The 288,358-nt window shown below is 41.3% G+C and overlaps 8 protein-coding genes across 14 annotated transcripts in view; 4 read left to right on the top strand and 4 right to left on the bottom strand.

Moving 5' to 3' along the window:
* ddx46 (DEAD (Asp-Glu-Ala-Asp) box polypeptide 46) overlaps positions 1-9,331 on the bottom strand; it is a 16,598-nt gene extending 7,267 nt beyond the window's left edge. The window contains exons 1-16 of one of the 2 annotated variants that reach the window (XM_079566316.1): positions 9,208-9,331; positions 6,964-7,128; positions 6,756-6,851; positions 6,575-6,662; positions 6,306-6,474; positions 5,994-6,226; positions 4,827-4,937; positions 4,572-4,737; positions 4,364-4,484; positions 3,827-4,002; positions 3,222-3,343; positions 2,736-2,814; positions 1,185-1,267; positions 608-772; positions 276-438; positions 7-200 (exon numbers count right to left, since the gene is read on the bottom strand). In XM_079566316.1, the coding sequence (XP_079422442.1) occupies positions 7-200; positions 276-438; positions 608-772; positions 1,185-1,267; positions 2,736-2,814; positions 3,222-3,343; positions 3,827-4,002; positions 4,364-4,484; positions 4,572-4,737; positions 4,827-4,937; positions 5,994-6,226; positions 6,306-6,474; positions 6,575-6,662; positions 6,756-6,851; positions 6,964-7,128; positions 9,208-9,224 (2,148 nt within the window). In that variant the 5' untranslated portion in view covers positions 9,225-9,331. Of the gene's footprint in view, positions 1-6; positions 201-275; positions 439-607; positions 773-1,184; positions 1,268-2,735; positions 2,815-3,221; positions 3,344-3,826; positions 4,003-4,363; positions 4,485-4,571; positions 4,738-4,826; positions 4,941-5,993; positions 6,227-6,305; positions 6,475-6,574; positions 6,663-6,755; positions 6,852-6,963; positions 7,129-9,207 lie in introns of both variants that reach the window. The other variant, XM_079566315.1, reaches the window with a different exon arrangement.
* Positions 9,332-20,933: 11,602 nt separating this feature from the next.
* camlg (calcium modulating ligand) lies at positions 20,934-25,800 on the bottom strand. Its single transcript, XM_079566370.1, has 4 exons — positions 25,539-25,800; positions 23,196-23,602; positions 21,698-21,763; positions 20,934-21,550 (listed from the first exon to the last, which is right to left on the bottom strand). Exons 1-4 carry the CDS (start codon positions 25,729-25,731, stop codon positions 21,359-21,361), a joined length of 858 nt encoding a protein of 285 aa, XP_079422496.1. The 5' UTR covers positions 25,732-25,800; the 3' UTR covers positions 20,934-21,358.
* A 10,775-nt stretch (positions 25,801-36,575) lies between these two features.
* On the top strand, positions 36,576-46,891 carry ncf1 (neutrophil cytosolic factor 1). Its single transcript, XM_079566359.1, has 11 exons — positions 36,576-36,732; positions 37,639-37,719; positions 38,840-38,915; positions 41,488-41,653; positions 41,783-41,847; positions 41,930-42,052; positions 42,144-42,251; positions 43,755-43,872; positions 43,959-44,066; positions 45,672-45,838; positions 46,642-46,891. Exons 1-11 carry the CDS (start codon positions 36,661-36,663, stop codon positions 46,794-46,796), a joined length of 1,239 nt encoding a protein of 412 aa, XP_079422485.1. The 5' UTR covers positions 36,576-36,660; the 3' UTR covers positions 46,797-46,891.
* Positions 46,892-65,588: 18,697 nt separating this feature from the next.
* On the top strand, positions 65,589-270,561 carry st6gal1 (ST6 beta-galactosamide alpha-2,6-sialyltranferase 1). The gene is made up of 10 exons (XM_079566342.1): positions 65,589-65,675; positions 87,215-87,421; positions 87,570-87,935; positions 91,723-91,803; positions 92,033-92,210; positions 93,739-93,836; positions 95,985-96,086; positions 96,228-96,402; positions 99,097-99,433; positions 270,552-270,561. Exons 1-9 carry the CDS (start codon positions 65,664-65,666, stop codon positions 99,363-99,365), a joined length of 1,488 nt encoding a protein of 495 aa, XP_079422468.1. The 5' UTR covers positions 65,589-65,663; the 3' UTR covers positions 99,366-99,433; positions 270,552-270,561.
* On the bottom strand, positions 111,888-121,422 carry LOC306970400 (15-hydroxyprostaglandin dehydrogenase [NAD(+)]). The gene is made up of 7 exons (XM_079566374.1): positions 121,216-121,422; positions 118,359-118,482; positions 117,273-117,379; positions 115,268-115,364; positions 113,968-114,044; positions 112,297-112,454; positions 111,888-112,049 (listed from the first exon to the last, which is right to left on the bottom strand). Exons 1-7 carry the CDS (start codon positions 121,306-121,308, stop codon positions 111,932-111,934), a joined length of 774 nt encoding a protein of 257 aa, XP_079422500.1. The 5' UTR covers positions 121,309-121,422; the 3' UTR covers positions 111,888-111,931.
* On the top strand, positions 149,244-197,370 carry larp1 (La ribonucleoprotein 1, translational regulator). 4 transcript variants are annotated; one of them, XM_079566310.1, is made up of 20 exons: positions 149,244-149,746; positions 167,347-167,411; positions 167,523-167,588; positions 173,032-173,091; positions 175,740-175,890; positions 177,466-177,600; positions 179,792-179,944; positions 180,179-180,341; positions 181,853-181,997; positions 184,586-184,760; positions 185,236-185,396; positions 185,583-185,687; positions 187,073-187,399; positions 190,227-190,350; positions 192,567-192,772; positions 193,554-193,821; positions 193,899-194,043; positions 194,703-194,812; positions 194,905-195,032; positions 196,628-197,370. In XM_079566310.1, exons 1-20 carry the CDS (start codon positions 149,380-149,382, stop codon positions 196,880-196,882), a joined length of 3,309 nt encoding a protein of 1,102 aa, XP_079422436.1. In that variant the 5' UTR covers positions 149,244-149,379; the 3' UTR covers positions 196,883-197,370. The 4 variants fall into 4 exon arrangements, with proteins under 4 accessions (XP_079422436.1, XP_079422438.1, XP_079422437.1 ...); XM_079566312.1 differs by having other exon boundaries at positions 185,236-185,414; positions 185,613-185,687; XM_079566311.1 differs by having other exon boundaries at positions 185,236-185,414; positions 185,610-185,687.
* Positions 205,054-223,263, bottom strand: faxdc2 (fatty acid hydroxylase domain containing 2). Of its 2 annotated transcripts, none has more exons than XM_079566367.1 (9): positions 222,984-223,263; positions 219,818-219,846; positions 217,299-217,399; positions 215,896-215,999; positions 214,656-214,777; positions 208,062-208,267; positions 207,701-207,806; positions 207,405-207,571; positions 205,054-205,515 (listed from the first exon to the last, which is right to left on the bottom strand). In XM_079566367.1, the coding sequence occupies exons 1-9, from the start codon at positions 223,006-223,008 to the stop codon at positions 205,359-205,361; spliced, it is 1,017 nt and encodes a 338-aa protein (XP_079422493.1). In that variant the 5' UTR covers positions 223,009-223,263; the 3' UTR covers positions 205,054-205,358. The 2 variants fall into 2 exon arrangements, with proteins under 2 accessions (XP_079422493.1, XP_079422494.1); XM_079566368.1 differs by having other exon boundaries at positions 217,299-217,396; positions 222,984-222,993.
* Positions 231,998-262,400, top strand: macroh2a1 (macroH2A.1 histone). 2 transcript variants are annotated; one of them, XM_079566365.1, is made up of 9 exons: positions 231,998-232,266; positions 235,142-235,343; positions 236,434-236,540; positions 237,274-237,456; positions 237,524-237,634; positions 248,329-248,419; positions 253,351-253,440; positions 259,210-259,384; positions 261,579-262,400. In XM_079566365.1, the coding sequence occupies exons 2-9, from the start codon at positions 235,172-235,174 to the stop codon at positions 261,742-261,744; spliced, it is 1,095 nt and encodes a 364-aa protein (XP_079422491.1). In that variant the 5' UTR covers positions 231,998-232,266; positions 235,142-235,171; the 3' UTR covers positions 261,745-262,400. The 2 variants fall into 2 exon arrangements, with proteins under 2 accessions (XP_079422491.1, XP_079422490.1); XM_079566364.1 differs by lacking the exon at positions 248,329-248,419 and adding an exon at positions 245,629-245,728 and having other exon boundaries at positions 261,579-262,169.
* Positions 270,562-288,358: the final 17,797 nt, after the last annotated feature.

Below are 288,358 nucleotides of genomic sequence, written 5' to 3'. Positions count from 1 at the left end.
CCTGACCTTGTTCCCTGCTCGTCCCGTGCGTCCCGCACGGTGAACGTAGTCCTCGTAGTGGTTGGGGCAGTTGTAGTTGACGACCAGAATGAGCTGCTTGACGTCGAGGCCCCGCGCCGCGACTGACGTGGCGACCATCAGGCGACACACGCCTGTCTTAAAGTCATTAATGATGCTGTCTCTGTCGTACTGGTCAATGCCTGGAACACAAGACATTCATGTAACAAACTGGATCCAATTCATGTTCAATATGTTGAATGCTGAGTGTAAAGCACCTCCGTGTAGAGACAGACAGGGGTACGAGGCCTTCATCAGATCTTTGAGCAGTGCATCAGCATGTTCCTGTTTGTCCACGAAGATGATGACCGAGCCCTTCTCCTGATAATGACCCAAAATCTCCAACAACTTCAGGAACTTCTTATCCTCCTCGATCACCAACTGTTACAAAAATAAGCTTATTGTCAATAGTTCTTATGCTTTAGGACCTGGTAACCCATTAAAGATAAAGATGAGCAGTTTTCAATATTGTTTTAGACCCAAAAAATATTATAAAATACCCCAATAAAAATGCTCCCTGATAATGTATCACAAATGTGTATAAAATTACCACGTGCTGCTCGACGTCGGAGCAAACCACGCTCCTGCCTCCCACTTGCACCTCGATAGGTTTGGCCAGGATCCGTCGGGCCAAAGCCTCCATGGCTCTTGGAAACGTGGCCGAGAACATGACGGTCTGCCGGTCCGGACGCACGTTATCCACGATGCGCATCACCTGTACGTGCAGACACAAAAGCAAAATCTGAAGTTCCTTATATTGAGCCAGGGAAATGTTGCAATACAGGTGTTTACTGAAGATCTTTTAATGCCACAGAAACTAACTCTAAACCTTCAAAATGAGCTTTGATCGAAAAGTACGTCATCTTAAAATGTCTGACAACAAACAATGAAACATGTTTGGTTTATCTGTCATTTATTGAACAAGTTGACATTAGATTTATCTTGACAACCTTAGAGATGGTCTCCTATGAATTCAGCGCACTTTAATTTTCGTGGTATTGGAATTGGTACAATGAATATGTTTCTTATGATCAAAATTGAGGTTGATATTTTAGTGTCGTTCCATTTAAAAAAACAATATTAGTTTTTTGAAACAAAACTACTTCCTGCATGTAAGTTGAGCTCACCTGAGGTTCAAACCCCATGTCGAACATCCTGTCAGCTTCATCCAACACAACATAGGTGACTCTGCGGAGGTTCGTGACGCGACCTACCACCCAACAACAGCAGCACAGGACAGACATTAGCTCTCAAAACATTAATCTTAAATCACATCCTGCCTTGTTCAAAACACTTTTACCAAACTACCATTAACACATGGAGTCATTATATCATTACTACTGCATTGAAAGCTCTATGTAAGTGGCCACAGCTTGTTCTAGTTCCATGTTACGTTTTCGATGCGGGTCTTAAGTCGTGCGTACCATCTCAGGGGAAAGAGGGGCCCTGAAAAATACAGCCTCAAACAAAACAAAGATGGAGCCACATCAAGCACTAAGCCTCCAAAACCTACAAGGGAAACATATTACAGATTACCTCGCATGTGTGGAAGGAACAACACCCTGCCCTGACTAACAGTGCCCTTTAACTAACCAGCTAACGATGGAATAAACGATAGGGCTGCAACAACTTATCAGATTCTCTCATTAGATTTGACCACTGATATTAAAGACAAGCTGGAATCGGCCTAAAAGCATCATTGAATGTTCAAAATATTTTTTGTTCTCAAAAGCCGTAATTTAAAGCTTCAGCAGTTTAAAATGTCCCAATTACCAACAAATCATATTTCTCTATGGTGGTGGTCATGGTAAGATCTCTCCAAAAAGATGCTTTTCAGTCACCATTTAAATAATGACATTATTTAAATGAATGGATTAATAAATGTCAGTTGCAGCCCTATCACAGAGTTGGACTTAGTGAATTGCTCAACAGCAGGTCTATCCTTCGAGAGACAGGGCTCCAGAGTCAGAGCAGTTTGGGTGCACATGCACTAAACATTTGCATTGGTTGCACCGGTGGAACCACTGATTCCTTTCCTCGTCATAAAAGACTGCCCATAAAAGAGTAGTTGATATAATATTGTTTTGAATGTTGTAGGTGTACGCTGTAAACTGTAAAATAGACCACGATATAAAATAGCAAACAGCCTTCATGGTAATGTACTGTTGAAGTGTGGCATTGAGCCCTGTTTGAATGATATTTAGGGCATTTTTAAAGTGGTGCACTCACATTATGCTTTGATGCACCTAAATGAAAGACTTCAGCATTCACCGGTGCAACCATCCCAAAATGTTAGTCTGGAGCCCTGATAGGGCTTTACTTTACAAACCAGAGCTCAAAGTTTAAATTTTACTTCTTCAACAAACTTGCAATAGATATTTGAATAATTAAACCTTAATTACTACAACAAACAAAAGAGCGTTTGTATATACTGTATATATGTACATATATATCTTTGGCAGTAGTTGTGGTCTGCAGACGAGGGCAGCTCTGTCGGACCTACCTGTCTCCACCTCCGTCTTCAAACACTTCTGTCGCTTTGTCAAATAATGCCACAGTTTAGTAAGAGGTACTCACTCAATGAAGGTGCTCTATTCAAAATAACATGCATGCAGTTTGTTTGAAATTAAATACATCCATGTGCACATGAGGGCAGGGGAGGCGGGGAAGGGACTCACCGCTGTTAGCCCCGAGCATGTCGATCATTCGACCTGGAGTGCACACAATGATCTCTGCTCCTCTCTTCAGCTCGGCAATCTGTCAGACAAACACCCATTATACTGGGCGTCCCTCTCAACAGGTTTAAAATAATATGAGGAGTGATTTATACCAGGACTCAAGAATAATCACAACTGAATGAACATTGCAATTTGAATGGGTGCAATGGACTTACTACCATTTAGGGGAGTCCCCCAAGGGTGTGTGCTGAACCCCCTTCTGTTCACTGTCTGCACCCATGACGGCACGTACACACACCTCAAACCTCTTCAAGTTTGAGGTGTGTCCCCTCAACCTCATGGTGCACACATAATCACATTCTAAATATGAGTTATTATCCCAAAATCTTACACTCATGGGGAGAACTTTCTGTGCAGTTCGAGAATCAAATTCAGGATCTTCAATTGAGCCACGCGTTTTGTCCTCTGCATTTCAAAGTTTAGTACCTGTTCACTGATGCCGGTGCCTCCGTACACACACACCACTCGGAGCCCCAGAGATTTGGAGAACTTCTTGCACTCTTTAGTGATCTGCAGTGCCAGCTCTCGAGTCGGGGTCATGATCACAGCTACAAAGAGGGACAAATCTGTTAGACTTGGCAGTGTAGGTCAAAAACAACAACTGTTATGTACAGGAACCCGAAAAAATGTAATCGTTAAAATGTGCTTTCATTTGTCTTTAACTGTGGAACTAACATATGATAGACTCAATACATGCAAAGTGAGATGTATAGTCTTTATTTGTTATGATTTTGATTATTATAGCTCAGCTTGTAAAAACTCCAAATTAAAAATCTCATAAAATTTGAATATTTTGAAAATGAATATTTTGAAAATGGACAGTGAGCTAAGATAAGATAAGATAGATAAAGAACCATCTTATCTATCTTATCTTATCTCTTAAGCAAAATGATATTTATTGCATTTATATACATTTATTAGTTTCACATTTTAAGTTCAATTAAAGAATTAAACGAACTTTTGCCCGATATTCAAATTTTCCGAGTTTCACCCGTATGTGTTTTGTGTAGTAGAACCAAAGAGGTGCTTACAGATGGGCCCCTCAGACTCCTCCAGGGGGCGCTGGTCCATGATGTGCCTGAACATGGGCAGGAGGAAGGCGATGGTTTTGCCGCTGCCGGTTTTGGCGATGCCGATGAGGTCGCGACCCGTCATTATGGCCGGAATCGCCTGGGCCTGGATTGGAGTGGGCTTCTCATAACTTTGCCTGGAGACAAAAGAGAAAACTTGAATTTAAAACTTCAAACACAATTAGGTTTCACAATAGTATTTCTCATGTGTTTCAACTTTTATGTAGTTCTGCAACCAATGTTTTATTAGGCTAAATGCTGAACTTCAGTCTTGGTTTATGATTAAAATCGGGAACAAAAACTGTCACAAATGAACCAAGGTCAAATGACACATGAAAGTGTCCAAAAGCAGTGACCCTAATCAAAATGATGTGTTTGATGTTGGTCAGATGAAAGGGCTTTGACCCATAAGATGAATGTGGCAGATTTGTGAATCCGATCACTTCCAAATAATGATCAGGGAAAACATTTGGACATTTTCTGTTTTCAGTGACTCACTTCTTGAGCGAGCTGAGGATCTTCATGGAGACCCCGCACTGGACCCAGGTCCTGATGGGTTTGGGGCAGCCTTTTCCCTTCACTATGATTCCTTCCAGCTCAGCTCGATAAGCAGTCACGTCTGTATGGAACAGGATACAAATATTCTTTAGCTATTTACTGTACGGTTAGATCTCTGCAGCCTTATCGATCAATCTACTGTACAAACCTTCCACACTCATCTTGGCGAGTTCAGGCACCTCCACGTAGAAGTTCTTCCGATACGATTCATACTCGATTTTTCCGTGGTCCACTGGCTCCAGAACCTTCCTCTGTTTGGTCTGAAATCCAGTGAGCGCTGTCGCCAAGTCAACTTCCTCCTCTTCTGATGAATACTGGCAAATATTAACATTAATAGGTTTCAAATGATGTCAAAACATTATGTTTCAATAATTGTTTTTCTGACGTTACAGGGACTGCTCACCTCCATGGCATCCTGGTCGTTCTCCATCAGTTCTCCCTTTTTCTTGTGAACAGTTGGGCCTTTCTTTGTTTTTACCACAGTCACCACCTTGGTCACCATCATTGCTCCCTTCTGCTGAAAATAGAAATTCTATAAATAAAAATAATTCAGGAGTTTTAGGACGTTTTCACACTGGCTTTCGTTCGGTCGACCTAAAGGGCCGAACGACCCGAGCGTGGTGGTTTTGAGCCAGCGTGAATCAAACCGCAGCACTTCAGGCCGCCCTGTAAGTGGCTGAAACAGGTGGTCTCAGAGCGGCTCCTGTCGCACTTTGGAGCAGCCAACCTCAGGCTGAACTAATTCCGGTTTGTGCAACGAAATTACTCCTTTAGATAAATTCAAGACTAATTTACTCAACTTTGCATTTATAATATTTATTATAACAATATTTAATCAAGGTCCTCGCCTTTATGGAGCTCCTCCCACATGAACAAAGAGTCAGAGCTGTTCCTTTGGCCGTAAATTTAAATTATATGAGGCTCTGTCAAACTGTCATTGGAAGAAGAGGATAAACGTGTACATATATAAGCCTCACTCTGTTCCAAGCACAGCTGAACGTGCCATCAGTCACTGGAAATACTGGAAATAATTCTCTTTATGCAGCGTCAAATATTTCAAGAGAACGACGGCCAACAGGTACATTTACGTTTAAAAGAAGTGTGTTAAGAACTTATACGTTTAGAATTAGAATGTATTTTAAACCCGCGTGTTTCAGCAGTGAGATGATGTAACGTATTTATTTTGCACCTAAAGCCACGTTACAGCGTGGCCCCGCCCCGTGTGCAGTCAACATGAACAGAAGACAGTGATATGGTTTTCACCTGTCCCAGGTGAGTGGGGTACATCAGAAATGAACAGGAAGAGTCTCCAGCGGTTCCACAACTTAATGTTTGATCAGAGCTGTTATTGCGTCTTTCTCATGTTGGGATTCTTTAATCAGAAATAACCGAGTGCTTTTGGACCCAGGGGCATTGTTATTGATAACACGAGTCACAACACAATATTCAGCATGACCATAAAAATCTATTAATTAGCCACACAGTTGTATAAGCCTCAAAGTATAAAGCATGGGGAAAAAGTAGTCCGAAAATGACGGCCCTCAGTGTGCCTGCCTGTAGCTTTAGTTACCTTGTCATTGACTCCTCCCATGTTGAACTTCTTGACCTCTTGCTTGACCTCCTCCATGTAAGCGTCGAGGGGGTCGATGTCGTCGTCCTGCGTCTCTTCCTCCATCACCGCCTCCGTGTCCTTGTCGCCTCCGTCCTTAGACTCCTCTGTCGGGTCCTTGTCCTTATCGTCCTTTGCTTCACTCTCCGCATCCTCGTCTTCCTCCATCGGGGCCGAATTGTCGTCATCGTCATCTGGAGCACAGCGTATATAAAAAAATGTACAAAAACGCGGAATAGTCTGGAACGCTAGAAAAAGTTGTCCTTCACTCACCGTCGTCGTCCTCCAGACTCCACTTCTTGCCCTGTTTCATCTCCTCCAGCTCCTTCTTGATTTCCCCGATGTTTTCGATGGCCTTCTTCCTCTGCTCCTCCCTCCACTTCTCCACGCGCTCTTTCCTCTTCCTCATCTCCTCCTCCAGCTTGTTCTGGTCAAAGTCCTGCTGCAGGGACACAAAAGCGGAAGGAGGAGTCAGACAAACATGTTAACTATTTACCTTCTTTGACTGAAACAAACCCCGTTCGCGAAATCGTTAAACTTACATCCACAACTTTTTCATCTTCTTTCTCTTCTTTGATCTTTTTCTTTTCGGGCGCAGAATCAAGGTTTTCTTTCTCCTTACTCCTCGATCTGATGAATTAGACAATCGAAGTATCCGTGTAAAGAGTGTGTATTCACTTATATACGAGCTAAACAAATGGCCGTTGTTTATTGAGGTCTCACTTCTCGTCGGCTTTTCTGCTCTTGCTGCCGGACCTGGACCTCCTGCTCCTTCGCTCTCGACTCCTGGACCTGCGCCGCTCTCTGCTCCTGGAGCGTCTGGGCAGAAACAACACATTTGTCATTGATGGATTCATAAAAGAACATGCAGGTTACATTATTCAGAAACATACAAGGGTTTAAGGAAGCCAATAAAAGGACGTCCGTGTACCTGACTCGTTTCCTGTCTCTGGAGCGGGACCTCCGGCGCTCTCTGCTGCGGGAGCGCTCTCTCCGGCCTCGGTCTCGCTCCTCCTTTTTGGTCCTCTTGTCCGGAGAGCGGCTCTTTGAGCGGCTGCCCGAGCGACCGCGCGACGAGGACCGCTTTCTGTAATGTCTGTGTAAAAGATATACACATGAGTCTTGGCGAAACGACTCATGCAAAGTCGCATACGGATTCATTTTCTCTGCGAGCACCAAAACACAAAACGTAACCTAAGATTTTGTTGCCGCATTTTTGTTGTGTTTTCGTAGTTTGTGTTTTTCATAGTCCATGTTTTCATAGTTTTTTTTCAGTTGCTTTTGCCAAATTTTTGTCACTTTTTTGTTGAGTTTTTGTCCCATGCTTGTCACCTTTTTCACACTCTTTAGTCGCTTTTTTGTTGCATTATTTGCGGCTTTCCTGGCACGTTTTGTCGCTCTTGTGTCACTTTTTTGTGGCTTTACTGTTGCGTTTCTTGTCACGTTTTCGTTTGTGTTCTTGTCGCTACCTTGACTCTTGTTTTCAAGAAGCGTTTACATTTGGGTCAAGCCAAACTGGAGAAAATGTGCTCAGTTCAGGTGGGGGTTAAGAGGTTAAATAGCCCGGGCCCTGTCCGAGAACCTCTGCCAAGCCTTCCTACATTTCTACAAACGCCCGATAGGTCACATTTGAAGGTGGAATTTCTTTTTGTACGTGTACATGTAAAACACAAAGTCTTTGAATATTTAACTAAATATAGTGAAGTAAAAAGAACTTGCATAGCTACACGTGTTCATAGAATAAATAGCTTGTTGCTTTTTTTGATACATTAAAATAGCTTGTCAAGGTTTCCTTGAAGCAGGCAGCTCTCAGAAATGTATTTATTTCCTATGTTGCAGATGGATTTAACACAGGGCTTGAAATAACACAAACCGACAAATCACACATCGACAGATTTGTATTTAGGACAGCAACTCTTTTACTCTTAAAAACTACACAACAACATGGTACTATTTAGGGCTGAAACGACTAATCGATTAATCGACGACCAATCGATTATTGAAATAGTCGACAACTATTTTAGTAATCGATTCATCGTTTTCTGGTTCACACAGACTAAAATGGTGCAAAAATGACATAAAAATGTAGTATTTTTGATGAAATCCTACTTCGTTTATATAGTTAGGGTCTGTGTACATTTTGTTCATTGTAAATTTCATGAATAAAGCCTCCAACAAACATTTCCCTTTAGTTTACTCCATCAACACATCTTCAAGCAGCGCCACTTAAGCTATATGTGATTTTAAAAAAATAGAAAAAATACAATTTTCCTACATTCACAGCCAAGCGATTCTTCGATTAATCGTAAAAATAATCGATAGACTAATCGATTACAAAATAATCGTTAGTTGCAGCCCTAGTACTATTCTAGGACTAGTTTTGACAGGTTTTTGTTGTGGCCTATTACATCATTAAATAGATCAGTGGAGCTGAAACTGAGGTACATTTACCACTGGTGGCAAATGGGTTCAGGGTCATCGGAAAGTTAATAAATTTAACTAGAGATAATCTTATTTATGCTTTAGTGATGCATTAAAGATGGGTGCTTCTTCTGGTTTAAGCATAACTTACACCCAGTTCTGCCATAATTTCACAATTTTGACCTATTTCTAATCTATAGGCATTAGTTAGGCACAAAAAGAAAAGAAAAATGAGCCAGATTTCATTACATAGCTATAAATATTTGGAAAGGACTAGTTGAAGTGGTCAGGGGGCAAACCAAAAAAAAATGAAGATCCATTTCATCTGCGCAGTACACTACTCCACACATTGATATTGTGAGAAAATGCACTGTTTACAATCAGGTTACAAATCAGACAACTTCTTAAAAAACATAACAACAACCGTAAAAGTGTCCAGATACGCTCACGTGATAATATGAATATCAAATCCTATCGCATTTACAACATGTTTCAAACTGTCCCACTTATATTAAACAGGCTTTGTGCCTCACTTATGTTCCATTAGAAACTGGTCATGCTGAGCTATAGAATATAACAAGATTAAAACACTGGCGACACGTGTGAAAGATCAAGACACTTTTGAGCACAAATGACTCTAATGTTTGGTTAGGTAACGTGCTAATGCTAACAACACTGATTAAAACAACAGACAAAATAAAGACTAAACGTGCAAATAAGTCAAGCACCAAATTAAGTCATAAAAACAACATACCTGGATTCACGTCCCATGTTTTAGAAGAGAGAAATGTGTTCTTTTATGGACAAAAACTGGCCAAAACTAAAACGACACAGCGCCGCGTTGGTTTATCTTTCAATCGTGACGTCACAAACCCGCGACGCTTGTTTTCGTTGCGCTTTCAGCGGAGAGCGCGCCCAGCGGCCGGAGGGCAATACTTCACGGTTAGTGCTAGATCGTAGGAGGGGCGGTCTGCAGTGAAAACGTGAGATATCATGACACAAATTAAGGTTAGGGCCAGGGAAAAGGTTAACCTCTTAACTTCCCGCCTGAACCGAGAGGATCTTTTTCCTCAGGTCATCAGATTTTTTTGCCAACATTTTTTTTGTTGGGTGTTCAACTCATTTTTGTAACTTTTTTGTCATTTTTTATCACATTTTTGTCATTTTTTGGTCAATTTTTTCGTCCATTTTTAATCCATTTTTTGTCACATTTTTGTCATTTTTTGGTCAATTTTTTCGTCCATTTTTAATCCATTTTTTATCACATTTTTGTCATTTTTTGGTCAATTTTTTCGTCCATTTTTAATCCATTTTTTATCACATTTTTGTCATTTTTTGGTCAATTTTTTCGTCCATTTTTAATCCATTTTTTTATCACATTTTTGTCATTTTTTGGTCAATTTTTTCGTCCATTTTTAATCCATTTTTTATCACATTTTTGTCATTTTTTGGTCAATTTTTTCGTCCATTTTTAATCAATTTTTTGTCACATTTTTGTCACTTTTTTGTATTTTTTTGTCAATTTTTTATCAATTTTTTGTAATTTTTTTGTCACATTTTTTCGTCATTTATGGGTCAATTTCTTGTGACATTTTTGTGACATTTTTGCCACTTTTTCATAAATTTTTCGTCACTTTTTTTGTCACATTTCCATCATTGTTTGGTTGCTACTTTCACAGATTTTTTCCAGAAGCTTTTGGATTGGGGTAAAGCCAAACTGGAGAAAATGTGCTCAGTTCAGGTGGGAGTTAAGGGGTTAACCTTAAGGATTAGGGTTAGGATTTTTTGTATTTTTAGAAAAACCAACTCATAGATCTATACAAACTCACAGCAGTCCGTCCCTCCGGAGCATATGGTCTAGCACTAACCATACTTCACTACACTAGCTTTTTTTTTTTATCCGTCACTGCTTCTGACAACATAGCACATATCTCCCTAAACACCCCGCGTTATTTTTCTTATTAGAACCTAATTCCCTTGGGCAAATGCGGGTTTTGTTATCAACATGATGTGAACTTTGTGTCAAAACAAGGCGAGCACACGCAGAGGGAGACAGTACAACTGCACAGCTAAACACAAAACACTGTGCAAACATAAATGAAGAAAAGACTTTCCCCCCTCTGCCTGGAATAACATGAAAACGTAAAACAGATTCTCACAATACTCTACAGCAGTGTTTCCCAATCAGGGGTACAGGGACCCCTGGGGGTACCCGAGGACCTAGCAGGGGGTACTAGGAACTATTTTACCTTAACATTGTCCCTTTTCTTACAAATACCACTTTTAAGTAATTACTTTCTAAATAAACTGCAACACCCTTGAGGTAGGGGGTACACGGACGACCACTGAAAAGCCCAAGAGTGCGTACGCAAGACAATAAAGGGGGTGCGGGGACCCCTGGGGGTGCTCCAGGAACTAGCAGGGGGTACTTGGAACTATTTCAGATTTCAAAAGGTGGGAAATTGAACATAATTTTCATAGGGAAAGCTATAATTTGCAGTAAAATGTGTTGCTTTGGGAGAATTTTAGGTTTATTTTGACCGCAACATTGTCCTTTTTCTTACAAATACCACTTTTAAGTATTTACTTTCTAAATAAACTGCAACACCCTTGAGGTAGGGGGTACACGGACGACCACTGAAAAGCCCAAGGGGTACGCAGGGTTGGGAACCACTGCTGTACAGTACTGTAGCTAGCGTACAGTAGTGGATTTAACTATTCTGATCTGGGGCTGCTGCAGTTGGTCAGGTTTAGGTTCAGCAATACTTTGTGCCCAAAGAATGAGATCAGACAAACTACCTGAACATCTTGTGACCAGGTTATTCCATCAATGGATTCAACGGGCATATTCTGAGATGACAATGCCAGGGTTCATTGTGCTCACATTGTGAATGAGTGGTTCCGGGAGTATGAGCAGGATCAGCTGCCACAGAGTCCAGATCTGATCCCTATTGAGAATCTTTGGGATGTGCTGGACAAGGCTTTGTTTTGCGCAGAGGTCACATTCTCGCATCATCAATAAAAGATCTTGGTGCTGTAATCATTGCTAAAGGGGGTCCATTCAAATATTAGTACGTGTGACCTTTTTTTTCAGTCAGGAAGTGTACATTTATGCATTAACAGTAAAGACAATAAACTAAGGCTTCTGCAAACTGTCCATGTTATAAAATGCTTCCAAAGATCAAATTGATTGAGATTTAGAGGGTGTAATATATACTGTACATTGCTCGCTGAGGTCTGAGAACCAGCTCCAGCTCATTGGCCTTAAAACCAGGCTTAAAAGTCGAGGTGACAGGGCTTTTTCAGTTGTTGGCCCCAAACATTAGAACAGCGCCCTCTGTTGATGCTTTTAAGTCTGGTTTAAAATCACACTTTTGTTCATTGCCGTTTGACCCGGGATAGAGATTGTGTGGTCCCCCCTGACTGACCCCGGAAAAATTCCTGAATTTTTATGTTTATTGTATTATATTTGTTAATTAACTTTTTATTTTATTTTTTAAATATTTACATTTGCTTGTAACATTATTTTTTGTAATTAGTGCTAATTCGTACTCTGTGCAGCACTTTGGAGACTTTGTCGGTAAAATGTGCTGTACAAATAAAGGTGGATTGGATTGTATGTAAAATATTAAGTCACAATATAATTCACATAATAAGAATCCAAGTTTGAGAGAGAAAAAGGAAAACTCCTTGAGCTGATATTTTTGACGATGCAGTCAGGTTTGTTTTTATTGTTTTTTGATGCTCAATTGTTTGGGTAATAGCTGTTCGTTTGGCCGGTCCTACAGAAGATCCTGCGCCACCATGGTCTAGATCTACAGGAGACTCGAGTTGGGAACGGTTTGGACTTGGACTTCTGCAAGAGGATGCAATAGGACATACAGTAAATACAACACATTCAAGAATATGCAAAATGTGACTCTTTTTTTTCTGCAATAAATGGTCATAAACAAAAGCATCCAGAGACACACTGGACAGAGCTAGTTCAAATTGCCCGTTTATATGTTACCAATGTTTTCTCTCTTTTTTTTAAAATATCTACTCAACCTTACTCACCTTTGAAAAGATGTTTGAGAAGAATCGGCAGAAGCGATGCTGACGTTTCTCTTCTCTGGCAGGAATGTGATCGTACAGGCTTTGGTAGGACACCTCCATAAACCCTCGTCCCGCGGCGCATGGCCCGTTTGGGGATGACTGCTCTAAAGGTTCGTGGCGGACCTCCAAACTCCTTTCGCTCCATTCAGATTCATCAGATGCCTCCTCAACTGAAAAACACAGAGAAACGACGATATGTTTTATGTAATTAACACATTTTGTCGTTCAAAGACAGACCTGGAGGAGTAGTAGTAGTAGTAGTAGTAGTAGTAGTAGTAGTAGTAGTAGTAGTAGTAGTAGTCATGGTCGTAGTAGTAGTAGTAGTAGTAGTAGTAGTAGTAGGCAAAGCTGTTGAATCTACCGGTTACAATTGTTCAAACCCAAAACTGTCTAAAACTAAATCTGTAAACCACGCCGTGAATCGAAACTGAAAGTCAGATTTGAATAACCTGTTCCTACACTTGCCAGCATTGTCACCGTTTAATTCTTACAGAGCAAAATCTAAATCTAAAACGTAAAACATCAGTCTATTTTAAGCCTCATATACAGGGCGTGTCCACTTAAATGTAAAATGTAAGGTAAATGTGAGTCGTTTGTACCCACCGTCTGGCTCTACCAACGCCTGCTCTGCCCCCGCTCGGTGTTCCTCCTCCGGGTCGAAGTCATAGGAGAGGGTGGGGGACGGGGAGGGCGGCGCTGCCGTGCGCAGGGGCCTTTGGCGAGGCCCGTCTCCGCAGCCCATCTCCTGGTCCGTGTGAAGATACCCCAACATGGAGAGGAGGCTGTCCAACAGAGGGTCTAGATTCAAGCTGTCGCCATTGTCTTGAAACACTGGGAATCTTGGGCGATAGGCCTGGGGAGATCAGATGAAAAACATAGATTCAGCAAATGTTGTTTGACGTGTTTTGTTTGTTGACATTTTTCAACAACTTTATTTAATTACTCGTCAATTGATGAAACATTTGCATTTTTGTTTTAGGCTGTGTCAGCAAAAAAAAGTGTTGGTAGACCTGATTTTGCGATATTGATACTGTGTCACATAGCTTATATTGCGATAATAATAAAAGTGGGATATGTTGTGTACTCGAACCTGATCACCAAATGTATGTTTTTGTACATACAGCATGTGTATATAATGCTGTGTGGAGTGCAAGCTGGTAGAAGTGTGTAAAATTTGAGCAAATTAAGTCGAAAAATCACAATAGAAAGCCAAAGAAAACTCACTTCAAATTCCCTATTGAGCTGATCCAGCCTGATGATTCCGCCGTTCATGTCCATGGCTGAAGCTGGGTGTTCTCGTACACGCAGTAAAAGGAGTGATGGGAGCGCAGAGACAGAGGGGTGTGCAGCTGGAGCAGAGCAGGTTAGAACCAGACAGTGTGGAAAGGAACCTCCGGTCTCTACAGCAACACAGTCAGAGGAGGTTCTGGAACAGAGTAGAATTATCACGTCGTGTTTACATCATATAGAAGGTACGCTCCTTAATGGAATCGATTTTTGCTATGTTATGACATCACATGAATAACCTCTACAGTGCTTCCCATCATCAGACTATGATTAGCGTGTTGAGCATGCAAACTCCAACCAGAAAGGCCCGCACGGTCTGGGGATTGAACCCATGACCCATGACCTTCTTACTGTGAGACTAGAGGGCTGACCACCGTTTCGTCAACATGGTCGCAAGCACCCCACAATGATTATCTATAAAAAAGAACAATTATCGATTTGTATTGCCGTAATATCAATCTTACTGAAAATAAAGTAGACAATGTAAATACATACTGTATTTTACATTTTGCTTGACATTATAGATATTTCTAATAAGCTTTTAAAGTGGGGGTGCCAGATAGTTAGGCAAGGTAATAGTGGGGGTCACAGCCTGAAATGTTTAGGAAGCCCTGGTCTAAATAAGTCCAAACAAACTGGTATGACAAACACTTATTTTGCTTTGTAAATAATGATCATTAACCTCTCAAACTTTATACTCCAAAAGTGTAAGATCTCGACCGCCCCATAGTCTCATATGATTAATTACAACAATTACATATTCTGAAAATTATGATTAAATATACATTAAATATAAATATAGTTGTGCTCAAAAGTTTACATACATTTTTGACATAATTGATAATATGAAAGTAATACAAAATGTTTTTGTTTCCACTCATAGTTAGTGGTTGTGTAAAGCCATTTATGGTGAAACAACTGAGTTTACCCTTGTTAAATCATAAAAATAAACCACCAAAAATGACCCAGATCAAAAGTTTACACACCCTGGTGATCTTGGCCTGAAATCATGCACACAAGTTGACACGAATGGGTTTGAATGGCTACTACAGGTAAGCCTCCTCACCTGTGACCTGTGTTTGTAATGATTGTGTGTGTGTGTGTAATAAGTCAGTGAGTTTTTGGGCTCCTGACAGACCCTTGCATCTGTCATCTAGTGCTGCCCTGGGTTTCTGCTTTCTGAGTCATATGGAAGGCAAAAGAATTGTCAGAGAATCTGCAAGAAGAGGTAGTTGAACTGTATAAAATGGGAAAAGATTATATAAAAAAAAATATCCAAGGTACTGAGAGTAACAATCCGCAGTGTTCAAACTCTCAGTGGAAAATGCAGAATTCTGTTGAAACCAAACCCAGGTCAGGTCGACAACTAGAGATGCACCGATTCAGCTTTTTTGCTTCCAATACCTATAGAGTTCGGGAATGTGACGTCATATCGCTAAGCATTATGGGACTAGCAGCAATTGTAAACTAATGGAGATTTTAGGAGTTAAAATACTGGAGTCATTGATCACATTAAAATACTTGGACAACGCAGTGAGTTAGATGTGTTTACCAGCAAGTAACTCGGCAGCTAACAGAGCTGTTCCACGGCTATTTTCTCCACTTTATGAACTGTTTTTAGCTAATGTTAGTCAATGGAAATGTATGCTAACAGCTGCAAAGATGGCCGATCTCCATGGTAACTGTAGACTTTCCCGAACTCTATACTGAGGGCTTGAGAATCTGCCGATATCCGATATGAACTCCCTAACCCCCGCCTCATCCAAGTGCATTTCCTCCGGTTCAGCTTTACCCAAATCTAAAAGGCACAGCCTACAGACAGTGTAATGCCTCATTTGAAAGCTAAGCTAACTGATCTTTTTCCTGTGTTGTCGCATTGTGGTCACTTTTTTGACATTTCTTTTCATTGCTTGTTTGTCACATTTTCATAACTTTTCATCACTTTTTTATGACTTTTTTTGTAGCTTTTTTATAATGACTTCTTGTCGCTTTTTTGTCACTTTGCTGTTATTCAGGTTACATTTTTCTTGCGTTTTCATCCTCGCTTTTATCTAATTTTTGTCTATATTATTACACTTTTTTCAAGAAGCTTTTAGATGTGGATAAAGTCAAACTGGAGAAACTGTGCTCCGTTCAGGTGGGGGTTAAGAGGTTTAACCGATACCAACCGACTCACTCGCAATCTGGTCATTACAGCTTTTGCATTACAAATGTTAGATCAGTAATTCTTCTTTCAGAGCATTTCATAAACTAAAATACAAACACGTGGCCATTCCAGCAGTGACTTATATTAGGCTACTTTAGGTATTTTCTTTTTGGTTTCTTACCCAGCCTTGTTTACCGGTGGTTCTCGTTAGCGTTAGCTGCCGTTAGCTGCCGCTAGCTTTAGCATGCTGTTGCTAGGCGAGGGAATATTCTGTCCAAGATTTATTTTTAGACATTTTGGACATAAGTAAATTAATAATTTATTTATCGTTTTATTATTGATGTACATGTATATATATATATTTTTTTTTTACTTTTAATGTTTGAATTGGCATGTATGATATTTTTAGCTTTGGAGTTTGGAGCATGGCCTTGCTTGTTAGAATAAGAAAGGGGTTAGAGTTAGAAAAGGAGGAAAAAAAGGACAAAAGAACTTTTATACACATGTTTTTGACTAAAAGAAGTTCAATTGGTTTAAACAAAAGAGCTCAGACTTTTAAAATGCTTCTTTTCGTAATTAATATCAGACCAATTTATATTTAATTTATATATTTTGGAAACTCAACTTGCACTTTCTTATTAAATTAATTCGGGGTAAATATGTCACGAGTTTGTCATAATAAAAAATTAAATGCTTTGCGCAACGGAATTGTATCGCAACATGTAACGTATCGGGTCATCCCAGCCCCATCTTCCATATCGTTAGCCACATAGCATAATTGCCTAACTCATTTTTCCTGTTTTTGGAAAAGACAGATTTGAGGAAACTTTCTCTTATTGTCATTGTAGCAATACAAAATGACTTGGGCAATTATACTATGTGGCTAATGATATAAGTTTACAAAAGGATTGCCAACACTGTGCGTCGCCATGTTGTTTGTGGAGCTTGTGAGGATTGATGATTGAGGAGTGATGTCATACCGCTAAGCATCATGGGATTAGCACCAATAATAAACTAATGGAGATTTAAAAAAGTTAAAATACTGGAGTTATTGTTCACATTAAAACACTTGGACACCACAGTGTGTTAGATGTTTTTACCAGTGGTGACTCAGCAGGTAACGGAGCTGTTCCACGGCTTTTTTCTCCAATTTTTACTGTTTTTAGCTAATGTTAGTCAATGGAAATGTATGCTAACAGCTGCAAAGATGGCGGATCTCCATGGTAACTGTGGAATTTCCCGAACTCTATAAGTTTACAGAAGAAACAGTGCCACATCTGCTTTTTTCATGAGTAAATACTCTCAGATCACAGTTAAAATTATTTATTATTATTTTCAATTGACTTACTGAAGCAATTTACTTTTCATAGCATCCAATTTAATAGCAGCCACAAATTCAGTTACTATAGGCATTTACTTTCACAGTGCTCCATCACAAGTCAAAATGCAAGAGCCATTACAAATAGTTCAAACAAAAACATTATCGAAAGAAAACAATCAGGGAGGTACACCACATCGACCATATGTTCTTTTTACAAATATATTCACAGTAATAAATTAATACCGGGCTCTGCGGCACAAAGGAAAGAGCCAAATGACGGAGCTACATTGCGTTGACGATGATATTCATTTGTACAGATGTGAAAATACAGGCGACATTCAAAGGCTAAATGTTTAACCAGGCTTGAAAAACTTGTTCCGTCAAAATAAATGAGAAAATAAGTGATTATAAATGTAAAGATTTTCCTTTAGTCCCTTTGCAGTGTATTGATAACAAATAGGGCTCAAAATAAAAGCCCCACGGATAAAGATTACATTACATTATACTGCAGAAAACCCCGGGGGAAATAATAGTTAATAATAATATATAAAGCTCTTTATCATCTCTGGAAAACAATTGTCACTGAATTATTATGAGAAGAATAACATGTCAGTTAAAGGAATAGGCCACCGTTTTTACATACTGAGATATGTTCTTACCTTAGCTTTGACGAGTTCATTTGTACCTGTCTGGTCTTCACCCGTGCCTTCAGTCACGTAAACACAGCGCAGACGGCGTTAGCATTTAGCCTCTCCCTCTCTCCTCTATAGCTCCAAAACTGGTCAAGATAGAAGCTACCAAGCTCTTCCACGTTTTCCCTATTTAAATATGGTTACGTGAAGTGTTCCACTACAAAGTATAATACACAAAATTAAACAATGTGGATTTTCTAAGCGGATAAAAGGGGGAACTATATTGTAAGGCGTAATAATACCAGGAGTAGTTCGAAATCCGCGCAATAATCTTCACTTTACTGTGCGGATTTCGAACTACTCCTGGTATTATTACGCCTTTCAATATAGTCCCCCCCTTTTATCCGCTTAGAAAATCCACATTGTTTAATTGTGTGTAATTATACTTTGTAGTGGAACACTTCACGTAACCATATTTAAATAGGGAAAACGTGGAAGAGCTTGGTAGCTTCTATCTTGACCTGTTTTGGAGCTATAGAGGAGAGAGGGAGAGGCTAAATGCTAACGCCGTCTGCGCTGTGTTTACATGACTGAAGGCACGGGGGAAGATCAGACAGGTCCTAAAGAACTCGTCAAAGCTAAGGTAAGAACATATCTCAGTATGTAAAAACGGTGGCCTATTCCTTTAAAAGAGATTCCTGCGCACGGCTGAACTTAACTTAGGACATTCTTGGCAAGAATAATCAAAATAACGTTTTTTTGCAAGGTTGTCAGCTCGCGGGAATCTCTTGATGAAAGTAACTTTACCAATGACAAAAAGCTTATGAATGGCGCCTTAAATGCTGAAGATTATTCCAGTTAAAGTTCCTGCCACCAAACATAACGACACAAAAAGCAGCTACAAGTCACTAAAGGTGATGCAGTTGAAGTCGTACGGCAGTTTTTCAGACATTGGCCCACAGGTAAACTGACTTCCAGTAAAGACCTGAAGAGAAGCTGTAGATTTCTGGTTCCACCTGCTTTTGAGCAGCAGAGTGATTTTTTTTGCTTAGACGGTAACTTTCCAAAAACAATGCAATAGATATTACAGAAAAGCATTTTTTCAGATATATGTTTGAATAGCAAACGGCGTTATATATATTTTAAAAGCTCAAAAAGAAAATTCACCATAATGTGGAAATGTCGATAGTGTTTTGCTCCTTTGTTCTTTTTGTTTATGTTTGTTAGTGCTGTAATGCAGGCCTTTTAGTTCACATCAGAGCTGAAAACATTTCATTCAGTATCAACCATTTAGGACCAATGGCTTTTTTACGTTCCATAACTTGAACACCACTTATTTTAGCCCAGACTATATAAAGTACCAGTAGCGTTTAGTTCACTTTATCAAAGCAGTGCCGAGCAGGACTAAGTCTTTAAAACGCGTGTTCCATTTCGCAAACCACTAGGCCAGCTCAGAGGAAGTGGTTGGAGGGCGACCATAACTGATGTCAGGGGTATGTCAGATCTGGCTAACTGCAGGACTTAACGGGAGAATAGTGTTTGTTTAGAAAGGCTCCTTGACGTAGGACGCGGCGGTTTGTAAACGTTTGCAGGCTCGTGCCATCTCCAAACAGCGAAACCCCTCGTACTTAGGTACAACCCTCTCAACCATGTCAAACAGACCAGTGGTTCTCAACTTGTCTGGCTTCGGGACCATCCTTTTACTGACAATAGAAGTTAGCAATCCACCAAGAAATCACAAGCGAGTCCATGGAATTCTGTTATGAGAGGATAAATAAAAGTAGTACATAGATACAGATGGCAGCGGGATATGCCAAGGGGCGTGGCAGAAGGAACAAAGGGAATCACAACTCTTCATTCCTTCTAGACGCTTTCTGGCATACTGTATTTAGCACGCACAAGTTAAATAGTGTCAAAATCGTGCCCTTGTGGACGTTTTGTCTAGTTCTTCCATTAGAAAATGAAGTGGATTGTCTAATAGAAGTGGAAAAACAGGCACTTAAAGCGTCAGCATGAAGCTTAAGTTGCCATCATGAGTAGCATTCTTTGTAGGTCCAAGAGCGCTTTCCCCTTCGTTTTCTGTCTGGCATCTTCCGAGGTGACTAAATAGCAGAATGCCTATACATTACTGACACGATGCTACCAATGCAGCTTGACTGAGCCCTGCTTAGACCTGGTGTAGTCGTCCTGGTTTAGTCCAGGTTCAGACCTGCTTGCGGCTCTTGTACATTTTTTTGGGGCGACTGGGGGTGGTTATCAACAACCATTGGATAATTAGGGCGTCCTCGGTTTTAAAACTTTAGTCATTCTTTAGATGTTTATAAATAAAGTGTCATGGGGCTCTTTCTGTTCAACTGGGCAGTAGTTGGGGCTCTGCTGCACATAGAGAGAGCGAGGGAGGGAGAGATAGATAGTAGATAGAGAGAGAGCGAGAGAGAGAGAGAGACAGAGAGACAGAGAGACAGAGAGACAGAGAGACAGAGAGACAGAGAGACAGAGAGACAGAGAGATAGAGAGATAGAGAGATAGAGAGATAGAGAGATAGAGAGATAGAGAGATAGAGAGATAGAGAGATAGAGAGATGGAGAGATGGAGAGATGGAGAGATGGAGAGATAGATAGATAGTAGAGAGAGATAGATAGATAGTAGAGAGAGAGAGATAGATAGTAGAGAGAGATAGATAGTAGAGAGAGATAGATAGTAGAGAGAGATAGATAGATAGTAGAGATAGATAGATAGATAGATAGATAGATAGATAGATAGATAGATAGATAGATAGATAGATAGATAGATAGATAGATAGATAGATAGATAGATAGATAGATAGATAGATAGATAGATAGATAGATAGATAGATAGATAGATAGATAGATAGATAGAGATAGATAGTAGACAGAGAGATAGATAGATACATAGAGATAGAGAGAGCCACACGAGCGCTCGTCTGAGGGGTTTTATGGTCGGGTCCAAAGTTCGGATAGAAGATTTGGGTCCGAACAGGTCGGCGTGCGTGACTCCGGATCGGACAACATGTGTTTGTTCCAAGCCATCAGCTGAGAACCACTGGTGTAGACCTCTGCAAGTATAATGATAAAGAAGAAGAATTTCATGAGATCTCACAACATAGGCATCAGCAGCTAAAGGCAAACTGCACTTCCTGGTTCATTTGGTTGCCGTGACCAGGTGCCTACCGCGTTCTGGATGGTTTCAATTCAAATAGTTCTTTCAGTAATGGGCGCCACTTTGAGGACTTTTCACCATTGATGCAAGATTTTGTGTTGAATTCTCCATCGCCATACCGACAGTCCTCGCTTGAGCCCACGTACACACCGCCGGGCGATGCTTCCCTCCCGTTGACAGACCGGTAATGTTACGCCTCTTTGTGTGATCAGAGAAAATGGTGGAAGGGTTTGTCGCGCTGACGTCAGGGCGTTTCAGATCCCGTTAAGAGCAGGATCTCGTGCGAGAGGATGAAGGTGAAGAAGTAAACGCACAAATCGGCAAAGACGTCCCCCATTCGCCGGTACGTGTCCATGGAGCGGTTTATGACCTCGGCCGGGATCCCGGACAGGAGCAGCGCCGCGGTCAGCACAGTGGTCTGGGCTTTCTTCTCCACCTGAAAACAATAATGGATAATACTCTCTGTCGACATTCTTTACTATTGTCAAAGGCAGCTCAGCCATGTAGAGCTTTAAAAGACATTTACTTATTACAGTAACATTAAATTATATTAAAATGATGTCCTTGTCACTCGAGGACTCACCTTTGGAAAGTACTTGTACAGCCCCATGTAGGCCAGCTCCAGAGTCAGAAATGGTGCAAATATTGACTGGGGGGAAAAATAAGGACAAAAATATGTCATTAGAGTTCTTATTTTTTAGTATATAACGTACTAGCCTCGGTTTGTGATCGTGTGGCACTCATTTCACTAATGTTTTTTCACACATTCTATCACATTTGCATCCACTTACAGATGCAAAATAAGAGATGCAAAGTATTTCATTACTTTAGGTGTCATGTTGCACAATGGCACAAGGATTTTTTTTTGCTTGTGATGTAGCTTGTATCTTCACTGACAATGAAACATTTTCTGATGTGGACAAGGGAGGAGGGATCCTGGCATTTGAGAAACACCCAGTATCAAGCTAGCGCAGGGGTGGTGAACATGCGGCTCTTGGCCAATCAGAGTGCGGCTCTTTGCATGATTGGATATGTTTAATACAATGCAGCTCTTAGCTAAATAATTGGTAAATATTTCCCATAAACTGTAACAGTCTTTGACCAGAAATCCAACCATCGTCCTACAGACCCTGTTTCCCATCTCTACACATGAATGAGAGTCCGTATCTCCCTCCTTTTCGAGGCGGCGTGTAAAAGGAGCCCGTGCAGCCTCACTCAAAGCGGGATGTAGGTTAAACAACAGGCAGGCAGATTGTGGCTCTGGGATCAGCTTCTGTGCTTTTCAGGTTTCTGATCAGCTACTCTTTATTTGATGTGATTTGGCCTCATATTCACAGAAAAAGATCTAAATTAGGAAATTGAAAAAAGCGGAGCTCTTATGAAGCATATGATGCGAAGCGCGACATCGTATCGCGGAAATACACAAAGTCATTGACTTTTCTTTCACATGTGACAGGAACTGTAACAAATACAACTCAAAACAGAACCTCAGATGTCCTCCAGAGGCTCCTGGTTATGAACTTTGTGCAGCCTAGAGTGCGCTCTCTGCACAGTCAGGACGAAGCTGCACTGAGCCACAGGCCAGGGGCGAATCAGAGAAGGGGGCTCAGTGGGCGGGGCCCCACATGCAAACACACTCCAGCATTAAAAAAAAACTAATAAATGTAATTCTGTCTCAGTCAGAGCAGAACAGCACAAAATATGAGTAAATATACATGTATTTCAATCTTGGTGAGGAGTAAAACCATTAAATCTAACACAATTATTGAACAAAAAAAAAGAAAAAGGCCAGGCATAAAGTCTCAGTTTACTGTGATTAAATATAACGGTCACATTATATTTAATCACAATAAACTACCTCCCCTGGATCTCACTAATGGTCGGTGCCTTTGTGGCTCTTCACAGGATCAAGGTTGAAAATTTCGGCTCTTGGTCTCTGACTAGTTGGCCACCCCTGAGCTAGCGCGTCCTCATTAGCACTTATGGCTCCATGGAGAAGCTAACGCTACAATCGCAACATTAAACTTCCTTGCAGGCGTACAGTGAACAAGTTAATTCCTAGCTGTTCCTGAGACACTCACCAGATATTTGCAAACAAACACTCGCACAAACAGCGCGAGGAGGACGCTGCCGATCAGCCTGAACACCCTGAAGGCGTCAAACTCCTCCGGCTCCGCCTCCGAGTCCTGCGCCGGCTTCTCGTTGGCCAGTTGTCCGCGCAGCTTCATGGCGTCGTCAAAGCGCGTCAGGTATTTGTGCAGCGGCCCTTTCCGTGGCGACCCGCCGCGCTCCTCTCCCCGGGGCATCTGCCTCACCTCCCTGGGGTCCTCCTCCACGGCGCCCTCCAGGGGCTTACTGCAGTCGGACGTCCCGCTGTGGGAGGGGCTGGACTCGAAGGGGGAGGGTCTCTGATGGACCGCAGGAGTCCACGAATGGGACGGGTCCAGGTCGAGGTGGAACCGCGGCTCTACGGATCGCATGGGCGGTCCTGGAAAACGCGACACAGGGAAGAGATTATTAGGAGGAGAGAAAAAACGTATTTATTATTTTGTTTATGGTCCACAATCTGAGAAGGATGAAATTCAACAGTACCTCAAAACTAAAATGTTGGTAGAAGGTAAACAGAAGTGTGACAAGGGACTGGATGCAAGTTGGTCATTTTTATACTCACTACTGCCACCTCGGGTCTTACGCGTAACTGCAGCTTCTATAATAAACCTGTGCATGACGGCACTTCAGACCCGAATTAACACCATTTTGAGCGACAGTGCAGGATTTTAGTGAACAGGTCTGGGCTCAGTCTACACATTCAGACATTGCTGGAACATGTAGGGGGAGGAAAATACTTAGTTTTAACATTTTTAAACTCTGTAAGGTCCCTTTAACCTCTTAAATTCCCACCTGAACCGAGAAGATCTTTTTCTTCACGTCATCAGATTTTTTTCCCATCATTTTTTTGTTGGGTATTCAGTCATTTTTTGTCACATTTTTGTCATTTTTTTTGTCAATTTTTTGTCACATTAATCATTTAATGTCATTTTTTTGTCATTTTTTTGTCAAATTTCTATCACATTTTTGTAATTTTTTTGCTACATTTTGTTAGCCTGGCTAACACCAGACTAAAATCACAAGTGATATTTAGTCTGGGGACACCAATTCATTTTCTCGTAGGAGAGGTGTGGTTTACGATCGTCCATAGTCGTTTATTGGGCGATACGGAAAAAGAAAAAAGTCTATCATGCGTCTGCACGAAGCCATGGCCAATCGTATCATCGTATGAGATGACGTATGACGTACCCGCTGTAAACTTTTGAGCTAAATTATTTAGAACACGGTCTAAAGCTTGATCGAAAAATACCATTGTGTCTGCTGCTGTCATGTTGGATCCGTAAATAAACTTTTTTTTTTTATCCGTAAATAAACTACAAGCTTCCGTATATCGAATAGCGCGTCATCGTCTTGCCGTCCCTCCTCGCTCTGTGATTGGTTCCCAAATCCACCGGAAAATTTTGGCCATGGTCCCCAGGCTGTTGTGCAGTTCGAAATAATTCGAGCGCACACAGCAGCCTGGCATTAGCCATGTTAACTTTTTGTCACATTTTGGTCATTTTTTCGTCAATTCTTGTGACATTTTTGCCACTTTTTCATCACTTTTTTATCAATGTTTTCTCACTTTTTTGTCACATTTCCATCATTGTTTTTGTCTCAGTTTTGTTGCTTTTTCACAGCTTTTTTCCAGAAGCTTCCGGACTGGGGTAAAGCCAAACTGGAGAAAATGTGCTTGGTTCAGGCGGGAGTTAAGGTATGGCAGTAACCCCTTAACTGCCATAAGCTATTCTCGATTTTTTTGTCAGTAGGTGTGTGAACTGGAACGTGACATGGCTCCCTGTAGATAACAGATTATTAAACAAACGACATGGACATTTCAGCACGTCTACGGGGCAAATTCAACACACCGTTTCGAAGGTGGCACATCTAGTTCTGCAATGTAGAAACAACAATTCTGGGCTGAGGGCGTATTTAGCTACAACCTCAGAGATCTTCACTTCACACATTAGGTCTACTTTCTCCCACTCACTCGTCCAATCAGCCTCCATCATGCTCACAATGAGTGACAGATGGATTTAACCAATCACCGTCAAGTGTGAACTCTCCCTCTTGATGTGGATGTGGCGGCCAAAACTTAAATTATTGGGACAGTTAGTCTCTCAACATAACCCCTACAGTAGTGTTAATACAGACTATTTCATAGATTCAGTCGGTGTTTTGGTCCATGTTGTGTGTCATATGTATCACAATCATCCGAGTGGTAGCTTCCAGGGGTAAAAGTGTTTGCAGCTGATAATGATAATCTCCTGCCCACATCAGCCATAGCCACATTTAGCTCGATTCCACATGTTTCCAGAGGACTTCACGATTCATACCGCTGTCGGGCTCGCTCTTCACTTTGCCCACGATCCTGTGCATCCTCTCCTCGGAGTTCTGGAGCAGTTTCCTCCGGCGGATCTCTGCCCTGCGCTGCGCCGCCGACAGCGCGCTCCCCCCGGGCGGCTTCGTCGTGTCAGACTCCGCGGCACCGGGCTTCGGTCTCTCCTCCGAGGCCTCCCTGGGCTCCATGGCGGCGAGGGCGGCGACGAGAGGGGGCTTCGACACCGGCGGGGACACACGGAACAGCCGGGGTTTGGTATTGACAGAGGGCTCGGAGAAGAGGAAAACAAAAGGCTTTAAAAGCAGCGATATGAATGAGCCACGAATAGCAGAGACCCGGCGCGCAGTGATGACGTAGGCTTAGATGTGTGACGCTACGTGTGACGCAGAATGAATAAACAAAAAACATTTCCTTCAACATTTAAACATGATAATAATCCTTTCAACGTTTCAGATCGAAGAGCAAAAACATTGGAGAGAAATGTGGGCGTTTTTAAAATGGCCAAAGGAAGTTTATTTTTGACAAGGAGTTAAAAAATAATGCATTGGAGTCGGGTTTAAATTCGTGGTTTTATTTTGTTGACATTTTAGATACGTTTTTCCAGGATTTGTCCCACCAAGCTCATTTTCTTTTTTTTTTTTCGAAGAAAACGTCCAAATTGCGACGAAATTACGTAATGCGGATGTAAACGCAGAAAAAAAAAGCATCAAAAGAACAACGACACGGGTGACAAGAGTGACAAAAAAACAATAAAAACACAACAAACACACAGCAAACCAGGAGACAAAAACACGACAAAACAATTGACAAAAAAGTGATGAAAAAGAAATAAAAACCTTAGATCAGTTTAGTAGGTCTTAGCTTTCAAATGAGGCATTACACTGGCCTATACATATACATTTTTTTATGTAATTGTATCGAATGATTTGTTTTATTGATTTTGATTGTGTTTTCAATGCGTTCTATTGTGTCTGGTGTTGCTGTGAGGCAGGTTGAGTTTTCATGTACATGAAATGTGCCAAACCAATAAACTTGCCTTGCCTTGCTTTGCCAATAGGCTAAGCTCCGGGCAAGAAGCTTTTAGATTTGGGTAAGACTGAACTGGAGAAAATGTGCTTGGTTAAGTTGGGGGATAAAAGGTTAAACTAGTTGTTAGTGATCTTCTTGTTTTGGGGATTCAAAACTCAATAAATCAGGCTACAAATAAAAATTTGATATTGAAAAATATTGACCAAAAAAAACGTAGGCCTACGTTAGGGCTGTGCAATTAATCGAAATTCGATTACGACTTCGATTACAACAGTAAACGATTACAAAATTAGCATAATCGGAAAAAAACGATTATTATTTATTTATTTATTTTTCAATTATTATTTTTTGCAAAGCAGACTTGCGTTATTTCGTGGCGCTGGGATTATTTTCCCTTCGCTTTTCACGTGCCATGGCTCATGCTTTTGTCTGACAGAGAAAACAAACTGCGCTGTGTGATGATGTCATCAGGCCGCACTGCTTAGTTTGCTTGCGCAGGTGTGAGGGCTGGCCAGCAGGGGGCAGGTGTGACACAGAGACCTCTCCTTAATCGAGGCAAACTTGAAATCATTTGTACTTTTGATTAATAAATAAATAAAATAAAGATAGACTTTTTCTTAAAGGCAACAAATAATCGCTTGAATAATCGTGATTTCAATTATGACAAAAATAATCGTGATTATTATTTTTTCCATAATCGAGCAGCCCTAACGTGGATAATGTGGTGTTTGTAGGTGCGACCAAAGTGTTGCCACAAAATGGTCCTTGAAGTAACAATTTAACACGTGTTTTCAGCCAAAACTGCAACTGGAAGGTTTTAGACTATATTAAACTTGCTATTGTTCTTCAAGAATGAATGATTTTTTGAGTGAATGTCCTTTTTGGTGACCGCTATTGTGGCATAGACGTGCCAGGATGTTGTCACACGTAGTTGCTCAAGCCGCCCAGCACTAGGTCATTTCACCAAACACCAAAGGTTTATTTGTAGAGCACATACACAAGTGACTCTCTTCAGTTGACCACAGTTTGCAAAGAAAGAAACAAACTTGCAGAATAATTGGACTCCCCTCCTCACGCGCCTCTGTGAAAACTCCACATGTGACTCTGTGGACGATGTCTGCCTGACCTCATGCGATGGTGGTATAGTGGTGAGCATAGCTGCCTTCCAAGCAGTTGACCCGGGTTCGATTCCCGGCCATCGCAGAGCACTGGTGTTTTTTTCATTTGATTTTTGATGCAGTATATTCAATTAGAGGTCATCACGGACTCAGACCTGAACTTAAACAGCCACATCAAAGCAATAACATCAGCAGCTTTTTACCATCTGAAAAACATGGCCAAGATCAGAGATAAACCAGACTTAGAGAGACTTATCCATGCGTTTGTCTCCAGCAGGTTAGATACTGCTCACTGTTAGACAGCTGCAGTACATCCAGAACCAGGAAGTATGCACAGATGCACATACAAAGATGCAGAAACACTTACCATTCTCATTGATGTTGTATGCCTTTAGAAAAACAAAACAAAAGAATCAGAGAACACATGCATCAAAACAAGCCAGAACGTAGCCACGCGAACACACACAGGCTGGATTCAGAACGTCCTCCATTTGAGACCGACGTGGTGAACCTGTGTGTGAAGACACAGGCTCCTGGCTGCTGACGGAGTCTGATGGTCCTGGAAACAGAGAGACTTTAATAACAACACAGATAACTGAAGAGTTAAACGGATCTTTCTCAACTTACCTGCATATTTGGATGTAGAGAACTTCAACATCTCGAGCTCTTCATCCTCCTCCATCACTACACATTGATAGCCAGATAAGACCATTGGTATAACAAAGCTAAACGGTGAATGAAATACAGTGTACATACTCAGAGACTTGAGGTCTCCGGAGGTTGTGACTGCTGCTGCTTTAGGAGGTACTGCTGGAGGAGGTACACCTTGCTGTTTTTTACACATCTGGCACTCAAGATGAAAGCAGTGTATCCATCTGCCCTGGTGTCCCAGATCCTCTGCCAAGTGTCCTTGGTTCTGACCCCAAAGCCCACAACATGTCCCCTTCAGAGCACACTGGTTCAGCCGGCATTCTGGATAATCCAGGAAAGATAGCCCTCCTTGCTGTGACCCTCAGGAGTAAAAGTTCCTTCACTCTCCTCTTGCTCCACTTTATTCAACAGGTAGATGGTGTACCCGATATCATTTTCAAGGAGCCAGCGGTATATATGCCAAACTGAAGGAAATACTCCCCCATGGCCTCCAGCCTGTGCGATGCAAGAGCATTGGCCTTTACAACCTCTGGGCTCTGTGCAGGGAAGGTGAGGGATGGAGCTGAAGAGGCAGCCATGGAGCTGAAGAGGAGACTCTTCAGCTCCATGGCTGCCTGTTCAGCAGGGCCCTTCTGGACAGGCGCGTCTTCATTTTTGTCTAGATAAAATAACAAAACATTTTGTTATTGAAATAATGTTGTTGCTTACCAGACAAAAGGTGTTACTACCTTTATAATGTAAAAAAAAGTATAACATTTAATATACTGTTTAAAGGAACAGGCCATCGTTTTTCCACACTGAGATATGTTCTTACCTGAGCTTAGACGAGTTGATACGTACCTGTCTGGTCTTTGTGCCTGTAGAAGAGCGTGGTAGCTTCCAACTTCACCCCGTATGGAGCTATAGGAATACATTGGGAGAGGCCATGTGCTAACAACATCTACACATACAAAGAACAGACAGGTACTAAAGAACTCCTCTAAGCTCAGGTAAGAACATATCACAGTATGTAAAACGGTGGCCTGTTCCTTTACGCTATCAATAAAGTCATACATCATCATTAAATCTGAAATCTACAAATTCAAACATCCTAAAACCAGGTGCCAAGTATTATTGTTTTTACTATAGTAAAAATACAGATATAAAAAAAGCATCAGATGGAAATTCTGCTTAAGTAACATTTCCATGAGTAAAAGTGCCTCAACTTAGTACTTTTACTTGTAGCCTAGGCTACTGTTGTTTGTTTACTTCGTTACTTAAAACGAGTGCTTATCGGTGTCATAGTGTCTACAGCACTCATGTCACACTCACGTGATGATCTTTATTGGCCCGCGACATGATTTGTAACTTAACGCCGTTAGAACTACATTTCCCATGAGCCAAAGCGCAGATAACGCGGACCTTTCCCGGCGCTGCAGTGATGCTGCGGACAGAGAGAAGACAAGGCTTTACGCACGTTAAACTTTTTTCAACAAAGAAATGAACATAGAGAACGAGGACTTCTGCAGCAGGAGCGAGAGACTGAGCACGAGGAGGAAAACCGTGTTTGTTTCAGCTGAGCACGTGCCGGTAAAGTTTACAGACGCATGGCATTACAAAGCGAACATCGCGTCTTGCAAGTTCAAACGCTGTCTCCAAACACGTGCGTAAAAGCGTCAGGTCGTCACTGTGATGCATCTGACACACGCCCCCCTTTTCCCGTTCTCCCTCCATCTCTCCCAGAGCGTCATAAAGTGCTCACCTGCTCACGCACAAAGTTAAAGCAGCACTAAGTAACGTGTTTACCTTAATAAATCCTCTCCGTAGTCCCTGTGGGGGTAATACAAGTGTTTATGGGATGATTGGAGGGTCTTTCATCTCCCCCTGGTGTCTCTGGCCAGAAAACCATGTTTGCAACTTGACTGCCATCGGACCGGAGTCACCAATACACACTAATGAAATCACGAAGAAGAAGCTAACATGCTAACGGGCAAAGCTAACTGCGGGCTAACGTCACTTTAAACAGTATTTACAGCCAAGTTTGAGTGAAAAAAAATATTTCCATTGTATAATTGGATGCACAGTAACCCTCTCTCCTTTCGCCTTTCCTGTCAGCGTAGTATTTACTCTCCAAGACAATTAATAAGTAAAAAAATCGTAACTTGCTACGACACCTGCAGTTGCGCTTATGGCCTCTAGGGGCAAGAGTTACTTAGTACTGCTTTAAGTTAGGAACAGACAGTAGGTCTAGGTGTACGTTGCACCGATGAGTCTGCGGTGGAAGAAATATTCTAATGCAAATGAAAAGTCCAGTCTGGCCACTGTGTCATTAATTAGTATCACTGAACCTTTAGCCAACATGAGCTTATTACAAAACACAAATTGAGTTTCTGGCCTTTGAGTTGTTTCTAACTTTAAAATATGCAACAAGTAGAATCCAATGAAAACAAAGGCACAAAGGCATATCAAATAATTAAAAAAAAAGTAAAATCAATATTTAGTCTATCTCGACATTTTATGTGTTTCGGCCCTGGCGTGGACCAATAACATGTTTACAATTTTGGCCCCCGCTCCAAATGTGTTCGACACCCCTGACCTGCAGTGACTTTACCTCAACTCAAAGAAAATGCGATATTACATTAAATTCTTTTATGAGTCATTTTTTCACGCGTACCTTTGTTGACGTCAACAACCTTTAGAATAAAAGTCGGAAAACTGGGAAAGTCGATGTGATTGATAGACACAGTGCAACAGCGAAACAGCGCCCCCCGTTTGACGCTGGTGGCCAAAAAATGTACTGCATCCATACTGTACGGAATTACCATTGAGAATGAATGGGGAAAGTTAAGGGTTGCCTGGCCTGCCAAACTGAAATGCTTTTTCATAGATATTTCAAAGACAGAAAGGAGGAGTGTCTGACAGGCCAGGCAAAGAGTATTAACCAAACGCAGCGCTGGCTCTCTGGTTCGAAACCGGGCGTAAACAACTCTTTTTTTCTTCTGTTTATGGACTGTTTGATGAGTTTATTATTCACGGGCCGTTTGTGAGGAATTTGTCTGAAGTTATAGATTGTGAATTATGCGTAAGTTGAAAAGCCGTTATTGAGCAAAGTTTGGTAAAGAGAAATAGTGTAAGCTACGGGCCATCAACAGTTCTTACTGTTTTTTGTTCAGATCTCATTCATTTTGATCTATTTTGTTTAAATGTTAACGGCCTTGGTTTGTTTTTACTGTACTGTTCTGCACTGACAGGTCTACGTAGACAGTCAGTGTTACTTGATGAGAGAGGTTTGCTTTAGTCACCAGAAAACCGAGTTACATTTCTACTCATGTTTGAACGTCTTTGTGCATCAAAATACTCAAATGAGCTATTAGGAGAGAGAAAAACAAACAAATGGTGACAATAAACTGACAAATTTGTGCTTTACAGATTTTTGTTGACGGGGGAGTCCTTGGGCCTCACATCTTCCAAATAAAAGAAGGTAATGCAGGGGGTGTTGCATCTGCACTGCTACAATGGGAGATGAATGGAAGGAGATAAGAGGTGTTTTTGACCTTTCTGAACACCTCTGCCAGAACGTCCTCACCCCAAAACCATGGTCGTCCTTCTTAGACCAGAGCACACGCTTCTTCATGCTTCTGTTTCATCAAAAGCATGATATATAGCATAGATATAATATAATAAAGATGAGCAGGTTTCACTCAGCCCCATTCATTGTAAAGGTTCCCGAGGCCTCTGTGAACCTTATGGCCGCTCTATCCTACACAAACTGTTCCTTAAAATGTCAAAAAGGCGGGAAGCCCTGCACTCGAGGAGCGGGCGGTGCCTCCACAGAGCTCCAGAGCTTGATTGACAGGCTCTGGAGACAGTCAGTGTACTGAAAATGCTTTCAAATGTCAGGCTAATTAACAAAAACTAGCATGGTTAAAAATATTTCACCCACCCCGGCGTGGTCATATGGGTCATAGCAATTTTTATAAAAAGAAAAAGTATTTGGAGCCAGGCCTTTAAGCCGTTTTTGGGACGTTTGAAGTCTCAAAAATGAGAATCAATGTCTCCAAGTGTCTGTTGGAGCCTCTGGCCACAAGGGGGTGGTATTACAACAATGTCAGCTCCCCGCCATAAGAACCATAGAGAAGAGCGTTCCTCGCCCATTGATCAGGACAGAACCATTTTAACTTGTGCCGTTAGCCTATTCATTTAGAAATGTTTTTTAACAATTAGAAAGACTGTGTTATGTTTGAAGACTTTGATCAGAAGTGATTTCCCATAAGCCATCAGTTTCCGTAGTGTAGTGGTTATCACGTTCGCCTAACACGCGAAAGGTCCCCGGTTCGAAACCGGGCGGAAACACATTTTACATTTTTCTCAATGGGAGAGTAAAACATTTAACTTTATAAGACTGTGTGCTGATTTAGCTGTTCAAATGTATGTATAATAGCTTATATAATATAGAAGTTTAAAAAAGGCTGAAAACATATCTATTTTTTTTTTTAAATATGCATTTTACAGAGGGCAGATTGAGCACAGAAATAACCTGGTGAAAGTTTTTGGATTGTATAATGGTGACCTCATCACCTCATCCACCTCTAAACCCACCACTGATTTATTTATTTGTTTTACATTTTGCATAGTTTTGATTTCATATTCTAATGGCCTGTATGGACAGTGACCCCACGTGATTTCCGCCTGGACAATTGGATCCGCGCTGTCCTTCCTCTCCCCTATATTTTACATTTACTATTAGCAGGGTTCCACACACATGAAGTGATAGCTCAAGATTTCGTTAAGGACAGCGAGTAAAGGTTAGGATGTGACTGGAGCAGGTTGAAAACATAACGTGAGATTAAACGACTTCACTAGAGGAAACCTTCGGCTTCATAACAGTGGGTGTTTTTGTCTTGAGGCTAACAGCTAACACAAAATTAAAATGAAAAGCTAGTTGAGCTAGTTTGAGCTAGTTTGGATCTTTTGGTCCTCATGGCTGGGGACTGACATTGCTGTAATACCACCCCCTGGTGGCCAGGGGCGACTTCAGAAGACACTTGGTAAACAAGGTTCTAATATTGACTTCACACTTCCCTGGCACTGCTTACCAGCCTGGCTCCAAAGAGTTTTATTTTTTTTTCTGAAAATTGCTATGACCCATGTGGAAACACTGGGGTAGGGGTCATAATGTTGTGGAAGCCTAAATCATGACTGACAGGCTCTGTCCCACTGAGGAGGCTTGTAGCTGGTACGCCCGCCCTGTGAGTGCGGGACATTCCGCCCTTTTAAGATGATACTTTATTGATCTCACAGATGGAGAAATTGCATTTGATGAGAGAGCATCCGGCAGCAGCACCCATTCAGTGCACACCACTCTTTTTCCACTCTTTTTTGCTCTTTTAAGGAACAGGCTTTGTAGGAGGAGATTGAGCAGCCATGTTGACAGACCGCTCAGGATCTTTCATATGAACGGGGCTGAATAGATTGTATATTATGTATATGATAATCTATGATTATATCTTCATCTCTTGCACATAGACCTCTGATCATCTTGTCACAATGTTTCACATCAACCTCCCCAATCCCCATAAGCAGTCACACACCACACCCAAATCTAACATCCCTCTGTGTCACCACCTTCTCTTCCCACAATGTAAACACTGTCTCTCCAGCCTTACTAGTCTTGCACCAGTTGAAACTGCAACTGTGAATTCTCTTCCTCTCCGCGCCCCTTGGAAAGGACACAGCTTGTTATCAGCTGGTAGAACAAAACACATTGCCAGGCTTTTTGTAAGCAGGGAACATAATAACATGGTTAAAAGTTTGTCCTAAAAAATGTTGATGAAAGAAAGGTTCAGCAATATTTCAGTCACTCATTACCAGTGGCACATAACTATAAATGTCATTTCCAAACTGGGATCTAGGGCAAGGGTGTCTCATCAAGCATATAGAAAATATATGTTTTAAATATGCTGCTTTGAATCAGCATTCCCGTTACCCACTGTAACTGTTCTTTGTTATGATTGAAAGTGAATTTATGAGAAGAACAAAGGTGTTTTGTTTGGGGGCAGCGGGGGATTTCAAATCTATAGGGGGGTCACAATGTCTTGAACTTTGGGAATGGCTGCGCCACTTTATGTAATCATCAACCATTCGATCTTAAAATAACCCGTGATTCATTGTTTTGGCGGAAACTGCATCTGTTTTTGTCATGAGTGAGATTTTACTGCATTTCACGCGTGTGTTTTTGCGTAACTGGGGAAGAACCGAGCAGTAAGATGATGAAAGCTCATGGTGTTTGAGAAACGATCCTTAAGGGATTTTCCTGAACTCGGAAAAATGCTGTTGACCTTTTTATTGTTAACATAAGTCCACAACCTTAAAAGGTCAGAAAGTTGTTTGGAGAAGAGTGTGCGGTTACATTTGGTTACTATATTTGTACATGTCAACTATGCAGAAAACATCTGAAATTAGTAGCTTTGACACCCCCAGTACAGAAGATGATCTTGGTGTCCTTGTACACTGCGTTCCGAATTATTATGCAAATTGTATTTTTGTGTCAAAAAGGTTAAAAAAAATGAATAAATAATGAAACTCATGGATGTTATCGTGTCTCGGGGCTCTATGAATCACTGACATTAATGTCAGAGCTGGATGAGTAGTTTTCGGGTTAAGCCCAGTTAAGGGAAAAACTACTGAAAAAGGGTGTTCCACTTTATTAAGCAGATCATCATTTTCAAGCAATATGGTAAAGAAAAAGGATGCTAATGCTAATGAAAAGCGTGAAATAGTTGAATGCCTTGGTCTAGGTATGAAAACCTTTGATATTTCATGAAAGATGAAGTGTAATCATCGTACTGATAAGAGATTTGTGGATGATACAGAGCACACTCTGGTTTGTGCAGATAAAGGCACAATATGGACGGTTTCTGCGAGACAAACACATCAGATTAAGAGAACAGATGCTACAAAGCAGCATACAGGTATTTGAAGCTGCTGGTGCCTCCAGAGGCTGCAGTTGTGCATAAACCTTCTATCCGGGTCTCCCTTAAACTGTTAATTGAAGCTGACGAGCAGAAACGGCTGCAGTGGCTCAGAAATACATGAGGACTCATTTTCAAACAGTCTTGTTCACTGATGAGGCCGTGTGACCCTGGATGGTCAGATCAATGGAGTAGTGGATAGTAAGTGAATGGCCACAGTGTCCCAACAAGGCTGTGACGTCAACAAGGAGGGGGTGGAGTCATGTTTTGGGCCAGAATCATGAGGAGAGAGCTGGTCGGCCCCTTTAGGCCCTATATGTGGAGTTTCTGCCTGAACACTGTCTTCTATGCTACAGAAAGAAGAGCCGTGCTTTCCCGAACAAAATCCTCTTCATCATGACAACGCACCATGTCCTGCTGTAAAGAAAACCTCTGCGTCACTGCTTTGGGCATAATTGAGAACCTTTGGAGCCTCAACAAAAAACACTTCTATGAGGGTGGGAGGCAGTTTTCATCCAAACAGCAGCTCTGGGAGGCTATTCTGACACTCAGCAAACAAATCCAAGCAGAAACTGTCCAAAAACTCACAAGATTTATGGATTTTAGAATTTTGAAGCTGCTATCACACAAGGGCTCCTATGGTAAAATATAACTTGACCTGTAAAGGTTGAAATAGCTTTTGATTTCAGTAAATATGACATCCTAATGCTACAAATACAACAAATGACCATTTTCAGTTAAATACAAGCTTTAAAATGTATTGAAACGATGAGTTGCATAATAATTTGGAACAGTGGATTTTGAAGTTTTTACTATATTTATTTTTGAAAAAAATATTGTTATCACTAGGAGATGTTTTCAACCACATTAAAATGATCCTCTACCAGTTAGAGACTTGAAAAATATGCTGACTCTCATTTGAGTTGACAATTTAGAAAAAAAAATGTCATTTGCATAATAATTTGGAATGCAGTGTAGAATGTTTGTTATTGAGGAGGGTCAGTGGTTGATGGTCGTTGGAGGGATATTTAATTGTGCCCATAGGAGAAGACTTTGGGGGAAAAGACTTTAATATGGGGGACGACCACACACTTCCTCATTAATAGAAAACACTGGAGTAACATCATTGACAAACAACCTGAAATAGTTCAAGTAAAAGTCCACTTGGTGCCTGTATCTTTCTGTTTCTCTCTATTGCTGAAGTGGAAACCGCAGAAGAGGAACCAGCCCGATATGACGACACTCTGTACTATCTCTACGCCGATGAATATAAGGCTCTCACTTCTCCCGAGCTTCACTTAAACGACTGGTGGAGTAGTTCGAGTGACATTCCGGACAACGTTTCGATTATTTTCTCGTGCAAGAAGTCATGGAGGAGGTGTTTGTGAGGGGTGTGGAGCTGCTGGGATTTGAGAGACGGGTTACTCCCATTCGACACTATGTAAGACCCATTCAATACAAACTTGTTTCTGTCTCGCTAAAAATAGAAGTATTAGTAGTATTTGTGGAACACTGCAATACAATAACTTCTTGATGCCATAAAAAAGTTGTAGTAGCAGTAATGGCTGTAGTTGTATGACTGGGCGTTAACTTCCATTTTGTATGTTTTGTATTTAAGTACATTGACTGATAATATAGCTTCATGACAGAGGTGGTGGTAAATATCTGACTTACGACTTGGAAAAACGCCTTGAACGCCACACAAACTGGTCACTACAACATGGAAACCCAAGGGATTGTCTGAGTTTAGATAAAGACAGTAATGGCGCCCCCTAGTGTAGAAGAAGTGTATTAGCGAATTAGTGTAGCTAGTTATAAAACTAAGTATAAAACCACTGCAAAAGTTAAATAAACATTACTTTTGGCCATAGCCTTTGATATAATGTTTTTTTTCATGTTATGAATTAAAGCTGATGTGTAGAAATATGAATAAAGCATCAGCATTAGCATATAAAGCGTTAGCATCTTATTAGCTAGCCGTTGTAGCATTAGCTGTTTTGTCTACAGATAAGTTTATTCAGCTCTGAGGCCGTAAATCGTAATTTTCAAGTGGGGAAATTCCCACTTGCCTGTAACGCAACGTTAGCCACAATTCAATATAATGTGATAAATTGCACTTGTAGTTGAACAATCACTGCAGAAATATAAATATTCCAAATCTACAGGGTTTTTTTTCTGTCCCTGGGTGAAGTTTTGGCATAAATTTGGAAATGCATGCAGATTGAAAACCGGATACAATTACAACATTTGTTAATCATAAGTAGATGCTCGAATTTCTACCTTCTGTCAGTGGTTTTAATTTCTATAATTGTCTAAATAAATGTCCTTTTTCTTGTACATCCTGCAGGTGTACAGGCTGATGGTGAAGTGGAGCGACCTCTCAGAGAAGCTCATTTATCGAACTTACCCGGAGATCCACACTTTCCACGTGAGTCCTTTATGTGAACGTGTTATTGAAACTTTTTACTGAGGCAAAGACGGTTTCAATCGACATAATGCAAAAATATGACCTGTCTGTGTCTCTGGGCAAATATCCAATCAGAAAGCAGAATGAGCTCCACTCTTATTGTTGCCAGATCCTACAGTTTATCCTCTTAACCCCCACCTGAACCGAGCACAATATGAGGCAGGAATAACAAGGATGAAAACGCAACAAAAAACATTTAAAAAAGGTGACAAAAACGTGATACAAAGGCGACGGAAAACATGACAATAAAGCGTTTCACTGGCCAATAGGCTTTAACCTTTTAGATTTGGGTAAAGACAACCTGGAGAAAATGTGCTTGGTTAAGGCGGGGGGGGTAAGAGTTTAAACCAGTTTGGAAATAAACCTTAACCCTGTGCCCGATGAAGTCCGACTCAGTGCCAGTGCAGCCTCCAGTCGTTACAGGTACAATAAATATGTGCAAGGCCGGATTTATGAAGGGGTTTACAGGGGCTAAGCCCGGGGGCCCAGCAGGTGGAGGGGCCCATGGGCATATGGAGAAAAATGCGTGCTCAGTGTGGGCTGTAAACTAGTTCCCTTTCTCTTTGCAGACTCCCTCACATTTATCAGATGATTTTTTTACCCAAGAATTAACCAGGTCTTAACCAGGACTAAGCCAGATCTAAACCAGGACTAAACCAAGACTTAACCAGGACTATGTACCATTAAACTAAAAACCCCCAGACCCCCTTTTAAATGTGTCCCCCCACCAGTCTGGCAGTAGCAAAGGTTCTTCCGCGAGGGCCACGGAACTCAAATTGGGGTCATGTTAAACTGTTTCTTCACAAATTTGTCATTTTTTTAATCTAGTGCTATGTTTAAGGAGTTGCTTCTGCATGTTCGAATTTAAAAAATTAAAATCATTCATTTATCCTTCATTGCAGAGAGAGAGAAATCCGACAGACAGACATACGGTATATGTACAGATGTTGTTAAGGCGCTATATAAAGAAATATTGATTGTGGGGGTCCCTGAATAACCTTTAGCCCCGGGGCCCATTATACTTAAATCCGGCCCTGAATATGTGCATTCAAAGGATATTTTTTTTGTATTTTCATGATAGAAATCCCTGAAGGAGATGTTTCCGATTGAGGCCGGTCAGATTGAGAGGAGAGACCGGATCATCCCTTCTTTACCAGGTACAGACTGGTTCTATGGAAATGCTTACGCTCCCATTGCACAAAGAAATTCAAATGTTGCTGTTTCTATTGCTCTTTGCGTTGCTTTTAAAGACAATCGAACTTTTCTACCCCGCAGTGCCGCTGTGGCAGGATGCATCTGTTTATTTGCAATGCTTCACTTCTCTTTTTCTAAAATTTGAAATCTCCCTCAGACAGGTGTCACTGAGGTGGACATTTCCCCAAAACAAAGAAAAGGTTTTACGTAAGCGCGTCATTGAGTTAGATCCCATTTGAGCTGGAGTTTATCACTTCCCATATTCACACATAGCAAGTGCATCAGTGACCCAAAACATTTTAACCCTGTAAAGCCCAAACCATGAAATCATTACTAAAAATATGTATGTTTATTGAACCTTCTGACAAATTGGGAGAAAAAAGTAATGAAATACCAATTTGCTTATATGAGTTTTAGTTTGTATCATTTGTGCTGCATCGAGCATAATTTTAAGGTGCATGATGCAACTTTTTATGTGGGGAAAACAAAGGTAATATTTATGCATATTTGACCGTGTAGTATCAGCGTCTTTACTCTCCATCACAGTGGTCTCTAGCTCCAGGATCAATTGTTTGGAATGATTTCACTGCTGACAGAAAGCCTACCAAACATTTGGTCCTGGAGCGTTTGTAGAGGCCTCCGTAATGGAAAGTAAAGACGGCATGCTAACCACAGCCGAAGGGCCACGACAAGGTCAAACACGCACTAATTTGAACATTTTTTTCAAATAAAAAGTTGCATAATGCACCTTTAACCCCTTACCTCCCACCTGAACCGAGCACATTTTCTCCAGTTTGGCTTTATCCCAGTCCAAAAGCGTCTGGAAAAAAGCTGTGAAAATTGCAACAAAACTGAGACGAAAACAATGATGGAAATGTGACTAAAAAGTGACAAAAATTGATGAAAAAATGACAAAAATGTGATAAAAAATTGCCCAAAAAAATTACAAAAATGTGACAAAAAAATGACAAAAATTTGATGGAAAAAATGAAAAAAATGTGACAAAAAAATGACAAAAAAAATGGCAAAATGTGACAAAAAAATGACCAAAAAAATGACAAAAAATGTGACAAAATATGACAAAAAAAATGACCAAAAAGTTACAAAAGTGAGTTGAATATCCAACAAAAAAATGATGGAAAAAAAATCTGATGATCTGAGGAAAAAGATCCTCTCGGTTCAGGCGGGAGTTAAGAGGTTAAACACGGTTTTACGCTAAATGAAGTGGTGAAATATTTATTATTATTATTTATAGTTTTACATTTACATATTGATTGTACTGTTAGGAAGAGAATTAGCAGTTATCAGAAGATGTGTGAATTATTTAAAACTAAATCCAACTTACAACAGGGCCCAATGGTGTGGAAGAAGCAGAAAAAGGCGGCTAAAGTGCTCAAAATATACAAATATTTAAAGGTTAGACATTGGTGAAGAATAGACAGACAGATTCTTGTGTTGAAGCGGCCTAAGGTTTTTTGTATGTTGTTCCACAGTAAGTTGGTTATTTTCCTCTTCTATCTTGTAACACTCAGACTGGACAGACTAAAGACATTTCTAACATTGAAGCAGCAAATGAAATCATGTTGTAATTGTATATTTAAGTGTTGATGCTTGTTTCATAGATTTATATAACGTGAATACTGCACAAATATTTTAGAATGTGATTTGATGGTATTGTAGGAAAATGTGATTTTATAATCTGGAGCCAGGAAGACTTAGCCATTGTCAAGGCACGTTCTTATGTGGATCTCAATAAACATCGTCACGCCTTATTTGAAAGCCAAGACCAACAAAACTGATCTAAACGGATCTCTTGTCGTCACTTCAAATTATTTTTCATCTAATGTTTGCCACTTTTTTGTTGTTTTGTTCACTTTTTGTGGCTAAAATAGTGCTCAAGACAGAGCGAGTCCAAACAAGACTTAAAAATAGTGCTCAAGACAGAGCGAATCTAAACAAGACTTAAAAATGCATATAAGTCAGTATTGAAAGTAGTGAAAGTATTTTATCTACGCTCTTGCCTCTTACTGTAATTGATTAATTCTACGTTGATGTTTTTATTGATTGTATTTGTTTTCTTATATTTATGCGACTGTGAAGCACTTTGAATTGCCTTGTGTATGAATTGTGCTCTACAAATAAACTTGCCTCGCCTGCCTTGCCTTTATCATATCCTAAACATCTCTGAAAGCGCAGCTGTCTCTGCACCATCATTTGAGCTGAGTTTCTGCTTCCTCTTTTTGATATAGATGGCCGCTTCATAAAAAATAAAAAAACAGGAACAGATTTCATAATATTGCCTAAGTTAAGCACAGCTCTTTTGAACTTGAAATACTCAGCAGGAAAAGGCAGTAGACAATGCAACACTCTTGAAACTGACCAACAGTTTGAGGGCTTTTGCCAAGTGGGCAACACAATTTTTGCCTTTGCTTTTACATGACCATTGCCATTATGGTGCGGTGAAGTGCTACAGGACATTGTAAAAAACGCCCTCTCTGATCTCAAACTCATCCGTTCTCGCGCTGTGCCTCTCAGCTCCTCGTTGGGTGGAGAACGATAAGTCCAGGGAGTCTAAGAAGTCCACCGTGTCCGAGTACTGCCAGGCTCTGATCCAGCTGCCGCCTCACATCTCCCGCTGCTCGCTCCTCTGCAGCTTCTTCAGGGTCCGGCCCGAAGACGAGAACCCGACGGCGCCAAGCACGTAGGTTTTGAAAAAAGAGGACCTGAAGGTCGCCGGTGTGAGAGTCTAAACGATGGAGAGGAGATGGTCGGAAGAGGCCGCACCAAAGATGTATGAAGTTATTTTTTTTTATCACCATTTCGACTTTAGGCTGAAGAAAACGGAGACGCTTCAGACCGAGTCCAAACAAGAGCAATCCAGAGCCAAGGCGTCTGGTAAGAGAGTTTGAAATCCCGTTCTTCAGACCATGATCGTCCGATTCATACGGTAAAAGTTGACTTTGGCGTGTCCGCGCAGAGATCTCCGGTCCCATCGTGCTGGACACATATCGAGTGATCGCCGACTTCACCAAAACGTCCAAACACGAGATCAACCTTCACACCGGCGACCTGGTGGAGATCGTGGAGAAAAGCCCCAACGGTCGGTCAAGGGTTCAGTCACGTTTTAGTCATTGGGTTTGACTCCTGGATCATTGTGTGTGTGTGTGTTTTTTTTTTATTGTCTGGTTCAGGCTGGTGGTTCTGCCAGTTCGAATCCAAACACGGCTGGGTCCCGGCCTCATACATGGAGCCTTTGGACACACCTGAGGAGGAGGAGGAGGCAGACCCTGACTACGAAGGTAAACTTTACACAGATTACATAAAACAAGCCAGAGGGTTATGAGCAGTGGCTTAAAGTTATCCACTACAACAGAGGTAGGCAAGTTTATGTCATGGACGGCCGATTTTCTTCATTTCCAAAACGCCAAGGGCCGAAACTCACAATTGTAGCCCAAAGTAAAGCACCTTTTTTCTACAAATATACGTTTTGCACATAATATATGACCTACTGTGGAGTTTTGCTGGGAAATGTGAAAATATGGACAGTATTTATCACATTTTAGAGTCATTTTCACGTATTTAGTCTCTGATTTATGAATAAATGTGTCTTCAAAATTCTCTTGGGGGCCAATGGTTTTATGCTGGAGGGCCGAATTTGGCCCCCGGACCTGACGTTGCCTACCCCTGCCCTACAAGATCTACTGCCCTTTCACCAGTCGTTCATTCGTGAGAGAAACACAACGAAGGCCCGTTTGTTTAGAGCCTGTGCCTAAAACACTTTGCAGCTCATATGTGGCCTAGGTAGCTGCCCCTGTGGATGAGTTGCAGAAGCATTAGCCTACCATATTTTCTGGACTATAAGTCGCTCCGGAGTATAAGTCGCACCAGTCCTGGCAACTACCTGGGCATGGATGCGTAACTGCACCGTTGACAAGCCTCTCCCGGCATCAAGTTGTTCAACTTATTCATCTAGCTGTGGCCATCTAGCTTTTAGCCCGTGATTAGCTTTTGTTGTTCTCTTCATTGTAGTAAGAATAACTGCACCTGAGTATAAGTCGCACACCCAGCCAAACTATGAAACAAAGTGCGACTTATATTCTGGAAAATACCGTAGTTTTAGTCGTACACTGTTCCCCATGTCCGCCATGTCCAAAGTCCAGATGAGTTTATTCATAAGGTTACTCAAAGCAGTACTAAGTAACTTGTTTACCTTAATAAATCCTTTCCGTAGTCCCTCTTAATAGTAGTCCCTGTTAATGGGATGATTGGGGGGGTCTTTCATCTCCCCCTGGTGTCTCTGGCCAGAAAACCACAATTGCAACTTCGCTGCCAACGGGTCGGAGTCACCAATACACACTAATGGAATCACGAAGAGGAGGCTAAGAGGCTAACGGGCAAAGCTAACTGCGGGCTAGCGCCACTTAAACAGTATTTACAGCCACGTTTGAGTGAAAAAAAGTATCTCCATTGTGTAATTGGATGTACAATATCCCTCTGTCCCTTTGTCTTTTCTGTCAGCGTAGTATTTACTCTCACGGACAATTAATGAGTAAAAAGCCGCAAACATCAACATTGAATGACATAAAATATGAAAACATTGGCAAGCATTGGGAGCGTGTCCATGAAGAGCTTTAGAAACTAACATTTTAAATTAAATAGAAAAAACGTACTCTTCTTAGGAGCCTTTACTCTCAACAAAATCAGTCATAGTAATAATAACCAGAACACAGCAAAGGAGAGAAGAGCTGAAAAGGGACTGGTGAGCGTAGAAGCTAATGTGTCGAGCTGATGTTCTTCTGCAGGAGAGCTGCACGTGGCCACCCGCTCTTACAAAGCTGAGCAGGACGATGAGATTTCCCTGGAGACTGGAGAAACCATCGAGGTCATTCATAAACTACTGGACGGATGGTGGGTGGTGAGGTAAGGCTCTCCTCCACATGATAACAGTCTGTGGCGTGTCGATGTTTCAATGTTAATCAAATGTGCGTTTTTTTTAATGTGCACAGAAAAGGAGAAGAGACTGGGCATTTCCCCTCCATGTTTCTGCAGAGAGCCGGCAAAAAGGCTGCGTTTGAACGGCCCAACCCCTACGGGACTAAGCTGCCCCCCCGAAGGTGCGTTCACCCACGGGTTTATTTCACCACTTCTGTTATCAGCCTCTGACAGGACATGAGGAAACTTAGCTCTGTATTAACCCAGATGTTTTCAACACACATCTGAAACCACAGCTTCTGCTTCTACTTTGATGGAGGGTGTGTCTGTCTGCACGTAGGCTGCATTTAATACGTGTAAATAAATAATCTTAGGAATCTCTTTCTCCTGATCATTGACCAGGACATGTGTCATGGTCAGTGCAGTCAGGAGGGAGTCAAAGGAGCTGTATGTTTCCTATAATAGCCTCGGGATGTTCCTCATCAGCCCATAAGGAGCTAAGAACAATCCCCCCAAGCCACTGCGCTGCCTCCTGAAGGTTTCTGAACTCTTCCATCTCCGCACGAGGGTTAAATGATGGACAGTTTTGCTGCGTGACGTTTCATTCAATAAAAATATGAACTCTGTCCTAAATACTGTATATGAAAGTTTAAAGCAGGTTGTGCTGCGTTAGAGCCACAGCAGCATCTGAAAGTTTTATTACAGGTCATATATGAACTTATGGCAACATTACTTTTTTTTTTTTTTTTTTACAATAACGAAACTTCAACCACATGGATCATTTGCATAAGATCCGTTATGAAAGAGCCGACTAATGCAGCTGTCTGCAGTGAACTAAAGGGCAGGATTGGCTGAATATCAGTAATAATTGAACAATGATGATTATAAAGAGTTATTTATATGACCTCTTACCCCCGCCCTCACCGAGCACATGTTCTCCAGTTCAGCTTTACCCAAATCTAAAAGCTTCTCACACCTAACACCTCATTTAATAAGGATAATGCCTTACACTTGTATTGTGCTTTACAAGCCTGTGTTACCAAGTTATTACAAAGTGCTACACTGATGTCATCACTCCATACTCGGTGGTGGTAAGCTACTGTTGTAGTCACAGCTGCCCTGGGGTAGACTGATGGAAGGGAGGCAACCGGTCTGCGCCATCGGCCCCTCCGACCACCACCACTCACTCACTCACTACTCGCCAGGCTTCCTGGTGTTCCCAAACGGTCTCCCATCCAAGTACTGACCAGGCCCTTCCTGCTGAGCTTCGAGATCTGACAGGATGGGGCAGAGCAAAGACGGTTTGGCCTTTGAAAGCTTAGACCTACAAAATGGATGTAAGATGTTTTTTGTTGCTTTTTCATCACTTTTGCTGCTTTTTTTATGCTTTTCTGTGGTGCGTTTTTCATCTTCATTCACGTCTCGTCTTTGTGACTATTTTGTTACTTTTCGATTTGGGTAAAGTCGAACTGGAGAAAATGTGCTGATTAATGCGGGTTAGTATATTTAATTAATAGTCATTTCATTCCTCATTATTGTATTTATTTAGCTTTTCCGCGGCTCTGATGTGAAAACATTTCTGAGCTTTTAGATGTCATGAAGAAGAACTTTGCCATTTTTTTCCCCCCATACAAACAAAAGATCTGTTATTACACAAAGTAAAAACACCACAGTTACAATGTTCACAGATATTTAGTAGTTTTAGTAGTTTTCATCCACTTGACGAAAAGTTTTTTGTTCGTTTTTTTACTTGGAATTACCCAGTATTTGTTTGACTGTGTTTTCAGGTCGACCATAAGAAACGCGAAGAGCATCCACGGCCAGTCCAAGCAGAGGCTGACCCAGGACGCCTACAGGAGGAACAGCCGGAGGTACCTCCAGCAGAAGGGCAGCAAACAGCAGGAGCCGAGGAGAAGAAACACCAAGTCCCCGCTTCGAGAGAGGACCAACATCGGTACGCACCAGAAATATAATCCCATTTAACACAATAATGCAGTAGGAAAACCGAATAAGACAGAAAGAAAGAAAGAAAGAAAAGAAGGAAGGAAGAAAGAAGAAAGGAAGGAAGGAAGAATGGAAGAAAGAAAGGAAGGAAGGAAGTAAAGAAGGAAGAAAAGAAGGAAGAAAGAAAGGAAGGAATAAATGAAGAAAGGAAGGAAGGAAGTAAAAAAGGAAGGAAGGAAGTATAGAAGGAAGGAAGAAAAGAAGGAAGGAAGTAAAGAAGGAAGAAAGGAAGGAAGGAAGTAAAGAAGGAAGGAAGGAAGAAAGGAAGAAAGAAAGGAAGGAAGGAAGTAAAGAAGGAAGGAAGGAAGAAAGAAAGAAAGGAAGGAAGAAATGAAGAAAGGAAGGAAGGAAGTAAAAAAGGAAGGAAGGAAGTATAGAAGGAAGGAAGAAAGGAAGGAAGAAAGAAATGAAGAAAGGAAGGAAGGAAGGAAAAAAGGAAGGAAGGAAGTACAGAAGGAAGGAAGAAAAGAAGGAAGGAAGTAAAGAAGGAAGGAAGAAAGGAAGGAAGGAAGAAAGGAAGGAAGAAAGGAAGGAAGGAAGGAAGGAAGGAAGGAACAGACGAGAGAGAGAAGACGCTATAGACTAGTGACAGTGTTTTGTTCCATATGGATTGGTCCAGCCGTTACAGGGAAATGAACCATAGACCACGTTTTGACTGTTACCATAGTTACCACAAAAGAAGGCTGTTTAAAATGATGTGACGCCGTGTGAATGTACAATTGATAATATAAATCCCTTCTGTCTCTTCTCCAGAGACCGTCCCAGAGTCGGGTTCGGAGGCTGAGCAGAAGAAGGCGGCCCCTGTGGTTCCTCCCAGGCCGAGCCGCGAGCTCATCCTGGAGAGGTGCACCGACAAGACGCGCAAACGGGTCAGCCTCCACATCGCCCCCACTGCTTCTGTCAGCTAAAACTGCTACTTTATTACATTACTGTCCAATGAATGTGTTGTGCTTTTGCAATTAGAAACTATACTTGAAAATAAATTGTTAAAAATGAAACTTCACCAGCAGAAAAACCTTTCATGGCACTGGCGATTGAAAGATTTATGTTAGTGGTGAGCAATAGACTGTAAATATTATCTTGAAGCTTGCACATACATAATACATACATACATATTACATACAGTACAGTACATACATACATACATACATACATACATACATACATACATACATACACACATACATACACACATACATACACACATACATACACATATACATATTACAACACTTTAGTGTTTTCACCGGTTTAACAAAAATGTTTATGCTACGGACCATAGAATTTGCCTTGAAACCATTACATGTAAATTCTACCTAGAAATGAAACATGTCAACTTTGTATTTGTTTTTAAATAAAGTTTTCACAGCTGTAAGGGAAGTCATATTCACATGTAATTACTTTATGTATAGTGTTGGGGAGTAACTAAATACATCTATTTAGAATACGCATTTAGAATACTCATTTTGAGTAACTGTATTCTGGTAAAGTTACACTTTAATTTGAGAGTATTTAGAATACAGTTACTTTCCAAATAATAAGGGAATACATCCCAGAACTCAATCATTACTTTTTAGCTCCATATTGCACAACATTGTTAAGAAAGAACTTTTAATGTTGACCTGCTGACCTCGTCCTGAAATAAAAATAATGGTAAGTGAGTTCATAACAGGTGTTCCAACAATCGTAGTCTTCATTTTTGTAAGTGTACGCCATGTTTAAACATAAATATAATGACAATCAATGTGAAAATATTCTACAAGTATTCAGAGTATTTAGAATACAGTACTCTGATTAGACAAAGTAACGGAATACGTTACAAAATACATTTTAAGTATTCAGTATTCAGTAACTACATGCAATTTCAAAGTATTCTCCCCAACACTGTGTATATGTATTTTGATCAAATAAAAAACATGAGTGATTGTAGTACGAGTGTAACCTGGCTAACACCATGCTGCTGTGTGCGCTCGAATTATTTCGAACTGCACAACATCACTTGTGATTTTAGTCTGGTGTTAGCCAGGCTAGTACGAGTGAATATTTGGTGCCATCTAGTGGAGACAGTCATTTACGTCAGCGCTTGAACATGTTCGTCTCCACTAGTGTCGCTTAGCCTATATAACACCCCTGACGTGAGATTACGTTGTTATAGATCACACTTGCTGTTCTAAAATGACATTAAATAATGGTCATGAAAGAGAAAAAAAGATCATGCCATGACCCCGACGTGATTTGAACACGCAACCTTCTGATCTGGAGTCAGACGCGCTACCGTTGCGCCACGAGGTCCACAGTGGTAAATGTAGGTACATGAGTATATAAACCACATACATCTGTGTGTTTTAATGTGTGGTGAACACGCGGCTCTATAACAGCCATAAAGAATATTGACTAAAAATCCAACCGTAGTCCTACAGACCCTGTTTCTCATCTCTAAACATTAAGAGAGTCCGTATTTCTGTCCATGTCGAGGCGGCGGCAGCGCCTCTCACAGTCAGGCAGGTCGTGGCTCTGGGGACGGCTTCTGTGCTTGTCAAGTTTCTGATCACTCTTTATGGGATGAAATTTGGCCTGACATTCACAGATAAAGATTAAAATTAGGAGGAAAAAAAACAAGACGAGCTCTAACAGCATATGAGTGTAAAGTTAGTGACTTTTCTAAGCAGGGGCGGACTGGGACTGAAAAACAGCCCTGGACTCTGACCAGCCTGGCCCAAATTAGCGTAATTGTGACACTTCCACAAATACATATTTTAACCTCTTACCACCCGCCTTGACATTAATGAGTGCATTTTCCCCAGTTCGGCTTTTTTATCATTATTTTTTTGATTGGTGTCATCAGCAAAAAGAGCAGGAAAGGTGGTCGTAGAAACAGAAGCAAAATCGTTAATATAAATAATAATGGTCCCAAAACTGAACCTTGTGGTACACCATACTCCACGGAATTCCTTTTAGATTCATGTTTTTTTTATACTGGGCTTTACCCAAATCTAAAAGCTTCTCGGCTGGAGATCAACAATGTAACGCCTCATTTGAAAGCTAAGACCAACAAAAGTGATGGAAACTTTTCGTCACTCACATCACCACATTTTTGTCATATTTTTGTTGTTTTTTGAGCTACTTTTTCTATCATTTATTGTTGTGTTTTTCTCATGTTTTTGTTGACTTTTCATCCCCTTTTTCTCGCTATTTTGATGCTTTTCTTTTTAGCTTTTAGATTTGGGTAAAGCTCGGTTGAAGCGGGACTGGTGGCCCTAGAGCCGGTGGCCCTTCTGTGCTCCTCCAGAATGGACATATGGCCAGTCCGCCCCTGTTTCTAAGTGGATAAAAAGGGATAGCTTTAGCACGACGCCGGTAATCAGCTACGTGCTAACTACCGACACTTGCGCGGGTATTTTACAAGAAAGAAACAAACAATACTTAAAAATACGACAAAATTACTTTTATAATTTTGCAGTTTTTTTATGTTTTAGACAAATCTTCTATCTTACCTTGTATGTTTCATGTCCGCGAGTTAGCACATAGCTGATTAGCCGGCGCCGTGATGTTAAACTCTTAAAATAGTTGACTTTTTCGAAGAGTCAATGTTAATAATACATGGGATTTTTTATGTTGGACCCCGACACGTGACCAGGAGTGGGTGGAACTGTTGAGCTCTATTGTAAGGCATAATAATACCTTACAAACACTTCGACGTCCGCGCAGTACAGTCAATGTGCTCCTGAGGTGTTATTACGCCTTGCAATAGAGCTCTTTTTATCCGTTTAGCAAATCGACACGTGTAATTTTGTGTGACTATACTTGGATTGTGTAACTACTCACGTAACCGTATTTAAATAGAGAACATATAGATGGCCTGTTCCTTTAATAAATCAAATGTAGTCCCAATCAGAGCCGAACAGCAGAAAATGTCAGATGTCACTCATCAATATTTAAATCTTGATGAGTAAAACCATATTAAATCTATATAATGATTGAAAAGAAAAGGAAAGTGTACGAAATATACTGATCACATTATATTTAATCACAATAAACTACCGCCCCTGAATCTCGCCAATGGTCGGTGCCTTTGTGGCCCTTCACAGGATCAAGGTTGAAAAGTTCGGCTCTTGGTCTCTGACTTGTTTTTAAGTAAATCAAACAAACCACCATAGCCTATTTTACGCAATAAAAGGCCATATCATGATCACAAAATGAATAGGTTCAGGAATACATACATTAGGATTAATTCATTCCTGGTCAATCCGTGTAGTTTTGCTTCATCATATTTTCGATTTTCATGTGAGTTTCTCCTGGAGCGCGTTACGCACAGCTCAATGTGGCCGCTCCAATTCACCTTCAATGAAATCGATGTCAAAACGCATCAAAAAGCGCAGTTAGGCTTAAATGAACAACAGGTAACATACACGAAACGAACACTCCACTGTTGGCTTTGGATAGCAATAGGTCGGCGCGGGCACATTTTTGCGCATCTGTTTATGCCGTCTGGTGCTGTCCGGGCGCACCGAGTCTGAGTGCGCTCAGTACACGAACCGCGCTATCTCCACAGAACGCACTGAGCACAGTTGGCAGGAGCGCAAACATACAGATGCGCTCCTGGAATAGCCGTGCGTAAACGGCACGTCACATGGCCTGAGCGCACGAAGGAGCAGCGCTAAAGTTCAGATCTTCCAAAGTGTTATTAGCGCTTTTCTCCTAATCAAGACAGCTTCACGAAGCAACAAAGGTTCATTGTTGTATTTTCTTTGTCGGTAGTGTCTATTATCAAGTTAATGTCTAAAAAACACAATAGTCAGTATTTTTATATTGCAACAGTAGCTAGCCTACACAATATGCAAACTCGTAATTTTTGATTTTGCATATTCCTTTTAAAATCGAAAATACAATGAACGCAAAACGGACCCTCTTGGATAAAAGATCAATTCCAAACATCTGGCTTTCGCTCTGCTGCTCCAAACATGTAAACACGCGCGACTCATGTAGGCTATCGTGCGCACTCAGACCCGATGCGTAAAGATGCCCAAGGTATAAGTGCCAGCGCCGACCTATTGCTATCCAAAGCCAGCAGTGGCTGGGTGGAGTTCTGCTTATTTAAATGTAGGTATGTTGGACTCATCCTTGGCACTTTCTATCAAATATGAAGCATTCTGCCAAGTAGATCTCTGTGATGAGAAAATTAGGCTCCGTAACATCGGCGTTGCAACAGCAAAAACTTGAATGCGAGCACGCGGTAGGCTATCTGTGTGTGTGTTATCACTACTCTACTACTAGTACAACACACGCCAAATAAACACTGCTACAAACAATACCTTCATGAAGCTTCGTGTCGTCTTCACCCTCGGCTGTCCCTGGTGGTCTAGTGGTTAGGATTCGGCGCTCTCACCGCCGCGGCCCGGGTTCGATTCCCGGTCAGGGAACGTTACTTTTTTTTATTCGGGACGTAACATAATTCTAAAATAAATGTGCTACTTAGTAAAAATAAAAAGTTTGTTTTGTTTGTCAAATAGAAGAGAAAGAGTGTGTGCATGCATTCCTTTTATTCTAAACAGAACCCTCAATATTCCACATAAGCGGCAAACTCAAACAAATGAATGAATGAATGAATGAATGAATGAATGAATGAATGAATCAATCAATCAATCAATCAATCAATCAATCAATCAATCAATCAATCAATCAATCAATCAATCAATCAATCAATCAATCAATCAATCAATCAATCAATCAATCAATCACAGTTTATTTATGTACGTCACAGAAAACACAAAATCATAACATCCGTGAGAACCCAGCTGTCACATAATTAGGCCCATGTGGGATCATTTGTTTTTCAATAGACACGCAAAAAGTGTAAAATGCGTCGGGATGATCCCCTAAAAGTGCAATAAAGGAGGCGTGTCATTTCACACACAATCGCCCCACGGTTTGTACCAGGACCTGGGCACGTCGAGAGCCATTTGATCAGAGCCCGGAGAGCTCTGCTGGGGCGATGTAGAGTCAAGAGCTCAGTTAAACATAACGGAGCGATGTGTGTGAGTGATGTGGCTGTGTGTGAACCGGCTCTGCACTAACTGTTATCGGCAGTGATGACTGAGAGCGTTGCAATAGTCCAAACAAACAACAACACATTTCCTAACTTAAAGGTGCACTATGCAACTTTAAATGTGGCTGTATGGGTGGTTAGCTTAGCGTCTTTACTTTCCGTCACAGTGGCTCCTATGATGATTGATTCAGGAGCATTTTTATTTCAGGTTTTTTAAGGGTTTCCCGGTAGATTTTCAGAATGGAACGTACACGTAACCATGGATACGGTTCAATCAGCAGGCCACTGGGATGGTAAGTAAAGGCGCTAAGCTAACCAGCCAAGTATCCGCTCAGTCACTGAGAGGTCAAATACATTAATATCAACTTTAAAAAAAAAACATTAACATAAAAAGTTGCATAACGCACCTTTAAACTGCCATGTTATGACATGTAGAAAATGCCAAGTGGCTGGTGGAGACACAGACTTGTGAGCAGTTGTTATATCAAAAATGTAGGCCTACACTTTGCTTATTTTATGGTTGTAACACCACCACTTCCACCACTCAGGGATAAGTCAAATAAACGTATCAGTGTTTACTTCCTCCCTGATCCCACGTGGTGGTTGTCAAGGTTGTAAACAAGTTCATGCAGATTCTATAGAGGAAAAAAATATTTTGAAGTAAGAAAGGAAATATTTTAAGCAAGACTATATTTTGTTTAGTGCTTATACTATTGCACATAAAACCATAATGACTTACATGAGATTAATCTGTAGTTTCTCAGGCAAAATGTGATGTACATTTCCCCTGCTAATCTCAAACCGCTATGCTAATACAGCTAGCGAAACAATGGCTATACAGTCAATAACACTTACTTGACTTGAATACTTTCACAGAATGCCTAGACAGTGGAAAAGAGAGACTGACAGATTTATTCCAGCTAAAAAGAATACCTGATGAGGTCAGAAATAAGGGCAAGTCAGATCAGTTGCAAAGGCTCATGGGATCTGCCATGTAAAACTGAGCAGACGCTGCAAAACACTGCAGATGAGAGACCGGGGTCCAGTGATTGTCCCAGTGTAGGTCACTCAAGCATCAGCAGAGTTTTCTCTGAGGTGCAGGAGGAAGTGTTGGCGGACTATTTGACCCAGACAGCAGCAGGGCCGGTGCTGGCCCTTCTGGGGCCCGAAGCAAAAATCCACACGGGGGCCCTACAGTAGCATCCCATGGTTATTCGACGAAGAGCGAACCAATTTACAGTCAAAAACACTTCACTGTGCTGTAGTGCAGGGCAGAAGTGGAAAATAATGACCTCAATTCAGGCCCCGTCCCTCTGTGTGAGAACCACTAACCAAACCAAGCCACTGTGAGACTGGGATTTAGGACGGCTATAGTCTATTACCCCCACTTTTTAAAATCAGAAATGGTCACATTCTCTCCACTCTGGTCCCTGATCCACAGTTTGGGAACCGCTGATTTAAAACTAACTGAAGCCTGCACTGGACGGTTATTTCTGTCTGACCACTGAAAACTGACCACTGTGAGTCGCCCAATCCGTTATAGACTGTGTGCATTCAGAGAACCAGAGTTACTGTGAGTAACTGCGCATGAGAAAAAAATTATGAAATTGTTGACAATAATTTTAAAGGCAAAAGTGCAACATTTTGGACACTGGTACCATCAGTACAAAACGTGCTTCCAAAGACCAGCTCAACACTGAAAATGCCATCACTGCAGTGGGTGAGCAAAGAATGGATTTGGATGAGAACTTTACCGGCTTAAATCTCAAATTGTCACATCTCCACAGGGACGAGCAGGAGACGCACCCACTCCCGGTAAAGCTACAGGCACGTGTGAGGAGAGCTGATCCGCTCACAGCACAGGCTCATGTTTGTTTGTACATTTATGAGGCATTTTTCAATTCCGCAAATATCTGTCATAAAATAAATGCCTGTATTTCAAATAAAACGTCGATAGATTGTCACTCGTGTGTTTTAGTCGTTTTGTTCTGCATGTTGTCTGTTGTTCTCAAGACATGTGATGGCATTTTGGTGATAGGCTACTGAGGAATATAAGTTAGGGCTGTGCAATTAATCGAAATTCGATTACGATTTCGATTACAACAGTAAACGATTACAAAATTAGCATAATCGCAAAAAATCGATAATAATTAATTTTTTTTGCAAATGTTTTTTTTTGCACATTTTTTTGTTGTTGCAATTTTTATTATTTTTTTGCAATTTTTTTTTTTTGCAAAGCAGACTTGCGTTATTTTGTGGCGCTGGGATTATTTTCCCTTCGCTTTTCACGTGCCTTGGCTCATGCTTTTGTCTGACATAGAAAACAAACGGCGCTGTGTGATGATGTCATCAGGCCGCACTGCTCAGTTTACTTGTGCAGGTGTGAGGGCTGGCCAGCAGGGGGCAGGTGTGAAACAGAGACCTCTCTTTAATCAAGGCGTACTTGAAATCATTTGTACTTTTGATCAATAAATAAATAAAATAAAGATAGACTTTTTCTTAAAGACAACAAATAATCGTTTGAAAAAAAGTGATTTCAATTATGACAAAAATAATCGTGATAATTATTTTTTCCATAATCGAGCAGCCCTAATATAAGTTTCCTTGCCGTGCACACGCCTGGATGTATCTAAATGAGACATGCCAACTGCCCCGCGCCTGATTACGAGAGTATGAGATCCGTTCACCGCAGATACGGCGCGCGTTTCCACTTCTCTGCAGAGGTTACGCGCTGCGTGTGGGCAAGACGCTGCTGCAGACGAGCGGCGCGTCAAGCTCCCAGCAGCCACGCCGTTGCAGCCCGGAGGTCATGTGCAGCGCGGGCTCATCTCTGCGTAACCTCACTGTCGCAGGATCGCGCGCAAGAGAGCGGAGAGTCACCACAGCGCCACCACGACCGCGCATGGATTCGGATACGTCCCGCTATTACGCGCAATGTAAACTCGCGGTCTCGCACGCACCTCTAGTTTTGTTTTTTCCTCCCCCCCCCCCCCCCCCCTCCTTGGCGGAAGCGCGTCGTCCACTCGCTCCGACTTGACGCGTTTCCCGCAGCAGCCGCTCGTGCAGAAAGGAGAGGGAGAGCGTGCCGTTTCTGTTCTTCTTCGGCGCATGTCGTGCCTCTCCAAATGCCAGCGGACCTCCACCGTCCCTGCGTCATCGCCGGCCTCCTCTCCGGCCAGAACAGCACCCGACCTTGGGCCGCTTCTCCTCGGGCAAACCAGCGCCGCCGCGGGCATGGCGATCGGGAGCCGCTCCGCACCCGCCGCCCGAGCGTGAAGCATCCCCGGATCGGCGGTAAGGGCTCGGGAGCATCACTGTGGTGGGGTGGGGGGTTCGCGGGAGGGAGAGCGGCCATCCGCACGCCTCGTCGCCACAAGATTCCTGGTCCTGTTATTTTGGCTTTGGGGGCTAAGACCTGATGTGCAACTGTTTTGTGTCAGCGCTTGGATCTGGCTTGGTCCTGGTCCCGCTTTAGATCATTCTCGGGCCTAATTTAATTCTGCTTTTTGTTTAAAGCCGTTTTAGTCCCGGTTTAGCCCTGGTTGTAATTTAATCCTATGGTTTGACATATAGGTCCTGTTTTTTTTTGTTTTTTAGACCTGATTTATTCCGGATTCAGTCCTGGTTCTGACCTCCTGGTTTGATTTAGTCATGGCCTTAATAATTTAGACCAGTTTTAGTCCCTATTTGGTCCTGGGTGAACAATTTGACAGAAGCGTGTCTATCTATCTATCTATCTCTATCTATCTATCTATCTATCTATCTATCTATCTATCTCTATCTATCTATCTATCTATCTATCTATCTATCTATCTATCTATCTATCTATCTATCTATCTATCTATCTATCTCTATCTATCTATATCTATCTATCTATCTATCTATCTATCTCTATATCTATCTCTATATCTATCTATCTATCTATCTATCTATCTATCTATCTATCTCTATATCTATCTATCTATCTATCTATCTATCTCTATATCTATCTATCTATCTATCTATCTATCTATCTATCTATCTCTATATCTATCTATCTATCTATCTATCTATCTATCTATCTATCTATCTATCTATCTATCTATCTATCTATCTATCTATCTATCCTTATATAGACCTATGGTTCAGGGCCAGTTTAGTCCTGGTTTAGTTTGTACTTCTTCTTTCCATTGTTACTGGCGTCATGAGGTCATCAGCGATGTGAGATATGTCGGATGAATGACATTTAGCCCGTAAGCCCGAGCTGTGAGACACTCTCTATGAAAATGTGAGTTTTTTAATCCGTGATCTTTATAATCTCTGGGTCAAAGGCCGCGTTTACACGGTCTGAAAAATCCGATATCTGGAGAAATCAGATCACCCGATGATCAGATCTGATGCGTTTACATTCTCTTCAGAAATGGGAGATTCCAAAACTCTGGGTTCTGCGTGAGCCAGTCGGGCGGCCAACTTTGGTCGACTTATCGGTCGCTGTTGTCGTGGGCGACCAAGATTTTCATTGGTCGACAGTTGAGATGCTCTTTGTTTACATAACACCAGAGGCTTGTGGCAGGTCTATCTTTCACCTTGGGCTTAAATTATAAAAACAGATATATCAATGTTGTACAGACAAAGTGACGTTTGAATTGTTTTTGTGAAATGCTTTTGCAAAAAAATAAAGAGAGAAATGAAGATGGGAGAGGCCTCTCCTGCGTGAGCATAAGCAGCTGAGATCAGGGGCTCTGTGTCTTGGCGAGATGTTGCCTTCAATAGGCCAGACTTCTACAGTGGTTGAAACCTCAAATACCCTGGTTCTAATGAAATAGCCGATATGCGAGTCCCTGTCGTCTGTCAGCGGCTCTAAAGCACATGGGAGAACGAAACCAAAGTGAAACTGTACCGTCAGGCGCAGCTCATGGACCCGCGGTGTCTTTCTTCGCTTCATCAGGCTTTTTTGTTGTTGTTGAGATAAATAACACGAGGAGCTCCGCGCAGATTCATCACTACACCGTGTAGTGCAAAAGTCAAAAAAATGAAGCGATTGGATTGGATTGGATGGATGTATGGACAGCACACGTACAGCAGCAGATGCAGGTGAGGCAGGGAGCTGGAGTCTGAGACTAAAGGCAAAGGCGAGATTAATGTGGCTTTTTACACCTAAATGCACCGTTTACGTTGCTTCTATGTGTGGTATAGTAGCTACAGCATGAGCCCCCAAAGGTTTTTGTCTTATGAGTGCAGTTTGGGGTAGAATTCTCGGAGTTTGGGTCAGAAAAGTTGTAGTTTTGTCAGCGCCACGCCCCCTTCTTGGTCATTGACAGCCCTACGAGCCATTGCATCCATTTGGATTTGTAGAACAAGGGAATTGTCTCCATCCCTGTAAGAAGACGTACAAACTAAACCAGGACTTAACTGGCCCTGAACTGTAGGTCTATACACCTGCAGAACCAGGTGGAGAATGACTGACCTCCATGTTTGGACTTGGAGTCAAAGTGCTGTTCACGTGGCACAGTGGCAGCTGCTTCTCGCGCTTTAGTGGATACAGCACTGGTTTAGTAGCTCAAGGGCTCAAATCCGGTTCACTGATTATTGTTTTCTGTATAACTAATTAAAGAAATGAAAACACAAATAACACAAACTGCTTTCTTCCTGACTTCTGTTAAAACTGTAAGGGCGAGGAAAATGGAGACAATTCGGTACATAATCAGAATCAGGACCTGAACCCTATAAGGACATAGTAATGTTCTGCACATTTGCAGCGCCTTAAAGGCCCTATACCTGATTTTTTGATTGCAAACAATAAAGGTGGAAGCCAGTAAAGTATAATGTTGGTTGTGGTTCAAACTCATTCATAACTTTCCTAATATCTGTTGTAGCATCTGAATTCTTTACAGGGACAAGTTCATTGGCACATTTCACAACTTTCAGGGTCACTTTCACAAAAATTCTAGAAAAATAGCCGGAAAGTTCATAAAATTGATGCCGATGTTTTATCATATGATCACACTGTTTTCACCTCAAAGATCTGAGTTCACAATTTCCAAAAGGAGCAAAATAAATTTCATTCAATTTCTAGAAGTAAAATCAGGTATAGCACACTGACTCTACTAACTAATTTAAGATTCATTTCATGGATAACTTTTGTGATTATTTCTTTTCATGTTCTTTCATTCTTTCTTTCTTTTTTAACATGATTCTGGCCTTTTTGCTGTATACTCTTGGTTAGTTTATACACATGTGAAAGATCAGGAAGAAATCAGATTGTACGAATATCAGAGAATGTTTATCAAAATATGCTGTTTACATGTCTCTTCAATAATCTGAGAACTCCAGAAATCAGATTTAGATTTTTGGTCTCCATGTGTTCCTCAAAAGTCCTGGTTCAAACCTGGCCGAGTCCTACCTTGATCTGACTTCGCCCTGATATACATTAGGGACGTGAAAATCAATTTGAAAGAATCAATATTTTAAAACCAGTGAGTACATTGTTATTGCCATTGGGCGGTAATCAAGAGCGAAAGTCGAAGCAGATGCAAATGTGGATGTAACCATGTCGTGCACACGGACCTTACTTCCTTCCTACTGTTTATCTCCTGTCAAGTCTTCCGCCCGGATGTGCACACGCTTTTGACTCTTTGACAACTCTTACTTAACGTGGCTCCCAACATTTGTTTTGTCTCCCTCAAGTGCCCAAACCCAGGCCAACAGGAAGTTAGCCGAAGAACATTCCTTGACCAGAGCCATTAGCGGCCGGGTCTCTAACAGAGGCCGGGTTCGCGGCTGGCGGAGGCAAATTAAAGCCGGTCTCTAAAACAGGCCGGGGCTTTTATTAGAAACTATAGCTGTAGAAATATTCCCCATGTTAGGAATTTGTCTCATGCTCGTGTAAATGAAAACTCACGTGCAGGAAGTAAACAAACGGGAACCCGGGCCGATGGGGACGCTGCGGAGGAGCTGATCCAAGCGTAACTTTGACACAGATTTAGCCACTTTTCAAACCTCCTGTGACTATTTGTGGAAACAGGGGGAGAGTTTTGTGACCCTCCAGGGTTTTAATAAAGTCTCCATCGCGTCTTCAAAGCACGTCCAGCTGCTCCGTGTGCAGGTCAGTCCCACGCCTCAAAATAACTCCTCCCATCAGCGCGAGCGTCTCGTCTTCTCTCGGGTCAGTCTCATGATCGATCACAAACACAAACGCTCCGTCTAAACTCACCTTTTACACGAGATAACAACAAATAATCCGATCTGCGGGAAAAACGAAACAGAAACCTGCAGTGACACTGATGTCAAAGCTCCGCTAGCAGCAACGAAACACTTCCTGTTGTCCCGACAAAATAAAAGGCATCAATGTTCCAGCCGCTGGGAGAGGGTTTGAAATGTTAATTAATAAATTAACCTAATATTTTAGGTGCAAATGGACACAAATCTCGTTTTCCTGGTCGTCCGTTTTGCTCAAATAAAGGCCTGTCTCTAATTGTGGCCTGGTTCCAATAAAGCTTTGGTCCTAGATGCCTTTGAGTAAATAAAGGCCCGGGCCTATATTAGAGCATTTACGGTATTCACCTTATTCCGCCCCGCCCACTTTTGCCACTTTTTGCCACTTTTTGCGTTGTCTCGGCACCTCGTTGTCCTGACACTTCCGGTCGAGCGCGAAGCCCGTTCATGTAAATGGAGAACGAGGGAAAATATTCTCCGCTCAAATCTGATGTTTAGTCGATTGATTTGTGTAAAATGTCCATTGTTCATTTGCACCAACATGTCGACACTGCAGCGTTTCTCTGCGCGGCCTGAAAACGGCTTTGTTTTCGTGCAGTGACTGATTTTATGTGGACTTCTCTCTGTGTTAACTCATAGGAGAAAAGGGGCGGGCACAATTCATGGCGGCGCCCACGCGAACCTCCGGAATAAGGTGAATACGAGCGATCGCTGTTATTGTTTACTTCCTCAATTTTCGCCGGATGTTTTGGCGAATGGTCGGCAACAGCTGATGCAGACAGGCCTCTCACTCGGTTTTATAAAATGACAGATCTGTTACAGCGCGAGAGAAGCAATGCCCTGTTTATGAACATTGTTTTTGCCGATCATAGGATTTTAATAAAATGTTTATCAAATATGAAAATGTAAAATGCCGACCACGGTCAACGGATGTGACGACATCGCGATCGCTCGTTTACAGACGGCATCTCGTCGTAGAAGGGGGCGTGGCTTCGCTGAGAGAAATATAATCTTCTGGGAAACACAGTCTTTCACAGTTTCTGGCTGTTTTCTGCCGAAATATACATTTATTTATCACATACAAATAAAGTCAAGTCTAAATCGGGTCCATATGGATGTTTATTCACAGAAGATTGTTCAGTAGAAGCGAAAAAACGTATCGTAGCTAGTGCTAGCTAGCGTTTGCATTAGTACGAACATGTAGCATCAAGTTAGCATTCTCCATTATTTATGTTTTTATGAGCTGTTGAACCACGTTGCTCCTCTCCATGTCTTTGTATCTTTATTTAGTAGAAAACCATATTCATAATTCAGTTTTTGAATAATTAGAGAAAGTTTGGATTTTTCTCGAAACTGTTTTCCCCCTTAACTGCTTTAAAACATGACCATATATGGGATTATGGCTCCCCTCGGCGTCCCAGATGCATGATTTATTTGTGTCTTATTTTGCTCTCCCTTTCTTTCACTATTTGCATATTTTTTGGGATTTGGGCCAAACTGTGCTACAGCGTGGGAAATGTAAATCAAGCAAAAAAAATATGAAGAGGTTGCGCAATACAAGATAATAATCTATGAAGCACTAAGAGGACAGGTAGAGGAAAAGTATGCATCGTGGGTTTCGTTTGTTTTAATCATAGTTTTAATCAGTTTTAATTATGCCACCTCAGACATAGTCACTCCAATGCCCCGTGGCGTTCGATGTCGATGCCCATAAATAGAACTTCCACACGGGTCGGGCATCCGGGACAACGAGGGTCGCCACAGGAGTCAGCCCAAACCCACCTGGTTAGTGTCAAGTTTATTTGACAACGCTGATGCCTGACTCAGCTCGAACAAAACTGCAAGAACTCGGAGGCTCAAAATAGCAATCGGCTGCATATGTGACACTTCCACAAATACATATTTTAACCTCTTACGACCCGCCTTAACCGAGAGCATTTTCTCCAGTAAAAGACTTCTTGACTGGAGAGCAACACTGTAACGCCTCATTTGAAAGCTAAAATCTAGAAAAGTGATGGTAACTTTTTGTCACGTTGTCGCTGCATGTTTTTGTTGATTTTTCATTACTTTTTGGCCTGTTTTCGTCACTTTTTCGTTGTGTTTTCGTCTCTTGTTTTTCGTTCTTTTTTCCATGTTATTGTTTTTTCATCGCTTTTTTCATCGCTTTGTCGTCACGTTTTCGTCACATTTTGTCGTGTTTTTGTCACTTTTTTGTTGCTTTTCCAGCGCATTTTTGTTTTTGGATGCTTTTCTTTTAACCCCTTAACTCCCACCTGAACCGAGCACCTTTTTCTCCAGTTTGGCTTTAACCCCAGTCCAAAAGCTTCTGGAAAAAAGGTGTGAAAATAGCGACAGAACTGAGACGAAAACAATTATGAAAATGTGACAAAAAAGTGAGCAAAGTTTGACAAAAAAGGGACGAAAAATTGATGAAAAAGTGGCAAAAATGTCACAAAAATGACAAAAGAAATGACAAAAAAAATGACAAAAAAGTGACAAAAAAATAACAAAAATTACAAAAATGTGACAAAAATTTGATAAAAATTTGATCAAAAAATGACAACAATTAGACGACAAAATGACAAAAAAATGACAAAAATGTGACAAAAAATGACCAAAAAAATGAGTTACAAAAATGAGTTGAATACCCAACAAAAAAATGATGGAAAAAAAATCTGATGACGTGAGGAAAAAGATCCTCTCGGTTCAGGCGGGAGTTAAGAGGTTAAGCTTTTAGATTTGGGTAAAGCTCGGTTACGCCCGGGGGTAGTTAAAGATTCACACACGTTTCAGAGCATGTTTCAGCCAGTTTTAAATGTGATTAAACCTTAAAGACAAGAGGCAGGTTTTTACTTGAAGAGATGCAGTCGTAGCAATAGGTTGGAAAATATCCAAATGTTTCCCCTGATCACTATTTGAAAGTGACTGGATTCACAAACCTGTCGCATCATTCGTACGTCTGAAAATCCGCTCTACAGGCCGACATAACGGACATGTTTTTGAACATTGTCTCCACTTCATGAGGAAATAATTAGACCTTAGTTCATGTGTGCTGACAGAGAGGATGGACTCAATCTGTGCATGAAAACATCCCCCTGACTTTGGTGAAGTTTATCTCCACTTTCACAGCGTCGCTCGCCGTTTCCTGTTAAGTTTAAGTTTGTGACGACTCGTTTCCTCTCAGAGTGTGATAAGATAAGATAAGATAAAACCTTTATACGGAGGCCTTTCATACTCTGCCAAACAGAGTATGAAAGGCCTCCGTCTGTGCATCTAAACTCCACACGAAATTGACGTGCGGGAAGTATAATATATATATGTATATGTATTAAATTTATTGTTTGTTTTTTTGTTGGATTGTTGCTCTATTTTATGTTGCATTACCATGAAAAAAGAATAAATAAAAATGAAATGAAAAATATATATATATATTTATATATTTCGACATATTAAATGTGTGCTCAGGGTTAGCTCACATTAGCGTTAGCAATAGCAGTAGCTTGGACGACAGTGGCGCAGATGGTAGAGCGGGTCGTCTCATGGTTGGAAGGTTGGGGGTTGGAATCCTGCCTCCTGAAGGTGCACACTGTCGCTGTGTCCTTGGGCAAGACACCTCACTGCCTCCAGTGTCTGTGTACATTGGAGTGTGAATGGGTGAGTGGATCCTTGCTGTAAAGTAGGTGGAAAAGCACTGTATAAGTTGAGACCATTTACCATTAGCCACCATTGCTAAGCGTTATCTGAAGCAACCAGTGTTGGGGAGTGACCACATGTATTTATAATACTCATTTTGAGTAGCTGTATTCTGGTTAACTCACACTGTCATTTGAGAGTATTTAGAATACAGTTACTTTCCAAATATCAAGGGAATACAACCCAGTATCAATCATGTTTAAGTTGAATGGTTTTGTATAGCCCAATATCACAACAGAAGTCGCCTCCACCAAAAAACAAGGCAATAAAACAGAGCAATAAATATGACAATTAAAAGTTCAGGTGAATATAATGGCAAATATAATGTCCAATAGGAGGTAGCGACGAGCGGCGTGGGCGTCCCCCCGTCCTTAGAATCTCCAGCACGGCAAGGAAAAACTCAAAAACCCGGCAGGAGAAAAGAGAAACCTTGGGGAGAACCACAGAAGGAGAGATCCACTCCCATGGACGGACAAATCATTAGAATTTAGCTCCATATTTTATTTTATTGTTTTATTGACCTTTATTTAACCAGGATAGTCCCACTGAGATTAAGAATCTCTTTTTCAGGGGAGTCCTGGCCCCAGAGGGGAATCTATTGTACATGTTTTTAGTGGTAGGGGAAACCGGAGTACCCGGAGGAACACGGGGAGAACATGCAAACTCCACACAGAAAGGCCCCGTCCAGGTGGGAATCAAACCCGGGACCTTCTAGCTGTGAGGCGTGAGCGATAACCGCTGTGCCACCGCGCCGCCCGCACAACATCACTGAGAAAGAACTTTTAACTTTGCCCAGTTTTTCTAAAATAAAATAAAGCTTTAAAGCCACAGTTCACGCAAACACTGCGCACGTGTCACATGATGCTGTATCTGCTGCTCCATTGGCCAAGAGAGTAAACCTCCCAACCCCCGAATCTAAAAGCTTCTCGACTGGAGCTCGCAGTCTACATGTGCGACGCCTCATTTGAAAGCTAAGACCTGCAAATCTGATCAAATGAATCTTTTTCCTTGTGTTGTTACCGTGTTGTCAACCCTTTTTTTAACGCTATTTTTCATCTCGTTTTTACCCGTTTCTTGTTCTTGTTTTTTTCTTCCTTTTTTTATTGAGTTTTTGCTCCTCTTTTGCTGCACTTTCATGCCCTTTTTTCCCCCGCCATCCGTCTGGTCCTGGTGATTTGTTGCGAGGCATTTTATTTAGAGCTTTGTTCGTTTCATTTGCTGTCAGTGGTGCGTCTCACATGCGCGCTCCAGGGCTGGAAGTTGGAAGAACATTTATGCAGAAGAAGAACCTTATTCTTCCACAGACATAGCCACAAACCCAACCCGGACCTTCTCGCTATGAAGCTCGAGCGCTAACCACTGCGCTACACCGTGCCGCCCCCACAGCCACATCAAAGGGAGCACACTTTCCCCGCACTAGTGGTCTTATGTAGAAAACAAACATGTTCAGAAAAGCCGATGATTCTTGGAAGAGTTTATCGGTTCAAAATGAGGATGAAAGTGCAACAAAGAGTGACAAAAAAGAGACAAAAAACTTCAAAAATGTGACAAAAAGGAGCTTTCAAATGTCACTGTTGCTCTCCAGTTGAGAAGCTTTTAGATTTGGGTAAAGCCGAACTGGAGAAAATGCGCCCGGTTCAGTTAAGAGGTTCTTCCTGAACAGTCTGCTGAAGCAGCTCCCTGACATTTTTGTTGGGTAGAAGTAGCATATAGTTATGTAGGGCCAAATCTAAAAGCTTCCTGGGGAAAAAAAAGTGTCAAAATAGAGAAGAAACCATGGACAAAAAGAGCAATGAAAGTGCAGCAAAAACTCACAAAAACAACACAGCAACAATACAAGGAAAAAGATCACTTTTCTATCGTTCTCTTTAAACGGCAGCTCTGACCTCCATGTGTTTCTCACGGTGCCACGGTGTTGGTGCTCTAAGTCGAAGCACAAAACACGCGATGGTGGTTTGACCACAAATGCAGCGCTTAACAAAACATCCTTTCGATGTTTCTCTGTAGGTGCAAGATGCTTTCGCTACAAACACTTGTAATGTTGGCAGCAGAGGCTTAAAGGGATATTTCTGGACTTTTGACATAGGGCCTCATTTCCTAGTTATGCAGAGTGTTTTAACCATTTTGCATTTAAAATAATGTATATTTGAGCAGCATCAGCTTCGTGGTTGTATAAGCTACGCTGCGGCGGAGTGATCTGCTAGAAAACAGTCCCTCAAAATGCAATCATTCATGTGATGCAAGATCAGTTACATTCCAAAAATGATTCTGTCGACACAGACATTTATATGGTTAGTCTGGTGTTATAAGTGATTTGCCTCAGGTGCTCTGTGGAGCGGGTCACACTGTTTTTAATGCAGGCTAGCTGACATCATAGAAATGCGCTAGCCTTGCATTCGCCTAGCGCCACGAAACTCTTCAAACATAAGAACTGCATGAATTACAAAAAAAATGTTTTCCAGGTACCAGCAACACTCTGGATAACTAGGAAATGAGGCCCTATGTCAAAAATCCTGAAATATCCCTTTAACTGAGTTGTCGTCTCAACAGACAATCTTGGAACTATTGTTGTATCATTGCGCTGACACATCCACTCTTTGTTTACACGATGATTGATATGAAAGCACTGTAAAGAGGAACAATCGTCGTAGAATTGCATTTCCATTTGATCATGAAGTACTAATGGTAATATTCCAATGTGTGAGGTCATTTTCTTTTCTTAGACACATCCCTCATGTGGCTTTATTTTGATCTCTCTCTCAGAGGAGGAGATGAGGGGCGTCCTGAAGCCGGCCCGTCACTAAGCAACGACCACAGCATCAACACCCAGCGCCGCATCGCCATGGGCTACAAGGTAACACCGCCGTCTCCAGCACAGAGCGGCCACATGTACAGTGTTCATGAGGTGGCCGTGTAAAGACAGCGTTATGAAAGTGTTATGACTGAATGATTTGCTGGAGGAACTTTGCCTAAGGGCGTTTTCACACATGTTGAAGCGCCTTATGGGTCGACTCGAGACCGCCCGAGTTTCAGACGCATTTGCTTCACAGTTAGTTCAGTCTGTGTTCACACGCGCCCGCACTAAACATCACACCATCAGCCACAGAACAACAGTCAGCTTTCCACTGACCTTATTCCCATTCAGCACAATGAGGCATAGAAGTGGCACAAGGCGCATAGAAGTGACCTAAATTGGCTCATGGAGAGGAAAGCTTTACAGCGCAGCAGGGAGGGAACAGAGACACACCTGGAGGATGTGGAGTTTATGGTAACGCTTTAGAATACAGCCCGCGTCCCAGGTGTAAGTACGGGGTAACAAGAAAGTAATTACACATGTAAGTACAGGTGCTCTTACGTGTGTAACAAGGGAGAACAATGTGTAACAAGGCAGTACAACATGTAACAAGGGGGAACAATGTGTAACAAAGCAGTACAAAGTGTAACAAGGGGGAACAATGTGTAACAAAGCAGTACAAAGTGTAACAAGGGTAAACAATGTGTAACAAGGGTAAACAATGTGTAACAAGGCAGTACAATGTGTAACAAGGGTAAACAATGTGTAACAAGGGTAAACAATGTGTAACAAGGCAGTACAACATGTAACAAGGGTAAACAATGTGTAACAAGGCAGTACAATGTGTAACAAGGGTAAACAATGTGTAACAAGGGGGAACAATGTGTAACAAGGCAGTACAATGTGTAACAAGGGGGAACAATGTGTAACAAGGCAGTACAAAGTGCAACAAGGGGGAACAATGTGTAACAAGGCAGTACAAAGTGTAACAAGGGGGAACAATGTGTAACAAGGCAGTACAAAGTGCAACAAGGGGGAACAATGTGTAACAAGGCAGTACAAAGTGTAACAAGGGGGAACAATGTGTAATTAAAGCCGCAAGCGGCATCGAACGGCCCTCGCGGGCCGTGCCTCCTTTAGCGCCTCTGTTGCCACAACCCTACCAAGGGCGCCAACGTTGCCACACTGCATTTTATTGCCCTGATGTGCCATTAATCGTTGTCAGTAAACATCAAAACAACATTTTTAGCCTCTCCATGTCAATAATGGCTCCAGCCTTCAGAGGCCGCTAGCGCTCCCGTAATCTTTTTAATTTCACAATTAGCGTCAGACGGCCCTAACGGGCCGTACTTCCATGACCACTGTCCACAAGCTCCTGACAGAGGGCGCTAACGCGCTGTAATGTTGTATAATGTGAGATTTATGTGTCAGCCCCATTGGATAACATGGGGGGCCCCGGGCGTCCCCATGGCAACACCGCACAAAATACGATATGGGTCTCATTGGCTTTTTGAATCGGGACACCATCAACTATTTTTGTACCGAATTTTATCCATTTCCGAGAAACTAATTTTTTTCCCATAATGCATTTTTTCTTCTGCACCTGGAGGGGGCGCTGTCGCGCCCAATGTCACTTTTTCACATTTGTTGTGTCCAGGGGTGAAAGGTCAATAAAATGTATATTTCCGATTTTTAATCGGAGTTTGTTTGTGCGAATGGGAGCAATTTTTAGTTTTTGATGAATAGCAAAATTCTTCGTAAAGATTGCGGCTTCGCCGCAAACAAACCGTAAAACTTAGCCAAAAAATTTGAATAACTTTTGATGCCCCACATCTCGACATGAGCTGGAGCGATTTTGAGCTCATTTGGTGAAACGCCCTAGGAGGAGTTCGTTAAAATGCGACGTCAGCGAAAACGCTGACTCAGCATTCTCCGGACTTCCTGTCAAAATGGCGGACTTCCGGTTTGTCAGGGGGCGTGGCCACAATAATATTTTTTGTTTGTCGTCACATGACGAATGTCTGTACCGAATCTCGTCGCTCTATGACAAAGTTGACGCTGGCCCCTCCCCCATTGGCGTAATGTATTTTGATTTTTGTAGGTGGCGCTGTCGCGCCATTTTTTATTTCCCCAATATAAAACACACATTTAAATTAATTTTTCACCAAACCTGAATTTTGGGCAAAGTTTGGTGAGTTTTCGACAATGTTCAGGGGGTCAAATTCCTGCTCAAAGAGCAGAAGAAGAAGAAAGAAAGAATAATAATAATATTTTTTACAAAAACAATATCGTCGCTTTCGCGACGATATCATAATATACATTTTTGGAAAGCTTTCAACGATCCGCACGCAGCCGTGGGGCTCCTGGGTGGATGACGAGCGCTTCGCGCTCGTCACCCACTATATACCCCCATTCACACTATATACCCCCATTCATTTTAATGCAATAATAAGTATAAAGGGCCCACACCTTTGGTGTGGGCTGTCACTGTTTTACACGGTGAGTTTACGGTTGACATGGGGACAGCGCTTCGCGCTGTTTTTGTGCGCTCCGCGCACTTAGGTTCAGTGCGCTGCGCGCACTGCGCTGTGATTGCGATTACAATAGGCCCTTGCGACGGCAGGCCGCTCGGGCCTAACAAGGCAGTACAAAGTGTAACAAGGGGGAACAATGTGTAACAAGGCAGTACAAAGTGTAACAAGGGGGAACAATGTGTAACAAGGCAGTACAAAGTGTAACAAGGGGGAACAATGTGTAACAAGGCAGTACAAAGTGTAACAAGGGGAACAATGTGTAACAAAGCAGCACAAAGTGTAACAAGGGGGAACAATGTGTAACAAAGCAGCACAAAGTGTAACAAGGGGGAACAATGTGTAACAAAGCAGTACAAAGTGTAACAAGGGGGAACAATGTGTAACAAAGCAGCACAAAGTGTAACAAGGGGAACAATGTGTAACAAGGCAGTACAAAGTGCAACAAGGGGAACAATGTGTAACAAGCCAGTACAACATGTAACAACGTGTAACTATGTGTCAAGGTATTCATTTTCATATTTTTTTATTTATTTCATTCAAAAGTGACATCATACAATCATAACAAAACCGCCAAGTCAATGCCGTATGAATGAAATGGAACAATTAGTGGTGCTGAGCGCTCAGAGAGTTGTGGCAAAAGGGAATGTGGTATTATGTGCAAACATTTTAATGTTGCAGTAGGGTATTGCTGTGGTGACAGTGTGTAATTACTTTCAATATAAAATAAATAAATAAAGAACAATCAATAAAAATGCCTGGAGTCATGTCTTCACTTTCACAACAGTAATACTGTTGTCCTGCAACATTAAAATGAATGCATAATTTATGATCCCACATTCCCTTTGGCCACAACTATATGTTAGCTCCATTAATTGCTCTATGAATATCTTTACTACACCTCGACACGTAGTTACACTTTGTACTGCCTTGTTGCACATTGTTCCCCTTTGTTACACATTGTACTGCCTTGTTGCACATTGTTCCCCTTTGTTACACATTGTACTGCCTTGTTACACACTGTTCCCCCTTGTTGCACATTGTTCCCCTTGTTACACTTTGTACTGCCTTGTTACACTTTGTAATGCCTTGTTGCACATTGTTCCCCTTGTTACACTTTGTAATGCCTTGTTGCACATTGTTCCCCTTGTTACACTTTGTACTGCCTTGTTGCACATTGTTCCCCTTGTTACACTTTGTACTGCCTTGTTACACTTTGTAATGCCTTGTTGCACATTGTTCCCCTTGTTACGCTTTGTAATGCCTTGTTGCACATTGTTCCCCTTGTTACACTTTGTACTGCCTTGTTGCACATTGTTCCCCTTGTTACACTTTGTACTGCCTTGTTACACTTTGTAATGCCTTGTTGCACATTGTTCCCCTTGTTACACTTTGTACTGCCTTGTTGCACACTGTTCCCCCTTGTTGCACATTGTTCCCCTTGTTACACTTTGTACTGCCTTGTTACACTTTGTAATGCCTTGTTGCACATTGTTCCCCTTGTTGCACTTTGTACTGCTATGTTACACATTGTTCCCCCTTGTTGCACTTTGTACTGCCATGTTACACATTGTTCCCCCTTGTTGCACTTTGTACTGCCATGTTACACATTGTTCCCCCTTGTTACACTTTGTACTGCCATGTTACACATTGTTCCCCCATGTTACACATTGTTCCCCCATGTTGCACATTGTTCCCCTTGTTACACTTTGTACTGCCTTGTTACACATTGTTCCCCCTTGTTACACTTTGTACTGCCATGTTACACATTGTTCCCCCTTGTTGCACTTTGTACTGCCATGTTACACATTGTTCCCCCTTGTTACACTTTGTACTGCCATGTTACACATTGTTCCCCCATGTTACACATTGTTCCCCCATGTTGCACATTGTTCCCCTTGTTACACTTTGTACTGCCTTGTTACACATTGTTCCCCTTGTTACACTTTGTACTGCCTTGTTACACATTGTTCCCCTTGTTACACTTTGTACTGCCTTGTTACACATTGTCCCCCCTTGTTACACATGTAAGAGTACCTGTACTTACATGTATAATTACTTTCTTGTTACCCCGTACTTACACCTGGAACGCGGGCTGTATTCTAAAGCGTTACCGAGTTGATCCATTTGGCCTCTTCAGAGGAGTAATCCAATCGTCCTCACACATTCTTTCTACGGCCGCCTTCACACCGGAGTGAGAGCGGCACAGGTGGAGCCTTGTCAAACCATTTTTGTTTCGATTGTCTTTGTCTGAATCGTTTTGCTAAGTCGTCAGCTTCAGTTTGGAAGTCCGAACTACAAACGCGGCGGATGCGGCTGAGCTGGGAAACAGGCAAACGCCGAATGGAATGAGGCACCGTGGAGGACGGACTCCCTATCTGTGCTTCTGCAATACAAGCTCGCGCCAAGTCTATTTGAGTCTTTTTACACGAGATCATAACAACAATCATAACAACAACAATCATAACAACGCCACTCAAATTGGTGATGTACTGGACGTGCCGCGTTTGCCGTGGCCTCATACTCAAGGAGTCCACAGGGCAAGCAGGCGAAACTTGGTGCCATCTTGTACCTGACACCTGCAGGTATAGGAATCAGACCCAAACATGAAACGCAGTCTGATTTAAACTCCCCTCACTTTTGCATGAGCGATGAGGATCATAGAATGAGATTGCAGCAGGATAAAAGGATCTCCTATGCAGAGGGAGCCTGGTGTTGCCGAGGATGGCTTGTACCGCTCTTCCCCACGCACCTCGAGGCATGCAAATAAAAACAACTAAAACGACGAGGCTGCCTGGAGCCACTACACACCTGCTTTGTTCACCCCCTTAAACATCTTCTTCTCTACTGGCCGACGCTGAAGTGTTGCATAAGTGAAAGTGAGTAGGTGCTTGTATTTTTAAATGAGTGCGATCTGAAGGCTAGAGAATCATTTGATGTTCTTCTTTAGTTTCCATCTTGGTGTAGGTCTTGTTCCATTTCTTTTAATCTCATCCCCGGTTTTGGCTGGAGGTGTTGTTGAAAAATAATTGCGATTTTGTTTGAAGCTCTAATTTTCAAATGATGGCGTACCGTGTTAGCTTCGTCCTGCCTTCTCCCCGCTCTCCGCTGACCTGCCGCTGTTGTGTTGGATAAATAAATGATTAGGCAGAGCGGTGTTCGCAGCCTGTCTGCTTGAATGAGTGTTTTGTGTGAAAGCCCAGAGCCAGATGACTCAGTCTGGAGTATCCCTCCGCAAACACATCAACACATGTTTTATTTCACTCCGATGATCTGCAATCACAGCCTTCAGCTCTCACTCAGCTCCTTTTCACGCCTTTACAAACAAACAAACCTCATCAGTGGGAGTTTTTTTTTCCTCTGCAGACATCTTACGAGGTGATGTGTGTGTGTGCAGGTGAATCCAAATGTAACGTAATGGTATTCGTGGAACATGAACGTGAAATTGGAGTTCATCCTACACAGCTAAGCCATTTTGGAGAATTTGTAAAAGCCGTTTTTCAGGCATTTTTCTTTTCGCAAACATAGATTCAGTTCGCAATGCACATATTTAACACAAGGCCTAAAGCGCTAACATGTGAGAAGACTGGAATATGAACTGTTGGCCTTTCAGTGGCCCAGCGGATGCTTGGGTGGTTAGCAAATTTACACAACATTAGCTTTTAATACGATGCAACCATATCTGCTTGCCAAGCGGCTTATGGATGATTTCAATCTTAATTTGAAAATTGTAGGCTGGGTTCTCTCTCTCTGACCAGCGCACTGTCTCGACGGGCTCACCCCAAGGTTCTGTTCTCTCACCCCTGTTGTTCATATTGTACACTAGCATGTGTCAGAGTGAGCATGAAAACAGAATCATCTTAAAATACGCTGATGACGCAGTTATTGTAAGTCTACTTCACAAAAATGAAAGTCACCATGGCTCAGTTGTTCAAGACTTTGTCAATCTGTGTGATGAGTCATATGGAGCACTTACAAGCTTCATATTTAAACATGTATGTATGTGATGTTTATCTTTGTATAATGTGTTCTAATGTTTGACTAGTTTTCTCAGAATTGCAAGACAAATTTACCTCTGGGTACAAATAAAGTAAGCTAACCTACCCTAACCTAGAGCACAGTAAAAAATCTCTAAAACGATTCTGAAAAACATTCAACAGTTTTCTCTGCTGACTGTGCTGTATCCATGGTTACATATACATACCATTCTGAAAATCTGCCAGAAACCCTAAAAAAACCTGAAATAAAATTGATCCGAAGCATCAGCTAACCACCCACACAGCTGCTGGGTCACTGAAATGTCCAATATAGAAAATGTGTGTATAGAAAGTTGCATAGTGCACCTTTGAACACAAGAGATGATCTAAAATTATAGTTTACCTCAACATAATAGAAACTCATCTTCCCCCTGATCAGGGAGTTAGGGTTATGATTAGGGATTAGAAACCGCAAATGTCATGTAAGTTGTGTTTCACTCACATATACTTACACATAGTTTTGGAAACTAGAAGGTCTTGGCTTTCAAACGAGGCATCGCTGGCATATGGGCTGTAAACTCTGCTGTCAATACGCTTTGAGATTTGGATATGCATAGTTGCTAACACTAAACTGCAATAAACGTAACGTAAAGATACAGACGGCATCTCTGGAATCGCCCATATATGGTCATGTTTGAAAACAATTAAGGGGGAAAACAATTTGGAGAAAAATCTAAACTTTCTTTAATTATTCAAAAACTACTTTAACAAATTCTGGATTATGAATATAGTTTTCTACTAAATAATGATACAAAGACATGGGGAGGAGCAAAGTGGTTCAACAGCCCATAAATACATAAAAAAGAGAATGCTAACCTGATGCTACATGTTAGCAACGGGCTAATGCTAACGGTTAGCTAGCGCTAGCTACAACTGCCGTTTTTTCACTTCTACTGAACAATCTGCTGTGAGAAAATATCCAAATGGGCCTGATTTACACTTGACTTTACTTATGTGTGATAAATAAGTTGATATTCCACCAGAAATGGCTAAAAAGGGTGGAAAACACTGCTTCTCTAAAGATTCTATTTCCCCCTCGGCGAAGCCACGCCCCCTTCTATGACGAGATGCCGTCTGTATCTACGCTAACGTATGTGAACAGTTAGCATGCTGGCTAGTCTGGGAAACTTTTCAGCATTTGTTTACCAGCTCAATGTATTTTTCATATAGCCGTTAGCATTAGCCATTAATCATTGCTAATTATGATCGATCCAGAAGTTTTCAGCGGTTCTTAACCATCGACCACTCTTAAGCGAGGTCAAAGCCACGCTAGAAATCCTCCATGAATGTACAGACCCTTGGAGATTTTATTTTAAAGCCTGATCGCTAGTTCCCAAAGTTGCTTCACTGCAAATTGTGTGACTGACAATCAGAAAATAACAGCAACACGTTTTGGAAGCCGAGACCTGACACAGACATGACACAATCGCAGCTTCTTGGGCCCTGCCTCCCTGAACTGGAAGAGAGGTAAATCTAACGTGTCCCTGGCATCCAACAGATAAAAAAAACAACAACAAATAGTTCAATGCGTTTAACCCCTCAACTCCCACCTGAACCGAGCATTTTCTCCAGCTTGGCTTTACCCCAATCCAACAGCTTCTGGAAAAAAGTTGTGAAAATAGCGACAGAACTGAGACGAAAACAATGATGGAGATGTGACAAAAAAGTGAGAAAACTTTGACGAAAAAGTGCCGAAAGAATTACAAAAGTGTGACAAAAAATGACAAAAAAATGACCAAATATGTGACAAAAAATGACAAAAAATGTGACAAAAAATGACAAAAAATGACAAAAAATGACAAAAAATGTGACAAAAAAATGACAAAAAATGACAAAAAATGTGACAAAAAATGTGACAAAAAAGGACAAAAAAATGACTAAAAATGTGACAAAAAAGGACAAAAAAATGACAAAAAATGTGACAAAAATGTGACAAAAATGTGACAAAAAATGACAAAAAAAATGACAAAAAAAATGACAAAAAATGTGACAAAAAAATGTGACAAAAAATGACAAAAAATGTGACAAAAAAATGGCAAAACATGACAAAAAATGTGACAAAAAATGACAAAAAATGTGACAAAAAATGTGACAAAAAAGGACAAAAAAATGACAAAAAATGTGACCAAAAATGTGACAAAAAATGTGATAAAAAATGACAAAAAATGACAAAAAATGACAAAAAATGACAAAAAATGTGACAAAAAATTACAAAAAAAATTACAAAAAATGTGACAAAAATGTGACAAAAAATGTGATAAAAAATGACAAAAAATGACAAAAAAAAATGACAACAAATGTGACCAAAAATGTGACAAAAAATGTGATAAAAAATGACCAAAAATGACAAAAAAATGACAAAAAATGACAAAAAAAATGACAAAAAAAATTGATTAAAAAAGTTCCAAAATGAGTTGAATACCCCTCCAAAAAAAAGATGGAAAAAAATTTGATGACGTGATGAAAAAGATCCATTGAAATGAGTTTTGTAGGTCTTAGCTTTCAAATGAGGTGTTACACTGGCCTACAGGATTTGGGTAAAGCCGAACTGGAGAAAATACTCTTGTAACAGGCGGGCGTTAAGAGGTTAAAATATGCAGAGAAGTTGAATTGTGTTATTTTTTCTCCTAATTGCTGTCATGTATAAGGCTCCCCCTGTGACCGTCTCCGTGGACTAAGCCAGACCCCGTTTTAGATCTGGGGCAGTTTCGCGACTTTATAAATAAAACATTCTGCTGCCGTGGAAACGCAGATTAAAAATGACAGGTCCTTGACAACTAGACCTGGCTCCTCCGCTGCAGAGATAAGTGTCCCATTTTAAAGTGTGGCGTTCTAACTATGGGCATCAAACGGAAACCCACTAAATGATACTGCACAGTAGAGCAATATCATTTTGTGTTCGGAATTGGCTTTTAACCCCCTGTTGGCCCGCTGTACCTCACCTCTGCCTCTCTCTGTGAAAGTGGAAAGAGATGGAATTAACATTTATATTCACTATAATCACCACTGCCTACGCCCCAGGACATCAGCAGTGATTGAAGCTCTTCTGTGGCTTTTGTTCGGTGAAGCAAATCAATCATATGGATGTCCGGTGAGGGCTGTGGACACTATAGAGGCACATATTGGAACGCATCGATTTGAACTTTGCTGGAACGCCTAAAGACCAGGGACCGATTGCTTGTTTAACATTGTGATTAAATTACTTCTACAGCGGGAGGAAAATGTACGTGAACGCTTTGGAATTTCTCACATTTCTGCCTAAATGGGTCATAAAATGTGGTCTGATCTTCAACAAAATGACAAAGAATGATTAAACAGTGTCTGCTTGAGCTAATACCACCCAAACATTTACATTCGATCACATTTTTATTGGCCATAGCATGTAAATATTCACAGGACAGGGAGGAATAAGTAAGTACACCGGCTGAATCTCACTGAACTGCAGCAGTTTTCTAAAGAGGAATGGTCCGAGATTCATCCTGATCGTTGTGAGCGTCTAATCTGCAACTACAGAAAAGCAGTTATCGCTGCAAAAGAGTCAGTCAGATATTTAATACAGGGGTTCACTTACTTATTCCATGCATGTTGTGAATGTCTCAGCTTTTTCTGCAAAATATCTTGATAAACCTGTAAATTAATTTTTCTATTGATTATATCAGGTCGTCCAGGGCCTGAGGCAACCTGATATAATTTTCATTCATTTCATTTCATTTTATTGATTCTTTTTTCAAGGTAATGCAACCTAGGATAAAGACAAACAAAAAACAAACAAACAATACATTCCATGAAAAGAAGAACAGGAGTTGGATGAAGAAAAAAAATCTTATAAATTCCTACCCCATTCTTGAAAAAAAAGTACAAACTAGACGGCCTAACCAATGTAAAAAACAACAACAAAAACAACAACAACAAATACATATACACATACACACATATACATATACACACATACGCACACATGTACACATTTAAACTCATATACATATACATACACATACACACACACACCAGATGTAATCAACTTTCGATTTTAACTTTTTATTTATTTATTTATGCATTTATTTTTATTATTATTATTACTATTATTATTAATGATTGTTTGCTAAAACAACAGTGATGCAATGGTGACAACAGTGGCAATGGAAACAACGACGAGGCCACCAGACCACACAACGCACACAGGCAGGCATGCACGGGCACACACAGGCACACACACAGCACACACACAAAAGGAAGAAGAGGATGTATGGATGTATATGTGATGAGCCCTATGCTGTGTATTGCATTAAAAAACACAAGGTTTGAGTGGGCATCTGTCGAACGATGTTTACCCTCTCACAGCTGCCCAGCACCTGCTTGTCCTACATTTGTGATTGACTGTGGTATGCCCTAAAATAGGTGGTGTGTTTAAAAAGAGACCGGAGTTAGCGGAAGTCCAGAGGTGCCTGCTAACCCTATACTGAAGAGGATGTGTATATTCGTGATGAGCCCTATGCTGTATGGTGTGTTAAAAAAAGCGAGGTTTGTGTGGGCAGCTGTTGAGAGATGTATGACCTCCCACATCTGCCCAGCACCTGCTTACCCTACACTAAAGAAACTTAAATGATTTTATTATTATTATTATTTTTTTCTTCTTTGTTTTTTTTTTTTTTTTTAAATCAATACAAAAAATCTCCTGCTCCATACTTCACAAAAATGCACAAAACAATCTGATGGAATAAGTGACAAAAATGGGTCAAAAACGCAATAAAAAGAACCCCCAAAAAGAAACAAAAGAGTGACAAAAAAAGCCATGACAAAACAGCAACAACACAAGAAAAAAATCCATTTAGATCAGTTTTGTAGGTCTTAGATTTGGGTAAGGCCGGACTGGACTGTGATCTGTTAATTGTGAATATTCAAATTGAACGATTCTTGAACGATACACATTGACTCTTAGTCTGAAATAATAAACGAGTGGAAAATTGTTTCCCAGTAGATTCTATTTTCCCCCTTGGCGAGGCCACGCCCCCTTCTATGACGAGATGCCGTCTGTATCTATTCACCTTATTCCGCCCCGCCCACTTTTGCCACTTTTTGCGTCGTCTCGGCACCTCGTTGTCCTGACACTTCCGGTCGAGCGCGAAGCCCGTTCATTTTAACGGAGAACGAGGGAAAATATTCTCCGCTCAAATCTGATGTTTACTCGATTGATTTGTGTAAAATGGCCGATGTTCATTTGCACCAACATGTCGACACTGCAGCGTTTCTCTGTGCGGCCTGAAAACGGCTTTGTTTTCGTGTAGTGGCTGATTTTATGTGGACTTCTCCAGCCCCATGTTAACACATAGGAGAAAAGGGGCGGGCACAATTTATGGCGGCGCCCACGCGAGCCTCCGGAATAAGGTGAATACCATGGTCTGGGTGAATACTCGATTCTGATTGGCTGGTGGGTGCTAACAAGCGTGCATTATTTTGGTATAACCGCACACGTAGTCCGGTAGTTAAATCACTGGGATATCACTCCGCTGTGGTGGGCATCGCCATAGCAACGCATGACACAGCTGAATCAGATAAAGGCGTAATTAGTGACTGACAGGAACGTATGAGATTGATTTTGTTTAATTTCAACGTTTTTGGCCAAAACAAAACGTTTGATAAATGTTTGTAGAGGAGAGTGAGCAGCTAGGTTAGCTACTGTTAATAACATATGAGCTTTACATTTCTATTGAAAACGGTTAAGGCTATTCATCATTTTCAGGCGTACATAAAATGATCCTGCGTTTAAACATATTTGTCTGGATTAGTAAAGTCAAACATAAAAGTTTCAGTTCGTGGGGCCCAGGTGTGAGCAACTCCACCGCAGCTGTTTCCATAAACAGTTGAGCTGGTTGAGCTAGCTAGCTTTAGCTTCAGGTTAAACAGCGTAAAAGTGAAATAACTCCTGCCCACGAGTGCCGCATATCGGTGTTTACTTCCAGGGAAAAGTGTTTCCGGGTTAGTCCTGTTGTGTTGTGATTCTGTGCTGATGTTGTGTCGTTGAGCCTGACTGAGATCCTCGTAATAGCTGCGGAGAATGACTCGCTCTGAGACCAGCCTTCAGTGACCGGCTAATAACCCACACAAAATAGTCCCGTAGTCTGGCATATTTAGTGACTTTAGTAAATGAAAAAAAACATTTATTATAAATGTTGCGTTTGTGGGACCCTGGTATAAGCGGATTAAACAACGAGGAGCCGCATTAGACGTTATAATGCACGACGCGGAGTCAAGAACACCACGACGCGCAGCAGAGTGGTGTTACTCCGCTCTAATGCACGGCTCCGAGTTGTTTAATCCTTACTTAACAGATGGCATTAAATATTAAAGTGCAAACAGGATAACCTAGAAGGCTAACAGAATGAATAATCAGATAAAATGTTCTAAAATTGCATCTGAAAGTCAGTAAGGTGGTTTGCGTAGAAGTTATGTGAGTCTTATTGAGCCAGGTCTGTGAGATGCGCTTACGACCGTGAGAGAAAGGTTTTCCACGCCAACTGTGGTCCGGCGTTCCAAAGTCCTGGTGTCCGACGGCCTGTGGTCATGGTCTCTCGGGTGGCGATCTCAAGCTGATGCAGGCGAGGCGGGGGGACGGGGGCCTGTCTCCAGCTCCTCTGGGCCTTGGGCGTTTAGCTTGACAAGCTAGACTCAAAATGGTTGCGCTGGAAGCTCAGCGATCTAAAATGTTGTTGTCTTGTAGGAAAAATGCAACTGTTCTTAAAAGAAGTAACTGATAGTTACAAATCACGTCAAATGGCGGGCTCAAACTTCTCCGTCTGTTTGAACTCCAAGAGAAAACTTCAACGGCTTCAACTCGAACTCAGGGAACTACTCCATGCACCCTTCCTTTATACCGGGGGCGGCCCCTTTGTCTCCGCGGGACTCGACCAATCGATTCAGTCCGTAACTCTCGATATGATTGGTGCCCAAGTGGGATGGGAGGAAGGCTTATCTTGGCAGAGAATTCAGGAAATACATTTCTATTGCGATAAACACATTAACAACTTCACTAACTTTCCAAATGCATTACCGACATTTCGACAGTATGTACAGTATGTACATTGCACCTTTGTTGACCTTGGGAAAAATTCATCATTAGAACAGATTGGTTGAGTTCATTCTCACTGTCCATGAATTAAAGAACAGGCTTATTACTCAAGTCGGATGTTTGAGATTCAGTCTTTAGTCCAATTCGAAGGTCAGTAAAGAGTTCTCATCTCTGGTTGTGAGAGCTTAAGGAAAAGATCATCACAGTCTTCATCTGATCAGTCATTCACAAGACAGGAAGTGAAGAGATTCCAATGTCATGAAGTGGTCTGGGGATTTGGGATTTGGAGTGGGGTTTTTGCTCATCTCTTGGTATGTGGTAACCATGGCGATAGGGCATAGGTCACACGCTACACTGTCAATGCCACTGACTCACAGCAAGGAAGAAGGTTTATCCCCGCTGTGTTGTCGTTTTACCCTTTAACTTTTTGACATTTTGCCACGGGTCTACATATATATATATATATATATAGATATAGATATAGAACAAAAAAGTGACAAAAATTCAACAAAAACTCAACAAAAAAATGACAAAAATTCAACAAAAACTCAACAAAAAAGTGACAAAAATTCAACAAAAACTCAACAAAAAAATGACAAAAAATCAACAAAAATGAAAAAAAAAAAAGAAAGAAAAAAAAACATTAAAAAAGGTGACACAACACAGCAACAACGCAAGGAAGAAGGTCATTTTTGTGGGTCTTAGCTTTCAAATGAGGTGTCACACAGGCCTATATAATGGCCAAAGAGGACAGAATGCACACTCAATAAACAATAAGTTTGACCCCTCCTACTTGAACGGTATTCAGCCTGCTGTCAAACAAAAACACGAGTTGCTGACGAAGCCTTACAGATGAGAAGCGACACGTCCGCCACAGTTAAGAAGAAGAAGAAGATCTTTATTTACATTTTGCCTTTCACAGACACAGTCACAAAGCGCTCCATACTCGGTGGTAGCTTCAGTTTCCCCTGGGGGAGACTGACAGAAGCGTCCAACTCCTCACTCGGGCCGATGGGAAATCTAATCCTGGGTCTTTGGTTTGGACCCCGGACTTTCTTTCTCCCGGTCCCAGTGGTAAGGACCCTAACGTGGCGCCGTTCACGTCTCATTGTGGAGAGGGCGGGCGGGAGCAGCTCCTCGGAGGCTCCCGGAGTGGAGCAGCGATTCACTGGTCGAAAAAAAAAAACAATACCAAGAGGATACCAGGGAGTCGACTTTGCTAAAGGCGATGTTATAACATGAATAATAGAGTAAGGTAAATAATACATAGCCTGGATTAGTATTCAGCCGGTTCATTTCCCAGGAACACGCTTTGTCTTTGTGTGTGGACTTTGGCTGACTGGTTTCCCTCACCTAAAACATGAACAATAGGCATAAGCGTGTTTCCACCTAAGACGTGTTCCTTTGTAGCATAATTCACACACACGAAACTCCAAGTAATTTATGGAATAGGGAGGTATTTAAAGGAGCATTATGGAACTTGTGATATTAGTGTGTATTTGTTAGCACAGCGCTTTTACTTTCCATCATGGAGACCTCGGTGACGGTTGTTTTTAGGGTTTCTGGGAGGTTTTCTGGGTGGATTGTGTGCGCAACCATGGAGGAGGCAACGGCACAGTGCTAACCACCCTCACAGTCACGGAAAGGACAAATACATGGCAATTACAATATGTATATATATATTTTTCACTTCAAAAGTTCCATCATGCTCCTTTAAAGTAGGCTACATACATCACACAGCAAGTACAAACAATAAAATATCAAAGAGTGCACTGCTAAATCGTTTTCAGCCTGGATTGGAACATTGTCAGAGTCTCGCATCTTCTGGAAGACAGTTCCAGATTTCAGCTGCAAAAGATAAACTGTAGCTTCACCATGTTTAGTCCTGTCTCTGGGCAACAAGAGCCATATTGATAGTACAGTGCAAACATTATCACTAATATCAACTCGTTTAGGGGAGGGCGCACTTTTGGAGCAGCATTTACTGATGAGCACACAGCAATCTATGAAATATTTAGTTTTGAAAAATGTGTGTAGCAGCGTCGCTGAGTTCGATAAAAACACGGTTAGACAAATAGATAGATTGTCGATGACGTCACATTTCCCCCACAGTTCCATGTGGTGCCACCTTGTGTGTCTAGTTGTTTGTGCTACGGATCATTGATAATATCCTGAAGTAATGTTTCACACCTGTGTTGTAGGGCTGCACGATATTGAAGTGACTTGCGATATGCGATACGGCTGTGCAATATCGCGGTAACGATATTATTGCGATATTTTACCAAACACAATATGTTCCTTTTTTTTAAAGAAAATTTTGTCTGAAGTTGTTGAACGACTTTAAAAACACCCCATCAGGACCAAAACAAGGGTAGAATTTAACAAAACTAGTAAATGTTAAACGAAAAATGGGTCGATCTCAGTCAGATGAAGGCTATGGTAATGTTGCGATATATTGTGGCTTCTCGCGATACAGATATTGCATCAGCTAATATCGCGATACGATATTTTTCGCGATATATTGTGCAGCCCTACTGTGTTGTGTGGGGCTGATCCCGACACCACGAAGAGACAATATTTCCATTCTCCAGAAGTGATGTATCAGCAGGAACAGAGACAGAAACGTAATCTACGGCTGAGAGGATAAACAGAGAGGGCTTCGATCCTGACCCAAGACTTTAAAGTCCGCTCCCTACATTTTATCACAGGGGAATTGATGAACAGCTTATTTCCTTTAATTCTAAGGCCGTTTTTCGCGCATGTTGGAGCACATTATGGATCGACCCGAGGCTGCCCTGGTTTCAACTGCATTTACTTCAAAGTCCGCGTTCACCTGCACTCGCTCCAGACGTCACACCATCATCCCCCTAACAACCATCAGCTGTTTGCTGGACGTATTTCCAGGACACCGGCCACCAACCTGTGGAGGGACAAGTCCAGCAATACATTTGTAAATCAAAAGATACCAATGCTTAAATGTGTAAGGACAAAGATGAGGAGCCCACCCGGGCGTACGAGACGCAGTGATGAGTCAGTGACCTCATGTTTGTAAAAAATAAAAAAACCCAAACAGGCAAAACAGCAGCAGTCACAAGTGTCTTGGACTTCAAATGATGAGCACGACTTAATCTGTGAATCCGTTTTTGTAATATGGTTAAAATGCTTTAAAGGAATAGGCCACTGTTTTTACATACTGAGATATGTTCTTACCTTAGCTTAGACGAGTTCTTTAGGACCTGTCTGATCTTCACCCGTGCCTTCAGTCACGTAAACACAGCGCAGACGGCGTTAGCATTTAGCCTCTCCCTCTCTCCACTATAGCTCCAAAACAGGTCAAGATAGAAGCTACCAAGCTCTTCCACGTTTTCCCTATTTAAATATGGTTACGTGAAGTGTTCCACTACAAAGTATAATTACACAAAATTAAACAATGTGGATTTTCTAAGCGGATAAAAGGGGGGACTATATTGTAAGGCGTAATAATACCAGGAGTAGTTCGAAATCCGCGCAGTAATCTTCACTTTACTGTGTGGATGCCAAATCTCAGTGTGTAAAAACTGTGGCCTATTCCTTTAAAGATTATTATGTGCATGTGAGCCATACGTAAACATTGTCGATTGACACACAATATGGCGGCTCGCCCTGGGGGATTCGAGAAATGCAAAACCCATCTGTACTTCAATTCAACTGCAGGCAGCAGTTAGCACTAGCAGGAGACCACTCCCCATGAATACTCCGATAAGTAAACCATGTTCTAACCAACAAACTGTAAGATAGAGATGAAGATGTGCATGAAACGATCACCAAAGAGCTGGAAAAAACCACACTGCATTTGATCCTACTCCACAGTCTGCACCCCATGTGCTGAAACTGCACTGGAGGGAAATCTAATCTCTATGGAGCAGTACCAGACTGATGCTCAGTGGAGAACAGTGTCAGGGCTGAGGTTCCTGTGCCCATGCTCCTATTTGCTCTGACGTTATACCGCGGAGAGTACCACAAAAACACCCGTTCGGAGACACGGGGAGAACATGCAAACTCCACACGGGAAAAGGCCCCTCTGGAAATCAGCTCAGCGAAGGAGGGGGGGGGGGGTTTTCAATAGCCCACATTCTTGGTTTCAGTTCTGTGTTTGAATCTGTAATCAGCCTCATTCTCCTGTCCCCTCTCCTCCGCACGGCTCTCTTCCGGGGCCATTGTTCTTGGTTAAGCAGCCATTCACCCTCTTGTATTCTGTGACTAATGTTGGCAGTGAAAAGCATTCTGGGAAACCTGGGCTGTCCCCTCTGCGTTTCTCAAAGGCCACCCAGCTCTCTCTCTCTCTCACTCGGTCCTTCTCTTTACAGTGAGGCCTAACCCGATAGACTGAAGATAACCTACATTTACATCCACTTCCACTGCCCTCACTCCAGCTCTTCTTTTTCCCCGAGAGCTCCGGTCCGCTCCCGATCGTTTCCTCCTCATTGCCCTCATCGCTCCAGGCTCCTGGCAATGTCGCGCCATATTTCACTTCTTCTTTGTCCACTGACCTAAAGAAAGAAAGAAAGAAGGAAAAAAGAAAGAAAGAGAGGGGAGAGCAGTGCCATTCAGTCGCTGCAGAAAGCACTTGAAGCCAGAATATTGATGTTTTGACTCAATTTATGTAATACATTTCTTTTTCAGTATCGCAAAATACTTTTCAGTGGTCGCTCAAATGTTTGTGCTCCTGGACGTTTGTGTTAGACGTTCTGTTATCTACATGGGTTTCATCAAAGCAATACCATCAGCAGCTTTGTACAATCTGAGAAACATCTGAGGAGCAGTGTCGAAACCAGACTTCGAGAGACTTATCCATGCGTTTGTCTCCAGCGGGTTAGAGACGACTGTAACGGCCTGCTCACTGTTACAGCTGCAGGAAATGGTTTCTGTGTGTCCGTTTGCGGTCCTAAAATATGGAATAAATTACACGTAGACCTCAAACGGTGTCCAAATATCAGTATAAATACCAATACATAGACTGGATATTCTCTAGGTATGTATTGGAAGAAAATCTCTGACTTTTCATGTTCAGCTGTTGTCAGGGCTGGACTGGCAGAAAAAATCGGCCCGGGATTTTTGGGTCAAGACTGGCCCTCTAAAAAAAAAAAAACGGTCATATTCAATGCAATAGTCGAGGTGATGAGCAAAACAATAAGCCCTTGGCTTGAACTAAAACAGCATAAGCTACGAATCGAGGACAATAGTTGCATTTTGTTTCAGCCGAATTCAAGCTACCACCTCATAGCACTCACAAACTTTAATCTTGTCATTTATAACTTGAAGGAACGTTTGTAAAATTATTTAACAATCTTAAAATGTGCGTTCCGTTAATGAAGTTCCACTCGAGACTGCAACACAAATAAACTTCTCAAAACCAACCAGATGATCCCACTGTAGGTTTAAGATGAAACGGTAAAACTCACCACAGAGTTCAGGAGGTGAGGAGTGAGAATAGAAGTCCCAAAAAGGCCAAACATTGTAAATCCTTTCAATGGAAACTAGAAGATTTCCAAACTGCACAGACGACGAGGGGCAAGACAGAGTCACCTGACAACTCCCAGCATGCACTTCTTTGCAAACATTTGTCTAAAATGTACAAAAAATAGCGCTCTAAGGTTCTGTGGGTCCTGGAGGGAGTTACAATAAACTATTTCCTCTTATATTCACAATGTGAGGGGCATGAGTGTTTTGTCCCAGAGGCCCATTGCTCATTATACCAGATTATCTGTGAACCATGACTCAAGAAAGCGCCACTAGACGGGTATAAAAGGCGTCACATCCCTCTAGTGGAGGAGTTGTGTAATTGCATAAATGTAATAATAGAGAGTCTGATGGCTTTTCCCGTTAATTGTGGGTCGGTGTCAGGTATTACGGGCCTTATTTCGGTGTGATTGGCCCATCCGGCCCAAAAGTACGTCGGCCCATCGGGAAAACTCCCGAATCTCCCGATGGCCAGTCCAGCCCTGGCTGTTGTGTTGTAAACCTGGCGTTGATTGGTCGTACTCACACTGTATATGACAACTTGATTTAGATCACAGAGCTCAAATGACTGTTTTAAGGAAGCCTAAAAAGTAAACAGAACTAGAGACTGACAGTACTTAAAAGGGGTGGGACTTAATAAGTGTTTACTTCCCCCCACTCCTTTTCGGACAGCCTCATTTAAAATGTGCAAAAGGTAAGACACAATTGTTTGTACTAAGACGTAAATGTATTGAGCTGCACATCTGAAATTGAGCTCACGACTGCCACGATCACGGCAGGCTGTATTTTGAGTTGGTATGAGTTTGTGTTTTTATGTTTTGTTTATGGTCCGAATAAATCTTACAATACAATACATGGTTTAGCACCAAAGTATGAACCATCTCAGGCCCTGAGAACGTCAGGAGGGGTCTCCTGGTGGTTCCCAGAGTCAGGACTAAACACGGTGAGGCTGAGTTTCAGTTTCATGCATAAAATCTGGAACAGTCTTCATGAGGATGTGAGACAGGCCTCAACTCGGACAATTTCAGATCCAGGAAACAGTTCTTTTTATCCGCGCATATGACACTGAAAGTATTGTATCTGCACTCTTGCTCTTTTACTGTAATTAATATTTTTTTATTGATTTGATCAGCTTTCTTGTAATTTTATGCAACTGTTCATCTGTTTAAAGGGACTAGATGCAAGTTGGTCCTTTTTATGCTCACTACTGCCACCTCAGGTCTTACGTGTAACTGTAGTTTCTATATTAAGCTCCTGCATGACGGCACTTCAGACCTGAAGTCACCCCTTTCTGAGTGACAGAGCAGGATTTTAGAGGCAGTTGTGGTGAACAGGTCTGAGCTCATTCTACACATTAGGAATGTTTTAAGCGTATACAGTGGTCCCTCGCTATAACGCGGTTCACCTACAGTCTTGCTCTTTCGCGGATTTATTTTTAGCACAAATTTGCATGTTTTTTAAAGTGTATGAACGTCATATGCACATTGTGTTCTGCATCCTGATTGGCTAGTCGCAGAGTTTTTTCGCGGATTTCATTCTTTGCAGGATATTTTTAGAACATAACCCCGCAATAAAGGAGGGACCACTGTAGTCCCTTTAAACAGCTTCCACTGGTAATGCAATCTGACCGATGCGGAGCCTGTGGTTGTGCACATCCTCATCACAACCAAGTCTAAAATATTATAAATATTATATAAATATATATTATAAATATTGCTAAACAACAAAATTATAACAGTAAAGCAATTCAACATTTAGTGTTTTTAAGAGTTTAGCAGCGTCATGGCCGCTCACGGCCACCTGTGGCAGCGCCACCCACAACAACTACGGTCCATTTCTAATGGAAATAAGTAATCAATCAAATTGTATTGGTATAGCAGCCAAATGGTGCACAGGGCGTTCACAGAGTAAAAACAAGGGTCAAAACACAGATAAAACATCAATGAAAACATTACATTACTATTTTCAAAGCTGTCATCAGTAAAGTAACTAAGTTTACTTAAGTTTAGATTACTTTTTCAAAGTAACTGTGGCAACACTGGCTGTACAACGAGGTAATGTGGAAACTGTCCTTGCTGACTCTCAGATCACTGACTAATGTCCACTAATGCTGTGATTATCCATTCAACTTAAAGGAACAGGCCACAGTTCTTCCATCCTGAGATATGTTCTTACCTGAGCTTAGACGAGTTGATGCGTACCTGTCGCTTCCAACTTCACCCCTTCGTTTGAAGCTATAGGAATATACTGGGAAAAGCCAAATGCTAACAACATCTTTGGTCATTTTGCGTGACTGAGCGCACACACAAAGACCAGACAGGTACGCATCAACTCGTCTAAGCTCAGGTAAGAACATATCTCAGTATGGAAAAACGGTGGCCTGTTCCTTTAAGAACACACATACCTTTTTCTTTGTTTTTAATTGGACTTTTATATGGTTCTCACGGCTCTGTCTCCTCTGGTCAGATTTCGGGGGCGGCGATGGACCGCATGAGCCCGTTGTGGAGGATGAGGAGGAGGGCGCGGCGCGGAGCTTTCTGCATGGGCTTCTTCTGCGTCTCCATGGCGCTGCTCTATGCCCTCTGCGCCGAAAACAGTGTCCCAGTCACGGACGCCATCTTTGGAGTCAAGGCCCGCACCAGAGCACAGCCCCGGACCCACTCTGTCGCCAAGGTGAGACATGACAAGAGGTTCCACATCCCATACACCCGTAGAGACACCTTAGCCTCGGTATATGTGCTGTATGACTTTGTTTATCATTGTGAAGAATGTAAAAAAAATGTTTCACTGAACACCTGCTATTGTTATTTCTTGTTTAAAGGTACTTCGTGGAGGATCCAAGCCGATGTACGTCGACCCTCAGAAGCTTCCTGGAGTCGTACCAGGTGACCCAAAGCGACCAATCCCGGTGCTGTCCATGCTAAACCACACCCACGAGGAAGAGGCCGTGACCAAACATCGAGCCAAGGACCACGCCACCACCGGCTTCTTCGCACGTCTGTTCCCGCGACCTCTGACCCGAGCGCTGGAGACCCTGTTCGGGGGCAGACGCAGGGGCGAGCTCGCCGGGAAATCGGGCGACGCAGAGTTTTTCGGACCCAACGGACTTTTGGGACAAGTTTGGGACGACGACATGTCCAGTAGCAAACTCTCCAGTCGGCTCAAGAAAGTTGTGCAGAACTATCAGGTGAGAACCATGAATGTTTAGGTGAGGCCCTTTGTAAACAAGACCGTGCTCTGCCAACTGTGGATTAGAGCAAAGTGGGGGTTGTCGCTAGCCTGGCTATCGGAAGACTAAATGTCACAAGTGATATTTAGTCTGGGGACCACAAATTCATTTTCTCGTAGGAGAGGTGTGGTTTACGATCGTCCATAGCCGTTTATTGGGCTGATCATCTATTTCAGGGGTTGGCAAGTTTTTCCTTGCGGAGGGCCGATTTTCTTTATTGTAAATCGACCGAGGGCCGAAGGCGCTAATTATTATGGTTAATAGCCCAAAGTGAAGCACAACACTGGAAAATCTTAAATGAGATAAATGACTTAGAAATTGATGAATTCAAGCCATTAGTCAGTTTGAACTAATCCAAGATACAAATGCCAATGGAACACGAATAAAACCCACTTGAAATCAGACAAATAATTGTTTTTCCCTTGAAATGACACAAAGTTATCTGAATTAAGAGAATAACGACTACTAGAGGTTTTATCTCATCTAAGACCAGACCAAATCTACTCAAACCTTAGATTTAATCTCTTAATTCAAGTAGATTTATGTCATTTCTTCCTTAAAACGATTATTCTTTTTCCAGTGCACTTCTTTCAAACGCCAGTGTTGTACATAATATATGACCTCATTGGGTGCATTGACAGTATTTCTGCCTTTTTTTCTCCCATTTAACTCTAATAATGTTGAAAGTGCTCTCTGATTTGTGTAATAATGTTTCTCAAAATCATCTTGAGGGCCAGAGGTTCTTTGCTGAAGGGCCGGATTTGGCCCTCGGGCCTGACGTTGCCTACCCCTGATCTATCATATGTGTCTGTACGTAGCCATATCAATCATATCATCGTATCAGATGACGTATGACGTACCCGCTGTAAACTTTCGAGCTAGACTATTTACAACACGGTCTAAACTTGATTGAAAGATGGAGTCGCTGCTGTCATGTTGGATCTGTAAATCCGTAAACAAACTACAAGCTTCTGTACGTCAAATTGCTCGTCATCGTCTCGCCGTCCCTCCTCAGTCTGTGATTGGTCCCCAATCCATGTGAAGATTTTGGCCATGGTCCCCAGGCTGCTGTGCAGGTTGAAATGATTCAATGATTCAAGCGCACACAGCAGCATGGGTGTTCCCAGGCTAGTTTGTCGCCACAATGGAAAGAAAATGGCCTTTGAAGTTACAGTTCCAAACAAATCTATTGTGAAACTTTCAATCGGTGCAATAATGAATCGCCTTATTGTGAAGAATAGAATTTCTCGGTCAAGGTTCATGTGACACGAGAGCAAACCGGCTCAAAATCCAGTGTGATTTTTTTGCCATCACTACAGTTTTGACACTACCATTTACGTTTGCTTCACCTTCAAAAGAAAAACATTGTTTAACTCTCCGCACGTGCACTATGGTCATACCACAACTCAACAAAGCAATGACCGAGTTATTTCTAAAAACTAAAAACAACAAAACAAACAAAAAACTTAACAGAAATGTCCTGTACCTAATAAAAGGGAAGGACTTTATTTATATAGCACCTTTCAAAGACATGGTCACAAAGCACTTTACTTCAGACAATTTCCTTTCTTTTTAAGTATTTCAGACAGTTTTACAGAAGAAATAAACAAAAAAGACCATTGTGCTCAAAAGGAGCAGGAAGAAGTTCAAAGAACTTATAAAAAACATATCTCTCATTCAAGTAACATCACATAAACTTTCAGCACAGACTCACGCAAGAAACCGATGCCTGAGTCTGTGCTTGTGCATTAGTAATACTAATGCACAAGCAGAGACTCAGGCATCAGATGTATACTAATCTAGTATACATCGTTTTTGATCGTGCAAAATACATTCACGCTATACTTGGTGGTGGTAAGCTACGTCTGTAACTTCAGTTTCGCCTGAGGGAGACCACCACCAAACAGTCACACCCACACCATTCATCCTGGCCTATTGTACATGTTTTTAATTGTAGGGGAAACAGAGAGAAAGATATGAACATCAAAATAGGATTATTCTGATATACTGCAATCAAACTCCTGGCCACATTAAACTACTGTCCAAGGTGTTTCCATTCAGGTTGGCACATTGAAGTGTGTGTAGCACGGAGGGCCACAGGTCGGTGTCCAGTGCCGTCAAATTGGAAGCATTAAAGAGCAATTCAAACCATTCCCTACGCCTTTATTAAAGCTGGGAACCAACATGCCAACTCTGTCTCACAAACATTCTGAAATGTTACTGTAAATAAATAATATTGAAATGCTGTTCAGTTTCACCTTCCTTTTAGATTTGAAATATACCCCCTGCTAAGTGTTCGCGTATACCCTGGGGTCCCCATACCCCTAGTTGGGAAACACTGTCAACCTTGAGATGTAGAAATACTTACTGTTTTAGGGGCATGTTATTAATTATTAATAGTCATTCCTCACTCCTCCCTGTTTACCACAATGACCACGTTCGAGGGGGAAATCATGGCGGATTTACAGACTCCTCCTCCCCAGCTCTGATGAAACATATTCCTAGAACCCAGCGTTATCACAGGAGCAATGTCTAGCTGCATAAAGTTTAGGAAAATTAGAAACCAGGCTTTAAAGTTGTTTTTAACATGTCTAAAGTTCAATGCATTCCAATGGGGGACTAGCGGCGATATGGAGGTACTACAGCAATGGCGGACCCCTAGTGTCGTCGTCACAAAGCAGAGCAGCCAGTGGCCATTGCCAGGGGCGGATCTACTCGTGCCACCACATAGATGTCAGCCAGGCCAGTTGAAAATAGTCCTGTTTGATTATTTAGTCCCAGATTAGCCCATGCATTCCAAGTCCTGGTTTGGAAAAGTCTTCCAGGTTTTGTCCTTGTCTGGAACTGTCTAAAACCTGGCACTTTATAAATGCATTGTTTCAAGGACTAGCTCCAATCCAGATCTTCAAAGCCTGATTCATTAATAGTTTTTGTTGATCTGTATGACCAATGTAAAGTCTCACATCTGCTCTAGAAGCTACAAAGGCTCACTTTCAGTTAATGCTTTTATGACAGGACAAAAAATTATAACAACTTCAAAGTTTATTAAGGAGCCAGGTGCCAACTCCTGTGGTTCCCAAGATCCATCCATCCATCCATTCATAAATCCATCCATAAATCAATCAATCCATCATCCATCCATTTTCTTCCACTTGGAGTTGCCCAAATCACATTGCACCAGCCCCTTATGTCTCCTCCTGCAGGTGGTGGGTCCACAGAAGGACGGCCTCACGATTCTAACCGGGCCTGTTGGTCTCTCATAAGGGGCTTCTGACCCGCTCTATGTCTGACCCGTCACCTAGGGAGACCCTGGGAGAACCTACCAGGGGCACGAAGCCCCTGACAACATAGGCCTCAGGATCATTTGGGTGCTCAAACTCCTCCACCACGTTAAGGTGACGGCTCCAGGAGGGGGTTCCCAAGATGAGGGTTTCTTTTTCTTACAATATCTCTCACCCAAATGAACAAATTCCTGTGGACATCGAGTTACTGTTACTGCAATCGACTGGAAGCACATTCAAAACATTGCGTTGACCACAATAACCTCACAGGAAACATCTGTGCTCATAAACTGCAGGTGCAGGAGAACTGAAACTCAGACATTGCTTGAGCAATGTCTTTGAAGTCATGATCTGATGACTTTATGCTGTAAAGAACTTAATAGCCGGTCATATCCCTCATATAGGTACAATTAGAAAAGTTGCTACTTTGATGAAACCATGATGTTCCTCTCCTCTCTCCTCAGGCCATGAACAGGTATGGAGTGGATGTCCCGGGCCGTGGGGGCGCGCCACTGAAGCTGACTGGACCTCAGCTGCTCTGCCAGGTACAGGGGGCAAGATTTAGCACTCAATCTATAATCACGACTATGTGTGTCAAGATATAAACCACAATTTTACATTGCAAAGCTTGTAATAATCAAGAATATCAGATTATTTCGCCCTGATCTGATGAGAATGTGGCGTGAATGGAGGATTTTGAATGTTTTTTCTTTCATTCCTTAGCTCAAACTTTACGAAACAAAGTAAAAATGGTGATGTTTTTTCTTGTCTAAGCTGAAGGAGCAGGTGGAGGTGTCGACCCTGACGCAGGACCTCCAGCCCTTCGCCTCTCTGCCCTGGTCGTCTCAGCTCCCGGTCCGAAACATCACCTCCGAAATCGGGCCGTACAAGACCTGCGCCGTGGTGTCCTCCGCCGGCTCCATGAAGAACTCCAGACTGGGCAAGGAGATCGGTGAGGGCGGCCTCCTAATGCAGTGCACCGCTGGGTGTTTTAAAGTGGACACATCATGCTAATTTAACCATGCTATAATGATCCGAGCCTGGCCTTAGCCATCCGTAAACTCTGGTCAATTATAATTTCCCTACATGTACGTCTGGCTCTGATCTCAGTGGCCGCGTTCCAGACCCTTGTACGAAATGAATACAAAGGTTTGGTATGGACCAGGCTATAACCATCCCGTCAAACACATTCCTGGAGTAGTATTCAAATTGCCGGACGGGGGCCTTCCTCAGTGGGGTTTACATGTTCTCGTGTCTGTGTAGGTTTCCTTCCGGTACTCCGCTTTCCCTTATCATTAAAAACATGTACGACAGACCAGGATGAATGATGTCTGTGCACGTTGGCAGCAGATGTGTGCGGGGCTCTCCACACCGCAGAAACATGATCAAAACAGCAGCAGGCTCTCAACACCCCCCACACCCACACGCATCTCCAACCCACGGAACTTATTCAAGTCTGGCTCCGTCGCCATGGGTGTCTGTCCTGCCCATGTTCAGCCCACTGACTGCATCAGGTTCGAAGCGGAAGATTTGAGTCTAGTCTTCAGCCTGGGTTTAGAAACACGAGAACAGGCCCTATGTTTTAAGACCCAAGTATTGGATAATATGTAGTGGTGGGCGGGTGGAGCCCTGTGAAGCACTGAGGCTTTCTTTGCCAGATTGTTTCAGATGAATCGTAAAACTAGCTCAGTCTAGCTCGTAACACTGACATCTAGTGGACACGTTTCATCATTGCAGCTTCTGAACAGCAAGTAATAATATAAAGCTGCGGACCTGGAGGCAGAATAGTTCTGAAGCACAAGCTGCAGCAAAACACAGGCCTACTTCTATTTTAAAGTCATTATTTGACTGAATATGTGTGTTTTATCAGACTAGTAACTGTTTACAGCAGGGATGTCCAAACTTTTTTCATGGGGGGTGGCATATTGAAGTGTATACGGGGTGAGGGGCCACAGATGGATGCTCAGTGATGTGAAACCTTCGATTAGGTGTACTTAGTAGAGGTTTAAGTTGTGCTCCACACCTTTGAGGGCCGCATTCGCCCCCCGGGCCGCACTTTGGACACGCATGATTTGAACCAATGCAAAGCCGGGAATCTCACTGAGCCAAAGAAACGCTTCAAAACACTGAACCAACTGACACGTGATACAAGCTCCGGTGTTGTATTCCCACCGCTTCGTTGTAATTACATTATTATTTTATTCATTTTCATAAAAACTTTCATGCAGCCTTTGCTTCAGTACTGGTTTAGACATTGTTTACACCCACTTTAACTACATGCTCTTGGTCTGGAGGTGCTCGGACACAATGGAAATCCTCCGCACAATGGGCAGACGCAGAGCCGCCAGGATCATCAGAGACTTTTTCTTGCGTTTGACGTTTTCCCATTTACAAGACTTCCTGTTTGTCCCTTTATCAGCGGACCAAGTTGTTCTACTTTCACTTCTTTATTCTTGCTCTGCTTTCTCGTTCTCGCGCAGACTCCCATGATGCCGTGCTGCGGTTCAACGCTGCTCCGACCGTCGGGTTCGAGAACGACGTCGGCTCCAAAACCACTCTGCGCCTCATCAACTCCCAGGTTCATCATATCCACAAAACAAAGCCACATTTCACATTTGCATGATATATAACCATTCACCCAAATATCTACAATGGTGAAGGAAAACATATCAGTGCCAGTGTTATGATTGTGATAACATTTGCAATACGTTTCAGTTTTAAGCATTTTAGGGAGCGCTGAATTTAAGGGAAGACCGACTTATGAGCTGCTTCATGTTTGTAGAGATGGAAAACAACAGAGGTGGCATTTTAATCCATCCAAAGACCCCATGGATATTATGTTGATTGCTGATTAAATGATACGACCATTGCCTAAATAATTGGAGGCTTGTGTTTAATAATCATTACCATCACTGCAGAGCTGCCCTAAACATTGCCTATAATTTGCCAACAATTTGGAACCTTTGGAGAGAATTATTTTTGTAGAAGAATTATTATGTGTTCCATGGTGTGGATTAAAATGGTTACAAAACCTGTGCATGTAAATATAGGAAATAAGTTGATGAAGGTGTTTCCTGGGTTTGGTCATACAGCACAGCTGGAGCTGGAGGTGGTTTGAATGTCCCTTTGAGGTTTGATTTCATTTCTGCAAAATGTGATTACAATGAAACCAACTGTGTGCAATGGGCTACGTGCATGAGACTTTCGAGTGGATCGTCAGGAGGCACAGCTCTTCTTCTCTTGTTTGCCTAAGTTAGTAGTGGTGTCGTGTCCAAACAAGAACAAATGCTCAATATTACTTGCAGGCAGTCACAACATTCACAGCATTATGTTAAAAACATTGTGGTTGGGGTAATCACCGACCGTTGGTGGGTGATTAAATATAATGTGATCATTACAAGATCGTGAATACAGGCAGCCGAAATGAGCTTCCTTGGGCGCACCCTTCGAGATCGGATCGCTGATCAGGAGCTCAGTTACCCGGGAGGAGCTCGTCGCTGCTCCTTCACGTCGAAAGGAGCAGCTGAGGTGGCTCGGGCATCTGTTCCGGTGCCTCCTGGTCGCCTCCCGCGGGAGGTGTTCCAGGCATGTCCTAGTGGGACAAGCCCTCGTGGAAGACCCAGGACACGGTGGTGGGACTATGTCTCCGAGCTGGCCTGGTGTCGCCTCGGGGTCAGAACAGCTGGAGGAGGTGTGTGTGGATCGGGAAGTCTGGGCATCTCTGCTGAGACGCTGCCCCCGCGACCCGGCCCCGGATAAAGCGGAAGAAAATGGATGGATGGATGGATGGATGGATGGGGTGATCATTATATCTAATCACCATAAACTACAACTTTGTGCCTGGCCTTTTTCCTTTTCTTTTCAATAATGATATATATTTTATATTATATATGATATGATATTTGATTTTGTTTTTACTCCTCACCAAGATTTAAATCAGCTAAAATTAAATAAACTAAGTTTTTTTTTGTATATTTGTGTGTGGGGCCCTGCCCACTGAGCCCCCTCCTCTGATTCGCCCCTGGCCTGTGCGCTCAGAGTCTGCAGTGTGGTCCTGACTGGACTGTGCAGAGTTCTCTAGGCTGCTCAAAGCCTCTGCAGGACATCTGAAATTGTGTTTTATGTCGCATTTGTTACAGTTACAACACCTGTGAAATAAAAGTCACTGACTTTGCATATTTTCGGGTAATGACGACATTGCACGTCGCATCATATACTTGTCTGTTTTCATTTCCTAATTTTCATCTTCTTCTGTGAATATGAGGCCTATAGTTTCATCAAATAAAGAGTGAACAGAAAGTGTTCCCAGATCCGCGATCTGCCTGACTGTTGTGTGTCTCGCTTTGACTGAGGCGCTGCCGCCGCTGCCCCAATAAGCAGCGAGATACGGCCCCTCATTCATGTGTGTAGAGATGGGTCTGTAGGACTAGGTTGGATTTTTGGTCAAGATTCTTAAAGACTGTTACAGTTTATGGGAAATGTGCCTCATTATATTAAACTTACCTAATCAAGAGCTGCGTGTTCGTCACCCCTGCACGTATGTCTCAATCCTCAAACGGAATCCATCCAAGACTGAGAGTCATAAATACATGTGTGATTGATGTTTGCACACTTTAAACACACAAACATGAATCGTCACTCTTCATTCCACTGGCCACTGAGACAGTCCCACATTTGTATGCCTGTGCATATATTATAAAGGCTTACATGTTCTTCCTGTTTGCAGGTGATGGCGTCCGAGGACCACCGCTTCCTCTCCAGTTCTCTGTACAGCTCTGGGATCCTTGTGGCCTGGGACCCTGCTCCTTTCTCTGCAGATCTACACCAGGTACTGCTTCTGCATCAGGGGGGCACTGCTCTGTTTCACCACATACAGGGGAGTGACAGAACAGACCGTACGGGGGCAGTGAGGGGAGAGAGTTCATTTCTGCTTCTAAGCCTTCAAAAATGTGCTATCCGTGTCCCGCAGTGGTTCAACAGGACGGACTACCCCATCTTCGCTCAGTTCCAGAGGTACCGGAGGCTCCACCCGCTCCAGCCCTTCTACATCGTTCACCCGCGCTTCGAGTGGCAGCTGTGGCAGAGGATCCAGGCCAACATGGCGGAGCAGATCCAGAGGAACCCGCCCTCCTCCGGACTGCTGGGTGAGGCCAGAGGCATCCAGAGCCACACACACCCTTCTGAAGCTTACTATAAAAGATACAAGTGACATAATACTCATTGATGATGTAAAATGATTTAGTTTTTAGTGTTTGTAGAGATCTGAACTACAGGTTTTAAACATAAGACCCCACAGCACAGGAGATATTCTTGTATGCAAAGTATATGTTCTTGGAAATGTTATCAGCCATTTTGTACGGACATTCATCACTGGCTCTTTGTAGCGAGGGTTAAAAGAGCCTAAGAGCCATGAATTATGGGTGTGATTTAACCCACTTTTTACGAGCGTTAGAGACGTGAAGTATGTGGGGCTATAGGAGCTGTCCTAGATGAAACCAGAGAACGATCTGCGACTAGCTGCTCAAGATGAACAGGGGCAATGGTGGCGCGGTTGGTAGAGTGGGTCGTGTCGTGATCGGAAGGTCGTGGGTTTGGCTCTTGCAAACGCACACTGTCGTCGTGTCCTTGGGCAAGACACGTCACCCTACTTGCCTCCAGTGTCTGCGTGCATTGGCGTATGAATGAGAGAGTGAATGGGTGACTGGTTCCTTACTGTAAAGGTGCGTTCACACCAAACGCGGCAAAGCGTCAGGTTTACATTGAAAATACATGGAGGACGCGCCTCAGGGAGCGTCAAAATATCCCGCAGCGAGTCACGCGCCTCCTGTGCGGCGCGTTTTGAAGCTTTCCGAGCGTGGTGAGCTTTTGACGCGCCTCCAGGACGTCCAGCGCAGCCCACGCTAGAGTTGGGAAATGTAGAACTTTTTGGAGAAATTTGCGAGCGTCGACCAATCAGGAGCTTTCTCCAACAGTGACGTACGTTGTAGCTGAGCCACCGGGCAGATTCTATGCCGGCCAAGAAAAAATAAATAAATAAATGAAAACAAGTCACCGAGCTTCATTGTGAACCGGAGCTACAGCAGCTCTGGGACTTTTACAACGACACACTTCAGTGTTTCTTTACCTAAACACCCAGGATTAAAAGCGGCGACAACACAAACTTATTTCAGTGGCTGAATCTGCGCTGGGAATGTGTTTGGGCCTCGAGGCTAACGATGACTGTTGTAGCTACGAACACGCGCTGACGTACGGCCAGACAAGCGTCTGACTTCAGGTAAGCACAAGCGTCTAACTACGGGCTTTAGCCGCGTTTTTGACACCCGAAAAGCGTTTGGTGTGTATGCACCTTAAAGCTTTTTGGGCCTGATAAAGATAGAAGAGGTATATATAAGTTGAGTCCATTTACCATTTAACTTCCATCCATCCTTCAATTTTCTTCCACTTTTCCGGGTCGTGGGGGCAGCTGTTGGAGCTGCCCAAATCACATTGCACCAGCCCCTTATGGCTCCTCCTGCAGATGGTAGGTCCATGGAAGGACGGCCTCACAATTCTCAGGCCTGTTGGTCTCTCATAAGGGGCTTCTGAACCGCTCTGTGTCTGACCCGTCACCGAGGACCTGTTTGCCATGGGAGACCCTACCAGGGGCACGAAGCCCCCGACAACAGAGCTCCCAGGATCTTTTTGGATGCTCAAACCCCTCCACCACGTTAAGGTGGCGCTTCCAGGAGGGGACCACATTTAACTTATGACTGAAAATCATACCGTCACAGGGTTTTCTGCAATGTTTGATATTTGTCGTGAGTCGCGGGGTCCTTGTGCTGCTGAAGCCGAGCGTATACTTGGTCAAATAAAGCTGCAGGAACAGGTCAGAGGGAAGCACAGGGGCAGAGCACATTGGTGTGTGAGGGCAAAACACCACTGATAATGTCTGAAAACATCACTGCAGACTAGGGCTGGGAAATGTTAAATGACACCAATATAGAATTGGGGGGGGAAGGTTTCGGTACTTCTGGCACAGAAAATATGAAAGTATCACAAGCTGCTACCCAATTTCTTTTTTTTTTTTAATATCTTTATAGATCAGCATTATAAGAAGGTTGTTTCAGATCAAATCTATGATACAAATGGAAAACAAATTGTCTTTTAGTAAAGGTAGCGGAAAAAAATCGAACAATACCCAGCCCTGCTGCAGACACGAAAGTCTGAATAAGTCCAGTGGCTGTAATTTAAAGGAATAGGCCATTGTTTTTACATACTGAGATATGTTCTTACCTTAGCTTTGACGAGTTCTTTAGGACCTGTCTGATCTTCACCCGTGCCTTCAGTCACGTAAACACAGCGCAGACGGCGTTAGCATTTAGCTTCTCCCCCTCTCCTCTATAGCTCCAAAACTGGTCAAGATAGAAGCTACCAAGCTCTTCCAAGTTTTCCCTATTTAAATATGGTTACGTGAAATGTTCCACTACAAAGTATAAGTACACAAAATTCAACAATGTGGATTTTCTAAGCGGATAAAAGGGGGAACTATATTGTAAGGCGTAATAATACCAGGAGGAGTTTGGCATCCGCGCAGTAAAGTGAAGATTACTGGAATTCGAACTACTATTCCTTTAAGCTAGGCTACTTTTTCATTAGTTGCTGAAGTTAGCTTTTCCAGCTGTTCTGTTGTAAATATTAGGGTCTCAAAATGGGGATGGTCGGAGGCGTCGCGCTGCTCAGGTCATGTCCCTTGTACAGTGTGAGCAGGTCAGTCGTGTGTGTCACTGTATGTGTTTTTGCTGACCCTATGTAAAGCAGCCCAGTCCACTGACGTTGTTGCCTTTGGTCTCCCCCATTAGGCACGGTGCTGATGATGTCGTTGTGCGAGGTGGTGCACGTTTACGAGTTCCTGCCGTCCAAGCGGAAAACCGAGCTGTGCCATTACTACCAGAAGTTCCACGATGCGGCCTGCACGCTGGGCGCCTACCACCCGCTGCTGTACGAGAAGAACCTGGTCAAACGCATGAACCAGGGCGGCGACAAAGACATTTACATGTCCGGGCGGGTCACGCTGCCGGGCTTCAGCACATTGAATTGCACCCAGGGGCCACAGGGGGCGCACCACTGACTCGGAAAGACCCTTTTCACGGATCATTTTTATTGGAGAACAATGGAACAGGAAGTGGTCACCCTTGAGTAAAACATGCTCATATTTCGTGAGACGGGCCTGATAATGTAGCTACATGTGCAATCCAATCAGTTAGGAATGTTGTGTATAAGTAGTTTAAATACACAGAGTCAGACAGTCCAGGCATTGATTTCTCATTATTTTGATGATTACAATTTGTTTTTCTCCCCCTAATATTCCGAAAACAATGCTTAGACTTTTTTACACGACATTCTAAATGATTCGATTGCACCTGTATGTTCTTTGAAACTGACTGGCCATCCTTCATATGCACAATAAGCAACTGACTTTCTACTGTGTAAAATAGGAAAAGGAAAGGTGACCCAGAATATCGGACGTTTGGTGACGGTAGTGAAGAAAACTGGATGGTACTTGGCCCCATAATGACGAATGTGAAAAATGCATGAAATCCTATAGACTGTTTATAGCATGATCATTTAACATAGTCACTGCCGAACTGTGCCAATCACGATCAACGTATGAAACGATGCCACTAAACAGAACAGCACTGCAGAAAAGGAAAATCGACTCAAGTTCAAATTTCACTCGGAACATTCAATTCGATTTGACTCATTCTGAGGAGGTATACTTTATAAGATTTTATTCTTTTTGGCCAATCGACTCAAATCAAGGCGAATATTCTGATTGGGTTATTTGAACTTATGTCTATATGGCTTTTTTTGCCGTGCACTCAAACCTTATGTAACGGATATACGTGCCTGCTGTGTACAGACTTTCCTTTCACATTCCTTAGACAGTTTTATAGACCTACTTCCATTGAGGTGAAACGAAATGGTTTGGGTCTGTACATGTGTGAAGATGAGGCATGTTTTAGTGGTATAATAGTAGTAAAGATTTTCAAATATAGTCGACTGGAATGGGGTGATTGAGGACTGGGAAGACACGCCTATTTATAGTCCGGCTACTTCTGAGAGAAGGGCTTAGGAGAGCCATAAACCACATATTTGTTGTTCACACAACAGCAGTTTGACTGATTAAGATGGTCTTTCTCCTGGGTCGGGGGCTTAATGTGGTTAGGTACGATCATGCATTTTGGAGTCCAGGGGAACAAACTACGCTATTTTGCAAAAAGTATTGGGACACCCATCCAAACAGTTGAAATTAGGTGTTCCAACCACTTTTATGGCCATAAAACCAAGCACAGAGGCTGCAGACTGTTTCGACCAACATCTGTGAAAGAATGGCTCGCTCTCAGGAGCTCAGTCAATCCCAGCGATGTACTGGGATCAGACCAGTCATGAAGTTTCCTCACTCCTAAATATTCCAAAGTCTGTGTCTGTGATATTCTAACAAAGTGGAAGTGATTGGGAACCAGTTACCAAGTGGCAGACCAAGTAAAATAACGAAGTGGGGTCAGAGGTGTAGCACACAGAGGCCAACAAACTTTTTGCAGTCAATTGACCTCCACACTTCATGTGGCCTTCAGATTAGCTCAAGAACAGAGCAGTTCCTGTTTCAACATTTACACGTTTGGGATGAATCAGAGCGGAGACTGGGTGCCAGGCACTCTCAGTGTGTGACAGAAGGGTCAAAAATCCCATTAACACAGATCTAAACCTTGTGGACAGCCTTCCCAGAAGAGCTGAACTTGTTATCGCTAAAAAGGGTGGACCAACGTCATATTAAACCTTTTTGATTGAGATGTCACTTACCGGTAAGTTGTGAGTCAAGGCAGGTGTCTGAATACTTTTGGCAATAGAGTATGTCTCTGAGACGTCCTCAACATCACTCCAGTCACCGATATTTGAACATCTTTACAACAACAAAAATGCAAATTCTTGTAAGACTGAGCCTAAACAAACACATTGTGGAACAGCGTTAAGCTAATTATTGACTCAACTCAATGGAACCTATTTTTCTCTAACCTGTAAATATTACTGGATTTTGTTGTTTGTTGGCAAAGCTATATTCATGGAAAAGTCATAGCCAAATACAGTATTTAGCCTAAAAACATAAGCTACATCCACTGGAGTTCTCAAGCACTCTGGGTTCAATACATAAATGCTAGATTGACTGCTAACCCTGTAGGCTAACGACAAAATGCAGTTTCTAACCAAAGGCTTCGATAAATTTGTTGTGTCCATTATGTAGCTTGTAATTACCGGGATGTTTGTATATAATGTGTTGTAAAGCCACTGATCCCTGCACTGTTTGACCTATTTCTTTCCTCCTTTGGCTTTTATGAAGAGACTTTTTTATTTACATTTGCCTTTCTTTGTTTTATGAGTCACAAAACCTGTTTACAGTTTTGACATTAAGGGTTGATGGGGGAAACGTGTGTAGCCGTAAGAAATCCTACTCAGAAACGCAGGAAGAACATCACAGTCCACACAAGCAGGTACCGACGGCATCTATGGGAGCGAAACGGTCACGGTCGAAACTGCCCGAGGGTAAACGAAGGGACGGAAACGCTGAATTATGGATGTGTTTTCTACCAAAGAAAGATAGAGACATGGGAGGGGTGCGAAGTGGTTCAACGGTCTAATAATGCATACATAACGGACCACAACCGTAATGCTAAAGGTAGCGTAATGCTCCATGCTAACCGCTAGCTTCGGTTGCCAATTTGTCACCTCTACAGGGGAATTTGAGTGATTGTCTTGTGCAAAACAATAAGACGAAACATTCATATGGACCCGATCTTTTGAATATGCTTAGTCTGCCAGAAAACATCGATAAAATAAAAAATTGCGATTCCCACAACAAGCTCCATTACTCCTCGGCTAGGCCCCCTAGTAAGACACTCAGATACAGATGGCAACGCATCATACTAGGGAGCGTGACTTAACAAAGGAAGTATGTTATGGAAATCATTATTTTAAAGAGGGGGTATTCTGCTTTTTTCAGCCACATAGCACCAGTCTATATCACACTACAATGATGACCAAACCTTCTGTTGGTCTGTAAATGCAGTAAATTAGAATAACTGCCTTGTATAAAACTGCTCTCTCAAAATGGCTGTAGTGAATGTCTCGAAAAAGGCCTCTTAACTCCCGCCTGAACCGAGAGGATCTTTTTCCTCACGTCAGATTTTTTATAAAAAAATTTTTTTTGGGTATTCAACTCATTTTTGTAACATTTTTGTCATTTTTTTGTCAAATGTTTATCAAATTTTTGTCATATTTAGTATTTATTTTGTCACATTTTTGCAATTTTTTTGTCACATTTGTGTCATTTTTCGTCAATTTTGTGTCAATTTCTTGTCAATTTCTTGTGACATTTTTGCCACTTTTTCATCCATTTTTCGTCACTTTTTTGTCACATTTCCATCATTGTTTTCGTCAGTTTTGTTGCTATTTTCACATCTTTTTTCCAGATGCTTTTGGACTGGGGTAAAGCCAAACTGGAGAAAATGTGCTCGGTTCAGGCGGGAGTTAAGGGGTTAAGAACCTCTGGCCCTTTCCCGACACGCCCCCTCCACACGCTGTCTGTGGCATCAGTGGGGAGGGGGTTCTGCTGAGGAGCAGTGGTTGGTTACTCGGCTGGTGACGAAAGCTCGGAGGCGTCTCCAGGAGGTGGGGGCGTTCCTAGGAGGACTCAGGCAAACCTATCCCTAAAATGGCCGCCATCAGAGTTTTTACAGATTACTCAAAAATATGTGAATGTGCCAAGGCAACACTTCAGGCATGTGTTTAATGAGGGAATGACAGAATAACATGATGTAAAGCTTGAAAAAGTCCATTTTGCATAATACCCCCCCTTTAATAGACTTTTTTTAGTTCTTAGCAGCACGTTTTGTCTGCAGGACCTATCGCGCAGATCTGAGCTCCCAAAGATGCCGTCTTATCCATAGGTTCACAGCACGCAAATGACACAAGACTTCCGAGTGCGACCTCTGGAGGCCGCGGTCCTTCCGCTCTCGCTATTTTCCCAATAAGGATTAGCGACGTCTTGCACAAGTCAACAAGTTCAAGAAAACATCACGGACAGTGAGATACTGACTGGCCCTATGTCCATTCTGGAAGAGCACAGAAGGGCCACTGGCTCTAGGGCCACCGGACTCTCAATTTTCTCCTTAACCTCTTGCCCCCCGCCTTCACAAAGCTTTACCCATATCTAAAAGCTTAAAAGAAAAGCATCAAAATAGCGAACAAAAACGAGGATGACAACACAACAAAATAGTCACCCAAAAAATGACAGACATAAAACCGACAAAACATGACAAAAGATGACATCAAGAAGAGATGAAAACACACCAACAAAGCAATTTTCAAAAACCAACAAAAAAGCCAAAGTCACAAAAATGCAACGAGAAAGTGACAAAAACACGATGACATGGCAATGAAAACGCCAGAGAAAGTGACAAAAAATGTGAGGAAAACACGCAAAAAAAACACCAAAAAAAGGAATGAACAACAACAAAGATAGCAACAAAAACATGACGAAAATGTGACAAAAATGCAGCGACAACGTGACAAAAAGTGACTTCAAATGAGGCTTTTAGATTTGGCTAAAGCCGAACTGGAGAAAATGCACTCAGTGAAGGCGGCTGGTAAGAGGTTAAAATATGTCTTTGTGAAAGTGTTGCGTTTACACTCATTTGGGCCAGGCTGGTCAGAGTCCGGGGCCAGTTTTCAGTCCCAGTCCGCCCCTGGATACTGATGGAAGTCACTGGCTACGTGTGAAAAACAGCGCGTTGTATGTATATTCTTGACCACAAGAAACGTCTGTGCTTATTAAAGTAGGACTTTTTATCTCAAAGCTAGTGGCTAGTATCTAAAAAAAAACATCACAAAAATACCTACTAAAAAGTGTTTACACTAAAGGCTAACTATTTTTTGAGCGACTATTTTAATGTAGTGTTAGCCGTTAGCTTCTAAACAAAAACACTTACCGTGATGAGAAGGTTTTCTCCAGTGAATTCGCTACATCAGGGGTAGGCAACACCAGGCCCGGGGGCCAAATCCGGCCCTCCGGCACAGAACCTCTGGCCCTCAAGATGATTTTGAAAAACACTATTACACAAATCACAGAGTACTTTTAACATTATTAGAGTTAAATGGGAGAAAATGAGGTAGAAATACTGTCAATGCACCCAATGAGGTCATAACACTGGCATCTGAAAGAACTGGATAAAGAATAATCGTTTTAAGGAAGAAATGATATAAATCTACTTGAATTAAGAGATTAAATCTAAGGTTTGAGTAGATTTGGTCTGGTCTCGGACGAGATAAAACCTCAAGCAGTTTTTATTCTCTTAATTCAGATCATTTTGTGTCATTTCAAGAGAAAAACAATTATTTGTCTGATTCCAAGTGGGTTTTATTCTTTTTCCGTTGGCGCTAGCTAGGGCTGAAACAACGAATCGATTAATCGACAACTAATCGATTACTAAAATAGTTGTCAACTATTTCAGTAATCGATTAATCGTTTTCTAGTGAACACAGACTAAAATAGAGCAAAAATGACATGACAATTATGTATTTTGGATGAAAACCTACTTTATTGTTAAAGCGAGGGTCTGCAGTGTTTTGTACATTGTAAATTTCATAAATATCTGTCTTTGCCTCGTCCAATCAGAAAAGCAGAATTAGCACAAAGAGCCTCCTACAAACGTTTACTTTAAGTTTACTCCATCAACATGTCCTCAAGCGGCGCCACTTCAGCTTTATGTGGTCAAAAAATTGAAAAAATACAATTTCCATGCACCTTTCACAGCCAAGCGATGAATCGATTAATCGTGAAAATAATCGGTAGATAAGTCGATTATCAAAATAATCGTTAGCTGCAGCCCTAGCATTTGTATCTTGTATTAATTCAACATAGAAGAACTTTAATGCAAGCAATTTTAAGTCATTTATCTCATGATAGTGATTTTTCCAGTTGTCGTGCTTTACTTTGAGCTAATAATCAGCGGCTTCGGCCCTCGGTCTGTTTACAGTACAGAAAATCGTCCCTCCGCCAAGAAAGCTTGCCTACCCCTGCGCTACATGATGTTGTGACTGTCCACCGTCTGCCATGCAATTTTCACCTATTCATTTTTTTAGACAAGACGCTGCTACTAATGTTAGGGACATAAAGGAGACAGGAAGAGCAGCGCCTCCTGAGCATTCACTCGAAGTCACGTGTCGCTCTCGTGCAAGTAGCCTAGTGCTGTTTGTATCTGCAAAAGCCCCATACAGTTTGGGAATCAGAACCGGAAGCCTCTTGCTGCCACGACGGTTGGGGTTCGGTTGTGGAGGTGGCAGACTTCCATCTCCCCAGACAAAACACCCCAGAACTACAAAAGCACTACAATGGGTTCACTAACTTGCCCGGAATCTTATCCGTTAAAAACTGATATAATTTTTGTCAAAAGACAGAGAGCGCTTGACAATTTGAACGCTGGCTCCTTATGTTTTGTCGAGCAAAAGACAGAGCCATTTTATGTCTTCACCGGACGATTACGGTAGTTGGATTTGAAAGAAACGACATTTTAAACCAACACTTTATGTCATTTCTGTAACTGCCAGCCACATTTTTGAGATGTTTGTTCAGTATTCGAGCTTAACCAACAGTGTAGACGACGCCATATGCAACAATAAGTCGCAATATACTTCAATGAACCTTGTAATGTACCGACTTGGTAGTATGCAACTTGTAGAGTAAAAATCAATCGAGTATCAAGTATGTAAAATGCAAATAGCAGTGAGTTATCCTTTATATTATTGGGGGGAAAATATATTATCTTTATCGCTGGTTTATTCTTGCAAAGTGCATGGTTGTAGCGACGCGGCACAGCAAAGTTCCGTGCCAAAATTTGAGAAAAAAAACCCTCTTTATGTCGATCTTGCTGAATGCAGTCTGCCGTGTCAGTAGCATTCAAACGTGTCTAAGACTATACCATTACGTCCAATGATATGCACTCAGTTTGTATGAAATTTTCCTTTCTTTTTCTCTGGAGGCTGTGAATCGTAAGGCCTGGTAACTCCGCAAGAGAGACATAAACGTTTTGCAAACTTTCCATGGATACATTTGTCCTAGCAGCTCACTTTTAAACCTTCTTTATGTAGCACGCTTCCCCGTTACCGACGTGTACAGTGTGACGGTTCTGTAAATATACGATCCTTTCTGCCCTTCCGGCGCCCACTTTTCACCCCACTTTCGGGAAATGTTTCTACGAGTGGGCTTCAGTCACAGGACGTTGGAGGACCTTTACATAAAGCAACATAGCGCGTAACAAAATCAGCATTTGCTTTTCAGTGGGTCATCGCTATGGGACAGTCCTCAAGATGGCGACCAGTGACGTTTATTCGGGATAAGGGGGACTCTTTAAACTGATTGTGAATATTTTTGTAATGTGTTTTGCCAGTGGATCGTGCTTATCGTAAATCACAAATTTGATGTCTTTTTTTGTTGTTGTTTTTTTGCCGAAAATCCCTGGCTCTTTTGATTCTCAGCACCTCATGGACCGTGTTTTTCCTCCTGACTCAGCAGCAGGAGCCTGAATTATTGATGTCACTTTGAGAGGAAAAGTCTATGCACTCCGACTCCTGCTTCTGTTGTGTCTTGGGTATTTATTTACGCACTGTCCTTATTTATCTGAGAAAACATGGATAATTGGTTTGTGTGCCCAAAGAAAGAGGTCAGCAGCAGCACAGCGGGTTCGTATTTAATGGAGTTTTGTTGAGAACTTACGACTTTTACTCCACTACATTTTAAAGAATATAATACTTTCTACTATAATCTGAAAAAAAAAAGTACATTTGTCCATTTGTTATGATTTTTTTTTTATAAAAGGCTAATAATGTACACTCCAGAACAGTAGGTGGTGCTGTGCTGATGTACTGTCAATTGCCACGGACTCGCAACAAGGAAGAATGTTTGTCCCCGTTGTGTTTCCGCACGAGCAGTGAATTTGGGTTTTTTGGAGCCGCAATGTTATTTTTCCTAACACTTATTTAAACTTTGAATACTTAAGTATATGTGACAGCAAGTACTTTCACCTCAAGTTGACTGAGCAACTTTTCCTTTTATTAGAATAACATTTGATGATAATAACAACTGATAATGACATATTTGAAACCGTCTTGTGTATTGCAATAACAAAAAAATAATATTACCGCAATATTTTACAGACCATTTCAACAACACTACACTTACACTTTCACTACATCCCAATCAATGTCGACAAAAATCATTAACATCTATTTTTAATCAAAATTTGTCAGAACAAGACTGAAAAATGATCAAATTTAGGATTATTTAGGATAATTTTAGTGAGTTTGGAAAGTCTCAGATGAAAAAAGGGTTCTTGCTGTGTACACTTTGTACTTTTTGCGGTGTCATGTTGCCATAACAACACATTTGTGTATATTGGGTCCACAAGGGGAGATGAAATCAGCTGCTCGTTCAGTATCTTGAGGTGGCCAGCTGACCTCTTTCCTTGAACACACGGTCAGTCATTTTAAAGGGAAGGGGGTTAGCCTGTTAACATGTGGTCATTTCTTTCTCCTGCAGAAACTTTGCCTTCATGTTCTTTTCTACTGAGGGGGATTTTCTAGAAGCTTGTTAACAGTGTGTTCATATAGCTGCCAAAACGTCCCCTTTTTAGTTTCTATCTGAAAAGGGACAAACAAGTTTTAACCATGTCAGTTCATTGACTGCATACGATGTCTTATGATTTTTACCCTGAATGTGCCCGAGAATAAAAATCAAATGTTGTCAAATGTGGCTGCAAGAATCGAGTCAGAATCTCAATGTGGATGGTTCACCGGGGATTTTGCAAACAATATATCTAGTATAAAAACCTGTTAACTCTGTAGTTTAGAGCTCTACAAGCATGTTCAGCAATGTCCAGTGTTTATTCTTCGAACCCTCTCTTCTGCAATTCGATATTTCGATCTAAATCATTCAGCCACAGTACACAGCAGAATTTGTCAAAACTATTAGACCTGTTTCATACATGCAAACAAACACCAATGCTTTATAATTTTATAGTAACTCATTCTGTACAAGGCGATATTTTTAGCGATTGTTATGACTGACGACAGGTGTTTCAGTTTACATGAGCAAGAATGTGTGTCTCCTTCACTATACACACAGTAACACAAGAGGTACTCGCTTGTGCAACAGTAATTATACGTATTGTATGTAGTCACATGCCTCTGTCTCTGTGTTCTAAGGTTATGTATCATTTTGAGGAGGTGAAAATGTCGCCTTTTTCCCATTGCTTCATATGTGTAAAGTCTGAATTAAAATCTACTAATTTAGGAATTGGTGTGAGCTGTTCTACAAATGTTTTGCTTTTGAGGAATGTGTCAAAGTGCTTGAGAAAAGCGTAAGCAGCTAAACTAAACTCTTTATACGACTCTCCTGTGGTCATGATAAATGGCTAGGCCTATACACTTTCAAGTTATCAGTGAGTACTTCTAGAAAAAAAATAATGGTAGCTATGAAATAATGTTTCCAGTGAAAATGTGAATCTGCCGGTGCCAGCATTGAGCTGGCGTGAACTGGGTGGCGCTTTAGTGCCCTCTAGTGACCATCTGGAGCAGGGGTCACCAACCTTATTTCAGCTGAGGGCTACATTAAGAGCATTAAGTTGTTCGAGGGCTACCAGTTAAAAACAAATCCTAAAGACTTAAACGTACACTGTTCACTTATAGGATATTGACCCCACATTATATTAAAATAGCTTTATTTTAAACTCATACTGAGTCACAAGAACCGAAATAACTGTAATTTTAAGAATTAGATTCAAGAAAATGAAGTGTTTTACACTTTAGAAAAAGTCCCAAGGGCTACTGGACATGTCCCAAAGGGCCCCTGGCTGCCCGCGGGCACCACGTTGGTGACCCCTGATCTAGAGCAATGCTTTCCAAAGGTTTGTCAAGTCTCATTGGTTTTCCATCTAATCCTGTTTTCACATACATGTATTATATCAAGGCCTAAGTGAGATTGTATGTGCTACTCCTGCCATGTCCTAAACTCCTGGAGTAGATATATGGTACAACTCGGCCTAAAATTCAGGTTCTAGTGTAGATGGATCCTCTGCTGAGGGGAAAGAGGCAAACAGTCGAGAGGGGTCAGCTGTGATCTGACCTGCACAGCCGAGGGTTCAATCACAATGCACTGCAGTCTGTTCCAGCTGGCTTAAAGAATACACTAAATAAACATAGGCTATAACTGTCTGTGTGGGAGATTACTAAGTGGCCACTGGGGCCTGCAGTCTGCATCACCATAACTGTATTAGTTCAGCTCTAATACCACAGTAAATTAAGTAGGCCTGAGTAAGTAAGTGCTTGTCATTGTACAATAGCACCACACAATGATGTAGGTCACATGTTGGGTTCGCTCTCAGCCGCTGTGACTGAGCCATAGAACTATATGAGCGCCGCCATTTCAGTCTCGGCCAAAGTTTGAACACAGAATCTCTGGCTGTATTTTCAGAACTAGTCTGAAGAGAGAGAGAAAATAAAGATGTTTCCGCCCGGTTTCGAACCGGGGACCTTTCGCGTGTGAGGCGAACGTGATAACCACTACACTACGGAAACTGCGTGGAAGAGCCACAACAATGATGTAGTGTAAACATTAGCACACCTAGCATACGGCAGTATTTTGTTTATAACCGTTTAGTAAATGGAACAGAACACTACGACATCTAAGGTCACCTTTAAACACAGCTCTACTGTAGTAATAGTAGGCCAAGACCATAGGCCAAGACAGATATATAACGTCTGACGTCACAACGCATGCGTACGCAGTTTCCGTAGTGTAGTGGTTATCACGTTCGCCTAACACGCGAAAGGTCCCCGGTTCGAAACCGGGCGGAAACATCTTTATTTTGCCATTTTGAGGACTGTAACATTATATAAATGTTTGCCTTCACCACAGGCGGGTGAACGGACAGTCAGGCGAATGTCCACAGGCAGGAGATCGCACTGTTCCTGAGTGGAAATCTAAAAGAGAACAAAACAGACACTTATTATGAACCACAAGGATGTTCACAGTGTAATGACGTAAAGACACGGGCCCTCATGACCGATGGACGGGGCTACTTTTGCAGAGCACTATTTTTGACATAGTTCAAATGCATCAAATACGAAATACAAAAAACAATACATAATATTCAAGTACAATGACGTGCACAGTACTAGTCCAGCATTAAGGACGCGTTCTGAGCTGAGCGGAATATATTGGTAAGCAGCCTTCATAATGAGGCTCTCGTCAGCTAATCACACTGAACATGAAAGTTAAACAGAACTAAACTAAACTCGCTCAAACTTTGATGAAAACACAACTGGAGGCGTTAAACACAATTACGATCAAAATCACGCAAACTTACTCACTTTCTGCGGACGGACACCGACATTACCCGCGACACTGCGGCTGCACGCGCTGCACCGTGACCGTGCCGCCACTTCTTCGATGGGAGTGTCACGGTGTGTTTGAGAGCGCGCCTCTAGTGGTGTCACTCAAGAATGCAGGCCAATAACCAATAAACCAGGGGTGGGCCAGTTTGCGTCGTGGAGGGCCGATTTTCATCATTGCCAAAACACCAAGGGCCGAACCTCAACATTATAGCTTGAAGTTTTTCTGCCAATGCCAAGTGGTTCTCAAGTGGTTTTGGCTTCGGGACCCACCATTACCCTCGGACGACAAGCCACGACCCAAATACAACTGTAATTTGTCATATATCGTATAAAAAAAAATGTATTTTAAACCATTTTTTTATTGAACAAGCAGTAGATATGCTTTTAAGAGATCAAAACAATCCAATAATATTCATTTTAACAGACTCTGGTGTGTTTCCATGCAGTTTCAGATGGAAAATATAGAAGAAGAAAAAAAGGTTCCCTTGACCCACTGAAAATGGTTACGCGACCCACTTTTGAGTCACTGTTTTACGTGACATATGTCCAAGTGGGATGTTCTGCCAGGCTTTTTAAAAATACTGCATTTTTAGAGTACTGCATCATGTATTTGATCTCTTATTTGCATAATAATATTTCTCAAAATCATCTTAGGGGCCAGAGGTTCTGTCCTGGAGGGCCGGATTTGGCCCCCGGGCCTAACATTGCCTACCCCTGCAACACACTAAACAGTAACAAACAGTAAGACACTCTGAGACAATCTTTTTCTCATAAACAAATACAAACTAAGAGAAACTAAATACAACTACAGCACTTGGCCACAGCTAACCATGATAGCCCAGACATATATGTTTCATAATATTTCCTGACCTTTGGATTAGTCAAATTAATTAAATAATCACTTACATATGTGTCACCTTTATTTATGTCGCTGAACGACTTTAGAAGTTGGCCTAAAGAAGCTTTAACAGCTAAGGAGAGGTTTATTATTTATACATTACTGCTAAAACTATTGCTGGCTGGTATGCAGTATTATTTCCCCAATAGTTTCAGCTCCAAGGCCTCTTGCATTGAACCAGGCTCAACATCAACCTTTCTTAACTTAACATTCTCCCAAACAAACCCCCAAAAAACATCCAAAAAAATGTCAGTATAAAAATATTTTATTACATGTATGCTTTTATCTTTTTTTCAGGCCTGTGATGGAAATTCAGCATATTTTCTTCCAATGGGCAGAATGGTGAGGGCCTGTCCGGTCTTGGTCTCATCCAACAACAACTCCATCAGACCTTCTGCCACTTGGGACACGCTAAAAGAAGATAAACAAAGTGGCAATTATAAAACCTATATCTAGTCGGTTGCATTTCACTCAAATAAAAAAAACGTAAACTGTATAAAAGGTCAGTCATTATTCCAACTAAGGAATAATTCGGAGGAACGTGAAACCCTGTCACGTTATGCTAAGAACAGTGATTTCTTTTTACACCTTTTGGGCCCAAACTATTTAAATTATTCATCAAATCATTGTAGATAAATCATTGCAGTGTTGCTCGTACTTCATGATCCCGAAGTTGTCCACGATGCTTTGGGTCAGATCTTTCAGGTGTGAAAAATTGCCCAGCCTTTCAGGAATATTCGTGAAGAGAGCTGTTTCCACAAAGCCGGGGCAAAGAGCGTTGAACCGAACACCATAATCAGACCCAAGAGAAGCCAACTGCAAACACAGCAAAAGACACACATCATATCAAACTACAGCCATAAAAATGTTAGCACTGATAACAACATTCAAAAACAACAACTACAGTGCAAAAATCTAGTGCTTTTGTCCCTGTTAAGCTAAACTAATAAACTAAACTATGTTTGAGCAGGAAAAAAAACACTTTAATCTCATTTAAGCGGTTTAAAGCAGCACTTAGTAACTTGTTTACCTTAATAAACCCTTTCTAGTCCCTCGGGGGGTAACACAAGTGTTAATGGGATGATTGGGGGGTCTTTCATCTCCCCCTGGTGTCTCTGGCGAGAAAACCATGTTTGCAACTTCGCTGCCTTCGGGTCAGAAGCGCAATACACACTAATAGAATCATGAAGAAGCAGCTAACAGGCTAACGGGCAAAGCTAACTGTGGGCTAGCGCCACTTAAACAGTATTTACAGCCAAGTTTGAGTGAATAAAATGATCTCCATTGTGTAACTGGATGTACAATATCCCTCTGTCCCTTTGTCTTTTCTGTCAGCGTAGTATTTACTCTCATGGACAATAAATGAGTAAAAAAAAGTAACAGGCTTGTGTTGCCTTTAAAAGACACAAAAATCTTATTGTGCAATTTCCCTGATATCCTTCGACCTCAAACAAAGTCTGAACATGTAAGCTAAAATGTAGATCAATAAAACAGTCTTCAAAGGGAAAACAAAGCTGTTTCCGCCCGGTTTCAAACCGGGGACCTTTCGCGTGTGAGGCGAACGTGATAACCACTACACTACGGAAACTGGGAGACCTTGTAGATTTGCATATTTACAACAAGTCTGTTCCCAACTTCCTGCTTCATGGGTGATGTGTGAATCTGCGCTTTAAACTATCGAGTATTTGTTTTGTTTTGTTGAAATCCATATAAATGAAGAGGCCACGTTTTTGCCATGTAAACTGGTCCATATGGTCAGTTTGCAACAGGAGGTTCGGGACCCGAAGGTGGGTCCCGGCATTTGCTAAGAGGATGTTGATGGGTTTTGTTTGGGTTTTGTTTGGGATTTTTAGGCTTTTAACAGTTTTTACGATCGACATGAATCAACACAACTTTTTTTTAGGAAATATAGTATTTTGACATAAAGTTGAAATTATCCTTTTTATTTCGGTCGGAGCTTGTTTGAAGGTGAACCCAAACCAGTTCACAACCACGGCTCTTATGTTTGTCAACATCATGTTTGGCAAAGACTCATGACACTACAACTTTACAGAGAAAATGAATCGGAACACGCTTTTTGTGATCTTAACCCCCTCAGTGGTGGTGCTCCATGTACACCCTTCTTCACGGGTGTTGAAGATTATTTGGAAGGGGTCACGCACTACTCTCTTCTAGTCAAATAACAATGTGTGTACAAAATCCAGTGTAAATAAAACACCCTTTCTTTTCAAAAACATTGTTCAAATAGCACTCAGTTTCTACCTTTTACTTTACCCCTGGGTGGGAAACACTGGTCAATACATTCATTTACTGTATATCGTAGACTTACAGCCATTGCTCTGGTGAAGCCGATGACTCCGTGCTTTGTGGCGGTGTACACTGGGCAGCTGGGCAGAGGACCAAGACCTGTGTGACAATGATGATGCGGTTATTTAAAACTACAGTAATAACACATTACTCTAGCAGTCTGCTGAGGGATCCTTCGGCCCTGGGTCTCTACAGCCTGTCCGTCCATGGGAGTGGATCTCTCCTTCTGTGGTTCTCCCCAAGGTTTCTCTTTTCTCCTGCCGGGTTTTTGAGTTTTTTCCTTGCCGTGCTGGAGAGTCTAAGGACGGGGGACGCCTGCGCCGCTCGTCGCTACCTCCTATTGGACATTATATTTGCCTGGATTCACCTGAACTTTTAATTATCAAATATATTGCCCTGTTTTATTGCCTTAATGTTCGGTGCAGCCTGTGAGGCGACTTCTGTTGTGATATTGGGCTATACAAAAACCATTAAACTTAAACTTAAAGCAGTACTAAGTAACTCTTCCCCCTAGAGGCCATAAGCGCAACTGCAGGTGTCGTTGCAAGTTACGATTTTTTAACTTATTAATTGTCTTGGAGACTAAATACGACGCTAACAGGAAAGGCGAAGGGAGAGAGGGATATTTTACATCCAATTATACAATGGAAATATTTTTTTTCACTCAAAACTTGGCTGTAAATACTGTTTAAAGTGACGTTAGCCCGCAGTTAGCTTTGCCCGCTAGCCTGTTAGCTTCTTCTTCGTGATTACATTAGTGTGTATTGCTTTCTCCGGATCGGTGGCAGTCAAGTTGCAAACATGGTTTTCTGTCCAGAGACACCAGGGGGAGATGAAAGACCCTCCAATCATCCCATAAACACTTGTATTACCCCCACAGGGACTACGGAAAGGATTTATTAAAGGTAAACACGTTACTTAGTAATGCTTTAAACTTAAACTTAAACTTAAACTTAAACTGTGGTGCTTCTTTCTGCTAAGATCATACTTAATTGAATGGCCAACGACCGGCTCTCCTGCTCCAAGGTCTGACCACAGCTGCATAGGCCCAGTATGTCCCAATCTCAATCCTGTTATTACTGTTTGTTTGCCCTCTCTGCCTCATTTGTAATCGTTGTCCCCACCTTTTGCACCTGATAATAATGTATATTCACAGTTCATACAGCAGACTGGGTGAATCATAAAGTAGGCTGAATATTAACCGATTACAGAAGTTACAAAGGGCGTGATCCACAACCACCAGGAGGAGCTGTTTCCCCAGTGATGAGCATTGACAGGGAGCCTCCATAAAAAACATCTTCAGTGTATTTGTGGGATATGACCTGCAAGAGACGCCGTGTTGACGATGACCCCTCCGCGACCTCCGGACAGCTTATTCATGTGGTCAAGAGCCACATAGGACACTCGGATCATCCCCAGCTGAAACAAAGAGGCGGGTGATCGTCAGGTACATGTTTGCTCACAGGGCAGGTGAGCAGAGACCAGGACCAGAGGAGACCAGGGAGCAACCCATGTTAAAGGTCCGAACAATAAAATTCAAAGTCTGGGCCCTGGGTACAAACTATGTTGGAGGAACGTCCCTCATATTTTATGTTCTTTAGCCACATGACAGTGGTTTAGTGGTTTGACAGTGCAGTTCATAGGTCGATGAAAACACATGTCCAATCCAGATTTGACCTGGATACTTAGTTCATGGTTTGTTTGTTTGTTTGTTTGTTTGTTTGTGTGTTTGTTTGTTTGAAATTTGCATCTGATTTGGCTTCTGAACTTTACAGAAATTGAATAACCTTTAATCCTGTAATGATATAGATATTTCATTTGGAATATTCTACTTTCATTGGGCCAATTGACATTGCTAGCTTTAGATAGAGCATAATAATTATTAGCACACCTCATAAAACAGGAGGGCTGCACCAGGGACATGGGATATTTGTGCTGGGAATAACACATTTGCAACTTTAAAATAGGCATTAAAATGCTATTTTATAAAAAATATATACTATGATGTCTCTGTGGCCACAGGCCTGAACAAAAAACTCGAGGGCTTCAGCCTCATTTAGTCTCACCATATTTGAAGCCTATACCTTTCAGTGTATAGCCAGTAAATTCTTGTTTTATAAAGTTACGCTGGAATAGACTAAATGGCACGAGCTCCACCTTTCACTAGAACCAGGCTGACTCATCTCCAAAGCTGCACATTTATAATGAAGGTCTCCAAATGCGCGCGGCTAATTGGGGAAAATAGCGTGTGCGACCTGTGGCTTTTGTCCCTGTATTGGCCTGATGACAGTCAATTACAATAAATATAAGGAAAGAGAAACTTTAGAGGTTAAAACGAGGAGAGAAGGAGCTCTGTCTCGGACTCTGACTCTGACTCAGAGCAGGCAGAGGCAGGACTCGCCTCACCTCATGTTTAACTGTCATTTATGGCAAGAAAGTTTCCTCTAAGACTGTTAGCATTGGAGCAATGGTTGTGTTCAATTCTTATAGTGTAAATTATGAGGAAATTTAGAAAGTACAATAAAAACCTTTGTCCTGAGCACCGGTGCGAGTGAAACTATTTGTATCCTACAGTGATGTGTTTATTGTACTGCCAGACTTGAGCATTGATATTGTGCACTGTTCTTACCTCCAAAAACATGCTGATCAGGTTGGCCCACAATGGCAGCACGCACAGTCACAGCGGCTCAGGACTAACCCTAACATCTGATCTACCCAGCTCTGTTGTACTATTGTACAATGAAAAATAAAGCTCTTTCTTACTTACTTAACAACAAGCTCAGCACAGTGAAGGTCATTTTTGCAGCGGGTGGTGAAAGAATGTATTTGGACTGAACTTATCTAAATGTCTTATCTTATTATCAGGCAACTCCCAGTAAAGCTACAGTCAGGTCTGAGGCCGGGCTGGGCCATCGAATTAATTCAATTAATTCATGCTTTTGAAAACAGACGATGTGGAAAATTGCTAAATTGTGAAATCGAGTCACTCCATGTCCCCCCAACGTGTGGCCAATGTAGCAGCGTTTTAGACGCTCTGCAGCAAAATGACACCAGCGGAGAAGCAGAGACTTTCTGACGATCTGCTGCTTCACAAAGCGTACGCAGTGGACGTTACTTCTGGTGCAGTTTTCTTCATATGAAAGATCAAAAAGACATGTTATTTTATGGCCATATGGCCCCGCCCTGGTCTGAGGGAGCTGAGCCGCTCACACACGGGTTTGTTTGGGCAGTTTTTTTTTTTAACCCTAAATCTAACCCACAATAAAAATAAAGTACTTGCTTGTAGTTCTAGTATTTTTAGGTGAAGTGCTGCGTGTAGCTCCTCACCAGGTTGATGGACACCGTTTTCTCCCACTCCGTCTCATTTAAGATGCCGGCGTTGTTGCAGACAATGTCGATTCCTCCAAAGGTTTCCACTGTTTTCTGAAAAGCAGCTTGAGAGCAACATTTCATCAGGACATTTCGGTCACTGAGCTTTGACTATTGGACTCGCACTGGTAAGAAGCTAATTGCAAAATTGGCGTTTTAAAGCATTAATGTTGTTCTCTCATGAAAAACAGACCTGGAGCTGTGTTTCAACCCACTCGTGCCTCTTTGACTAATCTTTGAATCTTCCCCAGAGGCTGTTCTTAGAGAGCAGCGACAGCTCCCAAAACAGCTCCTTCTGAGGTCCACTCAGACCTCCCGTGAAGTGTTTTGTTAAGCTTAGCCAGAGATGGAGAGGTGAGGAGACCATTTCCAGGACCTCAGGTGCCAAGAATTTCCACTGGAGAAGATTTGTCAAAGATGTAGCAACGGCTTGAAACACACTGTTTGTGATGAGAAAACATAACAACATGATAAAAAGCTATAAAAAGTCAATATGGCATAACACAACCACTTCAAAACAGCTGCCCAGCAAAAGGGAGGTAGAAATAGTAGTAATATTTTAGCTGTTTAAGATCAATATTGCATTTTTGCATCAAAGATCCCAGACTTCATTGTCCCACATTAATCTATACTCGGAGTATCCCCTAATTTGAGAATCCTGACCATTTTTTTTTTTTAAGTGAGGAAAACATAGATGATTTGGTATTCAGTAGAGTGTTATGTTCAGAAAAAAAAAAACCTTTCTTTGAAAGTATTTACATTCTACTCAGTTTCACCATTTTACTCATCTGAGGTCATTCCAAGTGTCATGTGCTCAACATCATGTAAAATGTTTTTGTAATTGTGATGAAAAATCATTGAATGAATTGATATTTGACAGATCAATGCTGTCCTAATATCTGTGGATAGACATGGGACAATAATCAGAACGAATCTCATTTCAGAGCTGTTTTAGACCTGATTTCATCTTGATTGTGAAAAGTGTGTGACCTGCTGCTCTCGCCTCTTTCTGCTTCTCCAGTTAAGCATCCAAATCTCTTTCACCTTTCAGCTGTTCTTCGCGCTCAACGTTGCACTCCACAAACAACGCCTTCTCTTTCCCAAACTTCTTCTCCAGAGCCTCGACCAAAGTCTTCCCAGCTGCCATGTTGATGTCTAACAGCGCCGCCTGCAGACAGACCAAAGCATTACTGTCCTTTACAAATGCTTAGTACAAAAATGGAGCAACATAGATGTTAGGCAAGAGAGCCAAGACAGAAATGATTTACAGTGGAATCGTTTCATGGTCAGAAGGTCGGGGGATGAAGACGCACACTGTCGTAGTGTCCTTGGGCAAGACATTTCACCCACCTTGGCTCCAGTGCCTGCGTACACTCGCTTTGAGTGCCTAACGTAGGTGGAAAAGCACTTTAGAAGTTGAGATCATTTTAAAATGTCTTTCTCTACCCCAAAGTAACAGAGGGAATAAATTCATATAATGGGGGTCCTGAATTGCTTACAGGTCTTTTTTTTTTTTTTGTGAGTCCCTGGTTTAGACAATAGACAGTCCTGTTCCTGTTCGGTCTGGAATTTGCATGTCTATCGTGGTATCGTGCTACACTGCCCCATTTTGATGTTTTTACCGCATGATGCGTATCTGGCATTTTCGGCCTGTTTCCTCCTGAAAAGCTCAAAGCACTCCAGCAGCTGATGTCATGGAAGTGACACTGATGATTAATCATGATGATCAGCACGTGCCACAGAATTATTTACACAATCCACAATCCCCAGTGGTCTATATATACACACAATATTTTCTTTTTTTTTTTAAAGAGGGGGTATTATGCTTTTTTCAATCACATAGCACCAGTCTATATCACACTACAATGATGACCAAACCTTCTGTTGGTCTGTAAATGCAGTAAATTAGAATAACTGCCTTGTATGAAATGTCTCTCTCAAAATGGCTGTAGTGAATGTCTTGAAATAGGCCTCTGTCTCTTTAAGAACCTCTGAGCCTTTCCGACACGCCCCCTCCACACGCTGTCTGTGGCATCAGTGGGGAGGGGGTTCTGCTGAGGAGCAGTGGTTGGTTACTCGGCTGGTGACGAAAGCTCGGAGGCGTCTCCAGGAGGTGGGGGCGTTCCTAGGAGGACTCAGGCAAACCTATCCCTAAAATGGCCGCCATCAGAGTTTTTACAGATTACTCAAAAATACGTGAATGTGCCAAGGCAACACTTCAGGCATGTTTTTAATGAGGGAATGACATAATAACATGATGTAAAGCTTGAAAACGTCGATTTGCATAATACTCCCCCTTTAAAGGACCTCCCAGCCCTGGGGTGAAGCTCTGAGGGTTGTCCTGTGCACAGTGTCCACACTGATAATTTGTGTGTAACAGAAAAGTGAGGCTGTGCTGTGTTGAGACAGGTACCTGTGCTCGTACATGTATGCAGTGTAGTGTTGCTCATCTATTACAAAAGTAGCAAGTTACAAAAATATATCATTTTCTTCAGTAACTAAGGAATATAACACATTACTTATACGGGAATGTATTAGTCATTACAATTTAAGTAACAAGAATCAAGTTGCAAGTGTGTTTTAATGGCTTGTATTGTACGAACAAAAAAAACAGCAGTAGCATTTTCTCCAGACTTTTTACTTATTTTAAGAATGATTTTCGGCCACTACTTTTCACTTCTTCTTGAGTGAAGTGAAAACGCTCTGCCCCTTCACGTCCGTACGGCCCCCACCCTGGAGTGTTTTAAATCTCGTCTTAAAACCCACTTTTATTCTCGGGCTTTTAACACCGCGTGAGTTGTGTGGTCCTCTGTGTCTTTTATTTTCTTTTATTGTTTTAATTTTCTTTTATTGTTTTAACAAATTGTATTAAATTTCTTTTATTCTTGCATCTTATTTATGTTTTAAACTATTTTATCGTTTTAGCTAAATGTATAGTTTGGTTTCACTTGATTTTATTATATTTATTTATTTTTTTATTCCTATATTGCCGATTTTATGTGCAGCACTTTGGAAACACTTGTTTATAAAATGTGCTATATAAATAAAGTGGATTGGATTGGATTGGAGGATAAAATGATATCAGTAAGTAAATTTACTCTATCTCAGCTCCTCTACCAACCTCTGTTTAACCTCTTAACTCCCGCCTGAACCGAGAGATCTTTTCCCTCACGTCATCAGATTTTTTTTCCATCATTTTTTTGTTGGGTATTCAACTCATTTTTGTAACTTTTTTGTCATTTTTTTTGTCATTTTTTGGTCCATTTTTGTCAATTTTTTATCACATTTTTGTCACATTTTTGTCATTTTTTTGGTCATTTTTTCGTCAAATCTTTGTAGTTTTTTCGTCAGATTTTTGTCATTTTTTGGTCCATTTTTGTCAATTTTTTATCACATTTTTGTCATTTTTTTGTCATTTTATTGTCATTTTTTCGTCAATTTTTTGTAGTTTTCTTGTCCATTTTTTGTCGAATTTTTGTCAGATTTTTGTCAATTTTTTGTCATTTTTTTGTCATTTTTTCGTCAAATCTATGTAGTTTTCTTGTCGAATTTTTGTCGAATTTTTCGTCATTTTTTCGTCATTTTTTGTCACATTTTTGTCAAATTTTTGTCATTTTTTCGTCACATTTTTGCCAATTTCTTGTCACATTTTTGTCACATTTCCATCATTGTTTTCGTCTCAGTTTTGTCGCTATTTTCACACCTTTTTCCCCAGAAGCTTTTGGACTGGGGGTAAAAGCCAAACTGTAGAAAATGTGCTCGGTTCAGGCGGGAGTTAAGGGGTTAATGCAACATCTCAAAGAAAGCGTTTCCATCTTCAGGCCGAGTTTATAGGCTCTGGAGTTGTGTTGCTGAGCTGTCGACTTAGTGAAACCAAAGTGCATAAGTTGTGTTTATTTACCTTGGCTCCGTTCTTGAGCAGCTCTTCGGTCAAGGCGCGCCCGATCCCCATCGCCGCTCCGGTCACCAGCGCCACTTTGCCGCTCAACGCCATCGTTCAACTCGAGGATTTCCAAATAATAACTCGACTGAGAGGATTGTATTTCTTTCTTCAAAGCGTGTAAGTACCAGTCGCGATGTTTACGAGCGAACTGACATGGAGGGAAGAGACGACACGTTCATATACTGTGCGTGTGCGTTGGGGATTTGGGCACTCCCACTTTTAAAGCCTCCTCGTTTGGACTTGCCAAGACAAATGAACTCTCTTGACTTGATATGAGGAAACCAGGACTAAAGGTATGAACGCGAGGGCTAAACGGGGACAAAGCCAGGACTTCAACCTCTACGGGCCTACGCTAAAACCAAGCGCATATACCAAAAAGCACGTTCAACCCCTTAACTCCCACCTGAACCGAGCACATTTTCTCCAGTTTTACCCCCAATGCAAAAGCTTCTGGGAAAAGTGTGAAAATAGCGACAAAACTGAGAGGAAAGCAAGGATGAAACTGTGAAAAAAGTGAGAAAAAATTACAAAAAATGTACAAAAAACCGACCAAAATGGGCAAAAAAGTGAGAAAAATTTGACGAAAAATGGAGGTAAAATGGACGAAAAAGTGACAAAAAATGTACAAAAAAACGACAAAAATGGACAAAAAATGGACAAAAAAGTGTGAAAAATTTGGTGAAAAATTGAGGAAAAATGGACGAAAAAGTGACAAAAAATGGACCAAAAGGTGAGAAAAATTTAACAAAAAATGGAGGAAAAATGGACCAAAAAGTGACAAAAAATGGACAAAAAATGACAAAAATGAAAAAAAAAAATTACAAAAAAGTGAGAAAAATTTAACGAAAAATTGAGGAAAAATGGACGAAAAAGTGCCAAAAAATGTACAAAAAATTGACAAAAAAGTGAGAAAAATTTTGACGAAAAATGGAGGTAAAATGGACGAAAAAGGGACAAAAAATGGACAAAAAAGTGATAAGAATTTGACCAAAAAAATGAAAAATTGACGAAAAAGTGACAAAAAATGTACAAAAAATGACAAAAATGAAAAAAAAAATGACAAAAAAGTGAGAAAAATTTAACGAAAAATGGAGGAAAAATGGACGAAAAAGTGAAAAAAAAAATGGACAAAAAAAGTGAGGAGGAATTTGATTAAAAAAAATGAAAAATGGATGAAAAAGTGACAAAAAATGTTTAAAAAATTTTACAAAAATGGAAAAAAAATTGACAAAAAACAGAGAAAAATTTGACGAAAATTTGAGGAAAAATGGACGAAAAAGTGACAAAAAAGTGGCAAAAAAGTGATAAGAATTTAACACAAAAAAAAAAACGAAAAATTTGACGAAAAAAATGACAAAAAAGTCCCGGACAAAAAAAGCGATGAAAAAAAAATCTGATGAGGAAAAAGATCAATTCAGTTTTGTAGATCTTAGCTTTCAAGTGAGGCGTTACACTGGCCTACAGGATTTGGGTAAAGCTGAACTGGAGGAAATGCTCTCGGTTCAGGCGGGAGCTAAGAGGTTAAACTAAACTTGGACATCACGGAATCAAACATACAAGCAACTGAACCGGGCACATTGTGTCCTGGCTTGGCTTTATCCAAATCTAAAAGCTTCAGCAACAACAACAAAATAGCATCAAAATAGTGACGAAAACGTGCAAAAAAAATAAAATAAAATCGACAACATTTAAAAAAAAAAAAAAAAGTGACGCAAACGTGGCAAAAATGCAAAGAAAAGCAACAAAAAAGAAAAGTGACGGAAACGTGATGAAAACATGACAAAAAGCAACCCCCCCAAAAAAGCAAAGAATATGCAATAAAAATAAATGTAACAAAAACGCTTCAAAAATGTGACTAAAACGCGGCGACAGCGCGACGATCACAGCTACGATCACTTTTGGTTTTAGTTTTCAAATTGCTCTCCAGCCGAGAAGCTTTTAGATTTGGATAAAGCCGAACTGGAGAAGATGCGCTCGGTTCAAGGAGGTCAAATGTCAAGCGTTAATACTACAGACTTTCATGTACTAGCATTTTTTTTCATGTCTTACAGCAGTGGTTCCCGACGGTTATTGTCTTTCGTACCCCTTGGGCCTTTCAGTGGTCAACCGTGTACCCCCTACCTCAAGGGTGTTGCAGTATTTAGAAAGTAGTTACTTAAAAGTGGTATTTGTAAGAAAAAGGACAATATTGCGGTCAAAATAAACCTAAAATTCTCCCAAAGCAACACATTTTACTGAAAAATATAGACTTTCCTATAAAAATGATGTTACATTTTCCATTTTTGTTCAATCTGATAGAGTTCCAAGTCCCCCTGGTTGGTAAACACTGCTGTACAGGACCTATAATCTACTGGGAAGTTAATAAGTAACCAAACTATTATCTTTCTGTCCCAGACACCGGGATCACGAGATGCACAAAATATTGAGTTATTTTTTCTTTTGTCGTGCCTAAATTTATGCACATGCTTAATTTGGTTGAAATAATTCTTGCACACTTTCCATAAATGAAAAAATTTGTAAAAGTTGTAAACCTGAGATCCTCTTTTTGGGAAGACCAGAAAGCAGGGCATTACAGTAGTGGATACGACTGGTGATAAAAGCATGCATGAGCGTCTCCGTGTTGGCCCGTGAGAGAATGGGGCGACTCTGGCTCTGTTCTTTAGATGGTAAAAAACGATCTTTGTGATATTCTTAATGTGTGGAATAAACGCCAGCTCAGAGTTAAAGATCACACCCAGGTTCTTCACCTGTGAGGAAGGATTAATGTGATTTATTAATTGTGTAATTAATTGTGGTTTTATTCTTGTTTTCTGTAAAGCGTCTTTGAGTGTCTTGAAAAGCGCTATACAAATAAAATGTATGTATTATTAATAGACAGTGACTGTAGTTTGGGTAAAAGTCTCTCTCTCTCTGGGCCTCAGGGCCGATGATTAACATTTCAGTTTTGTCCTGGTTAACTTGTCAAACCCTAGAGGCCCCTGATCAGGGGGCAGTTTTGGTCCAGCCAGTTGGACACACTTGGACACAAGGGGGCGCCCTTCCAACCTTCTCAGTGTAAATGTGAGTTGACTTTCTTCAGAGTTAGACTTTAGGTCAGACACCATGAATGACAGTAACATGACGCTAAATACAGTGAGCTCTTTGTTTGCAGTAAAAAGGCCGAGGCCTCATTGCTCTTCAGTCACAGACTGAGAAGTGAAGAAGAAAGTCATGGAGCTTCTGCTTTAGACAGAACTTCAGACTTCTGCTGGAGTTATATCATATTCTGAAACGCAAATATGTAGTAAAAACATAGAATATATGGAAAGTAATTTTACTTTTTGTAATTGCAATTTTATGTGAAAATCCTGTATACTTAAAATGTTAGTTAATTATTATTTACTCTCATTCTAAAAAAAACATGTAATTTGTATCTGCTGTAGAGTCACGTTTGTCCCAATTCCTCAGAGTCATGGTGGACCGTGACAGATGTGGACAGGACTGTGGTAGATCTACTTTTACTTTGGATAAAATAGTTTCTATAGTAACTGTTGAAGAAATGAACCTCATGAGTTTCTTCTGTAACATCTGTCCACATCAGTCCTGCTGCACCACGACTCAGAGGAACTGGGACAAACATGACTTTACAGCAGATACAAATGACAAGGGTTTGTTTCTGTAAAATGAGAGTCATTAATAATAAACTGACATTTTAATCACATAAATTCAGGATTTTCACACTTATTACTAAAGGAATACTTGAATTTAAATCTTTTATTGTTACAACCAGTAGAAGCGTAGTGTTCTAAAGGAGCATCTCCATGACTTCCTTCTTCACTTCTCAGTCTGTGACTGAAGAGCAATGAGGCCTCAGACTTTATACTGACAATAAAGAGCTCACTGTTTAGCGTCATGTTACTGTGACTCACAGTGTCTGACCTACAGTGTAACTCTGAAGCCAATCAGATCACAGTGACTCAGAGTGGGCGGGGCTCAAATGTGACCAAACGCCAAAATGCAGTTAAAAAGTGCATCCATTGGCCTGGTGTCATCAGGAGACATGGAGATGTATAACTGTGTATCATCAGCATAACTGTGAAAGTTGACTACGTGTCTCCTGATGACATCACCAAGAGGGAGCAAATACAGATTAAAAAGCACTGGGCCTAAAATTGAACCCAGGGGCACACCACATGTAATTCCATGCACCTTAGAGGAGCAGGTATCCACAGTGTGAGGTAGGAAGTAAACCATTTGTGTACAGCACCAGAGAGGCCCATGTGTTTTAAACGAGTTAAAAGAATAGTGTGGTCGACTGTATCAAAGGCAGCGCTCAGATCCAGAAGAACCAACACTGTGACCTTCTGTGAGTCATAATTTTATCTAAAGTCATTTAACATCTTTAAGAGGGCGGTCTCTGTGCTGTGGTTTACCCTAAAGCCGGACTGGAATTTCTCCATAATAATAAGTAATAAAATGATTAAGTTGGATAAAGACAAGTTTTTCTAAGATTTTGCTTAAAAATGGTTCTTAGTTGGATACTGGTCTGAAATTGTTTAAATCTTTACAGTCCAAATTGCTCTTCTTCAAGAGCAATTTGTGCGTGCGTAATAAAATGCGTGCGTGCTGTTAGGAAATGATATCTGCCATAGCACTAACTGGAATGCAAGTAAAACAATAACAAGTAAATATGATGCCAGAGAAAGTGCAGGGAGCACGAAAATGGTAAATAAGAAGTTACAGAAAGCGATAAGAAAGGAGAAAGTTAGCGCTCGCACGCCTAAACACGCTCACTGCAGATACATTGTCACAATGTGGAGAACAGCTCGAACCGACCTTGGGCGATTCGAGATGAACTCTGCAGACACACACACAGATGCCCCCCCTGCCTCCCTGTCAGGGAGTTTATAAAAAGTGTAAGAGACAAAGCAGTGGCAGAGATCTCTCAGCGCTGGGTTGTCTCAACGTGGAACGACCGACTGCTCGTGAAGCGGAACTATTGCTCGTATTGACGTGTGATGCCAATTCTCAATAATCAAAAAAGAACCGGATCAATTGTTGGAGACGGGTAATACACGACTAGAAGGCTAAGAGATAATGTAACTAAAAGTGTGTCATAAAATGCGTGAGTGTGTGATAAAATGTGTGAGTGTGTAATAAAATGTGTGAGTGTGTAATAAAATGTGTGCGTGTGTAATAAAATGTGTGCGTGTGTAATAAAATGTGTGCGTGTGTAATAAAATGTGTGAGTGTGTAATAAAATGTGTGAGTGCGTCAAAAAATGTGTGAGTGTGTCAAAAAATGTGTGCGTGTGTAATAAAATGTGTGCGTGTGTAATAAAATGTGTGAGTGTGTAATAAAATGTGTGAGTGTGTAATAAAATGTGTGAGTGTGTAATAAAATGTGTGCGTGTGTAATAAAATGTGTGCGTGTGTAATAAAATGTGTGAGTGTGTAATAAAATGTGTGAGTGTGTAATAAAATGCGTGAGTGTGTCAAAAAATGCGTGAGTGTGTCAAAAAATGCGTGAATGTGTAATAAAATGTGTGCGTGTGTAATAAAATGTGTGAGTGTGTCATAAAATGTGTGTGTGTAATAAAATGTGTGCATGTGTAATAAAATGTGTGTGTGTGTAATAAAATGTGTGCATGTGTAATAAAATGTGTGAGTGTGTAATAAAATGCGTGAGTGTGTAATAAAATGTGTGAGTGTGTAATAAAATGTGTGAGTGTGTAATAAAATGTGTGCATGTGTAATAAAATGTGTGAGTGTGTAATAAAATGTGTGAGTGTGTAATAAAATGTGTGCGTGTGTAATAAAATGTGTGAGTGTGTAATAAAATGCGTGAGTGTGTCAAAAAATGCGCGAGTGTGTCAAAAAATGTGTGAGTGTGTAATAAAATGTGTGAGTGTGTAATAAAATGCGTGAGTGGGTCATAAAATGTGTGAGTGTGTAATAAAATGTGTGAGTGTGTAATAAAATGTGTGAGTGTGTAATAAAATGCGTGAGTGTGTCATAAAATGTGTGAGTGTGTAATAAAATGCGTGAGTGTGTCATAAAATGTGTGAGTGTGTAATAAAATGTGTGTGTGTGTAATAAAATGTATGTGTGTGTAATAAAATGCGTGTGTGTGTAATAAAATGTGTGTATGTGTAATAAAATGTGTGTGTGTGTAATAAAATGTGTGTGTGTGTAATAAAATGTATGTGTGTGTAATAAAATGTGTGTATGTGTAATAAAATGTATGTGTGTGTAATAAAATGCGTGAGTGTGTCATAAAATGTGTGTGTGTGTAATAAAATGTGTGTGTGTGTAATAAAATGTGTGTGTGTGTAATAAAATGTGTGTGTGTGTAATAAAATGTGTGTGTGTGTAATAAAATGCGTGTGTGTGTAATAAAATGTGTGTATGTGTAATAAAATGTATGTGTGTGTAATAAAATGCGTGAGTGTGTCATAAAATGTGTGTGTGTGTAATAAAATGTGTGAGTGTGTAATAAAATGTGTGAGTGTGTAATAAAATGTGTGAGTGTGTAATAAAATGCGTGAGTGTGTCATAAAATGTGTGTGTGTGTAATAAAATGTGTGCATGTGTAATAAAATGTGTGTGTGTGTAATAAAATGTGTGAGTGTGTAATAAAATGCGTGAGTGTGTAATAAAATGTGTGTATGTGTAATAAAATGTGTGTGTGTGTAATAAAATGTGTGTGTGTGTAATAAAATGTATGTGTGTGTAATAAAATGCGTGTGTGTGTAATAAAATGTGTGTATGTGTAATAAAATGTATGTGTGTGTAATAAAATGCGTGAGTGTGTCATAAAATGTGTGTGTGTGTAATAAAATGTGTGAGTGTGTAATAAAATGTGTGAGTGTGTAATAAAATGTGTGAGTGTGTAATAAAATGCGTGAGTGTGTCATAAAATGTGTGTGTGTGTAATAAAATGTGTGCATGTGTAATAAAATGTGTGTGTGTGTAATAAAATGTGTGAGTGTGTAATAAAATGCGTGAGTGTGTAATAAAATGTGTGAGTGTGTAATAAAATGCGTGAGTGTGTAATAAAATGCGTGAGTGTGTCATAAAATGTGTGTGTGTGTAATAAAATGTGTGTGTGTGTAATAAAATGCGTGAGTGTGTAATAAAATGTGTGAGTGTGTAATAAAATGTGTGAGTGTGTAATAAAATGCGTGCGTGTGTCAAAAAATGCGTGAATGTGTAATAAAATGTGTGAGTGTGTAATAAAATGTGTGAGTGTGTAATAAAATGTGTGCGTGTGTAATAAAATGTGTGAGTGTGTAATAAAATGCGTGAGTGTGTAATAAAATGCGTGAATGTGTAATAAAATGCATGAGTGTGTAATAAAATGTGTGCGTGTGTAATAAAATGTGTGAGAGTGTAATAAAATGGGTGAGTGTGTCAAAAAATGCGTGAGTGTCAAAAAATGCGTGAATGTGTAATAAAATGTGTGAGTGTGTAATAAAATGCGTGAGTGTGTAATAAAATGTGTGTGTGTGTAATAAAATGTGTGAGTGTGTAATAAAATGCGTGAGTGTGTAATAAAATGTGTGCGTGTGTAATAAAATGCCTGAGTGCGTAATAAAATGCGCGAGTGTGTCAAAAAATGTGTGAGTGTGTAATAAAATGTGTGAGTGTGTCAAAAAATGTGTGAGTGTGTAATAAAATGCGTGAATGTGTAATAAAATGCGTGAGTGTGTCAAAAAATGTGTGAGTGTGTAATAAAATGTGTGAGTGTGTCAAAAAATGTGTGAGTGTGTAATAAAATGCGTGAATGTGTAATAAAATGCGTGAGTGTGTAATAAAATGTGTGAATGTGTAATAAAATGTGTGAGTGTGTCAAAAAATGCGTGAATGTGTAATAACATGTGTGAGTGTGTAATAAAATACGAAAAGGATTTATTAAGGTAAACACGTTACTTAGCACTGCTTTACGGAAAGCGTTTCTCTTCTTTGAAAATGTTGCTTGGAAACCATCAAACCTGACTGAACTGGAGATGCTTTGTAAAGAAGAATGGTCCAGAATACCTTCCACCAGAATCCAGACTCTAATTGGAAGCTAAAGAGAGCGTTTAGGGGCTGCAAAAGGAAGATGCACAAAATAATGAGTTATTTGTGGGGCCTAAATGTATGCACATGCCTAATTTCGTTTAAGTAATTTTTTTACACTTTACATATAAACTTTCTTTCCCTTCTCAAATATCACTGTGTTAGGGCTGATTTTGTTCATCGTCAAAAGACCGAGGGCCGAACCCGGAGTAAAGCATCACTTTCGGCAGTTGTACGTCACATGACTTAAGTGGCTGTTCTGCAAAGAAATGTAAAGGAACTGACTGCATGTTTCACATTGTTGAACCCCCGCCTTAACCAAGCCCATTTTCTCCAGTTCGGCTTTACCTAAATCAGAACGCTTCTGGAACTTATAGCCTAAGCTTGCTGCTGCTTTTTTCACGTTTTTGTTGTGTTTTTGTTGCCTTTTCATTGTTTGCTTTTTTCGTTGTTGCTTTTTTTGGCATGTTTTTGTCGTCCATTTGTTGCTTCTTTGTTTGCTTTCTTTGTCACTTTTTTCATTGCTTTCTTTTTTTATTCGTTACGTTTTCATCCTCGTTTCGTTGCGATATCGACACTTTTTTTCAAGAAGCTTTTAGATTTGGGCAAAGCCAAACCGGAGAAAATGTGCTCAGTTCAGGTGGGGGTTAAGCGACCATCAGGCCTTTGATCTCTGATTTGTGTTTAAGTTATTAAGTGTAATTTTAAGTTAAAGTTAATGTTAAGGCCTGACATTGCCCACTCAAAAACCCAGGGGTAGAAAAAAGAAACCTCGGGGAGAACCACAGAAGGACAGATCCACTGGATATCTTTTTGAAGATTATTTACTGTCCAGTAGATGGAGCTGCTGCTATAGTATTAGTCACTGTGAACATAGTTTTGTCTGTGTGTTTTTTTAAGACCAAACTGTGTGGCGCTGGACTTGCCTCCTGTTTGCATTTTTGCTCGACATTATGAAGAACTATATACAGTCTTTGAATAAATTCCCCCAAACATCCAAATGCTGGTGCCTTATCGGGCGTGAACAGGAGGTGCCCGCCAGAAGAGGGCGCTCTCAGCCAGCAGATACACTGGCTGACTCATGGTGTTATAACAATGTAAAGACCACATGTAGTAAAGAACCTGCACCTGATTTCTGCAAAGACAGAGGTTGTGGGGTGAAGTTTAAAGTGTGAGGAGGAGGAGGAGAAGGAGAAGGAGAAGGAGAAGGAGAAGGAGAAGAAGAAGAAGAAGAAGAAGAAGAAGAAGAAGAAGAAGAAGAAAAAGAAGAAGAAGAAGAAGGAGAAGGAGAAGAAAAAGAAGAAGAAGGAGAAGGAGAAGAAGAAGAAGAAAAAGAAAAAGAAAAAGAAAAAGAAAAAGAAGAAGAAGGAGAAGGAGAAGGAGAAGAAAAAGAAGAAGAAGAAGAAGGAGAAGGAGAAGAAAAAGAAGAAGAAGAAGAAGAAGAAGAAGGAGAAGGAGAAGAAAAAGAAGAAGAAGAAGGAGAAGGAGAAGAAAAAGAAGAAGAAGAAGAAGGAGAAGGAGAAGAAAAAGAAGAAGAAGAAGAAGAAGAAGGAGAAGGAGAAGAAAAAGAAGAAGAAGAAGGAGAAGGAGAAGAAGAAGAAGAAAAAGAAGAAGGAGAAGGAGAAGAAGAAGAAGAATAATTTATTTTTATAGCGCCTTTCACAGATGAGACAATTGTACCTTCACTCCATACTCGGCGGTGTTCAGTTTCCCCTGACAGAAACGCTGTCGACTGCACACGTCTGCACACATCTGCACACATCTGCACACGTCTGCACACGTCTGCGCCAACGGTCCCTCTGACCACCACCGTGCATTCAACACACACACATCAGTCACCCTGGCCTATTGAACATGTTTTTAGTGGTAGGGGAAACCGGAGTACCCAGAGGAAACCTACGCAGACACGGGGAGAACATGCAAATGGGGGGAATCGAACCCAGGACCAAATTGCTACCGTGCTGCCATAAGATTAGGATGATGAGCATTTCAGGACATGTTTGAAGGCAGCATGCTTTATGAGACCGTCTGAGGACACGGAGGAGATTCTATGCTGTTTGAAGAGAACATTTTGTAACATTCATTTGTCGACTCAATTGTTTCGAGTCAGATTAGATCCTGATTCATTTTGTTCGATTAACCTCTTAACTCCCGCCTGAACCGAGAAGATCTTTTTCCTCACGTCGTCAGATTTTTTTTCCATTATTTTTTTGTTGGGTATTTAACTCATTTTTGTAACTTTTTTTGTAATTTTTTGGTAATTTTTTGTCTAATTTTTGTCTTTTTTTTTTCAAATTTTCATCACATTTTTGTCACATTTTTAAAAAAAATGTTGTCACATTTTTTGCATTTTTTTTGTCATTTTTTTGTCAATTTTTTAAGCAAATTTTTCTCATTTTTTGTCACATTTTGTCACATTTTTCTCATTTTTTTGGGTCAAATTTTCATCACATCTTCGTCACATTTTTGTCACATTTTTGTCACATTTTTTTGTCACATTTTTGTGATTTTTTTAGTCATTTTTGTATCAATTTTTTGTCATTTTTTGGTCACATTTTGTCACATTTTTGTCATTTTTTTGTCTAATTTTCCTCCATTTTTGTTCATTTTTTTTTTTTTTGTCACATTTTTGTCATTTTTCCATCCATTTTTTGTCAATTTCTTGATACATATTTGCCACTTTTTCATCAATTTTTCGTCACTTTTTTGTCAATGTTTTCTCACTTTTTTGTCACATTTCCATCATTGTTTTCGTCTCAGTTTTGTTGCTATTTTCACAGCTTTTTTACGGAAGCTTTTGGACTGGGGTTGGGCTGGTTGTCATGTGGGTTGGTTGTCACATTGCTCATTACAGCCACACTAGGGGGCGCTGTGACTTGATATTGTTGACCGAATATCAAGTTAGCCATCCTCATTCTCCTGCTGTAAAATGTTTTTGTTGACTCTAAAAAAACATTGATTTGAGGAGAGGATTAGTCGTTTTTGAGCATTTGGCCAATTTTTCAAGTGTCTGATGTTTTTTTTTTTGGTTTTGTTTTAAAGCCTGAAGGTGATTAGTTTTAAGCGCCTTTTCTTCACCATCAGTTTTTTTGGTAAGTTTTTACTGTTCACCGGAAAAACCTAAAAAAATGATTGCCTCTTGAGCGTGATGGAAAGTAAAGGTGCCATGCTAACCACCCTTAGCCATCGGGTCACTAAAAGGTCATTACGTTCAATATCAAGTATAAAAGGTTCCATAATGCACCTTTAAGAACATTTTTATATCTAGCAAAAACTATGGATGAAAGTTTTTGACGTGGGCGAGCATTGGCTTTTCCGTCTAAAGCCGTGTGAGAGCTGCTGGGGCTGGTTGTCGTGTGGTCAGCTGGGGCTGGTTGACGTGTGGTCAGCTGGGGCTGGTTGTCTCTTGTAGTAGAGAAACCTTAACTTGGCACCAGATTGTAAACGCGACATTTGTGACGGAAAAACAGACCATGTGCTCTGTCATGTCACGTGTCTGCACATTTTCTCTAGCGCGAGCCAAGTAGTCAGAGGCTAGTGTTAGCACAGCGTTAGCCTTGTCCACGTCTCAACTTGGGCTGAGATGTGCTTCTAGTGAACTCAAGTGAACAGTCGAGATGTGGAGGAGAGCTACAAACGAGTTCAGCCAACAGCTCAACTACCTAGTTTCATGGTTTGATTCAGGTGGTGCAGCTTTAAAGCAGAACTAAGTAACTCATGCCCCTACAGGCCATAAGCGTCACTGCATGTTGCTGTTTTTTTATTTTATTCATTAACCCCTTAACTCCCACCTGAGCCGAGCACTTTTTCTCCAGCTTTACCCCAATCCAAAAGCTTCTGGAAAAAAGGTGTTAAAATAGCAACAAAACTGAGACGAAAACAATGATGAAAATGTGGAAAAAAGTGAGAAAAATTTAGAAAAAATTGACAAAAAAGTGATAAGAATTTGACGAAAAAGTGACCAAAAAACGGACCCAAAAAAATTGAAAAAGTGACAAAAAAGTCACGAAAATTTGACAAAAATGAGACGACTGCCCAACAAAAAAAGTGATGAAAAAAAATCTGATAATGTGAGGAAAAAGATCAATTTAGTTTTGCAGGTCTTAGCTTTCAAATGAGGTGTTACACTGGCCTGCAGGATTTGGGTAAAGCTGAACTGGAGAAAATGCTCTCGGTTCAGGCGGGAGTTAAGAGGTTGATTGTCTGTGAGAGTAAAATCCTAAGCCGACAAAAAAGACAAAGGCAGAGAGGGATAAGTACATTGTGCCACAATTCAATTACACAATAGATATTTTTTCCGTTCAAATTTGGCTGTAATTACTGCTAAAGTGATGCTAACTCACAGTTAGCTTCACCCCTGTTTGCCTGTTAGCTTCTTCTTCGTGATTCCATTAGTGTGTATTGGTGGCTCTGACCCGAAGGCACCCAATCATCCCATTAAAGGAATAGGCCATTGTTTTTTACATACTGAGACATTACCTGAGCTTAGACGAGTTGATGCGTAGCTGTCTGGTCTTTGTGCGTGTGCTCACGCTAATGTTGTTAGCATTTAGCATCTCCCAGCCTAGCTATAGCCCCATACTGGGATGAAGTTAGAAGCTACTTCTAAAGGGGTACTACATTGTAAGTATATGTATATGTAGTAACTTAGGAGCGCTTCGACGTCCGCGCTGTAATATCTCACTTTACTGCGCAGATGTCGAAGTGCTCCTAAGTTATTACGCCCTAAAATATAGCACCCCTTTTTATCCGCTAAGAAAATCAACTTTTAATTTTGTATAACTAGACTTAGCTTGTGTAAAGGCTCACGTAACTGTATTTAAATAGGGAAAATGTGGAACAGCTTCTGACTTCACCTCCGTTTGGATCCATGGATGAGAAGAGGAGTCTACATTCTCTGTTTGGGTGACTGAGGGCACGCGTAAAGACCAGAAAGCTACACATCAACTCCTCTAAGCAAAGGTAAGAACATATCTCAGGATGTAAAAAAAGGTGGCCTATTCCTTTAACACTTGTATTACCCCCAGAGGGACTACGAAAATGATTTATTAAGGTAAACACGTTACTTATTGCTGCTTTAACAATAATAGGGGGGAAAACAACACTGTGACGACTTGCTCTGGGCATGGGGCACATTGTCACAGGCGATTTTCTCATTTATTATGTTTTATTTACTATTTCTTGCAATAGAATGTAAAAAGGTTCAAGCTTTTCAGTCTGATTCTTGAGGGACTTTCTGTTGAAGAGGCTAGAGAAAAAAAGGTGTGACAACCAGCCCTGGATGTCACAAACGGATGCCATATCTGTGTATGAAAACGATATGTACGTTGAACCGGTGACAGTCCGCTCCACAATGGTCCCTGCTCTTTGCTTACGGTGCACTTCCCCCCCCGGACTCTGTGCTGGATTTGCTGACCTGCTGCTGACTGTGTTTTTCTGAGCCCGGGACCCTGTCTGTTTGCTCTGATCACTCTGGAGCTAAAGGCAGCACAATGGCCCAAGCTTTACACGCCACTAAAGAGGAGAGAATGGACCCGCGCCAATGATCCAGATACAGGAGAGCGGAGGGGGGGGCCTCACGGGGCCACAGAGACAGACAGAGTGAGTTACAGTTAGGGGTCTCCAACCGTTTACCGGGTTACATTCATGCAATTGAAAAGACCGACAATTTCTTCTTCATGGACCCTTATGTAACTATGCCGACACTATTATTGGTGTAATATGATTCTGTTTTCCCACTGAAATAACAAACACAACACTTTACAACAGCACTTTCTGAACGTAAGTGCTTCCCATAAGTACAGTATACAATTTCAATATAAAACAGAAAAAATAATACCATTATAAAAGACATAGATGTGTGCAATTAGGGGACAAAAGCAGTTCTAAACAGGCAATTGATCTTTTTCCTCACATCATCATCAGATTTTTGTTTTGTTTTGTTGGGCAGTTGTCTCATTTTTTGTGAAATTTTCGTGACTTTTTGTCACTTTTTTGTCACTTTTTCATCCATTTTTCCTCAATTTTTCGTCAAATTTTTCTCACTTTTTTGTCTTTTTTTTTTCCATTTTTGTCACTTTTTCTGGAAATTATTCGCATTTTTTTGTCAAATTCTCATCACCTTTTTGTCCATTTTTTCTCCATATTTCGTCAAATTTTTCTCACTTTTTTGTCAAATTTTTGTTTTGTTTTTTGTTAATTTTTTGTCAAATTATTGTCATTTTTTGTAGCATTTTTTTCACATTTTTGTCATTTTTTTGGTCATTTTTTGTCAAATTTTTGTCATTTTTTCGTCATTTTTTTGGCCTTTTCTGTCATTTTTTTAATCAATTTTTTGTCATTTTTGTCATATTTTTGTCATTTTTTGGTCATTTTTTTATCTTATTTTTTTGTCATTTTTTTGTCAATTTTTTGTCAATTTCTTGTGACATTTTTTGGACATTTTTGCCACTTTTTCATACATTTTCGTCACTTTTTGGTCAATGTTTTCTCACTTTTTTCCACATTTTCATCCTTGTTTTCGTCTCAGTTTTGCTGCTATTTTCACACCTTTTTTCCCAGAAGCTTTTTGGATTGGGGTAAAGCTGGAGAAAATGTGCTCGGTTCAGGTGGGAGTCAAGAGGTTAAACAGGGGACTTGTCAAATGGCTCATCGTGTTCCAGAGCCTAGGACGTGCCAGGGGGAAAAAAGAAGGATCACCCGCTGCTAGCTCCTGGTCCTGGTCCTAAATAGGAAGATCCAAGTCCCTCAATAGACTTCAAAACAAACATTAAAAGTTTCATGTCCACCTATAGCAGGCACTGGGAGCCGGTGCAGGGGGTTCAGCACTGGAGCGATGTGACTGTGCCAGCGAGCCACGGCGGTTTGCACCTGTTGCAGCCGATTAAAAGTGCACACGCCCACTTCAAGTGCTTTTTTCAGCAGTACATGCAGGAACGAATGGAAAGCATGCTTGGCCTTTTCTAGGTTATTCTCAAACCTGTCAAGTTCTGGATTTGAAAATAAGGGAAATGGTGAGCCGCACCACCACCCCCCAAACCGAGCTCCAAGGGTGTCTCAGCCAAAACAGGGGAGTTGACAGGTGTGCTAGCTGTTACCCAGGCTGCTACAGGTGGCAGGTCTTGGAAGCTTAGTGACAGAGTTCAGTTTGGAGAGGCAGAGGAATGTTGTTTGTTTTGTTCTGTCATAATACGGGAGATTTATGTGTGGAAATACTAATACGGGAGGATGGCAGGAAAGACAAGTAAAATACAGTAGTTCCCAGGCCAAAACGGGAGACATCAATCAATCAATCTATCAAAGTTTATTTATATAGCACCTTACAACAACACAAGACCAAAGTGCTTCACAGAAAGATAAAACAACATTAAAAAATCAATCAATCAATCAATCAATCAAATAAGTGCGATCTAAGTCTTAAAAGCTAGTTTGAAAAGACATGTCTTCAATCTAGACTTAAAGAGGGACAGCTCTGTGAGAACACGCAGACTGAGGGGCAGCTGTTCCACAGTTTAGGCGCTACAACCCTGAAAGAACGATGGCCCCACTGTTTGTACCGGGACCTGGGCACGTCCAGAACCATTTGATCGGCAGACCGGAGAGCTCTGCTGGGGCGATGTACGGTCACCAACTCAGTCAGATATAACGGAGCGAGACCATGGAGGGCTTTAAAAACAAGCATCAACATTTTGAAATCAATCCGAAAACGGAGCGGGAGCCAGTGCAGGGAGGAGAGGACGGGAGTGATGAGGCTGAGTCTGGATGAACCGGTGAGAAGCTTCTGCACTAACTGTAGCCGGTGGAGTGACGAGTGTGGGAGGCCAGAGTAGAGAGCGTTGCAATAGTCCAACCGAGAACTGATGAACGCGTGGGTCGCCTTGTCCAGGTCTTGGCGCGAGAGAAAGGGTTTAACCTCGGTCAAAAGGCGCAGCTGGAAAAAAAAATGGCTTTGACAACAGCATTTATTTGTTGTTTAAAGTTCCCAGGTTCCGAACTGCATCGCGAACTGGACCCATGACCCTGGACTGAAACTGAAGGACATCCCCGACATGACATCTATGGTCATTCTGGCAAAGAAAAGGTTTCACTTTGGCCAGGAGACCAAGCTGGAAGCAACACTGTCCACATGTTTGTCAAATTTCAAATTGTCATCGAACTTGACCCTTACTTTTCACTGTTTGAGAGAAAGGGGCACGAGTTCCCAAATCCAACACAGAGTCCTTAAATATGTGCCCAAACAGAATGCCCTCACTTTTACTCTCATTGAGGTATAAAAAACCTGTGTGAGCCATCCCTCGGTGTCAGTGAGAGCATTGTGAAAGGACTGGAGAGCCTCTGAGCGGTTTGGCAGGATGGGTGAGTAGGCCTGTGGCTCGTCTGCATTAAGGTGAAAAGACATGTTATATTTGGAACGGACAGTTCTACATGGCAGTACGTTGGAGAACAACAGCGGATCGAGGATGGAGCCTTGAGGCACTCCGGTGGGATCAGGTGAAACGGACACAAGGCTGATGTTATTTTGAGTGAATTATACTCTTACTTCCTCCATTTATTATTTATTATTTTATTGACCTCAGCAAGGCCTTTGACACAATAGGCCATTCATTGCTCTTAAATAAACTTGAAAGGTATGGTGTCAGGGGCCTAGCTCACACTTGGCCAAAAAGTTATCGAAGTGATCGAAATCAGTACGTACATATTAATAACATCAACTCAAAGGAGGAAAAAATGACCCACGGTGTTCCTCAGGGCTCCGTTTTGGGACCTAAACTATTTATCATGTACATTAATGAAATCACTGAAGTCCTCAACAAATTACAATGTTTCCTATTTGCTGATGATGCCAGTCTGTGCTGTTCTGGAAAAAATCTCGAGCTGCTTTTAAATACAGTAGGAACTGAGCTTAAGATACTAAAAAAATGGTTTGATACAAATAAACTTTCCATAAATCTGCATAAAAGTAAATATATTGTATTTGGAAACAAGGAAGTAAACAAACCGTGTCAACTCAAAATTGGGGAGGTAGAAATTGAAAGGGTGTATGTAGCAAAGTTTTTGGGAATTAATATTGATGATAAGCTGATGAACTATGAACTGGCTAAAGATCTGGATACCGACTGCTCCGGGCAAATGCGAATAAATACCTGGATCAAAAATGACACTTCAAAGCCGTTCATTCAGCTGTAGCGAGTAGGAATGGGAGAAATAGTTTGCATATTTCAACTGAAGAGATAAGACGACGGTGAGGTGGGCAAGTTTAAACCAGAACGTTTCTCCAGAGTAATGTCATGTGACCAATATTAGTCATATTAGTTTCACTGTAATGTCCCCTTAAGGAAATATCTTCTGTATTTACAATAAATCATATATAACAGGGCTACTTATTGTAGGTGTTATCCATGTGCTAATTATAGAAATGTCAATCGATGATTCAATACTTTAGAGGCGGCTTGTATTTTCTTTGGCGCAGTCTCAAAACCAGTTTGAAGGTTCTCCCCAAGAATGACTCACAGAAGACACGCCCTCGATTATACTTTGAGAATTTGAGAAGCAATAGTACACAGTTAATACAATGTACAGATAGGTATGTTACTGTCAAAGGTGGTCGAAGTACAGTACTTGATTTCATGACTTGAGTAAAAGTACAGATACTACAGGTCAAATATTACTCATTACTAATAAAAGTTGCGTGGTCAAATTTTTACTGAAGGGAAAGTACTGAAGTGTTTGCCATAGAAAAATACTGAGGGATTCAAAGTGGAAAAGTAAAAAAAAAAAATACTTTAACCTCTTAACTCCCACCTGAACGGATCACATTTTCTCCAGTTTGGCTTTACCCTAATCAAAAAGCTTCCTGGGGAAAAAAGCCACAAAAAGGTAGAAGAAAACAAGGATGTAAACGCAACAAAAAAGTGACAAAAATTCAACAAAAATGTGACAAAAACTCAACAAAAAAATTACAAAAAATCAACAAAAATGTGACAAAAACTCAACAATTTTTTTTTTTACAAAAACTCAACAAAAATGGGACCAAAAAGAAAACAAAAAAACATAAAAAAGGTGACACAACACAGCAACGACGCGAGGAAAAAGATCAGTTTTGTGGGTCTTAGCTTTCAAATGAGGTGTTACAGAGACCTATATAATGGCCAAAGAGGACAGAATGCATTTGGTTCAGGCGGGTGGTAAGAGGTTAAGCAAGTGGTATTAACTGCACAGCGCCACCTACTGTTCTGGAGTGAGTGAAGCTTAAAGATAGGGCCAAATTGCCATTTTACTTTGGAGCCTTTATGGAAATGTAGTGGAGTAAAAGTTGTATTATATTTATCTTTCAAATAAGTAGTGAAGTAATAAGTTATCCACCAAAAAACGACTCAAGTAATCCTCGAACTCTCTACTGAAGTAAATTTACTTTGCTGCAACTTAACCCCTTAACTCCCACCTGAACAGAGCACATTTTCTCCAGTTTGGCTTTACCCCAGTCCAAAAGCTTCTGGAAAAAAGCTGTGAAAATAGCAACAAAACTGAGACGAAAACAATGATGGAAATGTGAGAAAACATTGACTAAAAAAGTGACGAACAATTGATGAAAAAGTGGCAAAAATGTCAAAAAAATGTCACCAAAAAATGACAAAAAAATTACTAAAATATGACAAAAAAATGATTAAAAAATGACAAAAATTGACTAAAAATTGACAAAAAAGGCCACAAAAAAATACGAAAAAATGACAAAAATGTGACCAAAAATGACCAAAAAAATGACAAAAATGTGACAAAAATTACCAAAAAAATGACAAAAAATGTGACAAAAAATTACAAAGATGTGACAAAATGCTACAAAAAAAGACACAAAATGGACCAAAAAATGACCAAAAAAAGATAAAAAATTGACTAAAAAATTACTAAAATATGACAAAAAATGACAAAAAACTACAAAAATTGACAAAAAATTGACCAAAAAGGCCCAAAAAAAGGACCAAAAAAAGGACAAAATGCTACAAAAAATTGACAAAAAATTGACAAAAATGTGATAAAAAAAAGTTACAAAAATGAGTTGAATACCCAACAAAAAAATGATGGAAAAAAATCTGATGACGTGAGGAAAAAGATCCTCTCGGTTCAGGCGGGAGTTAAGAGGTTAAACATCAGCTGTACTCTATTGACATGGGCTAACAACATTTTTTTTTAAATTCAGTTCATTACTATATCTTTCATTTATTTAGATGCTGTATAAACATCTCTTCCTCTCAGTCAGTCAAGGAATTCCCCAGCTCTACGCCCATGACGGAGTGTTTACAGTAGTCCGGTTTGAAGCATTTCTCAGCCCTTGTTCAGAGAGCGTGAGCAGTGGGACTTCTGCAGCTGAGGGCGATAAACCTGGTCACAGCTCTCAGCACTTTTAACTCCACATCTGCTTTGGTTCCCATTGATGAATAAACAGTGCAGCAACAGTACAAATGGACCATACATAGGTGCCATACAGGTTCGAAGGGATTGGGGCTGAAATCATTTTACAAAGCAACAGCAGATACTAGGGATTCAGGAGAAAAGACTGTTAAACGTTTAGAAAGCCAGATCTTTTATCAAAGTTGGAGCATTATTGCACCTGTATGTATCCCATAAAATGTTGCTGCAAACATCTGTGTTGATTCCCCAACCATTAAAAACAAAGCCCTTCAGTTATAGTTTTCTTCTGTGCAGCACGCAGTTTGAGCACTATTAAGTAAAATGTATATTGGCGTGTGTGAGGGACTCTTTAACAAGCCCGGGAGCTGCTGTGTTGCGCAACAGTGAAAGCATATACTGTACACATTATGCTTTTCCCTGGTGCAGCGCGTTGGCCCTTGTCCTAACATGCAGGCTATAGGCCCAACAGAGAAGGGAGCAGGGATGGGTGGGTTCAGAAAGTACAAAATGTATATATGAACAAAATCACCCTGGTCCCTCATATTGTCTGGGAGAAAAATGAAAAGATTTATGGGAATAGCTGTACATTCCATAGAAACGCACCAATGGCCATTTTAAAATGTAAAAAATACTTGAATTATTGACTCGTTGTTCATATGAAAGCTAATGTCGTCTACAGCCGGGGTAGGCAGGTTTGTGTCATGGAGGGCCGATTTTCATCCTCGCCAAATCACTAAGGGCCAAACCTCACCACTGATGCCCAAAGTACAGAACCATTTGCCGCAAATGCCAACGTAACGGGATGTTCTGCCAGGACATTTCTTTTGAAAGATATTCCACATTTTTACAGTAGGTTGGTAAGTGCAGTCAGTTGGTAATTTGAGCCACCCATTGTATTTAGAATTATTATTTTTATTTTTCATTTTTTTTGTGAGTTTATAGATTTGATCTTCACATGATTTAAACTTGCCAAATATATATTCAGATTGTTTGCATCAAATTGCTTACAGGAAACACTAAAATGTAAATTATGAGATTTTATGATATTAAGATGTTCCCACATTTCTGGAGTAAAATGACACTTTTTGGGGGGAAAACCAACATCTTTAAAACCACATACATTCCAGGCAAATTTTTTTTTTTAAATCTCATAGTAAAATTTTGTATTTACATTATACTGTTTTTACACAATAACCACTTAAGCAAAAAGTGGCTCATCTTCCCCCACTCTCTCTCTGACTTTAACAGGTATTCAAGTGCTCTTACTTGCGTTATAATATTTACCAAATTCATCTTGGGGGCCAGAGGTTCTATCCTGCAGGGCCGGATTTGGCCCCCGGGCCTGACGTTGCCTACCCCTGATCTACAGGCAGCATTTGCTATAGCTCCCGTTAAAATGGCTGTTTTTTCTCCCCATCTTCTTTTCGAGAAGCAACCTAGACATGAGTCTGGCACATCGCTGCCTCCAACTGTGTTTTGCTGCCCTTTAAAGGGACTAGATGCAAGTTGATCATTCTATGCTCACTACTGCCACCTCAGGTCTTACGCGTAACTGCACCTTCTATATTAAGCTCGTGCATGACGCCTTTTTGAGTGACAGTGCAGGATTTAGAGGCAGTTGTGGTGAATAGGTTTGAGCTCGTTCTACACATTAGGACATGGCTGGAACATGTAGGGGGAGGAAAATACTTAGTTTTAACATTTTTAAACTCTGTCCCTTTAAACAGGCTTTCTGTAGCTATTATTTTATAATGTTGTTCCGTCGTTATCTGCTGTTCATCACTTTTATCAATTGTGAACTAACAGTTGTTGCGGCTGTAGTTGTTTAACCTTGGCTTTACCAAAAATCTCAAAGCTTCTTGACTGGAGAGCAACAGTGAAATGCCTCATTTGAAAGCTAAGACCTACAAAAGTGAAACTTCTTTGTCATGTCGCTGCCTTTTTTTTCACCTTTTTTTTAAACGTTTTTGCCACATTTTTGTTGCATTTTTTGTTTCTTTTCCAGCACATTTTTGTCGCTTCTTTGTCACATTTTTGTTGCGTTTCCGTCGCTGTTTTGATTTCTTCTTTTCTCAGCTTTTAGATTTGGGTAAAGCCAAACTGGAGAAAATGAGCTCGGTTCATTTTAATCAATGGTTGGTGATCGAAGAAATGTACAGGCTACTACTAATTTAGGTTTCTACTGATCAAATAATACTCCAGTAGAGGTTTCTGTCGTATTCGTACTGAAGTGAAAGTACTTGAAAGTATTTGCTGTAGAAATATTCAAACTATAAAGTACAAATCATAACCGTGCAGCTTCAAAAACAGGAAAATGTCACTCGAATTCCTCTCTGTACGGCAACACGACGGGGACAAACCTTCTTCTTTGTTGTGAGCCGGTGTCATTTGACTGCACATCTGCACAGCGCCACCTGCTGTTCCGGAGTGAGCTTTATTAGGCTTTTTAAAAATGAACAAAACACACAAAAACTTTGGAAATGTATTGGAGTAGAAAGTGTTGTGTTTATCATTCAAATGTAGTGGAGTAAAAGTAACAAGCTGACCCAAGCACATTTCCTCCAGTTCGGCTTTACCCCAATCTAAAAGCAAGGAAGTGGCAAAAGAGCGACAAAACCACCACAAAGAAAGACGAAAAAGCAACAATGTGACATAAATGAGATGGAAAAGTGAAGAAAACACAATGAAAGAAAGCGCCAAAGAAACGATTAAAAAAGAGGAAAACACGTGCCGGAAAAGCAACAAGAAAGTATGGAGGCACCGATACCACTTTTTCTAAAACCGATACGAGTACGAGTACTTTGATTTAAGTACTCGTCGATACCGAATACCGATACGAGTACAAGGCATTTTCTTCAACATTCTTACTTTTTTCACAGCAGATTGGTTTGTAAAATAGTTAATTTACTCATTTACATTTCCTTAAGTAAAGTCGGCGACACATTTAAGAACAGTTATATTAGAATTGTGCTGATGCCATTTATTTATTTATTTCATTTTATTATATTATTTCAATATAATTTTTATTTTTCATTGCCCTGTCCATCATAGACAGAAAAGTTCATGTCCAAAAGCTCCCAATGCCTGTGCTTTATTCATTTATGTATTTTTATTTAACAATAGTATTGAGATGTTACTTAAATGGTCTCTTTTCATCTTTACTTCAGCTCCTGTAGATTTTCTCGTGTGTTTGTAGTAACTTAGCGAGAAGCTACAGCGTTTTCATTGTTCTGCAGCAGCTCATTTTGGCTCAATATAAACATGCGGTATCTCTTTAAGTTGGATTTTCTGAGAACTTTTTAGTCGCTGGGTTAGTTTTTCAGATGAATAAACCCCTGGGCATAAAACGGCGTCAGAATGGCCAAAACTGTTAGCCGCGAGTTAGCAACGTTAGCAACGTTAGCCTGTATGTTGTAAACGCTGCAGCCCGAACAACATTTAGCTCTGGTTAAATCCAGCTCAGACTCAGATTTAGAGAGCGCAGTCTGTAATAAAGTCAGCTCTATGTGGATTATTGTATTTGCACTAAAGAATTCTCCAGTTTGTTGCTTCTTCTCTCCTCAGCTGAGAGCTGCGCCTCGTAGCTGCGCCTCGTAGCTGCGCTGGACGCACGTCAAATGGTATCGGTTCCTGGTATCGGGACCTCATGAATGAGTACGAGTATGAGTACAAGCATGTGGTATCGGCCCGATACCCGATACTGGTATCGGTGCATCCCTACAACAAAGCGACAAAAACACGACTAAAGGGTGATGAAAAAGCAACAACAAATCCACAAGAAAGCCATGAAAGAGCGACAAAAAATGGATGGAAAAAGTGACCAAAACACAACAAAAAAAACTACGAAAACATGACAAATCGCTCTAAAAAAAATGTGTCCATAAAGTGGCGACAATGCCACAAAAAAGATATGATGAGTTTTGTAGGTCTTAGCTTTCAAATGAGGCATTACTCTGGCCTACAGGCTGCAAGCTACAGCAGAGAAGCTTTTAGATTTGGGTAAAACTCCACGCAGTGTCTTGTCTACTACGAGTAGGGTTAGTTTCGACCGACTTGAACTTTCGAGTTTATTACATAATAATACTACCTCACACACGGGCTGAAAAAAAAAAAAAAGACAGTGAAAGCTAATCCATGGGCCCATGTGTTGCCAGCGCCTCTCTCGGCTGAAAACGCGCACATGTGAACCCGATGCCCCCGTAAGTGAGGGTGCACTAGTTGAGGGGGGGGGAGTAGGCCATTTCATAACATCGTAAAAATGAAGGGAAACGGGCAAACGGAGCGTGAGGGTCCACGTGCAGGTCCGGTGATGACACGTGTGTGCGTAAAGAGGCCGGCGATGGGGGGGAAGAGGGGAACTGGGAGGCTCTTTTCTGAACCTAACCTTAATATCGCGACGAAGTGGAATAATAAACACACACACACGCACGCAGGCACGCACACACCCGTTCCTGTGGGTCAGAACAGAAGACGTGTAGTTTTCGAAGTAGCGATAAACGGGAGCGCTCTGATTTGTGGATGTGAAAGGAGAGACTGAGACGTCAGTAAAGCAGAGCCGTGGTGCGTTCGGGGTTGAACGGAAAATACAGCTCTACACGAGAAAAAAAAAAAAAAAAAAAAACAAGGGAAGAAAAAATGTGGCTTCCTCTGGTACTCTGGGTCATGTGACAATTTAGACTGTTCATTTTAACCTATATAACTTTATAATGTCATGTACGTTTAAATGAAGGTACCAAACATCGTATGTTTTTGCATATATTTTAATCTTCTTGTAAAGTTTAACCTCTTAACCCCCGCCTTAACCGAGTGCATTTTCTCCAGCAGCATTACAGTGTGCTGCCTCATTTGAAAGCCAAGACCTACAACACTAATCTAGGCACGGCAGGTTTATTTTTAGAGCTCAATTCATACACAAGGCAATTCAAAGTGCTTCACAGATGCATAAAATTATAAGAAAACAGATCAAATCAATAACACGTCAGCATAAATTAAATCAATTACAGTAAAAGGCAAGAGTGCAGATAAAATACTTTCAGTGTCATTTGCACGGGTAAATAGAACTGTTTTCGAACATTGTCAGAGTTGAGGCCTGTCTCACATCCTCATGAAGACTATTCCAGATTTTATGCATGAAACTGAAATGCAGCCTCACAGTGTTTAGTCCTGACTCTGGGAACCACCAGGAGGCCCCTCCCTGAAGCTCTCAGGGCCCGAGATGGTTCATACGGCTCTAACATGTCAGAGATGGACTTCGGTGCTAAACCATGAAGACTTGTAACAAGCAGAGCTGTTTTAAATTCTATTCTCTGAGTGACAGGAAGCCAGTGCAGAGACCGGAGCACTGGACTAATATGGTCGTATTTCCTGGTTCTTGTCAGGATTTCAGCAGCAGAGTTCTGGATGTACAGCAGTTGTCCAGCAGGCCGTTACAGTCGTCTAACCTGGACACAAATGCATGGATAAGTCTCTCAAAGTCTGGTTTTGACACTATTCCTCTGATCTTAGCCATGTTTTTCAGATGGTAAAAGCTGCTGATGTTATTGCTTTGATGTGTCTGAGTCCATGATTACTCCTAGATTTCTAACCTGATTTTGTTGGTTTTAGAGAGTGAGAATAACACTTTCTCTTTGTGTCTGTGGGCCAAAAACAGTTTTGTCTGCATTTAGCTGTAGAAAGTTGTTTTGCATCCACAAACTGATCTGTTGGATGCAGTGACAGAGAGTATTTACAGGCCCATGTTCACCAGCCGTCAGTGACACGTAGATTTGAGGGTCATCTGCATAGTTGTGGTACGACACATTGTTGCTGTTTATTAGCTGACCCAATGGAAGCATGTACAGGTTGAATAAGAGGGGTCCCAAGACTGACCCCAGGGGGACTCCACAGGTCATGGCAATTTTGTCTGAGACACACTTGCCAATTTCGACAAAGTACATCCTGTCCTCGAGATAGGACTTAAACCAGTTTAGAGCAGTACCAGAGATTCCCACCCAGTTTTCTAACCTGTGAAAGGCAGCGCTCAGGTCCAGCAGAACTAAAACTGACCTTACCTACGTTGGTGTTCATGCGGATATCATTTGTCACCTTGATCAGAGCTGTCTCTGTGCTGTGATGGGGCCTAGAGCCTGACTGGAAAGTATCAAGCACATTGTTAGACACGAGAAAGTAAGTGAGCTGCTGATATACTTTCTATAGGACTTTTCCTAAGAATGGCAGGTTTGATATGGGCTGGTAGTTGTTCAGTACCTTGGCATCAAGGCTGCTATTCTTTAGAAGAGGCTTAATGACTGCAGTTTTCAAGGCCTTTGGAAATGCTTCAGTCCCAAGTGAGATGCTAACTAACTGAGCAAGTTCTAAACTCCAGAGAAGCTTTTAGGTTTGGGTAAAACTGTAGAAAATGTGCTTGGTTAAAACCCCTTAACGCCTGAATGTATTTCCAATTATATAAAAAAAAATATTATCAGTGTTTTTGCTTTCAAGCTGATGCTAAATTAAGTGGAGATTGTTAATTTTTATGTCGCACATAGAACAGATATAGTTTTTGGTATGTTGTAAATTGACAACAACAGGCAAAAGTTGTAAATGTATTAAAGTGACAAAATGTGTTTGTTCTGAATGATTACAAATGTAAATGCACTGTAAGATACACTGAACACTTATGTATTCAGGCTAGGATATTAGAACAGTAAACAGAGCTAATGCTTTTCACTAAATTCTTGTAAAGTGTTGATTTTGAGCTGATGTCGTCTTACAGCAGGAGCTCTGGTAACAGGAAGGGCATCATGATTTTCAGTAACATCTTCATCACTGCTGTTCCTGTCATCAGTGCCTTCACTGCTGCTGCTGCTGCTTTCATCGCCTGATGCAGGAAGGAGGAAAAAAAGCACTTTATAAAAGGTGCAGACAATTTATTTTAGTAGTATTATCTAAATACTACTAAAATGCGGTCACTGTGGCCACCAGATGGAGCTACTGCAGTTTTCCTTTATGGCCTGATGTTGCCAATTTACAACGTACTGAAATCTTCAAATAACAAAAAAAAAAAAAATCCATCACGCGAAGTTCATTCCAATCAATAATCTAAAGATGGAAACGATGAGCTGCTACATAACTTTATTTTAGCACAACTCCATTTACATTTGAATATTTCATCAAAGTTGCTGCCTCGATTTGCAGAAATGCTATTTCCGCTAAATAGCTACCGTGACCCGGTTGTGGTTCCTTCTCTGACCGGTCCTACGAGAAACTAGTGCTTGCAAAACGTTCCTAGGTACGGCATGGATGTGCAAACAGGTATCAAGGGAAAACACGCCTTATTTTAGCCACAGTCTGGCAAGAAGAGGTATGTCGTCAAAATGTACCAATAGGCGTTGAGGGGTTAAAGTGGGGTTAAGGGGTTTAATGTTTAACAAATGTAAAACATTGCGTATTGTGACTGCCTGGGCCTGGAAATGTATGTAGCTTACTCAAATAATTCTATTTTTTAAGTAATCAGAATCCCCGGTGCCATCATTTGACCTTTGCAACGAGCTTTCCTCTGAACTGGCCTGTAGGTCCAATCAGGAAGGGGAAGGACTTTTGAAATCTCTCTCTCTCTCTCTCTCTCTCTCTCCTCATTTTGCAATCCTACAGACTATCCCTTTAATCCCAAGCAGCAACCCTACCTGATTACATATAGCCGACTGGCTATCTGTATATACATGTCAGCCATATATATATGGCTGACAGTGGGACGCTGTGTCAATCGTGTGCCTTGTTATCAAAATGGCAATCAATAATTACATGTCTGCACGTTTGTACTGAATGTTTCTAGACTGGATCTTACAGCCTATAGGCCAGTGCACCGCCTCATTTGAAAGCTAAGACCTACAAAACTGATCTAAACTGATTTTCCTCGTGTTGTTGCTGTGTTGTCGTCACTTTTTTATCACATTTTTGCCACCATTTTTTTTGCTTGGCATTTTCATTGCTTTTTGTTGCTCTTGTTGCTGTTTTTGGTTCATTTTTGTGTATCTTTTTTATTGTGTTTTTCGCCATTTTCCTTGTTGAGTTTTTTTACATTCTTGTCGCTTTTTTGTGGCTTTTTTGGTAAGTTTTTGATACTTTTTTGTTGCGTTTTCATCCTTGTTTTTTTCTCTGAAATCTGAAAATATCTGAAAATATGCTCAGTTAATGTCAGGTTAATCCCAAACTAAATTTCTCTCCAAGCAATTTCTTTAAATGTATTTAATGCAGTTTTGCTATGTACTATTTATTTATTTATGAATTATGAATGTATTTTTTTTTTTTTTTAAGCGTGTCAAACCTCCTGCGGCCGTGAACGCAACTGACACGGCCTGACCCCCCCCGAGGCGCGCTCCCGTCCATACGTGGCTACTCCCCCTTTCGTTTACGTGCGCGCCCCCGCGTATCGCGTGGTGAGGATCATCCATATTGCTGCTAGTGCTGGTGATAAGGTTGTAATTCGGAGGCCTTTGGACACGTTTCTCCACGTTTCGGTGCGCGTGGCTGTGGCCGGCCTCTGTGCGCTGTGGACTGAAGCCCTTTGGTCTCAACAGCGGCGGGGCAAGCGCGGAAAACCTCCACATTTCACCCCTGAAAGTGAACCCTGCCGAGTCGGGCCAGGACTGGTAATCCTACCGGAGGAGACAGAGACGGACGGCGGCGGCGGTGGGAAATGGCCACTCAGGTGGAGACTCTCCTGCCCGGCAATCCGCTCTCGAAACCCGAGGACCACGGCGCGATGATCCGCGGCGAGCTGGAGCAGGGGGAGCGGGGCGTGCGAGGGGACGAGGCCGAGCGAGGCAGCAGCAGCCCTGGAGTCGGCGGCCAGGGAGGCACCCAGCAACAGCAGCAACAACACCCGGCCTCCCCCCCCGGCGACACGGAGCCCAGGGGCGACTCCGACAACGACCACAAGCCGAACGAGGACGGCGGAAAGGGCAAAAAGGAGTTTACCGAAGCCCCCCCGCCCAAGGTGAACCCGTGGACTAAGAAAATGAACGCAGTCACGGTGGTCAGCGTGAACGGACAGTCCCACCACGGTCAGTACCGTTAACACCGTAACTCATTTCTAAAACATGTAGTTAACGTTTCTGCACGTCGGCCTCCCGGTTGGTGTCGATTTGGGCGTGTGCACTCGTGAGAAGACGTCCAAAGCAGCTGTCAAGTAGCGAAAGCTTCAACTTCGTGCTCAAATCCGTAAAGTGGCGGTGGTTCGGGTTATATTTGGCGAACTGACCCCTCCTGCCTCCGCCGACGGCTATTCCTGGACGCCCTAGTCGAAATGTGGATAGGATTTTTTAGTGCCGTTGCCCCTTTTAACTTTTAAATGCCACAAAGTACATCGAAAATATTTGTTAACCAGGTCTACCCCTAATCACTGCAGTTTGCGCCTTAAACCCCGTCTCTAAATGATTTATATTGTTGTTTTTGTTGTTACTATGCTGGGGTGTTGACATAGTGCAAGCCACCACTGCAGATAAATTCATCCTGGCACCTTGGCACATGCTTCGGCTCCCATAGTGTTAAAATAGTGCACTCAAAATAATAGTTCCGTTATAGTTATGACTCTGGTTTAAGGTTTTAGTCGCTTTGTGCGCGTCTCTGAGCCTTAAACCAGCGCATAAGCACCTTTTGTCCACTTTAAATCCCGTGTTCACGTTTTGTTGTTGTGCAAGTGTAAAGTCTTCAGGAGGGGAGTTGAGACACCACGTACAGGAGCCTCGTTGAGTGGATTTAGAAGAAGTCGTTTCAAGTGGTTAAGTCTCCAAAGCCACTGACTATAATTTGTTTATTTTTATTCCAAGTATTCCACGAGACTCCACCTTTTTTGGATTAGGAAAATAGTGTCAGTCATCAAGGTTATCCGTTTTTTTTTTGTTTTTTTTTAAATCTCGCTGTCAACGTGTTTTAGGAGCCAGACCTGAGCCTACAGAGTCGTGAAATATGACGAATGTTTCAGCTCTGTTCACACTCTGGCTTTTCGGCACTTTCGACACGGAGCCGCCGCAGACTTTAGCAGGATAGCCGCCCCGATGACTTGGCAGCAATTAAACGCTACCACGAGTCGGTCTCTCGGCTGTGTGTGTGTGTACGGCTAACAATAGCACTCCGTGGCCTAGCATAACCAGGGCCCTTTAGCTTAGCTTCTGTAGCATTCCCCCCCCACCACCACCACTTCACGACTTTTTGGACAACATGCAACATTTCCACCGCCTTGGCCCCCCTCCCATTCCTGACAAAGTTGATATGAAGTGCATAATTTGAGCAGTAAATGTGTAAAAATGTTTGTTTTGGGACGTCACGTGTTCACTCCACGTGTGCTCCGGACAGAGAAAAGCAGCATGGGCGAGCGCGGCTAGCTTACACGCTAACATGCTACAGGAGCATATTTTGGGGGAAACTTTGGCTGATTTTTGGACGTCGCTCGCGGTGTTTTTTTAACCTCTTACCACCCGCCTGAACCAAATGCATTCTGTCCTCTTTGGCCATTATATAGGTCTGTGTAACACCTCATTTGAAAGCTAAGACCCACAAAACTGATCTTTTTCCTCGCGTTGTTGCTGTGTTGTCACTTTTTTATGTTCTTTTTGGTCACATTTTTGTTGAGTTTTTGTAAAAATTTTTGTTGAATTTTTGTTTATTTTTTTTTCACTTTTTGGTTGAATTTTTGTCACATTTTTTAAATTTTTTTTTCCACTTTTTGGTTGAATTTTGGTCACATTTTTGTTGAGTTTTTGTCTCTTTTTTTGTTGCATTTACATCCTTGTTTTCTTCTCATTTTTTCTGGCTGTTTTGGTGCTTTTTTCCCCAAGAAGCTTTTTGATTACATACAAACTGGAGACTGGGTTAAGCTTTTTTTTCCTGGAGACAGAAGCTTGACATTTCTGAGCATATCGTTAACCGATGGAAGTGTTTGTTTAGTGTCAGCGAGACTATTAATCATAGGGACACCTCCTGCTTATGTTAAGTAGAGGTTTTTAAAATAGGTGTTGTCTATTTTTCTTTTGAAATGATTTCAAATATGCACACTCCACCTGTTTGGATAGGCATCGCAACTACAGAAACAGGTAATGTCAGGATAGGTATGACACAATTTTGATCAAAGTTGACATCTTTTCCACTATAAAATGAGTATTTTCAAGGTTCAAAAAGTAGTTCTTGAACTATGTTGCTTGGTACTTGTGGTCACCTACAATTCAGACTTTTATTTTAATTACAGATCAGTTCATTTATGCTTTAGTACGCATTTCTGACAGGTGTTTCTATCATTAAAATCCAATTACAATGTTTTAGAACCTTTTGAGACCTGGTTCAGTACTGAATACATTCTACAAAATCAAACATGTTAAAAGACTGTACTTGGTGTGAAAAGTTTGAGAAGTAGTGGCCTATGTGTCCCATGTGCCGCCTGTTTAAAAACTTTGATCTGAAGACATTGAATTTTAGACAATTATTGAAAGACTATTTTGATAATTGTCATAGATCGTCATGTCAAACTCCGCTTCTGTCTGTCTCTCTAAGTTGGGAGTGTTCTGAAGCTTATCTACAGTCAGGAAAGGTCGCCTACCCTTCAGTATCTTGCCCACCCCGGTTGTGTTTTTGTCAGCTGAAGAGCGAGTGTACAGTACGACTTCTTGCTCCCTCATTTACACAGTCAGACGTATCCCTTCTCTGTGCTTCACTACCGAGCCTTTTAAACGGGTCAGGAAGTGCTTATGATCAAGCACTTTTGAACCTTTTCTTAATAACTTGTGATGTCAGATTCCTGTCAGAACCTTCAGTGCTCACCACCTGAAATATTCAACTATTTGCTTTCTGTAGAGAAGAGGTGTCAGAAACGGAGATCAAATGCAAGGCTGTGTCGAGGTAACACAACAAACCCCCTTTGTCGTTTGAAGCGACACTTGCATGATGATGACTTGCTCCCCTTCGCTGCGCAGCTGTTTCAATAAAGAGGGGAGGGGAGGGGGGGGAGGCAGGGGCGGACTGGCCACATGTCCATTCTGGAAGAGCACAGAAGGACCACTGGCTCTAGGGCCACCAGTCCTGCCTCAACCAAGCTTTACCCAAATCTAAAAGCTAAAAAGAAAAGCATCAAAATAGCAAGAAAAAGCGGATGAAAAGTTGACAAAAACATGAGAAAAACACGGACAAAAAATAACAAAAATATGACAAAAATGTGGCGACGTGACGAAAAGTTTCCATCACTTTTGTTGGTCTTAGCTTTCAAATGAGGCGTTACATTGTTGCTCTCCAGTCGAAAAGCTTTTAGATTTGGGTAAAGCCCAGAAGAAAAAAAACATGAATCTAAAAGGAATTCCGTGGAGTATGGTGCACCACAAGGTTCAATTTTGGGACCATTATTATTTATTATTCATATTAATGACTTTGCTTCTGTTTCTACGACCACCTTTCCCGTTCTTTTTGCTAATGATACCAATCAAAATAATAATAATAAAAAGCCGAACTGGGGAAAATGGCGGGGGGTAAAAAGTTCAAATATGTATTTGTGGAAGTGCACAATTAGGCTACGCTAATTTGAGCCAGGCTAGTCAGAGTCCAAGGCTGTTTTTCAGTCCCAGTCCGCCCCTGGTGGGGACTGGGACTCAGGAGGAGCTTTTTGGGAAACACTGGAGAAGATGCAAAGATTAGTCAGTGATGTGTGAGTGACTTGAAATGCAATATTGTTACTTATAACATTACTTTCCAAGGTTCAGTAGCAAAAGAGGAATCATAAAGACTACCCTGTGCAACTGTGTAAACTCGATGGGGCCTTCTTGGATTTGGCAGTTCCAGACTTTCAGTCCCAAACCCATTCGCGCTCAGCCTGTAGACCCCAGTACATAAAGTACGAGTGAATTTCCCGTGGACTGAAATGCTGCAATCCTCAAACACAGCGTTGTTTAAATTTGGAAAGTTTGGCCGCCGCTTGTTCTGTCGCTGGAGGAGAGGTCAGTGAGAGCAGAGCCAGACTTTAGACTTGTTGGCGCTGCGTTGTGCTTTTGTGCCCATTTAGTTTGAACCGCCAAAGTCTGGCCTTGAACCAGGACGGGACTGGACTCCGTTTGGGTTTCAACAGCACCAGGTCATCCCAGGATATTTAAACACATTGGGGGAAATCAGAGAAAATGTTATTGGTAGAAGCGATATGGTGGTGACCTGATTGAATGCCACAACGCTCCCATCTGTCGAGGACCTCTCCTGTACGTCTCCAGGACTCGGAGATGCAGGTCGTGCAGGTCGGATCACAGCTGACCTCTCCTCACACTGGTCTAGACATGGACTGTTTGACCCTCTCTCCTCAGGCAGAACCCCCGCAACACGAGAACAGCTTTTCCCCCACTGCTGTTGGTTGCTTTTCATTTCATTTCATTCACATTTACACCTGCTGCTTTATTGTTCATTTATAAATCCATCCACCCTGAATCAGCCTTATATCTCTCGACACAAGGCTGATTCAGCATTTATTTGCCTGCTCTTGAGCTGCAGGATCCACTGCCCCAACAGGAGCAGAGCCTCTATTCACACTGGGACATTTGGATTTTTTTTTTTAAAATACAGCTTGTGTCAAGGCTGTAGTTTAACTTTTAAATGTTTTCTGGGATAAGATGAAACTTTGTTCAACCAAGGATGTTTGTCTGTGGGCCCTATCATTATGCTTATCTTATCTTATGCTGCTTCTTGGCTTTTCAATAACAAAAAAACAGTTGGTTACCCAAATGGCCTATAGGCTTAACTTTGATTGGAAATGGGTGCAAGTCAAGCCCCATCATAAAAGCCTCTGCTTTGCATAAGTGCCTGAAAACCACTGTATGTACTTTAGTGTTCAGCTCAGTCACAGTAATGGCCGATGACCTCACAGGCTTAACCACGTTTCGTGTTAAAATTAATGACATCTCCATGAATCACCTTTGTGTTTGTGTTTATCCTGGTAATGTAATAGTTGGAGCACTCCCAGTCTGGAGATGCAGACAGCAGCACACACGTGTCATACAAAAAGGTTATGTTTTTAGGATAATCGAAATTGGTAGCAGATATTCACTCATCAGACTTGCTAAAGGATGCTTTTAGCTGATTTTTGAGGCTGATGTTGCCATTTTGCTGCAGTTGTCTGTCTATCATTTGGTTTGGAGCCGGCCAGGGAGAATTCAGCAGGACTGACCGCTGATACTGAGGTGCCGTTTAGATTTGCATTCGTCTGTAACATGTGGCTAGCTTCATTAGCATCTGAATAATGTGGCACCTCCTGTTTTTAAAGCTGCGGCCGAGATGGGACACTTGAATGTGATTGTCTTTGTTTGAACGTGCCGAAGCTCTCACTCCCGTTGTGAAGGAATTAGGTTAAAATGGAAAAACTTTGGAGACGTTTAGCTTTCGATACAGGTGGTCAGGTTAGTTTGCGTCTGGTCTCCATGGCAAAACAAGGAGTGTTCAAAACCTGATTGGATTTCACATTGATTTCAGGGAAAGCTGTTTGCAAAAGACTTTCATGGTCAGTCATGTTCTTCTTCTTCTGCAGGGTGTTTGTTATACAATATGAGCACTTATTCAGAGTCTTTCAGAGCTCAAAATGCTTGAATACAACTTGTCAGTCATCATTACAATCCATGCCCCTCTATCAGTGGCATAACAATTACAACCAGTGACACACAGACATCAACTCCTCTCCCCAGTTTTTGTGTATTTGTTTTCTACTTTCTCTCTTACCCACGTCTGCTCACAGCGTGTGGCAGTTTGCTACGGCCACGTTACTGAAGTTTCAGAGGTGTCCTTGAGGTAATGACGCACACTTGCAATGTTTACATGTACTATTCCGCGATGTTAACACGTAATTGATCTAACGGCTTAATAGTGCGATGATCTAACAATAAATCAAGTAGACTGGGAGAAAGAACAGCGTCGATGTGAAACATGTCTTGAAATTGATGCTGATGCCATTTTTCAAAGACTAAGGGTTTTTAACAGTGGATAAACTTGATAAATGGTCTCAGTTTAGTCCCAGGTTCAGACTCTTGTTTAGAACCTGCTTTCGGTCGTGTTTTTGGAGGCGGCTTCTTCCCAGTTTAGCACTGGTTTAGGCTGCGTTTATCTCAGGTCTGGACCCGGTGATAGTGAAGCCCTCAGTGGTGTCAAAGCTCTGGGCGTGGACTGTCTGGGACACACGCCTACAGATCGTAAACATGCGCAGGGTTAAAGAGCTGCAGTTCCTGTGTTTTAGTGTGTTTAATGTGACATCAGTTCAAAATTCATGGCAGCACGGTGAACATACTTTTTGCTCCTTTCACATGTTGCGTGCTTTAACCTGACATGGCTCAGGGTGCAATGCCTGTATTTACTTTAGTCTGCTATTTCCATAACAAGTTTGTCAGGAGTTCATGAAATTATTCTAAAGAGCCAAAAACTAGAGACAATAAACCTCTAAAGACGATCTATGAAAGTGAGCTACTTGCTAAAGACGTACAATATGCGATCAGGGCCTGCCATATTGTGGCAGTGTCAAAATTGGAATGTTTTACTAAACTGTTTCCACACAGTCCATACCATACAGTTTAAACACAAATCAAAGTAATCAAACAATAAATCCGGACCAAAACAAGGCTAAAACAGAACTAAATTGTGAACATTTTTAAGTTTCTCAACTATAGAGGATTTTCCTATTTGTTTTCATTACATCTTCTGTCTGCAAAAATGGGGGAATTATTTTCTCAAGATTTGTATCAATACAAGATTTTTTTGTTGCTGCCGCTGATCACAATCAAATATATAATGTAATGTAAATATATTTGCCAGTGACCGGGTTTACCACGAGAAGCGTTTTTGGACCAAACCTTTTAGTCACGGCACAAATGTTTTGCGGCTGTTTTTGGACATAAAAGCTGAGTGTTTAAGTAAATGATGGACAAACACAGTTGGCTAATGCTAGCTTGTGAGTATCATCTATAAAGCGTGTGAAACAGTGTGCTGAGTCCTGGAAAAAGGGCTTTTTTTTGGGCTCATATCAATAATGAATGGCTTTCGTTTCCAAATGGGTCAAACTATGACACCAGTACTTCTCCCTCTGATGTCACATGCATTCCATGAATTGCAGTGAAGTAACTGCTTTTGTAACAAGAAATAATTGGCTCGTTTGTACTTCTTAACAAATTTGCCCAAATGATTTGTGCCGTGTTCAAGGAACAAGCCTCATGTGGGTCAGACCGTAGTCACTTAACATAATCGCAGATGTCCATCTTTGAGCGCACCCTTAGGCTCCCTGTCTGTGGTGATGTCATCAAAGGGGACATGTGACATCACCACTCGGCAGACGTGTCATGTGACACGGGGGGATAATGGGAAGAACCTATGTTTTAGGGCTAAACTACAGGGTTTTATACATGACACCCCCATGGAGACATGATATTCTGTTCTGCCAAGAATATTGTCCTGGCCAAAGAATCACAGCCTTTGCATTTCTGTTATTGCCAACAGTGAAATGGCACATTGCAGCTGATGTTTCTGAATTTCTCTTGTGTTTTATTGTGTGTGGTGGGTCACTGAAGGGAGGAGTGCTGCTGCTGTAGATTGTTCCATATTTGGTCGCCTCAGGCTTCCCCCGTCAGCACGCTCGTCCTCAGCGCGTGGTCTGCATAGTTTAGACAGTTTAGACGGGAACACGGGACTTTCCTTTTGAGATGATACAATCCAAATTTAGATCCATTTTTGATTTACAAAATGTCTCCGATCATGTATATTCACTATGTCTCGTCATCAGACATCAGTTATCAATGCTAACAGTAATCTAAGGGGAATTTTTACAAAAACAACAACAATGCTATTTGAAGGTATTCCCACTCCCAGTGAAGCATATCCCATTGAGCCACAGTCTCAGATGGAGGCTGCATATTCTCTGAAGTCTTATGCCCTTGGATAAACCGGGCGAGATGTCACAAGCAGATGCTGTTTATTCTCTTAGAAGACGTTTGAGTTTGTGTAGTCTGGAAGTTCTCTTTGTATCTAGGTGACCAAAATAACTTTAACTTTTAATAACTTGTTATCCAGAACATTTTTTGACCAGGATTATATCTTAAGGATGGGAGAGTCAGAGCTCTGTGTGAAGCCTTTTCCAGCTCATGACTCTGTCGTGAGCTCTAGGGCGGCACAGTTTTGACAAGATAAGCTAACTGGGACTTTTCTGACAGATGTTGCAATTTGATTTGCAATTTCAATGTTTTACATGCAGCCTATGTTTGATTTTTAATGTAGTTGATCATTAAGCTACAGTACTTCTAAAACCGCTGTTAAAGTTCACGTTATAGCCTTCCTTTGAATCTGCAGGAGGCAGCAAAAGGCATGTTAAGGAGTTGTCCGAAAAACATCCTTAGCTTTAATCATTCTCACATAAATGGCTTGGTAGTACTCTCTCTTTCTCCTTCCTGTCTTTGACTCATGGTGCTTTGCTCAGGGAGCAAACGTCCGGTAAAACAAACTCGTGCTCAGAGAGATAGATTGTGGACACGGGGATTATTCAGCTGCATAAAAGCATTCTCTGAATCACTGCAAAGCACTGCTTGTTTTATGAAAGTCCGCCTCATAGTGATGTCTGAAACCTGCTGTAAAGATGTGACGATTAGAAGAGGCTTAATACAATGACCCGCGCATAAAGCGACTACACATTCTGTTTATTCTGCATTAAAGTCAATGTGAGCAGATTGGAAAGTGCACTAGTTATGAGTGAACTTGCCGTGAGTGAAGCCGCTCCCCTCACTGTCCACGGCTGGACTCAACAGCGGCACGTTTCTCTGCATTTGCACCTCAAAAGTCCAAAAAACGGTCTCTTCTTAAAATGATGTTTTTAATGTATCAGCTCCATTAGCTTCCCACAACGTTTCCATCCAGCCGTGTGCTGTGCCCTCGACTGCTACACATTCAAGACGGGTCCTCTTGAAGCCGAGGTCACAACCGGTCGTACGATAATTTTTTAGTCATGCAATTTCTGCCGTTTCCCAAATCACTGCGTTTATTTTTTGTTGGTGGAGAATGTAGTTGTAGTGTTCAGATCAGCGCGCACCAAACATGCGTCACACGCAGGCTGCTCGGCCGTGCTGTCGAACAGCAAGCGCACGACCAACCTGCATTAAACATACTGACCGTGGGTGCCATGCGGGCTTCGTATGAAGTTTACAAGAACTGCGTACGATGTGTACGCTGTGCATTTGTCTCAGAGATGACTCGGTTATTGGATACAGACTCACAACTCGCAAACGACGTACACGACATGTACAGAGGACGTCGGAGATATCTGAACGTGCGTTGGCCGCACTAATGGCGACACACGAAGGCCTCAAGTGCGACGTACGGAAAAGTTTCATACAAAACGTCTGAAAGACGTACGCTGGCCGTACAGACGACTCACAAACACGTACAGTGTTCTTGCAACCTGAAAAACACGTAAGCCCTCGTAGACTTTGTTTGACATGTCAAAGAACCTCTGCGGCGAGTCTCCGTGCGCTCTCCGTGCGCTCTCCGTGCGCTCTCCGTGCACTCTCCGTGCGCGCTTATTGCGCGTAGCCCATAGCTGTGAGCACAGCTCGCTGTTATTTGTTATATGAATGACCTTGTTAAAAATCCATGTTTTTGTTTTTTAATGTGGATTGAGCATTACGACCTGCAGTCTGAACGCAGCCTTAGTGGTTAATGTTAGTGTTTAGTTCAGGGAGTCTGCACGGGCTGAAGGAAGTCGTCCGTAATGTGGTGATTAAAGCCACTGTCATTTAGGCAGGATTTGTCTGGCAGGTCAAAGCAGAGGTGAAAGAAAAACCGTCAATCTTTGGCGTAAAACATTTTGATATTATTTTATCACTTAAAATGTTTGTATTGACTATGACTGATTTGACTGAATGTGACACAAGGCTAGTCTTTTGCAGACTCTTGTTCTCCGAGGAGGATACACCTTTGTGAACAATTGTTTTTTGCAATTTGACTGTTCTGATACCAATTCCGCTATGATTGCTAGTACTAAATTATATAGCTTTTTAGAATTCTCCTTTGATTGTTCTCACAGGTGTTTGACATAGACGCCATCGTCCTTGACTTTCAGCAAAAATAAGTCCTTATCAGTATTTTGTACACAGCGTAACGATAACCCACTATGACTAGTTAACCTGTCCAACTTTGCCAATTCCACGAGGGCTGTGAGTGACTTCCTTTGTTTTTCTCAGGTACCAGTAACATACTTGGTTTAATGCACAGCTACCTTTTCTGCGTCTATGCTTCATTATTCTAGAACAATGATACTCAAGTTAGTGTTCACAACTGATTTCCCTGAATGCTTACAAATGTTGTACAGCAATACTTCAGCGCTTGATGTTTCCCAGGATAATGAAACATTAAATTCAAGTGTCCCTTTTGCCCACGGTCCGTAATCCAACAGTTGCTGCAGGAGCTGTCGATGTCGTTTGTACTTGTCTTTGGTCCACTGAGTCACAAACGACGGCAGTATTGATACAAACCACTCACCTCCAAAGTCTGGCCGTGGGCAGAAGACTTGGCCCAGAAAACACAGACGCGTCAAACAAGATTGTAAATTGGACATCTCTAATCAAAGTTGGGATAATATTTGGATGAACGATCTTATTTTCATATTGATTCATTATTAGTTCTTACTTCTGCAGTAAGGTCTGGAGCGTTTTGGCTAGGACTGGTTCGCTAAAGGAGGAGCGACACGACTATGCACTTATTTGAATGAAGGAGAAATTCAGTCGGGCAAACGCAACAAGCCAAATGTTTAGCACTACAAAGTTAGCTTAATAACAACCATTTCTGGGCGGGGACTGCTTCGACAATAAAACGATGCATTTCATGTTTGGAAACCGTTTACAAAGACTCTAACCCACTAGTTAAGTCATTACATTGCACTGATGAGTTGTTAAAATATTGTACAGTGGGGCAGAGGGGTCATATAGACATTTAAATGTTAGACAAATCAACATGGAGACTCTCAGGGAAAGTTTGGATGCATGCGTTATTGCGTTATTGCGTTTAGCCGGAGAAGGTTGTTTCAGAGCGAGCGGTTCAAAGGAAAAGGAGAAATCCTACGAACCTGACACTGATGTCATTCGCCGTAGCGTGCGCCATCCGGTAAGAAAGCAGAGCTCACATAAACAAATCTGATAAGTTGGCGCTTGCATCACGAATGAATAAAAGGCTTGTCACCATTCAGTGTTAATCAGCTATCCATCATTTCCGGAAAGAAATCAGTAAAAACTTGTGAATTACTGACATTGCTGATCCTGTGGGAATGCACATAAACACTACCTGACGTCCTGGCCGGGGGTCATTTCAGTTTTAATGATGTCTCCAGGTAGTCCTGTGTGAATATGGCTGTAATAAAGACGGAAAAAACAAAATTTTATTCAGAAAATGTGGCCCTAAAAATGCAGGAAATTGTGTTTAAAGGGGCTAGATGCAAGTTAGCCATTATATAGATACAGACAGCATCTCTGGAATCGCCCATATATGGTCATGTTTGAAAACAGTTGAGGGGGAAAACAATTTTGAAAAAATGTAAATTTTCTCTAATTATTCAAAAACTACTGTAACAAATGCTGAATGCTGAATATAGTTTTCTACTAAATAAAGGGGAGGAGCAAAGTGGTTCAACAGCCCATAGATACATGAATAACGGAGAATGCTAACTTGATGCTACATGTTAGCATCGGGCTAATGCTAACGGTTAGCTAGCGCTAGCTACAACTGCCGTTTTTTCCCGTCTACTGAACAATCTGCTGTGAGAAAATATCCATATGGGCCCGATTTACTCTTGACTTTATCTATGTGTGATAAATAAGTTCATATTCCACCAGAAAATGGCTAAAAAGAGTGAAAAATTGTGTTTCTCTAAAGATTCTATTTTCCCCCTCGGCGAAGCCACGCCCCCTTTTATGACGAGATGCCGTCTGTATCTATACTGCCACCTCAGGTCATGCGTGTAACTGCAGCTTCTATATTAAGCTCGTCCATGACGGCACTTAGGACCCAAAGTAACACCTTTCTGAGTGACAGTGCAGGATTTTAGAGGCAGTTGTGGTGAACAGGTCTGGGCTCATTCTACACCTTAGGACATTGTTGGAACATGAAGGGGGAGGAAAATACTTAGTTTTAACATTTTTAAACTCCCTATAGTCACTTTAAGAGGGGTCTAAATCGGATGTCGGGCAAACACTGGGAAAAATATTATATAGGGTATGGATTCCAATTTCCTAATATCCGATACGGGACTGTTTGGCTCACTGTTTTAAAAACACAACTTTCACCAACTAAATCTACAATATGGGTCATGCTGTGTCTCATTTTGAAGCTCAGAACCTGGAGAATGTATTTTTGAGTGGTATTTGTTTGAGAGATATAATGGATCTGTAACCACTCCGTTTGCAAGATAAGATATTGATCTCACACTGGAGAAAAGAGGCCATTCACCTTTTCACTCAGTTACTTTTAAGGAAGTCTCTTAGTATCGGTTAATACCTGATATTGGCAGATACTCAAATCCCCGGTATCGGTATCGGAAGCAAAACGCTGGACTGGTGCATCTCTAGCAGTGCCTGAATCTGGGGTCGATGCAGTTGGTCAGGTCAATGTTCAGCCTCATCATGTGGCCAAAGAAAGGGGTCAGTTACAACCTGAATACTGAATGACCCGGTTATTTCATCAATGGATTTCTCCCTGATGACACGGGCATAATCCAAGATGACAACGCAATTTTTTTCAGTGGCCACTTTGTTGTAGCTGATGTTACCTTACTCTTTTAATCTCCATTGCCAGTTATATTGACATGTTTTTGGACAGTGTTAAGTAGGTTGCCATAATTTTACACATTTGGCTCGCGTAACCCGTCCCACTTCTCTTAATATAAACCCATCGACTTCAAACCTGCCTCGTCATGCTCCCTCAGCAGCAGCACAGCCCCGGAGGGAAGAGCGGCGGTAGATTTCAGAAACAGTTCCCTCATTCAAAACCTTTTAAATCATGATCAATTGCTTTTCTTTTTTTTTTGGAAGAAAAGTGTTGCGACAGGGTAAATGTCAGGCTCCCAAGAGAGAACGCTGTGAGAAGGCGCATGAGTTTGTAGGTTAAACAACAGTGACGTCGCAGTAGGAATGAAAAGGGAGCTTTTGTAAACCGAGATTAGGGAGAATGCCTGAAGCAAGATTGTTGCAACTGAGCTACTCCTTTTGTTGGCAAAGGTCAGTGCTGCAAAATCCATAAATGTTTGACGATGCAGCGGCTGAAAATAGCTGCAATACTGTATCGGATTCTGATATTTTACAAGAAAGAACACTAATAGATAAATTGTGTGTTTTTTTGAACAATCTAATTGTAAAATAATAAAGCTGCGGTTCCACATAACACGCTTGTATCTCGCACGCCTCAGTCTAAGTACTCGGGTTTCCACCACAAAAGGTATGGTAGTTGTCGTGGGTGGTGCTCCCACAGGTGCACACGCTGGAATACACATTACTGAAGAGACAACAGAACGGCTTTTGTGAGCCACAATGAGAACAATGTGGACAAATGCTGTCTTCTGGTGGGGTTTAATTATTCAGAGGTGCCAAGGCAAATACTAGAGGAAAGACGCAGCTAAAAGAAAAACTATAAAGGTAAGCAACATGCTAATGTTGTGCTAACACCAGCTAAAGTTCCGCTAACAGCGGCTAAATGCTGCTATCAGCAAAATCCCCTTTTAGAACAGCAGTTTGATGTTGTGAAATATTAAATCCGTATGACCTGTATGTTAATAGTGAGGGCTGTCCTCTCTCTCGTCTATCAGACTCCAGTGTCTGTTCATGACACGTTAGTCTTGGTTCAGCGTGTTTTGGCCACGGCCAGAGGTCGGTCCTTAGAACTTGTGCCTGATCAGACAGGTTTGGCCCTGGCCTGCCAGTGGAAACACCACATTAAGGTTTGGGACTGACCTTGGGCCTTGGCCGAAGCTCGCTGACCTTATCCTAATGTGACGTGAATAATAATACATTTTATTTGTAATGTACTTTACATTTGACACCAAATCTCAAAGTGCTACATTGGACAACAGAATGTGAACAGTCTGCTGGTCTCTGATTGGCCGGAAGAGAGAGGACCCGCCCTCACTAAAACATGCAGGTCATATGGATTTAATATTTCACAACATCATACCGCTGTTGGAAAAGATATTAGCATTTAACTGGCATTAGCATGTAGTGTCCTTTCATAGTTCTCTTTTAGCTGCTTCTTTCCTCTAGCATTTACCTTGGCACAACTAAAACATTCCATAAACTCCACCAAAAGGCATTATTTGTCCACATTGTTCTCATCGTAGCTCACAAAAGCTTTAATCGCCGTTCTGTTTTTCCTTCACTAATGTGTATTCTAAGCGTGCACATCCAGGTAGCACCGCAAACAACTTCTGCGGCCCTTCATAGTGGAAACCCTCACGTACTGAGTAGATACGTGACAAGCAGAGTACTTTGACTATGCCGTACTGAATAGAAGCGTGCTATGTGGAACCGCAGCTTAAGGGATGTTTGTTTACGAAAGGCTCCATGTAAATGCAGCTTTCTTGTTGTTCTTGTAGTGCTGATTGTGTGAGTAAGTATGAAAAAAAAAAACCTAACACTAAATCGGGCGACGGCACCTAATCGGATTGATCATATTCATAAAGAATTTAAATAGCTGACGGCAATTGATTTAATATTGAATTTGGTAGAAGAAGAGTATGCCTGTCACTATCCATTTATCAATCTGTCAACGCTGCGGTGCATACCCCTTTCTCAAGTAGATTAGAGTCAAATAATTGTGCCCCCGAAGGGCTGTCCGCCTTCTGCTCGGATTTGTTGGTGTTGCTGCGACTCCGCTTCGCAGTTTTAAAGTTGTAAAATGTGCAACATGTAAGTTCCTACCGTGGGAAGTCTGCCTCTTGTGTGACCAAACGATGAGGCTGGTTGGACCTACGGTAGTGTTTGGTGGCAGCTGTTTAAATTTAGCTTTGAAATAGCAGACAGTGTTAAAAGAGGTCAGTGTTTGGATTAACCTCATCTGAGAAGTACGTGCACTGTCTGCCGTACTTATGTTGAATTGGCTTGCTCGTAGAATAGTATGCCACATGAACCCATTTGCTGATATTGGGGATAGTGTGTAATCGAGGACCTTAAGCCACATATCGTAGACGAAGTGCGGGCAGTAAACATTTTGGGAGCTTATCCTGGAAGTAATTTTAAGAAGAAACTGATTGCAAATGTCAGAATGTGCTTTTGTTCCCACTGGGATTAACCGATATTACTAATACTTGGCAGAAAGGAGACATTTTCGGGAATTTTAGAATTGTGAAAAGTGAAAGGCAAACATGGCTCGCATTTTGCTGGTTTCACTGCTGTTTTTTATTGGGCCACTGCAGGCTAGGGACACCCACCCAGCCCCGACTGGTGTAAACTAATTTGAACCATTCTGACTTCAAGACAATGGCCATGAAATCAGAAACTAAGTCTTTTCTGGCTCCTGACCAACGTGGCATTAGAGCATTGTGTAGTTTATGCCCCAAAGTGTTTAAACTGAAACACTGTGTACTTTTACTCTCATGGCCTGCCCCAGGCTTCACTTGACTAACCAGATCCAAGGAAGTCAGTAAATTGTACTGTGAAGTACTGTGAAAGGATAATATACATTTTTAATGTTGTTCTAAACAGAGGATCTAAACAGGGTCAGCCTGTGTAAGGAGATATTACGCTAACCTGAAATGAATACTCCAATTTAACAGGTAGGGCTGCAAATTACAATGAAATCAACATCACAGTTTGAATGGAAATGCTTGGCAACAGTGACGTGGCAAAGCGGACACTATTTAGATGCACAACCACAAATAGAATTTCAAATTTAATGGCCCTGGACCAGATTTTTTTTATGACAAAGAATCGATGAAAAAGAAAACCTCTAAGTTAAAATGTCTGTTGTGGTCCAAACTCATGCCTAACTTTAACATCCCAGTTCTTCACAGGGATGAGTTTGTAGCCACATTTTACAACTTGCAAAGCCACTTTCACAGAAATGCTTAAAAACTCGCCTGAGAATTCATGAAAGTGATACAAATGCTTTGTAATTGGATGTATCTGTTTTTTAAACTTTGGATTCTACTGTTGCTACCGATTGGCTAGACACATAAATGCTATTTTTGCAGTGGATAATGGTGGTGTGGCCTTTACAGAATAATTGAATATTGTCAAGAAAAGGGAAGTGGAAATGTCCAAAATAAATCAGAATTGAAACAATATTCAACAACAGCAAATTAAATGTCATAATATAAAAAACAAAGTCAGTTTTTATTTACCAAGAAATAGTTTGAAAAAGTGAGAGCTGAAATGAGCTCTGTGTGAACTGAATCTCCATTTTTGAGCACGAGTTGCAAATCAAATTGTAATCAGGATACTTGGCCGAACAGTCGCAAAAAGATCTTTTTCTATTTCAAACGCTGTTTCCTTGATTTGTTCCTGTTCACTTGTTGACGTCCAGTGATGATGCCTGGCCTCGCGCTCACCGGCTCCCGGCCTGTAAGAAGATTAGAGAGGTGTCGGTTTGGGGTCAAAGTCTCAAAGCCCTTTTTGAATGAGCTGCTTTCACTTCCATAAACTACCGAGATGACCATTAGACACACAATGCAGGAAGCGAAGACGGTTTTAGTAAGACACATTTGAAAATTGGAAGAAAAATTGTTGTATGGTCGAAAAAGTCACTGTATAGGGCTAGGTACTGTTACTTTTTTTATTTTTTATTTTTTTTTATACCGGTACTTTAATGATACCGATACCTGAACGATACTTTTTCCGATACCTAAATATTTGTCTTCTAGAACCAGAAAACAGAACAATAGTGTTTTGAAGATCTGCAAATTCACAACATCGGGTTCATCTCCAATGTGAAGAAATGTGTGCAAAATAAGGGAAACATTGGGAGGAAATTGGGAGAAATTGTGACAAAAATAAGGAATGATTGTGTTAAAGTCTGGGAGTCTGGAAAACAAGAGACTATTGGGGCAAAAAATAAGAAAATAATGTGTTAAAAAAAAAAAAAGGGGGAAAAAATAACAAAACATTTTCTTCGAGCTGTAACAACCAAGTCACTTCCTTTAATGCTGTCCTTGGATCTAAATATTTTTTTTCCCGATACCAGTAGTAGCAAAATGCTGATTTATGAATATAGTTTTCTACTAAATAAAGATACAAAGACATGGATAGGAGCAAAAGCCTTGTGGGCTTTTGCTCCTATCCATGTCTTTGTATCTTACATACATAAATAATGGAGAATGCTAGAGTGCTAATGCTAACGCTAGCTAGTGCTAGCTACGACTGCTGTTTTTTTGCTTCTACTGAACAATCTTCTGTGAATAAACATCCATACGGACCCGATTTAGACTTGACTTTATTTGTATGTGATAAATAAGTTAATATTTCACCTGAAAATTGCTAAAAACGGTTTCCCAGAAGCTTCTATTTTCCCCCTCTTTGAGTCCACGCCCCCTTCTCTGACGCGATGCCGTCTGTATCTATCGTTTAACCGTGCCTGGCCCCTAACTGTGCAATGTTGCTCTGTGTTTCCCACGTTCATACCTCAACGTCTGCATCTTTTGTCTCGACAGAACCGACCGGCCCGGCCAAAGTGGTGAAAGCTGGGAACCCGCCCAAGTCCCGACGAGGAGGAAAGGTAAAGCGCCTCTAATCTGTGACTGACGGACGCTTCCAACCAATCACGGTCCACGGTCCAGCGTAAACTCCTCTAAAGGCCTTGTCCATTCAGTTTTTCTGTTTTCCCCAGGTTGGAGACTTTGGTGACACTAACAGTTGGCCAACACCGGGAGAAATGGCGACGAAAGACACTCAGGTAACAGTTTAGTCCTATGGGTATTATACCTAGTTTACAGATTTCCTTCCCCCCCTGATTCCTATGCTCTCACCAAACCATAACCAGGCAGAGCTCTCCTTCAGAACCTATGTGGGAGTTCGAGCGCACAAGGTATCAATTAAACAAAACGTTGTCATTAGAAGAAGACCTTACTTCCTGAATTAAGCTGAAATCGACCAATCGGTAAGCGCCTGACATTATCCCAGCGCCTCGATTGGTTGTTCAGTTTGATTGATGACCGTGTAGCTGTCGAGAATGCGAGCTAGTCGTCTGTAATAGATGTTTTAGAGGTTGTGATTACCCAGGAGCTAAACGGCACATCCACCACCACCAGAGCCGTCTGCCAGAGAGACATTAGATTCAACGGCTTCATAGTGCGCAGTTTACTGTTCAAAGAGGAGGAGGAGGAGAGAGAATAGAAAGTGCCACATTTACCCTATAAATAACAACCTTTTATTTACTTTTATTCCACTAAGGAATGCAGAAGTTGGCGTTGTGGGTCATTGTTTGCTTTGTGGCTATGTCTAAAATGTTTTCTGCTCTCAACTAAGTATACTGTCTAGATTTAGTTCTATGAATCAAAGTATTTTCTGTGCTGAGATATTGTTTTGAAATGGTATTGAAATCAGTCTTTTTTTGTAACTATTTACAAAATGCATTAAAGCCATAATATGCGTTTAGATTATTCTCCTTCCAAAAGACATCAAATCCATAGCTTATTCATGTAAATCTAAAGCAGGGATTTGGCACGGATTCCTCAGTTTTGAGTTTTCCGTGTTTGTCCCAATGGTCACGTGACCGAAGCCACATGACCGCTCAGATTCTTGGGTGATTAGCTCGTGTTTAGCCTCTTTATGGCCATTATTTGACCTGCGGCGCGGAGCTCGGGGCATGTGCAGTCTTGAGCGTTTGTCCTGCGTGACTGACACGCGTCCTGCTCAGAAAGAACTGCTGTCTCGGCTTGTTTGCTACGGAACATTTACGCTCGGCGAGCCATGAAACCCTACACGACTACACCCTAGCCCTCACCCCGACCACTCGCTACAACTCCAGTTAGCCGTCTCACATGAACGCCGGTCAGCTCTCTCCCTCTTACGTCTGTAAACGGAGCACAAAACGACTTTGACTCATTATCCCTCTTCCTTTATCACCTGTCACTCTCAGGTAACTCAAACCCCCTCCTCGCTCTTGTCACCACGAGCACAGCAAAGTCCCGTTACTGCCCCGCCCCCCGCAACTTCAATCTTTCTCTGATTTACATGACAGAAGGGCTGACTAGTTAGCTTCTCATGTGGAAGAAAAAAAGTTTATTTGTGCATATTTGACCATATAGTAATCCTGCGGCTGTGTGAGTGGTCAACATGGTGTCTTTACTTTTCTTCACGGAGGCCCCTACAATGCTCCAGGATTATTTTTTTCCCTAGGTGTTCTGCTGAGAGGCTCCGTCAGCAGTGAAAACCTTCCAAAAATTGATCGCGTCCTAAAGACCACTGTGATGGAAAATAAAGGCGCCATGCTGACCACTCATACAGCCCCCTGGGTCACTACAAGGTCAAATATGCACAAATATCAACTTCTTTGTTACATAGCCAAACCTGTAAGTATTATGGCTCAATAATTTAGTCACCGCAGTAATCTCCTTTTAACCTCTTCACTCCCGCCTGAACCGAGAGGATCTTTTTCCACACGTCATCAGATTTTTTTTTCCATCATTTTTTTGTTGGGTATTCAGCTCATTTTTGTGACTTTTTTGTCATTTTTTGTCAATTTTTTATCACATTTTTGTCATGTTTTTGTCACATTTTTGTCATTTTTTTGTCACATTTTTGTCATTTTGTCGTCTATTTTTATCAATTTTTTGTAATTTTTTGTCACTTTTTTTTTGTCGAATTTTTATCACATTTGTGTCATATTTTTGTAATTTTTTTGTAATTTTTTTTGTCAATTTTTATCACATTTTTGTCATTTTTTCATCGATTGTTTAATCAAATTTTTGTAATTTTTTCTCACATTTTTTTTTGTCGAATTTTTATCACATTTGTGTCATATTTTTGTAATTTTTTTGTCACATTTTGTAACATTTTTTGGTCATTTTCGTCACATTTTGGTCATTTTTTCGTCAATTTTTTGTCAATTTCTTGTGACATTTTTTGACATTTTTGCCACTTTTTCATAAATTTTTTTGTCATTTTTTTGTCACATTTCCATCATTGTTTTGTCTCAGTTTTGTTGCTATTTTCACAGCTTTTTTCCAGAAGCTTTTGGACTCGGGTAAAGCCAAACTGGAGAAAATGTGCTCTGTTCAGGTTCAGGGGGGAGTTAAGGGGTTAAGTTCCTTCCTAAGGACCTTCCTCTGGAGTCGCACACGTTTTTATAAAGGTCTAGACAAGAAGGATGGATGGGTAACCGTATGGCAGCAACAAGTTTGAATGTATTTTTAAAGCACCTCCAGTCGGTGTTATTGCTGTGGAGCTAAGCGTAGTATTAGCCGTGATCTCCGCCTGCCCCAGGGCCAGACTCTAGTCAAAATCAGCGGGAGTGCGCATGCAAATTATATTGTCTACAGGGGTATTGAAATTTACACCGGGGTCAAAATGACCTGATAAGCCATTCACACTCCTGCCCCGCCCACGCAGCAGCAACAGGAGGCGGAGAAGCGAGGATTTCAGCGCGGGACGCTAAACACATCAGGGTCGCGCTTAGCATTTTCTGTGTTATCTGTAAAGCAGTCATTCACGGTGTTCCTCGAGGCACGGACCAAGCTCTTCCCACTTTACCGCTTCTTTTTGTATTTGTAAATTAAGTTATTTTACCATTTACTCCACCACTGCTTTAGCAAATGCTGAGTTATGGACGTTCAGTATAGTTTTTCACCAAAAAAAGATACTCAGTGAAGGACAAAGTGGTTCAACAGCCCAGATTGTAACATTAGCTTAATGCTACATGCTAACGCTAGCTGTGAGTGCAGTTTGCTGTGTTAAAACAGCCATATGGACCCGATTCTGACTTGACTTTATGTGAGGTAAATATTATGTTCATAGTCGGGCAGAAAACGGAAAAAAATTATTTCCATAACAGAATGACTTCCCCTCGTCAGGTCACGCCCCCAACATGACTCGTGGCCGTATCTCTTGTATCTCTTGAGGTTGTGCCCGGAGTTTAAATGTTTAGATGCACTCTATTCCTAATCATGGTGGTTCATAACATACTTCCACCTCATTTATTTAAAAGGTTGCCCCACCGTCCACCTCTGAACACGACCCGGCTCACCTCGTCACCTATTTTAGGCCGAAATGTGTGTCACGTCACCGGAGACTGAATAATCCACTGGCTCCTGGTGGAGGGGGGAGGAGGGCGGGGGCCAAGCCTGGGAAGGGATGTCCTTTTAGGGGTCCCCTTTGATAACGCTACCCTGAATGCTGGAGCAGAGCGGGAGCTATTTATAGAGCACGGCTACTGACAGTGAGAGATGGTTTTCTCTGGATCGAATGGGATACGAATATTGAATTCATAGAGGACAAATCGACATACATTTAGCAGATTGTGTCCTGTTTTAGCCCTCCCCCAAACGGTGGGGGAGGGCTAAAACAGGACACAATCTCCTAAATTTCATGTGTTAGAGGTCCAATGTATCGACTGGCCGATATTTGGGTATTTTACAATAGCGGTCCATCTAGTGCCGCTCAAAGCCGATATCTCCCGGACCGAAAGTGATAAAGACGTCCCGTGTTTTTGCATCTGAAAGGCTTTAAAACGAGTCCCCCCACAACTTTCTAGGCCTCAGGGGAACGGAGAAACATTGAGATGAAGACAGGTTAGCTACAAGTTTCACTAAAGGGACATGCTGCTTGTCATTTTGAAGCACAGAACCTGAATATTTCAATCTCTGAGTTAGTTTTAACTACCGCAATCGCCGCGAAAAATGCCTTGGCTAGCAACAGTATTGCTAATGCTAACGACAGCGTCCTAATGCAAACGCCAGCTAATCAAAGCTGGGACAGAAACTATGATTGAATCACCTAAAGTAATACAATCAAATTGGCCGCCAAGTAGCTTAGTGACATCACACACAATAATGAGCTACTTCCAGGCCAAACTGTCGAGAACTCCATAGACAAACACTGCAAAATCCACAGTTTCTCTGAATCCTCTGCTGAAACAACAACAGATAAAAGTCCCAAAACTGTTATTAGATTATTAGAATAATCACAAAATGAAGATATTTTATATATGTATGTATATATATCCTTCATCGTGTATGGAAAAATGGACAATTAATATTAGAAAAGCATAACTAAATCCAGAGTACATGTGATATTTCTTTGTGATCTGATGTTTAAAAAGAGCCTTTCTCTACAGCAGGTTAAAATCAATTAAATCCCATTATAGTGAATGAGGCTAAAGCATCATCACTTAACAAATAAAGTAAAAGTATATATATAAAAAAGTACAAACCCATTCTATGATGGTAACTGTCAAACTGCAGGTTTAGGTTTTGGCTCAAATCTTTCATTACTGGGACAATCTACATGGAAATAGTTTCAAAGTTCAATGTCTTCTCTATCAGCACGTAAAAACCAAGGCCCTATTATTTTCTCCGAAGGGTCCAAAAGTGGCGACAATTTTCAGAAACGTTGGTCAGTTATTGAAGGTACAAAATTTGTAAATTTCTGTTTTGGAGATTTCATTAAACTATAGGCTCTTTAGAATATTGTCACGTGAACACAATATCCCATTGAATGAATAGAGCCTATGGTTGTGTGTTATGGGAGTTGGAGCTACTGCTATATTGGAGTTATTGTTCACATAAAAGCTCACAGGAGTGGCTTTTATTTACTTTCTTAAATATGATTTCAAAGCTAATGATGGTATATGGGCCAGTGCGTAGTTAACGCAACATTAAAATCATAATGCTGTACGTAATCCTGGGTTCTACTGAAGAGTATGGATTAAATACTTTGAGAACAGCCCTGAACAGCCAGACTTTGAGGGAGGAGTGTAGACTGTAGACACTTTGCTTTGTGTTGAGTTTAGTTGAAGTACCAAAGTCTTCTTTTAGCCTTTTAGTCAAGTTTGTATGTATTTTTAGGTCATCAAATATTTAGCTTTGAAGTATCATTTCTGCAGCTATTAATATGAGTCGAGTTACATAACATTTGAAACTATAAATACCCAAGTGAACAGGCCAAATCTCACTGTACTATATACTATAGGAATTCATTCTGCCCAAGTGGTGAAGCCAAATGCTCAGCCTGGTATTATCTTCAGCAACATATTTGGTCGACGTTTGATTGAGCTTGAGCTTCACTCTTCTTCCCATCAGTTCCCATGTTTACTGTCACTCCTGTTCATTTCCTCATACTGTGGTGTCTGTGTCCATCTCATTGTGCTGTGTCTAAACTGCTGTTCCTCCTCTGTTCAGATGGAGGCAGTGTCGAGCCCCGCCACTGTCAGGCAGGTCAGAGACTCGTGGAGATCGGCCGTAAGTTCAAACCGGCTGCAAAAATCAATTCGAAAATACTAATATTAATGGTGAAATACTAAGCTTAAAAACATCATGCACATCAGGCTAATCCTCCAAATGAGAACTCGGGCCCTGAGCTCACTGGTCCCGACGGGTCGTCTCAGGCTTTGTTGGATTGATCAGCTGCAGAAGACTGGGGACTCTTTACTCTAGCTGTGGTTTTTCAATGTTCACCAAGTACAACCTCATAACATGTGCCACCTTCCACGTACAGCCTCATGTCATGTTTCACTTTCCCAGTACCATCTCATGAAATATTTGACCTCTCAAGGACAGTCTCATGAAATATTTGACCTTCCAAGAACAAACTCATAGGATATTTGACCTTCCAAGTACTTTCTCATAAAATGTTTGACCTCCCAAGTACAATCTCATGAAATACTTAACCTTCCAAGAACATATTCATGAAATATTTGACCTTCCAAGTACCTTCTTATAAAATATTTGACATTCCAAGTACCTTCTTATAAAATATTTGACATTCCAAGTACCTTCTTATAAAATATTTGACATTCCAAGTACTTTCTCATAAAATATTTGACCTCCCAAGTACCTTCTCATAAAATATTTGACCTTCCAAGTACTTTCTCATAAAATATTTGACCTTCCAAGTAGGGCTGAAACAACTAATCGATTAATCGACAATTAATCGATTATTGAAATAGTTGTCAACTATTTTAGTAATCGATTAATCGTTTTCTAGTAAACACAGACTTAAAAAGAGCAAAAATTACATGAACGCTTTTTATTTTTGATGGAAACCTACTTTGTTTTTCAAGTTAGGGTAATTTTCAATGTACAAAACTCTACAGTTTTGTACATTGAAAATTTCATAAATATCTGTCTGTGTCTCATCCAATTAATAAAGCAGAATTGGCACTAAGAGCCTCCAAAAACAAGTTTACTCCATCAACATGTCCTCAAGAGATGCCATTTTAGCTTTATGTGATTAAAAAAAATGAAAAAATTAAATTTTCATACACCATTCACAGCCAATCGATTAATCGTAAAAATAATCGGAAGATTAATCGATTACCAAAATAATCGTTAGTTGCAGCCCTGCTTCCAAATACTTTCTCATAAAATATTAAACCTTCCAAGTACTTTGTAACGTGGTTAAAAAAATAGCTCAAAAACGTTTTCATAGTACACACAATTTAAAGTGAATTGTGGCTAAAATGGACTTAAAGCAACATTAAAGCCACACCGTGTAAAATGTAACCACATAAATCTATGAAAACATGAACAGTTAACTTGAGCATAGGTGTTTTTAGTGGAGAAAGTGACCTGAATGAACATGCTTTCCTACTGTGAGCGGGTTCGGCTCTCTCCAGCTCATACTTGAATTTCATAACCCTTTGCAGTAGCATTGTAAGTGTCGAGCTGGTTATTAGGAGCATGTTTGGCATCGCTGACACCGTCTTGCCACAATTATGCTGATCTTGTGACACAGAGAGCGGCTTATAGATTCTTTTGGTGTAGTTTCCTGTACAAGCATTCGTATTAACGTATTATCGTACAGGATTAGAATATGGGGGTCTTTTACAAAGTGAAACACTGTCAAGTCTATTGAAATTTCTTATGCTTTTACATATGACTTGGTTTATAAACTATGTTTGCCATGACAATACGGTCCCCTCATGGCGTGGCATGTTTTCCTGCGAACAGAACCGTCCTGAGTTTGAACTGGCTGCATGGTTTTGGTTTGCGTGGTGTGAGCAGCTGATAGCGGAGCGTTTTGAATAAAAAGCATTTATCAGCTCTGCGCGAGGGGAGATAAACCCGTACCATCCCACAGCAGTGACCAGCCCTCGGTCCCACAGCGAGGGCGGCAACCTTTCAATACAACTACTCTCACTGTACGGAGTCTCAATAGTGATCAAAAACTACCACATATAACCTTGTACTTGAATACACGAGGGAGCGAAGCATCTGTTAAAGTACAAAAACGAGTAGCTTAAAGGCTTGACCGGTACGACAGTCGCTCACTCCCCCTGACTGGTCCAAATCAGGAAACTTTTAATTTTATGACCCAGTTTGATGGGTGGTTAGCTTGACGCCTACGCTTTCCATCCCGGTGGCTCTTGGACGCTCCAGGACCAGTTTTATTTCAGCTTTTTTTTAGGGTTTCTGGTAGGTTTTCTGGATGGAATGTGTGCATAATCATCAGCAGAGAAAACCTACCAGAAACTCGAAAAACAATCGATCCTGAAGCGTTATAGAGGCCAGTGTGATGGAACGCAAAGGTGCCATGCTAACCACCCACACAGCCGCTAAAAGGTCAAATACACACTACTAACAAGCTTCTTTTTCTCTCTGTAATGCACTTTTAAGGTAAGAAATGAGGCAATTGCTTGAAATATTAGCCGGTGAAAAGTGTAACCAAATGTATTACTAAGAGAACTGTATGTCTGTAGAATGATATCACTCATGTAGGAGGTATTGTGTGGTAAAAAGAGAACCATGAGCTCAACCGTCTGTCGGTGATGTCCTCTGCATGGTGAACAGCTGTTAGAGTAACGTGTTTTTTTTTTTTTTTAAGTAATAGAAAGTTTAGTTGACCTTTTGCTCATTTTCCAAATCTTATTTCTCGTTTGTGTGTGCAGCCTCCGAAGCGGTCGACGGCAAAGAGGGAGTCGAAGGAGAAGCGCGAGATCATCGAGGAGAGCAAAGAGAACCTCAAGGCCAAGTCCGACGACTCTGGAGAAGACAAAAACCCAGACGAGGATGGGCAAAGGAATGGGCCCAAGAAGAAAGGTACAAAAGTGAACTTATTTCTTCAATGATATGTCCCTTTAATCCCTCTGTTATGGACTTAGTACTGCAGCACTATGGCCTATATACAGTGGGTTGCACATGTGTCCGCCCCCCTTTAACTTTTCGACATTTTGCCACGCTATGGACCACAAACATAAATACATTTCATTTAAATTATACGTGAAGGACACAAACTAAGTGACACACAATCATGAAGTGAAATTAAATTTATTTTTATAATTTAGAATCTGAAAAATGGGGTTTGCAAAAGTATCTACCCCCTTTCCTCTTAGTGCAACCAATTGCCAGTTTGCCAGAAGACACATGGGGGATATAGCCTAAATGCAAAAATGCACATCACCCTGAAAGCTCCATCCCCACTGTCAAACATGGTGGTGGGAGCATCATGCTCTGGGGGTGCTTTTCTTCAGCAGGGACGAGGAAGATTGTTCAAGTTGATGGATTGAGCCAAATACAGGGCAATCTTGGACGAAAAGATGTTGGAGTCAGCAAAAGACTTGAAACTGGGGCGGAGGTTCACCTTCCAGCAAGAGAATGACCCTAAACATAAAGCCAGGGCAACAATGGTATGGTTGAAAACCAAAAAAAGGCCAAGTCAAAGTCCAGACCTAAATCCTATCAAGAATCTGTGGAAAGATCTGAAAACTGTGGTTCACAAGCGCTGGCTGAGCTTGAGTTGTTTTGGAAAGAAGAACGGGTAAAAAATCCAGTCTCAAGATGTGCAGGGCTGGTAGAGACAAACCCCAACAGACTTACAGCTGTAACTGCAGGAAATGGCGGTTCCACAAAGTATTAACTCAAGGGGGGTGGATACTTTTGCTAACCCCACTTTTCAGTTTTTTATTTATAGTAAAAAAAAAAAAAAGTTCAAAATCATGTATACATTTCATTTCACTGTACGACTGTGTGTCACATAGTGTGTGTCTTTTACATGAAATTTCAATGAAATATATTCATGTTTGTGGCAAAATGTCTAAGTTAAAGGGGGCGGATGTTATGTAACCCACTGTGAAGCATCTGTACAAGCATGTGGAGTCATGAATGCATTAGTGATGATTCACTCCTGTTTTCTGCACGCTGTTAACTCCACAAACTCACCTCACTTTGTTTTCCTTTTGTCATTTCCTCTGATTTGTATCACACAGTATGAAACTACAGTCAGTGGTGCCACCTGCAGGACGATGGTGGCACTGCAGCAAGAGTGTATTATTTTAACTGCAGTCAGAAGCACAAACAGGGAGACATAACAGGAAAGAATACTCAGGTTTAGCTTTTACTATATATCTGTTAATACACAAATTATTTCATTTGATATAACTACACCAAAAAAACGTAACTAGGGTTATTGCAACACTGGTATGAACTACATACTCCATTGATCCTCTGCTCTATTTCGGTGTTACCGCCTTGAAATAATTAGTTTTTACTTTCAAACCAAATCCAAGTCACTTTTTTAATGACTACACTCTTCCTTTTCAGTCAGACTGGCCCATGAACAACACGTGCTAATGCGAAATTGTCCTGTCACTCATTTGCGGTTTATTCCCCGTGCAGGCAACAAGCAGAAGTGGGTGCCCCTGATGATCGAGGTGAAGTCGGAGGGTCCCAGAGAGAGATCGGCGTCCCGGAACAACAGTCGACCAAACGAGAGCCCGAGAGTCCCGCCCAACGCCAGGAACGACCTGAGGGGTGAGGGATTTGGAAACTGTTTGTTGTGGTGGTATTTGCCTGATGAGTGCAGCGAGGGGATGACGCAGCAGCAGGAGGAAGTGGGCGTGTGTCAAACCGAGCGGCTACTTCTGCCTTTTAACCCCGCGCTGTCTCTGCTCGCCACGTTTTTTAACAAGTGCGGAAATTGAGTTTAGTTTAGACACAACGAGCAGGTTCAAGAAAAGCGACTCAACCAGAGGTACAGTTACCCCGGAGCATTACTGGTGTATGTTTTTACATTTATAGATAGTCTAGTCTCATGTTGGTGGCATGTGTTATTTCAAGATAGATGTGTAGTTATTTTGAACATGTCGGAAATGAACAAGTTAAACGTTTCTGCACAAACTAAAGACTTGCAGTGTTATAAGTCATGCAAAGCTTTTTTCTTTTTAGTTTTTTTTTTAACCTCTTAACTCCCACCTAATCAAAAAGCTTCTTGGGGAAAAAAAAGCACTTAAACAGCCCCAAAAAATGAGAAGAAAACAAGGATGTAAACGCAACAAAAATGTGACACAAATTCAACAAATATGTGACAAAAATTCAACAAAAAAATGACAAAAATGTGACAAAATTTCAACAAAAAAATGACAAAAATGTGACAAAAATTCAACAAAAATGTGACAAAAATGAAAAAAAAAAGAAAAGAAAAAAAAAAACATTAAAAAGGTGACACAATACAGCAACAATGCAAGGAAAAAGGTCAGTTTTGTGGGTCTTAGCTTTCAAATGAGGTGTTACACAGGCCTATATAATAGCCAAAGAGGACAGAATGCATTTGGTTTAGGCGGGTGGTAAGAGGTTAAACTACTCCATAGTTAGTCATGTGACAAAAGCACCACCCGCAGCCCTTGGATCATTTAATCTGATGCAAATAATGTCCAACTGAACCTGAATTGAAATGACAAAGCCACAAACTGCTCATCTACGGCACAAAATACAGCCATATCTTGAAGCAGGAAAATGGATATGTTGTGAAGTATTTTGCCTTAACCCCTTAACTCCCACCTGAGCCGAGCACATTTTCTCCAGTTTGGCTTTACCCCAGTCCAAAAGCTTCTGGGAAAAAAGCTGTGAAAATAGTTACAAAACTGAGACGAAAAAAATGATGGAAATGTGACAAAAAAGTAAGAAGACATTGACAAAAAAGTGACGAAAAATTGATGAAAAAGTGGCAAAAATGTCACAAGAAATTGACAAAAAATTTACGAAAAAATGACAAAAATGTGACAAAAAAATAACAAAAATGTGCTAAATTTTTTTTTACAAAAATGTGACCAAAAAATGTGACAAAAAATGACAAAAAAAGACAAATGTGACAAAAAATGACAAAAAATGTGACAAAAAATAACAACAAAAAATGACAAATGTGACAAAATGCTACAAAAAAAATGACAAAAATGTGATAAAAATGTGACAAAAATATAACAAAAAAATGACCAAAAATTACCAAAAAAATGACAAATGTGATAAAAAAAATTGACGAAAAATGACAATAATGTGACAAAAAATGACCCAAAAAATGACAAAAAAAGTTACAAAAATGAGGATGATGGAAAAAAATTTGACGTGAGGAAAAAGATCCTCTCGGTTCAGGCGGGAGTTAAGAGGTTAAGTGCTGCCGGACATAAAGAACAGTTTAATGATGTCGTTCCAAAGTTTTAGAGATAGATGAGACTTTAAAGGAACAGGCCACCGTTTTTCCATACTGAGATATGCTCTTGCCTGAGCTTAGAGGAGTTGATACGTACCTGTCTGGTCTTTGTGCCCGTGGAAGAGCCTGGTAGCTTCCGACTTCACCCCCGTTTGGAGCCATAGGAATATATTGGGAGAGGCCAAAAGCTAGCAACGTCTTTGGTTGTTTTGCGTGACTGAGGGCACGCACAAAGACCAGACAGGTACGCATCAACTCCTCTAAGCTCAGGTAAGAACATATCTCAGTATGGAAAAGCGGTGGCCTGTTCCTTTAAGTGTGTGGAAAGCCGTCTCTCTCACCTGTATGTAGAAAAAAATAATCATGATCGATTTTAGTCAGAGTCCTGTATTTGAACTGCTTTAATCGTGTAAGAACTACCACAGTACCTGAAACTTTCTCAGTGGTTATTTTTGTAATAGTCAGGTGCAATAAGTGCAATAATAATCTATTTTCAAACGCCGTTGTTTTCCCGCTCAGACTGGCACTCTCAGAAGTACGAGCGCGAGTGGAGAGACGACCACGACGAGGTGTCCAGCGTGAAGAGCGAAGGAGCGCCGTTCAGAGGAGGCTTCAGAGGCCGAGGGAGGGGGCGGGGCAGGGGCCGGGGCCGGGGCAGAGGAGCCGGCAGAGGTGGGTGTGACCGCTTTTCGTTTTGACCCGATGCGCTGTTGACGTGATGAGCTCTTCATGTCTCTTCTCTGACAAAACACTCTGGAGAGGATTTCTACATCTCTGATCTCAGCCCGCTCTTTAACACCGTCTGTAATAAGGATATCGTTTTGAGTCTGCCCTGCTGTTTGTTTTGTAAATGAAGATCGCGTTTGCAGATGATGCAGATTAAGCACAAGTTCCGGTCTCTTCCAGGTCATTACGAGTACCACTACGGCTACAAATCGTACGATGTGAAAGACGGACCATACGGGCAGAAGTTTGGCAACTCTGTCACGTATTACTACGACAACATGAGCAGCAGCGACCTGTACTCCGCCGACCAGGACCTGCTCAAGGACTACATCAAGAGGCAGATGTGAGTGTGGTGATCCAAAAAGGCAGTGCTGGAGTTTTTTTACACTAGGCCCTTGACTTAAACCAAATGCATTCTGTCCTTTTTTGGCTGTGTAACACCTCATTTGAAAGCTGAGACCCACAAAACGGATCTTTTTCCTCGCGCTGTTGCTGTGTTGTGTCACCTTTTGTATGTCTTTTTTTTTTCATTTTTGTTGAGTTTTTGAGACATTTTTGTTTAATTTTTGTCCCATTTTTGTTGGATTTTTGTCACATTTTTGTTGAATTTTTGTCCCATTTTTGTTGGATTTTTGTCACATTTTTGTTGGATTTTTGTCACATTTTTGTGTAATTTTTGTCCCATTTTTGTGTAATTTTTGTCCCATTTTTGTGTAATTTTTGTCCCATTTTTGTGTAATTTTTGTCCCATTTTTGTTGAATTTTTGTCCCATTTTTGTTGGATTTTTGTCACATTTTTGTTGGATTTTTGTCACATTTTTGTTGATTTTTTCTTTTGTCACATTTTTGTTGATTTTTTTTGTCACATTTTTGTGTAATTTTTTCCCATTTTTGTTTAATTTTTGTCACATTTTTGTTGGATTTTTGTCCCATTTTTGTAACCTGGCTAACGCCAGGCTGCTGTGTGCGCTCGAATTATTTCGAACTGCACAACAGCCTGGGGACCATGGCCAAATCTCCGGTGGATTTGGGAACCAATCACAGAACGAGGAGGGACGGCAAGACGATGACGCACTATTCGATATATGGAAGCTTGTAGTTTATTTACGGATAATTTAAAAAAAAGTTTATTTACGGATCCAACGTGACAGCAGCAGACACGATGGTATTTTTTGATCAAGCTTTAGACCTTGTTCTAAATAATTTAGCTCAAAAGTTTACAGCGGGTACGTCATACGTCATCTCATACGATGATATGATTGGCTGTGGCTTCGTGCAGACGCACGAGACTTTTTTTTCTTTTTTTTTCGTATCGCCCAATAAACGACTATGGACGATCGTAAACCACACCTCTCCTACGAGAAAATGAATTGGTGGTCCCCAGACTAAATATCACTTGTGATTTTAGTCTGGTGTTAGCCAGGCTACCATTTTTGTTGAATTTTTGTCACATTTTTGTTGATTTTTTTTGTCACATTTTTGTTGATTTTTTGTCACATTTTTGTTGATTTTTTGTCACATTTTTGCTACGTTTACATCCTTGTTTTCTTCTCATTTTTTGTGGCTATTTTGGTGCTTTTTTTCCCCCAAGAAGCTTTTAGATTAGGGTAAAGCCAAACTGGAGAAAATGGTGGGAGTTAAGAGGTTAAATGAAACGCTACTGAAGTGATGAGCTTTTCATGTCTCTTCTCTGATTAACATTGAGGAAGACTTTGCATCTCTGATCTCGGCAAAAAACCCACACGTTTAATTTTTAACTTAGAGAGAAAACCTCCTTAACTAATACATGAGTCGTTTGTGTTTCAGAATATGTTTGAATATGTGGTTTTAAGTGTTGAAATGTCCCTGTGTCAGAGAGTACTACTTCAGCCTGGACAACCTGGAGAGGGACTTCTTTCTGAGGAGGAAGATGGACGAAGAGGGTTTCCTGCCGATCGGGCTCATCGCCAGCTTCCACCGAGTGCAGGCCCTCACCACAGACGTCAGCCTCATCCTGGAGGTGAGGACGGTTTCAGAAAGATCCCAAACACAAACCACGTTCACCACATTCAATACAACGTCCATGTAAATGCACTCCAGATCTTGAGCTTGCTTCGTGATGAGGCGAGACGGCTGGAGGATTAGCCTAATTTGCATGTTTTGGGGTTGAGGGAAACCTGAGCACCTGGAATAAACCCACGCAGACACGGGGAGAACATTTAACTCTTGGGGTGGGAGCCTCTGGGTACCTCACGATTTGATACGGTTCGCGATACACGGCTTACGATTATCTCACGATACGCCGATACTGCGATAATCGGTGTATTGCACAAAAATAACCTAAGATACATCACGATTAATAAAAAAAAATGCTACTTTTAACCTTAATTTTAACACACCACATATTATTCATCATTTACATTTCTTTTCATGTGCTTTTTTTCTGTTTCTATAAATGATCCCTGACTTACACACTGAAAATGTGTCTATAGATCTGTCAGTGACTTCCTTTACATTCGAATAAACAAGAAACCACAGCCCTATTTAAAAAGGAATTAATCAAACCCAAATGAATCTTGTATATAAATATAAAAACATGAAAACTATCATTAAAAGTAAATTGTGTGACAGTGTTTGGTCCAAGTGCTTCAAACTGTAGTGCTGCCCCCTGCTGTCCGGACTGAATTCTTGATCATTGTTGGCCTCTATTGACTGTGGAGCTCATTAATATGCATAACATCACTCATTAATATGCATGTCGATATCGGAATAAAAAATCGGTATCACATCGTCCGGCAAAACATTGGGATATATCGGTTATATCGATATATTGTCACACTTCTATTTAACTCCACACCCAACGTTTTTTAATTATTATTATTATACATTTATTCCTATTCAAAATTAGGCTTGGTACCATTTTGTAATATTCTTTAACAATACTTGGTTTTACAATACCTGATGATACTTTTTATGATACCCATACTTCAATATTTGTCATCTAAAACCATAGAACAGATCAATAATGTTAATTTATTTCCTAGAGGACTATTTCTGTTGAATTTGTATCATTTATTTGATCTGAAACAACCAAGTGACATCCTGTAATGCTGTCCCTGGACCAACGGCATCAAAACATGTTCTCTAAAGATATATATTTGTTGGTACCTTTTCCCTGATACCATACGGGTATCGCTTAAAGTTCATAGGACACATTAGACACAATTTTTGCGAAAACATAGTTAACACAATTATGTTAAAGATTTTGCTAAACTTTTACCCAGTTTTCGTTAGTTTGATCATTTCTGTGATGTTTTTCGTTTCACTTCCTTATTGGACACTGACGGGAAAGGACAGATAGAGGCAAACAATTTGAAACTGTTGCCGTGCCGACCATGTTATGTCAATGGGAAATAAGTCAAACTGCTCTGGAGCTTTACCTTTATCTATGTCACTTCCTGTCAGCAGCTTATAAATTCAAATAAAAACTTTTCTGCCCAACATCATGATGAATTACTCCCACCTGAACCGAGCACATTTCTTCAGTTTGGTTTTACCCAAATCTAAAAGCTTCTTGAAAAAAGTGTCAAAATAGCAACAAAATTAGACAAAAATAAAGATGAAAAACAACAAAAGAGCGACAAAAAAGTGACAAAATGTATGTTGAAAACGCAATGAAAATATGACAAAAAAGTGACATGAGGCAGAAGATCCGTTTGGATGAATTTTGCAGGATTTTGTCTTTAAAATGAGGCACTACATAGATACAGACGATATCTCTGGAATCACCCATATATGGTCATGTTTGAAAACAGTTAAGGGGGAAAACAATTGAGAAAAATCTAAACTTTCTCTAATTATTGAAAAAATACTTTAATTTATGAACATAGTTTTCTACTCAATAAAGATAGTCATGCAGAGGAGAATAATAGTTCAACAGCCCATAAAAACATAAATAACGGAGGATGTTAGCATCATGCTACATGCTAACTCTAGCTACAACTGCCTTTTTTTCCGCTTCTACTGACCAGTATGCAGTGAATAAACATCTGTATGGACCCGATTTACACTTGACTTTATTTTTATGTGATAAATAAGCTTATATTTTGCCAAAAAACGTTTAAAAAGAGTGAAAATTAAAATTAGTGACTTTTTAGATTCTGGTGAAACTGAATTGGAGAAAATGCTCTTAGCAGGGGCGGGGGTTTGAACTGCTGCTTCACTGAAATAAAATGATAGTTATTACTTAATACAGATGTTATCCATCTGAATAAGTCACGGTATCCAGCCTTCGGTTTGTTTACTTTGGCGCGGCCGTACGATTGAGGCGCTGTGGAAGTGATGAGCTCTTCATGTCTCTTCTCTGAATAAAACTGAAGACGACTTCAAAACTCTGATCTCAGCATTTAAAGTGAACATGACACCTCGGCGTAAACTTAACACTTCAAATTTAACATCTGGCAAAAATGTAAATGCAAGCGTTCACTTTTTGTTTGTCGCATGCTAACAAGTTAATGGCGTCAGGATGAACACACTCGGCACACAAATCGTCGTCTTTACTTCTGACTTCTCGTATTCATGACTGAAGCATTTCTTTCGCCGCCGCAGTCTCTGAAGGACAGCCAGGAGGTGGAGATCATCGACATGAAGATCCGGAGGAAAGAGGAGCCGGAGAAGTGGCCGTTACCGGGGCTGACCATGCCAAACCAGACCCACACAGACTTCTCCCAACTCATCAACTGTCCCGAGTTCATCCCACGCACCGCGCCGGACGACCACATGGGTGCGCCACCTCTTCTTTTGCTACCGCTTGAATAATGTTTTGAAGTTTAGCTGTAGAAGTGATAAGCTCTTCATGTCTCTTCTCTGATGTCTCTGAGGAAGACGAACAACTCTGATCTCAGCCGTTCAAACCGATAAGGAGCTCTTTCCTACTTAAAGCTGCAAGAGAAAACATAGATTGTGGTTGATAGCGAGTTTTGTCTCTTAGCATCCTCATTTTTTGTCAGAGTGAAAAGAAAAAAATGACCAAACTCAATGCCTATTTTAGGTTAGCAAGCTGTAGATTTGTAGAAAATCGCACAAAAAGTGACCCTGTAATCCAGATATGATTTCAACAAAATGAAACTACAAGCCAGGCCCTGTCCATTATTTAGATTTTGTCACCGTTTTTATGCACGTACCATGTGCTGTTGGCAAAAATCCTTTCATAAAAGGCTGCAAAAATCAAAGAACTAACCATTTACTATTCCGGGCAGGTTCACCTAGAGCCTCGACGCCGGTGCGGTCCAAACTGGACCAGGACCTGTCCAACCTAAAGACCATGCCAAAGGGACTCTCGGCCAGTCTCCCAGACCTGGACTCCGAATCCTGGATCGAAGTCAAGAAGAGGCCCAGGCCGTCCCCCGCCAGGCCCAAGGTCAGCGAGAACGACCCGGTCTCTCCCTCTCCCACTATCACACACCACTTCCAACACTCTCTCCAACAATCCTTTATCCACACATCGTGGTCTTCTTTTTATGTTTTGTTCATTTGTGTTTTGTTTGCCCCCCCCCTCTCATCCTGGTCATGGTTGTCGGTGCCTGGTGCTGGTTGACTGACTTAGGCCCATTCGTTTCAGCAGAAGGAGAAGGAGAAGGAGAAGGAGGAAGCCCGCTCTCCTCTGCCCCAGACGGGACCATCGCCCTCCCCCACGGCGCCCCCCAACAAGGTGAGACGCACACTCAGGCCGCTGGTTTGTAAATGTAGGTGTTTCAGTCTCGGAAGCTAAAGGCTAATAACGTTGATATGGCGCTCACAAACTGCATTTTACTTTTACTTTTGTCATTAATGTACGTTCAGAGCCTTTTGAATCCTGTATTTCTTTCCTTGGGTGTGAAATATCCATTTAAACTTCAATAAATGCTGAATTATGAATTGGTTTAACAGCCCATAAATACAGAAGAAACGGACAATGCTAGCCATGAAACTACAATTTTAGTTTTGCTTCTTCTGAATATTTTTCTGTGAATAAACATCCATGTGGGCCTGATTTTGACTTGACTTAATTGGTGTGTGACAAATATGCTTTTGTTCACAAAATTCACTCTAAAGTGAAAAACTGTGATTCCCAAAACAAACTCCCTTCCCCCCTCGGCGAGGCCACGCCCCCTTGTATGACCCATCACCTTTACTGAACCACCTGCTCGTTGTGGGTATTATGTGTAGTGGCATTTTGCGTAACTCCCCGGCCCTCGAGCCGCAGAAATGTAGTTTAACCCCTTAACTCCCACCTCAACCGAGCACATTTTCTCCAGTTTGGCTTTAGTCCAAAAGCTTCTGGAAAAAAGCTGTGAAAATAGCAACAAAACTGAGACGAAAACAGTGATGGAAATGTGACAAAAAAGTAAGAAAACATTGACAAAAAAGGTGACGAAAAATTTATGAAAAAGTGGCAAAAATGTCACAAACATTTGATAAAAAATTGACAAAAAATTGACGAAAAAATGACAAAAATGTGACAAAAATTTGATAAAAAATGTGACAAAAAATGACACAAAATTGATAAAAAATTGACGAAAAAATGACAGCCTCTTAACTTCCGCCTGAACCGTCACATTTTTAAGAACGGTTATGTTGGTGTTGCAGTATTTGCTGTAGAAGTGATGAGCTCTTCATGTCTCTTCTCTGAATAATAGTGAGGACGACTTCAAAACTCTGATCTCAGCAAGCAGGGCGGCAGAATCAGCTGCAATCACAATGTGCAGAAATATATTACGATCCAGATCTCCTTTTTTTTTCAAATATAATCTATGATCTACAACATATCCAGTAGTTTTACTTGCGTGGCTGGGGTTGTAGTGAAGTGATGAAAGGATGAAGCTTAGCAAGAGATGGAAAGGAACACATTTCCTGGGTACATAGTATCTCAGGAGGAGCTTTTTTGGTTAAGAACAGTCCCCCACAAACAAGTGGGTTGAAACACGACACCTCTAGAAGTCCATGTAGCATAGCATTACCCCCCTATGCTGAACATTAATGGCAACAAACTTCAAACTCCTCCTCAGTGTTTTGAGCTGCAGCTGTAGCTGATCTTCTCCCTCACTGTTCCCTCAGGACGGGGCGGAGCAGGACGAGCCGGAGGAGCTGGACTTCATGTTCGACGAGGAGATGGTGCAGATGGACGGGCGGCGGAACACCTTCACCGACTGGTCCGACGAGGACACGGACGGGGAGCTGGACGACCAAGACGTCAACAAGATCCTGATCGTCACGCAGACGCCGCCGTACCTCCGCAAACACCCGGGCGGCGACCGCACCGGCAACCACACGTCCCGCGCCAAGCTGTCCACCGAGCTGGTCAAAGTCATCAACGACGGCCTGTTCTACTACGAGCAGGACCTGTGGGACGACACGTACGAGCCCGAGTACGCCACCATCAAGGTAACCGCCCACACGCCAGGTTCCAGTCACAGTCAGCAGTTTGGTGTTTCCTGGAGCTCCTCACGGTGTCGGTCGGGGGAAAGTTAGAGGTGAAGCTGCACCTAAAACACAAGCTTTCGGCCGCGGCAGATCAAAGGTAAAAAAGTGTGCTCAGTCATTGCGGGCCAGGCTCGTGCGTCCTGGTTGGTGGCCCTGAGGTTCAAAGATATTTCTCTGATATACAGTTTACTCAGGATACTAGATATGACTGGCTGCAGTTTGAGTGAAATCAATCTACAATCACATGGGACTCACACCAGATGGTATTTAGTTTTTTTGTTTATTCCAAGTTCAGTGTACATTACATACATATACACATGATGTTTTAGAACATTTGAACATACATTCATATGTATGATCAAATGGCAGATATTGTGATCTGATTTACGCTTTTAACATGTTATTTAGGCCTACAGTTTTATTGTAGGCCTAAATAACAATAACAAAGCTCATTTGTTGCTTTGAGCTGCATACATATATATCTAAAACTGCTGTTAAACATCATGGTACTCAGTTATTACATTTCAGCTTCATCTTTAGTTTGAGTCATTCTCTAATAAATGTGGCGCTCTCACAGTCCCTCCATATGCATCTGCATAAATATATTCTCTGGATCACAAGCTGCAAAACGCTGCTTATGAAAATCCAACACATCTTTACGTCAAAAACTGTCTGTAAAGTTGTTAGAAATAGATGTGGCCAAACTTTAATTTGTTCTCACGATGAGTTGTTTTCAATGTGTGACAAACATGATTCTCCTGCAGCCTCTTCTGATCGGAAGATCAAAGGAAGTGAGGCTCGATCATTCTGATTGCCGAACATGTGAATCACTTAAACGGCGGAGGTTCGGTTATCGCAGGAGCTGAAACCTCCATCTGGATTGGATAAAGGTTAATCATGCAGCTCTAATACCGTAAATGCTCTAATATAGGCCGGGGCCTTTATTTACTCGAGGGCATCTAGGACCAGGCCTTTATTGAAACCAGGCCACAATTAGAGACAGGCCTTTATATCTATTTGAGCAAAACAGACGACCAGGAAAATGAAGAAAAACGAGATTTGTGTCCATTTGCACCTAAAATATTAGGTTCATTTATTAATGAACATTTCAAACCCTCTCCCAGCGGCTGGAACATTGACGCCTTTTATTTTGTCAGGACAACAGGAAGTGTTTTGTTGCTGTTAGCGGAGCTTTGACATCAATGTCACTGCAGGTTTCTGTTTCGTTTTTACTGCGGACCGGATTATTTGTTATCTTGTGTAAAGGCGAGTTTAGACGGAGCGTTTGTGTTTGTGATCGATCATGAGACTGACCCGAGAGAAGACGAGACGCTCGTGGGTTTGTTGTTTGCCCTCTTTCCAAATACAGTCACAGGAGGTTTGAAAAGTGGCTAAATCTGTGTCAAAGTTACGCTCGGATCAGCTCCTCCACAGCGTCCCCCTCGGCCCGGGTTCCCATTTGTTTACTTCCTGCACGTGAGTTTTCATTTACACGAGTATGAGACAAATTCCTAACATGGGAAATATTTCTACTGCTATAGTTTCTAATAAAAGCCCCGGCCTGTTTTAGTGACCGGCTTTAATTTACCTCCACCAGCCGCGAACCCGGCCTCTGTCAGAGACCCGGCCTCTAATGGAATACAGGCCAGTATTAGAGGATTTACGGTATATACGTGTACATAATTAAAGTGAAAAAGCGGTGGGTGAAGCATAACTTATAAGTCCCCTCCCCTTTAAGTATCATTTCATTCATGTGTTCGGAGCCAATAACAGAGCAACGTGCAACAATCAGCACAATCAGCGCTCTTTCATCCTCTCCTATTGTACATGTTTTTAGTGGCAAGGGAAACCGGAGCATCCAGACACGGAGAGAACATGTAAACTCCACACAGAGGGGAGTCCAACCTCTGGACCCTTCTAGCTGTGAGACATGTGCGCTAACCACCAACCAAAAATCATTCAGTGATGGTCGAAAACATTCTCCGCCGCAGTTTTGGCTGAAATTTCTCGTTTTCTCTTCCTTCAAATCTTAAGAAACGAAGTATGCGCTGATTTATCCTGCGTTAGCGGCGTTAGGATATAGTATTTCGGTCTTAAACCCGTCCGCTCCTCGCCCTCTTGTTGTGGTTTCCTCGTTCTGGACGTAGCATTAGCCGCATGTTTCTGGAGGGAAGCCCAGTTCAAACTGAGAACGGCGCAGAACGCTCCTGTGGAAGTCTTTTCATGTCGCTTTTTGTCTGTCCATTGTCTCATTGTCCCCCCTTCTTTTGTGGAGCCTTCACGTGTCCACGGGCAAACGTCCCCCCCCCCCCCCCCCCCCCGAGCTTATATTTATACAAACAACCCGAGCCAGCATGGTCTCCTCCTGCCCCGGGGCGCTTCTGGGCCCACTTTTATAAAGATGGATCTTCCGCTTCCTCACCTTCCCTGCGAGGACAAACGCGTGAGTCGATTTGGGACATTGAGTTTTGTATTTGAGCGCAGTCTGCTTTTGAGGAGAACTGGCAGGTTGATGTTCTCATTTCCAAAAGTTGTCAGTCAGTTGTGTTTTGAGCGAAAAGGCGGCGCCATGAAATATAATAAAGCGCTCGTGGCCGCCATGTTTTGTTGCTGTGTCTCGATCTCAAGACTCATCAAGAGAAGGTTCGTGGCGGCTGAACTCTTAGCATCATTTCAGTCTGAACATGTGTTTTATTATTTTTATTATTTCAAAGACTTTCTGGATGTTGGGCTTTTAGAGAAACGGTAGAGACATTCACCAAATTGACTTTGTCTCTTTTTTTTGCAGCAAGAGGTGGAGAACTTCAAGAAGGTGCACCTGATCAGCCGAGAGGAGTTCGACTGTTTGACCCCTGAGCCCCCGGTCGACCCCAACCAGGAAGTGCCCCCCGGCCCGCCGCGGCCACAACAGAGTAAGAGCTTGTTTATGTTATTCCTAAAATGGACTAAAGGATAATTGCGCCTGTGACTCGGGCTGGGCACCGTTCAAACATTTTTTGATACCAGTACTTTAACAATACTTTCCATGCCGATACCTGAACGATACTTTTTCCGATACCGATGCTAAAGTATTTGTCAACTAGAATCAGAACAGTAATGTGTGGAAGATCTGCGAATTTACAATATCTGGTTCATCGCCAGAAGAAGAAAATGTGGGGGGGAATTTAGGAAAAAAATCCCCAAAATGGGGACACATTAGGGAGGGGGACGGTATTGGGAAAACAAGAAAAAATTGGGGCAAGAATAAGAAAAAAGAAATGTGGGGAAAAATTGGGCAAAATAAAATTGAAAAAAACGGGGGGGAAATCAAGTCACTTCCTTTAATGCTGACCCTGAACCAACGGCATCAAACCCTTTTTAAAAAGTAGTTCAACAATATTCAAGTTTTTAATAAATCTGATTTATTTCCGAGTGTGTTTTTGTCATGTTTTTGACGTTTTTGTTGTTGTGTGTTGTTGCTTTTTCATAGTTTTTCCCCCCATGGCTTGTTTGTCGCATTGTGACTGTGTTTTTGTCACTCTTTTATTGCTGCTTTGTCACTTTTTTTTTTATCACTTATTTGTTGCTTTTTTGTTGCTTTTTTGTCGTGGTTTTTTGTTTGGTTTTTCATTGGTGTTTCTATATAGATATTTCTTCACACTATATACTTATTTCCTCATAATATATACACATTTCCTCATACTATATAAATTCTTCCTCATACTATTTAAATTCTTCCTCATACTATTTAAATTCTTCCTCATACTATATACACATTTCCTCATACTATATACCAGAGGTGGGAGACTCGAGTCAAATGACTTGACTCGAATCAGACTCGAGTCGCAATTTTCGGGACTTGAGACTTACTTGACCAAAGCTCCAAAAAGACTTGACTTGACTTGGGACTTGCTGTTTGTGACTCGAGACTTAACTTGGACTTGAGGCCAATGACTCTCAATGACTTGCTGTGACTTTATAGTTATTATTTATTTGAGTGAAACTGTCGAAAGATCATGATTAATTTTGTAAAAGCGGCGCAGCTATGTTTACATTATGGTAATCAGCCACATGCGTGTTCGGTTTCCCGACGGAGCGTCTAATAAATACAGCCGAAAAGGCTGGAGGAAATATTTCTTTGGATGCATTAAAAGTTTTCTAAAGACAGTGAAGAGGAGGAGATTTATGGACAGGAAAACGTTTGAATCAATGGACTGGACCTACAGCACAGACGGGCGGCCTCCAGAACCACCATGTAAGAGCTGATTCTCTGGGGCTTTTCGATGTTTTAATTCGTTCACACAAAGTTTACAGCATTTAGTGACTATTTTACGCATCCGCACACAGCCCAGTGACAGCGGGACTGAAGGCTACGCGGAATCTACTTTGAGCAGGGGCGAATCCGAGTATACAGGGGCTGGAGCAGTACAGGGGAACCACTGACAGAAACTAACAAAAATAAAAATATTATTTTATATTTATATTTCATACTACAAGGAAAAGCAGCTCATGTTTAAAAGACTCTGTTTCATTTCTTTATAAGTCGCCCCCCCGGGCCCCCTTTCTTAAAATGCTGTCCCGGTAATTTTGTACATAGACTGGAGCATTTAGAATATATATAGTTTGAATTTTTGGGTGATTTAATATTAATTAAACTTTAAATCCAAATCCATGCGATTTTAAAAAGTTTGGTTTTAGCCTAAATGTTCAAAATCGCTGTATCTTGAGAAATCACTTGTAATTTTCAAGATTAAACACATTTTGAAAAGTAGACACGCTAAAGCAAGACTTGACTTGACTTGACTTGACAAAAGCTATGACTTGACTTGACTTGACCCCATGACCGATTGACTTGGACTTAGTTGGGACTTGGACCTTTCATGACTTGGACTTGACTCGAGACTTGCATTTAGTGACTTACTCCCACCTCTCTATACACATTTCCTCATACTATAGAAATACTTCCTCATACTATATACTTATTTCCTCATACTATATGCTTATTTCCTCATACTACATACACATTTCCTCATACTATATACTTATTTCCTCATACTACATACACATATCCTCATGCTACATAAATACTTCCTGATAGTACTTGCCCAGATCGTGTATGTGTAAACTTGTATACTCTCATCTCCTCCAGTCCCCACAGACGCTCTGGCGAACAAACTCTTCGGCGCCCCGGACCCCTCGTCCATCGCCCGCTCGCTCCCCACCACCGTCCCGGAGTCGCCCGGTTACCGTAGCAACAGGACGCCTCGAACGCCCCGCACGCCGCACCGGAAGGACGCCACCATGACGCCGCGCTTCTACCCCGTGGTGAAGGAGAGCCGGCCCGTAGACGCCAAGGTAACGAGAAAAGAAAGAGAAAACCTCAAACCGAACTCTCCCTTTTACAATTTACAACACTAATGATTCATTCACGAATATCCTCACGTTTGGTATACACGTGTTGTATGAAAGGCTGTTACCGAGGTGACGCCGTAATAATACTACTAATACTAATACACAGCTTATTAACCTCTTAAACCCCGCCTGAGCCGAGCAGATTCTCTCTAGTTCAGCTTTACCCAAATCTAAAAGCTTCTCGAAAAAGTGTCAAAATGGCAACGAAAAAATAGATGGAAACAAGGATGAAAATTCAACAAAAAACGTGACAAAAAATGCAATAAAAGAGCAACACAAAAAGAATTTGTGAAGAAACCGCAATAAAAAAATGGACCAAAAGTGTTAAAATTTGGCAAAAATGTGACAATAAAAGCAACAAAAATAAAAAATAAAAAAGTCCAAAAAAAGTGAGGGGAAAATATCCATTTAGATGAGTTTTGTCAGTCTTAGCTTTCAAATTAGGTGTTACACTGGTCTGTAGGTAGATTCAGGAATCCAAAATCCCTCAGAAGAAATCTTTGTAACTAACGTATGTAACTAATGTATTTTTATATGAAATTTTTTATATGAAAACGATATAAATGACAGAAAAACTGATCTGCATGTTGTTCCTTCATATTTCTACCAGTAATCTTCAGCAAAAGCTAGAAAATAAAATGAACCCCCCCTATTCTGCATCGTTAAAACAAAGCCCATGTCAGTCTGTATGTGTTCCTCACCCGTCTCTCCGCCCCTCGCGCAGACGCCCAGGAAGAGGAAGACCCGGCACAGCTCCAACCCGCCCCTGGAGTGCCACGTGGGCTGGGTGATGGACTCCCGCGAGCACCGGTCCCGCACGGCCTCCGTCAGCTCCACCACCGCCAGTCCGTCCGAGGGCACGCCGGTCCCGGGCACCGTCGGCTGCACGCCCCAGTCCCTGCCCAAGTTCCAGCACCCGTCGCACGAGCTGCTGAAGGAGAACGGCTTCACGCAGCACGTCTACCACAAGTACCGGCGGCGCTGCCTCAACGGTAACAAACACAAACACACACTTTCCTCCATCCACCCGTAAACAGAAGAAACGAACGTGCGGCTTTTGTGTCGGCAGAGCGGAAGCGACTGGGAATCGGCCAATCGCAGGAGATGAACACGCTCTTCCGCTTCTGGTCGTTCTTCTTGAGGGATCACTTCAACCGGAAGATGTACGAGGAGTTCAGGCAGCTGGTGGTGGAGGACGGCAAAGAGGGATACAGGTACAACAACAAAAAAACAGATGTTAAAAATGTAGTATTTTGGCTAGGGCTGAAACGATTAATCGGCGACAAATCGATTATTGAAAGAGTCGACAACTGTTTTAGTAATCGATTAATCGTTTTCTGGCTCACACAGACTAAAATGGAGCAAAAATGACCCAAAAAATGTAGTATTTTTGATGAAAGCCTACTTTGATTTTATATTTAGGGTCTGTAGTGGTTTGTACAATGTAAATTTCATGAATAGAGCCTTCAAAAAACATTTCCCTTTAGTTTACTCCATCAGCACTTCCTTAAACAGCGCCACTTAAGCTATAATGTGTTAAAAAATTACTACACCATTCACAGCCAAGCGATTAATCGATTAATCGCAAAAATGATCGATAGATTAATCGATGGCATTAGAATGGTGTGATAAAACATGAATCTGACTTCCTGATACTTGTATAAACCCTGTAAACAAAGATATCTACTTGGAGCTAGACCTTTCCTTCTGTTCTGACGTTCTTGACCCTCATGACCTGCCTTTATGAATCTATCAAAGAAAAAGCTTTTGTTTTGATGCTGCTTCAGTCCAGCCCGTTTCGACACCTTTGTTTTCACAAATGAGCGACGATCCTGTAAACCTGTTCCAATCCTAATGAAGCCCTCGTGTTTAGGTACGGACTGGAATGCCTGTTCAGGTACTACAGCTACGGTCTGGAGAAGAAGTTCAGACCCGACATCTTCAAGGACTTCCAGGAGGAGACCATGAAAGACTATGAAGCTGGTGTGTGTTTATTATTACACAGTCCGTCCATTGTTCCATCGGTTTCATTCCTCAACGTGACGATTGTGTTTTCCTTCCCCCGTCTCCTCCAGGCCAGCTCTACGGATTAGAGAAGTTCTGGGCCTATTTGAAATACTCTAAAACCAAAACTCTGGAGATCGACCCCAAGCTTCAGGGATGTCTGAGCAAGTTCAAACGCCTGGAGGACTTCAGGATCGACGTGAGTGTGGAGTTATCTCTGAACGCATTTTGAATAAGACTTGAACAAATCAGCAACACCAGGAGGAGGACAAACCTACTTTTCCTCTTTAGATTAATGGTTCTCAACTGGTTTCATCCTGGGATCCCGAGCCGCGACCCAAATAGGACTTAGACTTGTGAGATATAATGTCAAATGTCGTCTTTTCCTCAAAAATGGTTGTTGAATAAGCATGAAATAAGCCAAAGAAGCTGAAGAACAACCCAGTGAGTCATTTTAACAGACTCGAGTAGTGATCTTCTGCACATAAATATTAAAAGAAATGTTTTTAGGGAAAGGCTCTTGACCCACTGGAAACTGTTTCGCGACCCATTAGTTGAGAACCACTGATTTAGACCAGTTTTATGGGGAATGTTTCCCTCCTGAAGCAGAACATCTTCACCCTCGTGAGACACAAAGGCTGCAGTCGCTTCACCCAGCTCTGATACAGCCCCGTATAGGAGGCCTATCTCAGACAGAAATGGGAACACTTTTTTAACAGGGCCGTAACGATAAAGGGGCTAACTGGGCATTTGCAGAAGAAAAGCTCCCACGAGTCACAATTTTTATTCGTTTTTTGGCAGACTATAAACTTATTTATCACACACAAATAATTAAGCTGAAATCGGGTCCATATTAGTGATGTGCGGGTCAGGGTTTTTTTTTTTGAACCCGCGGTTCCCGCATTTTTTGACCCGCCCCGCGATCGAAGGAGAATTTCACGACCCGAACCGCGGGCAGACCGCAGGGTCCGCGGTGGAACCCGCAACCCGCGCATATGGATTTTTTCTCAGCAGATTGTCCAGTAGAAGTGAAAACCGGCCCTCCTTAGCATCGCTTTGCTAACATTAACGTTGAAGGTAGCATAGCTTCCTGGTTCGTACTGTTGAACCACTTTGCTCCTCTCCATGTCTCTGTATCTTTATTTAGTAGACAAATATACTTTACAAATATTTACTGTATTTTTTATTTTTTTTTTTCTCTCGTTTTTCCCGCTCTGGCTGCTTCGATCATGACCATATATGGGCCAGAGTTAATTTTGACCACATATTTTGTTTTAGTCTTAGTCTTTTGACTAAAATGTAATTTAATTTTAGTCAAGATTTAGTAAAAAAAAAAAAAACGTTTAAATTTTAGTCTAGTTTTTTTCGACTAAAATTACATTTCAATTTTGTCGACTAAAATTAAGACTAATTTAGTCGACTTATATTGATAATATTCATTACAATCATATTTAATCGTGTTCCTCGACTTCATGGAGCTGCTTCCACATGAACAAAGCTCAGAGCTGATCCTTTAACAGAGAATTTATATAATATGAGGCTCTTTCAGACGCTCAATAGAAGTTTGGATGATTTTAGTCTCTCCTTTTCATTTTTATTTAGTCTTATTTTAGTCGACTAACATATCTGGACATTTTTTTCACAGTTTTAGTCTCATGAGAAGCTTTTAATTTTAGTCGACAAAATTAACACTGATATGGGCATTTGCAAAGCTTCCGTCTGTATCTATCACCATTTGGGACGAACGTTGTATAACTGTCGCTTCCTGTCTCCCCTCTCCCCCCCCCCCTCCAGCCGCCGATGGAGGACGGCGGCCGCAGGCGTCACTCCTCCTGCGGGGACGGCCGGCGCAGACACCAGAGCTCCGGCAGCCGCCCCCAGAGCCAGAACAGCGGCGGCCCCGGCCTGGCTCCCCTCGCCGGGCCCGCCCACGCCACCACGACGACTACTCCCTCCCCCTCCACCACCTCCACCACCACCACAGCCAAGGAAGACGCCAAACCCGCCTCCCAGAAAACCACCTCCTCTGCCAACGCCGCGCCCAAGTAGCTCTCTCTCTCTCTGGAGTCAAGTTCCACTAAAACTATCAAAAAAAAACAACAAAGAAACATCTGCAAGTCGCTGGTCCCCCCCACACGGAGCAGGAGGTGTCGACCACTCAGCTCCACTAAAGAAAGAAAAGAACTGGATCTCTCACCGTGGCGCCAACTTTTAACTTTATTTTTGTTCCTTTTTTTTGTCTTGATGAGGCAAGCATCAACTCTCGGTGCTGTTTATTATTATTATTTCCTTTCCCCCCCCCCCTTCCTCCTGAATATTTAATTTCCTTGCCACCTCTGAGCCCCTCCGATCTTCCTCTTCGACGCCGACATAAATCTTCCTTTCTGATTGGAGAACCCTTTCTAACGGAGACCTTAGAACTGAGTGACAGACTGCACACACCTCACTGGCGCCCCCTAGCGGCCGCTGTACATCCAGCTTGGACCAAAGTGGGTTGGAAAAACCGGCAGTTACGACTTAAAAAACCCCCCCCTCCCCTTTCAAAAAATGACTCAAATACTTTGAAAAAACTGGTCATTTCGGTGAAGGGTGGGGGGATGAGACTATGAACCAAATGAGTGGAGAAAAAGACCTCACTATGGAACTATTATTGAAAGTTGCCTTATTTTAATGGTTTTACCGCTTCGAAGAAAGAAAAAAAAAAAAAAATGTGCCGCTACTTTTTTTCTCGTTTTGATTGTACAGCATCGAAAAATTCATCCCGTGACAAAAATCCTCCTCCTCCGCAGGTCCGCCAAGATTTTCCTCATCCGAAAAAAAACGATTGTCTTTCTTTTTTTTCCTTTGTTGAAACCGTCTTCCAAGCGTCGTTCAGCCTGTTACCCGTTCGCCAAAACGAAATCAAACTTCAAAGTCGGGAGGGTTCTTCTCATCAGGGGCTTCCTGGCTTCGGTAACAGTGCGATCTCCAACTCGTCCACAGCCTTCCGCCGTTAACCGTACGCTGCACCCCCCCTCCGCCCCCCCCTCCGCCGCTTTTCAACGACTGGAAACTCAAAATCTGGAATTAACTTGAACCAAAACAAAAACGATGGCTTTTACCGGACGAGGAACGCCCCGGATTTTTACCACGTCCCGGGAAGACACTTGATATCAAAACGGAGCGCTAAAAAAAGTCTGGTTGTTTTGTAACCCCATTCATTTCCCCCCCCCCCCCCCCCCCCATAGCTTCAGGGGGGAAAAGTAACTAAACAGTCAAAACTCTGATGGGGGGGCGAGTCGGCGACCGTCCTATTTCGAGACGAAAGCTAAAAAGCTCTTGCATGTAGGACGGCGAGGACAGAGAAAAAAGGTGAGACGTTGCAGGTGAAAACATTGGCTGAACGGTGTTGAAGTAGCTCGCGATACGGCTGTGCAATATCGCGATACGGCTGTGCTATATCACGATACGGCAGTGCTATATCACGATACGGCAGTGCTATATCGCGATACGGCAGTGCTATATCGATACGGCAGTGCTATATCGCGATACGGCAGTGCTATATCGATACGGCAGTGCTATATCGCGATACGGCAGTGCTATATCGATACGGCAGTGCTATATCGCGATACGGCTGTGCAATATCACGATACGGCAGTGCTATATCACGATACGGCAGTGCTATATCGCGATACGGCAGTGCTATATCGATACGGCAGTGCTATATCGATACGGCAGTGCTATATCGCGATACGGCAGTGCTATATCGATACGGCAGTGCTATATATCGATACGGCAGTGCGATATCGCGATACGGCAGTGCGATATCGCGATACGGCAGTGCTATATCGCGATGCGGCAGTGCTATATCGCGATGCGGCAGTGCTATATCGCGATACGGCAGTGCGATATCGCGATATTATTGCGATATTGCACAGAACCATTTCAACACAATATGTTCCACTGTAAGTAATCACAGAGAATTGTGTCAAAAGACGACTTAAAATGAGACATCAGGACCAAAACAAGACTAAATATTACTGAATACTAATGTTGAATCGCCTGATATCGCGATACGATATTTTTTGCGATGTACTGTGCAGCTCTAGTTGATTCAGTGAGGTTTATTTACCGGATATATCCAGGAAGTAGCTACGACAGCACATCTGGTTTTCCACGCCCAAATATAGACATGTTCGGTATCCACGTGTTGCACGATAGACGAACGAGATGACGCTGTACTCCAAATATGGTCATTTCCTTTGTGGGAAACGGCAGCGGTTTTTCAAAATGAGTTTTCATTCCATTCCTCGCCTGATTTGTTGAGCTTTGAGCCCATAAAAACAAGGCTTCCAGCTTTTTCAAAAACGAAACAAGATCCAAAATCCCCTCTGAGCAAATCTTTAACTAATACATCAACAAAAATAGAACCATGAATTGAAAACCTGGCTCTATCCATTTCTTAGATTTCTTCGCTGAAAATATCTACAATTTTGGCCGTTTTTATTGCACAAACTGACAGAAAACTTGCAATACATTTCCCCCCCCCTTCATATTTATATCCGTCATGTACAGAAAGTTTCAAATCGATATAATGTATTTATTTTCCCATAATCACCTGCAGCGTCTCGCCTTCGATGTATTTATTATGATATATTGCGCTTCATTGTGTCTTCCTGCGATACGGATATTGCGCTTTGATCATTCGGAGGAATATTGCGCATTTCGCTGGATTTTTTTTTTGTCTTTTTTTTGACACCCGCTTTTACTCTTTAAGTTATTCTGTCGTTTAAAACCCATCCACCAGACCAGCATCGCAACTATTCCTCAAAGTGTTTGGGGGGAAAAATGAATGGGAGTATTTTTTTTGCCTGCGGGGCCCCCGGGCGCAGGAGAGCGTTTCCCGACCTTCCTCCTAAATGTGAATTTGACACGACGAAGAGCCGAGACTCTCTCCCTAATGAAAGTCACTTTGTTTTATTGTTAACAGATCAGATTCTATATATTTGCCTTACAAACGTGTACTTACATTTTTTTTTTTTTTTAAAGGACACAAAAATGGTCTATAGTGATGATATTTTAATGCTTTTTATTTTTTCCTTTTGTTGCAGTGTTTCTTCTAGCATTGTCATGTTTGTAAAGCGTTCGCCGGTGGGTTCACGCGGAGCCGTTTTTTTTGGGGAACACGCTGTCGGCGAAAGGGAAAGTCCGGGAGTCACTTGCTAAAAAAAAACACAAACGTTACAGTTGCCAAGAATCACGAGAAGACGATGCTATTACCGTGGATGTATTCTTAAAAAAGACAAATCTGCTACGAACCGCTCTCTGTGGTGAATATGATCTGCTGTCAGCAAACATTTTTTGAAAACCTCAAGTCGCGTGAAAAAGACATATCACAGAAAAAAAAAAATCTACACCAAAAAACAGACCTGGGAGTTGCTCTGGTCTGTATTTACTTCCTGGATTTTTCTTTTGCGTTCTAGATTGAACACGATCATGCCCTCCATATTGTTTTTTTTTTTTTTTAAAGCTCGTAATCCGTCATTGTCGCAGTTTTCAGCTGTTCAGAGCTCAAAAGTGTGTTCATCGCCGCGCTGTCGGTTTGCTAGCGTGTCCTCGGCCATAAGTGAAGGCTCGTTCAGTCACGTGCCATCCCTACCGCTGCCTGCAGAGGGCGCTCCAGGTCCATTCAAAAAGCCAGACAGAGACCGGATGTATGAAAAGAGCTGTTATCAGGTGAATAAACCACTTGGATATGAATCATTATGGTGAAATGTTGCTAACGTTAGCCGCTGACCTTTAGCTCAAGGTGTTTAATGATCCAACAGCGCCCCCGTCAGGCAATAAAGGCAATAATCCAAGCCGTTTTCGTCACTCAAATCCATGTCAATAGATCAAACCGACTCATATTTATCCATAAATATGAAACTGTCTCTGAATTTGGTCGCTCTTTATCACAGAAATGAGTTCTGACTCGGCCCTTATTCCAAAATCTGAACGTGAATCTGTCGACTCTGAGGAAATGATGTTTTTAAGCCTCAGCGTGGCAAGTTCTGTCACTTTAAGAGTCGACTCTGTGTTGAGCATGAGATGAATGCAGCCATTTTGGGTTCCTGGTCTAGATCTTCATTCTACTTCTGTGGTTTTTCCGCCTTCCAGATTGCCTAGAAAAAAAACCTGCTAATTAATTCCAACCTCCTCTTTTGAAAGTTTGGAAAATCAACGGAAGAGATTTGAAAGATTGTGGGAATGAAACGAAAACAACAAAATGGGCGATGTGTAGTGATTCTGTTTTTGTGGAATGCTTTTATTTTTCCAGATTCGATCAAATTCACGAATTGGCTGAGGTTTTCAAACGTTTGTAGCTAAACCATGTTAGCGGGGCTGTAGCATTTGGTGCTAGCGCGGGAGCCGGCGCTCCCTCTCCCTGAAACAAACCGTGCAGTCGTGGGTGGTGCGTGTTCACATGTGGGTGAATTATATTCTACATTTCTGTTTTCGATCGGCCTAAGAAACTGTACTGACGTGACATCTGGGTTCTGTCGTTGCAAAACAATATCAAAAGTTGTAAACCGTTTCAATACCTAAAAGTTTGTACTAAGGGTGTTTGATGTTCACAGCAAGAAGGTCCCAGGTTCAATTCCCAGACCAGGGTATCTGGGCCTGGGGGCTCCACAAACCTCCGGGCTGAGGGACTCTTCTGCAAAAGAGGCTCTGAATCTTGGCGACTACAATGCGCGTATAGATTTCCATTTCCACTGGGGTTGAGGACGCTCAACGATAGAAAACTCCTGGACGACTGAGTCTAGTACTGAGAGGTCGACCGGCCGGTGCCAATTTTGGGGATTTTTATTGGCTGATGGACGATATTTTTCGGGCCGATTTTTCAGCCATAATCCTGTAAAAACAGACCCGCGGTCACTCCAGCAGTGGCCAATTTTATTTAATTACTTTAGGTGAATCATAATTTCTGTCCCAGCTTTGATACGCTAGCATTAGCATTAGCATGCCGTTGCTAGCCGTGGCATTTTGCGCATCGATCAAAAATGCAATTGCGCAGGTTTAAACTAACTTCTGCAGGTTTTGAGCTTCAGCGTGACGCAGCATGTCCATATTCACTGGGGTTTAGTCGGTGAAGCTTGTGTTTAACAAACTTGTAGCTAACCAGTTTTTATTGCGATGTTTCTCCGCTAACTGGGCCTATTTGTGGAGGGGCTCACGTTCAGAGCCTTGACTTTGCTCTTTCAGATGCAAAAAACTGAAATTCTATCACTTTCGGCCCCTTCTATTGTAAATTCCCCAAATATTTGCCCGATATCGGTCGACCTCTGCTAGTAATGAATGAATAAATAATAAGAAATAAATGCCTGTCTGTGAACATTGCAAACTGTGAGGGGTGGATTATGGGGGGCAGAAATGGCTACTTCTGACGTCTGCAGACTGAAACCTTTAAGGAGAGTGATTTCACGAAGCCATAAAGTAACACAAAGCTGTCCGTACACATGAGAAAACACGTCGCTCGAACATTACCGTGTCCTATAGGCTTGTCATGAGGAAAAAAGCTGTGCTAAAAGGAACAAAAAAAATCTATAAAATGGAAAAATGTAAAATACTTGAATGAGATCTTGTATTATAACATTGAATATTCATTATATCTGCTTTGTAGGCTGATGTGATTCGCTATTAGTGTTCTTTGTAATTTGTAGTAATTATGCTTTTTCCTTAATAAAGAAAAAAAAAACACAAAACGGACAAAAAAAACCTGAAGCGCTCGTGTGTGTGGTCTGATTATTTGTTTTGCTCAGTTCTGTTTTGTTACACACTGACGCTCAAAAGTTTGGGGTCGCTTAACTCTCCTTGTTTTTGAAAGAAAAGCTGTTTTTTTTCCAATGAGAACAACTTTAACTCAGGCCGCAACCCCCAAATTACTCAACAGCTTGGGACCCCCTTCATTATAATCAATTATGGTGCAAAACATTTCAAATCTGGTTTAATGATGTTCGTTTGGACACTGTATTTTGATATTTGGCTTAAAGGGGCTAGATGTAAGTTGGCCATTTTATACTCTTATATTAAGGTCGGCACTTGGAGGCAGTTGTGGTGAATAGGTCTGGGCCATAGATATAATAATTAGTCTGGTCTGGGCTCATTCTACACCTAAAGGCCTTTTTATACTTCGGCGGCCGGTCCCGCCCACCGCTGCCCCGTCCTCTTGACGCTCGCCAGAATCGTTCGAACTTCCACGTAGCTCCTCTGCGTTCACGTTGTTATATAGGCTATATTTTATTTTTTATTTTTTAATTACATAAAAAGTGAAAACACAAACCCACTAAGTCATAGGAACAACCAATCACGGCGCTTGCGTTCTGCAGCACTTGAGTCGCCTTGTGCGGCAGGTGCACTTCAGCGGACACGAGTATATTTTTCCCAGGATAGTTGGTAGATCAACCAGTCATAAGTCATGAGAGTGAAACGTCACACATATATCAACCAATCAGCTTAGCCCTGACCCTGTCCTAACACTAACCTTAAGGATAGTGGGCGGGGCCTAATCTTAAATTAGTCTCTGATTGGATGATGAATATCCACCGTTTACAAACTATCCTAGGAAAAATATTTTTGCGTCGCGGACTCCCTGATTGGCTCCCACGTGGGTCCAGCACGTAATCGCGGAGCTGTTGCGGAAGCATAAACCAACATTTTTAAACTCTGTGTAGTCCCTTTAAATAATAATTTTAAAAAAAAAATCATCAAATTCAATCAGAAATGTAAAGAATATCGTCTCAAAGTTCTCTTGCGAACGACCCCTATTCAGTGTCCCGAGCCCCACTGTCTGAACCCCCTAAATGCTTAGAAAACCCTCGTGCAGTTGTGTTCTTTTGTTTTTATCTACAAAGTATTTTTAATTACCATCAAGTGTGTCCCAGATATAATGGAGTGCATTTTGCAATTTTTAGAAAGTAGGAAAATAGTTCGTAAAAAGTCAAGTTTTTCCAAGTGACACATTTCTCCACGAGGTAAAGCGCCATCATTTCACCACCAGATGTCGCCACAAGCTTGACCTTACATTTCTAGAAAAAAATCTAAGAAATAAATACTGCACACGGTATTTTAAATACTATATTTTAATATATATTTCTGACAAACATTTCCAAAACACAAAAGTTCATATTGAACAGTTCATTAGTAAACAATTAACGCTTTCCTATCAAAATACAATCTTCAAATGAGAACTTCCGTAGCATATTAGCATTACATTGTTTCTAAGTGCAAAACGTAGTCTCTCCCATTATTTTAAAGCAATTTATTAAAACAAACAAGAAGGATTTTAGGCTTAGTTAAGAACAGTGTTTGTGCGTATTGCTCGGCTGGTGCAGGAGGAGGATTGTCGGTTTCCTTAGCTAGCATCTTAGCAAAACACGCTAAATAAATGACATTAAAAAAATTGTTATTTTTGATGAATTCACAGTAATATTGCGTATGCCGTCTCTTTCCAAAGATGTTAAAATGAGAAGGCACGACAGGCTAATCTACAGTATATGGTATCTTTTGATGGTTCAATGAGAGGAAAAGTCTATCGGGGAAATAAATGGAAAACAGTGGAGCGCCATGTGCAGATTTAGGCCATTTAAGTGCACTTTTGGAACAGTCCCGACACATTACAGAGATCGCACATGTTAAATTCATTACACCACAATTACAGACATTTCTTTGTACATGAATCCTGCATGTAGGAAAGTATTCTCACTTAGGATAAAGTATAGTTACACTGTAAAACCACGCACTATTTGTAAAGAATCTGTAAATACTTGTCATTATTCAAAGCTGATGAAACATTTCCTAAGGTTTCCTAATCGTTTCTCATCAATCATTGTGTTTCCAGAGTGATTTCATATAGAGGAGGACATGCTGGTGACTTCCCTTGCACATTATTATTATTCATTTTGAGTTTTACATGACTTAAGAACAGTAGCACATCTCCGCAGCAACCTTTCCCAAATGTTCTGCTTCGTAATTATCGAAAAACGTATGTCTATAAGATGCTGCTTCTGCTGTAAGTTAATGTACAACACATCACCGATGGAAAACAACTTCTTTCTGCTGTTTGACACGACGTAACCTCATCTCTTATCAACTATGATCAGCATATAGTGATTAGAGCTTATGATAAAACCTAGAAAATTAGGAAACCGGCATCTTATTCGAAGTAAGTAAGCGGTTTCAAATGGAAAAATATGAAAATATGAGCTCATACCTTAATAAATGAAAATAAATGCTTTGTAAATCATCTATAAGGGATGAACTGAGTATTTCACCGAAAGCTTAACAGTGTGTAGTTATGAAACATTGTTACCTGAAGTGTTGCTAGCTTTAAAGTAGCATCAGAGCATTATATAGGATTGCAGTTTAATAAAAGATAAGGGCAGACACGATCTCTCCCGTTCTTTATCTGGTTGGGTGGACACTTCTTACGCCATAACTGACAGAGGAATACTGGCTCCCTCTGAGGGGCTTCAGGGACACGGCGGCGACCCCGGCGAGGCGCTCACTGTCCTTTCTTGGGCTGGTCGGGGATGCTCTCCGTGAGGGGGGTGAGGCTGGTCAGGAGTGTGTGCCGCTCGTACTGTTTGGTTTGTCTGAACTTGGAGTCGGTGCCGTGGAGTCGGTCGAGGATCCCCAAAACGCCAAAGCACTGGTTGAACCTGGAACGCATGAGAAAGATGTAGTAGATATGTATTCGCCATACATGTGACGGCAGGTGGCGCCATCTTGTGTTCATGGCCAGATTGCAGCTCTAGCTTGACCTGATATTGGCTTGAATTTATGATATTACATGTGATATTACTGACAAACCACTTTGGCTTTGGTTCTTTACAGATCTTCACAGCCAAACCATTAATGCAGAGTCACAGCAGAAAACACACAGAAACATCTCCAAGACTAAACTTGAGGTCCCTTTTTCAAACTTGCAAACTTGTTCCTCCATATTTGTGCGTATTTGACCTTTCAGTGACCCAGCGGCTGCATGGATGCTTCGTACGAATTTACTTTCCGTCACGGTGGCCTCTATGATCCTCCAGAATAAACTGTGTTTTTAGGGTTTCTGGTAGGTTTTCTCTGCAACCATCTCCATGGTTACTAGCGCCCGACCGATATGGGTTTTTCTAAGGCCGATGTAGATTTTTGAGGATTTTTATGGTGGCCGATGCTGATATGCTCGGCCGATATTTTTGACCGATTTTTCCGAATGTCTGTAATCCTAAAAAGAAAAAAAAAACTGTCCCAGCTCTGATTAGCTGCCCTTAGCATTAGCATAGATACAGACGGCATCTCTGGAATCGCCCATATATGGTCATTTTTGAAAACAGTTAAGGGGGAAAACAATTTTGAAAAAATGTTAATTTTCTCTAATTATTCAAAAACTTCTGTAACAAATGCTGAAATATGAATATAGTTTCTACTAAATAAAGATACAAAGACATGGAGAGGAGCAAAGTGGTTCAACAGCCCATAAATACATGAATAACGGAGAAGGCTAACATGATGCTACATGTTAGCATCGGGCTAATGCTAACGGTTAGCTAGCGCTTGCTACAACTGCCGTTTTTTCACTTCTACTGAACAATCTGCTGTGACAAAATATCCACATGGGCCCGATTTACATTTGACTTTATTTATGTGATAAATAAATAAGTTATTTCACCAGAAAATGGCTAAAAACAGTGGAAAATTGTGTTTCTGTAAAGATTCTATTTTCCCCCTCGGCGAAGCCACGCCCCCTTTTATGACGAGATGCCGTCTGTATCTATCCTGCCCTTAGCATTAGCATCCTGCCGTTAGCATTAGCATACTGTTGCTAGCTGCGGCGTGAAAAGTTACATAGTGCAGCTTTAAGAAGCCGATCAGAAAACTCACATCTAATTTGTGAGTTGGGGGTTTGGAATTTTCAGAAAAAATCCTAATGCTTGAAGCAGGATTCATTCTTAAAGCAGGGGTAGGCAATATCAGGCCCGGGGGCCAAATTCGGCCCTCCAGCATAAAACCTTTGGCCCCCAAGAGAATTTTGAAGAAACATTTATTCATAAATCAGAGACCAAATACATGAAAATGACTCTAAAATGTGGAAAATACTGTCAATATTTTCACATTTCCCAGAAAAACACCCCATTAAGTCATGTATTATGTGCAAAACTTATATTTGTAGAAAAAAGGTGCTTTACTTTGGGCTACAATTGTGTGTTTTGGCAATGAAGAAAATCGACCCTCCATGACACAAACTTGCCTTCCCCTGTTCTACAGTGTGTTCTACAGTTGCCGTGACTGGATCTTTTTTTTCATACTTTGTTTGGTAAGACAAAAGCTACATTGATCTGAAACAGGTTATTAAATGATTTCCATATTCTTACTTCCTGATTCCACATCAACAACATTCACACCCAGCTGGTTTAGCATTGGGAGCCAGACAGCAGGACATAGTCACATTATGCAGTTTGACCTTCTTAGAGCAGATACAGTCCACATTCTCATCATTCTAGCATAATAAGACTGAGACTGAAAGAAAGAAAAGCGAGGAAGTGGCGAGAGGGCTGACCTGAGGTGGTGGAAGTCGTGGAACTCCGGGGAGGGCAGGAAGGGCAGGTGGTAGCCGCAGTGGGACACGGTGGTGCTGATCAGAGCCAGGCAGTACCACAGGCAGGTGGTGCTGAGGTGAGAGCCCAGCAGCACGGGGCCCAGGGCCACGGGGAGCATGTTGGAGAGCTGATGGGACACGAGACCACAGACAGATGTTAGTGAGCTTTACCAGCAAAAACAGACTGAAGAGCAAATGAAAGTGACAATCGAAATCAGCCGGGATTTATGCCGGGAGTGTTTTACCAAAGTACTGACCATGTGCTCCAGGGGGTGGGCGTAGATGCAGACGATGCCGATGGGGGCCGTCCACTCGTGGTGCTGTTTGTGGTAGGTCTTGTACAGACTCGGTTGGTGGAACAATCTGAGGAGACACACAAACAAACTCTTGTTACAGTTGCTCAATTATTGATATTAGTCGGTATTTTAGCTGAACACACTCTGGTTAACTAAGCACACATACATTTTATACGTAAAAAAGGCCTATAGTTTTGTAACATCTGGACATGCGCGGGTGAAAGACGCTAAGGGTGAAAAGTAGCCAAAAAACTTTGACAACTGTGTGAACAATGTTTCACCTGCCGCGTCTCGCTGTAAGTAGAAGTAAAAGTGCTTGTACCTGTGAGAGTAGTAGAAGAACACCTCCTCCAGGAGGGCGAAGGCCCCCAGCTCTATCAGGGCCCAGTGGAAGGTGGGCAGCTCTGGCCCGCACGGCTCCCCCCACAGGCTCATCAGATGATAGGACGTCACCACCATGGGCCCCGAGATGAACACATGGTTAAAGACCACCGTTTTCACGGCGTTGCGCAGCTTTGCCGGGTCCACCTGAGGGAGGCCACACACAGAGCACAGCAAACAGCTTTAGTCACTTTGTCCATTCTGCCAACAGTTAAAGTAAAGACACTTTACAGAGCGGTGTCTACTTAGGTGCTGTATGATTCTAATTGTCAAATGATCCAGTATTAATTTCTCTGAAAGGGCCCGCGGCTGAATGAAATCATATCTAACTGACAGAAAACAGACAGTACAAATAGATCATACTTAGTCCACATTTCTTAATGGTGTCCCACAAGGACCAATATTAGGACCAATCCTGTTCAGCCTGCCTCAATAATCTACCCAATGTTTGGAAAGTGTTCAAATGCAGTGATATGCTGATGATACTGTATTATATGTTCCCGCTAAAACAAAATGTGAAGCTGCTGCAATACAATCTACAGCCATGGCACCAGTGTCCCATCGGCTCCAAAACTGTTGCCTCCACCTGAATCCAAAAAAACTGTCTGTATGTTTTTTCTCATCAGCCAGTAGGGGATTAACAACCACCTGATAGTTTACGGCGAGAGATTAGATGTAGTTAAAGGTCCTATATCATGCAAAATCGACTTTTTGGAGCTTTTAGCCATGTTGTTATGCTATTTCCTTATCAAAAACACCCCCAGAGTGGTTTGCGGCTTCATTCACGCAGCTCTCAGTAATCCTCCTGAATCCTGCTCTCTGAGCAGCTGCTCCTCCCTCTCCTGGTGAACGACTGAGTGTTCAGTTGTGTCGTAACAACGGAACGGAAGTGCTCAACGTCTGTAATGTAATGTCTTAATTCTTTGCTTACGGCCTGATTTTAATTTGTAAAACAGCTTTTTCATTATTTCTGTCGTAAGAGAGAAACAAAGAGTAAAAAATGAAAAAAAAAAAAAAAAAAAAAAAAAAAAAAAGGATGTGCCAGAGGTGCTTCCAGGTCAGCTGTGGCCAAAACAAACACATCGTGTCTGAACAGATCAGTCATGTTTGCGCTGCAGCTGTGAAGATGGAGCTCGTTACCTACTCTGGACACCTGTTTTTTATTCTTAACTAACGATAATGTCACGGACGGAGAAAAAGAAGCGCGTTTGGCTACGAGGACGAGGAGTTTATATTTCACCCTTTTCAGGAAGAGGCCACTCAGCTGTTTTTTTCTCCGGGATTCAGCGACTATCAGCCAAAATATTGTTTTTCTGTGACTGTCACTGATGGATGTTTGGTGAACCCTCGCCAGAATCAAAGTGGATTAACTTTTATAACCAACGCGAGTCCCATAATGTAAACAGCGATGGACCAGAGCGGTGAGTCAGTCCAAACGCGGGTTAGCTTGTGTGTTAGCATATTAGCATGTGTGTTAGCCATTTATGAAGCTGTGTTGCAGATGTCGACTCCGTATAACTGCATCGTGAAGTAACTTCACTTATTGTTGTTTATTTATATTACGGTAAAGTTGTATGCGCGGAGAGAGGGGGCGGAGTTAACTGAATCGAAGCGTTGTGTCTTCCGGGTTTGAAAAATACCTCCAGAAAACACTTATATTTATCACAAAAATGAGTGCTCCATAATGGTAGAGGTACAATATATCATATAAATGCCTATACTTAACTTTGGAATGGCTAAAATAGCATGATATAGCCCCTTTAAATGATTTAAGTATTTAGGAGTGCTCTTTGATGCAAATTTAGATTTTAAGTATCATATTAAGAAAATGGTATGTATCATTAAATTCAATTTGTCAAACTTTAAGCATACGGGACCTCCTCTGAGGACGGAGTCTGCAAAGGCTTATATGCATGCAATGATCTTCAGCCATGTCATTTACTGTTACACCACAGGGTCCCAAACATCAGAGACCAACATGAATCACATTCATGTCTCGCTTTAACAAAACATTAAAACTCTGGACAGAAAGCCTTTACATTATCATTAATGTAATATTGTAAGTATAATATTTTAAATTTAGATAGTTATCAGACGCTTGATTTTTACAGTTTTAAATGGTCTCCACCATTAATGGATTTTATATCAAAAATAAGCAACACTCGAGTAAATACCAGAGCTTTGACCAGAGGAGACTGTAATGTGCAACAATGCAGAACTAATCAGTCCAATGGTGGCATCTATCAGAGGCAAACAACAACGGGCTGAAAACAAAACAATCGTGCACTCACAGGTAGATTAAGAGCATTAAATATAATCATTTGACTTGTCGAATGCTTGAATAATCAGAAGATTCAACCCTACATGACACATTTAAACACCTCCTGCCACAACCATATGAGTGACTATATTTCAAAATATAGTATTGAGGTATTTCTGCATTTGAACTACTCTATTCTGCTCTCATTTATCTATTCAAATGGACACTAAGGCCGGGTCAATGTCCCGACAGAAGAACCCACTGCTCTCTGGATGCAAACACTAGTTTTTAGTCTCATTAGTTCAGAAGGTAATTTCTGTGTCGAAATATAAAACTCTCACAGATACAGACGGCATCGCGTCATACACTCTTTATAGTTGTTTTCTAGTGATTTATTTATCACACAAATAAAGTCAAGTCTAAATCGGGTCCATATGGATGTTTTTTCACTGCAGATTGTTCAGCAGGAGTGAAAAAACGGCAGCTGTAGCTAGCTTTAGCATGTAGCATGATGCTAACATGTAGCATCACGTTAGCATTCTCCGTTATTTATGCATTTATGGGCTGTTGAACTACTTTGTTCCTCCCTATGTCTTTATTGGATAGAAAACTATATTCATGGTTCAACATTTGTTAACCTCTAACCTCCCGCCTTAACCGCGGATTTTCTCTAGTTTGACTTTACCCAAATCTAGAAGCTTACACACTGGAGAGGTTGTAGCCTATAGGCCAGTGTAACGCCTTATTTGAACGCTAAGAACAACAAAACTGATCTTTTTTCGTGCATTGTTGCCACGTTGTTGTTGTTTTGTTGCTTTTTTGTGGCTTCGTTTCCCCCGACAACTGCTTCAAACATGATGCCAGCGACGCCGTCTGTATCTATCTCAAATTTGGCTGCACAATTTTGGGAAACTTGTATCAAATTGCAATTTTTCTGACATTCCAATAAGATTTCTATAAGCCTGGAGTCCTCGCTTTAAGGCCTGAATAAAAAGATCATGTGAAATACTGACCACAGCAGAAACGTTATCATTCTAACCACTCTGGATGGCGTCATTTTATTGCCAATTGTTTCCTGTATTTCCACTTGAGTTTAATCTTGAGTCGATAGTTCAATAACTTTCGCCCCCGTGTGTTTAATGGCCGCGGGGCCAGGCGGTTATCAGCGGCGCGGTGCCCCATAACATCATTATCAGGAGCACAGCGGACTTTGGACAAACGGACACATGGACAGGTCACAACAGCACAAAGATGTTCCAAAACACACAGGAGGCGTTACTGCGGCGTGGAGTCGGTGCTTATGAAATGCTTTCACCGACCTGAGCTGGGTCCTGATACCAGTACGTGAACGATGCTTGGTTTTCGCAAGCAATACCTGAACGATGCCTTCTGATACCTGGTACAGTATACGAAAATATCTGTCATACCAGAAAACAGAACAGTAATGTGAGGAAGATCTGCAAATTTACAATGTGGGGCTCATCTCTAATGTCAAGAAATGTGTGGAAAAAATTGGGAGTAATTTGGGAAAAATTGGGAGAATTTGTGGCAGAAATTAGGATTTTTTTTTTTAAATGGGGCAAAAATAGGGGGGGGAATTTGGAAAAATTGAGGGAAATGGTGGGAAATAGGGGCAATAATCATAAAGAAATAGCAAAAACATTCCACAAAAAAATGTATTATATATATTAAAAAAAGCCCATCCATCCATTTTCTTCCGCTTTATCCGGGGCCGGGTCGCGGGGGCAGCAGTCTCAGCAGAGATGCCCAAACTTCCCGATCCACACACACTTCCTCCAGCTGTTCTGACCCCGAGGCGACACCAGGCCAGCTCGGAGACATCGTCCCACCAGCGTGCCCTGGGTCTTCCACGAGGCCTTGTCCCACTAGGACATGCCTGGAACACCTCCCGCGGGAGGCGACCAGGAGGCATCCGGAACAGATGCCCGAGCCACCTCAGCTGCTCCTTTCGATGTGAAGGAGCAGCGACTCTACTCCGAGCTCCTCTCTTATTAAAAAAAGCAAAAACCCAAATATGCTCGTATTATTTTTTAAACCTGAATATGACCTATGGGTTCGGGGCTGGCAGAATTTTTTCCCCCCGAAACTTTTGGGTCAAGACCGGCCGTCTAATATATCAGTTATACCACAGGCGCTATGGTTGTCAAAAAACATGCTCTGACCAACAAATAGTCGACTAAAAGGGGCGTGGCATGGCGCTGACAAAACTACAACTTTTTTGACCCGAACTCATAGAATTACATCACAAACTGCACTCATAAGACATACAACTTTGGGAGCTCATGCTGTAACTACTATACTATACATAGAAGCAACGTAAACGGTGCATTTATGTGTGAAAAGTCCCATTAATCTCACCTTTTATCTCAGACTAAAGCTCCCGGCCTCACTCCTGCATCTGTGGCTGTCCATACATCCATATAATCCACATAAAGCGGTAGTTCTTCATCATCGTCCCTGTTCTCAAATGTCCTCCAGGTAACACTCCTGTGTGAAATGGTTCCGTGTCATGTCCACTCAGGCCACCTCACTTCTTTGACACCGCGGGTCCGTGAGCTGCTGCGCCTGACGAACACTTTTGGTTTCATTTCGTCCTCCCGTGTGCTTTAGAGCGTCTTAATCGTTGTAAAAGTGCGTGCATTGAGTCGACCAATGAAAATCTTGGTTGAGCCCGGAGCTCTACCCATGGAGCGTAACGAGCGCCGCTGATATAATAATCTTATACCATGGTCTGGGTGAATACTGGATTCTGATTGGCTGGTGCATTATTTTGGTATAACCGCACACGTAGTCCGGTAGTTAAATCACTGGGATATCACTCCGCTGTGGGCATCGCCATAGCAACGCATGACACAGCTGAATCAGATAAAGGCGTAATTAGTGACTGACAGGAACGTATGACATGGATTTTGTGTTAATTTCAACGTTTTTGGCCAAAACAAAGCGTTTGCTAAATGTTTGTAGAGGAGAGTGAGCAGCTAGGTTAGCTACTGTTAATAACATACGAGCTTTACATTTCTATTGAAAACGGTTAAGGCTATTCATCATTTTCAGGCGTACATAAAATGATCCTGCATTTAAGCATATTTGTCTGGATTAGTAAAGTCAAACATAAAAGTTTCAGTTCGTGGGGCCCAGGTGTGAGCAACTCCACCGCAGCTGTTTCCATAAACAGTTGAGCTGGTTGAGCTAGCTAGCTTTAGCTTCAGGTTAAACAGCGTAAAAGTGAAATAACTCCTGCCCACGAGTGCCGCATATCGGTGTTTACTTCCACGGAAAAGTGTTTCCGGGTTAGTCCTGTTGTGTTGTGATTCTGTGCTGATGTTGTGTCGTTGAGCCTGACTGAGATCCTCGTAATAGCTGCGGAGAATGACTCGCTCTGAGACGAGCCTTCAGTGACCGGCTAATAACACACACAAAATAGTCCCGTAGTCTGGCATATTTAGTGAGTTTAGTAAATGAAAAAAACATTATTAAAAATGTTACGTTTGTGGGACCCTGGTATGAGCGGATTAAACAACTCAACCATTATACAGATTTAATGCACTTTGCGGAGGAACACTTCTTGCACGTCGTGCATTAAAACTGTATAACGCACGGCTCCTCATTGTTTAATCCTTACTTATGAACCGCCCCGCGCTCGTGTTTTTGCAGAGGTGCTCCAGCCCCACAGCACCCACGGGATCGTCGCCGATGAGTCATACAGTATTCAACGCCGTATTCAGTCGAAGCCATTAGCAATACAATAAGCCCTTGAACTAAAACAGCACAAGCTACAAAACCGAGCACAACAGCTGCATGTTGTTTCTGCCGAATTCAAGCCAACGCCTCAGTATTCTTACTGGATTTACATGTTCAATTCAATTTTGAAAAAACAAAACAAATCAAAGCTTAGGCAAAATGAAAAGAAATATTTTTTTAACGCTAATCTTACCAAATCCCTGTTCTGTTATCATAAACTGATACCAGAACTTTAACAATACTTGGTTCACGATACTGACTGATACCTGAACTAAAACGTTTGCTACCGTGCCACAGTACCATTCACACACCGCTCAACGTGCTTTTATGGTTCTTTGACTTTAACCAGAACCATAAACCTGTCAAATAGGCAAACAGTGCAAAGCGGTTATGATTGTACTCATGCTATTACCGAGTGTTGAACGCTTATCAGACGTTCAGATAAGTTCCCTGTGTGCGTGAGAGGCTGACGGGAGAGAGAAAGAGGCGAGGAGGAGAAAGAGGAGCAAGTACCGGGTTGTTCTTGTCCTGCTGAATCCGGTATCGGGTGATGAAGGACGGTTTGGCCGTGAGGTCCACGATCATCAGCAGAGCATTCGTGCCCCAGAACACCACAGTGGGCACCAACATGGTCCCTGCGGAGAAGCAGAGAGAGACGGAGTGAGTGGAGAAAACATCAGTCATGACACACTGTGTTTGAGTCCTTGGGCAAGACACTTCGCCCGGCTTGCCTCCAGTGTGTGTGTGTGCACAGTTCACTCGCAGAAGAATGAGAGCGTTTCTGATGCAAAGTGTTCCTCTGACCCCACAGATAATCAATGGGAACTATGAACTATGAAACTAAATAAATAATCACATCAATCAATGTTATTTTTATTTTATAGTGTGACGGCAGAGCAATTAAAAAGTGAGTTTAGAATGGAAGTCAATGGGGCATAAGGAGAGTGATGCTTTCCACAAAACAAAAAAAGATATCAAAATCAAAGTTGTTACTGATCAGAACTGCGCCTAATGAGCAGCTTCACTCAGAAAAATGTTCTTTTTGCAGTCATAAACAATGGATTTAGATGAGGACCTAACCTATTCAAATCTCATATTTGGCTGCCTTTAATCGATATCCTTGGAGATGAGCTGGACACGTCCCGCTCCCTGAACGGTTACAAGTTAGGTTTAGGTAAGTATCTGTAATAAACTAAATGCATTTATTTTATTACATTCATTGGAAATGTTGACATGTTAACAATTGTTATATTCTTTTGGGTGGTAAAGTAAACCTCCACAGACTCCACACAGAAAAGGCTCCGTCTGGGAATCAAACCTGAGAGCCTTGTGCTAAGAGCCACCCACTGTGTCCAGGGAGACAGTGCAGCCTGTTTGAGCTCAAAACGATGTGTGAAATTTCATTTGGCCAATACACGGCTGACATTTGAGCCTTCACAAAGATGTCTCTCTCTTTACTCAGAGACGGAATGAACCACAGGGTGTTTTTGTTATAACAGAAGAGTTGTACTTCTCTGTCTCATGATTGTATTGTAGAAAAGTGCTCCGGTTTGAGAGGGAACATTTCAAAGCTCATAAAACACTACTTGACCTATTCCAAGCCTTTCTGCACTCGAACTGTGTTTATACTGGCTCCATCCATTTTTGTTAGCATGCTGGTAGCACAAAATGTCGGCTCGCGTGTCGTTTTTACCCCGGTGAATCCTTTAAATCAAGTTCAGCAAAGTGAAAACCGGTCGTAAATATTTCATACCGAAGTAGAACAGAGCTTGGTCGTGGCCGTCGAACGTCGTGTACAACCGGGTCCACTGCTTCTGCCAGAAATCCCCTGAGGCTCCCCAGACCTTCTGCAGATGCCTGGGGAAAGGAAAACATCAAGCAGGAAAATCTTCACTGCGAGTAGTGGTGAGACGTTCATGGACAAACCCATTTCTTTCTGTACGAACAAGAAGAAACAGAAAAACTGCAGCGGGCAACATTTAAGCTAAACAGAATCAGTGACAAAGGGCCATTTCATGTTGAAAACACTTGATAGTTTTATGCTATGAAGAAGAAGCAGAATTCCTTATTCCAATGATCGAATAGAAATGTTATTATGATGCACATTTTCAACAACAATGTCACACCAGGCGTTTTACAGAAAAGCACAAGAGCTAAATGAAACACTATATACACCACTGCACAATAAATGAATTCACAAACCGAATGCAATTTAAAAAAAAACTTTTTGAAATGTAAATAATGTAAATAAAAACATGTCCAAGCAGAGAAAGGTTGATGAGGTCTCCAATAATATGCCTTTTTGCCTATTGCCGATTTTAGCATAGCCGATGTTAGCGCAACTTTAGCTGGTGTTACCATAATAATAGCATGTTTCTTATCTTTACAGTTCGTATTTTAGCTGCTTCTTTCCTCTAGTATTTGCCTTGGCACCTCTGAATGATTCCATAACCAGTAGTCAGCATTTGTCGCGGCTTACCAAACTTTTGATAACGATCTGTACAGCGTGCTCCTCTGAGGTGGCGCGGCCCACAACTACTGCGATTGTGTCGTGTAGTGGAAACACAAGTGTGTACTGGGCAGAGTCGATACGTGACAAGGAGTGCATAGATCGTGGGGTGCGCGGTAGAGTCGTGTTCAGTGGAAAAGTGGCTAAAGCTCCTCACCTCTCGATCTCTTGCTATGCTTAATCCTCTCATCGAGGCATAAAAAACACTTGTCATAGCTTCACACTATTTTTGTTTTTCTATATTAAATTTAAAAACTGAAACTATTGGACATTTAGTTTCAACTGTTTTAGATAAATATTGCTTTTTTCAAACAAACAATGTGTTTAAGACAATGATAAAGATGTGTTTGACATTATTACCAAACACCGCTCTTTAAAGGATTCTATGAACCATTCTCACGAAAGACTCTTCGAAATGAACCAATAGCAAATATTTCACCTCCTCATAAAAGAATCATAAATCCCATGAAAAACTGACAAACAGAAAGTCACTGGTAATGCACTACTCTTGTTTTGTCAGTTGCTGCTGCTGTGACTTAACAGAGTGATATTATCTTCAGTGTTTTCGACCAAACAGGTTTTGCTGAAGCCACCTGTGTGTGGAACGTCACATAAAGTAAAGTCGAAGCAGAGCATAGGGTCTGTACCATGTGAGCGAGTTCCCAAACGCAGCCAGGAGCAGGATCCCGGAGCCAATCACAAACGCCGCTTTCTTCACTGAGTCCCAGAGTCCCCCGGGACCGTCCTGCTGCAAAGAAGGGAGGGGAGGGGGTGGGGGCAAAACAAGTCAATGTGGGGCAGGCTAGAAGCAACAATGCCTTGGACTGGTCCAGCCTTTTCAGTTAAATATTGAATGTTGTAATGTTCCCTGGTAGCGCTCACAACCATTCTTGCTGCTATCTTCATACTTCAGAGTAGTCACCTAAACCAAATCGATGGTATCGGCTAGTATCTGTATCGGAACAAGCCTAATAGAAATGAAAAGAATATGCGGTGTTAGCAAGCCAGTTAGCTTAGTTAGTTAGTAGCCTGTTCACTGTATTCGTCCTGTAGCCGTTAGCATTTAGCCATCAAACATCCCAAATTATGAACGATCCCAGTGTTTTCAACTGTTGTCAAACCATTGACCAGATTTAGGTGAAGTGAAAGCCTAGTTGGGAATCATGAATGAATCTGTACAATTCACTTTAGATAAGAATTAGCATATAGTGTCTTCTGAGCTAAATGCTAAATCCCACTCAGTTTCTGCTTTTTGTGGGGTTGGATTCACATCCAATAACCTTTAAACTAGAGGTTGACTAATATATCAGTTGGCCGATTTATCGGGCCGATATGTGGGGATTTTACATTTAGCACCGATAAAAGCCAATATCTCCGGGACTGAAAGTGACTTTTTTGCATCTGAAAGAGCTACGTCAAGGCTTGAAAACGAGTCCCCCACAACTAGGCCTCAGGGGAGGAGGGAAACAGCGCAATGAAAACTGGTTAGTTACAAGTTTGCTAAACAGAAGTTTCAATAGTGAATATGGACATACTGCATGTCACTTTCAAGAACAGAACCTGGAGAACTGGTTTATTTATTTGGTAGGGACAGTGTATGTTAATTAAAAAGCTACACCGGATTGTAGCCTTGGGCTAATTTCCTCATTCATCCTGGCCTATTGTTCATGTTGTCAGTGGTAGAGGAAACCAGAGTGCCCAGAGGAAACCTACGCAGACACAGGGAGAAGATGCAAACTCCACACAGAAAGGCCCCGTCCCTGGTGGGAATCGAACCCGAATTGAACACGAGCGCTAACCCCTGTGCTACCGCGCCTCCCTAATTCAATCATTGAGTTAGTTTTAGCCTCCGCAAATGTGTTTATGATAGCTAGCAACAGTATGCTAATGCTATCGGCAGCTAATCAAAGCTGGGACAGAAACTATGTCCCTAAAGTAATAATATAAAATTGGCCACCGCTGGAGTGGCCAAGTATGTATGTTTTTATGGGATCATAGACCAGACATTTGAAAAAAATCTACCAAAAATATTGGTCAAAAATATTGACTAAACATATCAACATCGGCCAATAAAAATCCCTCAAAATCGTCATTGGCCTTAGAAAAACCCATATCGGTCGACTTCTACTCTAAACATAATCTTATAAAATGTTAATGATGGAGAAGCCACAGTAATGACATAAATGCCATGAAACAGACATGTCATACATTATTAAAGCGCCTGGCTGGGGATTAGAGGCTCAAACAATAGACATTGCATAACAGATGTTCGCGTTCGTAGGAACAGGCTTAGATACATAGCTGAAGGCGTTTCTAAGATTGTTATGGACATCTCCACCTCTCCCTGCACTCACCGGACTAGTCATTGACTCAACTAGTCATTGCACATCCGCCTGTGGAGCATGTTATGTTCCACAGGCAGTTTTTTAAAGGAAGGGCAACTTCTATTATTGGTTAATCTGAGGAACAGGTTTATGAACTGCATAAGAACTTCTGTTGTGTTAGGGTGAGGTGGAGTTCTTATTGAGCCAAGTTGTCAAAACAATAAACGCTTCACCGCTTAACCCCCACCCAAACCGAGCACATTTTCTCCAGTTTGGCAACACCCAAATCTAAAAGCTTTTTCAACAAAAGCGTCAAAATATAAAAAACACCACTAAAGAGTGACAAAAAGCAACAGAGTCACGAAATGCACTTGGATTAGGTGGGGGTTAAAGGAACAGGCCACCATTTTTACGTACTGAGATATGTTCTTACCTGAGCTTAGACAAGTTGATATGTTGTCTGGTCTTTGTGCGTGTCACGCCAAAAGACCAAAGATGTTGTTAGCATTTTGCCTCTCTAATGTCTAATGTATTCCTATAGCTCCAAACGGGGGTGAAGTTGGAAACTACCACACGCTTCCTCGGGCACAAAGACCAGACAGGTACGTATCAACTCGTCTAAGCTCAGGCAAGAACATAGATCAGTATGGAAAAACGGTGGCCTGTTCCTTTAATAGATTAAACAAACCAAAACAAGACTAACATGGTACAAAATTAAGGAAATTATGAATAAAACTGATCTTTTGACACATGTTGTGGCTTTTTGCGATACAGTTATTACTTTTTAGATAATAGCAGTAGTAACCGGTGTCAAAAGGAAATATTCAGGCGTGTCTTCTCACCTGCCGGCTCTTGGTCGTGTCCCTCATTTCTAAAAAGAGACAACAGCAAAATGTCAGTTCAAAGGGTTTTAAACAAAAATCAGAAATCGCAAAATATGTCGACATTTTTTTCAAGATCATTCTTTTCACACAAACTTGGCTGTAAATACTGTCGGCGCTAATCCACAGCTAGCTTTGCCCGTTAGCATGTTAGCTTCTTCTTCATGATTCCAGGAAAGTTGCAATTGTGGTTTTCTGGCCAGAGACACCATGGGGACATAAAAGACCCCCCAATCATCCCATTAACACTTGTATTACCCCCAGAGGGACTACGGAAAGGATTTATTAAGGTAAACACGTTACTTAGTTCTCCTTTAATATAGGAGCTTTACCATCAGATTGGCAATTTACACAAAAGTAAGTGACCAAATTCACAGCGAGCTACACCAGAATAAAAAAATATAGACTTGTGTGCTGTACTGTACTGGATTGTTCTAGCTGCCTTTTCTTAACAGGAGGCTGAAATGGGGTACAGTAATTTAAACAACAAGAAAGTCGTTCAAGTGAATGTACTGTAGCAAAGATATTGTGTCTGTCCCAAAGTGAATTTTACAACAGGAGGATTAGCCCCATAATGGCAGCAGTGTTATAATCTCACTCCGCAGTTTTTTGGAGGAAAACTCCCGGGATCAAAAAAAAACGTGGCCCATTTTCACATGATCCGAGCGTCGGGTCACACACAGAGGATTTACAGACCGTCACTTTCAAAGCTCAAATGGCACAAACAATGGGCTCTGCAGGCTCGCTGAAGCCCCTGTCGACTTATTCGGTCCCAAATTTGTCAGAGATATGTCTATATTATGTTTTCATGGACTGTGCGGACAACTCGACCGTCATAAAGTTGCCAAATAGCAAAGTAGCACTAACATTAGGTGTCGCAATATTCTTATCGAGACAAGCCAAGATCAAATATCACTCAGGTCTTTCATCTGAATAGGATTTTTGTTGCTTATTTGTTGTGTTTTTGTAAAATTTCTGTCCCTTTTCTTTTGCGTTGTTGTCTCTTTTTGTCACCTATTATGTTGCATTTTTGTCACTTTGTTGTTGCAGGTTTTATTCTTTTTTGGGCTTCATAAACCCGCTGTTGTTCTACGCCAATAGTTGTCGCCTTATTATATTTTACTTTTTATTTTTAATTATATTTATTTTAATATTCTTCATGCATGCCCCAATATCCTTATAGTTTTAAGTTTATATCTTATTTCTATCCAAATTCTGTGTTTTATATGTTTTATGTTGCACGTCTGCACCGAGACAAATTCGGTGTCCTGTTGCTATTTTGCTGCTTTTTCCCAAGAAGCTTTTAGATTTGGGTAAAGCCAAACTGGAGAAAATTACCTGGTTCAGCAGTGTTACTTTTGACGACACATTTTTAGTTGAGTTTTAGTCTTAAATTTATTTCATTTTAGTCGAGATTTAGCCGACTAAAATCCGCATGTCAATTTAGCCGACTATATTTAGGACCGTTGCATTTATAATATTTATCAATCCTATTTAATCAAGGCACTCGGGTTCATGGAGCTTCTGGACATTTTATGTTTTCATAGTTTTAGTCTCATGAAAAACCTTTGATTTAGTTTTAGTCTAATTATAGTCTGCAAAAATATTACTTTGACTAAAATTGAGGAAATTAACTCTGCGGTTCAGGTGAGGTTAGCAGGTTATTACATAATATTACGGCCATTACCAAATGAGGCTCCAGCAGCTGTTGACTTTGTGTAGCTCTTATGAAATATAATCCATATTGCGCACACCAAAGAGGCAGTACTTTTTTAGCAAATATCAATGTCTCATCATGATAATGGGCTGAAAGGAAATGCTAATCGTGTTATAACGTGCTAGTTCAATGCTAGCCTGTGTAAAAGGCAACTTTATTCATACGGCGCATTTCGTACACAAGGCAACTCAATGCGTAATAAGTCAACGTGAGTGTCAATTCAATACGACTTTATCCAATAACCTCTTAAAGCAGTACTATGTAACTCTTCCCCCTAAAGGCCATAAGCGCAACTGCAGGTGTAGTAGCAAGTTACGATTTTTTAACTTATTAATTGTCTTGGAGAGTAAATACTACGCTGACAGGAAAGGCGAAGGGAGAGAGGGTTACTGTGCATCCAATTACACAATAGAAATATTTTTTTTCACTCAAACTTGTAAATACTGTTTAAAGCGACGTTAGCCCGCAGTTAGCTTTGCCCGTTAGCATGTTAGCTTCTTCTTCGTGATTACATTAGTGTGTATTGGTGGCTCCGGACCGGTGTCAGTCAAGTTGCAAACATGGTTTTCTGGTCAGAGACACCAGGGGGAGATGAAAGACCCTCCAATCATCCCATAAACACTTGTATTACCCCCACAGGGACTACGGAAAGGATTTATTAAGGTAAATAAGTTACTTAGTACTGCTTTAACCCCTGCTTTAACCGAGCGCATTTTCTCCAGTTCGGCTTTACCCAAATCTAAAAGGTTCCCGACTGGAGATTACCGCTTATTGGCCAGGGTGACGTCTCATTTGAAAGCTAAGACCTACAGCACCGTTTCGCTGAAATGTAAAGTGCAATATAAATAAAATGTATTATTATTATTATTATTACAGCAATCGTGAATTTTTTTGTTGGGTTATTGCCACGTTTTTGTCTCAATTTTACGCTTTTTTGCCGTGTTTTCATCTCTTTTTCTGTCTTTTTTTTTGTCTTGTTTATGCAGGGTTTTTTGTCTGTTTTTTTTTTTTTTTTTTTTTGGGGTCATGTTTTTGTTTCCTTCATCGCTTTTTTCCCCCATGCTTTTTGTAGCGTTTTCGTCTTTTTTGTCTGTTTTTTTTTTTGTTTTTTTCGTTTTAAATATTGTTGCTTTTCTGGCACGTTTTTGTTGCTTCTTTGTCGCTTTTTTGTTGATTTTTTTTCCATCCTCGTCATCGTCGCTGTTTTGACGCTGTTTTTGTTTCTACATTTGTGTAAAGCCAAACGGGAAGAAAATGTGCGCGGCTCAGGTGGAGGTTAAGAGATTAATACCGTGTACGCGAGTGTACGTACGCACAGAAAAAAACGCCATACGGGTCGCGTCGCTGTTTCAAGGCTCACTTTAACGCCATTGCTAACATAACTCTTTGAATAAACATCGACGGACTAACCTCGCGTGTCTGTGTCCGCCGTCATCTTTCCGCCTCGTTGTCCGCTGGTAACACTCTCACTCTGCGCTCCCGAAACTTAAAACCCTCGTTTATTTACAAGCGAGGCTGCCCGCTGATTGGCTGCGGCTCAGTCAGCTGACCCGGAAGCCGCGGAGCCTGTTGCCCGCTGTTTTCTTTGTAATGTATTGTTTATCTCTCTCCGTGTATCCAGGTGAAGGTTGAAGCTCCGCGGACATCGAGTTACCGGTTATAAAAGCACAGTATGCAGAGAAGGTTCGCCGTGCGTGGACTTTGAAAGATATGTTTTATTACAGGCGAGTCAGATGCAAGAGAGAGATGGAGATAGTTTGGATATAATGGCGTTTCTTTATAGTTCGGAGAATTGAGAGACCAAGAAGGAAGTTCTGAGGTAGCTAGGCAACTGAACCGAGCACATTTTTTCCAGTTCGGCATTACCCAAATCAGTGTTGATTTTGACAATATATTTTATTTTAGTTTAAGTCTTATCACTAAAACGTAATTTAATTTTAGTCTAGATTTAGTCCAAAAAAAACGTTTCAATTTTAGTCCAGTTTTAGTCGACTAAAATTAAAACTAGTTTAGTCGACTTATATTTATAATATTCATTCTAGTCAGGGGCGGACTGGCCATATGTCCATTCTGGAGGAGCACAGAAGGGCCACTGGCTCTAGGGCCACCAGTCCCGCTGCCTCAACCGAGCTTTACCCAAATCTAAAAGCTACAAAGAAAAGCATCAAAATAGCGAGAAAGAGAGGATGAAAAGTCGACAAAAACATGAGAAAAACACGGACAAAAAACCTACAAAAACGTGAGAAAAACACGGACAAAAAACCTACAAAAACATGAGAAAAACACGGACAAAAAACCTACAAAAACGTGAGAAAAACACGGACAAAAAACCTACAAAAACGTGAGAAAAACACAACACCAAAAAAAAAAAATTAAAAAAACAACAAAAATATGACAAAAAAACTTCCATCACTTTTGTTGGTCTTAGCTTTCAAATGAGGCGTTACATTGTTGCTCTCCAGTCGAGAAGCTTTTAGATTTAATTTGGGTAAAGCCCAGTATAAAAAAACATGAATCTAAAAGTAATTCCATGGAGTATGGTGTACCACAAGGTTCCATTTTGGGACCATTATTATTTACATTAATGATTTTTCTTCTGTTTCTACGACCACCTTTCCTGTTCTTTTTGCTGATGATACCAATCAAAAAAAATAATGATAAAAAAAGCCGAACTGGAGGAAATGCACTTGTTAATGTTAAGGCGGGGGGTAAGAGGTTAAAATATGTATTTGTGGAAGTGTCACAATTACACTAATTTGGGCCAGGCTGGTCAGAGTCCAGGGCTGTTTTTCAGTCCCAGTCTGCCCCTGATTCTAGTCATATTTAATCGTGGTCCTCAAGCTGCTTCCACATGAATAAAGCTCAGACCTGTTCATTTGGCAGTGAATTTATATAATATGAGGCTCTTTCAGACGGTCAACAGAAGTTTGGATGATTTTAGTCTCTCCTTTTCATTTTTTATTTAGTCTTATTTTAGTCGACTAAAATATCTGGACATTTTAGTCACAGTTTTAGTCTCATGAGAAACTTTTAATTTAGTTTTAGTCCAATTTTAGTCGTCAAAAATATCACTGACTGAAATTAAGACTAAATATTTTAGTCGACGAAATTAACACTGACCCAAATCTAAAACCATCTTGGAAAAAGGCGTCAAAAACGTGCCGCAAAAGCAACAATAAGACACTAAAAAGTGATGAAAAAGCAACAAATAAACAACAAAAGTGTGACAAAAACATGCTGTAAAAAATGCAATATCACGATAAAAAAGACCAAAAAAAATCTGTGAAAACACTACAAAAAATCTACAAAAACGCTATAAGAAAAAAAAAAAGGCGGATATGTCATCAGTTTTGTAGTTTTTTGTAATTTTTTTAGCTTTCCGATGAGCCTCTAGGCTGTGAGCTCCAGTCGGGAAGCTCTTAGATTTGGTTGAGCCGACCTGGAGAAAATGCACTCAGTTAGAAGAGAAGATAGAAGTGGGGGATTAAACAACAAGGAGCCGTGCATTATACAATTTTAATGCACAACGTGGAGGCAAGTGTTCCTCCGCAAAAAGGAAGTACACAAGTTTTCCAGCCGTGATCTGTACAGTGTTACTTAGGCCACAATTGGTCTCAAAATGAAAACACGTTCAAGTTCGATACTTTGAGACGAGGAAAAAAACGTGATCAACTATATTATTGAAGATGTTGTGCTACTGAAAATGACTTAAAAATGGAAATCACGGTAATCTCTTGATATAAAAGTGTGCAGGCTATTAAATAACCTTCAATAAAACATGAGGCGCAATAGACGTAAAGCAATGAAACATAATCTATGGTAAAATGGTCGAAGTTCCTATTACAAAACAGGATTATTAAGATCCAAATAAATATACAGACAAAAGTATTTGTTGACTCAGTCAGTGACTACTGTGACAGGCCGAACCCAAACCTGGTCCTAAGCCATGTTTGTTATTATATGTTTCTAAATCAGAAAAGAAAAGCCTACAAGCTTCGTCACCATCTAATGAGCTTTGTTAGGCAGCAAGTCATAGTCTAAATAGTGCACTAATAAATGCTATATTTTTCAACACATTCCTTTTGTAACTAACATGAGGCAACAGGCTATAAGGTTACATGTACAGTTTTGTCAATGGTTAATACCTTTATGCAACTCTATGGCCCTGATAACCTACAGGTCCCCCTTATCTCACAGCTAATAGTCATTGTTGAAAAACGTGTAAAACGTGTATTTTCGTTGACTGAGGTCACTGAAGTTTACAACGGAGTGGTGGAACTCAAAGATACTTTGTTTTCTTCTGATTGAAAGCAATGCAATAAGACAACACTGGTCATTGGTTCGTTCTTAAAGGAACAGGCCACTGTTCTTCCATACTGAGATATGTTCTTACCTGAGCTTAGACGAGTTGATCCGTACCTGTCTGGTCTTTGTGCCCCTGGAAGAGCGTGGTCACTTCTAACTTCACCCCTGTTTGGAGCTAAAGGAATACATTGGGAGAGGCTAAATGCTGACAACATCTTTTGTCGTTTGCTCGCACGCACAAAGATCAGACAGGTACGTATCAACTCGTCTAAGCTCAGGTAAGAACATATCTCATCTGTAAAAACGGTGGCCTGTTCCATTAAAGGGGGGGTATTATGCAAAATCGACTTTTTCAAGCTTTATGTTATTATGTTATTATGTCACTCCCTCATTAAAAACATGCCTGAAGTGTTGCCTTGGCACATTCACGTATTTTTGAGTCATCTGTAAAAACTCTGATGGCGGCCATTTTAGGGATAGGTTTGCCTGAGTCCTCCTAGGAACGCCCCCACCTCCTGGAGACGCCTCCGAGCTTTCGTCACCAGCCGAGTAACCAACCACTGCTCCTCAGCAGAACCCCCTCCCCACTGATGCCACAGACAGCGTGTGAAGGGGGCGTGTCGGGAAGGCTCAGAGGTTCTTAAAGAGACAGAGGCCTATTTCAAGACATTCACTACAGCCATTTTGAGAGAGACATTTTATACAAGGCAGTTATTCTAATTTACTGCATTTACAGACCAACAGAAGGTTTGGTCATCATTGTAGTGTGATATAGACTGGTGCTATGTGATTGAAAAAAGCATGATACCCCCTCTTTAAAGGCACACTGCATAGAATTTTCCCCCAAAAATCAAATTGAAATCCAAGCATGTATTTTATGACAGATATTTTCATCATTGAAATTTACCTCATAAATGTACATACAAACATGAGCTTTTGCTGTGAGCGGCTCAGCTCAACTAAGACTTGGCTGTAGCTTTACCAGGAGTGGGGACGTCTCCACCAGCTCGTCTCCATGGAGATGTCAAGTAAAGTCAGCAGAATTTGAGATTTAAAAAGGTTAGGCCCTCATCCAAATCCATTCTTTCTTTGAATATCCACTGCAGCAATTGCATTTTTTGTGTCGGACTGTTCATGTTTTGTACTGATGGCAAAATGTAGTCCAAAATGTTACGCAGTGTACCTTTAAGGGCGCATATATTAGTGGCCGATGCTGAAGGCAAAATGATTTTTCTTAGGAGTTCATTTCAGTGGAGCAACGTCTCCTGAGATCAGCATTTACACTTCAGAAGTTAAATCACAACTCCACAGCTTTAGCAGCACAAGGTCATACTACATCCTCCACATTAATCAGAAATACCATTTCTGTTATTAAACTCTTACCCTCCGCCTTAACCGAGCACGGTTTCAACAGTTCAGCTTTACCCAAATCTAAAAGCTTCTTGACTGCCTCATTTGAAAGCTAAGACCTCCAAAACTAATAATATTTTTTTGTTGTTGCGTCGTCACCGTGTTTATGTCACATTTTTTGATTTGGGTAAAGCCAAATTGGAGAAAACTGGTGAAATAATATCTTCTTTACCCAAATCTAAAAGCTTCGATTGGAGCTTACAGCCAGAGTAATGCCTCATTTGAAAGCTAAGACCTAACAAAACTGATCTAAGGTTCTTTATCGTGCTGTCATCACATTTTCATTGGAATTTTGACACGTTTTTATTTATTTTTTTCATCACTTTTTGTTGCTTTTTCATCACTTCTTTGTCGCTGTGCATCGTTCCGTTGCAAGGATCTGTGCACAGTTCCTTGACGCAGAAAACATCACAGTATACTCACTAGACATGTCCCCTATTGAGCATGTTTGGGGTGCTCTGGATCAACAAACCTGACCATGAAGGGGATGTGCTGCACTGCGTGAGGCAAAGGGTGGTCACTCCGGATACGCACATTTGTTCAGTGCATGTTCTATAGAAAATATTACATTGAATTTGTCAAAAGGGGCATTTCCATGGGAGCGGAGCGGACCTGAGCGTTGTGCGGGTGTTTCCACAGCCACAGCCGGAATGGGGAGGGGGGACATGTCACCCTGCTGATTGCTCAGGCATTTGTGAGTCAGTAGTTAGCTTGCAGATTCAAAGTGATCTTTCTCATCGTAATTTTGGCCATCTCTACACATACAAAACATTACATAAAATAATACATAATAAGCCTCCTCGTTTTGGCCTTTATTGCTTGCTTAAAAACCCAACTGCTCAAATAATAAAAATAAAATAAAGACTTACCAGCACCTTTTCAGTTTGTTTCTTGTCTGCTAGTGAAAAGAATCCTCTACTTTGAATAAATGTATAAACTAAACTATCTTAAATAAGCTTGTATACACAGAAGAAGAGCAACATACTTGATTTAAGAGCTAAATCCTGACCTCTGCTGGACTAACATCACTACTGCAGCTGTCTTGTTCATGTGTCAGCTGTACTGAGCGCTGTGAACATGCCCAGGCTTATTCTAATGATGATGAGGCAATTCCTAATCAGAACACAGACTACTTTTTAAATTTGTCAACCATACTGTAAAATACTCAGATGTCTCTATAGGTGATATTACATTATGGCAAGGTCTAGTGAAATGTGTCGAAATTTCGTAGGAAATGATAAATAATAAAAAAAAAATTACTATTTTTTTTTACTGGAGAAAATGTGCTTCAGGTGAGTGTGAAGAGGTTAACCCGTAAGACTTAACCCTGCAGTTTAAACCCGGCCTAGAGCCAATAGTTCTGTTTGATAAAGTAAATACTTTATCAGTTCAGTTCAGTTTATTCGGTCAAAATCATGCAAAATGACCGAAAAGGTACAGGCTGAAGCTAATGCTTATATTGCCCACCATTCAACACTATATACATTAGATTATGTCGGAAAACAAAAAAGGGTGAAACAACGCAAAATATGTTTTAAATTCTTCAAAATGTCCATCCTTTATTGTTGGTGTTGATGAGCTTCATAAGGTCATCGCCTAAAATGGTTTTCACCCGTCTGAGAAGTCCAAACCCTTTGTGGTGACGCCATCGTGAAGCCCATGGAGAAAATGTCAGAAGTTTGCGAAGCAGTATTTTGGAGAATTTATATAAACTTTTTTTTTCCCCCCATATGTGTTAATTGGTAATGCCTTCATTGAGAATCTACAATGTGAAAAGTCTTTAAATAAAAATAAAAATAAAAAAAATACATAAGAAAGCTTTTAACGGGTAGGCCTACTGTATACATTTTTAAAGTTGTGTTTTAGGCTCAGAGACTTATCATGACTCAGTTTAGTTTAGTTTATTGGTTTATTTGGTCAGGACAGTGCAAGTTAATGAACAAGCCAAACCGCCTTGTGCTAATTTCCATCCGTCGTCCCCATGTGCACTCCCAAACACACCCTCATTCATCCTGGCCTATTGTACATGTTTTTAGTGGTAGGGGAAACCGGAGGAAACCTACGCAGACACGAGGAGAACATGCAAACAGAAAGGCCCCGTCCCTGGTGGGAATCGAACCCGGACGTTCTAGCTGTGAAGCACGAGCACTAACCGCTGTGCCACCGTGCCGCCCTCATAGCACATTACAGGCCTTTAATAGGATAATAATAATGTTTACACTTGGGTAATGGCACAACTGGACAAGAACAAGACTGGGCAAGACTGGACATGTCCTCCTGTGCCAAGATGATGAGGTAGATTAGCATTGTATACGTAATAGTTTCAATAGAACATCCATGTTAATAGCCTGCTGTGACCCCAAAGGTTAACATATTTCATGTCCATTTTGTCCAAGGAGATCGGCTATATGGCATTGGTTCACCAAGTCGGTTCACTTACTTGAATGAGTTATGATAATTCACTAACTACTCTATATAGCCAGTTTACCAAAGCTATGTGTTATATTGTTTTATCAACTTGGATGTGAGATTTAAAATGCATATCAGGTTTTGAAAATATGACTTATTTAGATGAATAACATCTGTTGTAAGTTATAATTATAATTTTATTTCCGTGAAGCAGCAAATAAATGAAGAAATGTCGGCCAGAAAAGTTACTTTTATTTGAATTTTTAAGCCACTGACAAGAAGTGACAAAACAGTTTGATTCATTTTCCATTGACGTAACATTGTCGGCATGGCAACAGTTTCAAATTGTTTGCCTCCATCTACGTCACTTCCTGTTCGTGTCCAATGAGGAAGTGAAACCATAAACGTCACAAAAATGGTCAAACTAAAGAACTCTGGGTAAAAATATGTAAATGTGCGGCATGTGTTTAAAATTATGTGATATTCATGTAAATGTTGTTAGAGCCATAAACAAAAGACACTGATCTGAAAGACACACATGCTAGCTTTGGTTTGAGCTGTTTTAGAGCTAACATGCTAAATCCCCTGTTAGCGAGCTAACATTGTTGGTAAAGTGGACACTCGGGGTTATTTGTCACATGGAGAATAAATGATGGGACATTTTTTTCTTTTGTGTCTAATATGTTTTTATCATCAAATTTATTTTAACATTTTATTTTATAGAGCCTGTATGTTTGTGTTATTTAAGTGAATTTGTACATTTTAGACCTCACAGAGCATTTTGCACACAAAAAAACAAATACAAAAAAAAAATCACCAGTTAGACAAATGAGTGTTACGAACACATCTGGCTTTGCATTGCGACTGTTTTAAAACATATTTTGTCCTTTTATCTCAAAGAGCAAAAAAGTTACAAAGGTTTATCAAATTTCAAGTTTACATTAAAAAAAAAAAAAGTCCATTAAAAACAATAGTGACAGCCAACCCCTTGTGACAACTCACCCCGTATATGGGGCACATTGTCACAGTCGATTTTGGTGTGTTTGACGGTTAATCACGATTTATCGCAATATGATAGAGAAAAGAGAGCAATGTCTACTTCAAGTCAAGGGTTAACGCTTTCATTTAACCTCTTAACTCCCGCCTGAACCGAAGGGATCTTTTTCCTCACGTCAACAGATTTTCTTTCCATCATTTTTTTGGGTGGGTATTCAACTCATTTTTGTAACTTTTTTTTGTCATTTTTTGTCACATTTTTGTAATTTGTTTGTCACATTTTGTCACATTTTTGTCTTTTTTGTGTTGTCATTTTTTGACACATTTTTATCATTTTTTAGTCATATTTGTCACATTTTTTTGTGTCATTTTTTGTCACATTTTTGTCATATTTTTGTAGTTTTTTGTCACATTTTTGTCATTTTTTAGTCATTTTTGTCACATTTTTTTGTGTCATTTTTTGTCACATTTTTGTCATTTTTTCTTCAATTTTTTAAATCAATTTTTTGTCACATTTTTGTCATTTTTTCGTCAATTTCCAGTGACATTTTTGCCACTTTTTCATACATTTTTCGTCACTTTTTGTCTTTTTTGTGTTGTCATTTTTTGACACATTTTTATCATTTTTTAGTCATATTTGTCACATTTTTTTGTGTCATTTTTTGTCACATTTTTGTCATATTTTTGTAGTTTTTTGTCACATTTTTGTCATTTTTTAGTCATTTTTGTCACATTTTTTTGTGTCATTTTTTGTCACATTTTTGTCATTTTTTCTTCAATTTTTTAAATCAATTTTTTGTCACATTTTTGTCATTTTTTCGTCAATTTCCAGTGACATTTTTGCCACTTTTTCATACATTTTTCGTCACTTTTTTGTCAATGTTTTCTCACTTCTTTGCCACATTTCCATCATTGTTTTCGTCTCAGTTTTGTTACTATTTTCACAGCTTTTTTCCAGAAGCTTTTGGAAACTGGAGAAAATGTGCTCGGTTCAGGTGGGAGTTAAGGGGTTAATGCAAGTCGGACTCTTTTGATGAGCAAACTAGAAAAAAAAATAACCCTGACAAATAGCCCCGGTCTCTCCATATCACATAACCTGCCATTAAAAGTCATTGGGAATCCATCGATATCAGGAAATAGTTCACACATTTGAGACTCGCACCGCCCCCTTTTAATCCAACCCCACTCGACAAAAAAAAAAAAAAAAAAACCTTATCCTTATCCAACCTGTGCGTGACAATCCCTGCGTTTATTGATCGCTGGGCAAAGGCTCCATTCCCGTCACGTCACGTGCTTTTTTTTTTTTTGGCCGAGGCAGATCGCGTGGAAAGGGTTAAGGATCGACCTCTCCTCCTCCGTCGCTGCCTCGGATTGAGATTCATCAGCAGGTTTCGGGCTCTCTCCGGCACAGGCGGCAGCGCTCACTCCGCGGGCAGCGCTGGGCTCGGGCTCGCTGTGGATTCTGGGAGAGTACAGCGCATACACACACACACACGCGCGCACGCTGCCCACACCGCCGCTGCGTGCCCAGGCGCATTTCCCCCGTCCGCTGCCGTGTGTGCTCGCCTGTTCCGTAAGTAATCACGCCGAATCGCGGTCGACTTTGAAGATATTCGCTCGGTTATGCGCGCGGGTTGATGCACGCGCGTTGCCATTTTTCGCTTCTTTTTTTTTTTGCCTCCTCCTTTTTTCCATCGCGGAAGGAAGGAAGGCCGATACAGAAAGAGCGACAGGCAGGCGGAAGGCAGGCGGTAGAACGGGGAGGGGAGGAGCAGCGGCAAGGGGGGGAACAGCCAGCCCGAGCCCGACTCTCTCTCAGCCGTTCCCCGGCGGTTATTTCCACCGCTAAAACCCCCCGCTTGTCTTGACTGTGGCGACGTCGTCCGCGTCCCGGCATCGTGTTCAAATGTTTGTGTACGTTTTTCGGACGCGGTTGAAGTGAGTGCCGCGCGGTGGCCGTGCCGCGGACAGGCGGAAATGGTTGTCACTGTCACAGCTGCAAGAATTTCACTCCCCCCGTTAAAGAAAAAAAAAGAAGAAAAGAAAAAAACCTCCTCCCACACCTGAGTGCACCAGATGTTCGCGTGTTTGACCCTGCAAATGCGTGCACTTATTATTGTTTTTTATTTTCGCGGTAGTCTGCGTGCATGTCCGTAGTTTTCGCGCGTTGTGTGGCGATAAGGTCAACAGTGAATACCGTAAAATGTGCTGTTGCTATGGAGAAGGTGGAAGAGCCAGGTCCATTGTGGCGCTAATTGATTCCCAGTAACGCGCGGCTAATTGGGCTGTTGTTCAAGCTACACGCGTTTTCCTTTTGACGGGTCTCCGTGTCTGTCCCGGTGTGAGGATTTTTTTTAGTGAATCATATTTTGACAGCCAGTTGGGGGGCGATGGAGTTAAAATAAATAAAATATGACACGGGCCCTCTGCAGCCTATTACAAGAAAGGCTAACACGAGAGTTGTTTTTTTCTTTCCTTTTTTTTTTTTTGTCGCAAAATAAAAACAAGTTTCGCTAGCTAGTGGTCATTTGCATAATAATGTAGCTTTGTTTACGTATACCTCACGTGCTTATAGATTCATTACAGGGCTCGCAATTGCAGATGGTGTCGACTAGGGCTGAAACAACTAATCGATTAATCGACGACTAATCGATTATTGAAATAGTCGACAACTATTTTAGTAATCGATTAATCGTTTTCTGGTTCACACAGACTCAAATAGAGCAAAAATGGCATGAAAATGTAGTATTTTTGGATGAAAACCTACTTTGTTTTTATAGTTAGGGTCTGTAGTGTTTTGTACACTGTAAATTTCTTGAATATCTGTCTGTGTCTCGTCCAATCAGAAAGCAGAATTAGCCTAAAACAAACACTCACTTTAAGCTTCCTCCATCAATATGTCCTCAAGCTGTGCCACTTTAGCGCTATGTGATGAAAAAAATGGAAAAAGTAAAATTTTCCTACACAGTTCACAGCCAAGTGATTAATCGATTTATCATAAAAATAGTCGTTAGATTAATCGATTAGAAAATAATCGTTAGTTGCAGCCCTAGTGTCGATTGAAGCCCAATGAAATGAGTGTCAACAGTGATAGAATTTGTTATTTACTTATTTTGACACTCAGTCCGGAACAATAAGAATAAATAGCCTAAAAGAAATGCAGCGAACAGGTTGTTGAAAGCATGTGCATATTAAATCTAAATAGAAATATAACTTTCAACATTGGCTCATTGAGTGGTAAATAAATGAATAGCAACGCAGACTTGCCACTCAATTTGCTCTGTTGTCGTGGCGGAATGCTATATCTGCCATGCTGTTGCTATGCTACACATCACAAGGATAACCTCTATACGTTTTAATGACATGTACAGAGAGTAGATAACGGTGTTTTCAGCATTTTGTGCTAATGCATTTGCACAAAATGATAAAAATGAATGAGTGACAGTGTGTTTCCATACATTTAAAGGGACAGGCCACTGTTTTTCCACTCTGAGATATGTTCTTACCTGAGCTTAGGTGTGCTTACACGTACCTGTCTGGTCTTTGTGCCCGTGGAAGAGCGTGGTCGCTTCAGACTTCGCCCCCATTTGGAGCTATAGGAATCTGCCAAATGCTAACAACATCTTTAGTCGGTTTGTGTGGCTGAGCGCACGCACAAAGACCAGACAGGTACACATCAACTCGTCTAAGCTCAGGTAAGAACATATCTTTACTATATATATATTTTTTCCGACAGTAAAGGCACTGCATCCACTTGAAATGTGTTTCATCTGTCTTCTCTGTATAAACTAAGGTCCAATTATATTCTCATAAAGGTATTCAGAAACATTTGCGTCAGTAGAGAGGACTTTCAGCCATAAGTTTCGCGTTAGTTACACGCTCACCTTCTCAGTATTGTACTCTGTTTTATTCTGTTGCTCTTTTTTTTAATGTTTTGAATGTGTCCATTCTACAGTGTCCCTGGGTGTTCTGAAAGGCGCTTTTAAATGAAATGTATTATTATTATTGTAAGAATAATACAGTGGGTTTGGAAGGGCATAGCACCGGCAACTGAACCGTCACAATAACAACCAAAATTGTGGTTGACATAGAGTGTAGGGCTGTCACGATAATTACTATATCGACTTATCGTTCAATAAATAACAGATAAACAATATATTTTTGGGCTTGATATTTATTGTCCTTTTCTTTGTAAAACTTTGATTTTGACAGTATCTCTCTAGTATCGTTAGAGCCAATAATATCGTTTATCGCGATTCTTTCCTGCCTCAATATATCGAACGTCAAATTTGTTCTGGTGACAGGCCTAATGGAGGGTTGATGGCCAACACTGTGAGTTTGTAGCTTAGCCGTGTTACGCAGAATGGGTCTAATATGATTTTGAGTCAAGTCTGTCCGTCAGAAATGCAGATAATCCAGCGTCGCTTTTCCTCGTTTGTCGCCGGCAGCTCCGGAGTGTGTAGCAGACCTGCGGCATCATGTCGAGTCGAGGCGGAAAGAAGAAAACCACCAAGACGTCGCGCTCCACCAAGGCCGGGGTCATCTTCCCGGTGGGACGGATGCTGCGCTACATCAAGAGAGGCCTCCCCAAGTACCGCATCGGGGTGGGCGCTCCCGTGTACCTGGCCGCGGTGCTGGAGTACCTCACTGGTGAGAGAGCGCTCTGAGGGTAATGCAATGAAGAGTCACTGGGCGAGGCTTTAGTTTGAATGTATGTTTTGGCGGTTTGGGGGGGGCGTGGGGAAGTGATGGATGTTGCTTTTGGGCACTTCGGCACAGATTTTTCACGTTTAAGTTAATGTGTTTGGGGGGGGTATAGTATAAATACTGCTGGTATAGAAAAAATAAAAGTGTCCAAAGCAGGTACCGAAAAGAAATAGAAAATCAAGATTGAAAAGAAAAAAAAGTTGGATAAAAAGGGGGGGAAATTGAGAAAATTGGGGGGAAACAAGTTGGAAAAATTGCGGTTAATTTAGGGCAAAATTGGGGGGGGGGGATGGGAAAAAAATTAAAGAAAAAATGAGTGAAAACAATTAAAAATGTGGGAAAAATTTTAGGAAATTTAGGGGAAACATATGGATTGGTTAAAATGGGGGAAATAAATAATAGAAAGTTGGAAAGTGCTACTTCTGCCCTTTTGTAGTTAAAGGAACAGGCCATAGTTTTTCCATATATGTTCTTACCTGAGCTTAGACGAGTTGATGCGTACCTGTCTGGTCTTTGTGCCCGTGGAAGAGCTTGGTCGCTTCCAACTTCACCCCCGTTTGGAGCTATAGGAATATACTGGGAGAGGCCAAATGCTAACAACATCTTTGGTTGTTTTGCGTGACTGAGCGTACGCATAAAGACCAGACGGGTGCACATCAACTCGTCTAAGCTCAGGGAAGAACATGTCTCAGTATGGGAAAAACTGTGGCCTGTTCCTTTTAAAGAAGTTTCTTGGTTGTTTCACCTCAAACCAATGATACAAATGCAAAAGAAATGAAATGGAAGGACACTGTTTTAAATCAGGTATAGAAAAAAGTATTGTTAAAGTACTGGTAATAATAAAATAACGGTGCCCAGCCCAAGTCCAATTTGGTTTTTACTCAGAACAATCGTAATGTTGCTTTATTTACATTTACAAAAACCTTTTACACAATATGTCACTCTCACTTCACAATCCCAGCACCTGTCGCTCCATTCAGTCCTCCAGAACCTTTGCCATCGAGTGTTTATGATGTTTCTAACCTTCTTTCAGCTGAAATCCTGGAGTTGGCGGGAAATGCGGCCAGAGACAATAAGAAAGGGCGCGTCACGCCTCGCCACATCCTCCTGGCCATCGCCAACGACGAGGAGCTCAACCAGGTCAGGATTTTCTCCAGTCCCGACTGACACGTGGTTTATCTAGACAACTGGACACGTAACTACGAGTGTAGACAGTGCGTTGGTCGTCTTAAGTTTGGTAAAGGGCTGTACGTGTTTCCAATGACGCATTAGAAGTAGAATCGTGCTGTACTACAACATGTAATGATGTCACTACTCAGGGTGAAAATGAAGCACAACTGACTGACAGTAAGTTTTGTCTGTAATTGTAATCATTGCTCAAGCAGATAAGTGTAAAAACAGCACATGGCTACGTAAACAAGCCAGCACATGGCTGTGTTTCTAAGGCACAGACGTAGCAGCGCTGTCAGTCCAGCTACAGCCGGATTTACCAAAGACCTGCTTCCACTCCTCAGACTAAATAAACACACTGAAAAGGAAATGGAACACATTCTCTGTGATTTCTACACTGTGGAGTCAATAGAGCCTTAGTCTGAGTCAGTGTTTTAGCTTCTATTGCATTTAGCATGTAGCCTCAACACAATAAACACATCTATGAACCCTCTTATTAAAGAAACTACAGTAACAGCTCAGCCCTTACCTCTGTTTGTTTATTTGGAGGCTGAATAAAGTAAATATAGGCCTTCTCAAACAGGATCTAGCCTTGGATATGTGACAAACCAAAAAATCAATAGAAAAATAGTCACAAGATTACTTTACATAGTGACGAGAAATCTGGTGGCAAATTCATGTTGATGCCGGCGGTGATTTGCAGCTGCTCAAGGGGGTGACGATCGCGGCCGGCGGAGTGTTGCCCAACATCCACCCGGAGCTTCTGGCCAAAAAGAGAGGAGCCCGGGGCAAACTGGAGGCTCCGGTGTCCCCGGCCCCGGAGAAAAAACCCAAGAAGAAACCCGTCACCAGGAAACTGAGCGGCAAGAAGCTCGGGCGGCCCAAGGTATGTGGGGGCTGGTGCTGCTCGGAGGCACCGCTGCAGTTCAAGTAATGTGCCTGTATCGCTGCAGAAGCAGAGCGGAGAGGTGAGCAAGGCAGCCTCGGCGGACAGCACCACAGAGGGCAGCCCCGGAGACAGCTTCACCGTCCTCTCCACCAAGAGCCTCTTCCTGGGGCAGAAGGTCAGACAACACCCCCTAAACACCCCCCCCTCCCCCCTTTTACCTTTTATCACTAATCCGCTAAGCAAACGGGTAAGAGCCTCCCACTGGATGAAGAGCATGAGGCATCATTTTGTAGAACCCAGATATATCGGATCAGAAGAGAGGAGAGGCTGAATAATCCACAGCTCAAACTGGATTAATACGAGTCAGATACACTTTTACTTCACATGGATTTTACATAAATGGCTTGGATTATTCGAGAAGAAGCTGTCGGTCATTTAACAGCTCAAGCTAAAGGTTAGCATCTTTTCACCGTAACGGTTTATATTTAGGTTGTTTATTCATGACAAATACGCAACACACGACTGAAACAGCTGATTTACTTCAGTCGTGTTTAGTTCAAAGACCTGTCGCTGCCAGGCTCTTCTCCGACTCTCGCAATGCATTGTGGTCTATATTGACCCGTTTAGTGACCATCGATGCTCACTACATTTCGAGATGCATTGTGGGAAATTTCGAGTGGACTACTTTTTTCTCTCTGGACATTCGGACAGTCACTATATAGTCACTATATAGGGGATAGGGTGGACATTCGGACACAGCCATTGACTCTTTGGGTTGACCAAACCCAACATCAACAAATCATAATACGGCGCAAACTTCACGCATCCAGCAGATTTTTTCATGAAGGATTACTTTTACAACATACTTCAATGGGGAAAAGATAGTATTACCTTACCAAAAAAAAAGTCAGGTATAGCACCTTTTAACCCCTTAACTCCCACCTGAACCGAGCACATTTTCTCCAGTTTGGCTTTACCCCAGTCCAAAAGCTTCTGGAAAAAAGATGTGAAAATAGCGACAAAACTGAGACGAAAAAAATTATGGAAATGTGACAAAAAGGTGACAAAAAAATTGACGAAAAAATGACCAAAAATTGACCAAAAAATTACAAAAATGTGACAAAAAAATTACAAAAATGTGACAAAATATGACAAAAATATGTCAAAAATTAGACAAAAAAATGTCAAAAATTTGACAAAAAATGTCAAAAATGTGACAAAAATGTGATAAAAAGTTTTTATGAGAATATGACAAAATTGTGACAAAAATGACATAAAAATGACAAAAAAGTTACAAAAATGAGTTGAATACCCAACAAAAAAATGATGGAAAAAAAATAATGTGATGACGTGAGGAAAAAGATCCTCTCGGTTCAGGCGGGAGTTAAGAGGGTAAGAAAATATTTTACTTGCGGTTGGTTCCTGTTGTGACAAAGTGCCCCGTTATTGGATCGAAATAACATCTTGAGATTGGATCGGCTGTTAGCAAAGTTCCAGACTGTCCTTTTAAACAGAAATGAAAAAGCAGGAGTGGACATTACAGTATTTCTCTGTGAAAGTTGTGAAACGTATAAACAGGGATGTCAGAAACGTGTTTGGAAAGTTATCAATGACTTTGGGCCGCACAGCTAACCATTTCAAATGTACACACTCTGCTTTATCGTTGTTAGTAAACAAAAAAAACAAAAAAAACGGGTACTGAGGCTTTAACTCCAATGAGGCCTGGCCCAGAATAAAAGTGTCCCACACACTGAGCCTTTACCCTGGGTGGTTCAGTCGTACATTCAGGCTGATCTCTCTCTTTGGGCGCGTAACATGGATGAACATGCAGTCATTTCCCAGTGGACGGCTCTTACCTATTTGCTTTATTTATTCCGAAGAACTCCCAGCCTTTTAAGTCAATTCTAATCCTTGTAACACACACGGCAATGCAATCAGCCCCATTGTTGCAGCAGCGGCCGCGGTATCGATCGCTCGGCCTTCCTTCCCCCGCCGTGACCCAGCTTATGAAGGCCCCGCAAAGTGGAAGTAAATTTGTCTGTAATGACGTTTTAAGCCGAGCGTGACAGTAAACACCACAATGAAGGGATTCGAGCGCTCGCCGGGCTGAAAGTTGAAGGTTTCTTAGCCGTCCTCAGCCTCAGCGTGAAGCTATCGGCTGTGGAGCGACGTCGCGTGAACGCAGCCTCCTGGATGAAACGGAAGGGAGGGGAAACGTAACAATGAATGATTCAAGACTGATGCAACAAGTGACAAAGATGACATCGAAAACCTCCTCGCTCAAGCGGCTTAGTTTTCAGGCCACAGAAACCAATTCAAAAAAGATTTATTGGAAATTAATTGGTAGACTAGTTAAGGCCGTCTACGTAAATGAATTATAATCCAATGGGAAAACGGTGATTTGGATGAATTTACTTCCACTACAAATGTTTTTTTGTGCCTGTATGCTTTGGCCAATAACTGTACTCCTACTGTACATTGATTGATGTACTATTTAAATCAAATAGATGAACAAATCGTCTTTCCTCCTTATAGTGTAATAATTACTAGTAAAGGGCTGGGACGATGTGCTTTTGTCACATGTCACAAATTCACAGTAAGAATAGTACTGCAGTTTTGAGGGAAAAGTCAGTTCTATTCTGGTCATTCCAGATGCACTGCCTGAATCAGTGCTGCGTTTACAATGTCGCTCTATGGCGCCATATTAAGAAAATAATTTATTTACCACAGATTAGGTCCCAGAGAGCGTTTATACTGATCTTCATACCACTGTGAACAATGTTTCACTTTAATCTTCTCTTTATCATTCATCTATGGGTGAAGCTGCAGCACATGAAGCTGAGACGTAATGAATGAGCCCCGCGATGTGCAGCAGCACTTTTATAAGTCTTTTTAATAATATCTTTTTCTGTTCATTAAGGGGAGACACTACAGGAACAAACTCCATTTCCTCTTAACATAGAAACTCTCACCTGGAATGAAAACAAACAAACATCTAATCTTCACATTATCATGTTTAATTATTGCACTGACTCAATGTTTCTCTGCAGTTTTATTTGGGAAAGTGTCATTTCAAAGCCCATTTTGTCAAAATGCATTTTGATCTTATTGTTGCAACAATGTCTCAGCATCAGTAGCACCAGTTTTACACCTAACAATGTTTTTGAAAGGATTTTCAGAGGGTTTTTTAATATCTAATCATTAACCTGATTTATTGAGTTTTGAATTAAAAAAAAAAATCAATTAAAAAATCAAATCAAATTCCCATTAAAAACAGCTTATTTTAACAAGAGCCAAATCTGAAAAGGTTTGTGTGGACTGAGGAGCTTCTTTTCCTGAGATGTCACATCATTGTCCCCATTTGGTTTGTGCTCATGAGCTTTTTATGTGGGAAAGTCATTAAACTGATTCGCGCTTAGCTAAGCCGATCATTTTATCATTTATATAATATGTCTCAAAAGCTAAACAGTAGTTTATGAGTGATACTATATCACGTATTGATGTCCCATTTCACTCAAAGTTTTGTTAGTGAAAAAATTGTGAGTGAATTTTTTCACTCACAATTTTAAGTAAGGTGTGAGCTGTCGTTACTCAGGATGACGACACTCACTAAACTAAAAAAAAGTAGCAGTTTTTAACTAAAAAGCTCACATTAGACGATAAAAGAAGTGGTTTTCCCCAGCTGAGAGAGCGTTCACGTGCATTTCCCAACTGGGGAAACATTTCTCATATTCATGCCAGTGATCTACAGAAGAAGTTCCAAATTGATATCTCAAATTTACAAAGTTTCCTGTTCACCTGCAGTGTCTCGGCTTAATTATAGATATTATTAAACAAGATTAAAATCCAAAATCGCAAAATATCTGTCAGAAACTAATTAGTAGTTAGGGATGCACCGATACCACTTTTTCTAAAACCGATACGAGTACGAGTACTTGGATTTAAGTACTCGCCGATACCGAATACCGATACGAGTACAAGGCATTTTCTTCAACATTCTTACTTTTATCACAGCAGATTGGTCTGTAATTAGTAAATTTACTCATTTACATTACAAGTAGGCTACACATTTAAGAGCTGTTATATTAGAATTGTACTGATGCCATTTATTTTTATTTTCATTCAATATAATTTTTAATTTTTATTGCACTGTCTATCATAGACAGAAAAGCCCATGTCCAAAAGCTCCCAATGCCTGTGCTTTATTCATTTATGGTCTCTTTTCGTCTTTACTTCAGCTCCGTGTGGATTTTCTCGTGTGTTTTGTAGCAACTTAGCGAGTAGCTACAGCGTTTTCATTGTTCTGCTGCAGCTCATTTTCGCTCTATATGGACATGCTGTATGTCTTTACGTTGGATTTTCTGAGGACTTTTTAGTCGCTGGGTTAGTTTTTCAGAAGAATAACCCCCTGGTCATAAAACGGCGTCAGAATGGCCAAAACTACGCTAGCCGCGAGTTAGCAACGTTAGCCTGTATGTTGTAAACTCTGCAGACGCTGCAGCTCTAACAACATGTAGCTCTGGTTAAATCCAGCACAGACTCTGATTTAGAGAGCGCAGTCTGTAATAAAGTCAGCTCTATGTGGATTATTGTATTTCCACTAAGGAATTCTCCAGTTTGTTGCTATTTTCTCTCCTCAGCTGAGAGGTGCGCCTCGTAGGTGCGCTGGCCGCACGTCAAATGGTATCGGTTCCTGGTATCGGGACCTCATGAATGAGTACGAGTATGAGTACAAGCATGTGGTATCGGCCCGATACCCGATACTGGTATCGGTATCGGTGCATCCCTATTAGTAGTAGTTTTTTTTTTATCAATTGTGCAGCCCTAGTAAAAAAAAGCAGTTCAAAGTGTAGCTGTGCTTGTAACAAAGCCGTCTTCCTGCTTTTTAAATTGATATTGATCCATTTCCGTGGGGTTATAGGCATCATTTAGCACTTACATACTTAAAGTACACATTTGTCTTATTTTATAATGTATAAGATCTTTGAAAACCATGTGACATGTGATCTAAATGTTTATAATGACCGAAGAAATAGATTACTACTACTACTGTTTCTAGGATGCCGTTAATAATAGTGATGCCAGCCCCAGCCTTTACAACATGGCCATTTGATGAACACAAAATGTCCTCTGTGACATAATAACAGCCTTTGTAATATCATATCGTCCCAGCCCTAATTCCATCGCCTTCGAAAAATCCTTCCACCAGGCATCTCTCCCACGTTAGGACCTAATTTATGTTCATTGAGCTGTGTATTGGCTCCCACATATTTGAATTTGTGATTTGGCTCAGAGGAAGCTGAAGCCCGCCGCGCCGCACGCCGTTAAGCGTTTGTTGATTAATCAGCGGAACGAGGAACTCCCACTGATTTCCGTGATGAGCTCTTGATTAGAAAAGCCCACGTGTCACTGAGGAAACGGCTGCTCTTTCTGCTTCATGTTTCGTTCACCACTTCCCAATAGGCTGCGTTCACTTGGCAACAGCAACAAATCACACAAATTAACTTTCTTTTTTTTTTTAGCTTTTAGTTCATAAATCATCAGCGGACCCGTTCTGAGCTATTGATTCACTAACATGCCTTCAGCTAAAAGTGAAGCATTGTTTTCTTTTTTTCTTTTTATGTGTTTCTTTCCCATTACTGCCTGCAGGGGGAGCTCAAAGCCAATTTGAAAACCAACGCATTATTTTAAGATGTTAAGTGTGAAATATCAAAGCCGAGGCGCCCAAATGCATGTTTTTAACCTCTTACCCTCCACCGTAACCGGGCGCATTTTCTCCAGTTCAGCTTTAACCAAATCGAGAAGCTTTTAGAGATTTGGGTAAAGTCGAACTGGAGAAAATGTGCTCAGTTAAGGTGGGGGTTAAGAGGTTAAGCTACAATTATGCAATTACAATTATGATATGTCCACTTAAAATCCTCAGACTTTAAACTTGGGATAAAAGTACGATATTGTCCTGTTTAATTCAACTCAATAAGAGCAAACATTTGTGTTTCGGACATTTCTTCAACTGAATGACCTCAAATAGGTATATGGTAACAGTAAAATGCTGAGTTTTAGTCTCTGGTTTATGGTTCATATCGCTGTAATGGTTGGACCCACATGAAACAAAAACTGTGTCTCAGCACATGTGGACTAAGGTCACATGACTGTCTCGCAAAGGCGTCCAAAAGTGGAGACAATATTCCAACTGTGGCAGGTTTGTGAATCCAGTCGCTTCCAAATATTTATCATTGAAAACAATTTGGAGTTTTCTTTCCAAAACTTTGTCCCTCCCCCTGTCCCTCCCCCTGGACTAACTTAAGTTATGAAATGACACTTGAACGTCGTGAAGCAACTCTAGAACATGAATGTTCTGTTTAATGTCAAATCAAATGTTTGCATTTTGAATCAATCAATGTGTGCATTAACAGGCTTCTGCTGGGTGTGATCAAGCTGGAAAGATACCTGGACTTTGAATTGTATATGTTTTAGAGAATCGGTTAATAAATGTACAATAAGGCCTTGTTGGTTCACTCTCCACAGTCCACACTGTCGCCCTGGGGCTGACTGACGGAAACATGCGCCTCTATCACTGTATTCACTAGCAGTGTCACGAATATTATCCATTACGGATGCACCGATACTAGTACCGGGTATCGGGCCGATACCACATGCTTGTACTCATACTCGTACTCATTCATCCGGCGCTCCAATGGGACGCCGCTCTCAGCTGAGGACAGAAAATGGCAACAAACTGGAGAATTGTTTAGTGTAAATACAATATTCCACATAGAGCTGACTTTATTACAGACGACACTCCCTAAATCAGAGTCTGAGCTGGATTTAACCAGAGCTTAATGTTGTCAGTGCTGCAGATACAGGCTAATGTTGCTAACTAGCCGCTAACTTCCGGCTAACACTTACGCCGTTTTATGCCCAGGGGCTTATTCATCTCAAAAACTAACCCAGCAACTATAAAGTCCTCAGAAAATCTAAAATAAAGAGATACAGCATGTCCATATTGAGGGAAAATGAGCTGCAGCAAAACCATCAAAATGTTGTAGCTACTGGATAAGGTACTATAAACACACGAGAAAATCTAGACAATCTAGAAAAAATGAGACCATTTAGCTGCAGTAATAAAAAGTAAATAAAAACGGATACATGAATAAAGCACAGGCTTTTTGCAGCTTTTGGACACGAGCTGTCTATGATGGATTGTGCAATAAAACTTAAAATTCTCATATAAATTCTCTTCAAAGTGTAGCCTACTTTACTTAAGTTACTCTCTCTACTTTACTTACACTAAAATAACACTGTGACATATCAATATCACACAGATCACACATCGGCCGATATTATCGATATATATCGGTGATGGAGAGTCCTTCCATGACTTAGGCCTTAGGGAAACAGAAACATCCCAATGAAAACTGGTCAGCTACAGGTTTGTTAAACACAAGTTTTAGCGACTGAACCTCAGTGAATATGGACATGCTATATGTCATTTGGAAGCTCAGAACCAGGAGAATTAAATTGCTGAGTTAGTTTTACTTGTGATCGCCGCGCACAATGCCACGGTTAGCAACAACATGCTTATGCTAACGGCAGCTAATCAAAGCAGGGACAGACACTATGAATCACCTATGATTGGCCTCTGCTGGAGTGGCCAAGTATTTATGTTTTTTACAGAATTAAAGACCAGACATTTGGAAAAATCAACCAAAAATATCAGCCAATAAAAAGAAAAACTCATATCGGTCGACCTCTAATTTTAATATGGTAAGATCTTGATTTCTGTAAAGGTGCAAGAAAATCAGTCCATGTTTGCGTCATAAAGATTGTTTTACACGTTTTTCTCTCCTATTATTATTCTGTATTGTATATTGTCACACACCACACTCATGCATAGGGAAAAGTTGTCATCCGGGCTAGGTTTTGAGTTGAAGATGCTTTAAATACAGATATATTTGGCAACAATCGCATAAATAATATGAACAGGAGAAATGAGCAGGAGTCCAGGTGTCTTTCCGGCTGCAGAGTGATGATCTCTAACGCTCCCCTCCTCTTCCTTTGCCCCCTTTCTGTTTTCTGCCCTCCCGCCGCATGTCTCCTCCTCCTCCTCCTCCCCCTCCTCCTCCTGCTGCTGCTGCTGCTCCCCCTGCTGGCGGCGCTTGGCCTGTGCAGCTGAACCTGATCCACAGTGAGGTCAGCAACTTGGCTGGCTTCGACGTGGAGGGGGTTATTAATCCCACCAACGCAGAACTCGAGCTCAAGGACGATCTGGGTGAGAAAGCGATCTGCAAATAGCCGCGGGGGGTTCGGAGGAGGAGTCCTTGAGCGGGAAAAAGCGTCGGACCTAAAACACGCAGAATAGGGCAAAAACACCATTTACGGGCTCGCTCTTCTGTTTCTCAGAGGGTCATAAAAGTAAATCCTTCGCTTTTATCTCAAATAAATGATGTTTTTTTTTTTCTTTCTTTACCAGACGCGCTCAAGGATTTTTTCTCCAAACCCGTCAGATCTTACAAACGCAGTTCAGCTCAAGGCAACGTCTCTTTTATTCCTGTGACGAAATCTGAAACAAGATGAGAAGGAATTGCTACAGACATGGGTGATACAATCGGGGCTGTTGACCTTTCGCAAAAGCCCCGCCCCTTTAGTTACTGTTGCCAGCTCCGTCGAGAATTCGAGTTTCAGACGTCATGAAGGGAGAAGTGTGTGTTAGTGACTCGCTTTTGTGTATTAGCGGTGCAATGTCCTCCAGATCGAGGCCAACGAAGAGGACATTGTGACTATAGAGGCTAAAGCACCAGCACCGTTGAGCTGCCTTAAAGGAACAGGCCACCGTTTTTCCATACTGAGAAATGTTCTTACCTGAGCTTAGACAAGTTGATGCGTACCTGTCTGGGCTTTGTGCCCGTGGAAGAGTGTGGTCGCTTCCAACTTCATCCCTGTTTGGAGCTATAGGAATATACTGGGAGAGGCCAAATGCTAGCAATATCTTTGGTCTTTGTGTGTGGCTGAGGGCACACACAAAGACCAGACAGGTACGTATCAACTCGTCTGAGCTCAGGTAAGAACATATCTCAGTATGGAAAAACGGTGGCCTGTTCCTTTAAATGCAACCATCTTCTTTTATTAGTCTAGTATTGAGGATGTAGGAGCGTTATTAAGCTAGCTAGCTAAACCTAGAGGAGCCGAGTGCACCAGCTGCCTGTGCTCCTCTTACATGACACGTTTGACTTAAAAGTTCTGTCTTCCTCATTCTCACAGCCTGTGACCACTCAAAGTTAAAGGGATATTTCAGGATTTTTTGACATAGGGCCTTATTTCCTAGTTATCCAGAGTGTTGCTAGTACCTAGAGATACTTTTTTTTTGTAATTCATGCAGTTCTTATGTTTGGAAAGTTTTGTGGTGTTAGGCTAATGCAAGACTAGCGCATTTCTATGGTATCAGCTAGCCTGCATTAAAAACAGTGTGACCCGCTCCACAGAGCACCTGAGGTAAATCACTTATAACGCCAGACTAACCATATAAATGTCTGTGTCCATAGAATAATTTTAACCTTATATTTGAGCAGCATCTGCTTCGTGTTTGTATAGGCTACACAGCGGCGGAGTGATCTGCTAGAAAATGGTCCCTCAAAATGCGATCATTCATGTGATGCAGGTCAGTTATATTCCAAAAATTATTCTATGGACACAGACATGTATATGGTTAGTCTGGCGTTATAAGTGATTTGCCTCAGGTGCTCTGTGGAGCGGGTCAGACTGTTTTTAATGCAGGCTAGCTGATACCATAGAGATGCGCTAGCCTAGCACTAGCCTAGCGCCACGAAACTTTTCAAACGTAAGAACTGCATGAATTACAAAAAAAATATCTCAAGGTACCAGCAACACTCTGGATAACTAGGAAATGAGGCCCTATGTCAAAAATCCTGAAATATCCCTTTAAGAACTCTGTGCCCTACGCCCAAATGTAACTTTTAAGGCCGGTAAGTCCCAGATTTCACACGATCCCTGCTACTGGCTGCAGTGGCTCTGTCTCCCCCGCGGCAGTGGCTCTTATTCAGCGAGGTAACATATTTTAACGTTCCAGATATTCCAGCAACGACACGAAACTCTTTCAAACGATAAGAGGGATGGTAAACAAGAGTATGAGGTATGATTGGATAATGACCGTTTGGGGGCAGGTTTTTACGAAGGGTCAGTTAAGAAGTTCTCAAACCCATCTCTGGAACTAATAAAAGCCTGAATTTCAAGTCTAGTGTACTCCTAATTTGACACACAAAAGAGTCAAAAGGCGCTGGATGCAGTATTTTGAATTGGCAACATTTTTAAGTTTTCAAGTTTTGTAGTGTTGAGCCAATCTTTAAAACTCCAAGATCGGATGATTGAATTAATCTAGTTTCATTTCACCCAAGTCTAGAATTCAACAAAAATCTGAATAAAATGGCAATGTAATGGACGACACGAGGTTGTTGCCTTGGATTTTGAACATTTCATTTCTGTTTAATCCTCTTAAAGGGTTCCCCAGGGAGCGGGACGACAGCACAGCGGGACAGAAATCTGATTATTTTTTGCTACGAATCAATTTCAAAACCAAAGCAGGTGTATTTCCTTCTCATTCAGTAATTGGGCAAGTTTTTGGTAGGACTCTTATTTCGATAGAGCGTCTTGTCCTGCTCCCTGTTCGGGCCAGTCCAGTTTCGTCACTTCCGCCTCGCTTCCTGCCACGTCCCGCGCTTCCATCTCACTCCACTTTAGTTTTTTCAGCACGACAAAGACTCCACCCATCCCCACTGTTTCTCACATGTATACATCTTTTTTGACCTCCATGTTGTTGTTTTGCCTGTCTGTCTGTCGTTGTCGTGTTGTTTGTAGTTGCAAGTTGTGAAAGCGGACCTTTGCTGCGTGGAGAGTGACGCGGTGGTCCACCCCACCAACTCCTCCCTGTACATGGGGGGAGAAGTAGGTAAAGGAAGCCCGCTTTAGAGGATGGTGATCAATGAGTGAATCCAGCCTATGGTCTGTCTGTGCTTTTGTCCCAGTTGGTTCACACTCCAGTCCAATTCCAGACACACACGCAAAGCAGCTAAAGTTAAAGTTAAAGACTGTGAAGTTTTAGAAATTACCTCGGGTTTAGAACGTTTTCAGGAACGTTTAAAGATCTAGTCTTTAGTTTTATGTCAGTATGTCGAGGTCTGTCAGTGGGCCAAGAGTCTTTCCGTGCTAGTTTGACAAAAGTCTCAGAGCTCAGAGATTTCTGGGCTGCTCCTTCGAGGTCGATCCACAGATCTTCGACAGTGTTCAGGTCAGGCCTGCGAAGGCAACGGAAAACCTTCAGACTGCAACTGTTGTCCATCGTGGATGTGTTTACGATCATTACTCATTTGTAGAAAGTGTTTCAACTTCAGCTTTTTCACAGATGCTATGGTTTCCTCCAGAATTTGTTGGAATTATCATCCATCCATCCATCTTCTTCCCCTTGTCCGTTTCCGGGTCGTGGAATGACATTGCACCAGCCCCCTTATGGCGCCTCCTGCAGGTGGTGGGCCTGTTGGTCTCTCATAAGGGGCTTCTGAACCGCTCTTTGTCTGACCCGTCACCTGGGACCTGTTTGCCCTGGGACACTCTACCAGGGGCACGAAGCCCCCGACAACAGAGCTCTTTAGATCATTCGGGTGCTCAAACCCCTCCACCACGCTCCAGGAGGGCTTGTTGGAATTAAGTTAATCAATTCTTAGTCCTACCCATGATATGTCCCCTGTGCCACTGGCTGCAACAATATTCTGTGCCCCTTCCTCTCCAAACGGACCTTTGCTCATTCAGGCCTAAATGTTCCTTAGTGGGGCGCAAACCGTTTAGGAAGAACATCTAAATTCCAACTAATTCTGAAGGAATTGTGAAAAAGCTGAAGTTGAAAAGGAATGGGCTTCTACAAATGGGTGATGATCCTAAACACACCTCGAAAAAAAGACAACCTTGAACTCTCTTAGTTCTGGAAGACATTAGTGAGGAAGAAAGGGCGTAAATCCGTCTTACAAGAACGGAAAGACTCTGGCCTTTTTTTCCTTTTATGTGATTTGAAAATGTAAAAGACCAACATACAACCTGAGTTTTGGTTTATTTGTGTCATGGGAATCCGGGCTGTAGTTTGGAAAACCGCATAGTGGGAAAGTTATTCTCATAAATTCTCAGTAAATACTCCAAATTCCATCAACGCTACATCACTCTTACCTAACATAGTAACATACCTGGAGTTGCCTTTGTCCGTTCCAACAATCCTAAGGTTTCTAACAGTCAACAGACAAGCCGAAATATTGCACATCACAGGACATTTAACTCTGTCTTGGGCAAAATGCTGCATGGACAGAAATCGGACTCCAAAGTGGATCTACACAAACCTTGCATTCGTGGTTGTTTGGATTTGGACTGAAATGTGATCGATCTCGGGCTTTTTCAATAACAGCTCTCGGCGGGAAATAATCACACTTTGTTAATCTCATGGACTTAATTTGCAGTATTTTGTTTGGGTGGTGATATTTCAACGTTCCTGTCCGTGGCTAAGCTAATGTCCCCATAGTGAATGTTTGTGGAGTTGGAGAAGCAAACAAGGAGCAAATCTCACACCAGTTCTCTCAACCTGTGTCGCTTTAAGACGTTTGCTCCCGTTCGCCTCTTTAAACCCGAGTATCATTCGGCGCAGGAATAACCCACGCTTTACCCAATGACGGACGGACTTTTGATGCAAACTTCAAAATGCACCCACAGTGGATCGCCAACGCAGCTTTTCCGACCGCTCCGTAGAGCCCAGTGTGAAGAGGGCAGAGGGAAGTCATTAAGGATGTGGTTAAAGTGACTCACGGTGAATCATTTTGGAAAACAGCGCCTCCAAATCCTCACACTTTCCCTTTTGTATAGAAACTGTATATGTTAAAAAAAACAGCACATTTTCTCCAGTTTGGCTTCACCCAAATCTAAAAAAACTTCTTGAATGGAGACAGTGTAATGCCTTGTTTGAAAGCTAAGGCCAACAAAACGGATTCTAGCTTTTTTGTCGTGTTTTCGTTGCTTTATCATAAGTTTTTTTTCTTTCTGTGCTTTTTTTTTGGTGCAGTTTCGCCCAGTTTTTTGTTGTTCTTTAGTCACTTTTTTGTTGCGTTGTTGCTTTTTTTTGTTTTTTCGTCATGTTCGACATTGTTACGCTTTCATCTAGGGCTGCAACTAACGATTATTTTGTAATCGATTAATCTAACGACTATTTTTTACGATTAATCACTTGGCTATGAATTGTTCCATTCCATTTTTTTCATCACATAGCACTAAAGTGGCACAGCTTGAGGACATATTGATGGAGTAAGCTTAAAGTGAGCGTTTGTTTTAGGCTAATTCTGCTTTCTGATTGGATGAGACACAGACAGATATTCAAGAAATTTACAGTGTACAAAACACTGCAGACCCTAACTATAAAAACAAAGTAGGTTTTCATCAAAAAATACTACATTTTCATGTAATTTTTGCTCTATTTGAGTCTGTGTGAACCAGAAAACGATTAATCGATTACTAAAATATTTCAATAATCGATTAGTCGTCAATTAATCGATTAGTTGTTTCAGCCCTATTTTCATCCTCATTTTTGTTCTAATATTGACGCTTTTTCACAGTTTTTTCCACTTAGATTTGAGTAAAGCCAAGCTGGAGAAAATGTGCTCAGTTCGGTTGGGGGTTAAGAGGTTAAACATATATTGCTCAAACTTATGGGGTGCACTAAAATCTTATTTCACTTCAGTTTTTGGAGAGCCCGGTTCGGTATCTTTCAGTATAAAAATGCCCCGCAGGAATAAACTTTGGGAGTATTGAAAATAATTTAAAGGCGCATTATGTAACTTTTGTTGCATAATGTAGTGACGCAGTGGCTGTACGAGTGGTCAGCATGGCGCCTTTAATTTCACAGTGGTCTGTACAACGCTCCAGGATCAACTGTTTTGTAGGTTTTCTGGTGAGCAGTGAAAACCTTCTAAACAATTGATCCTGGAGCGTTGTAGAGAGCACTGTGATGGAAATGAAAGGCGCCATGCTGACCACTCGTACAGCCACTTACAAGGTAAATACGCTCAAATATGGCCTTTTTTTTTGCATTAAAAAGTTGCATAGTGCACCTTTAGCGAGACCCATTTAGATCTCTTATCAATTCTCCATTAAAGGGGCTAGACGCAAGTTAGCCATTTTATACTCACTACTGCCACCTCAGGTCATATGTGTAACTGCACCTTCTACATAAAGCTCGTGCATGACGGCATTTCAGACCCAAAGATACACAGTTTTTAGTGTCAGTGCAGGATTTTAGAGGCAGTTGTGGTGAATGTCTGGGCTCATTCTACACATTAGGACATGGGGGAACATGTGGGGGGAGGAAACACTTAGCTTTAACATTTTTAAACTCCGTATAGTCCCTTTAAGTGTTTCTTCATCAACTTCTTTCTCTTTTCAAACTACATTGATAAAAAGTATAAGTATAATTTAGAGATATCAATTTTAAACTTTTGCTGAACATTACTGATATAAATATGAAAAAAATATATATTGCAAGTTTCCTGTCCCCCCCCCTCACTTGCTCCAGCCATGTCCTAATGTGTAGAATGAGCCCAGACCTGTTCACCACAACTGCCTCTAAAATCCTGCACTGTCACTAAAAAATCTCCTTCGTCGACGTGGCAGTGGTGAGTAAAATTTGACAACTTCCATCTAGTCCCTTTAAGCCCAAGGAGCGATGACAGTCCAGGCACAGCAATGACAAACCCACGCGAGGGAAGCCGTTTCAGACGCAGCTCCTGCATCACTGGGATACAGGGATTGATTTTCCACAGCGGCGCGACAACGAGCTAGAGTTTTACTGACACGAGTTGTTTGTGGATGCCCGCGATGTCCTAGAGATCTCATTACGCCTCCCGTCCAAACCTCCACCTACACGCTCGCATTTCGATGTGTTTGAAAACTTTAGATAGTTCAAAATGACTGCCAGCGCTGAGAAATAACACACCAAAATAAGCCCGTCACTCAATGGCGTCCGTGTGAAACGAGTGAAACATTAGTTCTGCTGCTTTTAAACTCGCGCCATTAAATAAATCTACCAAAATATTTCAAAAGGAACAGAACGTGCTGTTTACTGTTACACCCCTATTCTAATAGTTAGTTTTCCTCATGAAAAACATCGACTCCATTTATTTGTTTCTCAGACACATATATTAGAGCATGAAAAAAGACAGATGTGAGAGTTACTTGGGTGTATGGAGGACTAAAACTCCCAAAGCAATACATAAATGTCCATAATTATTGAAATATGACGAACATACATTAAAATTTCCCTTTTGGTTAAAATGGATAAATAAAACTGCCCTATTGTGTCCACCTTTTATTTGCCTTATTTAACAGGTCATTGTCGGTTAAAATCAATATAATCATTTTCTGTCTGCATTTATTCTTCTATTTCAACATTAATTTATGTTGGGGTTTTTGTTTTCATATTTCAATAACAGTTTTTGTGTGTTTTTTTTGTTTTTTGGCAGTATTTGTCCTCCGTAAAGGACCTTTAAAGTGCACCTGACTTGTTAAACTTTTTTTTTTTTTAAATAATTCCTTTTTTTTTAAATAATGCCTGAAATAATCATAGTTTCGTGGCTCTTTTTTGTCACCTCCGGTGCCTGAATCACAAAATCATGTATAACTACGTATCTTTTTAGCAGAATCATAAAGTTTGTAAGCCATGTGCACTTTAATCTTCTTCCATCTTGGTTCTCGTCCTGTCCTCCTCTGTTGCGTTTCTGTCTCGTCCGTTGTTTTTGCCTGGCTTTGTCTCGTGAATGTGTTTGAAATGGTTTGTTAATGCCGTTGCGTTTGTATTAGGCACTGCTCTGGAGAAAAAGGGAGGAAAGGAGTTTGCGGAGGCCGTGCAGGAGCTCAAGAAGAAGAACGGCCCCCTAGATGTGGCCGGGGGTAAGTGCAAGACGGAGGTGTTTTTGAATCATGTGAACGATTTGGGAGTCATGGATGGAGAGTGTAAAAAAATAAGTATTAAAGGGCATGTTGGGCATCTTTTTTTTACATTCAAACATGGCAGAATAAAGCCCGGTCTGCTGCTGCACATTTACAAAACACTAACGTATGTGATGGGCTCAAACAAGCTGGTCCTTCCTGTCTTTCCACATTGGTTTAATTAGGGCTGTGCCAAAAATCTGCTGAAAATGTAATCTCGATGATCTTGATGATCAGCATGGGGCTTTTTAATGGCCAGGTCTAAAGCCAATCCTGCGGCAGTAACAGCTCACGGTTTGGAGTTCGGACTTTGCAGGAATGAAATGGAAAAGATGTGCGTTTTGTGGATCTTTAGTAATAATCTCCAACACATCTTTATGTGTAGAATGAGCCCAGACCCTTTTATCACAACTGCCTCTAAAATCCTGCACTGTTTAAAGCAGTACTAAGTAACTCTTCCCCCTAGAGGCCATAAGCACAACTACAGGTGTCGTAGCAAGTTACGATTTTTTAACTTATTAATTGTCTTGGAGAGTAAATACTACGCCGACAGGAAAGGCGACGGGAGAGAGGGTTACTGTGCATCCAATTATACAATGGAAATATTTTTTTCACTCAAACTTGGCTGTAAATACTGTTTAAAGTGACGTTAGCCCGCACTTAGCTTTGCCCGTTAGCATGTTAGCTTCTTCTTCGTGATTACATTAGTGTGTATTGCTTTCTCCGGACCGGTGGCAGTCAAGTTGCAAACATGGTTTTCTGTCCAGAGACACCAGGGGGAGATGAAAGACCCTCCGATCATCCCATAAACACTTGTATTACCCCCACAGGGACTACGGAAAGGATTTATTTAGGTAAACACGTTGCTTATTACTGCTTTAATATAGAAACTGCAGCTACGCGTAACACCTGAGGAGGCAGTAGCGAGTATAAAAATGACAACTTCTGTCTAGTCCCTTCAGTGTTAAAACTAGACAGAGAGAGAGATTAACACACGACAAGTCGAGTCTAGTCTGTTCAGGAGCGAGTTCGCAGAGGCAGGTAGTACTCTGTTACATTTACTCAAGTACAAGTGTTTGAAGAAACTGTACTTAGTAAAAGGTACTGAGAGATATAACTACTCTTCTAATACTCAGTGTTGGGGAGTAACTAGAATACTCATTTTTAGTAACTGTATTCTGGTAAAGTTACACTTTCATTTGAGAGTATTTATAATACAGATACTTTCCAATTATCAAGGGAACCCAGTCATTGCATTTTAGCTCCATATTGCACAAAATTATGTAGCAAGAACTTTTAATGTTGACCTGAAATAAAATAAAGTTTTAAACGCCTTATGCCACAGTTCATACAAACACTGCACATGTGTCACATGATGCTGTATCTGCTGCTCCATTAGCCAAGAGAGTTAAAGAGTTCCTCTTTAATGATTAGTGAATTCATGACCAACAATCCATGTTCCATCCATCCGTGTTCCAACAATCGTCGTCTTCATTTTTGTAAGTGTACGCCATGTTTAAACATAAATATAATGACAATCAATGTGAAAATATTCTAAAAAGTATTCAGAGTATTCAGAATACAGTACTCTGATTAGACAAAGTAGTGGAATACATTATGAAATACATTTTAAGGCAAGTATTCAGTATTAAGTAACTTCTCCCCAACACTGTTAACACTTGAGTGATATTGTTATGAAGTATCTTTTATTCAAGTAAAAAACAAAGTTACTTGTGCCACTGTGAGTAAATTTTAAAGTTACAAAAGCTTCATGTCGACCTAATATTTCTGTAGTTTGCGTTTGGTGCCCCTTTTTCTTAAACAAAAAGAAGTATTTATTAGTATTTTCTTGAGCGTAAAAGTCTGATTCATGTTTCAGTGACATACATTATGAGAAACAAAACATGAAGTTATGTAAAAATCCTAATATCTCCAAACAGTTACTCAGCACTCACAGTAATCAAGTAATATTTTCTTCGAGTACTTTTTTACTTTTATTTTGGTCACTACTTTTTACTTGTACTTGAGTAAACGTCGAGTATCCATCGATACATAAGAAAGATGTTTCAGATTGACCTCACAAAGGTGGAGAAAATGGTCCTGGAACATTAAAGAGCAGCAACATAAAGCACATAGCTCTCTTAATAATAACCACTTTGCACTGTGGTCCCACATCTGTTCTCTCTGAAACATCTGGAAATGGCTTTGTCTTAATTCTCCCTCACACTCTCTGTGGGATAATGAACTCCGGCCTGCAGCCTCTCAGACTTCACTTGTTTCTCCTGACTTCAGATTTGAGTGTGATGCAGGGTAAAGCCGGCGTTTGAACTCGCGCGGATGTTTCTCGGCTCTGGAGAAGTCGTTTTGGATTCTCCCCCCCCCCTCGCTGTAATCTTTCGGTCAAACTCTGAGAACTCCAGAGATTTGCTTTAGTTTTCTTCCACCGTCAGATCTCTGCCGGTGTGGGTTTGACTTCTGCCAGAGTGCACAACGGGCTCATTCTCAGCTGAAGGCGTGAAGGATGGGACTGGGCGACATGGCAAACAAGTGCATTCTCTTTATTTTAACTGCAGTTCAACCCCAGGGCAGACTCCTGGCCCCGCCGCACTGCCAGACCTTTGAAACGTGCTGATTTGCGACGCGTTTCTGTTGTTCATTAGCGAACATGGGAAAATGCCTTGGACTGTGGAGGATTTAACAAAATGTTGTTGTGATCTTGAAAGCTTCCATTAATAAAACTGTCAGTGCAGCATTGAAATATTAATCTGTAACTTAAAAACCTAAAAATCAAAGTAGCATTTTACCGTATTTTCAAAAGTTCAGCCATTTCCTTCTTTAAGTTTCAAGTTTAATGGTTTTGTATCGCCCAATATCACAACAGAAGTCGCCTCACAGCTGCACCAAACATCAAGGCAATAAACCAGAGCAATAAATATGACAATTAAAAGTTCAGGTGAATCCAGGCAAATATAATGTCCAATAGGAGGTAGCGACGAGCGGCGTGGGCGTCCCCCGTCCTTAGACTCTCCAGCACGGCAAGGAAAAACTCAAAAACCCGGCAGTAGAGAGAGAGAGAAACCTTGGGGAGAACCACAGAAGGAGATTGGTGCTTTATTTGGTTTCCTTATTTGTCATTATACAACAACTGTACAATGACATTTGTCCTCTGCATTTGACCCATCCTTCGACGCTGAACCTTAAAATAATCCAGCATAGGGCCTTTAATTAAGCTCTTTTAAATTGGGAAGAACAAAAGGATTTCTTAATTTCCGAAACCAGAATGAAGTCATTAAATGAATTGTGCCGTAAATTAGAGGTCGGCCCATATATATCAGCCGGTCGACACATGGGGCGTGTCTTTGGGTATTTTCCAGTATCGACTATTGTCTGATCTAAAGCCAGTGAAAGGCCGATATCTCCCAAACCGAACGAGATATTTTTTTGTTTTGGATTTTTGTCTTTAAAGCAGTACTAAGTAACTTGTTTACCTTAATAAATCCTTTCCGTAGTCACTCTCGGGGTAATACAAGTGTCAATGGGATGATTGGAGGGTCTTTCATCTCCCCTTGGTGTCTCTGGCCATAAAAACACAATTGCAACTTCTCTGCCAACGGGTCGGAGCCACCAATACACACTAATGTAATCACGAAGAAGAAGCTACTGCTAACAGTGGCAGTATTTACAACCACCACGGACAATGAATGAGTAAAAAAATTGCAATTTGCTACGACACCTGCAGCTGCGCTTATGGCCTCTAGGGGCATGAGTTACTTAGTACTGCTTTAAAACGAGCTCCCACTGAAGTACCTGAACAGGGACGTGCACAGATAGAGCCCAGGTGGTGCTCAAGCACCTGCCCCCTCTGCCCTGTGCCCTTTAAGTGCCCTTCTCGAGACCTGTTTTTTTCTCCCCCAATATTAAGTATTATTTATTTTATTGTTCTTAGATATTTGCCCTATTAAGTCAACATGTGCTGAAAATACAGTTTTAATGTTCAGCAACTTCAAATCGCGCTTCCTCCTCTGCCTCTGAGCCGCGGTGGCGCTGACGCTCCTGATCACAGAAGGGCAGCTGCGCTGTCCCCGTGTTTCCCCTGTTTGAGAAGATGGTACAGCCCATCTCTGTGAGACGCGGGAGTAAAGTAAACTGAGTAAATTCGGTAAGTTTATGAACGAGCCAGCGCGACATGACGGGATTATTAAGGGGAAAGGAAACGAAAGGGCCGTCGGGGCGAGGACGTCAGCGCTGCGCGTGTTGAGACCGTCCGGATAAAGCCTGCGGTAACAAGTCAGTCACTTTAGCGGTTCTGTTTGTCGCGCTATAAAATGTTCTGAAAATGAGCTGTATTATTCAGACTAAGTCAGGGCTGAGTGTAGACCAGGGCCAGAGCAGAGTGAGCTGAGCTGAGGAGACAGAAGCGAGAGGAGGAGAGAGAAGGTGAGGAGGTGCCTGCGTTCTGGACACTGGAGGAGCACAGGAACATGAACAGCCCAGGATTATTGTTATATAACATGTTTTTTGACATGGACAAAAATATCCATGTCATGATATTGACAAACCAGATGTTTTAAGTGTAGGCTATAGCACCTTTGCATCATTTATTTGTGCTAGACTTAAAGCCCCACCGTGTAGAATTTTACCCAATAAATAAAATTGAAATACAAGCATTTATTTTATGACCATTATTTTCATCATTGAAAAATACCTCAGAATTGTACAAACAAACATCTATGAGGCTCAGATATGGTTGTAAACTTTAATGGGAGTGGGGACGTCTCCAGCTCGTCTCCATGGAGATGTGACTAAAGGCAGTAGAATTCGAGATTTAAACAGGTTAGTTTCACATCCAAATCCATTCTTTTATTACACACTGCAGCAACAGCACTTTCTGTGTTCGAGCTGGTCATTAGAAGCAAGTTTTGTTTTGCCACAACAATATAGTCCAAAATGTTACGCAGTGTGCCTTTAAGTGCAGAGCCTTGTGATAGTCCTACATTGTCCTTTAAAGTCTATGTAGTTTACTATTAGGTCCACATAGTTGGACATTTTATGTTGCTGTGTTAATCAATGGTGTGTTAGTGTCACTAATTACAGAAAAATCACTTTTTTGTCTTTTTTGGCGGGGGGGGGGGGGGGGGGGGTTGTGCCCTTTTGTCTTGGTTGAGCACCTGCCCCTCAAAATGTCTGTGCACGCCACTGTACCTGAACATGAATGTCTTGAAACAATCAGCCCGACGCCCCTAATAAAGACATTTGGACAAATCTAAAATATCGGCTGTTGGTTGACCTATACTTTAAACGTCATTAAAATGGATTCAAACTGGCAGTAAATCAACATTTCAACATCGCTCGACTAATTTCACTGTGCAAGTTCATCGGAAATACAGACAATCTGGTCCAAAACACATTTAGCTGCAGGTTTGGGTGAAATTTGAAACTATTATTTACTCAAAATGCTTCTGTTGTTTTGTGGGCATTAAAATGGCATTAAAAAGCATTCCATTTGCAATGGTGTTGAGTATTAAGAATATTCTACATAAAGAATATTCTCTATGAGCTTTTTTATTGATTTTGAATGTATTTCTAAGCTACTAACAAAGACTAAAGTGAAATTTGAAATATGAACGGCTAAAGTCATAGATGTCTGAACTTCAGGGTGAGCGTGTTTGTATGAATTCTAGTACCGGTGATTATGCTTGAACCTGGTCCTCTCTCTCCTGCCCCCTGTAGCGGTGCTGACCTCCGGGTTCGGGCTGCCGGCGAAGTACGTGATCCACTGCCACAGTCCCGGATGGGGCTCGGACAAATGCGAGGAGCTCCTGGACAAAACCGTCAGGAACTGTTTGGCTCTGGCCGACGAGAAGAAGCTCAAGTCTGTGGCGTTCCCCTCCATCGGCAGCGGACGGTGAGCACTGCACCCACAGCACGAGGAAGCCAGTGTGTAAAACAGGGGCAGGTTTGTGTCAAATGAAAGAACCGACAAACGGCTAAAGAAGTGGATATCAGCTGGTCCGGCCTTGGAACCACAGGATGACAAGTCTCAGCCCACTGTATATATTGTGTATACACTTTGTTTGTTCACATTTTTCATGGGGTGAACTCAGACATGAAACCTTTTCTGTAAACACAATAGACCAAATCTCCCAAATACTGTTCTTAACCCCTTAACTCCCACCTGAACGAAGCACATTTTCTCTAGTTTGGCTTTGCCCCAAACCAAAAGCTTCTGGAAAAAAGGTGAGAAAATAGCGACAGAACTGAGACAAAAACAATGAAGATGTGACAAAAAAGTGAGAAAACTTAGACAAAAACCGGACAAAAAATAGACCAAAAAATGACAAAAAATGTAGAAAAAATTGATGAAAAATGATGAAAAAGTGGCAAAAATGTCACAAAAAATTGACAAAAAAATAATGAAAAAATGATGAACATGTGACAAAAAGTGACAAAAAATGTACTATTTGACAAAAAAATGACAAAAAAGTTACAAAAATTAGTTGAAAACCTCCCAAAAAAATGATGGAAAAAGAATCTGATGACATGAGGAAAAAGATCCATTTAGATGAGTTTTGTAGATCTTAACTTTCAAATGAGGCGTTACACTGGCCTGCTGGATTTGGGTAAAGCTGAACTGGAGAAAATGCTCTCAGTTCAGGCGGGAGTTAAGAGGTTAAATCTGTCTATATCTGTGTTGATGAGAATTCATTCCCCCTCTGAGGTGTGGAAGATCAACATGCTGATTAGACCGTCTGAATATTGCACAGGTGCCTTAGGCTGTCTACAATAAAAGGACACTCTGAAATGTTCAGTTTTGCTTCACTGGATCGGCCGGAGTCGGTGTCTGGTGCCTCACACAGTGCAGAACATCCCGCTGAAGAACTATATCCGCCAATCCAGAGCATCCAAAACACGTTTTTTCAGAGTGTCCTTTTGTTGTAGACAGCCTAAGGCATGGGGGATCTGACAGAGGAGACGTGCTCACTAACACGGATTTTGATAGATTGGTCAACAATATTTGGGAGAAATTAGTCTATTGCATTTATAGAAAAAACAATGTCTTTGAGTTCAGCCCATGAAAAGTGAGAGCACAAACAAAAGTGTTGCGTTTTAATTTTTATTGAGTTATATATACAGTATATATATTATATTATTATATTATGATCTCTCAGGGCCCCGAAATAATAATACTTTACTTTATTCAAAGCCAAAATTACATGAAATGCATCATCTAACACTGATGGTAGGCTAAGTACTGGTTTAAGTAGGACATTCTTGTAAAATAATGTCTTTTTTCCTTTTTAAATATTATTTTTCAATGGACTTGTTTAGCAGACAAGCTTTGGGGGTCCCACTGTTGTGCCTCTGAGGCCCTCCAGGGTGCCCCGGACCCCACTTTGGGAACTACTGGTGTAGAGTAACACCAACTTCATGTCCACATTTTAAAGTACATTAAAAATCAAATAAGATAAAATCAAACTGAAGAACCCCCTAAATGTCAAGCCAAGTGTGTTTCATAATAATTAGTTTGGTATTTTACCATTTCTTAGCATCAAATTAGCATTAGCCTTTAGCTTCAATGCTAAAACGGCTACAGTTTTGAACACACAAGCCTCCTCTGGGGGAGTATTTACATCCTGAGAAAATTGTTTAATATGTTGTAAGTACTTATCCAACAGCTGCGCGTTTTCTACCATGTACTGTTTAAATATGTTACTATCCCAGGAAATTAACGTCATGTTGCTATAGATACAGACGCCGTCATACACGGGGGCGTGGCCAAGCCGAGGGGGAAGAAACCCTCTCATGGGAATCACAATTTTCTGTTGGACTATAAAACATTATTTATCTCACACAAATAAAGTCAAGCCAAAATCAGGTCCATATAGCACTTGTTACTTACTTTAGCATATGTAGCATGAAGCTAACATAGTTTCCAGGTTAGCATTGTCTGTTTTCTTAAAGTATTCATGGGCTGTTGAACCACTTCTCTCCGTGTCTCTTTAGTTAGTAGAATTCCAATGAGCGTGACTGACGGACAGATGTTCCATTTGTTGTATGTTTGTCACCTTTTCTCATTTACACGCATCTTCCCCCCGCAGTAACGGTTTCCCGAAGCAGACGGCGGCGCAGCTCATCCTGAAGGCCATCTCCAGCTACTTCGTGGCCACGATGTCTTCCACCATCAAAACGGTCTACTTCGTCCTGTTCGACAGCGAGAGCATCGGCATCTACGTCCAGGAGATGGCCAAGCTCGAGACCAGCTAAGGCTAACGGCTCGCAGCTAAGCAGCTAACGGCTAAAGCTAACCCCCTGAGAGGAAGCGAGGTCCTCTGTACATGAAGAATCTTTGTAAGGCCGGGAACTTGTTTTGCATTACGTTTGTATTTTGTAGTTTTTGATTTCTTACTGGTAATTTAAAAGACGAAAAACAAAAAAGCGCTGTTTCAATCTGCGGCATTTTACGACAAACAGTGCGCGATTTGAGTTTGGAGTGGGGTGGGTGGGGGGGGGGGAGTAAACGATTTTATTTGGCAACAGAAATGATAATTGAGAGATGGCTACTCCTCAATTTCCTCCGGCTTCCAGAGAAGTCGCTCATACGGGTTTTGCATGTGGAGACGGCTCTTCTTTTTTTTTTTCTTTTTTTTCCCGTTTGTCGTTAAATTACACATTTTTTTTGGGTTCTTAATTCTTCATTTCGGGAGCTCCTGTTGTCGCCGGTACTGTATACTCAGATGGTAATGCTAAAACGAAGTTGCGTTTGGAAGGGAAAAAAAAATCATAAATGACTTTCTGTTTTTTTGTGTCGTGTTCTGAGAAATATCCATGTTATTTTTTTTGCCTTCATTTTAAAAACGGGGCAAAAAAAACGGCGCCGCAAAGACTTTCAGATGTCCGGATTATTCGATTACTAGGATTAGTTTTTTGTTTTTGTTTTTCTCTTCGCACATGCACTTGTTGGCCATATTATTAGGTACGCCTGTCTCAATGCCTTTCTTGCAGTAAGTCACACCGAGATTGGTTTTCAACTTGGGTCTAAACCTGCAGCAAAAGCCCAATCTGAAACGCATTACGGACACATGAAGGAAACTGTAAAGTCTACTTAAGGCGAGGCGCTTCAGGTGAAACCCATCGAGACTTTTAGCTCGTTTTCTGCCTTAACACGTTGCTAATTTTATGTTGTTTCGTCGCTAGCGAGCCGAAGCAACTACTACGGGTTCCACACACATATTCATTCACCAAAATCGAACATGTTTGGTATCCACGTGTAGCACGAAAGGCGACCGAGTTGATGCTGTAATCCGAAATATGGTAGTTTCCTTTTCTGGGAGACAACAGCGACTAAAGACCGGAGAAATATATACAGGCGCATATGCAGGCGTTACAAAACTTTAGACTCGTTTTTTTTCAAAATGAGCTTTTCTTTTCACTCTTACAACTACTTGTCCACTTTTGTAGCAATTCCCTGTCTGGGACTTAAGAATAATCTAATTCCTGCCTCATTTATAGAGTTTTGAACTGCAAAAAAACAAGGCAACATTTTTATTAGATTTTTTTTTCCCTTATAAAAAGCTTATTCAAAAAGTAAACAAACTCCAAAATCCCCTTTGGAAAAAAATCTTTGTTACTCGTACGTCAACGTTAAACCTGGCTCTATCCGTTATTTTGATGTTGTCGCTGAAAGTATAGGACATTTTGCTATATATATATATGGTATATATTTCCCCCCCTTCACCTGCAGCGTCTCGCCTCACACCAGGTAATGTACCTAATAATATGGCCGCCAAACGCCTGTGTGTGAAATTGTTTGGCTCCGCAGGATTCCGGAGGCCTTTGCGGCGCACATTGGTGTGTTCTACGTGTTTATATAGATGGAGTATCTGTGAAACGTTATGGTTAAAGAAAAAAAAGAAATAGATATTGGGCTGTAACATAGGATTTTATTTGAATTTTTACACTAATCATTTACGGCGCAGAACGGAGGAGGGAAAGCAAAACAAAGCGACGTCTATATTTCAATAGGTTTTGTGTTCGGTCGACCCCATATACTGTACCTGTAGCGTTCCTTGTTTTTTTTGGGGGGGGGAGGGGGGGGATGTATCCACTATATGCCACCACCAGAGCGCGCCATGTAGTTGTACAATTGGGTCGGTTTTACTGCAGTAGCAGGCTTGAGTTGTGGATTTGAATCGGGACTTATATATAAAAAAAAAAAAAGGATGACACTATAAAGACTGTGCTTCTTCTGCTGCATTGGGACTTTTCGATAAAATGATGTTTTCTTATGTAAAAAAAGAGAAAAAAAAACAACTAATGTAAAATGCTTTCTATGGAATTACAATTGATGACTATACGAGAAAAAAAAGAGCTCTGTACACTCCGGTAATAAAATCATACAAAAACTCGACTTTGTCTCTTCTGAAGCTTTTAATAAGAAAAAAATATATATGTACATATTAAGACTATTATTAGTTTGAATATAAACAAACACATACTATATGAGACATTATAGTATTTAAAGTGCATATGACACATTACACATTTTTTGCTAAAACATAGTAACTAAAACTATAACTTAACTCCCGCCTGAACTGAGAGGATCTTTTTCCTCACGTCATCAGATTTTTTTTTCCATCATTTTTTTGTTGGGTAAACTCATTTTTGTAACTTTTTTGTCATTTTTTTGGTCATTTTTTGTCACATTTTTGTCATTTTTTGGTCATTTTTTTTGGTCATTTTTTGGTCATTTTTTTAATCAAATTTTTGTCAATTTCTTGTGATAATTTTGCCACTTTTTCATCAATTTTTCGTCACTTTTTTGTCAATGTTTTCTCACTTTTTGTCACATTTCCATCATTGTTTTCGTCTCAGTTTTGTTGCTATTTTCACACCTTTTTTCCAGAGGCTTTTGGACTGGGGTAAAGCCAAACTGGAGAAAATGTGCTCGGTTCAGGTGGGAGTTAAGGGTTTCACACAATTACATTAAAGATTTTGCTAAAGCTTTTACCCAGTTTTCTTTAGTTTGACCATTTTTGTGATGTTTATACTTCCACTTCCTTATTGGACACTGACAGGAAGTGACATAGAGGCGAGCAATTTTAAACTGGTGCCATTGCCAACCATAGATATACTATAATAAAGGCTGGATGTCTCATATGCGCTGCTGGCCAATGGAGGTTAACGTCCCCACACGGCGGCCATCTTGCCACAGGGAGCTCGCTCACTCGTAACATTGTGTTTTATAGTGTGTGCACTTTTTAAACAACCATAACTTGCTCAATTTTGTACCGATTTTCAAACAGGTTTGTTTGTTATAAAGGTCAGAGATGTAGTTATGACACTGCATACACAAGAAAACCAAACCATTTGTAAATCCGGTAAGATTTCAGTGAGATAAGAGGATTTGTGTTCGTGCTGATCACTCTTATTTCAAATACCGGACGTGACTCCGACTTAAAGGAACAGGCCACCGTTTTTCCATACTGAGATGTTCTTAGCTTAGACGAGTTGATACGTACCTGTTTGGTCTTTGTGCGTGTGCTTAGTCACGCAAAAACGACCAAAGATGTTGTTAGCATTTGGCCTCTCCCAGTATATTCCTATAGCTCCTAACCGGGTGAAGTTAGAAGCGACCATGCTCTTCCACGGGCACGCACATATACCAGACAGGTACACATCAACTCGTCTAAGCTCAGGTAAGAACATATCTCAGTAGTCAAAAACGGTGACCTGTTCCTTTAAGACATCTAGCCTTTATTATATGATATCTATGGTGCCAACCATGTTATGTCAATGGGAAATTAGTCAAACCGCTATGGAACTTTACCTTTATCTATGTCCCTTACTGTCAGTACCTTCAAAATTCAATTATAAATAACTTTTCTTCCCAAGATGTCTTCATTAACCTCTTAAAGGAACAGGCCACCGTTTTTCCATACTGAGATGTTCTTGCCTGGGCTTAGACGAGTTGATGCGTAACTGTCTCTGGTCTTTGTTTGTGCGCTCAAATGTTGTTAGCATTTAGCCTCTCCCAGCAAAGCACTCCAGGTGTTATTACGCTTCACAATAATTATTACTTAAAACAAATGTCATCCATCTAAACAAGTCATAATTACAAAAGCAACTTGTCCTATGCGTGGAATAGATTCTTCAAAATGGCCGCCTTTTGCACTTTTGACATTTTCTCATTGAGCTTCATGATGTCGTCGCCAGAAAAGGTTTTGACTTCACAGACTGTTCAAAACCATTTCAGGGACGAACTTATGAAGCTCATTGAGAAAATGGCAAGAATAAAGGGTGGCCATTTTGAAGTTGGTGCACACACTAATGGGTCAAGGGATATTTCAGGATTTTTGACATAGGGCCTCATTTCCTAGTTAACCAGAGTCTTGTTGATTTCTGGAGATATTTATATTTTTAATTCATGCAGTTCTTATATTTGAAGAGTTTAGTGGCGCTAGGCTAGTGCTAGGCTAGTGCTATATCCTTTTAGCTGAATACATTTTCCTTTGCACCAAATGACTGCGTTAAAACCACACTAGCTAACATCTAACTCTATCATAAAGTAAAAGAACAACAAAGTGCTTGATTGACTGATAAAAATCTAAACTTTCACACTCCACACTCACATAAAAGGAAAGATGCCCCATAGCCACATGGGGGTCATATTCCCACCCCTGGCCCGGGACCTCCTGTGTGCCCCCATTTCAAACTTTAATCCCAGGAAATACAGCCCTCCGCTCCCCTTTCTCTCTCCCCCTCTCCCTCCCGAGTATTAAAAAAAAAAAAAAAAAAGCCCCTAAACTGGAAGCATCTGTCCTCGGCCATTCCCAGATGAAATTTAGATTCTTTGCACGACAGTCTTCGGGGCGGGAAGAGAAAAGCAAACAGAAAAATAAATCCAAGCAAACAGAGGCGGCGATCACAAAGCCCCGCGTTCATATATCGAGCGCACGGGGCCGGGTTTTTCTTATTTTTTTTTTTAGGGTTCAGAGTCTCTACGAGCTCCGGGGCGAGATGAAACGGGAGCCAGGAGTGGATTGGAAAAGTTGATGGAAAGGCCACAGGGCAAACAGCCGAGTTTGGTGAAAGATCTTAATACGAAAAATTGGAAAGACAAATACTGTACAACGCAGTACGTTTCTGTAAAGGCTCCGCAGTGGGAAAAGTCAGCTCGTCCAGGTGTTTGGTTCATTTGAAAAGCCTAATGATGAACACTCCAGAACAGTAGGTGGCGCCGTGCAGATGTGCTGTCAAACGCCACTCACTCGCAACAAGGAAGAAAGTTTGTGCGCGCCGTCTTTCAGACCACATTTTATGCTTTTGATGCCGCAAAGTTATTCTTCGGAAGTAAATGCGCTCGTGCTTCACAAGGTAGAAGGTTCGATTCCCACCTGGACGGGGCCTTTCTGTGTCTGCATGTTCTCCCCGTGTAGGTTTCCTCCGGGTACTCCTGTTCCCCTACCGCTAAAACATGTACAATAGGCCTGGGTGAATGAGATTGTGTCTGAGAGTGCAAGTGAGGGACAACGGATGCAAATTAGCCCAAGACTACAATCTGGCTGTAGCGGCTAAATGTCCCTGTGCAATGTCCGCTCTTCTGATTGTCTCCCAACAAATAGTCCAATAAAATACTGTGTACTTTATTACCTTCAGCCATCCACAATATACAGCTCCTCAGCGACAATAGACACGGTTGAAAGACTGTTTACCGCGACACTGCAGCACCTGTGTGCATTCAACTCTGCCCTTTAATACGAGCGATCGCTGTTTTTGTTTACTTCCGCAATTTTGGAAGGATGTTTTGATGAATGGTCGGCAACAGCTGATGCAGACAGGCCTCTCACTCGGTTTCATAAAATGACAGATCTGTTACAGCGCGAGAGAAGCAATGCCCTGTTTATGGACATTGTTTTTGCTGATTATAGGATTTGAATAAAATGTTTATCAAATATGTAAATGTAAAATGCCGACCACGGCCAACGGATGTGACGACATCGCGATCGCTCGTATAGGGCAGGTAATCACAGAATGGGACACACACAGCGCCACACAGTGTCAGGGAGTGTTTATACGTATGAGGCCCATGTGTGTTCATTAACATGCACTGTCCCGACCAAATAAACAAATAAATAACATTTCAGAGCGTGGTGTCCTGCACTGGTCAGCTCCTTCACCTCCTCCTTCCTCTTCCTCCTGCGCAGCTCCCTCCGCTCCACAACAGTCTTTCACCATCTCCTCCTTGTTTGTCCCCTCTTTGTCTCCTGTAGTGCCTCTTGTGATGCAAGAGTCTCCAATAAAACATTGTGGAACACAGAAACTACAAGTGCAGTTCACAGAACCAAGAGAGAGTGAAGTTTCTGCTTGTTTACGCTTCGTCATAAACTTATTTATTAAAGTAATATTTGACAAGTCTGTACTTTGAAAATGAAATCAGGTACTTTGTGTTCATTTTGACAAAATGTTCAGCTAGTCTCTTGACGATGGGGTAGATTAGTGTAGTAAGTAAATCTAAACCTGACTTGGCAAACTTTACATTTATGATATGTATATAAATAGGTGAATCCTCCAGCCAGGTGATTCTGACCATCAGCCTGGCTCCACATCATGGAGATGGGTCCCCGGGCGCGGCACTGCCGTCGACCACTGCTCCTTATGGGTCGTCCCAGCGGCATCGAAGGATGGGTTAAATGCAGAGGACAAATTTCCCTACGGGGACAATAAAGTCTAAACAAAACAAAACAAACACATTTTCTTGATCATAGTTAGACCTGTTCCTTGTGGATTGAAATGATGAGGCTCTTTCAGACTGTGATCTAAAGTCAGGGTCCGCAGCTGTGACCCTTACTTTAAATCACTGTGTTCTTATTTTGGATCCAGCACGCAGGTTTCACTGCCTTTGGATGTGTGAGCCTGTTTCTTTACAGCTCTTTCAAACTGTGTCACTAAAGTTCACATTTGCAATATTTACAGCGACAGTATCTGAGTCATGGACAGAGACAGGCTTAAATGTATGGTTTTATTTTGTTTGATTTATCAGTACAAATTATTGTTGTACATCAAATGGGTGTAAGAAATGTTAACCTCTTCACCCCCACTTTAACCGAGCACATTTCCTCCAGTTCGGCTTTACCCAAATCTAAAAACTTCCGGACTGGGGACTTTAAAGCCTATTGGCCAGTGTAACGTCGGTTGTTGCTGTCACATCTTTGTTACTTTTTTGTCACTCTTTTGTCACCTTTTCATCGCTTTTTGGAACCGACAGCATCTCAGCACAAAGTAACATGACCATATTTAGTCCATTATTTAGACCATTATTGCCCCATGTGACAACCAGCCCGTGGCAAACCCAGAAGGAGCGACCAAACACGTCTTTATCCGTCTCCATCTTTGCTTTAACTCTGTTCCGTAGATGTCCTGAAGGTGGCAGTAGAGGAGCAGCGTTTGCTTCATTGAGGTGGAAATGCACTGGTTTGGAGCGAGGCCTTCGAAGACTTGATTCTGTTATAATAAATACAAATTAAGTACGTTCCCAGAAGAAATCAATGCAAAATATTGACAAACGGACTCTTAAAACATTGGATTACATTGGATGTCTGGCATCTCAAAAGTCAACGAAGCAGAAACAAAAATATAGAAGAAGTGGCTGGAGGACCAAGTCTGCACAGTGTATCAAACGCCAGGTATGGACACAATTCAAGTAAACAAAAGGACAATTTTGTGTAATTATACCGTTGTTACTTATGAACGGGTTACACTTAGCCTGACCTTAGGCATCCGTCAACTCCGGTCAATTATCATTTCCCTACATCGTCTGGGTCTCTCAGTGGCCGCGTTTCATTGATTGAATTTCGACCAAGCATTCAGTGAGCGGGGGAGGCGGGGCTTGTAGGTGACGTCAAGCATTTGTGCCGCATTTGCTGGTTGTAGTTTGGCAATGGCGGCCGATAAGAAAGTAATGGAAGCTCTTCAATCAGTTCTGGCTCGGCTTCAAAAAATCCAGAAATGAAAACTGAAGCCTTGGAATGTGCAAGGAATGTTCCCGAGAGTTCTGACAGAGTTATGATCGAGTTATAATAGAGATGCTTCACTCACTCGGGGGCGTTACATACGTCATGACCAAATGTTAGTGAAAATCAGATCCAATGGTTTCAAAGGAGTTCACCTCCCACCTGATAACAGAGCTCAATTGTGAAGATCCAGGCCCTTGTACGAAACGCAATGAATATTAGGGTCTGGTAAAATCTAAAACTAAGTATTGTCCTCCCCTACATGTTCCAGCCATGTCCTAATGTGTAGAATGAGCCCAGACCTGTTCACCACAACTGCCTCTAAAATCCTGCCCTGTCACTCAGAAAGGTGTTACTTCGGGTCTGAAGTGCCGTCATGCACGAGCTCAATATAGAGACTGATAATGAAAATGATAATAATAATGTCACCCTGCTCATCTTTTACATGTGAAGATGTAAATAACAAAAAGTATGAACTATATGTTACAGAACTGGCCCTATGCTGTCCATTGTCATTCTTGTTTGTGGTGTTTAAGTGTCTTTTTATGTATGTTATTGTCAAAATAGATGCTAAAAAGATGCTAACAAGTGCTAAAAAATATATATATAGAGACTGCAGTTACGCGTAAGACCTGAGGTGGCAGTAGTGAGCATAACATGACCAACTTGCATCTAGTCTCTTTAAGGGGTTAAAAACTGTCAAGACGCTTTTGCATTTTTTGCTGAATGAACCTGAGCTCATAAAGTGTGAAGAGCACATCGTCATGTCAAAACATAACACAACGTCGCTCAAACGACATTCTGCTTAATTCTGTGTCTAATAAACGGCGGGACAAACAAACGTTTTATAACATGATTTAGTTTTCTCACATCGTGATTGGTCAGATAAACTAGTCTCTAACTCAGATCATATGTATTTAATCAGACCAATATTGTACGACGAGCAGTGTTGGAGAGAATAATATGAAATTGTATTTAGTTTCATACTGAATACTCACCTTAAAATGTATTTTGTAACATATTCCGTAACTTTGTCCAATCTGAATACTGTCTTCTGCATAGTATTTGAGTATTCTTGATTTGCATAATACACAGCAGTATGATTTGGAATGCAAAACAGCACTTTGCAAACGCCCACAGCTCAGAAGGACAGAGATGCATTTTTTCTGGTGGTTTTGATCTTTTCTATCTTATATAGAAGATATTATATATGAATGTCATGATTATGAAACTGAAGTTGAATGGTTGAGTCCTCTGATGTATTCCTTTAATATCAAGAAAGTAACTGTATTCTAAATACCCTCAAATGAAAGAGTGACTGTACCTGAATACAGTTGCTCAAAATGACTATTCTAAATACATGTATTCAGTTACTACTCAACACTGTACGAGGAGTGGGCGGGGCCTGTGTCTGAAGTAGAATAATGTAATACTGAACCAAAAGCTCTCGTTTGTATCGGCCACATCTTTACTCTGTCCTCTTCAAACACTGGTGTCAGACTCTGCTGTGATCGATATTTCAGTGTTATTATAACTGTCAAATCAGATTGTTATGCTTCAGTTTATGTCTGTAAAGCAGCAACCTTCCCATAAATTCCTGTTAATTCCCTTGGAAAATGTCCAAATTTTAAACCCTACTCAGGACACAGGTGATGTCAGCCTGAGGTCCATAAATAACTCTAATCCAGTCTGTGCAAACAGGGTTTTATTGCCATGTCATCGCTCGAGTTTTGCTGATTTTTAACCTTTAGCCTCAGAGCTTTGCACAAGGCTCTTTTGAAACATCTGATCAAACTGTAAATAAATATTACATTTACTTTGAATTTTCATTTAGCGATCCTTCCACATACACAATGAGGGCTTGTAGGAACTGAAAATGTAATAACGGCCAATAACATAATAACTCTGTTGTGCCAATAATGTAAAAAAACATTTACCAGCCAATAATGTCATAATTATTACCATTTTTGGTTCTTACAATATTGGCCTGACAACATGAAAATCATTCAGAAATGTCAGAAATTTATTGGCATCACTTTATAATAACTACACATTATTTAGCCTTTATAAATGATGAGTTAACACTTAATTAATCATGAACAATGCATTAGTTAGGTGTGACTAACACTTAATAATTGTTTGATGTTTTTTAATTGTTGTTAGCATTATACACCTTGCCCAGGGACAACAGCTGAAAACTAGCTTTGCAGCTAATGCTAACACATTTATTCATTCATGTGTACTGTCCCTGTCAAATAAATCATATAGTAATATATTATTATATATATAATAATAGCGAATAAATACATTTGTGAGTAATTTTCATGTTGTCAGGCCAATAATGTAAAAAACAGACAATAACGTAATAATTGTTACATTATCGGTCAGTAAATTGTTATTACGTTATAAGCCAGACCAGCATTGTCAGTGCGCATGTGCGGTAATGTTCCGGTCAAAGTTCACAACTACCCACGGTGTCAACAAAGCCCATTAACACCAGACTATCATAGAACAACCGGCTATTTAGTGATTACGTCGTTTAAAGTTGTTTTACGGCGATGTGCAGGTTCACATTGATTCTCCATTGCAGTGCGACTCTCCACGTGGGCTTAATCATCTATGAAGAGTTCTGCTGTTCACCAGTGCAATAAAGGAACCTCTCAGTGTTGTATATGCGAGCCGTCATACACACTCATCACATTTACTACTGTAAGAAAACATCCAGAACGTCGTGACGAATGGATTAAATGAGTAAGTTTGACATATAGCTAACTAGTAATGCTATCTGTAACCAATACGTCTATTTACTTAATACAACATGTTTTTTATTTATTTATTGGTTTAGCTTAAGGGCCACGAGTTCTTTTTCTCTTCCCAGTAACACTGTGTCCCCGTTTCTAACAGAATTCTTTTAAAACATCGTTTTTCAACGCTCAAAATATTTAATATCTGTATCACACTCGGTCATGTTCACAGTTTGGGATACGATCTGGGTAGGCCTGACCTTTAACCTGGACCAGCATGCTTTGCGCTCCGTGAAATACCGAATCCGCTTATTGGAGTTGTTACGTTATCAGCCATTATTATGTTATCGGCTTATTACATTTTGAAACTGACCAAAGTTATTACATTATTATTATTATATGGCTCTTCACAACACAAGTAGACGCTCCATTGATTTGAATGGGATTTTCCAACGTTCATTAGTTTTTGATAGAGGACCTCTGAAAAAAATGGCAACAGAGTTTGTGGTTGTAACACAGGTCTTTCATATCACTCCGCACGTACGTAGTAGAGGACACTATCTCTGTCCCCGTCACTGTGAGAGAAGTTGGGGGAATCGCTCGTGAAGTTAGCGGGAGTCCGACAGAGATTCATCATCATTCCTCCAACTGCACCTTCAACTAAGTAGCTAGGCTAGCTGCTAGCCTTACTGCTACTAACCTAGCCAAACGTTGCCAAGCAAAGCGCAAACTTTTGGGAACTATTTGCCGCAGAAGTCTTTCAATAAACCTTTCGGCCTTCATAAAAGTGTGTGAAGTTTGTGTTGTGTGTTCAGTTGGCAAAAGGCCGTATAATAAGCAGGATAATGTATATGTGTACCTGTATATGTAATGTATATGTGTACCTGTATATATTATGTATATGTGTACTTGTATATATAATGTATATGTGTACCTGTATATATTATGTATATGTGTACCTGTATATATAATGTATATGTGTACCTGTATATATAATGTAAACGTGTACCTGTATATATAATGTATATGTGTACTTATTATCCCGATAATGACCAGCGTTCTATACATTATCCCTTACTTATAACGTTATCAGTTCCTACAGGGCTTATTTTCAACATAAAAACAATCATTTTGACTCGAGAAACTTACAATTATTATTACACCTTTTATTTGTTATTATTTCACTAGAATGTTAAGACGAACTTGCTGTTTTAGCTGTGTTTGTCTGTGGAAGGCAACTGGAAGTCTATACCCAAGAAACCACAAATCAATGTTAAGAAAATGTGCTAATTCAAGACGAGATAGACGACCTTCACCATCTCACCTGCGGATATCTTTCCAAACAAGCCCTGTCGTTTTCACAGAACCATTGACTTCTTCACCGTTTCAACTCTGAGCGGCAGAAACCCCGAGCGAGTGTGAAAGGGCCCGGCTTGTCTGTGCTTGACCCGGTTTTGGCGCGCCGAGCTAGCTTGTCCGCGTGTCATCGCCGCTCACACGCCAAACGAAGGGCATCAAAGCGTGAAAGCCTGGCACGGAGCAGAACCGATACAGAGGAGTGTGTTTTTTTGTCCCGCGAGTGGACACACACAGAGATACAGAGCGGCCCTGAACCCCCCGGCTGAAGACGAGAACAGCCGTTATTCTGACGGGCGCGTGTTTGAATACGAACAACCGCTCAATGCCATTCACTCAAAGGATCCCACTGTTTTCTTTGTGAGTCAGCGATATTTACATTGGGAATATAGCACAAAAGGACATATTGTCACTTATTTTCTATACACACACACACACGTTTTGTCTTTTCAGATTCTGCAGCTTTAAAGAGACTGCGTGTTGCTTTTAGCCTCTTGAAGTAAAGGTTATATATCATTCAGGCATTTACGACTACTTTTTTGGTGAAAGTATTAGGACACACAGCGGAATATCATGTGAAAAATACCGGTGACGTACATCAGGGAGTGGGCTGGTGTTTTGGGTGCATCACAACGTGGTAAAACCAAAGGTGAGTTTTACATGATACAGGCCTTAAATTAACAGACCACCGTTTTTACAGACTGTGATATCTTACCTGAGCTTAAACAAGTTGATACGTACCTGTCTGGTCTTTGTGCCCGTGGAAGAGGTCCCTTTTAACTTCACCCCCGTTTGGAGCTATTGGAATATACTGGGAGAGGCCAAATGCTAACATTTTTTGTCGTTTTACGTGAGTGAGAGCACTCACAAAGACCAGGCACACATCAACTCGTCTAAGCTCAGACAAGAACATATCCCAGTATGGAAAAATGGTGGCCTGTTCCTTTAAATTCCTAGTGTACAGTGGTTCAACATTCACAGATCCCAAGATTGCTAGTTCCATCCTCGGCTCGTGGCGGTAACAGTTTAATTAAATTTTCTATAATTATTGTCCATAAAAATGCATTCTTAATATTGAGCTTATTATATATATTATATATGTATATATATATAATATTCTATAATAAATTTTATTCCAGCGCTTTAATGTCACATCTTTGTCACATTTTTGTAGCTCTTCTTTTGCTCTTTTTTTGTTCTATTTGTTGTTCTTGTAGCTGACGCTAAATTGTTTGTTTAAGTTTGAGACGACACCTATCGGTCAGCCTATGCTACTACAGCCTTTGTTAATTTTGTAAAAAACAGAAAAAATGTCCACAGCAATATGTATCACAGCTTTATGTTTAAGATTATTTTTTATATTTTATTTTGTACAATGGAGAAATTAATTTAGTCAATATAGTCACAGGAGATGACGTGTAGAGCCGGATGTTAGAGAGAGAAAAACCGCGGAAAAGGTCAAGAGTCAAGAGCACGGCGACAAAAAAGCCTAATACCTTTTACTGCTTTAGAGTCAATCTACCACTGGTCTACTTGGCGAACACGGTAATATTAATGTTGCATTTTGTTTCTGTACAATTTGTATAGCTATTTGTGACCGAAAATGCTACGCTAATGTCCAAAGTTTACAACATAGCTCTTGTGTCTCTCTCGTAGTTTTCACGGTGTTCCACGAATGCTGCTGTGCAAATAAATGCTTGTGGACATCAGTACGAGGCGTGCAGTCCTTTATTGAGATGACCGAGGGTAGCTACAGTGAAAACGTGACGTCTGTCGACGACTTCCATCGCCGACCAAGAGAGAAAACGTCCCGTCTGCCGACGACCTCCATTGCCGGCTAAGAGAAAGTCCCGCTAGCCAGCAAAGTGGAAACAACAACGCACGTGGCTGTACTTCCCAACTCATCCAGACGAGGGCGCCAGAATAAAGAGTTTCAAGCAACAATGCCTATCCATCGTCTGAAGGAGAAAATTCACTGAATAAATGAATAAAAGTACAAAAATATCAAAATGACTTCAAAAGATAATTTTATTGAAGTTGACCTAGAGTCGCCAAACGAAAATGAAGCTAATGTTCAACAGGAAGATGAAAGTAAAATTAGAAAATCCTCACGAGAAAGGCGGTATACACCAAAGATGCAAGAACTAAAAGACCAAGAAATAGGTCAAAGAGAGGAAATGTTCATTGCAGTGTACGAAAAGTGGAAAACGAAAGTAAGAGACATTCGAACAATATTAAAAGAAAAATGCTCTGATAAGGACTTGTGTAAAATGATGGATGAAGCTGAGATGCTGGACAGTGACTTGAAAAAACTGTACGGTAGCATTAGACAGCTAATAGTCCCAAGTCAAGAAATCAGAAGGAAAGTTGATGCATGCTCAGCCATTACAGATGATTTGGTACACTTAATGAAAGTGAGGCTAACTGAAGAAGCAGATGAGTTTGATGCCGAGGCAGAGAGAGCAAAGTTACGCGCTCTCCTTGACAATGACTATGCTAGGTCTATATATGGGTCTGCTGCCTCCAACGTTACCAGACACAGCCATCATCCTTCTAAAGCAGCCTCAGAGTCGCCCAGCATTGCGAGCAAAAGGGCAGAGATTGCTGCACAGTTAGCTGCAAAGAAAGCTGAAACTGACATGGAAGATGCCATTGAAGCTCAACGTCAACAACTGAGGAAACTTGAAAATAAAAGAGACATTGAGGTAATGGAAGCTAAGTTGAGAGCATACACTGAGGAAGAGGTGAAAGAGAAAAGTGAGAGATGTAGTTCTGTACACACTAATGTGAGTCCTTGTCCTTCCTCTTATGCCAAATGCATGCAACCAGTCGCGCAAAATGAAGCTTTAATGCAGGCATTTCAAGAGTCAGTAGCTCTAACCAGACTTCCTGCTCCAGAGCCCAGTGTGTTTTCAGGTGACCCTCTAATGTTTGTTGAGTGGAGCACAAGCTTCAAAGCCCTTATAGAAAGACGCTGCTCAAATCCTGCAGACAGGCTGTTTTACTTGCAAAAGTACATATCAGGGGAGGCTAAATCTACTCTAGAAGGCAGTTTCTACCGCAAAGATGAGGAAGCCTATAAACAAGCATGGGATAGGCTAAATGCTAGATATGGGCATTCATTTGTAGTGCAGCGAGCCTTCAGAGAGAAACTTAACAAGTGGCCAAAGATAGGTGGAAAGGAGTATGTCAAGCTGAGAGAGTATAGTGATTTTCTTCAGACATGCAGTCATGCCATGCCTCACATAAAAGGTTTACAAGTTCTAAATGACTGTGAGGAGAATCAGAAAATGCTGACCAAACTCCCAGATTGGATAACGTCCAGTTGGAATCGCCGTGTCACAGAACAACTGGACAAAGGCAAAGACTATCCAAGCTTTCAAGAGTTTGCTTCCTTCATCTCTAAGGAGGCACGCATTGCTTGCAATCCAGTGTCGTCTTTGTACGCTCTCAAGCCACCTGTAGAAAACACAATAAGAGAAACAAAGCGTGCAAAAGCAAGCACCTTTGTCACAAATGTAAAGGCCTCAAATACTACCAGACCTGCATCAAGGCCTAACATCGTGCAAGTGAAATGTAAGGACTCAGACAAACAAAAGGAAAGTGACTTTTCACCACAAAATGCAAACATAAACAAATGTATTTGCTGCGGAGAGAATCACACCATTCACAAATGTCAAAAGTTAACCGAAATGTCTACAGATGATAAGAAAAAGTATGTGCAGGAAAACAAACTTTGTTTTGCGTGCCTGAGAAAGGGGCACAACTCAAAAGACTGTAAGAACAGAGCCATGTGTAGCATTTGCAAAAGGAGCCATCCAACTCCCCTGCATGAGGATCGTTCTTCCCCAGAAAAGACACCTGCACAAATCACAGTGGATGAGAACACCTCCTCGCTATCCTGCTCAGTTGGAGACGATGAAAATGGAAGCACTTCAATGATGGTGCCTGTGTGGATATCAGCAGGTAATGCTCCTGACAGTGAGACTTTGGTATACGCTCTTTTAGATACTCAAAGTACCCACACATTTGTTGATCAGGAAGTGTGTGAACAGCTGCAGGTAGCATCAGAACCAGTTAAACTAAAACTAGCCACTATGGTAAAAAGAGATTCTATTGTGGAAAGCCAAAGAGTACAAGGACTCAAGATAAGAGGATTCTTCTCAAAGACATACATCGAGCTTCCCCCAGCTTACACAAGAGACTTCATTCCACTAGAGCGTGCTCATATTCCTACATGTCACACAGCCAACAAATGGCCACACCTTGCAAACTTAGCTAAGGAGATGGCTCCACTGATGGACTGTGCTGTTGGACTCTTGATAGGTTATGATTGCTCCAGAGCCTTAGCTCCCAGAGAGGTCATCACAGGTGGTGACAATGAGCCTTACGCTGTAAAAACCGACCTAGGCTGGAGCATTGTAGGAGGTGCACCTCAACTTGTGAATGCTTGTAACGTAACTGGTTTATGCCACCGTGTGTGTGTTAAAGAGGTTCCTGTTGTAACCCCTTCTGCTATTCTTAAAGCACTTGAGTCAGATTTTGCAGACACCAAGCAAGGTCACAGTGACATATCCCAAGAGGATATCCAGTTCCTTCAAACTCTAAAGGAAAAAATAAAAAAAAATGAGCATGGTCATCTTGAAATGCCCCTGCCCTTTAAAGCACGCCCACAACTCCCAAACAACAAAGCTCTGGCCCTGGTTCGACTAAAGCACCTCAAAAGGAAACTGGACAGAGACTCAAAGTTCAAAAGTGACTATGTTAAGTTCATGGATGGAGTTCTCAAAGACGGTGATGCTGAAAAGGCAGACTCGCAGACTACACCTGGAAGCGTCTGGTACGTACCGCACCAGGGCGTTTATCACCCTCGCAAGCCAGATAAAATCAGGGTGGTATTTGACTGCTCAGCCAAGTACGAAGGAACAGCACTAAACGACCACCTACTAACTGGACCTGATCTTACAAACGGCCTCACAGGAGTTCTATGCCGCTTTCGTAAGCACAACATTGCAGTCATGTGTGATGTGGAAAAGATGTTTCACAGGTTCCATGTTAGCTCAGAGGACAGAGACTATTTGCGGTTTCTTTGGTGGGAAAATGGGGACACAGAGTCAGAGCCTACCGAATACCGAATGAAGGTTCACTTGTTCGGTGCGTCCTCATCTCCTGGTTGCGCCAACTATGGCATGAAACATCTGGCCAAAGAAAATGAGAGAGAGTACCCACTTGCCGCAGACTTTGTTAAAAAGCATTTCTACGTCGACGACGGCCTCACAAGTGTGGAGACTGTCGAGGAGGCAATCAAACTAGTAAAAGAGGCCCAAGCTTTGTGTGCAAAAGGACAGCTGCATCTTCATAAGTTTCTGTCCAACAACAGAGCGGTCCTGAACTCAATTGAGGCAACAGAAAGAGCTGTGGAGATAAAAGACATCGACCTCAACTACAGTGACCTCCCAGTGCAAAGAGTCCTAGGCATAAGATGGGACATTGAAAGTGACAGCCTATTCTTCCAAGTGACACTTGACGAGAAACCAATGACTCGGCGTGGCATTCTATCAGTTGTTGCATCCCTGTACGACCCTTTAGGATTCCTGGCCCCCTTCATTCTTGAAGGTAAGAAAGTGTTGCAAGAAATGTGTCAAAAGGGCGTCGGGTGGGATGATCCACTTCCTGCTGAGCTAAAGTTAAGGTGGGAGAGTTGGGTGAAAGATTTGCAAAGTCTCAAGTTGATTCAGATTCCCCGATGTTTTAAGCCTGTTACCTTTGGTGAAGTCCAGAGTGTAGAGCTTCATCACTTTTCTGACGCGAGTAGTCAAGGATATGGTCAGTGCTCTTACATCAGATTAGTGGGTGATCACAAAGTGCACTGCACACTAGTCATGGCTAAAGCCAGGGTGGCACCAACCAAGATAGTCACCATCCCAAGATTAGAGTTGACTGCTGCAGTGACCTCAGCTGCTGTTAGCTGCATGTTGAAAAGAGAGCTAGAGTTGAAGGTTGACAGAGAGTACTTTTGGACAGACTCGAGAGTAGTACTGGGTTACATTAACAACGAGGCTAAAAGATTTCATGTTTTCGTTGCTAATCGTGTCCAAAGAATCCGTGAAACCACTAACCCAGAGCAATGGTTCTACGTAGACACAAACGAAAACCCAGCCGACCACGCCTCTAGAGGCTTGAAAGTTACAGACCTAATCAACTCAAACTGGTTCACTGGTCCCAGGTTCTTATGGAACAAGGTGATAGTCACAGAACAAAGCACACCCGAGCTTATGGTGGGAGATCCGGAAATCAAGACAATACAAGTGCTGCAAACTAAAGCTACACCACAATGCAATGTTAAAGAGCTCTTGTCACGATTCTCCAAATGGACTACCGCTATAAACGTTATCGCTCGCATCCAACGAATGGCTAAAAGAATAAAAACAGCAGAGCCTCCAAACGTTGAGGAAAGGCAACAAGCAATGTTAACTCTTGTCAAGCTCGCACAACAAGATGCCTTTCAAAAAGACTTGAACAAACTCGGTCAATCCCAAAAGTTGCCCGGCAACCACAGACTCTATGAACTTGACCCATTCATTCAAAATGATGTAATGAGAGTAGGAGGGAGGCTGAAAAAGGCATCCTCTCACTTTGAGTTAAGACATCCTGTAATACTACCTAAAGACTGTGCTATAACAAATCTCATTATTGCACATTACCACGAAAAGACCCAACATCAAGGCAGAGGCCAAACTTTAAACGAGATCAGAGCGAACGGCTTCTGGATTGTTGGAGGAAGCAAAGCAGTAGCTCAGTACATCAAGCAATGTGTATGGTGCAGGAGAGCTCGCGCTCCACCAGAGCAACAGAGAATGGCAGATTTACCCAACGACCGCATTGAGCCTTCACCACCATTCTCTTATTGCGGCATGGACTGCTTTGGCCCTTTCTATACCAAACAATGTCGTAAGGTTTACAAGCGGTACGGCCTTCTGTTCACATGTTTGAGTTCAAGAGCGATTCATCTGGAGATGCTAGAGGATATGACAACCGACGCATTTATTAATGCTTTAAGATGCTTTATAGCAATCCGTGGACATGTCAGACAAATAAGATCCGACCAAGGATCCAACTTCATCGGAGCAAAGAATGAACTGACAAAAGCTCTAAATGAAATGGACAATGACAGAGTAAAATCTTACCTTGCAGAAAGGCAATGCGACTTCCTCATGAATGCACCAAGCTCAAGTCATGCTGGAGGTGCATGGGAGCGTCAAATCAGAACTGTGAGGAGCGTGCTGAGTAAAGTTCTTGCGCAAAGTGCTGAAAGACTGGACGATGCATCCTTAAGAACTTTTCTTTATGAAGCAATGTACATCGTAAACAGTCGTCCACTTACTGTTGACAGCATAAGTGATCCCACAAGTTTAGAGCCCATAACACCTAACCATCTTATCACCATGAAATGTTCTGTACCACTTCCCCCACCTGGTAACTTTGTTCGGGAAGATGTGTATGCTAAGAAACGCTGGAGAAGAGTCCAATACCTGTCAGAGCAATTTTGGAGCAGGTGGAAAAAAGAGTATTTAGCTAATGTAACACTGAGACAGCGTTGGCATGCTCCAAAACGTAACTTGAGAGTTGGTGACATTGTGATTGTCAAAGATGAGAACATTCCTCGCAATCAATGGACACTTGGAAGAGTGATTAAAGCACATGAAGGTGATGATGGACTGGTGAGAAAGGTGACTTTACAAGTCGGAGACAAAAAACTGGGAAAGAAAGGTGAACGCTTACATAAGCCATCTGTTATTGAAAGACCTATTCAAAAATTGGTTGTTCTTATTGAGAGTAGTTAAGAGTAAACCTACAGCAAATGTACGGGTTAAAATGTTTTGTTTTGGAAATTACCATTGATGTTTGTATGAAGAGTGTAAAGACTAACATCTTCAAGGTTTCAAGGTAATTTGGTGGGAGTGTAGCTGACGCTAAATTGTTTGTTTAAGTTTGAGACGACACCTATCGGTCAGCCTATGCTACTACAGCCTTTGTTAATTTTGTAAAAAACAGAAAAAATGTCCACAGCAATATGTATCACAGCTTTATGTTTAAGATTATTTTTTATATTTTATTTTGTACAATGGAGAAATTAATTTAGTCAATATAGTCACAGGAGATGACGTGTAGAGCCGGATGTTAGAGAGAGAAAAACCGCGGAAAAGGTCAAGAGTCAAGAGCACGGCGACAAAAAAGCCTAATACCTTTTACTGCTTTAGAGTCAATCTACCACTGGTCTACTTGGCGAACACGGTAATATTAATGTTGCATTTTGTTTCTGTACAATTTGTATAGCTATTTGTGACCGAAAATGCTACGCTAATGTCCAAAGTTTACAACATAGCTCTTGTGTCTCTCTCGTAGTTTTCACGGTGTTCCACGAATGCTGCTGTGCAAATAAATGCTTGTGGACATCAGTACGAGGCGTGCAGTCCTTTATTGAGATGACCGAGGGTAGCTACAGTTCTTCAATCACTTTTTTGTTGGTCTTTTGTGGCTTTTTTTTGTCACTTTGCTGTTGCGTTTTCATCTTCATTTTGTCTTTTTTTTGTCACTTCATTGTGTCGTTTTTGTTGCTTTTTTGACCCCTTTGTTGTTCTTCGTTCTTTTTCATCACATTTTTGTCACTGTTTTGATGCTTTTTTTCAAGAAGCTTCTAGATTTGCGTAAAGCCAAACTGGAGAAAATGTGGTCGGTTACGGTGGGGGTAAAAAGGTTAAATGAGACCTAAGGCTGTAAAATAACCTGAAATAGATTGTTTAGATCGTTTGATGGAACATTGATTTGATGTGATCGAAGAAAACGACGGGAAGCTACGATCATTTAACACCTGAAGCTAACGTTAGCAACTTTTCATCCTAAATGTATTTTTTGCATTGTGGTTTGTATCACCCCTACAGTATGAGTATTAACTGCATCTAACATCTTATTGAAAGCTAAGACCAACAATCACAACACTGATCTAAGCTCTTTCCTCGTTTTTGTTGTCACGATTTTGTCTGGGAGTGTGATAATACGGACTTTCCCATATATCGCGATATTTTGCAGGACGATACGATACTTTTGACGATGTCATGCATGTTAATGAGGCTCCACTGTTTCACAGTCAATAGAGGCCAATAATGATCAAGACGTCAGTTTAGTTAAATGTAAATGAAGTCACTGACAAATCTATAGACCCATCTTGAGTGTGTACATCAGGGATCATTTATTTACGCAGAAAATGAGGTACAAAGCACATGGAAAGAAATGTAACTGTATGTGTAGTATGTTCAAATAAAGTGGCAATCGTGATGTATTGTAGGTTATTATTGTGCAATATATCGATTATCACAGTATTGGTGTATCGTGAGATTATCGTTATCGTAACACATGTATCACGAATCGTATCGAATTCGCTCAGACGAAGCTTAGCTCAGTTTTGTTGGTCTTAGCTTTCAAATGAGGCGTTACACTGACCTACAGGCTGAGAAGCTTTTAGATTTGGGTGAAGCCGAACTGGAGAAAAAGAGCTCGGTTGTAGTTGGGGTTAAGAGGTTTTAAGAATGCATTTTTAATACAAAATGGCGCGACCACTGCATATAGTGCACTATGGGGGCCGTTTAAGCTAGCTGTCTTTCTAGTTCCAGTCTTTTCTCAAATGTTTAGGCTTTTGTGCAATGTGAAACATAAATCGCACACCTAATCAGAATCGCAAAGACTTGTCAGAAAGATTCCACACACCTGAGCGGGAACTTCCTTTGTGTTGAGCGCCCCGATGACACAACGTCTTTGAAACAGCGTTACGTCCTGTGAAGCCATTGCGACCGCACAAACACCATGGAGTCATTGTACCTGTCGCGGAGATTAGCACGGCGGCTAGCAGTCATTGTTTTTTTGGGGGTTAGCTCCCCCGTTAGCATTAGCTCAGCTGCTCTTTCAGCTCTGGTGTCGGGGAGGTCGGCCCGCGGCTAATTGGGATCCTCACCTCTGTCTCAAAGGGAAAACTCCGGCTTTGACACTTCAGGTCTAAAGGCAGAGAGAGACAGGACAGGACGGGGGCGTGGGTGGCACCTCGGGGCGAGATTTTAAGGATTTTTTTAGTTGTTGTTGCGTGTGACTCCTTCCAATGATCCGACCGCTTTCTTTGAGAGACGAGCAGCAAAAGGATTAGTTGTCAAGTAAACGCAAAACAACATTAATGATGAATAAAGACGGAACAATTAGGTCTTGAAAGGGAACTGGAACTGGCAAACTTGACCTCAATGGAGATTCAAGTACGATTTGTCTACAAGTTATGAAACTGAGCCATGGGAGCAATACAACCATCATCAGATAAAAGTACTCTTTCTCCTTGGTTATATCCAACAAGAGTCACATCCTGGTTATATTACACCGCTGTAGCTCACCCATCACTGTGCAAATGATCATAGGTGTCACTTGGCAACATTCGCTGAACACGTGTCTGAAAAAGACCAATAGCCGATCACTGTTGTGGGAAAGTTACCGACAGTGAGCCTTACACAAACAGAGCGTATAAAATTCTGTCTAAACATGTCCCTAAATAAGTTATCTCATGAACCCAAACACTGGTTATCTCATGACCAAATCATTAATGTTATGAATGAATGAAGTTAAGTCAATGAGTTAGCTCTTGTTGTCATCAGCCAGGGTGGCGTTAGCATGATTAGCATCACAGAGCACATATGTGTCTACACTGTGAGCACCAAGAGGCTAAATGGTCAACAACAAGAAAGTAACACATAAGGGGGTCATTTATTAAGACTGGGGGTCACAGGTGCTAAATAGAGAGTGCTATTTGGAAATTAGCATTTAGCTTTTTGTGGGGGCGTGTTGCACTTAATTCATCATTTGAGATATAGCATGTATTACAGAAATAGAAGAAGAAGAAGAAGAAGAAGATCTTTATTTATATAGCGCCTTTCACAGACATATAGTCACAAAGCGCTTTACATGAGACAGTTGTACATTCACTCCATACTTGGTGGTGGAAAGCTACATTTGTAGCTTCAGTTTCCCCTGGGGGAGACTGTCAGAAGCGCTTTCGCGACTACACACGTCTGCGCCAACGGACCCTCTGACCACCACCATTCACTCACACACACATCATTCATCCTGGCCTATTCCACATGTTTTTAGTGGCAGGGGAAACCGGAGTACCCGGAGGAAACCTATGCAGACAGGGGGAGAACATGCAAACTCCACACAGAAAGGCCCTGTGCAGGTGGGAATCGAACCCGGACCTTCTAGCTGTGAAGCGAGAGCACTAACTGCTGCCCTACCGTGCCGCCCAGGGCTGTAAATGACAGAATGATGCATGATTTAAAAAAGCACAAATGACTCTGCTGCTGATCCCCTTTTGCACATGCTCCTGGTTTTGCACAGGAGCATGTGCAATCTAAATCAAAAGGCGGTTCCGTTTGAAGTGTGCGGGTCGGAACCCGGAAAATCCAACCTCCGAGGACAACTTGAACATGTCACATGTCCTATCAATGATATCTATCTGCTAGGGTCTAAACCAGTGGTTCTCAACTGGTGGGTCAGGACCAAAAAGTGGGTCATAGAACTATTTTCAGTGGGTTGCAAGCCTCTTCCAGGGTACATTTCTTTCTTGGAAACATCTGAATCTGTGAAAAAAAATACTGTTGATTTGTGTATTTAACATTTATTGAACATTATTTTGTGGGGAATATATAGTATTTTATAAGATATATGAGAAATTCAATGAACAGCGCCGTGGTGCAGCGGTTAGCACTCACAGCTCAAAGGTCCCGGGTTCGATTCCCACCTTCTGTGTGGAGTTTGCATGTTCTCTCCCTGTCTGCGTGGGTTAGTGGTAAAAATGTGCAAGAGGTTAATCCTCCAGCCAGGTGTTTCTGACCACCAGCCTGGAGATGGGTCCCCGAGCGCCAGCCCATACTGGCAGCTCACTGCTCATGCGACACTGAGGATGGGTCAAATGCAGAGAACTCATTTCTCTACAGAGATTAATAAAGTTTAACTTAATAGGATTATGGTGGGTCCTGAACCACTGGTCTAAACAACAGAGGTAATCTGTTCAATCGTCATCTGCAGACATGTGATTAGTGGAGGTTTCCATATTGATGGCAAGTCATGTGACTCCTAACTTGCCTGATGGATACAGCACGGCGTGGTGGCGTTCCATCAGACCTGGTGTCACTCATTCGGTCAGATATGGCCTGACTCATTTTTCACTGTCTATTTAAAGCTGTACTAAGTAACGTGTTTATCTTAATAAATCCTTTCTGTAGTCCTTCTGGGGGTAATACAAGTGTTAATGGGATGATTGGGGGTCTTTCTCTGGTCAGAAAACCACAATTGGAACTTCGCTGCCATCGGGTCGGAGTCACCAATACACACTAATAGAATCATGAAGAAGAAGCTAACAGGCTAATGGCCAAAGCTAACTGCGGGCTAGCACCAACAGTGTAACAACAGTTAGGCAACAGTGTTTACAAGTTTGAGTGAAAACAATGATTTGTGAAATTGGATGTACAATATCCCTCTGTCCCTTTGTCTTTTCTGTCAGCGTAGTATTTACTCTCATGGACAATTAATGAGTAAAAAAACACGGAACCTTGCTACAACACCTGCAGTGGCGCTTATGGCCTCTAGGGGCATGAGTTACTTAGTTCTGCTTTAAGCCTGTCTTGGTAGTAAAAGTTACATACGACATAAGACAATTTGACTGAAACTACCTTGATTTATATTTTCCTTCTTAAATCTTTGGTGTACATTTCAAGCGTTGGGCGTGACTTAAGCCCAGCCTGGAGACGTCATCACCAGGTCAGCCATGACGGGGGGGCAGATGGACATGAGAGGCCCTTTGAACTGCTCTCAGAGGTCCTCATTCGGACAGCTTCTGGGAGATGTTACCGAGATAAAGTAAAGGTGTCCAGATGGAGATAAACCGGGAAAGATGCTTTGGTCAGAGAAGCCAGGAACATGGAGCCAGTTGGCGTCAGAGCGGTGGAGAAAGATGAAAGCAAAGACCCATCAGGACGAGGTGCTGGTCAATGTTGAGTCTTCATTTTTTCAGATGTAGATGGTTGATTATTCTCCAAAAGGTGGCCGGTGTTATCAAGCTGAGCAGCTTTGTGGAGCTGAGCTGAGAGTATCAATGTGCATGTCTTCATACATCGACAGTGCACTGAAATTGAAAATACCAATCATGTTTTCTGGTAGTCTTTAAGAGTATTTTCCATTTCTTTGCAATAAAACAGCACTGATGTCTGTCATTAGTGTAAATAATATGTTATTACACTTTTAGGTTTGGCACAACCCTATATCCATACTAATTTATAGAGGGTATGCATGACCATTTTCCTTTTGAACAGAATTCTTGTCGTTCCAGACTGTGGGAAAATCAAACAATGTGTCATGTCATTATTTGAGCTGGAGACGTTCCAAATGGAAAATGTCCAAATGTTTCCACTGATCATTCTTTCTGCCATGTTCATCATTTATGAGACAGTCATTTTCATGTGGATAGGCAAAGTATAGGTAAAAAATATGCTTGTTAGTTATGATCAAAACACCACTTCAGATTGAGGACCATATTCTCTGCTACAAATACTTGAACTGTTTAAATGTAGAAAAAAAAACTCGACATTTGTGCATATTTGACCTTGTAGTGACCCAGTGGCTGTATGAGTGGTCAGCATGGCGACTTTACTTTCCATCACGCTGGTCTCCAGGATGCTCCAGGATCAAATGTGTACTAGGTTTGTTGGTGTGAGTGTTAATTTCGTCGACTAAAATATTTGGTCATAATTTTTTTCAAAGTCAAATGTCTGCTGACTAAAATTGGACTAAAACTATTTTAACTAAATTAAAATATGTAGCTTCCCTACCAGGTCTAATACTCACAAATTTAAACTTTCTTTTCCACCTAAAAAGTTGCATTATTTTATTATTATTAAAGGGACACTGCGTAACATTTTGGACTTTACTGTTGCCATCTGACAAAATGCTCCTAATGACCAGCTCGACACAGAAAATGCTATTACTGCAGTGTGTTAATCAAAGGATGGATTTGGATGAGAACTTTACCTTTTTAAATCTCAAATTCTGCTGACTTTAGTCGACATCACCATGGAGACGATGGAGACGAACCCACTCCTGGAAAAATTACAGTCATCATTGACAGGTAACAATGATGAAAATATCTGTCTTAAAATTAAAGTTTGTATTAAAAAACAAACAACAAAACAAAACCATACATTTAAACATGTCCATTATTTGTCGCCAAAAATATAGGAAATGTTGGGTTTTTATTTTTAGGCATAAAAGGCCTTATTTCTTTACATGAAAACATAGAATGACAAGAAACTTGCAATTACATTTCTTTCTCATATTTATGCCATTGGCTACAACAAAAGATTCAGCTTGATATCTCTGAATGAAAAAGTTTCCCTGTTCACCTGTAGTGTCTTGCCCTAAGAATGAATAAATTAGGGAAGTGTTAGTTTGTAGCTAGTAAGATGGTTAATAATGCAAAATATGTAAGGGATAATGTACAGAACTAGTAGTAGAAGTACCTTCAATAAGTACCTTCAGGGCGAAACAAGACAAGGTTCGCCCTGTCGGTTCTTGATAATGACCAGCGTTCTAAACATTGTCCCACTTATTATACGGCTATTTGCCAACTGAACACAAACAATAATCTTCATACACTTTTATGAAGGCCAAAAGGTTTACTTAAAG

Source organism: Gobius niger, assembly GCF_951799975.1.
Source record: "Gobius niger genome assembly, chromosome: 11".
Taxonomy (NCBI): Eukaryota; Metazoa; Chordata; class Actinopteri; order Gobiiformes; family Gobiidae; genus Gobius; species Gobius niger.
Note: the sequence above shows the minus strand (reverse complement) of the source record. Positions and strands in the feature narration are given on the sequence as shown.

What these genes read in the sequence shown, in the direction of transcription:
- macroh2a1 (XM_079566364.1), top strand. Translation starts at nt 235,172, where the DNA reads ATGTCGAGTCGAGGCGGAAAGAAGAAAACCACCAAGACGTCGCGCTCC. An exon ending in GCCTCTTCCTGGGGCAGAAG is followed by an intron (nt 237,635 to 245,628) that starts GTCAGACAACAC and finishes TGGCCTGTGCAG; the next exon opens with CTGAACCTGATCCACAGTGA. An exon ending in CGAGCTCAAGGACGATCTGG is followed by an intron (nt 245,729 to 253,350) that starts GTGAGAAAGCGA and finishes CGTTTGTATTAG; the next exon opens with GCACTGCTCTGGAGAAAAAG.
- st6gal1 (XM_079566342.1), top strand. An exon ending in TGCGCCTCATCAACTCCCAG is followed by an intron (nt 93,837 to 95,984) that starts GTTCATCATATC and finishes TCCTGTTTGCAG; the next exon opens with GTGATGGCGTCCGAGGACCA. An exon ending in GCCCTCCTCCGGACTGCTGG is followed by an intron (nt 96,403 to 99,096) that starts GTGAGGCCAGAG and finishes CTCCCCCATTAG; the next exon opens with GCACGGTGCTGATGATGTCG.
- faxdc2 (XM_079566367.1), bottom strand. Translation starts at nt 223,008, where the DNA reads ATGACGGCGGACACAGACACGCGAG. An exon ending in TTTGGGAACTCGCTCACATG is followed by an intron (nt 216,000 to 217,298) that starts GTACAGACCCTA and finishes TCCTTTCCCCAG; the next exon opens with GCATCTGCAGAAGGTCTGGG. An exon ending in CACGACTTCCACCACCTCAG is followed by an intron (nt 205,516 to 207,404) that starts GTCAGCCCTCTC and finishes CATGCGTTCCAG; the next exon opens with GTTCAACCAGTGCTTTGGCG.
- ncf1 (XM_079566359.1), top strand. Translation starts at nt 36,661, where the DNA reads ATGGAGGAGGTGTTTGTGAGGGGTGTGGAGCTGCTGGGATTTGAGAGA. An exon ending in TTACTCCCATTCGACACTAT is followed by an intron (nt 36,733 to 37,638) that starts GTAAGACCCATT and finishes TACATCCTGCAG; the next exon opens with GTGTACAGGCTGATGGTGAA. An exon ending in GACGGATGGTGGGTGGTGAG is followed by an intron (nt 43,873 to 43,958) that starts GTAAGGCTCTCC and finishes TAATGTGCACAG; the next exon opens with AAAAGGAGAAGAGACTGGGC.
- LOC306970400 (XM_079566374.1), bottom strand. Translation starts at nt 121,308, where the DNA reads ATGGCGTTGAGCGGCAAAGTGGCGCTGGTGACCGGAGCGGCGATGGGG. An exon ending in CAACACGGCGTCTCTTGCAG is followed by an intron (nt 114,045 to 115,267) that starts GTCATATCCCAC and finishes ATTGTCACACAG; the next exon opens with GTCTTGGTCCTCTGCCCAGC. An exon ending in GCTTCACCAGAGCAATGGCT is followed by an intron (nt 112,455 to 113,967) that starts GTAAGTCTACGA and finishes CTGTGTTTGCAG; the next exon opens with TTGGCTTCTCTTGGGTCTGA.
- camlg (XM_079566370.1), bottom strand. Translation starts at nt 25,731, where the DNA reads ATGGAGCCCAGGGAGGCCTCGGAGGAGAGACCGAAGCCCGGTGCCGCG. An exon ending in TGTTTGTTTGCAAATATCTG is followed by an intron (nt 21,764 to 23,195) that starts GTGAGTGTCTCA and finishes TTTTCCCCCCAG; the next exon opens with TCAATATTTGCACCATTTCT. An exon ending in TGTACAAGTACTTTCCAAAG is followed by an intron (nt 21,551 to 21,697) that starts GTGAGTCCTCGA and finishes TATTGTTTTCAG; the next exon opens with GTGGAGAAGAAAGCCCAGAC.
- larp1 (XM_079566310.1), top strand. Translation starts at nt 149,380, where the DNA reads ATGGCCACTCAGGTGGAGACTCTCCTGCCCGGCAATCCGCTCTCGAAA. An exon ending in GACGGCAAAGAGGGATACAG is followed by an intron (nt 194,044 to 194,702) that starts GTACAACAACAA and finishes CCTCGTGTTTAG; the next exon opens with GTACGGACTGGAATGCCTGT. An exon ending in TGGAGGACTTCAGGATCGAC is followed by an intron (nt 195,033 to 196,627) that starts GTGAGTGTGGAG and finishes CCCCCCCTCCAG; the next exon opens with CCGCCGATGGAGGACGGCGG.